General features: G+C 38.4%; 3 long non-coding RNA genes across 6 annotated transcripts; 1 reads left to right on the top strand and 2 right to left on the bottom strand.

Moving 5' to 3' along the window:
* Nucleotides 1–54571: 54571 nt before the first annotated feature.
* Nucleotides 54572–62747, bottom strand: LOC144323299 (uncharacterized). Its single transcript, XR_013388712.1, has 2 exons — nucleotides 62596–62747; nucleotides 54572–55049 (listed from the first exon to the last, which is right to left on the bottom strand). It is a non-coding gene; the product is annotated as an uncharacterized LOC144323299 (long non-coding RNA).
* A 99-nt stretch (nucleotides 62748–62846) lies between these two features.
* LOC144322931 (uncharacterized) lies at nucleotides 62847–110979 on the top strand. 2 transcript variants are annotated; one of them, XR_013388513.1, is made up of 6 exons: nucleotides 62847–63046; nucleotides 66481–66598; nucleotides 66939–67059; nucleotides 82467–82710; nucleotides 84660–84803; nucleotides 110803–110979. It is a non-coding gene; the product is annotated as an uncharacterized LOC144322931 (long non-coding RNA). The 2 variants fall into 2 exon arrangements; XR_013388512.1 differs by having other exon boundaries at nucleotides 110764–110979.
* On the bottom strand, nucleotides 79076–186461 carry LOC144322932 (uncharacterized). Of its 3 annotated transcripts, none has more exons than XR_013388514.1 (5): nucleotides 186353–186461; nucleotides 184170–184264; nucleotides 87689–87734; nucleotides 84789–84972; nucleotides 79076–79363 (listed from the first exon to the last, which is right to left on the bottom strand). It is a non-coding gene; the product is annotated as an uncharacterized LOC144322932 (long non-coding RNA). The 3 variants fall into 3 exon arrangements; XR_013388516.1 differs by lacking the exon at nucleotides 79076–79363 and adding an exon at nucleotides 84319–84565; XR_013388515.1 differs by lacking the exons at nucleotides 79076–79363; nucleotides 84789–84972; nucleotides 87689–87734 and adding an exon at nucleotides 181882–182037.
* Nucleotides 186462–236126: the final 49665 nt, after the last annotated feature.

Raw genomic sequence — 236126 nt, 5'->3', positions numbered from 1 at the left:
CTCTTGAGTATATTCAAGAGTTCTTTATATATTTTGGATAATGTGCCTTTATCACATTATCCTATGTGATAGGATATCCTATCAGATATGTCCTTTGAAATATTTTCTCCCCATCTGTGCCTTAACTTTCCATTCACTTAACAGGTCTTTCCCAGAGCCCTCCCCAATAATCCTATGAGTGAAGTTGCAAGTCTTCAGTCCTAATTAAGCCTTGTGATGATTACAGGCCTGATGGCTTGGTTATGAACACATGAGAAACTCTGAACTAGTTAAACTGTTCTTTTAATTTGCTAAGTCTGGTTAATTTGAAATACAGCAAAAAAGATAACTACTATACATTTGAAGAAGGAGAACATGCTCTTGTGAACTCAGAAAAAACAGATGGTTCCCTAAATGCAATAACTCTATCTTTTTGTAGATATTGCAAAACAGACTTACACTTATTTAGAGTATTGCATAGGTACTGACCTAACTAAAAACACTTAATTTACATTTTCTTATAAAATAACTTAGAGCAAAAGTTTGGTTTTAGTGGGGTTTTTTTAAGACTTTTTTTGTAGGGACACCTGGATGGCTCAATTAAGTGTCCAGCTTTTGATTTCAGCTCAAGTCATGATCTCAGGGTCCTGGAATAGAGCCCCGAGTTGGGCTCCCCGTTCAGTGGAGAGTCTGCTTGAAATTCTCTCCCTCTGCTCCTCCTTCTGTCCCTCCTCCCCACTCCTGTCCTCTCTCTTTCACTCATTCTCTCTGAAATAATCTTTAAAAAATAAAGACTTTTTAGAGCAATTGTAGGCTTATAGTAAAACCTGTTATCTAATTTTTTTAATGGGTACTGAGTGGGTAGAAATGCATAGAAATAATTACTACGAATATATTAGTCAAGCGTTGCTGGAGACAGTACTATTTAGGAGAACTCATTAAAGCAAAATGTAAAAAGACTTTCCTAGTACAACTAGGTGATTCAGTATAAAATTTAGCAGGTACTACTCTTAGCCACTCATTTTTTTCATGAGCTCCTGTTTTTTTTTGGTTTTTGGTTTTGTTTTTTTGCAGATAAATACAGGTTTAATGATCCATTGTTCTTCACATGGTTGGCTATGGAGACTTTATGATCCCAGGATATATAACCATGCAACACAAACCAATCAACCAAATCTAAGATAAATTTGGCTTCTTACAACTATCCTGTAAACCCTGCAGCCCTTGTTCCATCCAAAATGAGCCTCCTCTCACATGAAAAGTTATCATAGGGGAATGAGAAACCTAGCTTTGTGGTCAAAAGGAAAAACCAAAGGAAAAACAGTAACGGTGGTGAGCTGTGAGAGCAGGATATGTAGTGCCCTTCACTGTGCTGCTTTGCTCCTCTTACTCTTGCTCTTCTCATCCGTCTTCTTCAGTCCATCCACGTTAGCTCTCAGTAGGTTTGAGTAAGTCATTGAAACTTGTTTGCCTCTTTGGAGCTCACCACAGTGCTGATCTTTTTCCCCTCAGTAGCTCTTAACAGACACTTGTTGTCTAAGGGCTCAAAGCCCTCTACCGAACCTTTCCTTGGAATGGGTTTAGTTCAACCACCATACTCGTGTAGGGTGATGAACATGCTGCCCGACAACCAGCACTTCTGGAAGAGTCTGGTCAGCTCACTCTCCAGTAGCACCATCCCGGCGTTGCTAGCTCCCCTGCATCAGGGTAAGGCTGTAGCCGAGCTCCTGGTCTCTTGAGAACGTCACATGATGGGAAACTGATCCCCACAGATGATTTTTTTTTTTAAAAAAAACAGCACCAAAGAATCTTTCACATTGGAAGTAATCCAACAGTTATCATACTGTGAGAGATGTCTGGTGTCATCCATCCTTCAAATTAATGTGAAAGCCACCTTTTATTCAATATGGTTTCTTGACACACACTCACATCCTGCACACACACACAGTGGCACTGACATCTTTGCTCAACTAGCCTGTAGTCAGCTGATGACTGGGCTGAGATTTTTTTTTTTAAATGCCTGGAACCAGTAAGTCTCCTTGCCTTTGCTGAATCGCTCAGTGTATGTTTCTGGGCTTGCTTTAAATGCTCAGGCAGGCAGTTGACAACTCTGTCCTAGTCTTCACTTCCTGATTGCACGGAGCCACAAAGTCAGCCAGAGGTGAGGTGTTTGGGTTTTCTCAGCTCAGCTCATACATGTTGTTTTCTAGATTCTCAGGAATGTGTCAAAGCTTCTTAAATCTTCCTCTGAACGTTTCATTCCCCAGGCATTCTATTTACATATTTTGTTCCACCTGTTATTTGACTAACCTACAATCCCTGACTGCTTCGCAGTCATGAGGCTGAACAACTGCTGCTGATTGTTTCTGACAAACGCCCCAGAGAAAAAGTCTGTTGACACTGAGACAGTTCTGAGTCAGCTCAAATAAAGACAAGTTTGGTGAAAAGGATTTTTAGGGAAGTGCCAGAGAGCCCAAAGAATGGTAATCTGGGAAGGAGGCCTTGGAAGAGCTCTAACCCTCTTTTTCTCTCCAGGGTCTCCTAGGCTGCTGCCTCTCACCATGATTGCAGGGTTGTTGGTTAAGACTCTCTTTTTTAAAAAGATTTTATTTATTTATTTATTTATTTATTTATTTATTTATTTATTTATTATTTATTTATTTATGAGAAAGAGAGAGCAGGGGGATATGTTTGAATGGGGAAGAGGAGTAGAGAGAGACGAATAAGCAGACTCCATGCTGAGCGTGGAGCCCAATGGAGATCTCAATCCCAGGACCCTGAGATCATGACCTAAGCCAAAATCAAGAGTTGGACACTTAACCAACTGAGCCACCCAGGCAACTCTGTTGTTTAAGACCCTTAAAGAACTGGGCAAGGTGAGTGGGACTAGGTCAAGGTAAGTGTCACAAGGTTTACCTTCCTGAGATGTGGCCATTGTTCCTAAATAAATGTTCCCCAGATTGTTGCAAGTCTTTGATTCATTCCCACACTTCTTTAAAGGTTAATTTGGACCCTTTTCGGGTGGAGACAGTTCTTACTGCTTTTATGAAAAGAGGATTTTTAGAACTTCTTACTCTGTCATTTCCATTGCCATTCAGCATCAGTTCTTGAAGGGACATTTTTCTTTTACATTTCCATCTCAAACAAGTTACAGTCGGGGGATATATAACATACCAAATATTTTTTTTATAGCAAAGTTGTATTTGTAGTTGGTTCCTTATTCCTAAGGCAAATATTTTAAAATTTAAGACTTTTTTAAAATAAAACTTTTGATGTGTTAATAGAATTCAAATGAGTTTGATAACTTTGGATATGATATCTTGACGCATACAAATCTCCAAATGATGACTTGGCTTGAAAACCATTTAAGTTGAAAAGAAAATGATAATCAGAGGGAGCCACTGTTATTATTCTTATGATTATTTGTATTGATTATAACAATGATATATTGAGCTTTCGTTATGTGGAAGGCCCAATGCTATATTTTAGGGGAAGAAATAAAAAGCAAATAAAATTATATTTACAATTTAATAAAACAAATTCCATTACATTATCCATCATTATAGACACCAATTACCGGTGTTTAAACATGAGATTTATTACTACAGATAAGTCAATAAATCTGGTGCCTTTTTTTTTTTTTTTTTTGCTTAAAGTAGTAAAAACAAACAAACAAAGACATGACAGGTCTAATGATTAAGAAAGATTTTCTGCTTATAACTTTCCTTTTCTAATATAGAGTACATAATTTTAATAATAGTAAAGAAATGTAATCTTTCCATTGATGTTTATTTACTGCTTTTATTTATTTCCATACCTTCTAGCATTTCTTCATGAATACAAATAGCCCAATTTTTTTGACTAATATGTGCATAATTTTATATTGTGGGCTTAGAAAAGAGTATTCAAGCCAAATATAAGCAAGAAGGCATTTGCTGATTCCCTTAACATGCAAACTATCAGATGGCAATTAGTTTGGTGATTCTTTCCATTACAGTTGTATGTGTGTGGGCAGGAATGCAGCCCAAGTTTTCATTCCTTTTTCTGTTTCTTGTCATATTGGTTTTACACTATAGCTATTGGATCCAGCTGAAACCCTTCTCCCAGTGGGTGGGCCTGGAGATATCTTCTCCCCATCTCCTTTTTAATCCCATTCCTCCATTGGTGGTAGGCATCTTTACTTTCACGGAATAAAAATCAATTTGCTTTCTGGCTTTAATTGTAAGATGAGTATTTAATCCACAAAAATTTAAAAAATAAATACTTTTATATCTAGAGAAATTTTGATGTGAGATAGCAGATAGACTTACTGTAATCCTTTCAAAAACCTTTTATGCAGTGTTATATTTGAACACACCTTATGTTTTCTCTTCCCAACCATAAATGGGCAATCCTCAAAGAAGTAAAGTAGATCTTAAATTTGAGTGCGGGTCCAGACTATTTAGAGTCTTTGGGTCCTTATGACTGAATTGAACAAAACACTAAAAATGGTTTTTTTCCTTGATGATTCTGAAAATTACCTTTTGTAGGTTAGAAGGTTTTGAGGGAAACGGACAGTCAAATAGAACTATAGCCACCAAAATAGAGCTGTGTAAAGTAGAAAAAAATTACAACTAAATCTCCAGTCTTAATTAAGCCAGTACAAATCCTCATGTCTACCTACTAGATCTAAAAAATAGGGGCATAATGGACTAGCGAACTTAGTATTCGCTTCCTTTCACTTCCCTTGTTCTTATAGTATAAATGCTGAAAAGAGAAGGCATATTTAAGAAAAAAGACCTAAACTGAATGTCAGAAAACTGAAGTTCCAGATTTGTATTTCGAATCTAATAGTTTCCGTGATGCCAATCTTAATTGTTCCTTTACACAGGGATAACAATACCTATCCCTCAAATTTCAGAGAGATGTGGGAAACAATGAAGGTCAAAGTGCTTCCACATGCCAAGTATTATTGCAGATATTTGGTTGTAATGGAGAGAAATGGCCAAAAGTTAGAACCTTGTTAGAGGCTGAAAATAAGAAACAAGGAAGCAAACTCATCTAATACATCTCTTTAAATATACTGGGAGTGAATCTCCCAGTGAATTTGGGAGTGAATATGGGTACCAATTTCTTCATATTCCAACCTGAGATTTTCATGGGTTCATTTGACACTAGTCATTTCCACGAGTATCCCAATTGCTTAAACAAGGAAGATATAAGACCCACATTTATGTGGTACTATCGGTGGCGGGTAGTCCTAAGCATTTACCAAACTCATTTCCTGTGCTCGTGGGCACACAGCTAGACCACATTATTCAGCTGCCTTGCAATTAGGAGATGCTTAATTCTAGACAATAGAATGTGAGACTTGATCTCAGGAACCCAGGATCACAACACGAGCCAAAGGCGTCAGACACTCAACCACTGACCCACCCAGGTGCCCCAAGCATCTGACTCTTGAGTTTGGCTCAGGTCCTGATCTCAGGGTTGTGAGACTGAGCCCTGAGCCAGGCTTCATGCTGGGCATGAAGCCTGCTTAAAATTCTTATTCTCTCCCTCCACCCCCCACTATAAAAATGTTAAAAATTAACTTGCTGTTTTGAGTACTGTGTTTGTAAATATAATAGCACCTGCTCTCTGGGAGTTCAATGCAAACACAGTTTCCATATTGGCACGTGAATGAGATGTAAAGAGTAGCTGAATCTGGGCTTCCTTTGTGTAGTAGACTTCTAAGCCTCATGGGGGAACGATAACTAGACAGTCCTGGCAGCCAGCATTATCTCTAAGCCACTCAAGGATGGGGAACAATTGAAGAACAAGATAAAGAACTGCCCACATATTTAGCCAACAAAAGCAAGTTGAACAGAATTTCTACCAACTTGAAGAAATGTTGACTAGGGTAACAAAATGAAACAAGAAGAAAGCAAAAAGATAAGGTTGGGCTTAAATGTTGAAAATATTAGTGGAAGCTTTCTTGAAGTTAGAGATAGGCATGGGGGCTGCCATCCATAATGAAGCGTACCTCATCCAAGCCCCTTAATGAGCCTCAACTGGGATGAGGAGTATCAAGCAGTTTGAAAGAGTCAATATTAAGCCTTCTAATCAGAAGTCAAAGCTCATTGCTGAGAAAAAAGAAGTCCTAGGGTCATCAGTCAAATGCTTTTTTTATCATAAAGGGAAAGACCATAAACAATGAGAGATTAAGTGAACACTATGCCACCATTCAATATTCCAGTAGATACAAAGAAAAATACAAAGATTCTCTGAGTCTTGGGTGTGAACACAGAGAAAAGTTCAAATATCACAGCATATGTGGCAATCTGGAAGCATGCAGCAGGAGCGCGACAATTTAGATCTTCAAAATGAAAGAGGCCATCAGAAGGATGGATCCTTTAGTCTGATGAGCCCAGAGTAAATTACATAGTTATGGCACACATAATGAAGTCCAAAGGTACAGAGTAGCAAGGTAGATTTGCAATGACACGGATGAAGCTAGAGACTATAATGCTAAGCGAAGGCAATCAGAGAAACACAAATACCATATGATTTCACTCATGCGTGGAATTTAAGAAACAAAACAAATGAGCAAAGGAAAAGAGAGAGAGAGAGAGACAGACCAAGAAACAGGTTCTTAACTATAGAGAACAAACTGATGGTTACCAGAGGGGGGGCGGGAGGGATGGGCCAACGAGGTGCTGGAGATTGGGGAGCACACTGGTGATGAGCACTGGGTGATGCAGGGAATCGCTGTATTGTACACCTGAAACTAATATGACACTGCAGGCTAAGTCTATTGGAATTAAAGTTGTTTAAAAAAGAGTAAATAGCAATTAAAAAGAAGTAAACATTTTAAAATGTGTCGCTAAAGAATAGTAATGTGGGGTTTCTTAGTCTGAGGGAAAACAGAGAGAGCTCTCCCTACAACGGGACAGCTTCATAGACATTGCGCCCACTTAGCTTCACGCTACTGTCCATGAAATCAGCGATGGCTCTGAAGAGCCCAAGACTGATACACTTAATTAAGTTGTTAGAAAGGGTCAATTTGAGTAAGAAAGTAAAGGCTCTGTAACTTAGTGATTTCATCCTATCGCTAAAGAGAGGCAATTTCAGTCTGAAAATGTTGGATCCTTTTGTCTGCGATATTCCCATTATTCAGAAGCCTTGGCTTTCTGGAAATGGTACGAGATGCCTCTGTTAAAGCATTTTCAAAACTGTGACTTTCTCTGAGGTCACTGCCAGTGAATATTCATATATAGAGATATAGATACGGATACTGTGCTCATGAGGAACTACCCAGTTTGCTGACCTAAATAATTAAGATTCACTAGTTAAGAGAAGTAGCAAATGACAAACATCTTACAAGTAATTGCTTTCAATAAGTGTGTACGTGTTGTGGTAACTAAATGCCAAGCCTTTATCTTGCAGAATAAGGTAAAAAAATAAGGGGCAATTGGCTTGGTAATTCAGAAGAAAAAAATATATGTATATATAAAATATATTTGTTATATATATTATTTTATTTTATAACATAAAATATTATATATATTTTATCACTTGTTTTGTCAGTGACAGAGGGGCTCCTATGTGAATATTTTCCTAGAAAATATTCCAATGATCATTTATTAATACTTGAAAACAGTTCTTGAAAAAAGTTACCTTATATGATTAACATCTCTCTTTTAAAAAGAGAGAGTCTATGTCAGGTTTTAAAACACCTGATAGGAGAAAATGGTGTTTTCACTTCCGGAGTCTCCACGTTGTTTCCAGATTTTACTCAAATGGTTTTCAGGAAATAATGGTGCATAAAAGAGGATTAGAGTGGGAAGCAAAATCTGATGAAGTTTGCTGAAGGGGTGTGATACTAATAAAGAGCAGGTGTTTGTAATTTACTTTCAGCAAATTCACAGTAAATTCCTAGACAAAAGCCTACTGTCCCCCTTCTCAGGGACCATTGTCCTTTGTGTTTTATGTGTAATTACCTGTAGGCTGGCCTTCTGCAGCAGAAGGAAGGGGGGCCTCTTGGTTTCCTCTAGCCCATTCAGTTTCCTGGCCGATGGTTAATGCCCACATTCAAGTGCACTGAGGAATAGCACGGGCAGGACAGCTTCCTGTGGGAGAGAATGCTTGTCTTGAGAGCAACTGGTAGTTGCAGCTTCCGCTGTGCTTTTACGTCCCTAGTCATGTCCGAAGATAGCTTACATTCTTACTCTTGGTGTGTTTCGTTAAAAATTATTTAATTAAAAACAACATAAGAGGGGTATCTGGGTGGCTCAATGGTTGAGCATCTGTCTTGGGCTCAGGTCATGATCCTGGGGTCCTGGGATCCAGTCCTTGCATTGGCTTCCCCACAGGGAGCCTGCTTCTCCCTCTGCCTGTGTCTCTGCCTCTGTGTGTCTCTCATAATGAATAAATAAAATCTTTTAAAAAATAACAAAAGGAGTTCAAATTTTATGTTATTTTTCTATATAGTGAAACAGGAATACATTGTTCTCTTCGTATAACTAAGCTGCCTGGGTTCAAGTGTTGACTCCGCAACTCAGCTTTGTAGGCTAATTATTTAATCTCTTTATGCCTTAATTTTATTTTTTTTAATATTTATTCATGATAGACTTAGAGAGAGTAAGAGAGAGAGAGAGGCAGAGACTCAGGCAGAGGGAGAAGCAGGCTCCATGCCGGGAGCCCGATGTGGGACTCGATCCCGGGTCTCCAGGATCACACGCTGGGCCAAAGGCAGGTGCCAAACCACTGAGCCACCCAGGGATCCCCTCTATGCCTTCATTTTACACTTTGTGAAATGAAGATAAAAGTCCTACCGAACATTTAAGGTAAAGATGATACGAGACCGTGCTTGGAAAGCAGTTGGTACATTGGATGATACACAACAAGCAACAGATGTTGCTCGGACAGATTCTTGAGTGAGTGGTTTTGGTAGTAACCTATGCATCGAGGCCGCTCTGCCCCAGGTGCAACGGAAGGAAATTACCCTACATCATCTTTCAAAAGAACCTGCCTGCATCATCCATGGGCTCCATGCTCTTTTAAGTACATGCTTGTCTTTGTCAACCAGTTATTTCCTTGCTGTAGGATGTTTCCTACCAACTGTGTGAAATATCTGAAGCCGCCCAAAGATTACTCTTGCAAGTCCTCATCACATATATTTCTAAAAACATTGGCTTTTCTTCAATATGCTAAATAAAATAGTGAACCCAATTTCTTGTTGCATAAAAAAAGACCTTCTCACTCTGCCAGCATTTCTTTCCTTCCCAGAGAGCCTTACTACTCACTCTCACCTGCTTCAGGTTTTGCTTAAATTAATCTTCTCAGGGAGGCCTTTCCAGACCCATCACATTAAAATCTTAATATCTGCCAACTCCCCAATCTCTGCCTTTCCTTTTCTGAATAATTATTCTCTATAGCATTTGTCATATTCTGACGGCCTCTGTTTTATTTTTATTCATTAATTTTTACTATCTTCTACAAGAGTGTAATGTAGGCAAAATTTTGTCTTCTTCACCTGCTACTCTAAGAGAGTAGAACAGCACTGGGCACATGGTAAGCACTCCATATTTGATGGATGTATAAATGAATGAGTGAATGAAGGAATGAATGACCAAATGGGGTTTTTGTCTCTTTCCTTCTCTCTCTCTAACCCAAAAGTTACCTTATTTGTTACATCTTCTTGCTTCTTGTGCCTCTGTGTGGCTGCAATATATGGGGCACAGTTTGATAACCCAATTTTTTTAGAAGGATAAGTCATTTCCAAAATTGTTTTGAACAACGGAAGCCACCCTAATTCGACGCTCATGGATGCCTTTATGTCACCAGTGTAACATCATTAGCTTTTCCCTCTGGTTGTATCAGTTTAGAATTTCAACTGTTCCATGACCCCATCATGCCACCCACCTGAACTCTGAGTAAAGCCTCAGTGGAACAACAGCAACTCTGTTTAAATATAGGCATGATCTGAGTTTTATGGTGTGTCTAGGAAAAAACAGCATTCTGTGAATGTGCCGGAAGGACATACCAAGGAAGTGAAAGTTCTCGAGGCATATATCAACTTTCATTAAACTGTCAGACTACTGTATTTCATTAAAAGAAATCCTTCCTTTTAAATGAATTTCCCAACCTTCTTCTGCAGTAGGCAAATGACATTGCCCAACTAAATAAATCAGCTTTGGACTCTTCAAAATCTCTCTAGCTCTTCAGAACCCTTGTGTTACCTGGGATGTATATTCCAAATGGATTAAACAGATCTCAACATTAACCTACCAGTTAAGGATCAAATTATTGTCCAAGGGAGCAGATGTAATGATTTAAACAGTGTTGACTGAGTCTTTTACACAGGACACTCCAGACCATCACAAAAGACTCCACATTCTGTGTTATATCTGCCCCCTGCAGACCTTCTGTCCTTCCTCTCTTCCCTTCTCTCCCTCTCCCTCCCTTTATCCTCCCCCTCCCTTCCTTCCTCCTCCTCCTTGTCCCCCTCTTTCTCCTCCTCCTTCATCTTCATCTTCTTTGTCTTCTGAAAACTTCCAAGGAAATATGGATTTTCTTTACATTTTTTTCTGTATAATCTTAAAAATTTAGAGCAAAAAATGGCCTTCAGAGGCTATCTAGTCATTGATGTGAATACAGATCCATCAACATTCATTTATTTATTCAATATGTATTTATTGATTGCTCAATGCACTCTAGACATGGGTGCTGAGTCCTGGGGTTAGTTTCTAAAGTCAGTACTCAATGATTGCAAGATTTCTGGTAGAGGCCACAGTACAACTCTACATTCACTTAAAAATTGACTTCTGTCTGCAAATGAAAGATAAAGCTCATTTTAAAGGTAAATAATGATATCTTGCTGAAATAAAACATGATAACTTGTTTGTAGATAAAATGTCTCATCCTAGTAGAGCACATAGAAAATTCCAGAGAATTATTAAAGGTTTGAAAGATGTAAAAATGGGGGGAAATTAACAACCTTATAAAGATGACTTTCAAATTTGATGTGAACCCTGACTGGCTTCCAGACATGACCTAATCAAATGCTTCTACTATAAGTAGTGAACTGTGTAAGGTTTCCCAAAACAATTCTACGTGGTTACTCTGTGGTTTTGAGAAAACTGCCAATAAATTGGAGTTCTGAGGGCAAATATTACATATAAACACAGAGAATATGCATTTATTTTTTAGTAAATGAATCATTTAAAACATTGGACAAGCAAGAATTGGTATGTATGAAATCTCCATTGTGTTTGGGAGTCAAGTCAAACTAATGACAAGAAACATTTTTCTTGCAATAATAATTAATGCCCACTCATAGCCATAAGGGATGCAATCATATGATATTTTGGTGATCTTCAAAACACATCAAAATCCAAAATTGGTGGCTCAGTGGTTGAGCATCTACTCAGGTGTGATCCTGAGGTCTAGGGGTCGAGTCCCACATTGGGTTCCCTGTGAGGAGCTTCCTTCTCCCTCTGCCTGTGTCTCTGCCTCCCTCTATGTGTCTCTCATGAATAAATAAATAAATAAAATATTTTTTAAAAATTCCAAAATTAGTGGGATCTGACTTATTGGAGGCTGTTTAAACGACTCTCTTGAAAACTATCCCGAATATTTGCAGTTCTTTAAACACACCATTCTGTCTTGCATGTCAGCATTTTTCATATCCCTTTCCTTTTATTTATAATCTGCACTCTGTCTTCAGTTTACTCTCCTGAGTCCTACTTGTTTGTTAGGACTTAGTCTAGAGGCTACCCTTTCTTGTGATGTGATCCCTTCTTAAATGCTTCCCCAGCCATCAATTCTTCACCTTTATCACAGTGGTTGTCATAACCATCTAAAATTATTTGTATCCTTGTCTATCTCCTCTCTAGACAAAGAACTCCCTAAATAGAGCAACTGTGTTTGCTTATCACTAAAATCTCTGACATCTCACCAATTTACTGGCACATCATCGGAGCCTAATAATTCCTTAATGTTGATTATTACTGATTGAAGATAAAAGAAGCTGAGATGGACATGAATTCAATGTTTACATTCTTATTTCAAACTCAGCAGCCTAATCTTTGTTTTATTCTTTAATAGATCATAATAATAATGTCTCTGGTGTTCCATGGTTAATTATACTATTTACTTTTGGTTTAAGAGAGATTTCTATTCTATATTAAGAAGGGCCTTTCCCTTTCCTCATTCCCCACTTACACGGGTGTTTTTTAAAAAAAATAAGACAAGGGATCCCTGGGTGGCGCAGCGGTTTGGCGCCTGCCTTTGGCCCAGGACGCGATCCTGGAGACCCAGGATCGAATCCCACGTCGGGCTCCCGGTGCATGGAGCCTGCTTCTCCCTCTGCCTGTGTCTCTGCCTCTCTCTCTCTCTGTGATTATCATTAAAAAAAAAAAAAAAAAAAGACAAGAACATTGTGGCCTTAAGTTATTCATACTACTCTAACGTAAATATTTCAAAAGCCATTTTTTGGTAGGTCTTCATTTTCTTCACATGTATGATTGATTTATGTTCTAATAATTTTACTTATTATTACACCTACTTCCAGAATTCTTAGAGAGACTGTCTTGCTGTGCTGCGCTCCACTTTGTTGACCATATGAAAGGGCATATTTAAATGTGTTCTCTGTTAGGAAAGAAAATGGAAAACTAAGATTGTCTTTCAGATATTTGATGTCCTATGGCTCACTCTTGTCATGGTTGCCTTCGTATTTCAGAAATGCTGGTTTGCCATTTGAATGACGACATTTGTACTATTATACTCCTCATGGTTTCAGATTTTTCTTAACTAAAACTGCTTCACTTTCTTGTTGGGCACAATAGCTTATAAGTAATATCATGCGACAGACATTCCTGAGTTTTAATTCATCCCTAACCCTCCTTCTAATTATAGACTTATGATGGACTCCTCATTCATTTCTGTATTATATAAGTGATTTCTAAGAATGTATTAATAATCAGAAAAATAAAATACTAATTTATTTTTTTTTAAAGATTTGATTTTATTATTTATTCATGAGAGACACAGAGAGAGGCAGAGACACAGATAGAGGGAGAAGCAGGCTCCATGCAGGGAGCCTGATGTGGGACTCAATCCCGGGACTCCAGGATCACGCCCTGGGCGGAAGGCAGGTGCTAAACCGCTGAGCCACCCAAGGATTCCCTAAAATACTAATTTAAAGTAAAAAAAAAAAAAAAAAAAAAAAGATTAGGCTGCCTTGGTGACTAGACTAAAATAAATTCATCATTACCCTATTGATTATTCATCCAGGATAATTGTCAAGCATAGACAGGAGTAAAGGAAGCAAAGCCCTACCCAAAAGCACTTATAAGGCACAAGCTGTAGTCTTACATAATTATCTTCTTATGCCTTTTTGCATAACCTGATTTCAGCTGTCTACAGTCTGTAAACCACTTTTGAGTGGTTCTAACATTATTATTAGTTAGTGACAGTGATTCACTTCTCTCCATCTATATTGGTTATAGATGATAGCATCAGTTATGACTACCCTTTGGTATGAGGTCGGCTAGTGGCAATCACAAGCGGTGCTGTATGTGGACTGTGCCAAGGTAAGGTATGATTCAGTTCTGTTTTGTTCAACCAATCTGAGCATGTGTCAGAGGGAGACATGTGTAAGAATGCAGATTGTGGTAACTGCTCTTGCTTGATAATGTTGTCCATATTTTATCTGTTCTATGAAATAGAATTATGTCTGTTTTTTTTAAATACAGATATAATAATGGTCAATTCATGGAGGGTTGCTGAGGAAATGCTCCAGGATAGTATCTTCCCCCTTAAAAGTAGCTGAAAATACATTTATTTTGCGTAGTGAACACTCATTCACTTGCAGCAGTCAAGACATTCCATTATTAAGTCAGGTTGGGAGGGTGTTTACAAAGTCTGGGCCAAAGCCTCTATATGGGGAAACCCTCGAATGCACAAGCACCCCTATTTTGCCTCACAGAACGTACCTTTCAATTAGGTACATAGTTGTATTCAGTTACCTTGTGAACTAATCTCAATGTGTTCTCATAATAATGGGTGGAAACCAGCAAGCTAGAGAACAAAACAGATCTCTCTGCTGTGATGGGAATGGTGATTCACTCCCTTCATTTTACAAATAAAAAACTAAAGCCTTTAATGATTCAGTGGCGTTTACAGGGTTACATGGCCAGCTAATGGCAGAGCTGGGCTCACACACAGATCGCCTGAATCCTAGCAAAGGGCTTTTTCCTCAACTATAATGTGGTTAGAGTCACTAGAAAGGACACTAACCCCTAAAAGACCCTTGCCTATAGGATCCAAAGTCCTTTAGCTCAATCTTTTAAAAGTTCTAATATAAAGAGTATGGAAAAGTCAAGGATTTTTTTTTCCCTTTCTCTTATTACAGTATCTCTTTAATGATTGTAGCTGTCACTTTCGGGAACAAGGTAAGCTTGACTATGGTTCTGTTTCATGTATTTTAGCTTTTCTTTGTCAGCAATGTCACCTCCATAACAACCATCTCTTGGCTTTCTTCTTGAAAACATGTCTTCAGGCAGGGAAAATGATCTGTGGTCTCTGGAGTAAACTGCAGAATAGGTTTCCATTATAATAACCCTATGACAAGTACAGTGCGCTAATTTCACAAAACACTCGCTGACAAAAACGGCCTGGTCTTAGGTCCTTTTAGCTGCAGCCTCTTGGCACTGTAGCAGCCAGAGCATACGGCTGGGGATAGAGAGGACAGAGGACCGCTGGGCAAAGATGACTGAATGCACTCTTATGGATAAATGACATGTTTTCTCATTGCTCTGAAAAGAAGACAGAGATGTGTTTTCAATGCCAGTGATCACTGTCTTTGAAACATTGCAGAAAATTGTATTTGGATTGCTTTCACATTCTTATAATAATGCCTTACTTCAGTGACAAGATAACCAGTTAAAACTGAAGTCTTATGAGCATCAAATCATACCAATGTTCTAATTAATCATACAGAGATTCCCCATTGCCTCACCAAAATGCTACAGTAAGGAAAAAATATCGAAATTACACGTACAGCAGTCTGTCATATGAGAATCACCATGAGAGCTCCGTACAACTTGCACAAGTTTAAATATCGATGGCTACATGACCAAATGTTTCTGATGCAGCAAGTCAAGGTGGCACAGAAAGGCTAGAGAAGTCTTAATAAGCGATGCAGATAATTAAAGGGTTGAGACATGGAAACTATGGGAATATGTTAAGGGAAATTGTATTATTTAGGACAGAGAAGACAAAGTCTGGAAGGTAATTTAATAACGACGTCCATACAGTATTCAGGTAGGTCCTCCCTGCGAGGTACAATAACAGAGCACATGCAAAGGACAAAATTATTTCCAGGCTCTCGAACATCCTCAAACATTTTTCTCATTTAGCTCACCATGAAAAGGAAAGCAGGCAGTGGTGCATTCTGCTTTTGTGGTATGACACAAACTTCTTGCGGCTCTTCTAATTTTTCTACCGTTTCTAATCCACGTTTTAGGGCCTCTTCTGCTTTTTGGGGGGAGAGTTTACCAATGCATTTAATATGGGAAATGTTGGTTAAGCCAGTGAATAATGAAATGTCTATGGAAGCAGCTTGCCTTTCCAAGTGCCTTCTTGCCTTATTAGTGCTCTTGCTTTCAATTTACTCTGAAATGTTGGGAGATAAGAAGCTTGGTATCCTAGTGACAGGTGGGTTTTTCTTTTTCATGCATCAGTCCTGAGAGGTTTGCTCTGGAATGCAGCCCATGGCGTTGAGCAAAGCGGACTCTGGCTTGTGTAGAAGAGCAGCATGAAGGAGGGTAAGGAGAGCATCCTGAGTGTGTGTGTGCACGTGCACACGTGTCACAGGGAGAGGCCACTTGCACCAATATCCTTGTCTGTATTGAAAATGTTACGATTTCCCAGACTTTCAAATGTATTTTATGAAGCAAATAAAGTTTTGGAGTGACTGTACAAAGCTGTCAGTCAATCTGATGTTTATTTCTAATTGTTGCATAGATGCCTTCTAGAATCTCATGCAGGAGATTTGACATATTTCTGTATTGTTTGATTGCCAGGTTCACAAAAGGAAGAGTTTAAAAAATTTCAATCGTCTTTGGTTTATTCACGATTGTCACTATCTTGCCCGCAAAATAAACTACATTAAAAGTTTTTTAAAAAATCATTTTCTATACTTTAACTTTTTGAACTTTGGAAACTCATATGAAACTTCCATAAGGGAGAAATTTCACACATATTTATAACCACATGTCGTTGACAACTTCTTTGTTCTCCGAAAATTGTTTTGCAATGAATTTTTCCATTTGTTTTTCTCCACATAGTTTACCTTGCTCATGTTGCTATTTCAGAGATACGTGATCTCTGATTGTTTTTCATATTAAGAGGGCATATCAAAAGATTTCCAGTGTCTGACAACAATTTATTTTGCAATTGCTGGAGCAAGAGGAATCCATGTGGATTGTTTACATGACAACATAATCATACCAATCCAAAAACGTGGAGCAGTACCAAGGTATGAGCTGCACCTCTCCGTACGTACTTGATGCCAAGAAGGTTTGCATTGCATTTTTCCCATAACGTGTACTTTAGTTTTTGCAGGAATATAGTTTCATCTCTGGAAATGAGACATCTCTATGTCATTTAAATGGATGACCTGTGCAATTTGTTTGAAGTGATATTTTTCATAAGCTGAAAAAAGGACAAAGCAAGAACTGACAATTGAACGTTCCATCAACCTGGAACAAAAAATATTCTTGTTTCTTTCCAAAAGAATGAGGGATGGAAGATAGTTCTTTAAAATTGAAAATGTAAAAAATGGCATACCAAATAAGCAAAATTCTAAGTTTCCAACATCTCGTCTCTAATTCCAAAAAATGGAGGTAGGGAAAAATGCTGGTATTCACTGAGATTCATTATAGTTCTAGGAAGTTAAACTTTTGGAAATTTGAATAACAAGCCAAAGTTGATCACAGTGCCGTTGCGCCTCTGGGAGTCCTCCCTGTTTTACCAGGTCTAAATAAGGAGACCAGCCCTACTATCCAACAAAAAGGTGTAGAAGCAACAAAATAGAAAAGAAATCTTTTCTGATTGTGGACTTCACGAATGAATTCTTCCCTTTGATGCAATTTAATTCTTACTTCAAATGAAATAATATTCAGTTTTATGACAAAGCTGACATCCAAAATCTGCCATGAGATCCCAAACGGAGCTCGTGCAAGCTTGCTTTGCCTTTAATGGTTCCGATAGCTCCTTAGTTGCTGGCACCGAACAGGGAAACTTCCATAACTCTCCCCACAGAACACTGACAATCTTGTACGTGTATTGATTGGATCATCTGTGTCCGGGTTACTTGATCTTGTTTCTTAATCTATTCCTGCCTTCCTCCCAGGGAGTAGAAGTAAAATACTCTAATGTCTTAATTTTGAAGTTGGGGAACAAAAAAAATAGATGAATACCTGAGAAAATAGTTTGAAGTTAGCTTTTGTGCATTACTGTATTATGTGTGAATTTGTAACAATACTAAGTTTTCTTCAAGCTTTTATGTTATAGGCTTTGTCTGGCTGTGCCTACCTTTTAGTCTTGCCTCTCATAAATGCCCCGTGACCCTTATTCTATGCTTCATCACCCTCACCCCACTCACCGTACTACATTCGTCATGAACTCATACTGTGCTGCCCATACCATGAGGGTGTATGCCATCCTGTCTTTGATGTCTCTCCCAGCTTCATTTTGAGTGCATTTCACTATGATTCCCACTCCAAACCTTGATCATCTTTCAAAATTGAGCACAAGTAGCCCTCCTAATTAAAATATTCTTTCTGTACTTTCCCAATAAAAGTCAAACGCTCCCTCTTCTGTGCTCATTATCTCCATACATGTCTATTAGAGTACATATCACATTTTGCACATCTTAAATTCATATACCTATGTTATTTAATAGATTCTCATTCTTTGTGGACAAAGCCTAATTTATCAGTGCTTCCTACATGGCACATACTAAGCATGTAATAAATGCTTATTAAATTTATTTGTAGGCTCTTGTGATAGTTGACAAAGAGAAATAGATGAGAAAATATGAATTGAGCAAATTAAACTATGTGTCAAACAAATTCGACAGCAGACATGATAGATAATCTTTAGTCTATTAGATATTAAGTCATGTATATGTAAGAGTAATTCAAAATTTTAGATAAACGTTTTTAAAATTGATTTTTGGAGAATAATTCCATATCGTGCATATATGATGATATTGATTGACTAGATGCTAGCAGCTTAGAAACTTTAATACAGTATTCTCCTGCTTATGTAAATGTTATACCCAAATATTAGCAATTGTTACTTCTCAGTAAGGAGATTTCAAAAGATTTTTATTTCATTTTTACTTTAATATTATACAGTAAAAATGTAATGTTTGTATATAAAAATAATAACTCATTTAGAAACATTCAATCTCATGGTGTCTTAAACCAATGGTATAAAGGATATATTTTTAAGTTATGAAGTAAATAAATTTATTTATTTTTTAGGTAAAATTGGAATATAACATCATTTAAGTTTTGGATGTACAACACTGTAATTCAACATTTGTATATACTGCAAAACAATTGTCACCATGTCTAGTTGCCTTTCACCCCATTCAGGTGATCTTCAGCCATTTTGCCTATCCCTCAGCCCCCTTCCCCGCTGGTAACCACCAATCTGTTCTCTATAAGTTTCGTTTTAGTTTGTTTGTTTTGTTTTTTAAATTCACATGCGAGTGAAATCATACAGCATTTGTCTTTCTCCACCTGACTTATTTTGCTTAGTATAACACCATCAAGATCCATCTGTGTTGTTGCAAATGAAAAAATTTCCTTTTTTGTGGTTGGATAGTATTCTATTGTATACAAATCCCATATCTTCTTTATCCAGCATCCATTGATGTACACCTAGGTTGATTCCATGTCTTGACTATTATAAATAATGCTGCAATGAACAAAGGATGCATATATCTTTTTGCAATAATATTTTCCTTTCTGGGAAAGCAAACACCCAGAAGCAGAATTGCTGAATCATATGGTAATTCTGTTTTAGTTGTTTTGAGGAACCTCCATACTGTTTTCTATGTTGGCTGTATCAATTTATAGTCCCTGAAAATTAATGATGTAGAACATTTTTTCATGTGCCTGTTGGCCATCTGTATGTCTTCTTTGAAAAAAGAATGTCTATTCAGATCCTCTGCTCATTTTAAAACCAGATTGTGTTTTGTTGTTGTTGAGTTATTTGAGTTATCTACTTTGGGTATTAACTGCTATTGGATATATGATTTCCAGATACCTTCTCCCATTCAATAGATTACCTTTTCATTTTGTTGATGGTTTCCTTCACTGTTCAGGAGCTTTTTAGTTTAGCATGGTCCCATGTGTTTATTTTTTATTTTGTTTCCCTTGCCTTTGAAGTTGGATCCAAAAAGATCCTTGCGAACACCAACATCAAGGTGTTTACCACTTATGTTATTTTCTAGAAATCTTATGATTTCAGATCTTACATTCAAGTCTTTAATGCATTTGAGTTAATTTGGGGGTATGGTATTAGATAGTGGTCTAGTTTCATTCTTTTGCATGTGGCTGTCCAGATTTCCCAAAACTATTTACTGAAGGGACTGTCCCCCTTCTCGTTGCATGTTCTTGACTCCTTTGTCATAAATTAATTGACCATATACATATGGGTTTATTTCTGGACTTTCTGTTCTGTTGATCTATGTGTCTACTGTTTGGTCAGAGTCTGGTGAAAAGTGGGCAAACACAGTGAGAATCACAACAAAGAGATCAACAGCACAAGGAAGTACCAAACAGAAGTCACAGAGCTGAAGAATACAACTGAACCGAAAAATACACTAGAGCAGTTCAACAGCAGACTAGATGAAGTAGAAGAATTAATCAGTGACCTGGAAGACAAGGCAGTGGAACTCACACAAATAGAGCGCGCACACACACACACACACACACACACACACAAAAGAAAAAGAAAAAGAAAAAGAAAACAAGAATTCTAAGAAGTGCTGTTAGTGTGAGGGTCTTATGGGTCAACTTCAAGCAGAATAACACTTGCATTATAAGGTCCTAGAAGGAGAAGAGAGGAAAAGCTAGAAAACTTATGTGAAGAAATAAAGGCTGTGAAATTCAGACATCAGTGTCTGCTAGGTGTGTTCATTTTCATTGGGTTTTTATTGTTTCTAGGGCTTTTCAGCAGACAGAGCTAGAAAATATATACTTTGAAAAAGAAAGAAGTTAGAAGTATTAGAGATATAGATAGTTCACATAGATATATAATTTATAGCATACAATTTTTAAATAACAGTACAATTCTGTTTATAGACATCAACTATTTAAAAATATACACGAAATACTGCAAGAAAACATACAAAAATTTTGGCAGTGGTTCTGTGATTCAAAGTGCAATTTTGTATCATTTGCATGTATTACTTGCAAAATCAAGGGAAAGTGGGGCACCTGGGTGGCTCAGTGGTTGAGCCATGCCTTTGGCTCAGGTCATGATCCCGGGGTCCTGGGATCTATTCCCACATCAGGATCATCAGAGGAACCCTGCCTCTCCATTTGCCTATGTCTCTGCCTCTTTCTGTGTGTCTCTCATGAATAAATAAATAAAATCTTTTTAAAAAAATCATCAGCAAGTTATCTTTAAAGATAACTTTACCTTGAATTTTTCCATTCAAGAACATATACTTATTGAAATAATTACTGCTAAAAGTAGTATTTAAAGTAATTTTTAAAGAATGACCTATCAAAAAAGGTCCATGACCTCTAAGATACAGTTTATTTCTCTGTGCAAGTTTCTTTTTTTTTTTTTTTTCTGTGCAAGTTTCAATCTACATTCAACCCAATGATGATTTGCCATGAAGCAACTAAAGCTTAAGTTTCGGGGCATTTCTGAAAGGATGCTAGTAATGCATTTACATGGCCATATGTGTTGGTAAGTTTGCAAATACTGGGCACATTGAGTTAAGTCTGTGGGCTGTCTTTACCTTGAATTTTGTTGTCATCTTTGTCAGGTGGAACTAGAGTGACCACGGGCATCTCTGGGATCAGAGTTAGGGTAGTTATGCCAGAGGTACCTTTAGTTTGAATTTTGTAGAATGTATTAATACACCTTGCTATCATTTTCAACCTTTTATCAGCTCTTCTGGAGAACGAACACCCTCCAAGAATTCTACTAGTCCCTGCCATGTTGACTTATAGTGCTTTGTGGACCAGGCTGCATGGCCAGAGGCCACATCGTGATATGAACAGGGAATAGTAGCACTCAGCCGTGGGAGTGTGGGACAATGGTAGAAAAATCAGGTCTGAAATATAAGGAGTAACATGCTAGTCTGGGAGAAAATGTTGCAATCTTTAGATTTTAGATACATAACACTCTAAGCTTGAACATTTATTTTTCATCAAATGCCAGTCAAAAAGACATTCTCTCCTGTCAAAAATATACTACATCGTGCCCAATATCATATTATAAAAAGTACCATTTATTATAGGAAGGGTGTATTTGATAAGCTAAAAAAAAAAAAAAAAACGCTGTTAACTAAAATTTGAAAAGACAGTTTGGAATGTTTAATAAAATAAGTGAGAAGTTCCATATTACTAAAACATTCATGAGATGTCCTTCTTGTATTATCTTTAAGTTTAAAAACACCAAAAGAAAAGAATCACAGAATTAATGGAATATGAAACGAAAGTGATAAAGATGAAAAAAAAAGTGATAAAGATGAATAATGAAGTCACTGGAAATTATTCTTACATTAGGAAGCAATTTATAACAAAAATTTTTCCACAGTAGCAAAAGCAATCATCCATTAAGAGGAAGATATAAATTTCAAATTAAAGCAGGGACTCTTTGCCTGTTTATTAATCGAATTAATGAAAATGTATGAATTAATGAACACATTAGAAGATTATTTAATTTCAAGTTGATTGAACATGAAATAGTGACACTGATTTAAAAAAATTACAATACATGACTACAAAGAGTGTTTAAAGAGCAAACTGTTCAAGAAGCGTCAAAGATCCCAAAAGTATTTAAGATCAGTCTCTACATTAGAAAAAAATCCCCTGAAATCATGTTTTATATGTTGATATTTATTGGTTATTGATATTTCCTCAATTTAGCAATTACTCTAAAAGTTGAAAGGTCATTCCTAATAATGAGTATGCAATCAAACAATGTAGGAAAATGAGCATTATACAAGTATGTCTGGCACTTTAATAATAATATTAGTTTTTTTCCCCAGATTTTATTGTGTCTGTGATATTTGTCAGTCTCTTTTTTTTTAATTTATGTATTGTTATGATTTCTCATTCTAAGTAAATAATCACTTCAATTCCTAGCTGTGCATTGAGTAAAAAGGGCCCCCAATGGGCGCCTGGGTGGCTCAGTGGGTGAAGGTCTGCTTTTGACTAAGGGTGTGATCCTGGGATCTAATCTGGCATCAGGCTCCCTGCACCTATGTCCCACTGCCTGTGTCTCTGTGTGTGTGTGTGTGTGTGTGTGTGTGTGTGTGTGTGTGTGTGTCATGATTGAATAAATAAAATCTTTTTTTTAAAGGGCACCCAGTGTTGTCTAAGCTTAGGTCCCATAAAACCTGGATCCTACTGCGTCCCTAAATATAAGGCTTAGTGGCCATAATTAAAGATGTAAGGGCTTGGTTGGGAGAGCGACAGGAAGGAGAATGGAGAAAACATACAGAAACTTCGAAAGGAGAATAGAAACTTGGCCAGAGTAGATAAAACACAGATAAGAGTTCCCTGAAAAATAGAAGTTGAACATGTATCTTTCAGAATCATGACCATTCTGTTTATTGAATTACTTTCTCATTTATGTATGGTCTACCAGTTTATATGGTAGTTAAGTCTGATGACAATTAAGGCACATAAAATAAAAATACCAAAATATAAAAGAGAAGTTTGAAAGTCAAAATCTGGAAAATAAAAAGCAAATAAGAAAGTGAGATCAAAACCCACAAAAGACAATATTTTGCAGGCAGTGAAGAGCAAAATACACATTATCTGACCTGTAATTTTGACTCCCAGCTTCCTAGTGCCAAATGAAGGGGAGAACATTTTCATGCACATAGCTTTTCTGTCAAAATCAAAATCAGATCACTACCCCAGGGGAACAAAAGCTTTTCTGAGCATTTGACTCTAAATAAAGTATTTTATGGAACACTTTAATATAGGGAGTGATGTACTGGACAAAATCCTCAGAATATTCTTAGACCAAACCCAGTAATAAGTTTAAATTGCCTGTTTCTATAAAAGCTGTAAAATATATTCAATACCCTGTGAAAGCTGAACTGAACATTTGTTGCTTTGGCTTCCCAGGGTTGACTCCACTTTTCAGAGTGGTTCTAGCATCCTAATTCTTTTTAAGGACAATCAGCTAGCCTGGCGTCTTATCCCCCCCGAGGATGGGTGTAGTCATGTTCGAGGCAAGTGTAAGCAGAGGTAACAAAGAAGCTGCTAAATAAATGAGGCAGGAGTTTATTTCTCTCCCTCCCAGTAGTAGTCATTTTAGGTTGGCAATCAGCTTTGCTCATTCCAGGGTTTCAGTCCTTCCCTGTTTTCTGCTATCCCCTACCCCACTGTTGTCATCTGGTCTGTCAGGGCTCACCTCCCACATGTCCATGTTCCTGCAGGTGGACCTAGGGAAAGCGGGTCCTAGGGAAAGTGGCTTTATGTTTAAGAGAACCTGAAAGTTGCAAAACTCATTTCTGTTCACATTGCATTGACCAGGCCCAACTCAAGGTCACACCTGGCTGGTTAGCCTATGCCCAGCTGACACCAGAAGGGGTTCTGTTGTAGAAAGGAAGAGGAGAAATGGATGCTTGGAGACAGTTAGCACTCTTGGCCACATCAAGGGATTAGCAAATTAACTTAGGTAAACCAATTAGATGCTCCCTCTCTGAAATATGTAAATTCATAAAGCAACCAAAAATGGTTGGAGCTAATTCAATGTCTGGGAGACACTATCTGAGAGACAGTGTTAATCACTTTGCCAGGGCTGCTACCAAGACTCTGGAGCTCTTCCAAGTCTGATTCCTCCATCTGCTCCTGGATCTGGGGTGAGTCTTCCCTACAGTCCGATAAATTCCCTTATCCTGCAGTAAGACTCTCTCAAAGGATCAGAATACTTGTCAGTGAAGGCAGTTCTGTTGGGAACAAACATTAAATAGGGTGCAAGTGTGTCTTCTTTTACGCCATCTTTTAGCAAAGGGCTAATTTAGTTCATTCTAAAAGTATACTTGTTGTATTTTATTTGATTAGAGAGATAACATATCAATTTTTGATTCTGTAATATTCAGAGATCCTAACACCTCTGCTCCATTACACACACACGCCGTCAGGAAAAAGCTTATTATTATCCTTTTAAATAAATGGATGAGCCTTAAGGAAAGTGAGTGCATCACTCCAAATTTGCAAAAAAAAAAAAAAAAAAAAAATGTAGAAACACAAGTTGAAAGAGTAGATAATGGTGCTGAAGCTGCTCGTTTTGCCAGAGGGCATGTGAGAATCCAGTTGGTTTAGAGCTTCTATGTTCATATGTCCTATGTTCAAGGAAAGGGGAAAAGCTTTTGACCTAACTAAGGTTGACAGCTGATCATAGCCCCCCTTGGAAAGTCAGGATTCTTGAAAAATCACATCTACAGGAAAATAGGGAAAAAATTTTAAGGATGTGGTTTTTTTTGCACCTCCTCAGCTTTATTAAGGTATATTTGACAAATAAAGAGTGTACATATTTACAGTGTACAATGTGATGTCTTGATATGCATACACATTATGAAATGACAGTCAAGTTCATTAACATACCCATCACCTTACACAGTTGAGAACATTTAAGATCTACTCTTTTAGGGATGCCTGGGTGACTCGGTCTCAGGTCATGGTCCTGGGGTCCTGGGATTGAATTTCACAACAGGCTCCTCGCAGGGAGCCTGCTTCTCCCTCTGCCTATGTCTCCACCTCTCTGTGTCTCTCATGAATAAATAAATAAAATCTTTTAAAAAATTACTCTTTTAGCAAATTTTGAGTGTATAATACAGTATTATTAAGAATAATCACCATACTATAATGACTTATGTTTCTATACAGTAACAAGAAACTATCCAAGAAAAGAAATTGAGAAAATAATCCCATTTGCAATTGCATTTTAAAAATAATTAAGAATGAATCTAATCAAGGAAGTGAAAGAGCTATACACTGAAAACTATAAAACACTGATGAAAGAAATTGAAGAATACACAAATACAAGGGAAGATGTTTCATGTTCACAAATCAGAAGAATTAATATGGTTAAAATAGCCATCCTACCCGAAACAAGCCACAGATCTGACACAGTGTCTATCAAAATTCCAATGGCATTTTTACAGAAATAGAAAAAACAATTCCAAAAACTCATATGGAGCCACAGAAGACCCCAACAGCTGAAATATACCTTTCTGAATATCTTTTCCTTTTATGCCCTCCTAATTTTCTATATTTTGATAATTATATGAATTAAATGCATTACCTCATTTTTTAATTTTATTGCATAGAAACATTTTGTTTCTTCTGATTGAATTCCTTTTAACAAACATTACATAAATGTCTACTGACTTCTCTTTGTTTATTTCTGTAGAGAGAGTCTAGATAGTGTCTAGAAGCGGCCTAGACAGTGTCTGGAAGCTGAGATAGATCGTTCCATTCATTTGTTCATGCAGCCAATATTCACAGAGCAACAACTACACACATAGCACTATTCTGGGTGCCGAGGATACAACTTTAAACAAAATAAACAAAAAACAAAGAAGTCCCTGCTGCTCCTATGGAATTTACATTCTTGTGAAGGAATAAGTAAACAAATATCAAACTTTATATGCAGCTAAGTTCTGTGGAGAAATATGAATAAAGTAGAATAAAGGCTGAATAATAAATAGATGGAGAATATAGGGTAAGCTTCCCTAAAAAAAAAAAAAATGGAAAAAGAAATTTTTTTTTTTTTTTTTTGTAAAAGAACTTAAAGTGAGGGAAGTCAGCCATGTGAAGATGGAGGGACACCTATCCCAAGAAGAGAAAGTGACAAATACATAGACCTTACGAGGGAATAAAGATGTGTGTTCAGGGACCGCAAGACAGTGGGGTTGGAACAGTTTAAAGGAGAGCAGGAGCAGAGGCAGTAGGCAGGGACCAGGCCATGGGAGCGGGAGCCTTTTGGCCAAAGAAATGGCTTTCAATGTTATTCTAAAGGCAGTGGGAAACCATTGCAAGGTCAACAGGATCTGACTTACATTTGCCAGAATTACACTGGCTCCTTGGTAACAACTGGCCAAGGGTGGGATGAGTAAGAGTTGAAGAAGGATGATGGTTGAGAGGAACCTAATAGAGATGACAGTGCTTTGGACCATGAGGATGGGGCTGTGTAGGAGGATCGAGGAGAAATTGATCTGTAGTTCGATTTTCGACATACTGCCTTTGATAAGCTGCTTGGACATCCCAGCACAGGTGTTGAGAAGGCATCTGGATCTCAAGGGAGAGGCAGGGCTGGAGATGGAAAAGTGGAGGTTATCGATGCTTAGGTGGTATTGGAGGCTCTGAGATTACAGAAATCCCCTAGGACTAGAGCTGCGACAGAGGATGGAGTCCTGGGGGAAACAGCAGTCGAGCTCAGGAAGAGGAGAGAGAGCCAGCAAAGGAGTCTGACATCACATAACCAGTGTACAAGGTGGGGAAGCTGGAGGCTGTGGAGCCCTGAAGACAAGTGACAGAGTGTTTTAAGAATGAGGAAAAATGCCAGCAAAGACCAGATGCTGCTAAGAGATATCAAAATAAGAGAAAAACAGGATTGACCATGTGGCAACATTGAGGACTGTGTCAAAGGTTGTCCTATACAGGTGTTCGAAGTAAACGGAATGGAAGTTTGAACTTTCTATTGTTCTATCTTACCCAGAGTAAGGGAGCTTCTGTGGAAGAGTATATTTTTATTTTACTTTCTCTTCTTAGTCTTTTTTGGGTCAGACATGAGCTGAGGGCAGAGCACTCATTTTCACCTGACAAGATTGCCCTCATTATCAGTATGTGTTGGCAAGGCTCTGCCCTTGGAATAATCGGGGCCCTCTCTGACAAGTTGAAGCTGGAGCTACTTGCTGCCTTGGGCCTCGACTCTGACCACGGGCATGCTTCCCGGGAGTGCTGATGGAATGGAGACATACCTCCCGACTGCCTGGCATCCGGTCCTCAACTCCATGACTTGCCCCTCTGAGGAGTTATTGGTTTAGGGGAGGAAGATTGTTTCGTGGTTTTTCCCCACTTAGTTCCCAGGGGAAATGTATAAAGTCATAGGTCGATCTGAAACTATCTGCACTATAAAGAAATAAGAATTTCTTAAAATTCTTTTTTCTCTGTGTATTTGCAGCATTCAGGGATGGTATTGTTTCCACCTATTTTAATTATCTGTCATAAATTCAAGGAAAACGTGGATGAGAAAGAATGATTCCCCCATGCAATCTACCTTATTACCCAGATGTAGGAGTTTGGAGCTTTCTGACAATTTCGTTCGCCCCAAAGATAAAAGTCAGAGCACATAGAAAAGGGATCCTTAACAAAGAGTCCATAGATGGACTTCTCAGTGTCTGTGGCGTCCCTTCCATCATGTCCTAATGCACATGTGTGTTCATGCATTCACAAACATGTCATTTCTTCTGACAAGGGTCAACACTTTCTTCATATTCTGGAAAGAGTATATGATGTAAAAAAGGTATCATAAAAAGCAGAGAGTTTAAGATCATATTCTTTGGTGAGAACCTACAGTAAAGGTATTTTGCTTTGTACTGGAAAATATGCACTTCGAGAATTGAATGAGTAGATTGCGAGGAGCACATACTTTCAGAGAATATAGAACATAACCAAGATACCCACATGAATAAATAGCCAGTTCACCTTTGTATAGAGGTAGTGCCAGTAGCTCAAGCAAAGAAAGCACTTCCCGCCCCCTCCATTATTTCCTCAGATATATCTCAATTGAAATTTTTATTGAGACACTTGTAGATTCACATATGTTGTGAATAATACAAAGTGATCCTATGTACACTTTCCTCCAACAGTGAAATTCTGTAAAATTATAGCAAATACTACAACCAGGATACTGGCATTGATAAAATCCACTCAGCTTATTCATAATTCCCCACTTTTACTTGTGCTCCTCTCTGTCGTCCTCTCCCTCTTGCTCTCTCTCTTTGTGTATTTAGTTCTATGTACTTTTATCACATGTAGCTTTGCACCACGTGACATTAAACAGTCTCATAACCTCCAGGGATACCTAGCTGTCCATTTACAAGCACACTACCCTCGCTTCTTCTCTCACTGTCCCTAAACTCTGGGAACCACTCATTTATCCATTTCTGAATCATTTTCATTTCCAAAAGAGCTAGATAAATGGAACAATGCACTATGTAATCTTTTGACATTTGCTTATTTCACCCAGCATAATGCCATTGAGATGCATTCAAGTCGTTGTAAAAATCAATGTTTTATTCCTTTTTATTGCTATATTTTGTAGGATGGGTATACCACAGTTGATTCAACTTTTCAGCCATCGAAGTACATCCAGACTGCTTCTAGTTTGGGCTATTATAAGTAAAGCTGCTATGAACATTCATATACAAGTCTTTGTATAAACATTAATCTCTATTTCCCTGGCATGAATGAGCAGGAGTGAAATTGCTGGGTCATATGGGAGTTGCGTTTAATTTACAAAAAAAAAAACAACAAAAAAACTTACAAACTGTTTCACAGTGGTTGTACCATCTTATGTTTTCACCAGTCATGTATGAATGATCCAGTTTCTCTGCATCCTTGCCAGCAGTTGATGTTATCAGTAGAATCTCACTATGGTTTTACTTTGCAGTTCCCTGATGATTTATCATGCTTAACATTGTTTTATGTGCTTATTTGACACCTGTTTATTCTCTTCAGTGAAATATCTACCCATGTCTTTTGCTCATTCTGTAATTGCATAGTTTGGCTTTGTTGAATTGTACGTTTTGAAGATTGAGAATTTTGACATTTGAGTTTTAAGAGTTCTTTATGTATTCTAGATACTATTCCTTTATCAAATATGTGGTTTGTAAATATTTTATTCAAAACTGTAGTTTGTCTTTTCATCCTTTCACACAGAATTTCACAGAGAAAACAGTTTTAATTTTGATGAGGTCCAATTTTTCAATTGTTTTCTCCTAAGGATTATGTTTTGGTATCAAATCCGAGAACTCTGTCTTATCCTAGACCGTAACAATTTTCTCTATGCTTTTTTTCTAAAAGTGTTATTGTTATAGAGCTTACATATAGGCCCTTCATCCACCTTGATCTTATTTTTGTATAAAATGTGATAGTCTGTTTTTTTTTTTTTTTTCCTGTTAATGCTCAATTGTTCTAGCACCATTTGCTGAAAAGAATATCCTGGGTAGGTCAGTTAAGCATCTGACTCTTGATCTCAGCTCAAGTATCAATCTCTGGGTTGAGAGTTCAAGCCCTGTGTTGGGCTCCATGCCCAGCATGGAGCCTACTTTAAAAAAAAAAAAAAAAAAGTATCCTTCTTTCCTCCATTGAATTGCTTTTTCAATTTTGTCAAACATTAGTTGGACATATTAATATGAGTCTATTTCTGGGATCTCCATTCTCGTCCATTGGTCTATATGTCTATCCCTCCACCACTGTCACAGTGTCTTCATTACTGTAGCTCTATAGTAAGCCTGAATATAGAGTAGAGTGATTCATTCCCATTCTATTCTTCTTTGTCAAGATGGTTTTAGCTACTCTAAGGTCTATATACCTTTTCATATAGATTTTAGAATCTTGACAAAGTACAGAAAAACTTTCTAGGATTTTATGGTAATTGCATTAAACCCATAGATCAATTTGGGGAGAATTAATATCTTTGTTGGATTGGGTATTCCAATCTAGGAATACAATATGTCTAAAATGCATTTTTAATTATACAAGAAATATGAAACCATGTTTCATTCTTAAAATTCAAATGATCAGGGCAAATTAGATCTCTTATACTACCCCTAATTTACTTTTCTTCAACATAACCATTCTTATCAAATTTTTCTGTACATTTATTTAATACAATTTTGGATTCCATAAATGACCTCATACTCTGAATTTTTGGCAGCTTCTATTTGTCATTTAACAAGACATCTTTGAGACCTTTCTATATCAATACATATAGATCTACAACATTTGTTTGCTGTGTGGTAGGCTATAGTGTGGACAGGTCCTAGTTTATTTAGCAATGTCCCTTTAGACTGACTATATTATATTTATTATATTATATTATATTATATTATATTATATTATATTATATTATAATATTCTGTAGACTGTGAGCTTAAGCAATGGTTAGCAACTGCTTTACTCTATAACATTATAAGCACACTTCTATTATCAGGTTGAAATGACCATTTTCAATATATAAAAAAAAAATGCTGTAGTCTTCTTATGGGCTTCTTCTCTTTGAAGGCAGAGGTTGTATTTATCTTATGTTTACTGTATCTTTAGCACATCACAGCCTAACAAGAAATATTTGTTGACATCAGAGAATCTTGTTTTATGTTTATATAAAGCCCTGGAACTGAAGCAGATATTGATAAGAGCTCCCATTCACATTTATCAGAATTAAAAAATGATTCATGTTATCCTGTTGGTTTAGATGGATCACTTCTTTTGGAGTTGAGATGATAGATATAAGTGATAAATTGTTACAAAATAACATATAAAAATGAAGTATTAACTATCATTATTATTATCAACCTGGATCATCTTTCTTGCCACGTGACCTTGATGCCCACGAGAGGGCTAATATGTATTTTATCAGAAGCATCCTGGAACATGCCTGATATATAATAGAATTGAAACTATTTCTCTACTAATGTGTGTGTGGCTGAGTGTGTGTCTATGTGTGTCTGTGAGAATTGGCTACCGAATCCTATCAAGAGGCTGAGCTATTGCATTAAGTGGATTGGTAAATGGTAAATTGAGAGAAGAGATGAGGTTAACACCATAAAATAACCAATAGTTGCTGATACCTTCTGTGACAAAGGTGAAATAAAGTAGAAATGATTTTGGAAACTTGCACCTCCGTAGACATGTTCACTGGTGCAGCTGAAGGAAAGATCCTGGCCAAAATGACACCAACAAAAAGGGCAAAAATTTGCACATATGAATACATTGTTTATCTTAATGATAAAGATTTGTTCACAAAGTTGGATTATGTGGCATTTTCCCCCCAGGGTGTAACAGTCTCAATCAACAACTGCAAGGCAACGTTGTAAATGTTTTCCCAGGATCGTGGGGAGGTAAATGAAACAGGAAACTCAGATGAAAAGACTTGATTGGGAAGTTCAAGTTACTTGAAAATCTCAGTTCACTTAACTGTGATGAAAATTGCAGTATTAGAGATAAAGGACAATAATATCAGACATATTTCTTCACTAAAATAGTTCTTTAAGGAATCATTTTGTGAGACACAGAATGAGACTTAACCAATGGATCAGGTACCCTTTCGATTCTTGATATGGATTAGAGATGTGACCTCATAGCAAAAGGGTGCAATTATCAAAATTTCCACCGGAAGTGGCCTTAAATATTGCACCTTACTACCTAATTGTGACACTCTGGGACTCTCTTCTCATTGATAGCTGGCACGGCTGACTAGAATGAATTTTTTAAAAAGCCATGCTGCTGCTAAAATCCATATATATCTAAAAATACTGTGACACTGTGGTAGAGTGCTTGCATGACATTGAATCTTACATTCAGTGTGTGTTGCCTTCAATTCTTCAGTTTTGTTTTTCCAAATTAATCACAATTCAGTAGAACAGTGAATTTCCCATTAGACAGTGACTTGAACATGACTTTCATTTGAGGTCTGTTTGTTTGGTTTGGTTTGGTCGTAACTTAAATTTTTTAAAAAAATCAAAACACACACAGGAAACTGAATTGATATAAAATCTTAAGATAGCATAGAGATCTCAAAGATTTTTTCCCCTATCCATGGCTGTATTGAACTATTATGTAGACCTGGACAGGGTCTGTTTTGTAGGCTGAGGTGACACAAACCCCACGATCACTGTGGCACACAGATATATGGTCGTTTGAGCATAATGTGCTTTTTAATACTCTCTTCAGATTGTTGCATTTTCTTCTCTGGGGGGCTCTGTTTGATACTCAAGAACAGCAACTGTGAAAGAACCTTGATGAATTTAATTACATCTGTGATTTCTCTATGCATGAGTCATGATTCCAGCATCATGCCTTCTCTAGGAAACCTTAGCTCCATAAAACACAGATGCCGACAAGTTCCATGTTGCCTTTATTTATAATATAAGTTCTTTGAGGGTTACATGACTGATATTTTGATGTCCCTTATGATGACTAAAATGCATGCAGTGAGGCCAAATCATATTTGGGAAGCAAAGGAATGACTCGATACCAAACTTAGTACAAAGAAGAGATCGCAAGAAGTCATGAATTAGCTACTATTATTGCTCACAGCTGTTTTCTCATTGGTGCTCCTAAGCACGTCACTGAGAAAAGCAAAGGCTGTATCCTAGGGGGGCTGAAGTTTCATCTTGTCCTCTGGGCCCTCACAAACAAATCCCACACTTTGGAATTTAGATCTACATCAGTCAATCCATTACACTTTTGGGAATGTATGGGAAGCATGTGGTAGAGTGGCTCCAAACCAAGACATCGCAGTGAAATAGATCGAGCTCTGCTGTTTCCAGCTGTGTGATCTGAACAGACTCACAATCTCTCTAAGATTCGGTTTCCTCAAATGCAAGCCAAGGACAATAATGGCATATACTTGTAAAAATTCAATTGGTTGACATATGGAAAGTGGTAAATATTGTAGGTGGCAAAGACTAAGTGCTTCTTAAATGATATTACTTGATAGTATAGTGAGACACTGTAGTGCATATAAAGAAGAACCAACCTTGGGGACTGCCCCAATGCTTTGTCATCTAGGGTGAGTAAGCAAGATGTGCACATAAGTATTTAAATGCCAAAAACATAATGAGGAAGGCTATTGCACAGCACAGGGAATGGGTGCTAGGTAATTTCAGAAAGAAAAATCAAAGAGAGTAGACGTCAGACAAGTATTCACAGAGAAGATAGAATGTGAAATGGACCAGAGAATGAGCAAAACTTCAACAAAGTGAAGAACCAATTGGGGAGAAGGGAAAGGCACTGGGGAAAAAAGAACCATGTGTAAAAGAGCACAGAACAGTAGTGGGCATGGCATGTGCAGGAGGCAGGACAGTGATGAACTGATGGGAATCGGGGCCCATTCTGGAAACAAAGGAGAACTATTCAGATACAAGGTGATTCTGAATAGAAAAGAAAAAGATGGAAAACAAGAAATTTGGATTGCTTTTACTCTGATATTAACAGTTACTAGAAAATCTTGGGATAGAACGATGGAAGACAAATTATGTTTTGGGTAAGTTGATGGTTTTCATGTATTGATACGACTATGCTATAATAAGGCATTATGAACAGTGGAAGGAGCTGAGCTATGATGCCATCTCGGCTGAGGACCCCATCAACCTTACAGAGTATTAAATCTGGGATGACCCCTTAGAATAATCCCCAGTTGGGTGATGTGACTAGACCTTTATGCCTACACTGATCAAACCACTGGATATGGACCACTGTGGGGCATGCTGGGTAAGGAGGCTCTCTGAATGGAGGCAGTCCCTGAAAAAGCTGATGGTGAGGGCCATCCCAGCACCTGGTGGGAATAAAGCCTCCCTTCCAAGCAATAACTAGACAGCTTTGCAAAGAAAAAGAGAGAAAACAAGAGTTGGGCAACTAAAATTGGGAAAAACAAATGACATCTCTACCAAAGTTTCCCCAAATGTGGTTTCAATTCATAGGGAGCAAAATCTCCTAAAATCCCTTTTCCCCATTTCTTTCCTCCTTAGCATCTCATGTGACTGTCCCCAAGCCCCTGCCCTGACTCCCATCACCAATTTATTTTTTTTTAATTTATTTTTTATTGGTGTTCAATTTACCAACATACAGAATAACCCCCAGTGCCCATCACCCATTCACCCCCACCCCCCGCCCTCCTCCCCTTCTACCACCCCTAGTTCATTTCCCAGAGTTAGCAGTCTTTACGTTCTGTCTCCCTTTCTGATAGTTCCCACACATTTCTTCTCCCTTCCCTTATATTCCCTTTCACTATTATTTATATTCCCCACATGAATGAGAACATATAATGTTTGTCCTTCACCGACTGACTTACTTCACTCAGCATAATACCCTCCAGTTCCATCCACGTTGAAGCAAATGGTGGGTATTTGTCATTTCTAATGGCTGAGTAATATTCCATTGTATACATAAACCACATCTTCTTTATCCACTCATCTTTTGATGGACGTCCACCATCACCAATTTAAACCCAGCCCTGCCGCCGTGGCACTATTCTCCTTCTTTGCAAATCTATTCAAGGCTCGTCCACTGGAACTGTCTTTGCTGTCAGCAGGCACTGTCTCTGTGAGTCTGTGTTCCTCCCTGATCTCCACCCCACCATTACTCTGAGTTCACACAGCAAAGGTCCAAGAGCAAGTGTAACAGACACAACCTTATACTGAAGGTTAGTTGTTTCCTCTCTTACCCCCATTATGCCCCTTACCACAATACCAGGTATTGTCATAGCCTGTGTTTGTTTCCTCCATAGTCTCTTTGTAGTGTCCCTCTCAGTAGTTGCTAAATGAGGGTATCAGACACCTTTTAGCCCACCGTCTACTCCAGCCATTTCTGTGGCAGCCAGTTTTGCACAGGGGTAACCTGACAGCAACCCACTTCTGCTGCATCCTGTGTCACTTGCCATCAGCTTCTGGGCTTCTCCAACACTAAGACCGGGACACCTGTGGACACCTGTCTCAATATGCGGACCATATGTGGAATAAGAGAATTTATGCTCTAAAGGGAAGCCCTAAACCAATGAAAGATGGAAATCAATAAGTAAATGTTCCCTTTCTCCAGTAGACAATTCTGAGGCACACTCTCTATGGCTCATGAGAAGGACCTTGTGGGATCCAGTTGTCTGCAGCAGTGAACCCCTTGAGAACACACCCCTGGATTGGCTTTGTCCTTTCTCCAGTCTTCCTGTTCTGTTTCTAGGATTGCTTTCCAAAAGCAGTTGTCGGCACACAATGTCTCAGGCCCTGCTTTCTGGAAGAAACTCAGAGGCAGAAGCAAAGACAGTGAATGAATGAGTATAGAAGAGAACTCCATGGTGGGACAGTTTTCCTAAGTAATCAAGGAAACTAAGAATTAATTCTCTGATGATTTCAGAGATGCAGAAGGAGCTTCATTGCTCTGTTGTCTTATCAAACACTTTAAACACTTTATAGATGATGCAAATGCAGATTGTAATCTAGACTTCCTGGTGTGTGTGTGTGTGTGTGTGTGTGTGTGTGTTTCTGTCTGTCTGCCTGTCTGTATTAGTAAACTGGAATCCACTAGGCCTCAGAATAATTTCTTGGTATCATGACTTCTCTGTGGAATTCTGCTGAGGGAAGGTGTGTGGGTTTGTGGAGGCAAGGAAAAAAAGGGTTAATGTGCCCTACAGAGTTTTGTAAACATTGAGTTAGAAACAGAAATTAAATCACTGTCCATCTCTTTATAGGCCTTTAGATTTAAAAAAAATATGGTAAAGGAGAACACCTGGGACAATATAAATTAACTCTTGGAAAATCTCAATAAACTACCACCTGCTTTTGGGCATTTACATGGGAAAGAAACTTTTATTCAATACAAAATGTTTGTTAAGATTTTTGCAGCCTCCTTTCAAATCAACCATTTAGAGAGACTTGATTTTCTTATGCTTTTCAAATTGGTGGTGGGTGAGCATAAACATGCCATTTTCAGCTAGAACTGGGCATTTGTTGCAATGAGATCTGATGTGATTTCCAGGTGTACCCACCTTCCTCTCCTCTCACTCAATGTGAACTATTTCATTTCTCACATTTACCAACATTGCTACCTGGGTATACATTCCAGTTCATTGAATCAAAAAGATTAAAACTACTTCTAAACTGCACTATAAACTCCGTTATTAGCACAATACTCTATTGAAACAGCCATTCAGTTTGAGAGAGAAAAATGGAGCTATGGGTTCCTGTGAATGTGTGAGTGCTGATAGGGAAGGGAGATGCTATACCTGCCTCCTGGTTAATCCACAATATTCGACAACTGCTATGTGTGGTTCATTGTGTTAGATCCGTAGCAATTACAAAGGCCTACAGTAATCCTTCCCCCACGGTGAATTCCTCTTATACAAAATTTAAGAATACTGAGACTTAATGAGTCACCCCTGTTGATTCTCACTAGGACTGTGTGGGGCCCACTTATGCTGTTGCTCTGCATTCTCTGGAAAACGAAGAAAGCTGTGTCTCTTTCTCCCTCCTTCCTTTTCTCTCTTTTTGTTTTTTCTCCTCTCTTTCTCCCATTTTGCTTTGAAGGAGTAAAGTCCTGCCAGGGGGTGGGGGTTGTTGATAAACATAAGAGTTTCAGCAAAGATGGGTGTCCCGTGGGAACTCTGCTGCTGAGAAGCTGTTGGCTTCATGTATTCTGAAAGATTAGGGCTACAAGAAGGCTTAGATCACCAGAGGACTGGAGCAGCCACATCTGTCAAGCAGAGAGGGGAAGTGACGAATAGGCTCCGGATGAAGGCAGTTGCAGGGACAAGTAGCAAAGGAGTCTTGCTCACAGCTGGCTTATCACAGGCAGCGTAGACCAGCAAGGAAGCAGAAACCAGAACCATTCCCACCTCCCTATTCTTAATGCACCCGTTGCCAGAATGTATCCCAGCATCCAAGAGCTACTGCTGCTGATGCAAATGCAATCCCAATTTACCTCAGAGAAAACATCGAGTAGTTGTACAATTTCTTGCATTTTAATGACATAAGTCAATGGGGAAAATTACATAACACACCCTTGACATGCCATATGAAATCTTTGGAATGAGATCATACTGACTTTTCAGGTTTTATTCTGACAGATGAAAAAACACTTTTCAACTTCATAAAATGTTTGATAGAAGTCAATGGCATTGAAAAACTGACATCATCGAATACTAGGCTTTACCTTTTGGACGGGAAATGAGTCAATTTCAAAGGGTCAACTGCATCTTCCAACAATGCTGAAAAGTATGAAGATGTTTGCAAACTTGAAACAAAGCAGATTCTAAGGGCAAGAATGTTTTTTGTGTAGACTTTAAAATTCAAGGATGTCATGTAAAGACTGATTTCTCTTCCTAAATCAAATTTAATCTTGAATTTATGCAATAGTTCTTCTTAAGGTTGTGGGGATCCCTTCCCTTAGCCATTGGGTGGGACTCCTATACAATTTAGAGCTACACCTTATCCCTAGCTGCATATGTCTATTTATGTCTTAAATTAATTAAAATAAAATAAATTACATTTCAAGTGTTTGATAGAGAAACATGGTCAGTGGCAACCACATTGGACAGCGCAGGTACAGAAAATGTTCCATCATCTAAGGAAGTTCTCTGGGACCATTTACTCTTAGAATTACCTTCAAGGAGCTTGTTCTGAGCTAAACTCAAGGTAAGAGCCAACAATACAGGTGCCAGGTGGCTGGTGATTGGAATTGGTGCTTTATGAATCAGGAGAGAGCTCCCTGTGAGTAAAGGGGTCAGGGAGGCTTTGTTGGAAAAGGTGGCATTTGAGTTGAGTCCCAAAGGACTGTTAGGATGTGGGCAAGCAGCAAGAGGCAAAGGGATTCTGGATGATGGATGAAACATAAATGCCAAATTACTTAAGGTATATTTAGGGTAGTGAAGTGAAAGTTCATGTTTAGAAAAGTAATTTGAAATAATATTGTATATGATCTTGGAGGCCAAGAAGAGTGACATGGTAAAGCATAGTTTTAGAAAGATGTTGAAAATTCTATTTTCCAGATTCCTGGGTGGCTCAGTGGTTAAGCACATCTGCCTTCAGCCCAGGGAGTGATCCCGGAGTCCTGGGATCAAGACCCACATCAGGCTCCCTGCACAGAGCCTGCTTCTCCCTCTGCCTGTGTCTCTGCCTCTCTCTCTCTCTCTCTCTCTCTCTCTCTCTGTGTCTCATGATTAAATCAATAAAATCTTTTTTTTTTAAATCCTATTTTCATCACTTTGCCGAAAACAATTTGTATTTGTTTTGTATATATAGCATTTACATATAAAGTGATAGATTCTTTTTCATTAATTATTGACATATAATTGACATATATTAGTTTCAGGTATACAACATAATGATTTGGTCTTTGTATACATTGAGAATGATCAGCATCTAGTTACCATGCTTCACCCCACACAGCTGAAAAAATGTTTTTCTTGTAATGAGGACTTTTAAGATTTACTCTTAGCAACTTTCAAATATGAAAATGAAATACAGTATTATTAACTGTAGTCACCATGATGTACATTACTTCCTGTGACTTATTTATTTCATAACTGGAACTTTGCACCTTTGACCCTCTTGATCTATTTTGCCCACCCCAAGCACCCCCCACCACACTCACAACCCCCACCCCTGCCACTACCAGTAATCTGTTTTCTGTATCTATGAGCTTTTTTTGTTTTGTTTTGCTTGTTTTGTTTCTTAGGTTCCACATACAAGTGACATCATATAGTATTTGTCTTTCTCTGCCTCACTTATTTCACTTTCTATAATGCCCTCAAAGCCCATCCATGTAACAAATGGCAAAATTCCATTCTTTTTTATGGCTGATTAACATTCCATAGTGGATATATACCTCACCTTTATCTATTCATCTATCAATGGACACTTAGGTTGTTTCCATGAAAATTCTTAAATACTTTCTTAGGTTTATTTTCTATGGAGGATTCATGAGCAGGATCACTGAAAGTCCAAATAGTACTTTACATGTGAATTAGAAAAGGCTTCTTGGACTTAAGAATTTTAAAGTTAGTATATTTAAATATATCTATATAAGTAATACAAATACAAAATGACTTTAGTATAAATTATACAAATCAAAGTAGTAAGCATAAAATTATAGAAAATTAAAATTTGAATCATAATAATTAGGGACATAGAGTCATAAGATATAATGTAATTTACTATAAAATAATTATATGTATTACTTTCATAGGAAACAAAACTATGACTGTTTCAGTGCTCACTTGTGCTATTTCTGTACAGAAATGGTTACTAGATTTAACAGTCTTTCTTGTGGCATTGTTCTTAAAAAATATACAAAGGGATTTGAGGTTCAACAATTGGCCTACACCAAGCTCCACTACAACCCACAAATTCTGAACTCACATGCCAAGGTTTTATTTAAACCAACCGAACACTTTTCCTAGTGAAATCTTGTGGCTTTTGCTCTCATGAGTTCTGCTCTAGTTCTAGGGCTTCCTTCTATATGAATACATCCAGAGTGTTTTAAACACATTGTCTCAGAGTTATTCTTTGATGATTAATCCAAAGACCTCTTCCTACAGACCTAATCCTTTTGTGTTTGATCAGATTTTTACCGTCCTGTCAGGCAGAAACCACAGCAGAGCACTTGTTCTGAGTGTCATTTTTCCTTGATTAGTTTCATCATAATTCTTCAAATTAAATGTCATAAGAATATCAAGAGGCATGAAAAATTTTATGGTCATATATCTTTTTTACAAAATGATATTGTTATGTACAAAATTCTGAAAAAGAAATTGATTTTGAAATTTAGTTTTAAATCATGAACCAATCGATAATGGGGTTTGAGGTCAAAATAGTCTTCATTTTCCTGTTTTGGAGAAATTGGCATCAGTGTAATGCTCACCATTGTTTCTGGCATCGATGATAAACACTTTGTAAATACTATCACTTCTAATTTTTCAAAAAATTCTAAATCATCCTGACTCTTTTAAGGATATTATACATATTGAATTTTGGTTTATGCATTATTTTACTTAAAACACTGAGCCAAGATGTTACTTGGAAAATAAACATCAAAAAAGAAAAACTTGAGGTTCTATAATTTACATCTTTATTAATATCACCACCAGTTTCTATAAGAGCACACACTGCATCTAATTGAGTTTTAATGGCCTAGTGGAAATGACTTGAATTTCTCATTGTGGATTCTGCAATGGTTTCAAATTTGTGTTTGTTAAATGTGTTTTCAAAATATTCCAATATTTTATCAAAGCCAAAGAGTAGAAATTACACAGTCCTTGGATAATATTAAAAAAAATAACCCTAAGTCATAGTAAAATGGTTTCTGCTTCATTTTCTGTTACAGAACAAAACATTTAGAATGCTCAGAAGTTTTTTCAAGGATCTTTTGTAGCAAATCATTATGTTTTCCATGTTTTTAAATTAAGAATTTAGAATCCTAGGCTTCTAAAATTTTTTTGGCTAAGATTTATTTTCTTTAATCTGGCGTTTTAAATGTGTTTGTTTATCTATTTTTCTTTATATATATGTATATATGTGTGTATGTGTATATATATATAGTATGTATATATATATATATATAATATCCTTCTCCAGAATCTGTTTTTATATTTCATCTTCTAAATAATGTGCGCTTTTATTTTTTTAAGATTGCATTTATTTATTTTAGAGGGAGACAGGATGAGTGAGAGGAGGGGTAGAGGGAGAAGGAGAGAGAACCTAAAGCAGACTCTGTGCTTACTGTGGAGCCCGATGTGAGGCTCGATCTCACAACCCTGAAATCATGACCTGAGCTGAAACCAAAGGTCAGCCATTTGACCGAGCCACCCAGGCACCCCACGTGCACTATTATTTATTGTCAGTATCTGTATTGTGCATAAAAGCTCTGCTATAATGCTTTGAAATTTTGGCTTTGGTATTTGCTAAATGAAAATCCCCATTATAGTGCACATAAATTTTCTTGAATGATTTTCTGGATGGTGGGAGCACCTTGCCAAAATCTGGATCATGTTTTATGAATTCAAAACAACACATCGATAGTTTTATTCATTAGTATATAATGTCTCCACCATGCCATTGATAATTGTATCCATAAAGGTGATTTCAGTTTAAAAACACTACTATTTTTGGTGAAAATTTTACTTTGTTTGTGCTTACAAAAATGCTGTAAATGCTGCCAATAACTGCACAATCATCCTCCATCTTTAGTTGGTTTTCCTATCCCCCAAGAGTTCCTAATACAAAAAGAAATTACATAATCATCAGAGATAATAAGCTAAACGGAATGTAATGGATTTTTTACCATTTCGAAAAATTCATGTGTAATAAATTTCTGAAAACATCTTATTAGTACTATGTTTTGGAAAACTAAATTTCTTACTTAGCTAGGCTATGTACCTAGTTCAGCAGACAGTATGCCTGGTGTAATATATTTTTTGTGATTTTCTTTTTTTTTTTAAGATTTTATTTATTTATTTGACAGAGAGAGAGAGCACAAGCAGGGCGAGCAGCAGGTAGAGGGAGAGGGAGAAGCAGGCTCCCCGCTGAGCAGAAAGCCCAATGCGGGGCTCAATCCCAGGACCCTGGGATCATAACCTGAGCTGAAGGCAGATGCTTAACCGACTGAGCCATCCAGGCGCCCCTCTTTGTGATTTTCTATTCTTATTTTTTCTTGATATTCTATAGTAATGGCTTTCATGGAGACATACAATAAATTTACCCATGCTTCATCTGGACCCTAACTGTGGCCACATTCTGCTCACTTTACGAACTCTGAAGCACTTTTCATTTTTTTCTACCTTTCTCTCTATTTTCTCCAAAATTTTATTTGAGGATTAAAATAGTGTTCTTTTATAATAGCTGGTTTTTTATTGCCACCATTTAAAAAAAAAAACTTTCTTGAATATCTAATAATAGTTTAGCATTTTATCATTTAAAATAATTTCAAATATATTTATGTAATAAGCTGCAAAACTTTGTAAGAATTAACCTCTGTGCTTGTGAATTTTTCATAACAACAAATAATCAATACCTGTTATTTATTTTGCCGCTTATTACATGCTAATCTCTAATTTGTATGTATGAAATATTTACTTTGGAGATTATTAATGACACATCAATACTGCTGATTATATAATGACTCATATAATGGAAATATTTCACATTTAAATCAAGAACTCAGTAATATTATCTGGTACAATAAGTAAATGGCAAATTAAATGAACTAAAATATAGAGTGCCAAATTTAGCAATGTACCGGTATTAATAGAGAATTTTAAAAATTAGATGTTATGATCATTAACTATATCAGCTGTAAAAACATCAGCATCTAATTTCACATCAAAGCATATTTTAGATTTGGTCAGACCAATAAGATCTTTAAATTATTAAACTTTTCCTCTTTCACAAATTAATGGGGCATGGCATTATATGTATACATAATTATATAATATATACTGTGTTTTAGGATAACACATTTTATTCCCATTGGTCATAAAATTGTCATAATATATTTATTTTTTGTAGAGCAAGACTCTATCACTATCAAAAAGTTGTTAATATAAATATGGGAATAGCCCATCTTTGAAGTCAACAGTTATAATAACAAAACTGACATTGTTACAATATAAAAAAAGATATTTATGATGTGCATGGTGTTTTTATGTGATGTTCTTGTGTAGTGCACCACCTGAACAGTTGAACGTGACAGCCCTAGGGACTGAATCTGTCCCTTAATTAAAATGTTAATGACTGGCAACCATTTAATACTCTGTGTCTTTGACTCTTTGACCACAATGATGAGCAATTGACCAAATTTGGACTAATCACAATCCCTTACTGGGACTAAGGTGGGATTCATCTTTTAACCAGAAATATAAAAAATCATAAGGCAGTAGCCATGTCTCCTAGAATGAACAGAAAAACCTGGTCCACAGAGAGGGTGGGGAAAATGCAAAGAGCATTTTGATGTCATATAAGTGCCTGGTTCCCGGCATACTAGAGGCCTGGCTGTATCTCTGACTCTAGGCCCCAGAAACCAATGCTCTTTCCCTTTGGTAGAAGAGTATCTGGAAAGACAGAAACACGAAACACACACATATTTGTCTGTTGGTTTGTTTCTAAATAAGAGAAGCTGCCAGCCATGACTCCTTTGTCTAGTGAGACGTAGTCACTTGGTGTAGATTTTTTTCTCATTTTTTCCGAAACACTGACTACTGCATCTTAACTATGAAACTGTAAGATGAGAAGACATCTAAGGCCCTGGGAAAAAAAGATTAAATATCCTGTGGTCCAATCAAAGGACCTCTTCCTAGATGGCAGAACTAAGAATTGGCCGGAAGCAGGCCGAGGAGGTCAGGTGCCCCACGGAAGAAAGAGATTGAGATTGCAGTTCCTTGCCTTTTGAGTAAGTAGAACCTTTTTGATGGATTTTAATGGTTGCACATGAGGCCTATTGGCAGAAAAGATGCCAAAGACCACCAAATAGAAGTCACCAAGATGGAAGGGAGGGTCTGTACTATTGCCCAGGGAACAGCTCCGATGCCTTGAGTTCATAAGACGCAACATGCTGGCATAGCATAAGCTGAGGCCAGATGCTTCCCTAGACCTATATATTCCATTACGTGACTTTTCCTGGGAGCAATGGTTGAGCATTACTTAAAAATAAGTGTCTCACCTGGAGGACCCAAATTTGGAGGCATGTTGCTACGTGCAGAGGGAGCTGACTCACCACTGGCAGCACAAGGGCACAAAGGTTGTCAGAGGGGCAACTGACCTAAGCTGTCATTTTTCAGTTGTGACACTGGGGTGATGACGCAAGATGGGCCAGACTCCTCAACTTTCCCTCTACTTGGCATTTGGGAACAGGTCTGACCCCTTCGGATGGAGAAAGCTCAGTTTGCAGAGCAGAGAATTCCTTCTGAGAGAGATACTGGATTTCCTAACTAATGGGGGCAGGAGTGGCCTGAGGGCTTAATTGGAAAATAAAAGAGACAGGTCCATATTTGTGCCACAAGTAGTTCCCGTAGCTCATGATTTCTTTTTTTAAAAGATTTTATTTATTTATTCATGAGAGACACGCAGAGAGAGGCAGAGACAGAAGTAGAGGGAAAAGCAGGCTCCCTGCGAGGAGCCCAATGCCGGACTCGATTCCAGGACTCCAAGATCACGCCCTGAGCCAAAGGTAGAGCCACCAAGGTGTCACATGTAAGTCACAATTCTAATCAATTCCTCTTTTGGATTAGGTTACCTAGGGTTTTCTTCATTAGATGCAACCACAGAAGTCCTAACCAATACAGAAGAATTACATTTCAGACACATGAACTGATCTAAACTCATCTCCAGGTTGCTGTGTCTCCAGTTATTAATTTTTGCTACAGTCTGGAAAGTTTAAAATAGTGTATTCAGTAATGATAATAATACAATATGAAAATGTAAGTAGCTCAGTCTTCTTGTAACCAGGTTTCCCCTCTGGAAAAGCAAAACGAATTGGAATCTCTCCTGTCAAAAGCCAGAGCCAGAGGTGATTTCCCATCTCAAAAGCATCTCCCAACACCTAGTTAATATGGAGATTGGTAAATTAACTCACAGCAACATGTTGGTGTGTAGGAGGAGGTTTAAAATCTGTCCTTAAAAAAATAAAAATAAAAAAATAAAAAATAAAATAAAATCTGCTCCTTGATCTATTCAATGATTTTACAATAAATCAACTGCCTCCTCTGTGCTGGAAAATATTTCTGTTAAACAACAGGTCGATTGGCTAAGCGTCGCTATTTTGTTGTTCTCTGTAAAATGTTATAGTGAGTAAAATTATATTTTTATGGTCGCATTGCTTAAAGAACACTCGTCCAATAGCTTTGATTTACTAACCTAATTTATATCCACATGAATTGCTATTCTCGTCCACATTTGTCTTTCTCTTCAGTCATCGCGGTCATTTCTAAATATCACGGTCGTAGCTCTCTGTAATACCATTATTTTTCTTTAATCTCGAAATAACACAGACTTCACAAGTAAGTTTTTGTTACATACGAATTTCAATACAAATCCAATATATGAACAAAGTTGGTTGTGCCTAACTTTAGGCTTCACAGGAGGTTATATTCTCTTCTAAAGTTGACTTGCAGATTTCTTCCATCTCATTTTCTTCCCATAAAATTAGCTTCAAACAGCTGGCATATTTTTAACCTCATGAGTTAGGTCACTCTTTTCCCATTTGCCTGTTGAAGATGAAGTTGTTTGGAAGAGCACTGAGAAAAGTTGATGTGACAGGTTGATACAAGAATATTTATTTACCCTTCATTTTATTTCTGTTGCAAGATACGCTGATGCTAACCGGACTGATATAAAAAAAAACAAAAAAAGACAGTCACATATTAGATAATGTCTTGGCAAGTTCTATTAAAATGAGGAAATTGAGTGACTCCAACTATACTGTTTCCTGGGTCAAGAGATAGTTGATATTTTTCTAGAGTCCAAACGCCATCTATTGGTGGGAGGTTTCTCTGCAAAGTGTGTTTTTAAAAGGAAAAGAAAATCAGAGTAAGTGAAAATTGAGCGAACTGGAAAATAGAGGGATCATGCAACATCTGAAGTACAGATCTGGCAAGTATTTTATCATTGATCCTGAGAAAATGAATCTTACAAAAGAAAACTGTGGAAGCTTATATTTTCTCCCCTGGTATTGTTTCCATTTCCAAACTTGGAATTTAGTCCCTTAACATGTTCACCAAAGTCACCATATTTCTTGAGATGATCTACATGTTTTACACTTGGAATTGTTTTTTGTTTGAATGACAGTAATGGGCTAGCCTTGAAGAGGGTTTCAGAAGACGAAGCATTTTCAAAAACCAAGTCGAGGGCACCTGGGTGGCTCAATGGTTGAGCAGCTGCCTTTGGCTCAGGCCATGGTCTCGGGGTCCTGGGATCAAGTCCCAAGCCAGACTCCCACAAGGAGTCTGCTTGCGTCTCTGCCTCTCTGTGTGTCTCTTATGAATAAAAAAAAATCTTCACAAACCAAGTCGAAAAGAGAACATGAAAATAGTTTTCAGGTCTACATATTGGTCAGAATAATCATGCCATAGGTATAAAAGAATCCCAAAGACGGTTGTGTCAATGGTTCGCATGGAATCAAATATTCAAAGTAGAAGTCAAACATTAAAATTCAGAGAAGAAAATTATCATCAACTAAATAAAACAAGAGAAAATGATCCCAGAGAGAGAGAGAGAGAGAGGAAATTGTTTTTAGGAATTCCAGTTCCCATTTTCCTCATTTAGCTAGAATCTAATCTACCCTCAAGTCAAGATCTCAGGTCCACCCATGTGACTTAGCTGCCCTCCTCTGACCTTGAAAAGCAGTCTATGCATATTTCCATTGCAAGATGTTTCCCATTGCACTGAAACTGTGTGTTCATACCTTTTCTTATTGACAGGGGGCGAGGGATGAAGTCTTATTCGTCCCTGTGTCAGCAGTGGCTAGCACAGTACCTAGACAAAATAACTGCTCATGTTGGAAGAATGAATAAACTCCAAGTTTACAAGTCCCACAAACCCCAAATGTCTGAACTTGGCTTTGAGGGCAACACAGTCTCTGGGATTTTTCCTCTACCTCGTTGGCTGTTCTTTTTCTGCCTCCCGTGCTTATTTTTCCTCATCACTTCAGTGTCTTAAGGCTGGAGGGTCCCAAGAGGAGACCTCAGATCTCCTCTTTCCTATCAACACAAATCTTTGAAGATCTCATTCAATCTCAGGACTTAAATATCACTAATGACTCACAAATGTACAACTTGAGCCCAGATCTCTCCCTAGAACCCCTGACGTCCATATCCAACTGCCTATTACACATCTGGACTTACATGCCTAATGGCATCTTAAACTTACCATGTCCAAAACACAACTCCTGATTTCCAGCCCACCAAAATCTGCTCAGGCAGTGGCAGCTCCACACTGCATTTATAGACCAAAATCCTAGAGTTATTCTTATTCCTGCATCCCATATCCAATATGTCAGCAAATTCTATCATCTCTACTTTGAAAATATAACCAAGATCTGACAAGTTCTTACTGCCTCCACTGCTATCATCCTGACAAGCCTCCTTATGTGTGATTTTTCTCCTTCTGCCTTTTCCAGCCCTTTATGTTTATTCCCAATGCAGCAGCCAGAGTGATCTTATTAAAACACAGTTTCGGGATCCCTGGGTGGCGCAGCGGTTTGGCACCTGCCTTTGGCCCAGGGCGCAATCCTGGAGACCCGGGATCGATCCCACGTCGGGCTCCCGGTGCATGGAGCCTGCCTCTCCCTCTGCCTATGTCTCTGCCTCTCTCTCTCTGACTATAATAAGCAAGTAAAAAAAAAAAAAAAAAAAAAAAACAGGAAAAAAGAAAAAAAAAATAGTTTCTGCTCAAAACCCTCCAAAGGTGCCCATTTCATTGAGTAAAACCAAGAGGTGACTTCCCCACAATCTGGTCCCACTTTGACATCTCCTACAGCATCTCCTGTCACAGTTCATAAAATTCTTCTAAAAAGCTTTCCTGATGTCCCTACTTAAAAAATTACAAATTCATCTTACAAACTTTTTTATTTTACTGTCTTAACTTAAAAACCATCTAACATGTTTTATAATTAACCTACAGTTTTTAGATTTTATTGTCTATTTCCTTTTACTAGAATGTAAAACCCATGAAGTCAAGAATTTTTATGTTTTGTCTAGAGCAATGCTTGGCCTACAATAGATGTTCAATGAACATTTTTCCAATAAATAAATAATTGAAAAATGTATTTTCTTACTCAACCTATACGCGTTGAGAACCCACTATGTTTCAGGTACCATTCTAGGCTGTTTAATTCAGTCTCACTACTATTCCCCACTCCTCAATTTTTTGGCTAATGATGATGACTTTTGGCTGGAGTTGCACATAATTTAGTGAATCATCTCTTTTCCATTCCCCTCTGCCCCCCTTCGCTCTCCCTCTGTATCATTATACATGTGTTTCTTCCTCTGTTCTCCAGATTGTTCCTTTATATATTATATTTTATTCCTTCCCACTTTCATTTGTCTTCCTCTCTTTTCAGAAGTGAGATAAAAAATGACTAATGAGGGGATCCCTGGGTGGCGCAGCGGTTTAGCGCCTGCCTTTGGCCCAGGGCGCGATCCTGGAGACCCGGGATCGAATCCCACGTCGGGCTCCCGGTGCATGGAGCCTGCTTCTCCCTCTGCCTATGTCTCTGCCTCTCTCTCTCTCTCTGTGTGTGTGACTATCATAAATAAATAAAAATTAAAAAAAAATGACTAATGCATTTTAAGTACTGAAGAAGAGAGAGTCGTATGTTATAGACTGAACTTGGATGTAATTTTTAAAAAACAAACAAAACAAGTTACCTTGACCTCTAAAGCATGTGCAAGTCCTTATTCTATTTTAAAAATATTTCTATCCATCTCTTATACCTCTAACCCACTTTGTGAACGCCTTCACCCAATATACATATATATCAAAACACATCTCCTTACTCAATTTTATTACCTTTTCCATTTTGATAGATTATATTGCAATAGGATCATCTATGGTTTTACATTAAGTATGAGTGTGTATATGGGATATACGAATATCATTTGTGAGAAGTTAATTCTGAATATCATCTACAGACAAACTTTTATCAGATACTTTATAACTTCATCATTGGAAGACATCTACATTTTAAAAAATGATCTTAATTAAAATTTACTTTTCTAAACATTCTTAAGCTAAGTGGAAGATGAGATGTGTAACCTACATGAAGGCAGTAATTTTTAATGTTTTTTAATTTATCCATCTCCTGCCTCTAGAACAATACTAAGCACATAGTAGGCACTCAACAATTTGTTGAGTGCATGAAAAAAATGAGATGAAAAATAAGAACAAATAGTGAATATGCTTCGGTAAAGGTAAAGATGAATTGGTGAACATGGGTGCCAATTAAAGAATGTATAGAGCAATTAGTATAATAGGGCACTAAATTTTTTGTCCTTGATTTTTTTTTAAGTAGAAGTTTGTAGTGCTCATGATTTTCTTTTGATTTCTTGGATATGGGAAAATATGAGTAGGACTTTGAAATATTAGCCAGGTAATTTTTGAAGAGGTTAGCACAAGCTGAAGTTTTTCCTTCATCTTTTAGTGCTATTAAAGAAACAAAACTATGAGGGGTAGACTCTTGACTATGGAGTCACAGCATATGGAGTCTTTTGAGCCACAGCGGCATATCTAGAGTGACTCTTGAATTGAACCATAGATCATGGGGACTTAAATGTGCCACTCTCAAGTCTGAGGGCAGGATGAAAGTAAATATCAAATGAGTATCAAATTAGGTAATAAATTCACAGCAAGGGTTTAATAAATGATGCCCATAGGACATTTTTAGTGAAAGTCTGGAAATTCTTTGATTCTGTATTATGCTTATGGATTTTCTTTTTTAAAAAATTTTATTTATTTATTCACTAGAGACCTAGAGAGAGAGGCAGAGACACAGGCAGAGGGAGAAGCAGGCTCCCTGCAGGGAGCCCGACCCGACGTGGGACTCGATCCCGGGTCTCCAGGATCACGCCATGGGCTGAAGGCAGGCACCAACCCGTTGAGCCACCCAGGGATCCCGCCTGTGGCTTTTCGTGCATGTGCCACACACGTACAACTGATAAGTGGCTGGACACTCACCATGGCATATAGGCATTAAATTATGACTAGAATTACCTATGTCATATACAAGAGAGACACCTTGTAAAATTGAACTTAGAAAATCCTTTTTCCACACCACACAGGGTAATTCCTTTTTCAAAATCTACCTCATAACCCACAATGTAAATATGGCAGTACAGGATGATTTGAGGCAGAAAAGGAAGTTTACTTATTCCAAAGCAATAGGAAAATATCTATCTTCTTTTACAGTCAACAGCTTGAGCGTTGTGGTAACAGAAATATTTTAGGTAGCAGAGTCATCATCTACATGCCTTTTGATCTTCCCAACGGTTACATTCTCAGGAGAATGCTCAGTGGAAGCCCAGAGCAAAGGCCAGCCAGAGACTGTACTCCTTGACATTTTTCTCTAGGATCTGTTGAAATGCATCCAGTGGAGAAAGGAACATGACCATGCAAACAAGATCCCTCTGCCAGTGGCCCAGGAAGAGGAAAGAGAAACAAGCTCTGGGATGGACAGTTGTTATTCATTTTCCCTAATCCCTGTCTCAGATGGTGCCTACAAGGGCAGCACTGCATGCTGGTCTCTCCAGTATTCATCACTGTTCAGGACAAGTCTCCACTTTCCCATACACTTTGAACCAGGAATTGTGTAATAGTTAGAGGATATGTTGCATTTTAGATACTATAATTCTGCCCACGCAACCAACTAGTAATTTACTAGCCACAAATGTGTTTGGCTTATACTTTTTATCTCTAAACTCTTTGCTCTGACATTTTGTCTAAAATTATGACTCTAGTGCAAACTGAGATATAATGGTAAATCTTTCAGTGGAGGTCATCTACCCTAAAACCATTTAAACACTCGGAAAAAATGACATTAGTGCAAAAATGATAAGATGGATAAGAGTGGACTTCATTTTTTTAAATAAGAGTGGACTTCAAGTGGAATTGGGTAAGGTCTGCAATTCTTCCTCAAAACACTAAATATTGTGCTCTAATGAACAGTGGAAATCTAGTAACTATAGAAGTTTTAAGCACCTTTAAAAATTAGCACTTTATGTTTCTCCAAGGAACTAAAATATGAATAAAATAAATGTGAGAATCCAAACATTATTTCAAGTTTTCTAATGCTATTGCTATTTAATATTTCACTTACTTAGAATATTTAAGCCAGTGATTGCTATCTGAATATGCATTGGTTTTGTCCTTTAGAGAAGAATATCAGCCTTAAAATAAAATTAATAGCAACTCCACATTAACCTTTGGGATTACTAATTACTAATTAAATTGCCAATGAGCTCCTGCCAGAGGATCTCATTCTAATTCCATAAAAAGCAAAGGCCTTTAAAGCAGCTTGATCAAGTCAAGAGATTGGGGAAAAAATTGTTAGCTAGATTTTATTATTTTGAAATTAACTTGTTCTCTCTTCATTCTTTCAGCTTGCCTCTTATGAATACATTATATTATGTCACATACTTTTTAGTTATCTCTGAGGTGTCTGTATTCGGTGTGGCTAGTTCATTCACTTATTCATTTGTCTAGTCTCTGTATCTGTTAGCTTTCCTTGGTTGCAGTCTACAGAAATGGACTGTGACTAGCAAGTAAAAATGAAGGAGTGAATGAGCTATTGCATAGACACAGAAAACTCACAAAATCAGAGAAAAGATGATGAGCCAATCTTTTTTTAAAATTACTTTTAAGCCCAAACCAGATGCTCTCCAGTGATCTAAGAAGGAAAACAGATGGATGTTCTATTCTTTTCAGGGTGCCATTGTAGTGGATGAGTGTGCTCTGAATATTGTACTTGTGTGTGTGTGTGAGAGAGAGAGAGAGACAGAGAGAGAAAGAGAGAGAGGGGGAGACAGACAGGTCTAGCTTGGGAAGCACACCCACCTCTTGGTCAGTGGTGGGCAGCACCTGCCTAGAAATGCTCACCAAGACCACATCCATCAGTGGATAAATAGTTTTTCAAAGATAATCTGAAAGTGCAGTCAACCAAAGAATAGATTATTGATGCTGGATAAATTAACACAACTGATGATCACTACATTCACTCCCATTAACTTGAGTATTGAACTCTCCAATTCATGCTGTATTCTAAAAATGCACGTGTATTTTAATTGCAATCCCTACTTCTCATATGCAGACTGAGGAACTCATTATATTTCTTTTGTAAAGACTTTCACATCTTTCCTATGTTATTTCCCTTTGCTATTATATGCAATGCTATGATAAGCCTACTGGCAATATGTGTTTGTATATTTCCAGTTTTTACTTACGATAAATTTCTATAAGTGGAATTCTTGAGTCAAAGGATATACAATTTTATTTGTTAGAAATGTGTGTGGCATAGAAAAATATCTAAAAGAGTATATATGAAAATGTATTTTTGGGGTGTTGAGTTGGTAAGTTCTTTATAGATTTTGGATTCTAACCGTTTCTCCAGTATGTCATTTGCAAATATTTTCTCCCATTAATTCCATCAGTTGCCTTTTAGCTTTGTTAACTGTTTCCTTCACTTTGCAGAAGATATTAATCTTGATGAAGTCCCAATAGTTCATTTTTGCTTTTGTTTCCCTGGCCTCCGGAGATGTGGCTAGTAAGAGGTTGCTTGGCCAAGGTCAAAAAGGTTGCTGCCTGTGTTCTCCTCCAAGATTTTGATGATTTTAAGCCTTACATTTAGATTTTTCATCCAGTTTGAATTTATTTTTGTATATGGTATAAGAAAGTGATGCTGTTTCATTCTGCCTGTAGCTTTCCAGTTTTCCTAACACCATTTGTTGAAGAGATTGTCTTTTTTCCATTGGATATTCTTTCCTGCTTTGTTGAAGATGAGTTAACCATTCAGGTGTGGGTCCATTTCTGAGTTTAAAAATGGATAGAAGGCATGAATAGACACTTTCCCAAAGAAAACATCTATATGGCTAACAGACACACGGAAACATGCTCAACATCAGGAAAATACAAATCAAAACCACAATGAGGAGAACACCTGGATGCCTCAGCGGTTAAGCTCTGCTTTTGGCCCAGGGCATGATCCTGGAGTTCAGGGATTGAGTCCCACATTGGGATCCCTGAGGGGAGCCTGCTTCTCCCTCTGCCTGTGTCTCCCTCTCTCTCTCTCTCTGTCTCTCATGAATAAATAAATAAAATCTTTTTTAAAAAACCACAGTAAGATAGCACCTCACACCAGTTAGAATGGCTAAAATTAATAACGCAGAAAACAACAGATGTTGGTGAGGATGTAGAGAAAGGGGATCCCTCTTACACTGTTGATGGCAATGCAAACTGGTGCAGTCACTCTGGAAGACAGTATAGAGGTTCCTCAAAAAGTCAAAAATAAACCCAGCAATTGCACTATGAGGTATTTATCCAAAGAATACAAAAATGCTGATTTGAAAGCACACCTGCAACCCAATGTGTAGAGCAGCAATGTCCACAATGGCCAAACTATGGAAAGACCCCAGATGTTCACCAACAGGTGAATGGGTAAAGAAGATGTGGTGTACATATAAATGGAATACTACTCAGCTGTCAGAAAGGATGGATACCTACCATTTGCTCAGATGTGGATGGAACTGGAGGGTATTGTATTGAGTGAAATAAGTCAATCAGAGAGAGACAATTACCATATGATTTCACTCATTTGTGGAATTTAAGAAACAAAAGTGATGAACACAAGAGAAGGGAGGGAAAAATAAGATTAAAAAAAAAAAAAAAAGAGAGAGAGGCAAACCATAAGTGAATCTTAACTACAGAGAACAAAGTGGGGATTGCTGGAGGGGTGGTGAGTGGAGGGATGTGTTAAATGGCTGACGGGCATTAAGGAGGGCACCAGTTGTATGAGCCCTGGGTTTATATGTAAGTGATGAATCACTAAATTCTGCTCCTGAAACCAATACTACACTATGTGTTGACACACTTGAATTTGAATTTTTAAGAAAAGAATACATATGAAAATGTAGTCAAAGTCTACTGCTGTGGCATATTTATAATCTCGAAGAGGGCTGTCGTTAAAACGGGGTTGGAAATTTACTCAGAAAAGAAAAAACTTCTAGAAAGCTTCTTTTGCCTCATTGCTGCTTCTTCTCTACTAGGAATCTGAAATTTTCTTCTCAAGAAGAAAGTTTTAAGTGGCCTAGTATTCCTTTAGTTCGAAAAAATAACTTTTTATTTTGACATAATTTCAGACACAGAAGGTTGCAGAAATAGTACAAAGAACTATATATAGCCTTTATCCAAATTTCCCAAATGTTCACATTTTATATTTGCCTTATTTTGCTGTTTCTCTCCATATATACATATATGTAGTATTTTTCTGATTTATTTGAGAGTAAGTTGCAGAAATAATTGTGATAAAGAAAAAAAATAATTGTGATAAAGAGTCTGTCTCCATTTTCTGATATTTACTGATGCCTTTTAAACCCCCCCTCCCCAATTTCTCCCCCTGAGCAATCTGATCAGAAAGCCTGATTCTCTTCTCTTTCCTTAACTGCTGTGGGGACATTCAAATCATTTAAGACCCTACCTGTGCAGAGAAACTGTCAGTCTGCCTCACTCCCTAACCACAATGAAAACCCTGAGCCAGTCTTCTTCCTTCGTTCCCTCTGACCTGCTTGGGAGGCTTGCCCTGTTGTCCCAGGACCCATCAATTGTGTAAGTAATAACCCTTTTCATACCCTTGTTAGATGTGTATGGAATCATAAATCTCAATGTGAAAATCAAATTATGGGTGAAGGTCCATCCTTCCCCTGCAGAGTGATCACAACAAACCCTAAATATAATCTCTTACATAATCACAGTATAATTATCAAAATCAGAACATTAACATCGAGACATCTTTATTATCTCATCTAGTCCTATTCATATCTCTACTTTTGCCCCAATAATGTTTCTTAAAGCTAAAGAAAAACTCGGACTATATGATCAGTTATATGACATGTATATTTACTGCTTTTATCTGGGACAGTTTCAGGGTCTTTCCTTGTCCTTCATGACTTTGACATTTTCGAAGAGTATCTCTCGGTTATTCTGAAGAATGTTTCACAGTCTGGGTTTAATGTTTCTTCATAATCAAATTCAGGCTCTATTGTATTGAAAGTTCCTTTTGTTTCTGTTTGTCAGCTGTATGTGGTTTTTGCCCATCGAAGGGCTTTTGGTGTTCCTATTATTTCTTCTATCTCTCTGGTGGAAACAAATGCCAATGCAAATCCAGACTGAAGTCTTGGATATTCAGAGCTGAGACAAGACTGCCGGACAACGCTCCCGACTGACCCTCTTGTCACTGATTGCAGGGTGATAGGGAGAGGCAGTCACTGAAAGGTGGTGGAGAAAGTGTTGTACTATTTGCACTTTTGAAAACTGTGCAAAAGTTCTGCTTTCTTGAGTCAGGCCCAACTGAGATCTGAGAGAAGAGATACCAGGTTAAAGACTCCTTTTCAACAAACCTCTTTCTGCCTCTTTCATTAAGTTACCCTAGAAATTCAAAGAGCTACTGAAAGCTAAAGGGAGAGGTGTGGTTTCTAGTATTTGTGAATATGGGGTGTTGGGCTGATCAATGGCCTTCACATTTTAATAGACCTTTTTGAATTATTTATGAGAAACATTTTTTTTTCACAATCAGAAAGTAAAATCAACCTATCCCTGACCAAAACTCTGTTTCTTACTCTAATTATTAATCTCTCCTTCCCTTTGAAGCTAAGTTCTTGAAAGAGTTGTGGCCTCTTGATGGCCTACATCTTCATACCCCGTTCGGCTTTGCAGTGACCTCCTCAGTGTCACTTCCCTGTCCCCTCTGGAGCACTTGATCAGTTTTGGCTACTCCTTCCTTTGGCATCTAATTGAACATCATCTCTATTTGCATAACTTGCTCCTCCCACCCCATGAATAGTGCCTTCACTCAGGGTCCCATGCATGTCCCTATTCTCATTTTCAGTGAACTCATACATTTCTGTGGCTTCATCTCTCTTTTCCATGATAATCCAACATCTAAACCTGTCACCTAATCCTCTCTCCTTAACTCCAGGATCTTAGGCCCCTCTTCTTAGCCCACTGGTCTACTCAAAAGTGTCATAGATGCTTCTGCTTCAGTGGCTACCTCCTTCATGCCCTTGACCTGCCACATATTCCGTACTCTCACAGACAATGATTCTAACATTCATTCAATCATCTAAGTCAGAAAGGAAGAGTCATAAGAGAGCCCTCCTTTGTCCCTCATATCCAAGCGCTGTTGAGTCCAGTTCCTATATATTTCTCGGATTCATTCCCTCCCTTCCTTTACACCCCCTCTACTACCTGACTATAATAAGAAAGTTAGTATTGGTTCATAAAAATCTCATCCACCGTGTATTTTAAAAATTTCAATTCTATCCACATCTTTGTTTCTTTTATCAGCTTTCAAATATCTCCACACATGAAAAATCCCCTCTATCTTCATGACAACATTCATTATACGTGTATATAATATTTGGTAAAATCTTCTGGAACTTCCTTTATGCAAAAATCAGAGAAAATGGCTGAAACACATGAACGTTCATCTTTTTTTTTTTAAGATTTTTATTTATTTATTTTATTTATCTATGAGAGACACAGAGAGAGAGAGGCAGAGACACAGGCAGAGGGAGAAGCAGGCTCCATGCAGGGAGCCCGACGTGGACTTGATCCTGGGACTCCAGGATAAGGCCCTGGGCTGCACACGGGCTCTAAACCACTGAGCCACTGGGGCTGCCCTGAATGTTCATCTTATTTGACCTCTTGATTTAGAATGAATGTCCAGTTCTTAGTGAAAACAACTGAGGAATTCAAACATTGCTTGTCTTATTTCTTTTGACCACAAATGATCCTCATTTATTGTCATTTCTCCTGGCATTATTCTTCCCATTTCATTCATTTTTCCACATAAATATTTATTTTCTTACACTTAGTTGTTGCATAGGTGCCTTCTCAATGTCTGCGTGCTTTTCCTGATGGAGCCACTCTAAAACGGAGTTTCACTGTTCGTTGCTTAAGTCTGATTCCAGATGTTTGCAAGTATGCTTTGCGTTTGATTAATTTCATTTAAAACTTCAAACAAGTAAAAAGATAACTCAGAAAAGACAAATTCATTCATCAGAGAGCAAAATATAAGCTGATTTTCTTGGATCCATATTTCCTATTAGATCACACAGTACTTCAAAGGTTGAGATTAACTTTTAAAAATGTGTCTGTACTACATGCACAGCTTCATAATGAGCATTCCAGCTTGGCTGGGAAAGTCTTTCTACTATTAGACTTTCATTCTGTAGCATTTTCCAGTAATGAAGTGAGACTAAAAAGAATAAATAATTTTTCCTCAAAGCTCCAAAAATGACACCTGGAGAAAAATACTCCCACCAGAATGATTTCTGCAAAGACTCAGATAATGATTACTCATAAGGTTAAATAAAAACTCAGATTTAATTGTTGTTGTTTTGTTTTATTTTGAAGTTGGCTACACACCCAGCATGGAGTCCAACACAGGGCTTGAAATCACAACCCTGAGATTAAGACCTGAGCTGAAATCAAGAGTCAGGCACTTAACTGACTGAGCCACTCAGATGCCCCTTGGACTTAATTTTTTAATATTTCACTAAATGCCAATGAAAATACTATTCATTGTTGTAACATCACTGTATCTTTCAACACTGTGTATAGTTAAAAAAATTCTAAGAGATACAAATTTATTTATTTAAAGGACCTATACAAAAATGATAAAAGATTCAGATAGAGCAGGATTAAAAGAGAACAAGGAATCATGTTCTACAAGCACTGACAACAAGGAAGAGAAAGAAAATGTTGGAAAGAATGACAGTCAATTGTATTTAGTTATGATAGTATATATATCAACTATATACATATAGTTGATGTAGAGACAGAAAGAGACAGAGACAGAGAGACTAGGAAAGACCACATTTTTAAAAAAGATTTTATTTTTTAATTTGAGAGACAGAGGGCATGAGGAGGGGTGAGGGGCAGAGGGAGAGGGACAAGCAAACTCGCCGCTGAGTGGGGGGCCTATATGGGGCTCAATCCCAGGACCCTGAGATCATGACTGGAGCTGGGTCGACTGAACGACCCAGGTGCCCCTAAAGACCACAATTTGATGCAGAGGAGACAGTTAATGATATTTTAATTTATTCTAATATTGCTACTTGGCCAGTACTGGTTCCAGATGATTTAAGGATTAATTTGCTTAAGAGAGGAAGTGAACCTCTTTTGATTAAAGATGAACATTTCCAGTTCAACCAGAAGGAAAAAAAAATAGCAGAAGATATGGTCAACACACAACATGGTTTTATAGATCTTTATCAAAATGGCAAAAATTTAAGGACTTGGCTTATTCAAAATTAAAAATTTGTTTTGTTTTTATTGCAGCCTGCAGATATTGAGACAAAGCTGGAACATCTAGTGATATAATTAGCTTTAAAACATACTGGAAGTTAAATTCTCAAATCTCTGAACTTGAGACATATGAACACTTCTGTCATTTAGGAAAATGGGAGACAACAATACTTGTAAAAAGTCATTGTTAAAACCCATCATGTGGAAATGAATAAAGAGACAAAAAATGGGGAGACATCTTCCATCATCTTTTTGACATAATTCTGTTTTCAGCTATTCAAAACCTTCCCTTAATGTGGCCACAGAGAGGATGTCATCTACAAAGGAAATTTTTGGAGTTGATAGAGTTACTCTCAAATTACAACTCAATTTTAAAGGAATGTCTAGTTAAAATTAAACATATTATTCCTTCTGAAGGGAAAATAATCTCTTGTCTCCAAAAGTCATCTTCTGGAAAATCACATCAATGCAAAAACAGCAGTGGCTATTTAAAAAAAAAAAAAATATATATATATATATATATATATATATATACATGTATATATATGTTGGAATTATTTGTGATGGCTGAATTAATGCAAAAGATAGATTGTCAGTCCCACTCTCAAAGAGTGAGAGATTTTTTACCCAGTATCAACCTTTACTAACAGCTTTTAAGGAAAGAGACAATCAAGAGACTCAGAAGGAGTAAAGAGGTCTGGAGCCTCTCACGTGTCTCCATGGGTCCATCTTTTTTACCTCATTGGACATAAGAACAATAGACAAGGTCCCCATGAGGCTTTGTGGGGTTCCTCACACTGCAAAGAACATTACAGTTATATTTCCATGTTCTACTTCAGAATGTGGTATATAGCTTAGGTGAAATTCTCTAGGGAGTCATGCCTCGTGGGTTATGGGTTCATTTATCATAAATAATCCTTTAGCCAGAGACATCCTGCTGATCAGACTTCCTCCTCTTGGAAAATATCATTAGTTTATTTACCTGGAGGCCCAGTTGACAAGGAGCACAGACTAATCTTTTCTTCTTGTAGATGATGCTTCTCTCCTATTCAGAGAGGGAATGGAACTGAGCCCAGCTCCTGTAATTCCTTCGTCCCAACAACACTCATGATGTTTCATACAGTGAACAAATGTTCCGAGTGAAAGGATACGTCCATACTGAAGATGATATAGTTAAAATAAAGGAACTTTTCTTGGGCTTTTTTCTCATTCCTGAAAAGACTACTGCTGAACTAACAAGAGAGATTTTGGAACAATAGATAGTGACGGATGGGAAATAATTATAAGTTTGGCAGAGCTTCATAAAAATCCTAATTTACTATAAATCTAGAAATTTCAATAGTATGTCTTTGTTTCTTTCAGCAGCTTTCTCAAATGTCTCCAGGACTGAAAAACTTCCACTAAATATCTTTACCGGGAGGAGGAAGTCTGAAAACTCATCATAAATTTCTGTTACATTTGATAAAATATTCTGGAATTTTTCTTTTGGAAAAAGTTAAAGAAAATGGCTGAGACATAGCAAATTTTGGCATTATTTGAGCCATTACTTTAGAATAAGTGTCTGGTTCTTGGTGATCTTTTAATTGAGGCATTCAAATATTACCCTTTTCATTTACTTTTTTGGGGGTTTTGTTTTGTTTTGTTTTGTTTTGTGATCCTCGGTGCATTGATGTTTCTTGTTGGTCAAACTACTCCACTCTGAATCTCTTCTAAAAATTCAAAATGGGGTTCACCTGGGTGGCTCAGCAGTTGAGCATCTGCCTTCGGCTCAGATCGTGATCCTGGGGTCCTGGGATTGAGTCCTGCATCAGGCTCCCTGCAGGAAGCTGCTTCTCCCTCTGCCTATGTCTCTACCTCTCTTTCTGTGTCTCTCATGAATAAATAAATAAAATCTCTAAAAAATTTCAGAATGGGGCGCCTGGCCAGCTCAGTCAGTAGAGAATGTGACTCTTGATCTCAGGGTCATGAGTTCCAGCCCCACACTGAGCATAGAGCTTATTTTTTAAAAAAAATCAGAATAACTAAGAACCAGTTGCTGGTTTTACAACTATCTTGCAAACAACAGGTTTTCTCCAAGCTTCTGCAGGACAAAAGAAAAAAAAGTACAAATGTTTTTATTCTATGCTGTTTTTTTGTATCCTTCTAAAAATTTATACTTTGATCTTTTAATTACACTGATAGAATAATTGTGAAAATAATCATCCAGTAACAGATAAGTGAGTTTTAATAGTATTTGAAAATGTTACAATCTAAGCAACTAAGTCATGCCATTTATGTAACATTCTATTTTTTGATCTTTAGTTTTAAAACAAAAATTTTTAAATACATTATATTTTAAAGATAAACTTCATATGGATAAAATGTTTCATATATGAACTAAAGCTGCACAAAAATGGTTGAAAGGTCTCTATAATGGTACATATTTTGTTGTATGTATGTTCTTATAACAAAGTAAATGTAGCTATGCTATTGTCTAATACCTCTAAATATTTGACATAGCCTATTAAAAATTACCAGTAATACTCTTGCCATCAAAATAACTGGATTTATTTAACAGGAAAATAAACACAACATGTGCCTTACAATGCCTTTCTAATGGGCTGTGAATATACTCAGCCTAACCGCAGACTATTCATTTATTCCCTGATGACTATTATTTCAACTCAGTATGTAAAGCAGCCTTCTCAAAGTGCCCTACACCCCTAGCAAGTAATTTTCCAAAAAGCTTGCCAAAATCACAATACTCCTGCCTCATCGATTACCACTTGCAAGTACCAACATTACTTGCTCACATAAACCATATTTGGCTTTGGCTGACTTTTCATAGTCCACAGTGTGTTATATTTTCTTTATTCATTCTGCTTTTCTTTCAACAAACATTTTTAAATATCTTCTATATGCCAGTAAGGTCCTGAGAATGCAAGATAAAAGATATGATTCCTTCTTTAATATCTGGGGACCCCTGGGTGGCTCAGCAGTTGAGCATCTGCCTGGGCTCAGGTCGTGACCCTGAGATCCTGGAATTGAGTCCCGCATCGGGCTCCCTGCATGGAGCCTGCTTTTCCCTCTGCCTGTGTCTCTGCCTGTCTGTATGTGTCTCTCATGAATAAATGAATAAAATCTTTAAAAAAAAGGTAATGTCTGAATGAAAAGGCTGACAAGTAACCAATATATTTTCTCAGGTGCCAACACAGAGGCTCTTTAGGAGAGGAGAAGGTTATCTATTTGAGAGTTTGCTCTGAAGCTTTGAGGGTTTGAAGGAGGGTTAGGCTTGGAAAGTTCTTAACTAAAAAGGAATGCAATCATATTTTCACTTAAAACATCACTCTACCCTCAAAATTAAAGATGGAAAGTCCAATTACTAATCCCAATTTGGGGGATGCCTGGGTGGCTCAGTGGGTTGAGCATCCGACTCTTGGTTTTAGTTCAGGTCATGATCTCAGGGTCCCATGACCAGCTCTGTACTCAGAACAGAGTCAGCTTGGGACTCTCTCTCTTCCCCTCTCTCTGCCTTTCCCCATCCCTCTCTCTCTCTCTCTTTCTCTCTCTCAAATAAATAAATAAGTCTTTTAAAAAAATCCAATCTGGATCTAATTAAAAGAATAGGAACTTAGAAAGGAAATTCATAAATATGGAAGTTAGGCAAAATGGCCATCAAACCCTTGTGTCCACCAAATATCAGATTATTCCCCACACTAGAAGGGGGGACACAGCTTATTCATCTCTGTGTACCAGATCATAATATGAAGCACTGGCTCAAAAATGCTTTTTATTTTTTTTTTCAAAAATGCTTTTTAAACCAAATGTAAGGTACAATTCTGAAAATTAAAATTTGAAGCAAAAATTCTGATTATCTGTGTGTCACCCCCTCCCAAAAGTAGTCAAAGTGACAAATAGTGCAAGAAGACTGTATTTTTCATTAGTTTAACAATTGAATAGATATTCAGCTTCTGTTTCTTTTAGACCCAATAAAGACACTAAGTGGTAGAGTAATGTCTATAAATTGGCAACCAAGAGAAGCAACTATCCAGAAAGCCCAGTCTTCAAGACTGGTTACTGCGTAATTTAGAACCGGCATAATTCATTCAACAAACATGTGCTGGGGGCCCTACTGCTCATTGGGCACCACACGTAAAAAATAGTATGAGTTTCTCATTTAGACACAGTTTTAAAAGAATATATTAAATTACCACAGTTTTTCTTTCCTAGACTTCCTACTCTCCTCTTTTCCAGTCTTCTTTCAGTCTCTTCAGGGCTTACGCTGCAAATAAGGACTGGAAAGAAAACTTGGTGTAGGGCCAGAGAGATTTGACATTAGGGCCAGCGCCTCCCTTGTACTGAGTGATCCCCACTGCGGCTGTGTCCCTAGTGATGAGATAGAGGAAGGGGGGCACAATGTCTGTATCTAATGACCAACCTGTGGTGCTCAGCTAGGTTCCTTGTGAGAGCTTCCCCACCTGTAGGGAGGGAGCAGGGGGTAGGGGTGGGGAATCAGTAGGATTGAAGAGTAAGCAAGTTCAGATGAATTACCTGACAAGGTGTTCTGACTATTTGGGGTAACTATAGAGTCTAAGTATTACCCACATACTTACAGGGTCACCACAGCATGAAGCATTCCCCAAGGAAGGCTCCTGTGCCACTTTGCTTCAACTTTGGGGGTTATAGGTCCCTTGGCACATCAGGCTTAGATGGGTTGGCTGAATATAGTGGGGCAGGAGAGAAGACTGCCTGGAGTTGCTATGGTGATAACGATGGCCATCTGGTCATAAAGCTAGCATCACGGGGCTTGGGGGAGGGGGCTCCTTCAAATACCCTACTCTTGCAACTTTTGGTTATGAGTTGTACAATGCACGTATTATGTTAGTGAACACCTGACTGATAGAAAGGACTTGAGGAAAGAGAGCTCCTATGAGGATTTTTATTTCTATCACTATCATCATCACTATCACCCCCTTCCGCATGAAGGACAGTGTTCTAACTGCCGGTCCCAGTTATTCCCAGCTGAATCTACAAATTTAAATTCTCGATTTTCTAATTTTCCAGGTAAGATTATGCAAGCAAAAGAGAAGCGATAGCATTTACCAATGGCTTGAAGATTGTAAATAATATGCAGCTCCCTCCTCCTCCAAGCTACACTAGCCCAAGACAAAGAGAATAACACAGTGTCTCATAGCCGTGGCAGCCATCGTGCTCTTAAGTGGATTCAGCCCAAGATGTACTGTACTTGTTATTTTTATTTTTTTTTATTTTTAAGCCTGGGAAATTGGGGATATTTCAAGCAATCAGCTAACTTACCCTCAAAAGGAAAAAATCAACTACTGCACAGACAGTGGGTGGATCAGAATGTTGAGAAATAGTCACCATACGAAGAAATGCTTAGACTTAGACATTTATAAATAATTAACTTATTGTTCTTTGTCTGCCTCTTTCTTCTCCCTTTCTCTACCTCCCACCCAAGTTGAAACAAGGATTCTATTACCCAGTGAAGTTTGAGTATTGTGAAAGAAAGAGCGCAAGAATTGATGGTGCCTATTTCATTTTCTTTGAAACCTGTTATGGTTCTGTAAACAGATCCTGTAAGAATCACCTGTTGGATGCATTGACATCCCAAGCAAAGATGCCTTTTTGAAAATTTATTAAAATATATTTCAATAAACTGAAGGACTCCGAGAATGTGACAATCTAGGATTCAGTCAGTTACAATGTTAGAATTCCCACCATAGATTCAATTTTATATTTTAAAACTTCTGTATTATTTCAGCACACTTTTATATTAGTAATGAACTTATTTTTTATTCTCCATGTTCTGTGATGTCAGGTATTATTTTCATACTACAGAAGAAACATAAAAACTGATGAATCTGGGAAAAGTCACATATTTAGAAGACCTAGAAAGTTTTATTTTATTCACCCTTCATTTATTTACTAGATACCCAGTAATTACCAAGGGCTATGTGAGGCCCTGGGTATTGAGGTGAGGGAAGGATCTGTTCTGGACTTGAATGGCCAATTCAGTGTGTTTATTAGAACTAGAAACTCTGAATGTGGTTTGTTATCCATCATTTCAAGCAAGTTACTGCAAAAAAAAGGCCCGAGAGTTTCAATATATGTTCAGACAGCTGTGCACACTTAAGGGGACAGATGTGGTTTCAACAATTCTCTGATTGTCTGAATTCTTTCTTAACACCTGTGTTAGAGAATGCTGGCCCACCTTTATGAGCATGAGATCACCTTAACATTTTCTGCCCGTAATTTTGAATAAAGGGCCAGCCAACCCCAGGTGGGTGGGAATTGACCTTTTTTTATGGCCACCTGCACTTGAACTCATTCATCTCCATCAAGTTTAATAAGCTGAGGGAAAAAGGAAGAATCTATTAATGGAACTGAAAGCTTTCTCTTCAAAAGGAACTTGTTAAGAAAACAAAGTGATCTTAAAATACACACACACACACACACACAAACCAGATTTGGCACAACATAAAAAATAATAAAACTGAAAAAAATTTCAGACTTTAGTGCTTATTAAACATTTAAAATAAATCCAACGAAAAGAGTTCAGGTGTGACTTTGTGGCAAAATCAAGAGATGCTTCTTAAATTTAAAACAAAGTATTTCAAAGAATTTTTTAATTCCATTCTTATTATCTGGAAAGTGAGTATGGTAATTATCCAAGTAAAGTAGATTTGGCTTTTTTTTTTTTAATGTATGTATGTATATATTTATTTATTTACTTATTTTTAAAGATTTTATTTATTTATTCATGAGAGACATAGAGAGAGAGAAGCAGAGACACAGGCAGAGGGAGAAGCCGGCTCCATGCAGGGAGCCGGACGTGGGACTTGATCCCGGGGACCCCAGGATCACACCCTGGGCCAAAGGCAGAGAGGCTCAACTGCTGAGCCACCCAGGCTGCCCAAAAACATGTATTTATTTTTGACTTACATGCAATAAAATTCACTTTTTGGTGTACATTTCAGTGAGATTTGACATTAATCTGAAAGTTTCTTCATACCACCATTATGTAGTCTACCCCTCTCCCACCCTCAATCCCCCAGCAACCACCATTTTTTTAAAAGAATGAAATGGACATGTAATTATGCAGTATGTAGTCTTTGGGGTCCAGCTTCTTCCACACAGCATAATTCATTTGAAATTCATGGTATTATATCATCAGTATATTCCTTTGTATTGCTGAGTAGCATTCCACTCTGTTCATATACCACAGGCTGTTTATCCATCCCCTGGTTGGAGAACATCTGTTTTTTTCCAGTTTGGTGTAATTATGAACAAAGCTGTTATAAATATTTGCATGTATGCATTTATTTGAAAATTTTTTTTAAGATTTTATTTATTCATGAGAGAGAGAGAGAGAGAGAAAGAGGCAGAGACACAGAGAGAGGGGCAGAGGCACAGGTTCCCTGCAGGGAGCCCGATGTGGGACTCAACCCTGGGTCTCCAGGATCATGCCCTGGGCTGAAGGCAGTGCTAAACCACTGAGCCACCCAGGCTGCCGTATTTGAAATAAGTTTTCAATTCTCTTGGGTAAATTACTAAAAGGGAAATTGCTGGGTCAAGTGTTAAGTGTATTTTTAACTTGATAAGAAACTGCCAAACCACCTTCCAAAGTGGCTCTACCATTGGTGTTCCCTCAAGGAATACGTGAAAAGTTCAAGTCTCTGCATCTTCATCAGCATTGATATTGCCATGTTTTAATTTTTTTAATTTTGGACATTCTAATATTTGTGTAGTGGTAGGCTTTACCTTAATCAAACATTTTTCTTAAAAGACTATTTAGTAAGTAAGAGTTACGGATTGACACTCTCACCCTGGAACTTACTCTTGGCCCTGTCTGTTGGCTTTTCCAAATATATCTGACCTACTAGAGTAGCTGACAGCCTCAAGTACATGCACTCATGGGCCGAAATAACACAACACTTAAAAGATATAATTACCTAAAAGATATCCAACAGCTTAACAGTATATACCATCTGAAGCATAAGTATTAGAACAGACCAACCAAAACTTTAAAATAACCACAATAAATGTATCGAAGGAGACAAAGGAGGTATTAGGCAATGTGAAAAAAGAGACTACAAAAAGGAATAAGTGGGAAATATTAGTTTTCCCAAATATAATAGTTAAAATAAAATCTCCAATACATGGAATAAGAGTAAGGTGGATAAGGCTAAAGAAGGAATCAGTGAGTTTAAAAGACAAAATGAAGATAATGATGCAGCTTGTATTATCGGGATTAGAGATGTGTACCAAAAGGGCCAGACTTGGAGTAGTAAATTAATACATGGTGAATTTTCATTTTTCCACCTTAAATTCCAAATGCTCTTTGATAACTTCATCAAGAAATGTATTCCCAAATGACCTAATAACTTTGATCTTATAACTTTAGTAATGGATGCACACAGTCAGGTACTGCATTTCACTATTTCCCTTTTCTTCTTTCTTCTTGCTTTCTTTCCCAGTTCTCATCAGAATATGCCACCCACATCTGTATGTCCTGGGCCTGTGTGGGACATGGAAAGGCAGGAGCGTATGAGTTTCTGAAGTCAGAAAGAACTGGGTTGAGTCCCATAAACTTGGGTAAATAAATTAACCTCATTAAGTCTCAGTTTTCCCATCTGTAAAAGGGGCATAATATTACCTGACAGGATTCTTCAGGATGACTAAATTGAATAACAAATACCAAATGGGCCCTGGCACACAATAGATGTTCAATAATTCACTCTTCCATACTTTTTAAAACCTGTATCATTCCCAATCCCAGATACTGAAATTCATTTAACTTGGGGAAAACTACTCCAACTTCACAACTGGGGAGACACCCTATGAGGCAAATTCACTTAGGATAAGTTATCCTTGGGATAGCAACCTACTGACAAATTCACACGGGGGTATAACTTATTGATATGTCTCTTTCCAGAAAATAGGGGTCTATTAAAAGAGAGAGCAAGAGCGAGTGATGAGAGTACTGATGTCTGAAGAAAAGAATAGAAAAATAGAAGGAGGATATGCGTAAAAGAAGAGAACTGAGTCCATCAAAAGTGAGTACTACCTATCTTAACTTTTTGTCTGAGAATGGCTATGTGTCTCAGGATCTAGCGTATGAGGCAATTCTTGTGTGACCTTGGTATTTGGGCAGCATATGATGTTCATCAACCATATGATAAATGAATCTGTGCTATGTAATAAGGCTTTTCTCCTACTGCCAATAATAAACACGGGCTTTGTTCTGAAGGCTCTGCTATGACAAGTTGTGTTATAGTAAAATTTCATGGTGGTACACAAAAACATTCCCCACCTAAATATAGTTCAAGTGCATTTAGAGCAAATCCACACAATTCCTGGCCCAGGTGTCAAGTGATAAAAAGGTAAATTGGAGTTCCCATTTGGTGAAAATCCAAGCATTTGTCTCGCCTGCACATTTATGTCAGAGAGATGTGAATCTAGTACTGACATCTGTATATACTGTGAATCTGGTAATAATAGCCTGTCCATTGACCACTTGTATCTGCGGTGTAGCTAGTGCTGCTCCAGCCCCCTCATGGACCTGAAATGTTTTCAAAAAAGTCATTTTTTCCACAATGCAGGAAGCACTGCATTTATTGACTTCTTAAATAATATCTAAATATAGCATTGATATTAATTTTAAACTATGGCTTTCAGATCAGAGCAGTGGAATTCTTAGTGGAATATTTCTGCGCTGTGTTCTCTCTGCTGAATTTCCGTATTCACACACTTGCTTGTTTTATCATTTAACCGTTCTGTGCGTAGAGCATTCATTTCTCATCATGTTAGAAGTGATTTGGGGGAAAGAAAAAAAAAGCAACTGCCAGGTAAAAATTTCATCAATGTTATGAGTTTCTGGAAGGCAGAAAGTACATCTTATTTATCATAATGTTCCTTTCATCACTGAGGGAGAGTTATTCAACACCCATCATGTTTCAGCCATTGTATTAGGTGTCCAAGATCCAATGACAAGACAACTTCATTGCCTGCCAGTGAGAACAGGGTACATCTGAAACTGCTGGTATATCTGGCAAAATTGCAAATGTCTAGGCTGCCCCCAAAGCTACTGAATCAGAATCTGTGGTGAGTGTCCTGGGAATTATACCATTTCTTGTGGGTTAGAGATTGTGTCATGTTCCTCATTTTATTCCCAGTGCTAAGCACAAATCCTGAGACAGAGTAGACATATGATACTCATTAGTTAACTTCAATCATCCCACAAATATTTAAGTGCTTTCTATGGGCCAGACATTGTTCTAGACAAAAATCCCCATTTTCATGCAGTTTGCATGCAGGAAGAGGGAAGAGGAGACAATAAGCAATAAACAATAAAAACAATGAGGTAGAACAGTCAACTGTATCCAGATGCCTGGATAGGCCCCCTTGAGAGTGTGCTATCTGAGCAAGGACTTGGAGAAGGTGAGAAAGTGAGTCTAGTAGATACTTGGGGGAAAATCCCAGGAAGAAAGGAGAGGTAGGGCAAAGGTATCAAGTCAGTGCTAAGCACACTCTAGAGTAACAGTGAGTACCCTCATGGGCCAGGATCAGAGTGAGCAGAGGGGAGAGGAGGTCAGAGAGGCAGGAGGGGACAGATGATGTTCCATCTTGTAGGCCGCTGTAAGGACTTCAAGTCAAATTAGAAAAAGAATGATTGGATGAGCTAATGGATGAAGTTGTTACGATGTCACATTATAAGAACTAAGAAATTCAGAGGTGCTCAGAGGGGATCCCATTGTTGGAGGCCTTCAAATATTGATTTAATCGGAGATACCTTCTTTCGCAATTAGAAGATGCATTTTGCTATCATCAATCTTGCCATGAGCTAGTGAAAATTAAAAACAGTTCTAATAAAAACTGTGCTCTTCCTATTTTCTTTTTCCTTAATTGGTCCACTATTTTTAAGGAGAAAAAGATTCCTATTCTTGCTTTTCCTAAGAAAACGAATTAACCAACACTGCAGAGATAGAATAAAAGCCTGTGTTCTTTCAATCAAGAATTCTTTCCATTAGCTCACATTATCTCAAGATATCCAGAGGGCCTAACAAGTCAGTTCTATGATTCCGAGGGCCATAAACACCATAGTGACCCAAAGTGATAGCCCTTATACTCACTATCTCTACCAAGTAAAAAAAAAATTTTAAAGGACGCTGCATAGTGTTTAGTGCATCGATGTTTTCTAAGGTTGTAGTACAAATTCTTCCTATAATATCAGATATCATTCTCTCTCTTTTTAAAATTTATTTATTTTAAGGAGAGGGAGAGAGAGAGTGGGGGGGAAGGGGCAGACGGAGAGGGGAGAGAGAATCCTCAAGCAGACTCCCAGCTAAGCATAGACTCCCATGACCCTGAGATCATGATGACCTGAGCCAAACCAAGGGTCAGACACTTAACCGACTGAACCACCCAGGCATCCCCCCAGATACATTCTTTTAAAAAAAATTATTAATTTATTCATGAGAGACACAGAGAGAGACAGAGAGGCAGAGACACAGGCAGAGGGAGAAGCAGGCTCCATGCTGGGAACCTGATGTGGGACTCGATCCCAGGCCTCCAGGATCACACCCTGGGCTGAAGGCGGCCCTAAACCACTGAGCCACCCAGGCTGCCTACTATCACTTATTGTGATCCTATTAGGACTATGATATTGTTAATAACTGTTAAAAAACTTTTGATAAAAGTCAGCATTTATGCATAATATGAATAATATAAATAACATAATGTAATTTATAATAAAAATAATATAAATAAATAATGATAAATAATAACTATAATTTTTTAAAAGATTTATTTATTTATTTATTCATGATAGACATAGAGAGAGAGAGATTAGCAGAGACACAGGAGGAGGGAGAAGCAGGCTCCATGCCGGGAGCCCGACGCAGGACTCGATCCCGGGTCCCCAGGATCTGGCCCTGGGCCGAAGGCAGGCCTAAATTGCTGAGCCACTTGGGATCCCCCAGATACATTCTTTAGGAGGTTTAGTCATGCCACAAATGTGGCACATTTTGATAAGACTACATAAATTAGTTTGTCATAGAAAAGCTGAACAAACAACTGAACCAAACACTAGTCAAACACACACACACACACACACACACACACACACACCCTGACCCCACAAAAAAATAACTGCAGAGTCAAGTTTCATGAAGAATGTGGTATAGACATGAAGAGGCAATGTTCTGTTTCCAGCTTGATCATTTTATATAAAGTCATTAAACTAATTTCAGAATCTCTACATTTTTTCGAAGTGTGTATGGTGGCAGATTATTACTTCTTATGGTAATTTAATTATATTAGGATTATTAAAGATATATTTCAACTGTAGTGCATAGATAATAGAATCATGGTCTTACATTTGACATTAATATACTGCTGTATTTCAGTTAAATTTTAAACTTTTCTCATCTTTTTCTCTTCAGGCTTTTATGGTGCTTAAAAAAATAACTTGGAGTATTTGGGACATCTAATATTTTGTGCTTGCCTAACGTTAAACAGGTCATGTCACACTGCTCATTTTATTCTCTGTTCCATATGAACAATCCTTCAATATTGAAATAATGCCTCATGGAGCCATTATGTAGTATTCATTCACATAAGGCAATTTCTTTGCTCAGACGGCATCCAAGGAATTGGGCTAATTTGGTCATTTGTAAAACCATCTCTACCAGCAGAATATATGTAAAGTGATCATAAACTTGTATAAATGAACCCTGTAGTCCCACATAGTTACAAATTATTAATTTATTTGTATTATATTAATACGTTAAATATTTTATACTATGGAAAATGTGCTACACGTACATTTAAAGTTTATGTTCTCCGCGGGAGCAATGCTGGAAAATACATCACTGAACCCTCACATGCATATTAAAAATACATTTTGTTTCTTCTGTGACTTTCGGATTTTTGTTATTTATCTTGAGAGCTTAGAGTAAATAAGAGGCAAAAAACTGAGATAGAAAGAATCGACAAAATAAAGTCTTTATGTTTACGGTCTGAAGTCAGCCACATGACTTTATATTTTTACAATCCCCTGGGCATGAAAAGCTCACCAGCTGTGCATTAGTAAACTCGAACATTGTAGTTTCAGGTTTTAACCTTCTAGTGTCAATAAAAACACAATATGTGGCCAGGAGGGTCGTTTATGAAGAAAAAAAATTCTCAGCGGTGATGCTTAAAATATTGTTATTTTTTAATAATGTGCCTTTTAGCTGAAATTAATTTGTTTAAATTATAGACAGTAAAATCACTGATCAGATGGAAAATAATGCTTTTGGTGACAGAGTGGAGACACTGATTAGTTAAAGCAAACGCCTTAATGGAAACCTGGAGATAAGGTTTCTCTCCTGTGGCAAGGTCACCCCCAGGCCCCCTGCGGTCTTCAGGGCTCCCTCCCCTTTTGTCTTCCCTCCTCCCATAGAGGCTGTTAACTTTCTTTCTTTCCTCAGTCCACCATTCCCCTTTTTTTCCTGTTCCTCCTCTTAGTTTCTCCATGCTTTTTCTCCTTTCCTAGCTGCATTAGGGCTTTGCTTGCCTCTTTAACCTCTTTTCTGGCTGTTTCCCTCTTTCATTTAGATACATTAAAACTCCTTTTGGCAAAATCTCTCCTTTTTGATACATCAGGGCCCTTGCATGAAAAGCCTAGAAAATTAATTCCATGTACATTTTAGGAAATCTTGCTCACAGCTGCATTTTTCCATTAGAGATGGTTTCAAAGCCTACGTAAAAGAAAGAAAGAAAGAAAGAAAGAAAGAAAGAAAGAAAGAAAGAAAGAAAAAGAAAGAGAGAAAAAACCCACAGCCAAATGAGGCAAAGTTTAAGTAAGAAAACATGCATGTGTGGAACATTAAGCCAAGTGACAGGAACAGGGTTACATTTTCAGAGAAGCATAGACGTTCTGTAAATGCCTTTCAAATAAAACAAGAACATTTTTTGAACTTTAAAAATAAAAGTCAGATTGCCAACACAATAAAATTTACAAAAATAAAATTCACATTTGGTTTGTAAGACAATTATAGCTCAAGTTCATAAACTGGTAAACAGGAACCACATATATAAAAATAAACTTGAACCGTACCTGATGACCAGAGAGAGAGAGAGGGAGATTTTCAACTGAAAACATTCCATCCATTACCATTTTTTGTTGGCTATGTGAACATAATAATTTTCTTACAGTCAGTCTGCTAAAAATCCTGCTCTGTATCAAACTTCCACTGATTTAACTCATTAATTTATGACATCTTCTACAACTGACTTGCATATTTTCTTTTTCCCCATTTTGGGCAATAGACTTCTTTTTCTACCAATTTTTTTAAGATGGAAGACATACAAAATTGATATAAGTAATATGATAATATGAAATTAGTAACAGCAAATGATCAAAATATTATCTACTCTTTAACACCTTTCCCAATACACGGATGGCCTTAAAGTTTCTATGAACCTTTTGTGTGGGTAGGGGAAAGTACACAGCCAAGTGCAATCTTTCCTTTCTGTGTCTATTATATGTGTTGGAGAAGAAATAATAAAAAAATAACTTATATTTCTTTACAACTTCCCAAGTTTCAGATTGTTTATACATGTTTAATGTAAATAAAATGGACTGTTCTGTCTGCTTAAATAGCTCAGAAAGAGTAAGAGGGACTCTCTATACGAAAATTGAAAGGGTTAGGAATTGCTCTGATATTAAACTGTGTGGTCATTTTGGCTTTATGCAGATGAGTACTCTCTGTGATTCTGGGCCTCACAAATTAATTGAAAAGGAATCAACGTAAAGTAATAACTTAATTTCCAAGGATCTCTGCTAATTCTGGAAAGAAACTCTCATGAGGATATAATTGGAAATGATATTAAAAATAAAGTTTGTGCCTCTGTGACCATTTTGCTTTTCTGCTAGCCCAGGAGATCAAATATGAAATATGATCTTTGTTTAGAGAACTCTCCACCCACTCCCTCTATCCCCAAGCTAATCAGTTCTAGGTGAAGTACTGAGTTAAGAATACAAAGGACCTACCTTCTCTCAATAAAATCTCCCCCAGTACTGATAGTTAAGAGCTTATTTCCACTTCTATTCTGGAGTATCTAAGGGGCTGAAGTGGTTTGGAACAAGTCCGGGGAGGAAAACAAAAAAGTTTGTTTATAGCTTATAGCATGAATCTGAAATTCATTATCCAAGCCCAGACAATCTTGAGAAAGAAGGGGTTCAGGGTCATGGAGTGACCTCATGAGGCTAACCTTCTTGCTCGCAAAAGATGGAAACATTAGAAATAAAAAGAAAATTTCTACTAAACAACAATAGCAACATACATTAAATGTATACAGGATAAATGATGAGTAATATCTGTCAACTGTGTTGAGAGGAGACACACTATTTTGGAATACACTCAATTTAGAGGTTTCTACCATTTTTTTTTTGTCCCTTATTTCTTTCACTTTAAACTTATTCCATCAAAGTAGTATGTGGTTTAAAAAATCAAATAATGCTACAAAACAAACAAACAAAAAACCATGATACTCTCTCTGACCTCTGACCTCTCCCTGCTTTACCTAATCACCAGGGGCAACACCTTGAAACTCTTTTAATGGTAAATGTTTATCTCCATACCTCTAAATAATATATGTATCCTACTTTGCATGGCTTGATGTTATCTTTTGCTTTTAATCAAGCCACAGAGGATTTTTAGTCCTTTCCCATGGTTCCTATCTACTCTCCATATATGGTTTCATCATAACATTTGGTTAAATTAAAATTCTAGTCCTTTTTCCCTTACATATCTCATGTATTATTTTACATATTTATAAGTAGATTTTTTAGGCTTAATAAGATTCAAGTTGGACTTTTTTATAGTGTTATTATCTCACAGGTAATGTACCTCCATGAGGGGATCATTATGAATGCACAGATTTAAACATATTATATGTATTTCAAGTATCTTCAAGAATACTATGAGATGCAACTAGCAACATTTAAACTGTGAATAACTCTACAGGAAAAAATAATCTGTTTTCTATTTTTTAAAAATTGCAAGGAAAGAAAAGCTAAAAGAAAAAAAGAGGACATGGAGTGGAAATCTAAGTTCAAAGAATGATCATTTGGATCCTGACCTAAACAAAAATATTAAAAAATAAAAAGTTCTATAGGAAAATTAGAGAAATGTTTATGTTGAGTGGGTAGCAAATGACATTCAGAAATTATTGCTTACTTGAGGGAATAGAATGATGGGAATGTGATTATTTTTTAAAGAGGTGATAGGGAAATCCCTGGGTGGTTCAGTGGTCTAGTGCCTGCCTTCGGCCTAGGGTGTGATTCTGGAGCCCCGGGATCGAGTCCTACATCAGGCTCCTTGCATGGAGCCTGCTTCTTCCTCTGCATCTCTCTCTCTCTCTCTGTCTTTCTTGAATAAAAATAAATAACATATTTAAAAAAAAAATAAAGAGGTGATCATTTTCAAAGGATTGATAATGTTGAAGTTGGGTAAAATGTACATGGAGATTTATTATACCATTCTTTCTAATTCTGCATCTGTTTGACATTTTTGTAATGGAGCTTTAAAAATTCCTATTCTGTACTTTTCTTATTCTGACTATATGAATTTTGTGGAGTCTTGTGCCAAGTAGAGTATTTTGATTTTATTTTCTTACTTGAACATTTTGCTCTTCCTAGAGTTAATATTGCTGTATTTTTGCATTTTCTTTATAAAAAACAGTTTATAGCTGTTTTTCCATACCATGTAATAGCTTCGTACATGTGTTTGCACACAATATTTCCAGACAGTCAAACCCATTAGATGGTTTATTGGTTCTTATTTCTTTTCCAGGAAGATTCCATACTGGAACTCCATCATTTTTGTTTTAATATTTACTCCTTGCTCACCAGGTACAATTAACAACTTTCGTCCTGAAAATTTCCTTTGCCTTTCTCTTCTTTTGTATCCTATACATCTCTTTCTCTTTGCTCTCTTGTTTTGGTAAAGCACATCCCTCAGAAGTCTTCTCAGAAAAGTACATAAGAGACAGTTTTTTGAGATGGTGTTTTTCTGAAAGTATCTTTATTCTATCATTATACTAGCTTGATAGTTTGACTTGGTATAAAACTCTATATTGCCAATAATTTTCACTCATAATTGACTCTATTGTTTTATAGCTTCTGATGTATGTGAGAAGTCTCATGTTATTCTTATTCTTAATCCTTTGTATATGATTTATTTTCTTTGAAAAAAGGTTTAGGATCTTTATGACCAGGTATCTGGAAATTTATAATTCAATATTTTTGTGTAATTATTACAATATCTTCTCCCATCTCTCTGAATAAATTGATTTTTAGTTTCTTTGACATTTTATGTTCCGTATATTTTTAAATGTTTTTTCTAAGTACACCTTTACTTTTTTAGTGTATCATTTTTATTGTCAAAGTCTTTCCTTAAATATTAGGTGATCTTTGGCTGCCTATTCATTCTTAGTGATGACATTCTGAAAAGCTAATTAAGAAATATGGAAAAAAAGAAATATGTATGAATACAGCTTACTAACTGGTAGGTTTCACTCTAGGCAGATTGAATAATGACTGAATTTTTTAAAGATTTTATTTATTTGTTTGAGAGAGCTAGAGAGCATGAGCAGGGGAGAAGGACAAAGAGAGAGAGAAAAGCAGGGAGCCTGCTCAAGGCTCAATCCCAGGACTGGGGACCATGACCTGAACTGAAGGCAGAAGCTTAACTATTGAGCCACCCAGGTGCCCCTAATGACTGAATTTTTTACTAGAGGACCCTAGATGTGAGAATGTGCAGTATTTTAGGAAAGCTGATAGTTGTTTCTCAGAGATGGGTATTCATATCTCTTGCCAAGGCTTGGGAGTAGAGATGGGAACCTGTTTGCCATCATTCTGGTAAGGAACATAGTGGAGCTGATCACACTGCTTAATATGCTAACTTTCATTTTATCCCATTGTCAATCCAGCATCTCACCCATACAGATGGTTTGCTATATTCTTTCATTATACCAGTTTAGATTATTAATCACAGTGTATCCAGTTCAGTCAAAGGTAGACATATCACTCACTCACTGGTAATCATCTTATTCAAATTGCAGTTATAACATACCCAGGAAAGAATAACCATTTCTTTTCTGAACTAAACTTGCAAACATGATTAAGTGATGGCAAATATCACAAAGTTATGGCACATATCACAAAGCTATAGAGTTTAAAGGATTTGTGGCACGTGCTTTATTATATTATGAAGCTCTAATCAAACAATGAATTAAAAAAATATTCAACTCTATAATGGGTGAACAATATTTGGTGGATTTAGATATTTTAAAGTATGTTTTCAGATTGATGCTAATGATATCAAGATCAATATAATAGCAGTATAGCATTGAATACACACAAACACACACACACACCTATATACATCTTATAGATGGAAGGACAAAAACAAAACTCTTACTTACTTAATTTAAGATTTTCTCTATTTCTTTCTTGTATAATGCAATAGGATAGAAAATAATGGTGGAGAAGTATAATAATCATTATGATCTTTACCCATATCAGTTCCCCTGTTATAAAATATCTTTGTGGTCTGAATGAAATTACTTTAACCTGGTGAGCCCATCAACTTCTTCAGTATTTTTCCATTGATTAAAAACAAATTTCTAGCTTCAGCCACAATCTGTAAACCGGCATCCAAGTCATTTCAAATCCAACATGTTCAAAATGAATCTGTCATCATTTCCAGAAACTAAGGATCATCTCCCACATTCCTTCTCAGATCTATGGTGTCACCATCCTTCAGTCTTCCAAGCCAGAAACCTAGGACACAATAATTCTCATTCAGACATCCTAACACACACTACATACTCACACCCCCACAATTATTCATAACAGCTGACCTGTTTTGTTTTAAAATTTCTCTCAGATTCAGCCCTTCCCTTCCAGGACCATTATTGTCGTTATCAGTAACCAGATTCATTACACAGACCTCCTTTTTAAGCTCCTTATGTATCTTTAACACTGCCACCAGATTTCCCTGTGACTGTAAATCTGCATGTGACAGTCCCCTGTTAATATCTCAGTGACCACCCACCACCCAGACGGCACAAGCACATTCTCTATACCCACTTGACCTGGCCTCATTCTGTTCTACACCTGATAATCCACACTCTATAGTGACACAAACATAACCTTCTTCTTATCTGTCACACTTTGTTGGTATACAGTGGTTTTCTGTTACTCAGTGCTGTTCTGCATAACTAGAATGCTACTTGCTCCCACTCCCCAGGTCTGGTAACTCTTATTTTTGAAACCTGAAACAGATGCTTTGTTTATCCCTTGTGAGTAAAATAAGTCATTTTTTTAATCTAGTTATTTGTTCATACCTATGTCATGTCACATTATTTTTGAAAGTAGCTTACTTAAACTATCCATAATTTGTAGTTTACAAGTGTTGTATAAATTTATCATAGGTCTTATATTTAGGGCTTTCAGATTACATAAAATAGCAACCAGATGTAATTGCAATTCTATAAGTTAAATAGATACATAAAGCAATTCTCCATAATTCTATCAAGTCAGTAATCATTCCAGTGACCTTAGACAACATTTACTAGGTCCATGCTAGCTGTTAAGCTATATTGCTCTGAAATAATGGAAGTTTTGCTGAATAATTCAATTGACTCTGGTATGAGAAAAAATTTAAATAAAAACTAAAAGTCAGAAGTAATTTTCATAAATGACATGTCCATGAATTTTAAATTTTTGGAAGTAGAATTGTTTTATTTTTTAATCAAAACATATTTTTTACTGTACTAGGAAAAATTACCTGCTTTCTAATGTTTAAAGTCTTACCTCCTTACTCTTTTCCCACTTCCACTCTGCTTTTCTAAATATAGAGGATTTTCTTGTTTCCAAAAAGAATGAAATGGTTTTCACATAGTGATCCCTATGCTTATGTTTAAAATATATCCTGTGAGATGTTGTAACTTCAATTCAAATGGAAAAACATATGCTGATTTTCTACTTTTTTCCAGGTACTGAACTAATATTCTAACTGCTTTGGAAAAGTGATAGGTAATATAAGTAAAAGACTCTGAATCCAGAGTCAAAGGATCTGGATTTAAACCCAGGCTTCCTCATTATAAGCTGCACGAAACAAAGCAAGTCACTAAAATGTATGTTCTTTAAGACTTTCTCTGCTTCCATGGTATTTTCTTGATATCCTCCCTGTCTTGGCCTGGTCAAATTTGGTTAGAAGAACAGAGATTCTTCAAATTAATTTAAGCAAAAGTTTCTGTATTTTTTCACAGTTCTGTGGAGAAAATAGGAACCTCTCTAGGTATTTTAAACAGAAAGGAATTTAATACAGAATTTAAATGCCACTAAAATCATGAGAAATGTTAGAGGGGCTGACATGAGGAGACTGCCAGTGGAACCATAGAGTACAAAAATTAAAGCCGTAATTTGATGCAGGGATCAAAAATCCACACCATATTGCTTCTCAACACTCATGTCCCTAGACCTTCTTTTCCAACAGATACAGCAGAAGGGTGATAGCATCCACCTCACTACCAGACTCCTAATCTTGCATAAGAATATCTAGTTGGTATCCAGAACTATCTGCAAAATAATCTACAAATGTAGAATTTGGCTTTACAGACTCTGCAATTCAACAAGACATATCCAAGGAGGTAAAAATAGAAGCAGAACAGCTTCTTATGTGCTCTGCTTAATTAACCATATCCAGCCCAGAAAGCATGGAGGGAGGTTGGTTTATAAGGCTATACAGAACTTTGTGGCATTTACCAACAAGAAATGAAGATGTGGCTGGATGTGTCCAGATGAGAACTGGAAAGGGAAAAATCAGTGAGTGACCCAAGGCTACTCATTGTTTTATGAGAGCTGTGCATTTTCATCCCCATTCTTTCTCTTCTACTCTTCCCTCCCTCTTGCTCTCCCCACCCCTCTCTCTTCCTTTCCCTCCATCCTCCAGCCCCACCTCAGGTACCCAGAGCTCTATAGCATAAACTAAACAACTGGGGATGGGGACAGGGGTACATGAGGGTCGGGGAAGGAGATAATCTTAAAAGTAGAAGTGATTGAACAAGCGGTAATCATTTTTGTTTTCACATCTCAGTGTCTGTCAAGGTATCTAGGACATGTTCAATAGATGACAGATAAGTAAACAGACAAATAAATAGACTTTGCCTCAGGGTCCTCATATTGAAAGTAAAAATAATATCTGTTCAGTCCTTTGAAAATTGTTGTGAGGGTCAAACACGATGATCAAGGCTTGTCCAAATGTTATCCTTTTTTGTGAGGCATGCATCATTTTTATCATCAATCTGAAAATATTAAAGAAGGAAAAAAAGAATAAAAGTATTATCTCATCAGCATTTTTCTATATGCTTTGCTATGGTTTTGATAGCTGCATTATCTGACCCTGGCTCTTGCTTCTCCGTAAGTACTAATTGAATGGAATCTACATGTGCGTTCATGTGTTTAGTAAATAGCATAGACTCATCCATCCATGAGATATTTTTATCATGGCTAATAACAATCCTTATTATTTTCTTTTGTGAAGTCATCTGATAATTGATTGAATTTCCAATTGGGAAATTCAAGAACCAATCCAAGTGTCACTCTATGGAACAGCTACCCTGTGGCTAGTACATTCTGTTCATTCTCAATAGACTTCAATTTATTCTAGAAATATGATTGCAGTACTTTCACGGAGCATTGAACTATAGATAAGACAATTGCAGCCATAAAGTTCTATACTTCTATTGGCTCTAAATGGAAATAGGTTTTAGTATAAAAACTGAAATCACTGTAAGACTAAATTAACCCAGTCCACAGCTCTAAGTAAATATTTCTTAGGAACCAAATAAGAAAGGGAAAAGAAATAAAGTTTATTGAAAGACCACCTTGATCATTTTATATATAGTATTCTATTCCAACCTTTTATTAAACAGTAGGATCTATGTCAAGTAATTTAGGCAGACTCATCTTTTTTTGTCTTATAAATATTAAATGAGTATCTAGCCTATGCCAAGAAATATCCTTGGGACATAATGATAAGAACGATAAAAGCAACTTGTGCCTTCAAGGAAATTATTACTTGAGAGGATTTATAAGTAAAAAACTAATTACAATTCACTAAAAAATGTGATATTAGTATGCTGTGGAAAAAACACAAATTCAGCCTCTGCTGGTCAGGAAAGACTTCAGAGGAAGTAACAACTAACCCAGAAACTGAAGATGAGGGTGTGAAGCAGAGTACCAGAAGTGAGCTGCAGTATGTGAGACTTCTGGAGGATCCAGTCTGACGTGCTCACGTATTTTGATGTAATAAAAAGGAAAATGTAGGACTCTAAGTAAAGAGAGATGTTGCCAAATCTGCCTTCTGGAAAGATCAATCTGGCCACGTATGGAAACAGACGGCAGGCCCGCAAGAGTAGAGGTTGGACAGTCCACTTGGGAGAAAGTCCTAGCAACAGATGCGAAGAGGGTGGTGGCCTGTACCCTGGCAGGGCCAGTGGGGACTGGAAGAAGAAACATTTTAAATGTTTCAGTAGAAGCACCTTGTGATTCCTTAGAGGTGTGAGGACAAAGGGGAAGGTATGGGTGATGCCTGTTTTTCTGGTCAGCACTGAATCACCGGAAGGATGAGGGCACTGTTCCCTGAAACTGGGAAATAGGAAGAGAAGTAAAATTCTGGAAGAGATGATAAAAGTCTGAGCATTTTGAGGGTGAAGTGCTGAGATGCATCTGGGTGTGGATCCTTGTGGCACTTCAATTCAGCTCTGTAAGTAGATCTGGGGAGAGTTCTGAGGGGGCACTCATGGAAGCCAGGAGAGTCAGAGAAACTGCATGGGGAGAAGACATAGAGTGCCTCTGAAGGACACCAATATTTGAGGACACCAGTGTTTAAGAAACAGGCAAAAGAGAGAAGCTTGCAAAGGAAACAGAACAAGTAGGAAAGCACTGGGTCGGGATGCGAATGTAGAGGGGTGTTTCAAGGAAGGATCGGCTGACGATGTTAATGCTACTAAAGGAACAAATTGAGCAAGCACTGGGAAGGGGCCTACAGTCCCCGGGGGGCAATGTAAGGGGCAGAAACTGGAAAATGCAGAAAAAGAAAGGAAAGCAAGGCACTGAGTAAAGGTAAGCATTTCACGAAGTTTGACTGGAAAGGGAGTAGAATGATAGGATGATAGTTGCAGGGGGTATTGGATTAACAAAACCATTTCCCACTTTTTTTTCCAAAGTGAGAGACACACGAATAATTTTAAATGTTGAAAGGGAAGAACCAAAGTAGCAGAAACAAAAAGGTAGAAAGTATAGGACAGAGAAGACACTCACATGGAAGAGGTAGGGGAGGAACCAGAGCCAGGTCAAGGTGTATCATTCAGTGATTAACTCGATAAATGTTTATTGAATATTCGCTCAGTTCTGGAGCTACAGAAGTGAAAGGAGACAGAGGTGGGAGCAGAGTAAATAAATAAATGTTGTGGAGGAAAAGGTGAAAAACAGAAACTGCAATTGAACCTGGGAAGAATGGAATTTGATAGCAACAGAGCGTTAATTCCTTGGGAAGCATCGAATTTATAGCATTATCCAGCTAATTATCCATAACTGCACTTTCTAAGCTTTCTCCAAAATCATTCCTGTGTCTTTATTACCTCCTATGCCATTGACTTGAAGGTGACCTTATATCCCCAAAGTGTTTTCTTGGCTTTACACAAGGCAGCTCACTTATTACAAAGCAAGACTCAACTCACTCCTTAGCTGCATTTGCTTCTCAAATGTCTACAGGGATATGGCCAAGAGACTTGCTGCAAATCACTAATATTACCAGATAAGATGGTAATGAAGCCTAATAATAATCTTAATGGGGGTCAGGTCACACCCTCTGCCCCTGATGTAGTTCACTATTTAATTCAGTTGAATCAAAATCTTTTATGAAATTGTCAGTTGATGCCATGGAGGCTCAGACCAAAATAAAATAGAGTGCCCTTGTACAAAGAAGGAAACCACACACAGCTGTCTGTGCTGAAGATGAAAGACTCTGAAGTGGAGGAAAAAAATGTGTCCCAGCTCTTTTCGCAAGTGCTGTTTAGGTCTGGCCCTCCAAGGAATCGGATGACAATTTCATAAAATGTTCTGATTCAACTGCTTCTTTCAAAAGCACTTCAAAGAATGGTGAGGATGGATACCAATGGGATAAGAGGTTTCTTTCTGGCCTGTGTTAATTTAGTTTAGACCAAAGAACAAATATCCCAATTGACAAGATAGGTGAATCAGTCCTCCTGATTGTAGTGACAAATCTTATAGCAAGACCAAGTCAGGAGGAAGCTTTAAGACATATTCTTAATCAATTGTGCACCGACTTGCTTATGAAGTAAGTCTCTTAAGTCATTCTGACTAGAACGTGTGTTCTCACAGCTGGACCCAGAGAAAAGTCAATGCAAGTGAAGTCTGGGGAGGGAAATTGGAGGAACGAGAGCCTGATATGATAGTGCTTTTGCTCACCGGACTGCTAACGACCTCTCTGTGGATGTAGGAGGCAGACCCAGAGGCAAAGGAGAACCAAAGGTTATTTTGTCACAGTCAACTCTCTCAAGTCTAGTTAGAAGATGTACTGGATTTGGAGTTCCAGTTCTTGCATATGGATTCCAACATGACCCAGGTGAGGCTAACTGCGAGGCTGACAGCGCATAATTTCATTTCTCTGTGTTAAAATAGAGGCAATTTCTTGAGAGTAAATGACAGCTATAGAGTGCCTTAAATGAGATAATCGACCTGAGGTCACTTTGCAAACCCTAAATGCTTCACAAGGTAGAATTTTCTTGTAGTTGTGTGTTTAAGAATTAAGCATTTAATAATATGGTTGAACTTTAGAAAATCACATGAAAAAAGGAAGTAGCAAAAATGTCACCAAACATCTGAATGGTGACAAGCATGAATTCAAATAAGCTGAATGAAAATCAAACTCATAGAAAACATTGGTAGCAATCCAGAAGCTGAGGCCTTGGTGTATTTTAAATGATCAAATAAAATGAATTAGATATAAAAGAAAAAACAAAAACCAAAAAAGCCACGTACTTGCCATGCTTTCACCATGACTTGGCAAGGAATTTTGAAAAAGAATCCAATACAAACTGCTGAGGATCTTGGTAACATTGAGCTACCGCATCCCAAGGGCAGAGATGATAAATTATTGTTTCTGTTCTACTTAACTTAAGTGCTTCTTTTACCCCCACTTAAAGAACACTGGTGCTTTAAAGAGGTATTCAATTTTCCTCATAAAAAGGGTTGTAAATTAACATCAAACCATATCAGTAAAAATCACCACCCATTATATCAGCAAAAAGTCAAATTTCAGTTAACACTGTGTTGGCAATGAAGTGAGGACATAGGCACCTCCGCATACTGCTGGTGATATCTATCAAAAGTAAAAGTTCAGGGGCACCTGGCCAGCTCAGACAAAAGAGAACATGACTCTTGATCTAGGGGTCATGTGTTCAAACCCCATGTTGGGTGTAAAGATTAAATAAATAAATACTTAAAATATTTCATCACAGGATAATTATAAATTTTTTAAAAAGTCAAGTTCATCGACTAAGCAATCCCATTGCTAGGAATTTATCAGATTTTACATGTATGAGATGATGAAATGGCATACATACAAAGCTCTTCATTGCAGCATTATTTGTTACAGAAAATATTGGAGAAAAATTTGAATATTTCTCTCTATGAGGTTGGTAAAATTAATTATGAAATATTAATACAATGAAAACTATGTACCTCTATAAAATAATGAAGAAGGTCTTCGTGTATTTCTATGGTAAGATTGCGGTGTATGAAAAAAAGGGAGCCGTGATAAATATATGTTTATATTTATAGCTGCATATGTGCTAAAATCTCTGTAAATACACACAAGAAACAAATAATACTGCTTACACTGGAAGGTGTTTGTGAACTGGACAATGGCATAAGGGAAACTTTTTACTTTGACATTTTGTAGGTTTTAAAACATCTAAATATATGATTATTTCAAAGATTATATTTGTTAATTAATTTTGAAAGATGTTATTTGTTTGGAAATCTGTCTTCCCCACCAGATCATGGACTATGCCTTGTTCATTTCCACAGCCTCCCGACCTCGCTGAGTGCACAGTACATAGCAGTCGCTCAACAAATGCTTACTCAATAGACACTGAATGGTAAAATGACAGATTAAACTCCCTTGAGGGAAGGGAAAACATCCTGCCTTAGTTTCCTAACAGAGTTCTTTTTTTTTTTTTTTTTTTATTTATTTATGATAGTCACACACACACAGAGAGAGAGAGAGAGAGAGAGAGAGAGAGAGGCAGAGACACAGGCAGAGGGAGAAGCAGGCTCCATGCACCGGGAGCCCGACGTGGGATTCGATCCCGGGTCTCCAGGATCGCGCCCTGGGCCAAAGGCAGGCGCCAAACCACTGCGCCACCCAGGGATCCCGTTAACAGAGTTCTTTATGTGATCAGAGTGAGTGATGTTTCCTGGAAAGGACACAGAAAAACAACAGAAAAGTGATTGAGAAAGAAACAGACTTCAATGCAAAAACCTTAGTTTAAGATGTCATTCATTTACCAGTTCTTTCCAGGGCTTGCCTGCCAAGGCTGGGAAGGGTGGAGTGAGGAAGAAGACTTGAAGACATACTTTGGAGAGAAACAGAGAGACACAGAAACTCAACAAAATTTCAAGTAGAGCAGCTCCTTCTACCTCTTAAGAATCAAGGTGATTGGGGTTTCTCAGTTTCCAGTGAACCATCTTGTTTGTGAACTCCTGTTTAAATGGTTGTGGATTTGAAATTTTTGCTTCTCTTTTCTTATGTTTCTTTCCTATTGTTTTCTGAGTGCTCTTTCCTTCTCCCAGGTTCAAAGTAGTCAGCCCGCACATGTCCAGTCTAAGGATGAGTGATTAACACACAGATTAGATCCTATGGCTTAGGGCAGGGGTTCCCAATCTTGGTCATATATCGGAATTCCCAGGCAACTTTATCTCCCAGAGCGTCTGATTGATTTGGTTTACAGAATGGCCTAGGCATCAGAATTTTAGAAACCTCCTCCTTGTGATTTCTAATATGCAATAAAGTTTAAGAGCTACCAATTGATAGCATTCTCCAGGCTTTCTATAAACTATTTCCAAAATCAAATGAATATGGTACTTATTATTTATTTTGAATAATTAACCTTTATAATGCAGACTGTGAAAATAATGGCATATCCATTTTCCTTCTTCTTGAGGGTAACTAAGGATTCACTATTTTAATCTCCTTAATATAGGATCTACATTTTGTAACAAGTCACTACTTGCTTCATATTAATGATTACAGGTAGTGACAACACCAAAGGATAACCCTGTGGGTTTTTAGTTACTACCGCTCTCATCACAAGTTTCTCTGATGCTGTTTAGGAAAGTCTGTTGGGTATGCTCTCAGATTATTCACCTGTGTTTGCTCAAACAACAGTAGCATAGTTATAGTGGCAATAAAATTGGACACAATTTAGATGCCCAAGTCAGAAGAATGGATAAAGTAATTTACTTATATTACACACTTATGTGTGCATGTGTGTAATAAAAAATAATTAACTGTGACTATATGTAACAATATGCAATCTTAGTGATGTAATACAGTATTGAGTGCAAAAAGCAATTCTCAGAAGACTAAGTACAGCTCGGTGCCCTTCACATAATTTTCCAAATGAAATAAAGCTAAGTAATGCATTGTTAGACAAAGATGTATCATAAAACCATGAGGAAGAAAGCTGCTGGTAAAGAGAATAATAAGCACAAAATTCAAGATGGCAACCAGCCCTAGGGAGGGGGGAGAGAATGATATGAGGGGAAGCACACAGGCAGTTGTAAGTCATTGCTAACGTTGCAGGTCTTAGTCTGGATTTGTGAATTTGTGGTTGTTCCTCATGCTTTTTGGTTTTGTTTGTGTTTGTGTTTTGCTCCTCATGTTTGTAATAAGGGCATTCAAAACTAAACACATGAGGAAGAAAACTAAGAATGAAACTTCTTTATAATAGTATCATTTAGGATTTGTTTTATAAAAGTATGGTGTGTATTTTTATGTGCTTTTACTTTGTGTGAATATTTGCTTTTAAATAAAAATTTATATTAGTGGTAGAGTTAATGTACTAATAACCTTTGTTGCCAACTAACACACTCCCTGAGACTGAAATTTTAATTAACTTAAAATAAAATATTTTCAACTTCACAATCTAAAAACTCACTTTGATAATGAGTAAGTGACATGAAAAACAATTTCCCTTAATAGCCTTGAATTCTGGCCTTCTCTGGAAGTCTAAGTAAAACCAAGTTACATCTTCATGGGCAACTCTATAAATGAAATGATCCCTTCTCCCCATCCTGATTTCCTTGTGGTCTTATTCCTTCACCTGCTTATCGAATAGAAATAGGATAAAACTAATAACTGTTTACCCTTGTATAGAGCTTAAGTTTGTATGATCTCACATGTTTATCATAACAACCCTGTGAGGTATGCTGGGCAAAGACCAGCTTAAAACAAGACTATAGATGGTTTTTATAATAGAAAATATTGGCTTGAATGTATGGCTCATACACCAGCGATTGAACACAAGACACATTTCAAAGTATGTGTACATTGCTAAATATTGATATTCTCATGTAAAACTTTAATGTTTGTATATTGCTTTACATTTTTATTGATCTGAATCTTCTATTTGTGGCAAAAAATGGGATTTTTACTTACAGTAGTGGTATAAAGTTGTTTTTAAAATAAATATAGTTTAATAAAAATGAATGTATTTAAAGAGAACTCTTAAGCAGATAAACTCTATGCTGAGTTTGTGCTGGTGTATGTGTGATGTGAGTGAGTTGGGTGTATTGTGCACTAAAATTTTCTGATAGAGGAAGCCTGATTAAAGAATGGTCCATGCTAAGGACTTATTAGATCTAGTGCGTTCTCTATTTAATAATTATATGCTATTTCTATATTTTCATTCTCCTATCACCTGTCTTGCCTTTTTCATTACTTTATTATGAATCCTGTGTAAATATAATTTTGTTTCTGTACTTTTTTGGCATAACATAAATCTGTGAACTTAAAATTTTAATTTTGTGTTAGTAAATTTATTTGTTCTTTGTTTAGTCTTGTCTCAGATTTTATTATGTAAATCCCATTATTCAAAGTTGCCTAAATCCATTTGTAAATCTTTAAAAAAAAATTGGGGATTCTTAAAGTGAATTTATTGGCTTTTCTGATCCAGTTTTGTTTGGACCAAAAACCAGTATTGTACAAAGTATTAAGTATATATTTTTATATTTACTGAAATGGACTGTGGTGACTTTGGATAATAAGGAAAAGTTTAATATTAAAGCCATGTTTATTACAGTACAATTAACATGTTAAACCATGGGATAAATGCCATCAATAAAAAATTATGAAATAAAATAAAAGTAATGCACAGGCATTACTTAGAGCTGACAAGTTATAAAGATGATATATAAATAATTGAAGTGTAAAAAATTTCATCCTGCCATGTAATAATATTTGGTAATATTTATATGAAAAAAAGGGAAAATATACATGTTCCTAAGTCACCTACAACTAAATTAACTTGACTACTTACTTGTCGAGGGAATAATGACCATTTTCCCATGTTCCATCTTGGAGAGCTAAGTATAAGAGAAATAATCGTGAAAATATTAATTAATTACAAATAAATAAAATAAAAATCTTGTTAAAAACTGAAAAGTTGGGATGCTTTGGTGGCTCAGTGGTTGAGTGTCTGCCTTTGGCTCTGGTCATGATCCTGGAGTCCTGGGATCGAGTCCCACATTGGGATCCCTGCGGGAAGCCTGCTTCTCCCTCTGTCTAGTTTCTACCTCTCTCTATGGCCCTCTCATGAATAAATAAATAAAATCTTTTTTTTTTTTAAGGGAAAAGTCCACACCCTCCTAGAATTTACAGTCAAAGGAAAGGTGAGCAGGTAATTTGGTGCCAACAGAGGTACAACCCTACAAGAGGAGAGAGCCCATTGTTTGAATACCTCCCTGAAAGAGCTGACATCTAAACTGAAGAGTGTATAAGAAGGCACGAGAAAAAGGATGTTCAGGGAGGATGAGATAGCATGTAAAATACCTGGAGAAGAGAGAGCATAAGACACTCAGTGGGCTCCAAGTAGATTGGGAGAATGGGATTCAACCCAAGAATTAGGAATGCCAAGAAATAAAGCTGAAGAAAAAAGGCAAGTAAAGGACCGTGAAGGGAATTATGTATGCAGATCAGAGTCATGCTGGCAAGCAACAAAAATAGACCCAGGATCACATAAAAAGAAAAAAAATTTTTTGAAAACCATTGGACAGAAGCAATATGTTGTTTCCTACCAGCAGCACACACTGGTGGTGTTCCCAGAATAAAATGGGATCAGATGTAGATACAAAAGAAAGAAGATGAAAAAAGTGAGAATAAAACAAAAACAAATTCTGGAGAACTTGGATTTCATTGTGTAGACAACCAGGAATCATAAAAGGGACTGACGCTCCAAGTTGTACGATTCTTGCAGCAGTGGGAATGAGCTGACGTAAGGGAGAGGAGATTGAGAGCTGTTACAGTATAGAAAACCCAGAGAGGATGGGGACCTAAGTAAAGGGCAGTGGTAGTGGGTGAAGAGGAGAACGGGAAAGAACAGATTTGGGGATCTGGATGGATCACAGTGGTGTCAGAGAACCGGCGCTCCCCCATGCTCTGCTGCTGTGAACATGGATTTCTGGATAGTTTGAAAAGTCGTAGCTTCAGTGGCTTGTCTTTTGTGAAGGGGAAGAAAAATCACAGATGGAGATGGCTTTGGAGAGTCAAGAGTGAGCTGCTGCCTCCTCCTGCATATCCTTGTGTGGTCCCAGAGTCCACAAAACACAACTGCCCACTACCCCCACTTCCAACAGGGTGGAAGCCATCTATTTTATTTCTGAACATCTCTGTTTGGCCATAATGTCTAACCTTGACTGTCCCCCATAATGGGATGTAAATGTATTAACACCCTTTCATCGCTTGCCTGCAACTATATATCTTGGCTGCCTTCCAAGTCTTTAATTCTTTTATTGATGCAATTCATGATGGTTGTTGCTTCTGTTTAAAAGCTTCTTGCAATCTCTGAGTTTTTGGAGTACTATCTGTTTCTCCCATCCATGCTTTCATTAAAATTGATTTTCTCAGCTTCTCACGCATTTCTATATGAGACAAAGAATTTTAGATAAATGCCACAACCTAAGCACCAGAGGTAAAGACGGAGAACAATCAAGATCTGAGTAATGTTATTTTAATTGCAATTTAAAGCCAAAAGGCAAAGACTTAGTAAAGAGCTGTTTTCATTACAGTTGTTCCATGCATGAAATGAACCATTACACATTGGAAAAGAAAAAATCATTCCAGAGTGGCTTAGTTATAACAAACAAAATGAGTTCCAACAAGCTGTTTTTAGTCCCCTGGCCAAAAAATGCATTCTGTTGGTATTTAGGATTTTTTTTCTAATGTGGCATTATATTTTGAAATGTTATTTCATGTCATACTTTCTTTGTATAACATATTTGCATTGAATAATGAGAGAAGTGACCAGCTGGTCACTAGCAGTTACAAAGCCCTTTACTGGAGGCAGCAGATGATGGCAGATGGCAGTGTCAGGCTTAAGTCTCAGTAAGAATACATTTGCCGTACCTTGTCGATGTGACATAACCAACCTTTCTCTGAATCTATGTGAACGATGGCAGGGTTGTTTATTGAGATACTAATTTACATTTTGTTCTCACTGTATTTTTCCTTCCCTCATTAAAATGGTGAAGGCCTTTGGGTTTACCATAGATGAGTTTATTCAAAGACAACCCCTCTTATTCACTTGTTCTTGAAAACCTGAATTATGGAAATGAATGAGAGGATAAAGAGGAAAGAAAGTCTTTAGGATTGGAAAACTGGAAGAGAGTTTCCATACATTTGTTAGGGAAGATTCTGCAAGCTTGGGATTAGGATGTCAGTACTTGATGGAGTAGCAGAATCGACCCTGACTCCTCTACAAGCCACATGGTGCACCTTGGAGGCTGTGCAGCAGGCACCAACACTATCACTTCTGTGCCCAAGTTTGGCACAGATATAACAGAGCTACTCAAATTTAAAGGAAGCATAGAGATGCACAGTCCTCTCTCTTTTTTTAAATATTTTTGAGAGGGGGTAGTCTTTTTTTTTTTTTAAGATTTATTTACTTATTTTTGATAGACAGAGAGAGGCAGAGACACAGGAGGAGGGAGAAGCAGGCCCCATGCCAGGAGCCCAAGGTGGGACTCGATCCCGGGACTCCAGGATTGCGCCCTGGGCCAAAGGCCAGCGCTAAACTGCTGAGCCACCCAGGGATCCCCCAGTCCTCTCTTTTTAATGATTATGAAAACTTGAGTAACACACTTATCTGTAATCATCATATGGAAGACAAGAAACTCCTTCCACTTTTCAGAAACTATCTTAACCCCTATTCTCGTGTATGACCTTGGAAGTATAAGCCAGGACACCTTCCCCACCAGGCCCCGTCCTATACCCTTATGATTGGTAATGAATTTCTCACCATCTTGATAATTAGAGATTTGGGATCTGGTTAAAATGATAGTGCGATATTTCTTGCACTGGAGTATAGTAGATTAAAATTCAAACCCTTCACAGATAATTATGTGAGAAGACAATTATTTAAGGTAGAATATTATAAAATAAAGAGTTTTGAAGATATGATTCTATTTCACTCCACACGGTAATTATTATAATAATTATGAGAAATAAGAATAGTGGATAAGCACAGATGAGAGGGCTAGCGGGAGATGAGATTGTATCCTGGGAAGGAGATTCGTGTACTTAAGCAGCAGCAATCCACCACTGTTTTATAATCAATGTTCCCAGGAAACTCTTCATTGCTGTCCTGAGTCCTTCATGGTGATGGAGATAAATTCCAGCTCTTCACAGTCCAGTGTGTCACAATCCTTCACAAACCAACATGGCCACTCACCTTTCTCTTCACCTGGCTAAACGATCCCAGTTCCATTATCTTTGTCTCCCAATGTCAAGTTTCAAGTGTTTTGCTCTTTGCATTCTTTAAAATCACTTCTGCTTTCACGTCCCATCAGCCATCTGTGCCTGAGATCATTAAAGGCTTGTGGCATAATGACAAGAACCAGGAAACAGTCCTGAAGCTGTATCTACGCAGGATCTTCGGAGGCAGCTGGAGCTCATTCGTCTTCAGGCCTGCCACTCCCCAGCTGTGTGATATGGGCCAGTCCTTTGAACTTCCCATGCCTCAGTGTCCACCCTGTTGTTAATCATGTTTTTAAATTTTTCTGTATCTAATGATGTTTTGACATTTTGGAGGCCTTATAGACCTGAGGAGGGACTCGCTTTCGCAGGGCTACTTAATTCCTAAAGATAATAAACCACTGCTCTGGAGCATGCCTTTCATAAGCAAACCAACCAATACTGAGTCTATATCCCCAACCTCCCTCTTTACCCAAACACACACCAAGTCAATATTTACCCTGCCCTAAATCACCCCAGGGCCAGGTACCGGACAACTAGAGAGAGCTCACCCCTATAAACCAAAGCCTACTGAAATTACTCAAATTACCAATTCTGCCCAGCCTTGCCTTGCCCCTGGAAACCCCAGTAAAGGGTCTGTCCCAGGTTTTCCTTTCTTCCTGCTTCTGCTTCCTGACCAACTATGATGCTTCTCCCATAGCCCTGTGTGGCATGGCATGCCTCCTTCCCTTGGGAAATGTAAGTAATAACCTCTTCTTTCAATGGCATTGACCTCTCTGTGTTATTGCTCAGTCACCTACATAAATCAAAATTCCATGGGTACAAACGAGACAATATTGAAGACAATACCATCATGATAATGGTAACAGTAGATTGCCTTAAGAATTAAAAGACCCAACAATGTGCACATGTATATAAAGTCCTACGAACATCACTCCATGCACAATAAGTGCTTAATAGATGCTGCCTATAGTTTTCAGTAAACTTTAACAAACAACTGTTGAGAACTAAATCTCTTTAACTCACTTCCTTAGTTTCTTCATCTGTTCAGGGGGTATGATGACAGTATGTCAACATCAAAGGAATGTCGTGATGATTAATTTTGACCTCTAAAAAAATCCAATGATGTGACTATATTCATATATAGTATTGCTTCAGAAAATTCCAATAATAATGATTACGTTATAATCTTAAAAACAAAATATGTTGCCTTAGGGCAATCTTATTGATCCAGTAATATCAGAAAATAACTTCTAAATGACTGGATGATTAAGGCCAATTTAAAGATATCATTTTTATCTTCAGTAATGTTGTTCCAACTAGACGGCCGCCCCCGTGGAACTCCCAGCTGCTGCTAATTCCCCAATCTTCCCTCACTGGGAAGGAAAGAAGCACGGGGCAAATACGCCCACAGTGGGAATGACAGTCACATCCCCTGCTTTTTTTGAGAAGGCTCAGTCACATTTCTGAATTATATCCAAATCAGTACCAAACTTTCTGCATGTTTTCTCATGTTCAATATGAACCACAAATGCTAGCCTGGGGCACATTCACAGGTAACTCTTGACTGTGTTCCCAGTCTAACCTGGGGCCCTGAAGCCCACACGGCTTCTGAAATGATCCTAAAGCCTTGAATTTAAAATGATATAAGGCACATGCACAACAGGGAACTGTAAAAGGATTTGTGGATAAAGAAAAGGCTTTTCTCCTAAGATAGTAACAGTGACCCAAAACTTTTCATATTAACACCAGACACTCATTCCTCTGCTCCACAGAAAGATAGCACAGGTTCCTAAGCACTTCAACACACACCACAAACACCTGGAGAGCTTGTCAAATGCAGATTGGGTGAACTCTGCTTCTGAGAAGATGGAGTAGACACTTTCCCCTATTCCTTCCACTCATTGTGACAAAAAACATTGGACAATTTGTGTGGGTAGGTGTGTGAGTGTGAGTGTGTGTGTCTGTGTATGTGTGTGTTTGTTTATACATATATCAGACATAAGAAGGCTCTGCAGGGTGGAGGGAAGAAGGTAGACTGACTAGGACCTTGAGACCCAAGGAAGGATGCAATGAGTTCCATGAGTTTTCTTTTTTGCATCATATATCTCAGACTTGGAGTGAAAGAAACAAGCAATCAGAAAATGGCTGATCTGTCTCAGACCAATGAGAAAAAGCAACCAAACAAACCAAAACATCTTAACAGAAGGACTCAGAAAGGGGCATCCAGCAAGACAGAAACTTTTAGAAAATAAAAGCTCTACTCTAAAACACTGAACACTGTGGCCATATCTTCACCTGGCTGAGCAAAGGCTGAGTGGGGAGCCTAGACTTCCATCCTGGTGAGGCCCCAAGTCCCTTGCTGGGGTGGCGTTAAAGAAGGCTAAGCAGAGAGCTGGAAATGTGGGGACCCTGGATTCTGTTACCACCTAACAATAGTGAGGCACCCTTCTCTCTCCTCACTGAGGTGGTATCAGAGGAGGCCTAATGGAGAGTCAAAACCTTTATCTATAACTTGGTGGTAATGAGGCCATCCTCACTACGTTATCAGTGGATACCATGTGAGCTCAAACTCCCATCTCCACCTGCAACTAGGAGCCATCATTCCCCTGTCAGTGGAGACCAAGAGGAAACCTGGACTTTTACTTTCATCTGGCACTAACAAAGTAATACATTTTCCCACATTCCCCTGCCAGAGCAGTGCCAAAGAAAGTCAAAAGTTTTATATAAGATCCAGAGTCTCCTAACATAATAAAAAAAAGTCCAAATTTCAATTGAAAATTATTCATAATACCTATAATCAGGAAAATCTTCAACTAAATGTAAAGAAAGATAATCAATGGATGCCAACCTCAAGATGATGGGCAAGTAGAAATTATTGGACAAAGATTTTAAAGCAGGTATCACAAAAATGCATCAATGAGTAATAAAGAATACTCTTGAGATAATAACAAATGATAAAATCAAAAGCCTCAGTAAAGAAATAGAAAGACTATGGGCAGTCCCGGTGGCCTGGTTGTTTAGTGCCACCTTTAGCCCAGGGCCTGATCCTGGAGACCCAGGATAGAGTCCCATGTTGAGCTCCCTGCATGGAGCCTGCTTCTTCCTCTGCCTTTGTCTCTGTCTCTCTTTCTCTCTGTGTCTCTCATGAATAAATAAATAAAATCTTTAAAAAAAAGGAAATAAAAAGACTCAGCAAAATAATAAAAGATATAAAGAAAGCCAAATGGAAATTTTAGAAACAGAAAATATAGTAGCTGAAATTTAAAAGTTCAATGATGGGATCGGCAGTTGAATGGAAAGGATTGGTGAAAGAATCAGTGAACCAAAAGATAGGATGATAGAAATTATGCAGTCTGAACAATAAAGAGACACTGCTCCTGTCCCCACCTCCCCCACCAAATAGGCCTCAGGAACCAAGGAACTACACAGAGATCTAACTTTTGCATTGTTGGAGTCCCAAAGGAGAGGAGAAACAAGAAAGAGCTTAAAAAGTACTCAAAGATATAATAGCTGAAAACATCTCCAATTTGACAAGAATTCCAAACAAGATAAACCCAAGGAAATCTATGAGTTACACTTCTGAAAACCAAGGTCAAAGAAAAAATTTTGATAGTAGCTAGGGAAAAATGAGATCTTATTTATGAGGGTAAGACAATTCAAATAACTGCAAATTTCTCATCAGAAACCATGGAATCCAGAAGTAGCACAATATTTTTCAACTATTGGGGGAAAGAGTATCAACTCAGACTCTTATACTCAGAGGAAAATCAAGATATTCTCAGACAAGGGAAAACTAAAGAGAATTTGTTTCAAGCAGATCTACAAAGAACAGCTAAAGGAAATTCTCTAAATAAACCAAAAGTAGTAAAAGAAGGAACTTTGGAACATCGGGAACAGAAAAAGAACATGGTAAAGAAAATTATGGATAAGCACAGTAGGCTTTTCTTTTCATCTCAGATTTTAAAAATTATGTTTGATGGTTGAAACAAAAATTATAACACTAGATTATTATAGATGTGATTCTAAATGCACATAGAAGAAATACTTAAGACAGTAAGTAGGAGGTAAAAGGACATGGGAAGGTACATTTTTATACTTTAGTTAAACTGTTAAAATGATGCAAAGACTTTGATAAGTTATGTAAAATCATACAGTCACTCTGGAAAATAGCTTAGAAATTCCTTTAAAAATCTATTATGTGAGACACCTGGGTGGCTCAGAGGTTTAGCGTCTGCCTTTGGCTCAGGGCGTGATCCTAGTCCCAGGACTGAGTCCCACATCGGGCTGCCTGTGGGGAGCCTACTTCTCCCTCTGCCTATGTTTCTTCCTCTCTCTCTCTCTCTGTGTCTCTTATGAATAAAGAAATAAAATCTTTTTTTAAAAAAATCTATTATGCAACTCCCCTTTAAGTACAGTTGTTATGTACTACTAGGTATTTATCTCAGATAAAAGAAGACTTATATTAACTAAAACCTACCTGAAAGTGTTTATGTTAGCTTTATTTGCAATAGTCTAAAAAGGAGATCCATATGTCCTTAATGTGTGAGTGTAACCACACATAAATTGTAAACTGTGATCCTTCCATACCATGACTCTTCTCAGTAATAAAAAGGAATAAACTACTGAAGTAGTAACCTCCAGGGAATTAAATTTGAGTGAGACTAAAAAAAAACAATTGCAAAAGATTACATACTGTATGATTCCATTTATACAACAACACTTGGGAAATGACAAATTATAGAAATGAGAACAGATTAGTGGCTTTCAGGACTTAAGGAGAGGTGAAGGCGAGGGGAAGTGCATATGGCTATAAAAGGATACTTGTGGGGATAGAAATGTCTGTATCCCACTGCATCAATGTCAGTATCCTGGTTGTGATATTGTACTACAGCTTTGCAAGATGTTTTCATTGGGTAAACTGAGTAAAGGACACAGAGGATCTCCGTATTGTTTCTTACAAGTGCATGTGAAACTATAATTACTTCCAAGTAAGATGTTGAACCAAAAAATGCAGATTTCTGGGTTCCACCACCAGAGTTTTTGTTTCAGTAAGTCTAGGGTAGTACCTACATTTCTAAAAAGTTCCCAGGTGATGCCAATACTTCTAGTTGGGCCCACACTTTGAGAACCCTAGAGTAGAGAAAGGAGAATTTTTATTACCAGGGAGAAGGCCACAGGACGCAGTCTACCCAGAAACTCTTTCCTCCCATCTTAAACCAAAATGTCAATGTAAATAACACCTTGTAGGGTGCTAAGTCCAGAAGCAAGAGAACAAAGAGTAAGTAGAGAGAAACCTGTCTTAAGACTACATTTTTTCTAGCCTTAAGATCAATGAGGAAGACCAGCGTGGTGTCACAGTGGTCAGCAAGCCCGAAACAATGTGACCAGAGAAGTCACTGACTCTGAGTCGTGGTGCTTTTTAAAGTTAGTGGTCCCTGATCCTGGCTTGGAACTGGAAACACTTGTAAAAACACAGCTTTCTGGATCCCATGACAGAAACAATGGAATTGAAATCTCTTCTTAGAAGGCCCCACGTGAGATATGCAAAGTTGGAGAAACTGGGTCGGAGAAGCACTGGATCGCAGATTTGTGATGCAAATGATAATAACCTGGAAAAGGTCACAGGGCAAGCTGCCAGTGTAGATAGATGTGGGGTCCCAGGGCCCCTAGGTGAGAAGCAAGACCTTTCTGGCCTTCCAGGCAGGAGGGCTTCTCCCTCGGCAGTTTCTATCAGCTGCCGTTTGTGGAGCACCTGCTCTGTAGGGGGCATGATGTTCTCTGAATTTGAGAGGTTCTCCTAATCTATGATGTTCTCTAATTTGATCCTCGCCATGGTCCCGCAAGACAGCCATTATTAGCCTCATGATCTATATCTATACCTATATCTCTACCTATCATCTCTATCTATCTATCTATCTATCTATCTATCTATCTATCTATCTATCCATCCAGAGAAGTTAACTGCTCAATGTCATATAGCTGATAAGTAATCAAGCAGGGCTTCTAACCTGGGTCTTTCTTCTGGGCAAGCTCAACCTCAAAACATAGTTTAAATCATAGTACCACTTGGTTCTTCAGTACAATATAGAGCAGAAGGTAGGGGAAAGGTGAATCATAACAGCAGCAAAACAGCAGAGGCGACAGCCAAAGTGATGTGAGGGAGCAGATGACAGAGTGTCATGGGGAGAAGACACAGCCTAGAGGAAGGGCTGGTTACAAGAGGGAAGTAGATGGGGCATGAAGGGAGGGGCTGAGCTTGGCAGAGAGAGGGTGCTATGGGACGATGCAACACCTCTAATATTATGAAATTGGTTTACTTTTAAATTAAAATGGAAATTTCTATTTACAAAATAAAATAATGCTATATAAAAATATATTTAGAAAGCCATATATGCTTTAATAAAAGAAACAGCATATTTTCTAGGGCATATAAATTACCAGAATAACGTAAAACCACAATGCTTCAAAGAAGCAAATGTCTTCAGATTTGCTCATTTCCAGTTTAAACATTTGTTTTCCTAGAACATATGTCCTATAAATAATCCAACACCCAATATAAAATCTGGCAGGAAATGTAGTCCATTAAATTTCTCCCATTGTGCTTTCTTTATCTGTCATATGTTTTAATGTGATTTTATTAACTGTGATAATTGCTCCTTTACTGCTAATGATAATATGATACTGTTAAAAACCAACTTCCAAGGTAATTGTTTTTATCCTCTCCCCCTCCCTCAATACTTGCACTCAAACTGTGTGCCTGACTCTTGACTTAGAGCTGCTTGTGTTTCCGATTCCTGAGTCAATTTGGTCTCCTCCCCTGATGGTAAATCCCAGACTATGCTAACCTTGTCTCCAAGCTGCATATTTTACTTAACCCCAGGAAGGCAATACCCTGTCCTGCAGTTGTTATAACTATAACTACAGATAAAATATAATAATAGATGTATAACGCCTGCTCTTCGCTCTGTTTATAATAATTGATCACTAGTAACAGTCTGTAGTAGCAGCACTGGTCATAACTGGTGGAAAACAGTAGTAACAATATCCAATAAAGAGCTCTAAAAAAGTGAGCATTTGGTATCTGCTGTTTTGGTTAAAACAAGTTATCTTACTCTCAGGGCTTTCTCCTGTATTGTTCAGAGGAAAAATTGCTAGTGTCTGGCCCATCCAAAGAGATGCCTCAGGCTATCATTATTTACTGATCCCAACCTCCAGACCTCCCAGCTTACTTTCCTTGTTTCAAGTGATGTCTAGCAAGCAACCTCTTGCTTGGTGGCTTATCTTCCTGTGTGAATTTGCCATCCAGAAAGAGAATGCATTGAGCACCTCAGGCTTTTTACACTTCTCTCATTATGATTCTAGTTTACTAAAGAAGAAAGGAAATGAAATATCCCACCTGATGACTATTTTATTTTGGGATTTTTTTTCTGTTTCTTCTTTTATTCACTGGATTCTCCACTGGCTAGGTGGAAGAGTCTCGCACAGCAAAAGGAACAATCGGCAAAATGAAAAGGTAAACCTATGGAATGGAAGAATGTATCTGATGGCAGAGGAGTATGTGGAAGGACGCTTAGCATCACTCATCATCGGGAAACGCAAATCAAAACTACAGTGAGATATCATCTCACACCTGCTAGGATGACTATTATCAAGAAAACCCAAAAGATAACAGGTTTTGTCTTGCTTCCAGATTGTCACTCGGGTTTCAGCTGATTTCAGTTCATTGCTATGAAGGTCTTAGACATCCATGGAAACACCAATATTGGGGTGGACGGTGACAGAGGAAAGGGAGCCTTGTGCACTGTCACTGTGGACAGGGATGTAAAAGAGTGCAGCCACGACGGAAAGCCATATGAGGGTTCCTCCAAAAATTAAAACTAGAACTACTATATGATTCAACAACCCCACTTCTGGATGGATAAAAGGAAATGAAACCAGTATCTTGAAGAGCTAACTGCTCTCCCATGCTCATTGCAGCTATCTAGATTATCTATCTATCTATCTATCTATCTATCTATCTATCATCTATCTAGGGTTTTCCCTATGGAAACATTGCAGCTATGTAGATATCTATCTATCTAGACATCTATGGAAACACCAAGATCGGGGAGGACGGTGACAGAGGAAAGGCAGCCTTGTGCACTGTCACTGTGGACAGGGATGTAAAACAGTGCAGCCACGACGGAAAGCCATATGAGGGTTCCTCCAAAAATTAAAACTAGAACTACTATATGATTCAACAACTCCACTTCTGGATGGATAGAAGGAAATGAAACCAGTATCTTGAAGAGCTAACTGCCCTCCCATGTTCATTGCAGCACCATTCACAATAGCCAAGATATGGAAACAACCCAAGTGCTTGTTAATGGATAAACAGAGAAAATGTGATGGCATCACACTGTGGAATATTATTCAGCCTTAAAAAAGATGGACATTCTGTCCCATGTGACAACCTGGGTGAACCTGGAGGGCATCATGCTCAGTGAAGTAAGCCGGTCACAGACGTACAAACACTATGTGATACTACTTGCATGAGATCTCTAAAACAGTCATAGAAGCAGGAAGTAGAATGGTGGTTATCAGGGGCTGAGTGGAGGGGAAAGCAGGAAGGTGTCCCCTCAGCATGAAATTTCATCTTTTTACAAGAGAACACGTTCTTGAGATCTGCCATAAACCTGACACCTTTAGTTAACCACACTATGTTGTACACTTAAACATTTGTCAAGAGGCTGGATCTCACACAAGGTGTTTTTACCACAATTTTAAAAATGGTGAACAATGTATCTAAGAAGGAAATATCAAAACACTAAATATAGGGTTTTGTTTCCTTTTACAAAAGAAGCTTTTACAAAAATAAAAAATGATGGTAGTAAATAAGAAGTGTTTGGAATCCCACCCTGGTGCTACTGTCAGTCATGATCGCTGACAGGTCACTTTTCCTTTCTGCACCTCAGGACCCATCCATAGATGAGGAGTTGGTTCAGGGCACTAGGCCAAACAACATGCGTGTCGATGCGGGTTGCCTGGGACCAGGAACCTGTATGTATTTTATCTTCCAGATCAATGATGCTCTGTGCCAGATATAAAAAATATTTCCAAATTGCCTCTCATTACCCCAAATGTAAAATAGTTGTAGGGGTTTTTGAGCAAACTGAAATGTGGTTTAGGTTCATGTGGGCAATGACAGATGAATTTTCATAGATGTTGAAATTTTCTGAGGCATGGTTAACCAGCTTCCATTGCAATATTGACCCAGTTCCCCAAACATTTTATTCTCAGCCAATATAGACATGGTAATTAAACTGCTAGAGGGAGATTCTTTTTGGCCACAATATATTATTTCTTTTGTTAAAAAAAAAAATAAGTGGTTTCTGTAGTTCTGCTTAAAACTGGCCTTTACTTTTAAGCTTACCCATCTGGAAATTTAAGGAAGAGGAAGATAGAGCTACTTTGTCTTCCAATTCTTCCAGATTGTCACTCGGGTTTCAGCTGAATTCAGTTCATTGCTATGAAGGTCTTAGACCTCTATGGAAACACCAAGAAAGTCGCTAAGGTTTATTAGGGTGTGTTTATATTAATCTTGAGGCAACCCAAACATCGGTTCCATATGGTAGACTGTTAAATTTAACTCATTTGTGACATTCATTCTGTAGTTCTTTACAATGGAATTGGACAAAAGAGCCAATTTGGGGTTTGACTTTACAAATATCGTGATGTTTTGGGTGAAATATACAACTATTATTTGGGTTACTATGTAGCCTTGCCATGGGGCAATCAGTCTCTGGGATAAATATCCAAATAAACACATAATGGCTCCAGGATAAACCTAATAAGGGATTTTAATTTCTGCCTCTTTCAAACATACATTTTGGTGACATCTTATCCTTAGTCCTATAGAAGAGTAATTTTGAAATAAGAATTTATTTTTAAAAAAGGCTGCAAAGAAAGAAATAATGGAGAAAAGTATGTAAAGACAATGGTGGTGTTCTTGATCCATTTCATCAGGGCGTATCCACTTTGGTACTATGGGTCACTTACATCGTGGGATTGCTTCAGGCATTGTGAGTGGAATGAAATATAAATACTACTGTTACCACAAATTTTTCATTTATTTAACATTTATGCCCTACACAGAACAAAGTATCACCCAGGCACTATCTCAGCACAAAACCACAGGATAGGAAGTGTCATGACTATTTATGGATGAGGACATTGTGATTCCAAAAGTTATAATGAATTGCTCAGGGTCACACATTTGTTATAGGTAGATCTGAGATTTGAACCCAGGTTGTCTGACTTGGTAGACTGCCCTCTAAGGAAACGAGATGTCATGAATTTCGCTAAGAAAACATGTCATCCCACAGTGACCTCACCTTAAAGCACCAGTTGAAACTACTCATTCTTCATTAAGGTGGCCAGAAACATTAGATAGTTCTTGCTATATTTGCATTTTCAATCTACAGGCTTCACACACACACACACAAATTGTAATACATAGAATTTCAAGTTTGAGATTCTGACAATTTTAAGTAAGTTCACACATTCAGAAAAGAGGATTCAACTGAGCTAGAAACATAGTGAATTTTGATCTAAGCAACTTCACTCAGAAAGGAGAAAGAGCTTTTTTGGGAAGAGAAGTCTATTAGAAAATAAGATAGAAGTTCTTGGAGTAAACTTGCTACTTTAAAACAGTACAAAGGAAAGGAGCTACTTTTGAAACTCTTCTGATAAAAATAAAAGTAGTTTCCTTAATAGGAAATTAGGAAATTTGGAAAATGTTAATTTAAACAAAGATGTGTAAGCTACTGTGACTGCTGGCTGAGAAAAGGGCAATAGTTCAAAAAGAAAGAAAAAAGATACAAAAGGAGACAAGAAGATGAAAAAGAGGAGAAAGAAGGAAGAGAGGGAAGAGAGGAAAAAGAGGAGGGGGAAATGAAATGGAGAGGGAGGGAGGAGGGAAAGGACGGGGAGGAGTCAGGGGAGGAAGTTAGGAATAAAAGGGAAAGGAAAGAAGGGAAAATAAAAGAAAATATTTAAAAAGCAAGAGTGGCTCATTTATCTTTATCTATTCTTTCCATTAATCTTTAACTTCTGTTGAGATATTCACTAAGGTATTTTATGGAGCATATTATTAGTTTTGATATGGTCAGAATGTAAACTATGTGAGGTCAGATATTTATTTCTTTACTTTTGTTCATGGTTTTCTCCCCAGCATCTGGACAGCATCAAGCATTATAGATGATATTCACTGTGTTTGTTGAATTAATGAATTTTCAGGTTATACTTTCAAATACACCAACGAGAGCTAGTCCATTAGGTGATCTATGTCTTATATTGAATGACTTAATAGTACAGAGAATAACTGTATGTTGACTGTATGTTTTCAACTGTATGTTGAAAAGAATGAACTTTTCTAAACAAATCCATTTCGGCCTAACATCTAACATGCCAACTCTGGAGATATTTCAGAAATGCAGCCAATTATCAAAATTGTTGTCAGTGAGATTTGCGTACTGGCAGGTTCCTATGTCCCCTCAAAAACTGTGTTTTACCTCTGCTTAACAGGGAAAATTTTTTTGAGACCAAAATTAAATAGATGTGGGTATGGAGTTTATTGGTAATTTTTTAAAAGTTTTTACTTTAATTCCAGTTAGTTAACATATAGCGATCTACTAGTTTCAGGCGCACAATATAGTGATTCAACACTTTATACAACTCCCAGTGCTCATCATGACAAGTACCCTCCTTAACTCCCACCACCTATTTTCCCCATTCCCCCCACTCCTGGGTTTGATCATTTTTGAATGTGAAAAAGTACTAGTAAGAGGTCCAAGGAGAGAGGAAATAAGGGCTTTGGTAGCTTCTGCTTTTTCCTACCTTGTCCTGAAAATGTCGGAACGTCCTCTAGGAGCTTAGGTGAATACAGCCACCACCACCCCAACCTATATGTCTATAGAACCAACAATAGCAGCAAAACTAAGAGCAGCCATTTTCTTGAGCATTTAGATGCTGGGATTGCTTTGATCATTTTCCACGTATGGGCGCATTCAGTCCTTAGAACAGCCCTGTGCCATGAAGACAACCTGAGGTCTTCTCCATTTCTCACCATTGAAGCCACAAGGATCTACTTCTGAGGTTGGCAAATTCCTCTTTGGTGCCTATTCCTCTAAAGTTTTTGGAAAATAACCATATCCATTCATTCAAGCGCTGCCTATGGCTACTTTTGCATGAAAAAAGTAGTGTGACAGAGACCATACGGCCCACAAAGCCGAAAGTGTTGACTATCTGGCGATGTACAGAAAAAAAGTCTCCAGCCCATGACCTCTGGAGTCTGCAGAGGAATTCGGGAAACTCTTGCATTCTTCCCTTCTAACTCTCTGGAAGTTTTGCCTCCATTTTTGTCTCCCGTTTCCCCACTTCTCCTGACATTTTATTTTGGAAAGTTGGCTTAAGAGTAAGGGTGCCGACGTCAGGACTAGACTGCCAAGGTTCAAATTCCTTTTGCCCTATAACTTTGACAAACCCGCTAAACTCCTATGTGCTTCAGTTGTGTCCTCTGTGGCTACTGCTACCATTTCTGCTCTATTAGTGCTATTTTTGGCAACTCTCCACCTTCATCTCTGTTATACAAAAACAGAAATCTCAGGGACTAGCAGTCCCTGTGCTTGCTGCCAGGATGGAACTCCTGCTGTCCTTCCATACAAAACCAGAAACCGCGGCCTCACATTAAGCTTTCCATCTCCAGCCCTTTATAGAGGAATCATCTCCCAGGAACTAAAGGTGCTTGTGGATACTGTAGCCAAGCTGCATGGGAAAGGAAATCAGCCTTTATTCTCCCAGGAACCCTACTGTGCCCACACTGCCAGCTTCCTTCCACTAAGATGCCTCTGTTACCCAAGGGTCTGTTACTTGAACTACCCACATACTATGTCCACAATCGAATCGCTGGGTGAGGACACTGAGGCCTTCTGTTGGTGTCTCATGGAATGAGCTCTAAAAGAGGAGTGAAGCTGCCTGGATTTCAATGTTGGTTCTATCCAAAAGTGTTTCATGACCTTAAGCCATCCCTTTAACTCGTCTGTACTCTTCTTCCCACGTCTAAAGTCAGGCATACTAGATAATCTCTAAGATCCCTTATAACTGTAGTATTTTCATGGTGCTCTACAACCCTGAACTGTTAATAAGGGACACTTAAAGCTTGCCCAAATGGAATCTATTCAATTAGAATTTGGCCTGAGTCAAAATCACCAACTGTCCAGGCTACTGAAGCGTGGCCTTTGTCCTAAGAAGAGAGGTTAATTGGTCACCCTCTCCAAGGGTCCTTTATAGCAAACTGGTTCAAAATTATGGCTAGGGATAAAAAATACTTTGCATAGTCTTTTTAGATATAGGCCAACTGTTTCTTGCAAAGAAAAAGAAATGACTTGCTTTTCTTAGCAATAATTTTTACACCTCAAGCTATATTTTAACATAAGCCTCTAGGCTCTCAGCAGAGAAAATATATATATGACAGCATACTGGAGGAGTTTAAATGTCAGATTTAGTCAATGTTTTCAAAGCAATAGCTTCAATAAATGGGGGAAAAAGTCATCCAAGGATGTCTTCAGGGTGCTAGGGGAGACAAAGATTAAAGGCTGTTCAGTTGTATGAAGAAGGAGAAAAGATGAGATGATGATTTGGGAAATGAAAATAAGGTGAAAGTGCAGATATTTGAATTTTGATATCATAAAATAAAAATTCCAAACTCTTTCAGATACATATGAGAGGTCTTTATTTTTTATCCTATTTCAAGAGAACAGGATGAAAAGTATTGACTTTTGGATTGTGACACATTCCTTAAATTCCATTACTGAAGAATGAATACACTAAACACAGGTATTGGCCCTAAATAATGTAAAGAAGCCCATGAGGACACATTCATGGACCATGTTGACCAGTGACATATTGAAGTCTGTATTTTTTCAGGTACAATTTCAAGAGTTTTATCACATCTGTTTAAACCTATTAAAAATGAAAAGGAGAGAAATAAAAAAAACTAGGTTTTTGTCTTTGTAATTTATGGAGTCCAGTAAATGAGCCCTTACAAGTGGATTTAATAATACTTTTTTTTTAATTTTTATTTATTTATGATAGTCACAGAGAGAGAGAGAGAGAGAGGCAGAGACACAGGCAGAGGGAGAAGCAGGCTCCATGCACCAGGAACCCGATGTGGGATTCGATCCCGGGTCTCCGGGATCGCGCCCTGGGCCAAAGGCAGGCGCCAAACCGCTGCGCCACCCAGGGATCCCTATAATACTTTTTAAAAATTTTTGTTATTGAAGTGTAGTTTACATACAACATTATATTAGTTTCACATAGTGATTCCCCATCTCTATACAGTACTCAGTACTCACCACAATTAGAGTGGTCACTATCTCTCACCATACAACATTAATTACAATATTATTGACTATATTCCCTATCCTGTAATTTTCATCTCTGCGACTTATTTATTTTACAACCAGAAATTTATACCTCTTAATTCCTTTCACTTATTTTATCCATCCCCTCACGCCCCTACCCTCTGGCAACCACCAGTTTGTTCTCTGTATTTTGGTCTATTTCCATTTATTGTTGGTGGTAGTAGTGGAGTTTTCATGTTTTTGTTCTGTTAGATTTCACATATAAGTGAAATCATGTGGTATTTATCTTTGTCTATTTCACTTAGCATAATACCCTGTAAGTTCATCCTATTGTTGCAAATAACAAGATCTCGTTCTTTCTGTAATGCTTTTCTTAAAAAGAAGATACAGAGATTCTTTAGTTTGGACTGTGTGTAGAAGGGGTTTCGTGAAGAAGAGGTGACAAATAGCAGGAAGTACTTGTTTATATCTTTATCTGGGGAATAGGTTTATGCTTCAGCGGTATGCCAGTCACTCAAGTAGCCTCTGTAGAGCATGACAGTACCCAAGACCAAATGACAACCCATTCATGAGCCCAGGGGCCATGATATGAGAGTCTCACTGCCCAGCTTCTACTGACTACAGCTCTGTAATACGCTTTGTAGCACATTCGCAAAGCTAGAATTTCTTGAAAACCGCTCAAGCGAATTAAAAAGCAGCCTTCAAAATCTCATCAACAAAGACAAGATAACAATAGATTAATAATGACTCACACATTCTATGAAAATATCCATGATTTATCCCATCACTCTCTTGTGATGGGCCATCAGCACTGCACTGAGGTCCTATGTAACCAGAACTGTTTCTTGTCTTGACCTCATTCTTAAGTACCGGACAGGCTGAGTTCTCTTCTAGAATATTCCAATAAACAAGTCCTCTAGATTTGGCCCTGACTGGCCCACATGCTGAGCCTCCTACTTACAATTCCACTGATGTGTACCCTCCTCTACAGCTGGATACATAAGCCTTTCAATCCCACATTCATTCAACAGCATCACCATGGCAATGTGTATACTCACTTGTAGCCAAAATAAATTTTACACCTTGATCAAAATTAATTGGTGTAAAGACTTCACAGTGAGCAAAAGTGCCTGAGAATTCTGATAGGTAGCCACCGAGTGATTTAAAACAAACAAACAAACAAACACACACACACAACTGTTAATTCAATAGGCTTGAAGGTTAAACAACTATAGATTGTAGGGTCCCTGATTTTTACATCATGATTTTTAACCAAGGCATAGACACATATACTTTGGCTCTTTCCAGATCTATCAAGATTTAAGTCATATTTTTAAGGATAGTGTTAACATGTTTACAATTTTTATGGCCCAGGCCTATTTGGTTTAACTACTCTGTGTTATACCAACTTTCATGATTATTTTTCCCTTTCAGTACTTTTATAGTAATTTTATATTCACCCTTTGATGCTGCATTGTGTTTCCTTTCAGCTAAGTGACCTGGATATCACAATCAGCTGGAAACATTTGCCCTTTGTGTAGATCAGGGTTTGGAAGGCAGAGAATTGCAGGGAGGTTATTAATAAATGGGAGAGATTATATAGTATGACATTTTAGAGCTCGTTTGTATCAGTCCAGTAGAAGCTTGTATGTTACCCAAATGCAGCCCCAGTTGGGCTGTCAACACTGTGGCCCAATATCAGAGTGATTGTAAGATACTCCTAGAGGATCATGTGCCTGCCAAACACGTAACAGGGCTTCACAGTTTCAACCATCTTTTGTGTAGTCCCTCTTGCAGCGAGAGCCTGGCACAGAAGGCAGGACTTCCAGCTGGTACGCTGGGTACATAGGGCCACCAGAGGTAATGAGCACATTTGACATTTACAGTTTGGTCTGAACTCACAGTGGTAATAAATAACACGAGTTGAATTCATGAGTGACCAGTGTGCAGATATACAGAGTATCTCAGTGGAGACCTCCCTAGGGTGTCAAGGTTTACAAAAAGAAATAAATGCTTTTGGAAGCCAAGAATGGTTTATGGAGTATGCATGCTAAACATGTGGAATCCTCAGTGGGAATAACGCAGCCAGGTACCTGAGGCAGGATTGGAGGGTGCCCATGTGTGTCAGGGGAAGGGATTTTTATCTTTAATAGGCACAGCCAGCTTAATATGAAACTTGCATCTGCAGTTTGCACCAAACTCAAGACTTTCAGAGTTATCTATAGAGTCAAATGCTTCTTTATTTGACTGGCCGTTGAATAACTATGGCAGTATTGGGGAAACCAGTAATTTCTGACTGTGGGGGGAATTAAGCCTTTCTTATCCCTTTCAAAAAAAAAAAGAGAGAGAGAGAGAGAGAAAGAGAAAATGTTCCTTTATTCCTTGTTTATATTATAAAAGAGATGCATTTTTGTTTTAAAAAAGTGTTTTAAATGGGGGCACCTGGGTGGCTCAGTCAGTCAAGCATCTGCCTTCGGCTGGGGTCATAATCCCAGAGTCCTGGGATTGAGCCCCACATCAGGCTCCCTGCTCAGCAGGGAGTCTGCTTCTCCCTCTGCCCCTCCCTCTGCTTGTGCCCTCTCTCTCTCACTCTTTATCTGTCTCATACATGCTCCCTCTCTCTCGAATAAATAGATAAATCTTTTTTAAAAAATTTTAATGCAAAAATTCAAAAAGAAGGATATAAAAATCACCTGTCATCCTCACCATCTCAGATAAACTCTGTCAGTAGTTTGGTTAAAATCCTTCTAGTGTCTTCTCAATGTGTGTGTGTATATGATTAATTTAAAATATACAAACATGAGGTATAAAATATAAAAATATACATCTGCTTTTATTTTTCCTCAACAAAATATTTTGATCATTTCCCCAAGACATTATCCTTCCCCTGGTATATTTTTAAGTGCACATGATATTCCAGTATGACCCTACTGTAATTTACTTAAACAACCTTATACCATTGGAAATTATGTTATGTCCAACTTTTTGGCTACCTTGAGTGATGCTGTAATGAACATCAAGAAGGGACATATCTCTTAAAATTGATTCTACTTTTTATAATTCCAAGCATTCTTTCTGCTGCTTTTTCCATTACGAATTAATCATGCATCCACCTACTCACCAAGCATTTAGTTTTCTTCTTTATCTGGGACATTACTGATATCCAAGTATGGAAATGATAGGAAATATTTGAAGATATGTCAATAAAGAAGATTTACAATAGTTCTAAGTTTCCCTAAAAATAGAACCAGAACCAACGGTGAGAAGGTACAGGAGAGAAATATCTACTCCACATGTAAACTTTGAAGCAATGAAATAGGCTGAGCTGTAGAATGATGAGTTCACACCTCTGATTTTCAAGTGGGGCTGGTATGATGTCTATTAAGGATCTTTTAAAAAAGATTCTTATTTTGGTTTGGAAATGGATTAGATTAAATTTTTTCAAGATTTCTGTTTTTCAAAACGGAAGTTTTTTTGCAAATTTATGTGAACCATCTATAAACAAGACTGGCGTTTTATTAGCATAGATGTGATTTAATACACAAAGGTTTGAATAAACCTTTGATACTTATTTTTTTAAGATTTATTTGTTTATTTAGAGAGAGAGCGTGTGTGTGAATGAGAGCAGGGGAAGAGGTAGAGGCGGAGGGAGAGAGAAAGAGAGAGAGAGAGAATCTCAAGCAGACTCTGCACTGAGCATGAAGCCTGATGCAGGGCTGGATCTCATAACTCTAGGATCATGACCTGAGCCGAAATCAAGAGTCAGTTACTCAGTCAACTGACTGAGCCACCCAGGCACCCCATTCAAACTTTTGATATTCATTAATCACAAAGTCAGTTGATGAGAAATTTCAAAACTGGTAGTCTCCAATATGTTTAAAACTTAGGTATCTGACATATTTGGGGAGCTCTTTATTTTTAATAATTTACAAATACATAAAATTTAGCTTAAAAAATTGTTTTGAATCAAACAATTACAGAATCTGTGATCTGTTTCTGCAAATTTATGGCTTTGCGAAATGAAGATTAAAAACCACTGCACTAGACTCTCCTTTAGAATCTTTCGAGTTCTAAGATGCTAAATTCTTGCAAAATTTTGAAAGGATTGTATCTGTATGATCCAGTTTCTTGATTTAAATATTGCTATATTATATGCAGCGATGCATCTATTGACAGAGTGTAATGGTTGTAGGGCATATGTGGAACATTGCTGGTCACACTGAGGCAACGCATGAACTTGGGATCAAGAGAAAGCTGGAGTGAGTTTGTACTGGTTCTTCAATAAAGAGTTCAGGCTAACAGGTGTGACATGGGAAAATGGGTCAGGCAGTACTAATAAAGGGATAGATAACAGGGGCTGAAATTTCATTCATGGGTATTGACGTCAGGGAAGAAACCAGCAAGGAAGAAAGTGGCTCATTAAATGGCAATTTTTGTCCAAAGAAGGAAGTCTTCCTCTTCTTGCCAAAGTCATATCATACTCTCAAAGAGTGGACAGACCCAAGTTCAAAATGATAGGTTAGTTAGGAAAAGGTCCTGTTTTTGATGACATGAAGTTGCAGAGACAAAGTAGAACATTTCTGACACTAATAGTTTGTGGATGGACAATTTTATAAGAAACTAATTTTATGCTTAGAAACCATGTTGGCTGGTCTCCTAAAGTCTTGACAGAGATTCTCTAGGCTTAAGAGCATGGCATGCCCTCTGGGGTGCGACAGTCTGGTGTGATGATATGAAAAGAAACTTGAAGAAGAGTAACTTCTCTTCTATTCCCAAGCAGGGAATGAACGAGCCAAGCTCAAGCCATAGGGCTATTTCCAGGGCAACACAGATTCTAACAAAAGCAAGAAAATGAAGAAAGCAAGACATAGGGTTTTTAGGGTGCTGGTGGTCTTCAATTCACTCACTGGCTTGTACCTCTCCACCTAATTAAATAATACCCTCAGAAGTCATTTTAGATGCAAAGCAGTTCCATTACATATAATTACATATAAACATATAGAGAGATGTTTATATGTAATATTTATATATGGGTTATAGTTGTGCAATTATTCTTTGATTTCGAAGGGAATACATTCATTTGTTAAATAATCATTTGTTAATTAGCTATTTGTAATCTCCACTATGCTAAGTACTGGTAGATACAGAACTGATTTCCATAATTTACAAAGTTAAAATATGACTGAGAAATACACAATATATAATTTTAAGCAGTAATATCATGCTATATGTTTTGCAGATTGCTTCCATATATGTTGTTATCTTACTTGCTCTACAGCATTTGGGACATTTCCAGCTGAAAGAGACCCAAAGATCGCCTCATCCACCAGGTGTGCAGGGGAACAAACATGACAGCCAGAGACACTGTGACTTGCTTAGACAATATCACAGCCAAAATCTTCTGACTAGAGCAACACAGAGACCACATTAAGTCTTTCTGTGAAAATAAACGTGCCAGTGCATCTTTTTCTCTGTAAATATAGATTTAATTTTTAGTCGATTCTAAGTTTGTCAAATAGCTTGAGCCGTTTTTTCAAATATTTGGGGCCTGCCTTGATATAAATCACGCTTATGAAAAACATTTTAATTTACAAAGCTGCATATATATTTTAAGGGAAAATTAAAACATATGTTTATGATTCATTTACAGTTAACTCAGTCTTTTATTTTGCAATAGTCGCGTGATGCTTAGATACTTCACTGCGTCTTCAAAATAGTTTTTCCCGAAAGTAGAAATCATAGTTCGTTAAGATTAAATAAATTTACTTCTGAAAATCATCATGCACGCCTCAAAATTAGTTTTCACAGCACTTCATTAGATTTCAAACTTAATAGAAATTGTTCATTGTTCAAACTTACTCGTCATTTAATTTTTTTCCAACTCCTTATGTGCTATATAAAGTGAGTTTATTTTACATTTTCTCGTAATCCTTTAGAATATGTATATCACAGTTAGTAAAATGGCTTTTGTTGTCAAAAGGGAAAGAAAGAAGAAAAAAATCCCTGTTTTTTTTTTAAATAATAACAAGACTTTTAAATGAATACCTCTTTTCACCATTCAGACATGAGTGAACTTGGCATTAAACCCGTTCTTAATTCAATCCATCTGTTCAGTGCCCACTACTTTATTTTTAGTGCCACCACTTAAAACCGCCTGAAATATTTCATAGTGAAAATTATCAAAGAACACAACATTCCCAATATAATAAACATATATATGTTCACCAATGAACTATCTTTTCTGATGCAGTAGTGTTTATCTCCTGTCTAAAAGCAAATCTACCTTCCGAAAAGAATTCTAAGAATTTTATGGCAGGGCATTTTAGTCACTAATCATGTGGTCTATCCAGTGCAGCATTTGAGTATAAATCATTAATTTAACGTAGTTTCAGGTATATATACTGGGTTTTAAAAAAATACTGGCAACAAAATAGACGATGGAGGCATACTTTACCATTGTGTAAAATCTTAAGAGGCAATGAAAATAAGCAACCTCCATACGTTTGCTAAAATTCTCTAGACAGAGTTGTCTGCAGTGGCAAGCACTTTGCTGGAGCGCAGGCCTTGCCACTGTCTTCAGATCCACCGGCCTCCTACTAACCACTGGAGTGAAAACCCGCACAAGCCACTACTGAGCCACATGGAGGCAAGTGCGGTCAACTGGGCACAGCAACCAGCAAGCCTGGCTGGTTCTCGCCCAAGCTCTCCCTGCTGGTCTTCCTCTTTCCAAAACAGCCCTGGGAGCTGCTCAAAAAAGACCTGATTGTACTGCTTTGGACTACAGTTTCAGTCTCTGTATACTTCAAAACCAGAGTTTCCTGTTTCAGCAGGAATTCCTGGTATTTATTTTTAAAGCCAAAAATCAGAAGTGTCCCATACTCTAAAACTTTTTATTTTACACGAGCTGTACATCAAAGGTACACGACCAGGTAGTTTTTATTTTATGAGATCCTGCAGTTTTAACTTCTGGGATAATATGCTTTGCGTGGCATTTTTTTCGTAGTCTTTTCATTTCTAATAAGAATCTGAAAACACTAGGGTGGGTAGAGAAAGTAAAAACTTGTGCAGGCAAGTGCATAGTCCTTTACATTTCTAGTTTTAGGCACAATTTCTAAATGTAAATGTTGCTATCATAAGAGGCAGTGTAATCTAGCAGAGAAATGACAAGAGAGTCTGCAACCGCAAGTGACCTCCCTCAGAGAGCATAGAGTTGAATTCCTTTGTGCGCAGGGGCATCCTTGCAAGGTTGAACAATTCCCTGAGTGCCAGCAAATGGCAGAGGTGGAACTCAAGTTCTAAATCCACATCTCTTGTCCCCACTCTGCTACCTAGACTAGGAGTCAGAAAAGTGGTCTTGGTTTTCTACCACCAGTGGGCTTGATTTCTCTACCTGTGAAATGAAGGGGGGCAGTAAACCAGATGATTTTAAGGTCCTTTCTAATACCAGATTTTTCTATGTGTTCTAGAAAGGAAGTGGCATATTTTCAATTTCTAGAAGACAAATTTATTTTGAAACATGAAAAATTCTGGATTTTATCTCCTAATCCTTTTTGAAAGTTGGGTGTAATTATTAAACGAAGTAATGTGTGTGAAGACCTGAAAATGCCTGATACTTAGCAAACGATAGTTCTTCATATTTTCATTTCCTCCAAGGAAGCAGGAATATTTTCACTCCTTTGGCCAAAATGTCCCATACACTATTTCCTTCGGGACTTGGGCTCATCTCGCCCTCAATCACACGCCTGACATTTTCTTATTAAGAAAATTAAGTGTGCAAAGCAAAGGCAGGAGAGGCTTACAGAAAGGAAGCAGTGGAGCCATGAAGGGGTTGGGGCGGGGAGACTCTGAGAAGGTGTTCCTAATGGAGAGAAATCTCAGAATAAATAATGAAAAGAAGAAGAAGAAGAAGAAGAAGAAGAAGAAGAAGAAGAAGAAGGAGAAGGAGAAGGAGAAGGAGAAGGAGAAGGAGAAGGAGAAGGAGAAGGAGAAGGAGAAGAAGAAGAAGAAGGAAGAAGGAAGAAGAAGAAGAAGAAGAAAAAGAAAGAAAGAAAGAAAGAAAGAAAGAAAGAAAGAAAGAAAGAAAGAAAGAAAGAAAGAAAGAAAGAAAGAAAAAAAAAAAAAAAAAAGAAAATCTTTTAATGGTTCCCTACTCCAAATACCTAAAGAGGTCAAATGAATTTGGGGGGATTTCCCAATATCTTCCAATCACCCAAGGGATAGAAAATGCTAAGTATTCAGTTAGCAGAGCCCAAGGACTCCCGGGGAAGTGTCTGCTCCGACTGGAGGGTTCTCTCTGCGATCAGACCATGCTCCAGGGTTTAGCGCAGCTGATACGCAGCCAGCGTCCCTCCCCATCTTGCCTCCCGTGGATCTCTACCACATCTTGCTCCAAGTCGCCCCTTGGGCCTGCCTTTTTAACTCCTGTTTGTCTTCCAGATGCTTGGAAGCAATTGCTGTATGTGTGACCTACATGAATTAATCCAACTAGTTGCTCCAAGCTTTCCAGGAGGTGGAGCCCCAAATGGACTTTTCCTCCAAAGCCCCCATGAGATCAAGGCTACCAACCACATCAGGCAGCAGGACATCCTCAGTCAAAAGAGGACAGGAACAGGAAGGACGGGCAACTTCTAATTTCTAATACCCAGGCATTCCACTGGCTTAGAGAAACAATCTCTGGGGCAAGATCCTATGAGTGGCCAAGCTTCTGAGCCCCAAGGGTACCACCGTTTCTTGCTCAGGAGCAAGAGTCTGTACCCTTGTATCCTCCACAAAGGAAGGTCCCTGCAAAAAGAAATTCATTTATACTTGGGGAACAGGTTACTCATGCACAGGATCCAGCCCCAAGGTTAATAATTGTCTCAAGGATCCATGAAATTGTTTCTGTGCTCAGAGGGACAAGGAGAAACGAGGGAACAATTTGGACTACTCTATTTGCTTTCCCTTATGGTAATGCAGAGCCCTTTCTCTTTCAGGACTCCAGGAATAGTCTTCGTCTTGAGACAATTTGGGCTAATGGACTGTGTACTGGCCTTCTGGGAGTTAATCTTGAGTTTACTGCTGACTGGCAGACCAATCTACAGCTTGCTACCCCCTTTGCATTTTCAATTTCCTTACCCGAGAAATGGGGATAACTATATTTGCCTCTCCACCTCACAATGGCCTTTGTGATTAAGTAATTAATGTGCGTAAAGTTCATTGAAACCAGAAAGAACCATATAAATGCTAAGAAGTATTATTATAACAAATCCCAACGGCTTGTCTGGTTAATTTCCTGCTAGGCCAGACAAAAGGAGAATTGAATTGGATTTGCAGGGTGGGTGTGACAGTGTTTTGAGTCGGCTGTACCATGATTACTCCAGATTGTTTACAGCAACTTTCAAGTGTGATTTTTCCCCCGAAGACAAGAAGGGTTTAAATTAAGTGACATTCTTTCATCCTGTGACTATGGGAAAGATCTATTACTATTTTCTAATCCCAAATTTTATTTGACACCAGCCTCCATTTCACAGGCAGTGAGAATTCATTTAGTACCCCCATGCGGAATATGCCTTAATGAAAGGGACCAAAAACCCTCACTTGTTAAGCAAACTTTTCTGTTCCATTTGTTACTGCTATGCGCCCTGCTCTAAGATTGAGAGCAAGCTGAAAAAGACACGGCCCTGCTTTATAGGAGGTCCCAGGCTAGTAGGGAAAGTGGCCCCAAATGCAGACGACAGAATGCAAGGACTGTGGGAGAGTCCCCACCTAGATCTAAAGGGCCTGCAAGAGTGAACTTCCTAAAATAAAAACCCATTCATGCTATTCCTGCCTAAAACACAGTATTCAAGATGAAACACAAACTTTAATACAGTTTAAATAAACCTTATAATCCAGCTTCAGGGAGCACCCAGCACCATCTTTACCTTCTCTACCTTGCACCCAGCAGTCAGGTGAGCTCCACCATTCGGTTCCAGCTCACCAAATGCATGGAGCTCTCCAGCACTGCCAGGCCTTCGTACATGCTGCTCTTCTGGCAGGAAAAGCATTTCTTCCCATGTGCCCCCTCCAACCCTCCACCCCCACCCCCTACCCTCACTCATCCCAACTCGTGTAGTTTCTGGCTCTCTCCCAATTCTTCAGATTTCAGTTCAGAGACACATCCTGAACCTTTCCTGATGCCTCTGGTCATTCTTATGTGACTATCAAGTTGAATTTCTCCTATCTTAGCAATTACTGACCAGGAGTATAATTGCCTGTCCTCTTGTATTTTGCACTAGATGGTTAGCTCAGAGACAGCAGCGTGTAGCACCGATACAGCATCAGCATGGCAAGTGTACCATAGACATAGGTGGCTGAATGAATGAATGCATGAATGAGTGTATAGTCCAGCAGTCTCGCCCAGAACTGTTAAGCACATAAGCGTAACTACAAGAATATGAAACCCCTTCTGTTGCATTTCTCCAGGATTATTTTTCACCTTGATGAAATTATGGCTAAAGTTAGAATTTACAGCTAAGACCACTGTCTTATATTGTGTCTCCTCAGCAAGAATACACTTTTAACATAATAATGAGTTTCTAGTTTTTAGGCAACACTATTATAGCAAAACTACCGACCCCAAGTGACATTCAAGTCTTAGTTTACTTTTAATTAGAATATTAAATTGAGGGGATCCCTGGGTGGCACAGCGGTTTAGCGCCTGCCTTCGGCCCAGGGCGCGATCCTGGAGTCCTGGGATCCAGTCCCACATCGGGCTCCCTGCATGGAGCCTGCTTCTCCCTCTGCCTGTGTCTCTGCCTCTCTCTCTCTCTCTATGCCTATCATAAATAAATAAAGTCTTAAAAAAAGAATATTAAATTGAGTTTCTGTGTGATCCATTTCATTTATAAAGGGTGGAAACAGATTTATTGGCATGTTTGATCACACTATCCAAATTGAGTAAGAAGTGTTTTTCAAATATTTTAATGTTTGTTGTCAATTTTCATTTTCCCTAAAAATCCATTTTGACATGGATCCAAAACCATTATGTAAAAATGGTATTTTACTGCCCATGATTATGTACATCCTGTTGCTCTACAGCTGTTCTATAGCAGTTTCATCAATCAATCAACAATACTTATTGAGTGCCTGCTAAGCAAGTGCTCAGCACTGAGGTGGAAGCCAAGGGGGGAGAGAGAAATTGTATAATTAGCCTACTTCCTGGCCTCAGGCAGTGTGAAATCTAGTTAAGGAGTTAACTGATGTGTACAAACTAATTTTTGCAAATCAAAATAATTACATGACAGGATCAAATCTTGATCCACAAACTTAAGAAAACATGATGTGTATTTTTTTTTAATTCCTTGCTACTCCAAGGGTGGCTTGAGATCCAACAGCACCACCATCAATGAGAAGCTTGTTAAAAAATGCTGACTCTCAGGCCTGATCTCAGAACTACTAATCAGAATCTGCATTTTTAACAGGGCCTCTGGGTCATCGGTATGCATGTTAAAATTTTTGCAACATTGTTCAGGTAAGACATTTCTCAAAGCGGTCAACAGATGACCCGATTGGATCACCTGAAGACACTGGTTAAAATTGCAATTTTAGCTGAGAGCTACAAAATCATACTTTCTGAGTGTCAAACCCAAGAGGGTGCAGTTACACAAAGCCTCCCCCCCCCTCCCGCCCAGGTGAGGCATAAGTCATCTAACATACGAAAATCTTTGCCACACTACCTAGAAATGAGGTAGGATTTCATAGTTATGGAATTGCAGTTCATTTTCAATAAATAAATGCAAATATATATGTAAACATTGAATAACACATTTATAAATTTTGATGAAGAAGAAAAGAATGCTCTCTATGTGTTGGATTGATGATAATAGTACAAAATACTTAAAATTTCAAAATAATTTAGAATTATATTCCAAAGTAGTTCAACTATACTCAACAAATATTCATTTACCACCTGCTATGGGTGAAGTGCTGTATTATTGCTACAAAGATCCATTAACTAAATGTACATTTACCACTTTTCTATTATGTGTCAGGGGCTGCACTAGAAAAATAGAACTATAATAGGATATGGACTCATTCTTTAGAAAAGCTGGTAAAAGGATGGGAGTTTTCTTAGAGTTTTGCTCATAAGTATCTTACATCAAAAGAAGGAAGACCAGCAGAAGGAGGCTGGTTTGTGTGAATTTCCTTAAGAATATAGTTTATGAATATCTTACCTTAGTAGAGAAATAAATATCATATTGGGTATATTTTTATATTCCAAATGTATTACTTGGAGCATATTCATCAGATGTGATTCTATACTTATCATTGAGACCAGACCACAAATAAATATGCTGACTTTTATTATTATTAATCTTTGCCCTATAAGTGTATCAAGCAGAATTGGCTAAGTTATCTGTAGTAACAAACAATCTGAAAATCTCAGTTGTTTAAAAACAACAGTTTCTTTTTGTTCATGCTCTATGTTCATTGTATTTGACAAAAGAGCCCTTTGTGGTGGTCAGTCAGGGATTGGGACTGATGAAGGCTTCATTTGATCCTGGCTCCCATGATTGGAGAGTCAGGGGAAAGGGAACACAACAGACAAATGTGGCGGCTTGGGAAGTTTCTGGAAGTGACACATGTCACTGCTGCTCACATTTCCTTGGCCAAAAAACAAGTCACGTGGCTGCCCAAGCTTAACAGAATGGGAAGGTATAATCCTTTTGCATGAAGAGGCACCAAATATATATATATATATATAGTCTATCATAGTTAGCAGGCAAAACAGTCAATTAAATAATCATTAAGCCAACGGGTTTGATTATTGTTCTAGTGTAATAGTTCTAGTGTAATAGTGAGGGCTATGGTTCAGTGAGAAGCAGAGTTAGGGGACAAAAAAAGAGCAGACTAAGTACCCAGACAAGGAGTAGAGCTGCTGTAATACACGTCTTATTGGTTCAGCAATTGCCCTGACACTTGATGTAGTCCCTCTGACTTTCTTCTTCAAATAACTAATGAATTAGACCCAACTGTATTCAATCATTATCCAGAGGAGTCATTAGCTTTCTTTATGGCCACCATTTCTTTCTCAAAGGGAAATGCCTTAGTATCAAGAGCGTCTGGTTTGGCTGCAGAGGTGAGAGATACCCACTAGCTGTGTTCGTTTTCTTCTCTTTGCCCATCACAGCCACCCTCTTCTCTTTATTCAAGTGCCTGGTATTAGGGATTCTTTTTTGCACTAGTTTATGCTGGTTAGGGAGGAGTGGGATAGTCCATTTCTCACAGCTCGAATTCCTTCACCAAATAAAGTTTTCTATGTATCATAAACAAAAATTACAATGCATTTGCTAAGAACCTGTTTGACATGTAAAGATAATGCTGAAAAAATTGTGTAAAATAGATTTCTTTCTCTCAAGTAGCCCACAGTCTCCTGTTATATAAGGATATGCAAAGGTAGAAAATTATCATTTTTCAGAGTACAGTGTCTGAGTATTGAAGAAGTGGAAGCCAAGTAAAAAATGTTAAAATGAGACAAAATTGTCTGAGGACTCCAATGTCTGGCATATAATGGACCGACGCTGCCCACTAGTTAAAGAAAGCCAGTCTGGTGGTGGTATACATTCAACAGTGTGGAAGGACCTAAGTCACAAGGATCAAGAAGAAGGATTCTGTAGTGGGTGGACAGGAGGGGCTGACAGAAAAAGAATTTAAAAGACCTGTTGACCTATGGGAGGTAGAGGTGATCAGAAGAGGGGTCAAGGACCCCTGAGCACCAATTTCGTTCACTCCCTCTAGGAGGTCTCTATCTCTATGAGAGATAGACAATAGATAGCAGGATTCAGAAAGTCCACCTGAACTGAAACCACCGTCTAAATGGGACGTTAGAGCTTTTCCCTTAGGGTTTTGTTTTAATGAGCAGAAGCGTAACCATAACCAGGTTACAAGCACCGGTTATTGCCCCTGTGAGTGAGTTGCAGCCAGGTAGTGAGCTTGCAGGCCCCCTACCTGGCCTCCCGTGTCTCTGGGATTCTCCCTTGGATATCCTTGACCAGACAAAAGATGTCTTCCCTCAAAACCACGCCAGGTGCTCCTTATTTTATTGCCAATGAAAAATCTCATTCTTGTGTACAGGACATTATTCTCCTTCATTCTGTTACTGTGAAACAGGGGAATGAATGTCCATATTTCTACAGCCAGATGGAGATTTTTAGTTCTGAGATCCTGTACCTAAGAGAAGAGACTGTTTGACTTATTTGGGTTCATGAGATCTTTCAAGACCATGAGGGCCCAATAATGCAGCAATATGTGCCCATTTGGCTCTTACAGGTCGGTGAAAGGCCATGGAAAATGTGAAGGGAACCTTCAGAAGTCATAAGAGGATATCCATAGTCTCTTCTCCAAAAGCCTCTGACTCAAGTAATATTCCTAAAGCTCCTCCTGTTGATAGGCCATATGTGTCACTAAAAAGGGAGAGATGGAGCATAACAATGGCAGAGCAAATAATGCGAGGAGAATGGGGGAAAGGAGAAGATAAGGCAGGAAAGGAAAAATCGAGATGATAAAGAGGCATATTACATAAATAGGAAGTGAGTTGATCTATTGAGAATGAAGAATGTGGCAGTAGGATTAAGACATTAGCAAAATGGCCCTTTGGATATCTAAGGGTGAGGGGGAGGCCTTTGGTCGGGAGTCCGTGACCCTCATGCAGCGCTGAGGACCAGCTGGCAGCCAGAGTGGGGACCTGTCACAGATTCACTCACCTCCTTCCTATGGTCCTGGTGGAACAGACAGTCCCAGGTATGGAATCAGCATGGGACAAATGAGGTGCAGGGTAAATAGTACTTTTCAGAAATGTACATATTGCCGCTTCCCACTTCACCCAGACTCCACTGAATATATTGTGGAGCAACTACGTGAGCGTCTTGTGATGTCAAATAGTGAGTCTGATGGGTTTTGACAGGATTGGTTGCTAAGGCTGTATGCTCTTGGCTGTGATGGACACCATCCAGACTAACATAATTTGTATTTTACTTTTAAGGGTCCCCCCTCCTTAACTGCCCCCATCCAGGGACAGCATAAAGAGATTAAGGTGGGGAGGGGAAATAATTTATGGGAATCTTATATGCTATTTTAAGGAAGGTAAAAGCTGACATCATGTTGTTCCTCTTTTACTGTTGGTTTAAATAGGGCCTCTGTCACTTTACAGTCCTGCTAGGGGTCCTCAACATTTCTTAGGTATATAAGTCCCATGAGAAGGGAGGGACTGAGAGGGAGACACAGACTATCATAAAACTATTCTATAAACCCAAAGGCAGGGACGATTACCACATTTTTTTTCATCTTCAATTCTAGAATCTGTATATCTTTCAAAAGAAAATGAATTCCACAATTTATGATGCATTTATGACTCATTTCACCTAATTTTTCAAAGCCACATTTTTCAGATAATACCCAGATATCAGACAGACTATAGGCCTCTTTGTTAAGCCTCTTTAAGAGGTAATTCTTTGAATGCAAAGAAACCAGACTTTACCTAAACTGACTAGAATTTGTTCCTGAGTTTGATTCAACTCTTGAGGATCTCAGAGCTTGTAGGATTTCAAACATGAAACAACCTGCTCTCCAATCTAATTATCAAGTTAAGCTTTTACTGATGAGGTATATTTTATTTATCAGACACTTATGTCATCAAAGGTTTTAACCAACTCTATATTGGGCAAGACCTGGCTACCTTCCAATTTATAATGTGCCATCTGATCACTCCAGAGCCACAGGGCCAACAATTATCCAAGTCATCTCTACTGACACAATAAAAACCGATTAGCCATCTAAAACAAATGGATTTACAATTAGATCATTAAGAAGATGGCCACCCCTCTCACCCCTTCCCTCCATCTCTGTCAGAAAGAAGGCCACACGAGTGTGCTTACTTCCCATTGTTTCTCCCTTGGCCCCTGAGGTATTTGAGTGAAAAACCTATAAACTTTTCCCAGTGCTTTTTATCTTCTTCCATCCTCCTCCTTCCTGCTGTAGGTCATTTAAATAAATGTTTGCTGCTTGAATCCATTTGTCCTGGTGGCAGTGATTAATGCACCTGTTTGGTTTAATTTTATATGCATTTTATATCACCCATTGTGCATTTTCACATTTATTAAATAAGTGCTCCATCTTCTCACACGTAGTCAGTAGGCATTTTAGGTATATAATGGATATGTGCATGTATATCTGATTTTAAAAACTATTTTCTTTTCCTTTGAAAATATAAGTACCTATAGTTCTAACCACCTGCAGTTATGTTGGTTTTCTAATGCACATGAGACAATGCAAAATGAAGACAAAGCTTTGAGTTTAATAATTCATTAATTTAAAACAAAACGGCTTTAAATTTTAATTGTAATTCTTCATTGACAATGCATTAGATAGATTTCCTAATAACTCGTTCAGAAGCAAATATCTACACTTTTCTTGACAAACACCTTAGGGTTGGGAGACTTTATAATACGAATTGGTAAGCAGGATTTTTAACTGAGTTTTATAAATTAAGTTTCATTAATGTGGAAAGTCCCATTTTGATTTTAGGCAAAGATTGTTCTATCTTTCTACCTGCAAACATTATTTAGTGCCAAGACTTTCAGTTCAAATCCTGGGCCAGCCAATCAAAATTCTTAAGAGGATCCTTATGTCTTTGATTCATGTCAAATAAATAAATCTGCAGTGAAGAGGTACCATTTCAATGTCGCCTGCCAATTCCAGTTCTTTCACCAGAAATACAAGGACTGTCTCTAGACCTCATAAATTAAATGACTAATCTCAAAACTTTTTTGTCTTTAATATATTAAAGGCAATATTTTCTCTTCAATAACTGCCCTTCCAATTTGAATATGGTTTCACTAAGGAGCACTATAAGCCAAAGAGTGTTGCCCAGGAATAATTATGGCCACACAGAGACACACACACAAATACACACAATACTGAAAGGCTACAGTTAGACAAAGGAAATTGATTGAAAGATTGTGACCATCTAGACCAATGGTTTCAACCACGATCTTTAAAAATACCCAAATTACTTAAGGATTCTGTGAAGTTTCACAAACTTTTGATTCAAAGTTTAAAATACATTTTAAACTAATTTTAAAACTGTGATCAAAAAGCAACAATTCCACAATTACTCGTTTTGCCAATAAGAAACCATCAGCCTGTTAACTAGAAAAGCCAGATAGACTTCCTTTTGTGCCAATTTCAAAATACATCTTCTCTTGTCACATCTGTATATATTTCACCTCTAGCAAACATAAGGTTCAGATGGTGGTTCTGCAGGGGGTTTTGCTTGTTTGCTTGTTTTTTGGCTTATTTGATTTTAAAATTCATACCTGAACATGTCTATAAAAGATAGTGTCTCATTAGCACAGACTCTTGCCATGGCATAATATTCAATTAGGCAACAACAAACGAATTTATTATAAAAATTCATGTTTATTCAGCACTTACTATGTGCCAGGCAACATTTCACAGTCTTTACACAATCTATCTGGTTTAATTCTCACACAATCCAATAAACCCAATAAACTAGGTTCTCTTATTAACAAAATTTTTAACAGATGAAGAAATTAAGGCACAGAGAGTTAAGTAACCTGCCCAAGGCCATGCAAGTGCAGGTGGAAGTGGTGAGATCTCAACCTATACAGTCTGGCTTTCATGACCACACTGTTAACCAATTGTTTCTCAAACTTCTTAAAAATGAAATTCCTAAGATCTGTCTTTCCACGTTATGTCTGATCATGGAAAACTCTGATATTTGTGGTCTGTGACATAAAGGAAAAGTTTATTTGTTAAGTGTTTGCTATGGAGTCAAGAAAAGCTCTTATCCTCTGGTTATGGAGGACTAGAATATGAATCTGGGACTCCTGGCCACTTTCTCCCCTCCCCTAAGAGGCCAGTCTATGATAGAAGATAATGGTACCATCCTTCAGAAATAGACGTGAGAGATGTCCATCCTTGTCCAAATGTTACTAGCTCTTTGCACTTTTTTTTCTCTTTTCACTTGCAACCAAGTGTCCTTGAATGATACAAACAGAAACAAAATGAACCCCCAGCACCTGCTTTTAAACGGAGGACTTTGAAAAAACTGGACCATGTGGAAACCTCAACTTATTACTTCTTGAGCTCTTTCCCCTGACACTTATTTGGTAACTTACAGTTGCCAAAATATTCAGATAGTCAAGGGGAGTTCCACAGATAATGTCTTTTTCTTCCCTTTTCCCACAGTTTGCACAGTCGAAAACTTGTTCATTCATTTAGTCAGGAATTGTTTCTTGACTGTCTACTCCTTTAGGCACACAGAATAAAACAGTGGGGGGAAAACAGAAGTCTCCACTCTCATGGAGCTGACATTTCATGGAGGTGTGTGATGTAACCAGAAACTGTGAAGAAACTAAGGATTCTTCCATAGGAAAATAGTTGATGCTCGAGATGTATGTGCTCCTGTTGCACCGGTGAGCTCGACTTTGCTTGAAACATTGCTTAATCTTCTCTCAGGCCCCCCACTTATACCCTTGTTTGGCCAACTGTTCCAGAGCTGTTAAGTCACTGCATATTTCCTTTCTAATTTACTTCTGTCCTATCATGTTTATAAAGCTATATATTCTGGTGTCTCCTCTTACTAGCTGTATGTACTTGGATAAATGACCTCCTTAGCCTCAATTTCCTAACCTGTGAAATGAAGGGTGTTCCATGAGTATTAAGTACAATGACTCATGTTGGGAGCTCAGTATAGTGATGGATGCACAGTAATACCTCTTAGCTATGTTGTTGATGATGGTAATGAGGAGGAGAAGGTAATGAGAAAGAATTAATGTGTGTTAGACATTAGAAATTGCTGAATCTCTTGAGGTCCACAACTTTTTTTACAAAGAGCCAGGTGGTAAATATTTTAGGGTTTGCGGGCTATATGGACTTTGTGGTAACTGTTCAACTCTGGTACTGGGGTATAAAAATAGCCATATAGAACGAATTTGGAAGTACTCCATCTCTATCTTTCCAAACAGCTTTGGAGAATAGGTATGGTTTCTTCTTTAAACGTTTGATAGAATTCCCCTGGGAAGCCATCTGACCCTGGACTCTTGTGTCTTGGGAGGTTTTTGATGACTGCTTCAATTTCCTCCCTGGTTATTGGCCTGTTCAGGTTTTCTATTTCTTCCTGTTCCAGTTTTGGTAGTTTGCGGCTTTCCAGGAATGCGTCCATTTCTTCTAGATTGCCTAATTTATTGGCGTATAGCTGTTCATAATATGTTTTTAAAATCGTTTGTATTTCCTTGGTGTTGGTAGTGATCTCTCCTTTCTCATTCATGATTTTATTAATTTGAGTCTTCTCTCTCTTCTTTTTAATAAGGCTGGCTAATGGTTTATCTATTTATTAATTCTTCCAAAGAACCAACTCCTGGTTCTGTTGATCTGCTCCACAGTTCTTCTGGTCTCGATTTCGTTGAGTTCTGCTCAAATCTTTATTAACTCCCTTCTTCTGCTGGGTGTAGGATCTATTTGCTGTTTTTTCTCTAGCTCCTTTATGTGTAAGGTTAGCTTTTGTATTTGAGTTCTTTCCAGTTTTTGAATGGATGCTTGTATTGCGATGTATTTCCCCCTTAGGACTGCTTTTGCTGCATCCCAAAGATTTTGAACAGTTGTATCTTCATTCTCATTAGTTTCCATGGAACTTTTTAATTCTTCCTTAATTTCCTGGTTGACCCTTTCATCTTTTAGCAGGATGGTCCTTAACCTCCACGTGTTTGAAGTCCTTCCAAACTTCTTGTTGTGATTTAGTTCTAATTTCAAGGCATTATGGTCTGAGAATATGCAGGAGATGATCCCAATCTTTTGGTATCGGTTCAGACCCGATTTGTGACCCAGTATATGTGGTCTATTCTGGAGAAAGTTCCATGTGCACTTGAGAAGAATGTGTATTCAGTTGAGTTTGGATGTAAAGTTCTGTAGATATCTGTGAAATCCATCTGGTCCAGTGTATCATTTAAAGCTCTCGTTTCTTTGGAGATGTTGTGTTTAGAAGACCTATCGAGTATAAAAAGTGCTAGATTGAAGTCACCAAGTATAAGTGTATTATTATCTAAGTCTTTTCACTTTGGTTATTAATTGATTTATATATTTGGCAGCTGCCACATTCGGGGCATATATATTGAGGATTGTTAAGTCCTCTTGTTGGATAGATCCTTTAAGTATGAGATAGTGTCCCTCTTCATTTCTCACTACAGTCTTTAGGGTAAATTTTAGTTTATCTGATATAAGGATGGCTACCCCTGCTTTCTTTTGAGGACCATTCGAATGGTAAATGGTTCTCCAACCTTTTATTTTCAGGTTGTAGGTGGCCTGTCTAAAATGAGTCTCTTGTAGACAGCAAATAGATGGCTCCTGCTTTTTTATCCAGTCTGAAACCCTGCGCCTTTTGATGGGGTCATTAAGCTCGTTCACGTTCAGAGTTACTATTGAGAGATATGAGTTTAGTGTCATCATGATATCTATTCTGTCCTTGTTTTTGTGGATTGTTCCACTGAACTTCTTCTTAAAGGGGAATTTTAAGAGTCCCCCTTAAAATTTCTTGCAGAGCTGGTTTGGAGGTCACATATTCTTTCAGTTCCTGCCTGTGTTGGAAGCTCTTTATCTCTCCTTCCATTTTGAATGAGAGCCTTGCTGGATAAAGTATTCTTGGTTGCATGTTCTTCTCATTTAGGACCCTGAATATACCCTGCCAGCCCTTTCTGGCCTGCCAGGTCTCTGTGGAGAGGTCTGCTGTTACCCTAATACTCCTCCCCATAAAAGTCAGGGATTTCTTGTCTCTTGCTGCTTTAAGGATCTTCTCTTTATCTTTGGAATTTGCAAGCTTAACTATTAAATGTTGAGGTGTTGAACGATTTTTATTAATTCCAAAACCAGACAAAGACCCCACCAAAAAGGAGAATTACAGACCAATATCCCTGATGAACATGGATGCAAAACTTCTCAACAAGATACTAGCCAATAGGATCCAACAGCACATTAAGAAAATTATTCACCATGACCAAGTAGGATTTATCCTCGGGACACAAGGCTGGTCAGCACTAGTAAAACAATCAATGTGATTCATCATATCAGCAAGAGAAAAACCAAGAACCATATGATCCTCTCATTAGATGCAGAGAAAGCATTTGACAAAATACAGCATCCATTCCTGATCAAAACTCTTCAGAGTGTAGGGATAGAGGGAACATTCCTCGACATCTTAAAAGCCATCTATGAAAAGCCCACAGCAAATATCATTCTCAATGGGGAAGCACTGGGAGCCTTTCCCCTAAGATCAAGAACAAGACAGGGATGTCCACTCTCACCACTGCTATTCAACATAGTACTGGAAGTCCTAGCCTCAGCAATCAGACAACAAAAAGACATTAAAGGCATTCAAATTGGCAAAGAAGAAGTCAAACTCTCCCTTTTCGCCGATGACATGATACTCTACCTAGAAAACCCAAAAGCCTCCACCCCAAGATTGCTAGAACTCATACGGCAATTTGGTAGCGTGGCAGGATACAAAATCAATGCCCAGAAATCAGTGGCATTTCTATTCACTAACAATGAGACTGAAGAAAGAGAAATTAAGGAGTCAATCCCATGTACAATTGCACCCAAAAGCATAAGATACCTAGGAATAAACCTAACCAAAGAGGTAAAGGATCTGTACCCTCAAAACTATAGAACACTTCTGAAAGATATTGAGGAAGACACAAAGAGATGGAAAAATATTCCATGCTCATGGATTGGCAGAATTAATATTCTGAAAATGTCAATGTTACCCAGGGCAATTTACACGTTTAATGCAATCCCTATCAAAATACCATGGACTTTCTTCAGAGAGTTAGAACAAATTATTTTAAGATTTGTGTGGAATCAGAAAAGATGCCGAATAGCAAGGGGAATTTTAAAAAAGAAAACCATATCTGGGGGCATCACAATGCCAGATTTCAGGTTGTACTACAAAGCCGTGGTCATCAAGACAGTGTGGTACTGGCACAAAAACAGACACATAGATCAATGGAACAGAATAGAGAACCCAGAAGTGGACCCTGAACTTTATGGTCAGCTAATATTCGATTAAGGAGGAAAGACTATCCACTGGAAGAAAGACAGTCTCTTCAATAAATGGTGCTGGGAAAATTGGACATCCACATGCAGAAGAATGAAACTAAACCACTCTCTTTCACCATTCACAAAGATAAACTCAAAATGGATGAAAGATCTAAATGTGAGACAAGATTCCATCAAAATCCTAGAGGAGAACACAGGCAACACCCTTTTTGAACTCGGCCACAGTAACTTGTTGCAAGATACATCCACGAAGGCAAAAGAAACAAAAGCAAAAATGAACTATTGGGACTTCATCAAGATAAGAAACTTTTGCACAGCAAAGGATACAGTCAACAAAACTCAAAGACAACCTACAGAATGGGAGAAGATATTTGCAAATGACCTATCAGAATAAGGGCTAGTTTCCAAGATCTATAAAGAACATATGAAACTCAACAGCAAAGAAAAAAACAATCCAATCATGAAATGGGCAGAAGACATGAACAGAAATCTCACAGAGGAAGACATAGACATGGCCAACACGCACATGAGAAAATGCTCTGCATCAATTGCCATCAGGGAAACACAAATCCAAACCACAGTGAGATCCCACATCACACCAGTGAGAATGGGGCAAATTAACAAGGCAGGAAACAACAAATGTTGGAGAGGATGCGGAGAAAAGGGAACCCTCTTACACTGTTGGTGGGAATATGAAATGGTGCAGCCACTCTGGAAAACTGTGTGGAGGTTCCTCAAACAGTTAAAAACAGACCTGCCCTACGACCCAGCAATTGCACTGTTGGGGATTTACCCCAAAGATACAGATGCAATGAAACGCCGGGACACCTGCACCCCGATGTTTCTAGTAGCAATGTCCACAATAACCAAACTGTGGAAGGAGCCTCGGTGTCCATCGAAAGATGAATGGATAAAAAAGATGTGGTTTATGTATACAATGGAATATTCCTCAGCCATTAGAAATTACAAATACCCACCATTTTCTTCAACGTAGATGGAACTGGAGGGTATTATGCGGAGTGAAGTAAGTCAATCGGAGAAGGACCAAAATTATATGTTCTCATTCATGTGGGAATATAAATAATAGTGAAAGGGAATAGAAGGGAAGGGAGAAGAAATGTGCGGGAAATATCAGAAAGGGAGACAGAACGTAAAGACTCCTAACTCTGGGAAACGAACTAGGGGTGGTTGAAGGGGAGGAGGGCGGGGGGTGGGGGTGAATGGGTGACGGGCACTGATGGGGGCACTTGACGGGATGAGCACTGGGTGTTATTCTGTAAGTTGGCAAATTGAACACCAATAAAAAATAAATTTATTATAAAAAAATAAAAATAAAAATAGCCATAGACTATATATAAACAAATGGGCATGTGTCAGAAGGTGGGAGAGGGACAGTAATGTATCCCCGAAACTGAGAGGGCACTTTCATATCAGAAAACAAAGCAGGCAACTCTATACAGTTTACACAGAGTTTTATTCAGGGTGATTTACTGATGGGGGCAAAGTAGACGGAGTGGGAATCAGGCAAATGAACATTCAGCTACAAAGTTATTCTCTGCAAAGTCTAGACTTTAGTCCACAGATTTTATAGAGCAAGGGGATGCACAGAAGGGCATGGTAATGAGATCGTAGGGCTTGCGTGCACCTACTTGACAGCTAACCTTTAATTAGATCTTTGTGACACCACCTGTGCAGCAGGAAGGGGAAAGACTTTGTCATCTCTAACAGATTCATGGGAGGCCAAAACAAGCTTTCCCCTATCCTGACCTTGGCGGGCATTTCTAAGGTAGGTATACGTTAATCTCCAAACCTGGAACATGGAGCCCCAAGAAAGGTCATTGAGCAAACATGAATAAGGTGGAGGACCAAAGATATAGTCAGTATTATCTGCACACCCAAAGCATGATTGTGTTTCAATAAAATTTTATTGACAAAAACAAATTGGGGGTCAGTTTTGGCCTACAAAGTATCATTTGTTAATCCCTGAACTGGATCATACGATTTCCAAATCTAGGAGGGTTTTGCGTAAGACAGTTATGCAATCCAAAGAATCAAATACCTTTTAGATGAAAGCTCTGGCTGAGTTTTAAAAGAAGCTATTTAAAACAAACAAACAAAAAAGCTATTTAATTTTAGGGGTAGTTAGGGGCACCTGGGTTGAGCAGCTTCTTTTGACTCAGAGCATGATCCTGGAGTCGGGGATCAAGGAAGAATTGGGCTCCCTATGGGGAGCCTAATTCTCCCTCTGCCTATGTCTCTGCCTCTCTCTCTGTCTCTCATGAATGAAAAAAAAAAAAAAAAAAAAAACTTTTTAGAGGTAGTTAATTCAAATAAAGAAAAAAATCAAACTATGCATTAAATCCAATAGAAAATGTAGCATAAGCCTCGCATGTTTTAAATATGGCTTGAAATTATTTGTAAATTCCAAAAGTGCTAAAGAGGTAAAGATCATGAACAAGTGTTGTAGAAAACAATGTTTTACCATGACGTTATACCTAACTGCTGATGGCCTAAAGCGCTTTAAAGGAAATTTTAGAATGAATGTGAAGGTCAAGACTCACAGTTTACGAGATTTAGGGGAAAAGTAGTATATAATAGTATAGGTAAGTGTAAACTAGTTTCCATTAGCTTTTTTTTTATAGTGTACACTTAATACCTCACTTCTTTTTTTCTTCTAAAACCATTCTTCAATCCATGGTGCCATTTTACTATAGATGACATCTAAGATCTGAAGAAAGAGAGTATTCCTTTCATAAGGAAGTTTGCTTCAACAGCAATTCTGTAAAAGTAGAGTTAAAGCTTACGAATGCATTGATGTTTATCCAGCACTGTTAAAGCAGAAAAGCTGATTCTGGCAGATGTGAGTATTTTGGTGCCTAACACAGTAATCTCAGTAATAGAAGAGAATACTCTTCCAAGCTTAAATAAAATATTCCATAGAATATCCCATAAAAGAAAAGAATATCCCATAAAATAGAAAATCTTTTATCAGATTTGCTATTTATTAAACTACCTACTAATTACTCATATGATTTTCCAGATAGTAGAAAGACAGAAATAGATCATGTTCCCATAATCTTCATTAATAGTAACTATTCCTTTTGAAGATTGACTATAACTCTAGCCCCATAAAAAACACTTTCTATGAAGTAAGTCATGACAATTTGATCAAATGGGGCTATTATCTTCATTTTATAAATGGAGAAACCAAGGCTTAGAAAATTGTGTAAGGTTATACAGCTAGTACGTGGTGGACCTTAATTTAAACCCAATCCCTGATACCTATACTATTAACCGCTGCTTATTCTTGCCATAGGAGAGAAATAACCACCCACAAGAAACTATTTAAAAGTTTTTTGATGTGAAAAAAACTCAGCTCTCTTGAGCTTGGCTGATGTGAACCAGTTGCTAAGACTATAAAGTTAGGAACATATCTTTGAATTTTTTTTTTTTTTTTTATGATAGTCACACAGAGAGAGAGAGAGAGAGGCAGAGACATAGGCAGAGGGAGAAGCAGGCTCCATGCACCGGGAGCCCGACGTGGGACTCGATCCCAGGTCTCCAGGATCGCGCCCTGGGCCAAAGGCAGGCGCCAAACCGCTGCGCCACCCAGGGATCCCCAGGAACATATCTTTGAACACCAGATGTCCCAACACTATGAGTGCCAAAAGACTGACCCTCAAACTTTCTCCTCAGTCAAATATCTACCAATTTTCACCATTAGGGGTTAAGTTTTTAATGTTTATAAAGGGTAAATAAATACAAGGTATATGTGAGCATAAATTCTAGAACCAATTTGCCTGCACTCATATCCCATTATCCCCACTTACCAGCCACATGATGTTGGGCAGATTACTGAAGCCTGAGCTTACTCATCTATAGAGAGGATTAAATGAGATCATCTATGTAAAACATTTGGTATAGATAGCACTCAGAACACAGTTAATGAGAAATAATCGGTATCTTAAAAAAAAAAAAAAAAAAAAACATCATTCAGGTAGCTGATTGGCAGTGTTCAAAAGCAATCTTTTACAAGTTACCCTCTACCATATCAAGGCCAAAATGATTGACTGCTTTGTTTTGGGTAACAGACCCACACCTACGGTAGAGTACATATAAAGGTAAACGTTCTGATTTTTCAAATGACCCTCATTTTCCCCTTGACATGTCTAGTAAATTTTAGACTATATAGTAAAATGCAAGGTGGCCTTTCTAAATGGCATTTCAAACATAAAACCCAAAATTAAGGATTTGATAAGCCAACCCAGTTTCTGCCCACTTAATGACTGCTCAGTCATTTCCATCCTAAGGTTCATTGCAAGATGTTTTTCAGTACTAGAATTATTTAAATATGTTGGAAGCTATCCCTCAGGACTCCTTGCTTTGGTCATGGAAACCAGAAGATGGATTACCCAGCTGAAGCCACATAAACAGTGTTCTGCAAACTTAGGCCGTGCTTTTAAAGACTAACTGAGAAGTGTGCAATAGTACTCTCAGCCCGCCATTTACACTACAATGACTACCCCCTGATCACATCACCTTATTCTGAAACCACATGGCAGCTCTATCATATATACGGATAAATGTTTTGTGAAAATGGTAATAAAATGGCAGTTAGTTAAACCTGACAGCTTTGAGCTTTCGAAGTCAAGCTTCCAGATAAATACAAAATTAACCAGACTCCTGCTCTAATCTGAATCAGGCCTTTATCTCTGATGATGTCTGTTTCTGATATCTTTTTTCTAAATATGTGCTTATAAATGCCAATTAGAACATATGGGCACTATTGCGAGTGATGTGTCTTTCTCGCCTCTCTAGGACATTATAGCCTAATCCTGAGTTTTACGAATGAAGCATCACAAAATTATTTCACAAATAAAGACAGAGAAACGATGGAAGAGCCACGTGGCATTTGAAGGTGTCACATTTTTTAGATTCCAACCAGATCCCTTACAATTAATTTCCGGCTCTGAGTAGGCCACAATGCAAATATTATTACAGACCAAAAACTGCAAACTCAAATAATTGCCTTCTCAAAAAATAAAATTAAGAAAAACTATTTAGGACAGTTTTTTTCCTCCTGAAGATGTTTATTAGTATATAAATGTATTAATATTAAAAAGGTGCTTTAGGTAGATTTACCATCTACCGCAATTTTTAATTTACTTCTGCTGTGTTTTAAGGTTTCCTTTTTCTTCTTTTTCATTATAAATATTCTCTGGAGTATCAATTACAAGTAGTTCAGTAGATTCAATGTACTATAATAAGTATTAATGAAATATTTGCAGCTTATGACACTTTCTATGCTTCTGAAAGCACTTTCATGAATAATATTATCGATCACTAGACTACCAAATTTCACTCATCCTTTGAGGCCCAATTTAAATCCAACCTCCTCCATAAAAGTGTCTCTAATCAACCCAGCTTAAAAGACACCTAATCTCTTTGAGTACATATTTTCTGCCCATGCATTTGTTTATCTTTTATTCTCTATGACCATCAATGACTTAATTATCTGCTCCTTTGTACATCTGTTCATCTCCTCATTCATCCATTCATCCTTTAATAAATGCTTCCTAAGTACATTCTACATATCAGTCATTGTATGACAATCTGGAGGTGTTAAATTGTATCTATCATGATTGCTTATAATAAGGGTATCATGTATGATATGACAAGAGAGCTAGAGGTCAAAAAAACAAGCTTTGTTCAGAGGAATCAAAGAAAGCATTGCAGAGGAAAAGATGCTGGGACAAGGTCTCTCAGGATGCATAACAGCTTGCCAAGTAAAGAGATCATTCCATATAAGACAGACTAGAAAGTCATAAAATGGGATGGGGGTTTTCAAAAGTGGACACAGTTTCATTGGCATTTCATCTCATGGCCCAGATCCATTACTTCCCAATGGCCACTTTCATAGAAGCACCAAGGCTTTCTCTGCTCACTTTTCAAAAGAAACATAGTCACATAAGTGCCTGTCTGGAAAGGACACTGCAAGAGGACTAGAAGTTAGTCTTCCAAATGTCAGAGTGATTAAATGCCCCTCTAAGCAAGACACCCTGTTTAGTCAGAATGCCTTTATGTGGAAGGCAAGGAAGGGATGAACTGAGGAATCTAATATTATTGGACACAGAACTATAAAATATGAGCCTCCAGAAAAACATATACAAAAGATTTCAAGACCAGACACTAACCTTTTTGTGCAAGATGCATGCAATACCATATGAAAAGACATCTTGGTTTACCAGAAGGCTTAGATTATCCATGTAGATGGTTACCTAGAAAGTCCTTTATTTCACCACTTCCAGTTGGAAACTTTAAGTTTACTTCTTCTTTTATGGGTTGAAGTCTACTAAATGTTCCTAAACCTTTGGGTAATCTGCAGAGATCTTACCTTGTGTTCATATTTTTGCACCTCAGTTACTACGGGACACTACCAAAAATGTATAAAGGAGATTAAGATGAATGGTCACTGACCTCAACAAAAGAAGTTGAATCCCTGAGGAAATCACAAATAAAATCCTATTGTGTGAATAGGAGAAAATAAAATTTGGAGAATTGGATTTCTTCTAATTTACTACAGATGGGCAAGGGAGAGGGAAGTGGAGTGAGAAGGTATTTCCACCATTAAGCTCCATCCTGGTTAGATTCAAAATATTATCTTTCATAGTTGTTTTAAACTTTACCTGTAGCTCTGGTGGCAATATATTTTTCAACTAAAAATATAGATGTATCATCTGGCAAAGGAATTTTTGGTGATTGAAAAATGTACTTAAATAAAGTGTTTTTTAAAATATTTTTTAAAGTTATATTTCATTACTTGCCAATTTAACTTTTTAACAGTAGAAGCTGTGTTCTAAGAGAAACAGTCCCAAGATAAAAAATCTTGCTCAAGTAATTGATTAAGGAAGTTCCCAAAATCCATGGAAGGGAATGGGGGAAAGAACATGAAGGAGAAGAAAGAAGGGTGCCATCTCAAAGATAGCGTCAGACTGATTCTACAGATGGTGGACTGTGAGGTCTGCCTCTGACATGACAAAAACAAGAAAGATGGGCTTTCATAGCCCAGCACTCATTGAATTACAGCCACCTGAGGGCACATAGAGTTTTCCATGACTATTGTGGTAATCTGAGGGCAGGCCACAAGAAAAAGACAGTTGTTGGCTATTGGAAACAAAGGAGTATGTTTCAATAATAATAATAATAATAATAATAATAATAATAATAAAAAGACAGACAACAGAAAGGAAGAGAAACAAAGAAATCAAGAAATCAAGCAGAGAAAAGGAGAGGAAACGAAAAAAGAGAAGAGAAAGAAAAAGAAAAGGAAGAGAAGAGTAATAAGAGAAGGATGCATGAGATATAAATGCAGCACTTATAGAGGGTCAGAGAAAATGAGAAGAATCCAGAAAAATGCCAGATATGTAATCTGATACCTATTTTAACTTTCCTTACCTGCCTCGCTTGCCACTTAGGGAAACTTCATTATTAACCTTCTTAACCCCAGTATCCAGGGAGGCCCAAGTACTTAGATGGGGCAGAGATAAGTGCAAGTCACTGCACTTTGTTCACTCAATGCACCATTCTCCCTTTGGATACAACAGTGACACCCTAGTAACATACTCTGAAGACATTCTGTCCAAGTCAATTAGCACAATCTTGTAACATGTTTTGGTTGACTCTTGCTTGTCATTTTCTTTCGCATGCTTTCCAAGCTTGAGATTTTGTGACCCACGTTGGGTCCTCCTGTCATTAGTGTGAGATGAGAGATTATGCATCTGTATGAAATAGGCAGGTATGTATTAGTTTGATTTCTCATCGGGGGAGAGAACCTTAAGGTAATTTGCATGCTCTGATGCTCCAAGATAACTTAAAAGTTATCTCTGCTTTCCTTGACATTGATGAAACAAGACGATACCCACAGGCGATGGCTCAAGGTCACACTTTGGATTTCCCTTCATCTTTGATTTCCCTTCATTCGATCCCTGCAAATTTATATTGGTGAAATGAGCTCACTTTGTACTGAATGACCCATCTTAATGAATACTGATGTTGTGTAACTTCTCATATGCGTAGCTCTGTCAGACATTTACATGACAGTCTCTAGTGGATAAAACAGGTTAGAATATAATAGTTCTATGAATTCCTTTCTGCCTGTGGAGCTAAATATTCCTACCAGCTTCACTGAGATTTAAACATTCTGATAAAGATCTGTGCCTCAAATCTTTTCTGTCATCTATATCCTCAAAGCACATCTCCTGGTATCACTGTTTTAACACATGTGAAAATGCTACATTATATGTAAAGTTTTCAATTAATTTGAAGCATTTATTGTTATGCACATCAAAGGAAGCAATCAAATAAAACTTGAAATCAATTTTATTTTTCAAACTCTTATATTAAGAAAAAGTATTAGTTTTTCATTTTTTCAAAAAATACTTTCATGTACATTGAAAAAAGAAAGTAAAACTATATCCCATTCTCATTGTCTGGCAAAAACACCACTAAAGATTTCTGTGCCTGTAACAAAACCTCATGACATGTGCTTGCAAGAATATAGATATATCTATATCCATATCCTATATCTATAGGTTTTCTATTTCTAACCAAATATTAGATGATGCTACACATACTTTGCAAATCACATTACCACTGAATAATATATCATCAACAGCTTTTAATACCAGTCCATAAGATCAACTTTATTCCTTTTAAAATATTCATGGTAGTGCATGAAGTGGAGATACTATAATTGCTTTTATCTAGTCCCTATTCATGAACATTTGCTTTATCTATTAATAGACATTTACATTATCTCTAAATGCTTGCTCCAACAAAAAATACTCCAAACACCTTCTTTGCACCTTTACACTTACAAGTATAGATATCTAAAATGGAATTGCTCGGTGAAAGAGTAAGCACATTTTAAATGTTGAGAGATATTGCTAAATTATCTCTCAAAGAATTGTACCAAATTCTACCTCCCCCAATGGTAAGAGAGAATCACCTTCAGCTCTTATCACTATAAAATTATATTAATCTTTGAATTTTTTCATTATGATTGTCTTTTCTATTATCTCTGTGAATTTCCTGTTCTTACTTCTTGCACATTTTAAAAAATTGGTCATTTATGTTTTTCAAATTGATTTATAACATGTTTAGAATATTGTTTGGGGAAAAAAGAATATTATTAGGAGAAGTATAATTTATACACATTTTATCCCAGTTTCTTCTTAATGTTTTGCTCTAATATCACTCCTTGTACAGAAGTTTTAAATTTTCAATCTTTTTTTCTTTTATGGTTTTGGGGTTTGTGATTTTCCTTTTTATTCATCCCTAAATTTTTAACAAATGTATATTTTCTTCAATTAAAATCACAGTTTTAAAATATTTTTGCATAAGATATGAAATAACAATATATTTTTCTCTTTCCAGTTGGAGAAAACCCATTTACTGAATTGGTCCAAAACCATTTATTGAATAATTCATCATCTTATACCAACTTGAAATATCACTCATCATACAGAAGAACCTATTCTAGAAGTCATTCTTATACTATTTAATAGTTGTAAATAGTATGCCTTGTTGACATTATTCGATATTTTTTATTTATATCCCCCTTTATTAATCTTTTAAAAATTGTATTTGTCTCTCCTGTTCCAATACTTACATTTACATTACTCTCACATTTCTCTTTTGTGTTATTTATCTTAGCCAATTGAATAAAACTTCCAGAATGATGTTAAATAGTGCTGCCAGGAAGTGAGCTGCCAGGGTTTAATAGTGCTGTTAAATCTGTGCCTTTTTCTTAACTCTAACTGGACAACCTCTAATGGCTCATTGTTTTGTTTGTTTGTTTGTTTTTTAAAGATTTTATTTATTTATTCATGAGAGACACAGAGAGAGGGAGAGAGAGGCAGAGACACAGGCAGAGGGAGAAGCAGGCTCCCTTCAGGGAGCCCGACATGGGACTTATCCCAGGACCCCAGGATCACACCCCGGACTGAAGGCCGCACTAAACCGCTGAGCAACCCGGGCTGCCCACGGCCCACTGTTAAACACAGTGTTTGCTATTTTGAATGGCCCTTGTCTTTGTCTGTCCAGTAACTCCTCCTATCCTCCCAGTATTTTGGTAATAGGCCCCATCTCCTGACTCTATTTCTGGAAATGTATTCTCCCTTGAGACAATTATAGCATCCATCCCCTGGACACACTGATTGGCTTAAAGATGAGCACATGACTCATGCTCAGCCAATAAAAAGTCTTCCCTAGAATTTTTCCACCGATACTCACAAGGGAAAAATCTCTCTAGCTTTTCAAGTAACAACACCAGACGTATGTGAACCTAATATTGCTGCCATCAGGATTTATGTCACATGTCAAATCCTGAAATAAACTGACAAAGATTGAAGCCCACAACAGAGATGAAAAGAGAGAGAGACTGAGCACAAGCTATAATCATTTGTTCCTTGAGCCAGCCACATCAGAAAGAAGATCATCTCCACTCTTGCTCTCTTCAGGAAACAGGTCTTCTTAGAACTATTTCAGAAAATCATTTTTACCCGAGTAATGAAAACTTTAGAGACTTTTCTATTTTTTTCTGGACTTTCCCCCTCAACTGTATCTCTCAAGTCTTATTTCTCCTTTTGTGGAATTCTTTTTTTTTTTAATTTTATTTATTTATGATAGTCACATAGAGAGAGAGAGAGAGGCAGAGACACAGGCAGAGGGAGAAGCAGGCTCCATGCACCGGGAGCCCGACGTGGGATTCGATCCCGTGTCTCCAGGATCGCGCCCTGGGCCAAAGGCAGGCGCCAAACCGCTGCGCCACCCAGGGATCCCTGTGGAATTCTTTCTATAGTGAAATCATTTTATTGGTCTGGAATATTTGCCTTTTCATACATCTATTCTGATTATAATCTGATTCTCCTTCGTCTTCATAAAATCTACTTTTTTTCTGGTTCCAGAAGTTTAAATATCCTTATAAACTCCATTATATTCCTAAGCTCTAACCTAAAGATCTATTGCATGTTAGAAGTCTCAGTTGGTAACAAATTCACAAAGTTTTCATTTTGAAATTCCCCTTAAATTTTCCTTACTCCAATTTATTGTTGCAATCTCAAGGCAGCATGGAGATAACTAACTTTCCAGCCTGTTCATCTACTGGGTTTGAGTCTGGAGCTCTACCTACCAAGAACCTCCATCACCCTGGCAACTCTGTTATACCTACTGGCCTAGAAGACCTTGGGCAAATCATTAAATTTGGTTCAGCTTATCCGTCAGTAAAATGAGATCATAATCATTACATTACAAATTTTTGTAAGATGAAAGGAGATTGTAAATGAGATTGTACACGTAGAGCATGTACATGGTACATAGTTAGTGCCCATAAATACTCAGTATCATCCTTATCAAGTGAGTGGTTCTCAGTCCTAGATAAACATCGGGATCACCTGAGTAACTTTTTAAAAATACAACATTCCCTCCCCACACCTCCCTGGAGTTGAGGCCTGAGTGTCTGAAGTGTTAGAATGACTTTTACATGATTCTAATGGGTGTCTGAGTTATGTAAAAACCTCACATGAGCAACCAGTTTCACCTTTCCAAAGCTCCAACTTCTAGAAAGATCTTCCTCTCTTAGTAAGCTGAATTTAACTTCCTACTCATATTTTTATTTTGATTAGATAGAACAATGTGAGAAATAGAGAAGTAGATAGAACAAAAGATAACTTTTCCTCCTTGAAAGTCCAGCAAACACATGAAAGCATTTTTTTCTCTCCTCCTGTGTCTTTTCTCCTCCTGGCTAAACAGTCTCAGTTTTTCAACAACTCTTCTATAACATGATTTTAAGTCTCTTCGTCTTTCTAACATGCTAAGCTTTGGTGTCTAGAACAAAATGCAGCACTCCAGATTTCTTCTGATCAGCTACAAGCAAAAGGGTACTATTACTGCCCTAAGTTGGCATTCGGTTTGATTCATATTGCTGAGAGGTTGGAAGCAAAGTGCTATTCACCACCTTTGACTCACATTGTGCTTATTGTCACCTAAAACTCCCTATCATTACCTACAGAAAGATCCCCTTCTCTCTCCTTGCACCATGTCACCACGTCGGGTAGCTGTGGTTCTTGATCCACGAGGAAGATCTGATATTTATCCCTTTTGTGCATCCTTGTGTTAGATTCAGTCTGTCCTGCTTCTTCTTTTTTACTTAAATCCCAAACTGATTATCCAATGCAATTGCTACATTTCTACAGATTTATGATATCAACACTTTAACACAACATTAGTGAAAATATTGAAGAGGACAAGAATAAAGTGAGAGCCTGGCAGCATCACTTAAAAAAATACGTGTTTTTTGTTTGTTTTTTTGTTTGTTTGTTTGTTTTGTTTTATATATGTGTCACTAGACTGGGAGGCAGACTCTGAAGTAGAGTATCTGATTCCAATGGCAGCTTCTCTACTTGCTAGTGGCATGACTTTGGGAAGTTTCAAATTTCCTGGGCCTCAGCAACCCCACCTATAAAATGGAAATAAAGATATAATAGTACCTGCCTCCCAGGGTTTTTATGAGGAGTCAGTAAGTCCTTTAGGTAGAGCAAGAGCTGATCACTGGTAAAGTCGGGAAGCATTGGTTAGCGACATGCAATTAGGTTCAGGTTGTGCTCCCACTTTCCATTTAAGAGTCATTTGAGCATAAGCAAGCTATCTAACCATCTCTGAACCACAATTTTCCTCTGTGAAATGAAGATAATAATCATACCAACTTAGCCCAGGACCTGGTAAGCAGAGATCACTAAATTAAGTGTAGCATCACTGCTATTACTATTGTTGTTATTTATAATATCATTCGGTTCTTCTATTCCCTGTGCATTGTTCTTTCCATTATTTTGTGCTACCCAGGTCCTTCTTTTCAAGACCAAACTACTTGGCCATCAGTGCCTAAATAAATCTTTGTTCTTTTAAAGGAAATAAAATGAAATAAAATAAAAATTTTCATATGTAGTCTCCACCCCAATTTTTACACCTTTCTCTACAATGGACTTTTAAACATACTGCTTAGAATGGCATTTCAAAGAGTTAATGAATCCTTGAAGCCTTTTATTTTTCTAGTTGTGTTTCAAGTTTCTTTTATTACAGGTAGAAATTCATGCTTTGACTTTAGAAGAGTGCTGCTGTTAATTCTGCAGTCTTGAATGGCCCTTGAAATAAGGCTAAGTCTTCTCACAGTGTTATTATTGCAGTATTCTCAAGTTAGAAAAAAAAAGTCAGTGGATTCGAGGACACTTACCAACACCTCTTATTGATTCTCTATCTGAGGACATATGAGTTTCACACAAAATCTCCACTCAAGTGCCAGATACAAATGAAAGTTCTGATATGGGGAAATAATGATTGATGTATTCGATTGCTTGCTGAGAAGATCTTCCCTAGGGCTCTCCTGGTAGGCGTAGACAAGAAGAGTGGTTGTCTGAGCTCCACAGCCATTTGTCACACCTCTGCTTGCTAGTCCTGACTCCTGCTCATGTTACTAGACCTACATCTGCAGATACTCAGGTTCAAATTCTCCTCTCAGTAATTATTTCCTTGGTGCCTGACTCAAGGTTGGCCCCCATCCTTCTGCTACAGGGCTCTGTGGACTCTCCTGATCTCAGAACTCTCATTCCTGTGATCTTTTCTTGTAGACTGACCCACATGAGCCTGCAATCTTTTCCCCCATCTCTCCCAAAAGCATTGACCCCAGACACATGTAATCTTTTTTTAAAGATTTTTTTAAGATTTATTTATTTATTTATGAGAGACACAGAGAGAGAGAGGGGCACAGACATCATCAGAAGGGAGAACCAGGCTCCATGCAGGAAGCCCCGTGTGGGACTCGATCCCGGGACTCCGGGATCACGCCCTGAACCAAAGGCAGATGCTCAACTGCTGAGTCATCCAAGTGTCTGACAAATGTAATCTTGAATTCTATGAACTACTTGGTTGTCTATTACCTTGAGAACTTGGTGTAAATACAGATGATGGACTTACCAATTCATTCAGCGTGTGTGGGGTATAGAAATCTGTCTGAATAAAAAGCTTCCTAGCTAAACCTAATGCACATTTAAGTTTGGGAGCTACATTTTCCATGTCACCACTGCATCAGTTTTATGGTTCAGATCATGCCAAGCTCCTGCCCAAAATACTTTAATATTCCACTGATGCCTATCAATTAAATTCAAAATCCCCAATCTGACATATAAAATCACCATAATTTGGTGATAATCAAATTTATGTATTATATAATATTATATATTATTTATGCTATAATCACCAACAATTACCTACTTTTCTTTCCATCACTGCCTCATTATGTACCATTTACCCCAGCCAAACCCTGCCAAGATGTTCCACAGATCTTGGGGCCTCCGTGATTTAACAAATACCTTGCCCTCCACGTGGAATACTCTCATCCTACCTCCATCAGCTACCGACAAACCTTCACATCAGAGCTTCTCTTAGCCTTCCTCCTCCACCTTCACCCTCAGATGGAATCTTCATTCAGTCAAGTACTTACTGAGAAGCAATCATGTGCCTAGTGGTGAGGAAGGCACTGGGGATACAAAGCCTCACGAAAAAGAGCCTTATGGAGCTTACATTTTAGCTGATTATGCCTTTGAACTGTTAACCACACTTGATTTATGCTTTCCTTATGACACCAACTTTGTATATATTATTTGTGTGCATGTCCTGTGTCCTCTCTGAAACTGTAAATTCATCTATTGTGCCCTGCAGCATCTGCCATAGGGCTGTACACATGGCTGGTGTTCATCAAAGTGTTATTGGACTGAACTGAATTCCTCCATAGGGATGAGCACAGAGTTGATGCTCAACATTGATTGACATTAGGCATTTCAACTACCGCAGATTGTTCTCTGCAATAGAAAATATGCTTTATGGATACCAAAGCAGAGCAAAACAGGCAAAATATAAATGTGTTTTCCCAAAATATCCTTAATTCCTGAATAAGAAGTTGGAATACTTTGAATTATCCTTCAGAGGAAAGTACTGAAATAATTACAAGCCCATGTATGATTTATCAGCCTCGTTGGTGAACTGCGATAAGAGGCTATGCACAACGTGCCCATGTCAGCTTAATTCTCAGGAATAAAGCTGAAGAGTTTCCTTTCTTGAAACCTCAAGATAGGCAGACCCAAGAAGAAATCATAGTAATAAAAAAGCCTTGGAGGTATGTGACTAGCCTCTAAATTCTGCAATAAATGTGCTTTGTCGAACATTAGTGTCAGCGTGTCATAACGTCAGCTCATTCGATGTGACATAACTCCTGTAAGTCTTCTTAAAATGTCAAAATACAGGCGATAGCTCTTTTTTTCCTGTGGAAGAAATAGGAAATAGTAATAAATTTCTCTGCTGCATGCAGGCTGCTGGACAGGTCTGTTTCCTGGCTCCCAGGCTGGTTGTCAAGTGGTTATACCCCTGAGGAAAATGAAATGTTGTTCTGTGGGTATCCAGTGACTGGTCTCCTGTGTTTACTAAAAGGCTAAAAGGCAGGATTCCCAGTGACAACCAAGGAATGGAGGCAGCAAAAACCTGGGGAAACTCTCCTGTTCAGGAAAAGCTTCTCCCTACACGGTACTTCCATGCCCAGTACTGTGTTGGGCAAATAATAGACAATAAACGCTCGCTCATAGGTGAATGTTGAATAAAGTCTGGTTTCTTATCACTGAAATGTACAGAGGCTGGATCTGATCCCGAAAGGATACCTTATCAACCTAGGGGGCTTGGGGCGCCTGGGTGGTTCAGGTGGTTAAGTGTTTGCCTTTGGCTCAGGTCATGCATGATCTCAGGGTCCTGGAATCCAGCCCTACATTGAGCCCCACATCAGGCTCTGTGCTCAGTGGGGAGTCTGCTTCTCTCTCTCCTTCTGTGCTCTCTCTCTCTCTCTCATTCTCTCTCCCAAATAAATACAATTTAAAAATAAATGAAGAAATAAAAAATGAATCTATGGAACTTATCCATGGGAGTATCCAAGTGATAAGGCTTCAAAAGAAGTCCAGAGAAACACAATTCAGCATACACTGCCAACTTTCCTTCTCCAATCTCTCTGGCAGTATCTAGTTACACTAGCATAATTGTAAGCATCTCGAGGGCAGGGCATACAACTTATATATATTGTGTAGCCTCCATCGCTCTTACATACTGCTTAACATGCTTGATGCATGCTTATTGGCTAATTAAGAGAAGGAAACAAACAGGCAAGAAGAAATGTCAACGTCAATGCATGTAGCAAACCCACAAGCTCAAGAGAAAATAAGAGTTGGACTTCCAGTGGGGTCTTGAGACACACATGCTTCCCTTCTGTCTGTTCCAGCTTCTTCTACTGGTTCCCATCTCTGCTGTGTCACCGTTGGGGTACCAGCACTGTGCCTGATGGCAAACAGAAAATCAGCACACCTTAGTGTCCTTTCCCTGTCTCCTCACAGTAAGTTGACTTTTTCTTCCACCTATTGGATCTTTTTCCTGCATAATGAGCCCATCTTTTTGGCTGGCTCTGTGGAAGTTTCTTGAAAGCATAGAAGGCCACCTCTTGCCACTTTATTAACCTCCTATATCCTTCAGGATAACTAACAATAAATTTTGTTTCTTTCCCACCCAAAATCTCATGACTCAAGGAGAATTCTAAATCAATCTAAACAGATTCAGATAATTCCTTCAGAGACGGCACACTCAAAAGCGTTCAAAGTCACATAAGCCTTTCTGAGAACAGGTGTCTCTTTAAGAATAGTCCCAACTACATTATACTCCCGTTGTTGGCAAGATTGCAAACTCTGGTGGCCCAAGCCAAATCCTCACAATGGGCTATGTCCTCAACTTGCACTCCGTACCTCGACTAGCCAGGAGATATATGAAGTGAGCATGGTACATCAAGATAGTGAAGTAGCTACCAGACTTGGCAGGAATTTCCAGGGTATGTAGCTTAGTGAAAAGACTCTCAGATTAAAGAGCAGGTCCTGCTTTCAAACCTGACAAGTTGATTATTAACTTAGTGACCCAGGCTAAGTCACTTCACCTGTGTATAATCCTCTTATTTCAGAGTGAACATGTGTCCTACAAATTTTCATAGACCAAAAAAAAAATTTTTCATAGACCTTCTGAGAATTTTTTGAGTTACTATACATGTAAATGCTCTGAAATGCTACCCACATATAAGACAATGGCTTCACTCTGATATTCACAGAGATAAGGCAACAATCTTACAACTACTGAACTCTTCCTTCTGTCCTCCCTTCCTTCCTTCCTTCATTCACTCAATCAGTCAACAAATATCTTCCAACACCTGTGTGATAGGCAATGTTCTAGATGTTGGAGATAAAGAAGCAAACAAAGCAAAGTCCTCATGAAGTTTACATGGTAGTGCAGACAGATAAGAATTAAGATAAATTATATGAACCAAAATGAAGCAATGTAGACAGTAGAACCTGATTTTGGTGGGAGCGTACACTACTGTATATAGGGTGAGCAGAGAAGGGATCTCTGATACAGTGACATTTGGCCAGACCTCTGAAAGAAACAAGGGACAAAGCCATGGGAACATCTGGAGAAGCAGCATTCCAAACAGAAAGGACAGTGCAAAGGTCCTAAGAAGGGAGTGTTCTCCGTGTTCTCAAGGAACAGGATGGTGGTTTGGTGTGGCTGGAGCCCAGCGACTGAGAATCATAGTGGTCATAGAAACAGTCCAGTGGTAAAGGGACAGGAAGCACTCAAGGTATGAACTCAATATATCTTGGGTATGAGGAAAAGGTATCGGAGAACTTCCAAGAGAGGAGAAACAAGACCTGTCTTTCTTTTTATTTTTTTATTTTTTAAATTGTATTTTATTTTAAGATTTTATTTATTTATTTATGAAAGACACAGAGAGGAGGCAGAGACATAGGCAAAGGGGAAAGTGGGCTCCCTGCAGGGAGCCTGATGTGGGACTTGATCCCAGGACTCCGGAATCATGCCCTGAGCCAAAGGTAGACGCTCAACCACTCAACTGCTGAGCCACTGTCTTTCTTTTTAAAGGGAATTCTCTCTTTAAAGGGCCAATCATTAAGAGAGCAGGGATGTAAGCAGAGAGACCAGTTAGAAGCATTTTGTAGTAATGTGGCAAGACTTTATGACAATTTGTACTAGGGAGGTCATGGTGGATATATTTTTAAGATAGAGCCAAAGGATTGTTGATACATTGGATATGAGGTATTAGAGAATAACACAAGTAAGGAATTATTCCAAGTTAAAGGCAGGTTTTCTTTTGGGAGAAAGATGTGGAGAGGAGAGGAATCAAAGAGATCTAACTTAACATTGTTTTTTTCCTAAAAACTTAATTATCAAGCTCCTAGTATGTGTGACTTAATTTCTGACCTCAGAGGAACTCACAGCCATTTGGGTAAGCAAGACCCAAAGGAGGAGTGGGAAGAGTTAAGCAAATGATATTTAAACAGAGAATTACAAATCTCACAATTTAAAATATCTGTGCCTATTTTTGTTTTAAAAAAAAATAAGCAGTGCAGTGTCTAATGAAATTATCTCTGACTGGTTTGTTGAAGCCAAGATTAAAGTGAGAAGTTGGAGCCAGATAACCACAGCAGCCATAACAAGATAATACCAAAGTTTGCTTTTCCTAACTTGGTTTGGTTTGATAGACCTGGGTTCAAATAACAGCTCCATCATTTATTAGCAGTGTGATATTGGGCAAGTGCCTTACATCTTAACTAATTACATCTGCAATGACCTTATTTCCAAGGCATTGTGGCTTTGGACTTCACCATATAGATATTGGGGAACCCAATTAAATCCACAGCACAGTTGTAACTGTGTGCTATTCTGCTCACTTTCTGTGTCCGGAACCTTGGCTTCCTCCTGCTTTCCACTCCATATATATACGGTCCAGTTTTCTAACCAGTATTTAATAAGCCCATGCCCACATGTCACCTACAGCAGAACTCTGTACCCTTATCACTGCTGACTTATCACCTTACAATTCAGGCTTGTGCTCTAGAAGGAAGTTTTCTATTTGGAGAACATCCCAGATTATAAAAAATAAACAGAACAACTTGTCTGAAGGACCCTTTGATGACCCACTCCTCATTCCCACACTCATGGCTTTGCTTGTATCTCCTTACTCACTGACCTTTCCTCTTGGCAAACTGTCAGACAGTTTCCCTTTCTGAAGCTCAGTTACCCCCACCCCCCCACCTCAGAGGATCTTGCACACAGGCCATGCATAGAAATGATGAGCACAGGCAACCATGGAGCAAGGTTAATGAAGAGCAGTTTTAATTCTATGGCCATCTCCACTCCCCTCCTCTCCATTTATATTTTCAACATATGGTTGGCTTTTTAATGTCACTTTAATGTTTTCTCTTGTATTTAATTATTTAAAGATTTAATAACAAACTGCTGAGAATCAATCGCACACAAGGGACACATTTCTTTGTATTCTTGCTCCTTTTTTTTTCTGCTTTTGCATAAAAGTTCATTTAAGTCACTGGAAACTAAAAGCACAAAGCTAAAAGGGGAAAAGATGAGAACAACTTAAATGCATTCGGGAAAGGATATATGTAGGTGAAATCAAACTCTCAGCGACACCTGGTACGTGTCTCTTATCAGCAATGGGCAGTAGTGATAAACAAGGAACCCCAAAACAAATCACTTTGATTCCATTTTCTGTCTAATAATATTAAGCCAAGGATCTTCTTTTTACATTAAATTCCTTTTGGGATTGATTCCAAGTGTTAAGGACAAGGAAATGGAAGAAGAACTGCCATAAGACTCTAGTCCTCTTGATCAACAAAAACTACAATTTTAAATATCACTTTTAAAATCTTAAGTGGTTTGTGGTCTATTATTTGGGGATCTCTTTTCCCCATTTCCAACTATTATCTGGATGAGCTAATCCATTTAGGAAGACATTTCTTTTTAACATACTCTACTTGTATGCTTTGAATAACCTAGTCTGCTAGACAGTGTGCCAGGTACTCTGGATCCAACCAGAAGCAACGCTAACTCCCTCCCTGCCTTCAGAGCCACTCACAGTCTTCCAGGGGGAACAAAGGTAACGAGAAGCCAGTTATAACGGGTGTGCTCTGATGTGGGAAGTAGGATACAGTGGAGGCCCTGAGGAAGGCACCAAAGCCAGTCTTGGGGAAAATGGGAAACGCTCCCCAGAAGAAGAGAAAGTTATTGTGAGACCTGGAAAATCACTAGGCATCTGACTGATGAGGTACAGTAAAAAAGATAAATCATGGACTTTATGGAGAATCCCCTACTTGAGTCACTTCCTACCTATGTATTTGAAATAAGAATTAGAAATTAAGCAATCTTTTTTTTACATTTTACAAATAACACTGGAAACTTCCTTTTTTTAAGATTTTATTTATTTATTTGACAGAGAGAGAGAGAGAGAGAGCACAAGCAGGTAGAGGGAGAGGGAGAAGCAGGCTCCCCACTGAGCAGAGAGCCCAGATGTGGGGCCATCCCAGGACCCCGGGATCATGACCTGAGCCAAAGGCAGACGCTTAACCAACAGACACCCAGATGCCCTCACTGAAATTCTTCTAGAGGTAAAAAAAAAAAAAAATCTCAGAGACATCTTTGGAAAAAGACCCTCTGGAATTCTCGCCAAATGACTAGGTCTGATGTTCTACAAGCTTGCTCAGGCCCACACTGCTAAGAAGAGAAACCCAAGTCTGCATCTGCTGACCATGAGCTTCCCTGGAGCAGAACCCCTAAAACTCTTGGAATCCCAGCTTTTGGACCAGCCACAAAGGAGTCCAGAAAACATTCGAGTGGAATCACGCGACTTCTGATTTTGAACTCAGGTTTCACATCCCTTGAAATTCACTCTTTGCCAGATTCCTTAGGCTCTCATATTCCATTTTATACCTATTTAAAACTGACACTTATTTGAATGCAATTAAAATGCATTAAAAGTCTATACCAAAATGCAATTAAAAGTCTATACCAAAGAATATTGAATGCCATTGTGATTTTTTCCCTGGCTATAAAAAGGTCATTTCAGTTAACTTCCTTGTATTGGGGGGCATTGTTTATGAAATATATAATTAAAAAATTTTTTAAAGTCCGTGAGAAAAGCAAACTTTATTTTTTAATGTTTAATGATGTTCCTCCAGGATCTAATTAATGAAAAAGCTAGTCATAGCTTATTATCCTGAGAACTGTGACAAATCTTACCATCCTATCTCATAATGCGCCTATTTTTTTTTAACCAAAGGAGACCAAAGAAACATGCTGTTGGCTTTGCAAAATGTACTTTTCATAAACATGTGTTATTTCAAAATAATATTTATTCCAAAAAGATTTTTTGAACACCTACTATGTGCCAGGAGCTATCCCAGAGGTATAGAAACAAAACAGATGGAAACCAATCAACAACAACAACAACAACAAAAATGTATATTTTACTTTTAAAATGGAAAATGGAAATGGGATGGAAAATAAATAAATAAAACAAAGTATACAGTATATTAGAAAGTGATCAGAACTGTCAGGAAAAATAAAGTAGGTCAAGGAACAGAGAAGGCTGGGATGGCATCGCTCTTTTAAACAGGATGGTTGGCAGGTGACGCTTCAGCAGTCCCTTGAAGGAAGACTGAGAACAAGCCACGTGGTTATCTGCAGGAGGAATGTTCTAGGCAAAGGAAACACCTCGCAGAAAGGCCCCAGACTGGCCCAAAGTGTTCCTGGAACCCCAAGGAAGGTAGTAGCTAGAGTGGAGTGAACAAGAGTAAAGGAGGGTCAGATTATGTGGGACCCCACAGGCCTTGGAAGGACATGCTGGCTTCTACTCTGGGTAAGAGGGGAAGCCCTTGCAGGGCTTTGAGGAGAGGCATGATGTGCTCTGGCATCGCTCTGACTGCTGTGTTGAGAATACAGCACGGGGTGACAAGAGTGGACACAGAGAAGAGGCAAACACGAGAGGTCAGGCAACAGAGGGAGGATGGTGGCCTGAGCCAAGCTGATGGTGGTTGAAGTCATGCCCAGAGGCCAGACTTGGGGTTAATTTTAAAAGCAGTTCCAATACACCTTGCCCATCAGTTGAAGTCAGGGAGACCCTGAAATTTTTGACTTGAGCATCTGGAAGGATTGAGCTGCATTTCACAGAGCTGAGTAGACTTCAGATAGGGCAGTTTGGGCCAATTTTTCTTGGAAGAACACAAAAAATAAGCCAGTATGCTTTCTTATGTATCTCCTTAAAACCATGGTGTAAATTTTCAAATTTTCAAAAATGCATTTTTCCCTAGTACAAATTGTTGTAGATTAACAGCATACTTATCAGAAAGAATTTACTGACAAACTTACCTGAGCGGAAAAATGAAAAACAAAACAAAACACCTCCTTTAACACAAAGATGATTTACTCTTTCTTTATTCATTGCTTTTGCCCTTTTGCCATTTGTCATTTTTGGCTAAAACTGAAGAAATGCAGACATTTTCCTAAACCTAGAAATTTCTCTCATCACTTCCTTGGACATGGGCATTTTCAAAGCTTGCTAAGGGGTTTAGCCTGGCCTATGCTTTCTGGAACATGAAATAGAAAAAAGGTATCCTATCGCTGGTCCTATCTTCCCAATTGACCTCAATTTTACTGTTCCCTCTAATCCTACACTCCTCTTGGAAAATAAATCTAAGGACTTAAACCTATTTGCAATCCTTTTCTCCAATTCCTTTCCCTGATTACTCCTTCCACATTTATTCCTCTCTTTGTGTGAAATTGTTGTGCCTGAAGTATCCATTTATTTTTATTTTCTGAAATAAAATTATTTTTTTGACTTCTGTTCATCAAGTTCTCTCATAAATCTGAAAATCAACATCAACATGATCTTTATCATCTTGTTGGAAGATGTTAACAAGAACCCAGACCACATAATAAACTGCAGCAGAGTAGCCCAAAAATTCCATCAAAGAGTTATTGAATTGTATTTTAATTGTTCATTTATATGTTTGTCTATAAGCCCCTGATGCTATATTACTTCATTTTATATACCTGCCCCGACACACAGAAGATATAAAGATATAAAGAATAAGTTGTCCTTTGAGAGACTAAGGCAGCAAGAAGAGTATTGGAGAAAGGATCTTTGGGTTGAGTAGGGGGTTAAATAATAAATTATTACTATTTCAACTTTATAGATAATATACTTGAGTTTCATATTCCCTATAGGGTCATTGTAAGGATCATTTGAGACATATGTAAACAGTATAGACCAGAACCTGGCAACTAAATATATTTAACAATTGGTGGTTGTGCTTGTGTAATAGAAGTGGCAGCAATAGTAGTGAATAGTTAGAAAAAAGAGGGAGGGAGAAAATGCAGAAACACAAAAGAAAATCTAATATATCTTATAATATCTCTCCCCAGAGAAAAACACTTCAGATTTTGATATCTTCTTTTAGTCTAGATGAATGGGTGGGAAAGAAGCAGGGAGGGAGAGAGAGAACAGCAAGAAGAGAGGGAAGGAGGGCAAAGACATGAGTGATGGGCTTTGAAGGTTTACTTTTTGCCGTCATACTTGAATGATAAGTTAGTGGCTAGAGGGCCCTCAGTCCAAATACATTTTCCTTCAGGGGCACTTCAGGTGGTTGAGTGTCTGACTCTTGATTTCCGCTCAGCTCATGTCAGGATTGTGAGGTCCAACCCCACATCAAGCATCAGGCTCCACGCTGGGTGTAGAGCCTGCTTAAGACCCTCCATCTCCCTCTCCCTCTGCCCCTACCCCCTGCTCCCCACTTGCATGTACTTTCTCTCTCTCAAAAAGAAAACAAATTTTCCTTCAAAATTTTGCAGACATTGTCTCATTATTTTTTAACATCCTGTGTAACAACTGAACATTCTGCTATTAGTTTGATTCTTGTTTTCATAAGCAAGTTTTTCTTTCCCTTTACTTATAGGATTTTCTTTTAATTTTTGTTCAGAAGTTTCATAATCTCATTCTTAGGTGTATCTCTTTTTCCATTTGTTTTAATTTTCTACCTTCTCTGTCAAGTCTTTGTTCATATCAGAAAATTCTTCTATTTCTTTTCCTTGCTCATTTCTCTTTACTCCTTTTACTATAATTAGACAGATGTTGGATATCTTAGACATATCTTCCATATCTCAGCAGAAGAGGCAATCATTTTTGTACCTTAGCAATAACGAGGTTGCTAATCATAAAAAAATTCGACTGCAGGAGATCAGGAAATGTGAGCAAAGATAGAGCTTGCCTCTGATCCTAGGAGTTACTTATCCATTGCTTTGTTCCATTTCTTTCCCTGGAATCAATACCCATGCTGGGTTTTCTCATTAATCAATTTCCTCATTTGTTTAAAAAACTGTTCCTGCATCACTCAACTGCAGCAAATGCTGATTCAGCCTCTCCCATGGAGATGGGAGCAGTTGGCCATAGGCCTTTTCATAATCACCACCCTGACCATCCTTTGGCTTATTTCTGCTTGCAAGCTTAAATCTCTGATTTAGGAATTTTTCTTGAATTCAGCTGGGAAAATTCACTCTTGAATGGCATCCAATTTCATTTTTATGGGCCACAGACACTCTATCAATCCAAGTCCATCTGCTATGTGTCTTCCAGAAATTCTTTAGCATTCCAGGCCTGCTAATGGTGCCCTTTCCAAGGACTGCCAAAAACAAGTTTGTGAGGTTTTTTTTTTTTTTTTTTTTTTTTTTTTTTTTTTTTTTTTTTTTTTTTTTTTACTGCCCAATGGTATGCAGTGGCTCTGCCTTTTTTGGGTTTCTAATTTCACTATGGGTTTATCCTTCCTTTTATTTATTTTTTCTATCATTTCAGTAGGATCACGGAAAGAGAAAAGGCAAATGGATTTTCTTAGTCAGGCATCTCGAGCTAGAGTTATTGAATTGTATTTTAATTGTTCATTTATATGTTTGTCTATAAGCCCCTGATGCTATATTACTTCATTTTTATATACCTGCCCCGACACACAGAAGATATAAAACAGAGGTTACATCAGGAATAACTGAATAAATTAGGTGGAATGACTATAAATGAATATTTTATTACATTACGTATACATAAGTAATAGGAGAGTCATCTCTTGGACTTGTTGTAGAATGCTATGAGAGGAAACTCTTGCCCTGTCTGTTGCACTTCTATTGTGCTATGCAGAGAAGGAGGCTTTATAAAGAACTCAGAATTTTCTGGGAGCTCAAACAAGGTTCCTAGAGTGGCTGGGAAGGAGGGAAGATGAGAAGAAGAAGTTGAGAATTAATTCTCAACTGCTTTACTCAACCAGTGTTTATAAGAGATTCCATTCCTATCTTGCGCCTCCTGCACTACTAATCAACCCTTCTCCTCTCTGAATTCATACTTTGCTGCATTTCTCTGGCCACAGTTTGGTTTCCTACCCCACTTCTTTGATGTTAAGTTACTTCAGTGGCATCCAGCTCTGGCTAAGGTCAGTCCTCAGGGTGGATTCCTTTTACTGTCCTTCCAGGCTGCATCACAGCTACACCCATCCCAGCTGCTTAAATAAGAACTGACACATTTGTACATATTTTCCTCTAACTTTTCTGAGTTTCATATTTAATCCTAATAAAATTAGTAAAATTATCCCCTCTCTCCCTCAGTCCAGGGATAATTGGGGAGCTTAATGCATCATCATTTATTTTCAGAGGTTCCAGAAAGTATAAAGAGTGCCCAGTATGCAAAAGCCATTGTGACTATGAGCAAAACAGATAAAGAAAAAGTTAAGGAATTGAAGTTTCCCAAACTATGAGCCATTTGTCCCATTGCACCCAAACCAAAAGAAATGATAAAGAAGTCAAGTCAAAATAATTAAACCTGATTTTTCAAATTACATGTAACAAGTAAAGAGAGCAACAAAGATTAATGTAGCGCCATACAGCAAGGAGCTTATCATAGAATAAATTTACACATTTTATTGTTAGTCATTCTAGCAGCTAGTAGAGCCAACTGTTTCCTTCTCTGAAAAAGAGGGTGCCTGTTTCAGGTCATTTTGAGGCATTGAGTTTAATGAGCTGGAAAGCATAAACTGTGAATTTCTACTTGTGGCAAAAAGTTTTGCATTGAAGTATTGCATGTGTAATTCAGGATCGAATCTTGATTTATTGTTTAGATTTGTGAAAATGGGCCAGTTTGGGAGGATAAATGGGATGCATGATAAAATAGCAAGATAAAATAAGTAGCTTATTTCTCTTATTTCACTTATTTTAAAGTAAGTGAGAGAAAATAATCATCAAGGGTAAAGTCATCATCAAGGGTAAAGTCACTGGAGATTAATTCAAAAGTTTGTTTTATCATATGCACTTCTTCTGGCTCTATGATGATCAATAAATTTGGGAATTTTCAGATCTTAGAAAAAGGAACTCTGGAGAAGCTGACTGGGGCAGAAGCTGACAAGTTTTCACAAAACCTATTTCCTCTTCTTCTAGGACCACACTGAGGCTACCTTTCCCAGCCACCTTTGCTTTGAGGCATAGCCTTGTTCTAAAATGTGCATATCACCACTTTCATTGTAGAACCACAAAATCTTCCTGTGGGTGATTCTTCCCTTTCTGTCCCCATCCTCAGGTTGAATGTGGAGAACTCTGAGGTCCTAGAGGAATATGGAGCCAGAAGATGGAAGGAGTCTGGATTTCAAAAGGTCAAGTGTTAACAACAAAATCCGATAAGAAATAAGAAATAAGAAATCACACAAATAAGAAATCAGATTCTATTGTGTTTAGCCACTGAGGATTTGGGATTTGGTTGTTATAGCAGCTAGCATTAGGCTTACTGACTTATAATACTTACTTATAAATTACTGGCTAGACTTTCAAAATTAGAATTGGTCACTATGGCAAAGGAATTTCAAATAATCTTAATGACTATGGAGGTAGAACTAGAGCTAAATCGATGATGGCAGGTAAACCATAAGCCTGGAATGACAAGCATCTTTTAACTCGCTTCAGTGAAGCTGGACTCTTCTGAGTGTTCCCATCATATAGAAAATCATACTTCCTCAGAGGGCTTCATTCATCAAATTAACCTGAACTCACATCCCTGCTACCTGGTTTTCTCCATAGAAACAACCACTTTTCATTTTAAAGGATCTTTGACAACTATTTGTCAATTTATTTTCTGTCAGCCTCCTTGAATGTCAGTTCTATGACAGATGAGAACTTGCTGGTCCTGTCTCTCCTTAATACCAGGAACTTGAACACTTGATCTATAATTAGACACTCAGTGGTAATTTTTTTTGAATTAATGAATGACTCCTGGTGCCCCTGACTGAAAAACTGAAGAATCATTAGATTCTTCCTCCAGCCAACAAATATTAATGTGCCTTAAAGCAAGTATAAGACATTAGTTGGTGTCCTCAAGAAGCCTACGGTCCAGGTGAAGAAAGATGGAACATGACAGAAGCACGACAATAGTGAATGATAAATGCTGAACCTAATTAAAGTGTTAGAATCCAAGTGTTTGTAGCACTTCAGAGCAAAAGAACAAGTGGTTGCGAAAAATCTCATAGAAAAAGCATCTTAAGTCAAACCTTAAAGACTTAGTAGAAATTGACAGCCAAGACCAGGTATGATGTGCTTACCTTCAAGGAGTGGACAATGAGGTTCACAAGATATTTGTCAGAGTGGAGAGAGAAATCATTAGAACATTCATCTTCATGTGTATTCACTTTTCATATTAAAAATATGAATTAATCATATTATGTATATAATTTATAAAATAAGCATGCATTATGAGGGCATGCTTATAATCAGACTGTCTAAAGGTTGCTTATATTAAGAGGAGATTTTACTGAGGAGATGTGAGCAAGGCATGGGTGCAAGAATGTACAAAGGGGCATAACTGTACATAGGCTGGATAGCACAAAGAGCATATAGAAGGGAAGTGTCAGCTCAAGTTAGAAGAGAACGTTGTAGTAAAATTATAAGGAGCATTCAATGTCAGTAAAAGCATATATATATATATATATATATATATTTTTTTTTTTTTTTTTTTTTTTTTTTTTTTAAAGCAGGCTCCACACAGGGAACCCGATGTGGGACTCGATCCCAGGACTCCAGGATCATGTGCTGGGCCAAAGGCAGGCACTAAACCACTGAGCCACCCAGGCTTCCCAGCATTTATATTTTGATTGCTTATTCGTCCTCAACACATTCCCCCCATGTGTCTTCTCATGATCACCTCCCTAAGAGAAGTTCCCTTCTGTTAGTCTCTGGGTGACTGCACCACTACCTAACTCATCTTCCTGCTTCTATGCTGGCCCCACCTCACCAATGTCTGCTCCCCACATAGGAGCCATTGTAATATTTTTAAAAATGTAAAGGAGAACATTCCACTCCCTTACTCAAAAGCTTTAAATGACACCATTGCACTTTTAATAAAATCCAGGGGCACCTAGGTGGAGCATCCTACTCTTGGTTTCCATTCAGGTTTGATCTTGGGATCCTGAGTTGAGCCCAACCTCAAGCCCCACCTGGACCCCCTCAGGGAGCCCTGTTCAGCCCAAGTCTGCTTGTCCCTCTCCCTTCCCAAAGCCCCTCTTCTTCTGTCTCTCCTCACCCAGTTCTCTCTCTCAAATAAACAAATCTCTTAAAAAAAAAAAAAAGAAGAAGAAGAAGAAAATCTAAATTTCTACCATTTCTATGTGATCTTTCCTCTGCTTATTTTTCCATATAATCATATATCACTCCTGCCCTGCTCCCTGTACTTAAGCTGTATCAACCCTTTTAGTCTCCTGGTACATGCAAACTCTTTCCTTCCATAGCTTCATTGTATTAGCTGTGCCCCCTGCTTGGAGTGTTTCTCCCTATGGATGCATGACCCATCCTTTCTCATCATCCAGGCCTCCTCTGTGCTAGGTACTTTCATACGTACGTATCATTAACTTTATCCTCCCCACATCACAGTGAGGTGGGTACAGTGAGAAAGGGTCAACTAAATTTAAAATGTACATATGCATATATATGCATTGATTAGTTTACAAAGTACTTTAGCATGGGTCCATTTGATCCTACCCCATTCTCTCAAGAAGAAACAGATTTGTAGAAGAAAGGAGTGTGATGAGAAAGATGGTGATTCACCGAAGTCACAGAGATTGCAAGGACTAGATCAAGAATTCAACTAAAGTCATTTGGCTTCAAAATCTGGTGATCTTTTTTGCTCCATATCCGAAAGAGGCAAAGACAGTTTCAAGAATATGAGGAAAGCCAATAGCATCTGAGAGAGTCAGCAAAGAATGTATTGATAAGAAGGTCAAGAGCAGCCTCTGGCAATGTGATGAATCAACCAACACATTTGTTGAATTAAAACATTCATCAAATTCCTATCATGTGCAAAACACTGACCTAGGCTAAAAGCAGCACAGAGTGGTTCCTATTTCCTAAAATGGGATTTTTGAATAATGGACCAAAAGTCAAATTAAATGAGGACAAGACACGATGCTCTGAAGGAAAAAGAAAAGCACACTCAGGTCAATTCTCTGGGAATCTGGCTGCAAAGGGAGGAGACACCAGTTTGGTAACAGGTCAAGTGAAGGTCATATTCAAGACTCAAGGCAACAAGCAATTGACGTTGTTTTGTGGCCTTTTTAGCCTAGATTAGGAAATGCACGTTTTTACCTCAGGCTTCCAGTTATCAGCATTTCCGTGATATCATCAAAATAACTTTTCCTAAGGGTCTGTTCTAGGAGCAGATGTCAATATTGAAAGTTCAGTATCCTGGGAGAGCTGATGTTGACTCACAGAAAATACCCTTCTGATGACTGATGCTTTTGCTACCTCAAGTTGGCAGAGTGACACATCGACCCAGAGCCTCCCAGGATTTGGTTGATCCCTGGGAGTAAGATGAGAGCTTGGAAAGCCTCATGAATAGCTCTGATGGGGGCAAGGAGCGTTTGATAGAAGCATGTTTGCCTTCATGTACTCCTTGGCACTCTAGAGACCTAAAAGTGGGAAAGCAACTTCCCAGAGTCTATTCACTTACTGCAGAACAGTGGAAAGATGCTCTAGTTTAACACAAAATACTGCACCATCAGATCTGAGTTCAGTTTATGGTGGGTCCCTCCTCAGTGCTGTCTTTTTTTTTTTTTTTTTTAGTGCTGTCTTTAAATGCTGATATCTGCAACTGTCCACATTCTGCTTTGCAAGGCATTCCTCAAAAACCTTGGCATGTGAGAAGGTTGGGCATGGTCTCAAATAATGAGGCAAATTAGGTAACTTTCTATTACTTTCCTAGAAGAGATGAAAATGTGACAAGGAAAGAAACTAAAGCTAAAGGCTCAATACGCTGAGGGGATGGGGTCAGGACAAAACAAAAGTCAGCCTATGAGGTAAGAGGTCAATGATGGACTCAATGGAACAAAACCAGAACTACAGTATGTTAAATCAGCCAATTTAGAAATTGTGCTTACTACACTAGTTGAGGAAAATACTAAATAATCCTTATAAACTAAAGGCAAACATAGAATTCCTGGGGAAGCTCAGTACTTAAATATCATTTCTCTCAATCCGGATCTTGCTCTAAAAGCCCTGTAATGGTGCTGCTTCCTGATTCTGGCCCAAAGCCTTCTTGCTTATGCGACATTCCTACAACCTTTGGTTTCAGATCCTTCCTCTATGGGGCTGGGAGGTTCTCCTTAATGTTCCACAGTTACCATGCTCATGTAGCACTACAAAGGGATCCATCTCGGAGGAGGAAGGTTGGTGAGGACCCTTGCCATATATTCCAATGGGTTTTTTTTCTCTTTTTCTGAGTATTATTGCCCCTCTATACAAGCCACTCACAAATACCCAGTTGCTATCATCATCTTGTTCCTTTTTTCTCACCTTTTTGGTTGTCATATTTTCCCCTAGAATTCTCCAAGAGAAAAATAAATAAATAAAACCCAGTTGCCATGAGAATAACAACCAAACACTCTCTCAATTGAAAATGAATCTGACGTTTATCCTGGTCTGTATAATCAGCCTGAACCAATCATACTTTGGAAAACATAGTTATAACCCACAGATGCTAAATTGAGGGCTTGCCTTTTTCTTGAAATAGTAGAGACAAATAAGTTGAATATATTATTTTAATGGTCTAGAAATGACTACATCTAGGTAGCATACTGAGAAAGGACAGGGTATACTTCAGTCGTTCTCAATCCTGGATGCATATCAGAATTATCCGTGTGGATTTTAAAAATTACCAATACCCAGACCCCACACCAGACCATTTAAATCATAATATGGGTTTTCCCACTATCCAGTAGTAGAGCATTGATATGAAGCCTTTTGTAAGCTGAAAAGGTACAAAGTAAAGCAATTACCAATACTTAATATGGAAAATTTTTTTGAGCATTCCCAGGCCCCTCCAAAAACTTTTGTAGGCTTTTCTGATACCCTAGCACACATCTTGCTAACAGATGCACAAAATAAATCTAGATAAAGCACAGATGCTCACAGACACGGTTCAAAGCTGTGGTGGCTTAATGCTGAGACGCTGAGTATAGTTTCTGGGGAAGGAGATGTGTGGCTCCGCTCTCACTGCTCTGGTGTACACGGCCTCTATCATGGCTCCTACAAAATAAATGCGGTAGGCTGAGGGACAGTGATACCACACTCAGAGGAATGTAAATCTAAGAATTAGATGCTGGCCTCTGCTCCACCACTCACGCTGTGGTCACGCTGTGACCTTGAACAAACCACTCAGTCCTTTGGGTTTGAGTTTCTTCCTCCATAAAATGTCGATGGCCCTCTTCTCTCTATTCCCTTCTTTCACTTGGACTAAATACAAATATCATCCAGTTTTAAAAGTTTGTCATTTTTAAGGCCTACAAATGACTCAGGTGGGATTATTTTGGCTTCTCAGATCATAGAAAGATCTCGTGACAAAAGGCACTGAAGTGATTAAGGATGATAGACACAAAACAGCTGGTAGGCAGCCAGGGGCTTACCTGGGCTGGAAGAAAGAGCCAGGCTTCCCAAATGTCAACCCTCCATGGACTTAGGAGGAAAATAATAAGAAAGGAACCACCCAGTTTGTTGACAAAGCAGTTTAGCCATGGAGGAGTTCTGGTGGAACAATATTCAGGGTATTGGTGATTCTGCTTTTAAATTTTCAGCTCTACCCTTCACAGGAAATCAACAAACTTGAGAACCTAGCCTTATTTTGTGTGAATGCTGTATCCAACACACACCTGTATTCAGTTATACATACTCACACATGTCCACACACCTATGTATCTATTCAAATATAGTCACTTATGTCTTATATCCATATGAAATGAATTCATATGTTCAATGCAACTTTTGAAAAAACAAATACTTGCCAAATATCTATTGATAATGTAAATATCCTCAATTTACAGACTGAGGATACAGCATGTACAAATCAGTAAAAGTAGCTTCTCAATGACAGCTTCCATTGTAGTGGAGAAGAAAGACTATCAACAAGACAAGTAGACACTGATCAAGACTAGACAAATTGCGGGGAACATGTACCAGAAGTGTTGGGAAGGGGGTCTGGTTTTAGATGGGAAAGCAGAGAGAGAGATCATCCCACATATCTTATTTGGAGTTAGATGCAATTAACTTCAGTTTCCATCTGTGAGACGAGGCTTGTTTGCCTTCTTCTCCAGTTTGTTGGGAGGGTTAAGCGAAGCTGTGTATAGTCCTTGATAAGATACCTGGCAGGGACTAAAGGACTCAGTTAGTAGAGAAAGTGAAAGGAATAGTGGGGACTGGATAGCTGTCCCAGAGTCAGCAGCGGGTCAATAGTATCGCTAGACACTAAACTCAGAGCTTGAGACTTCACATCTCAGCCCTGCAGCATTGTGTTCACAGAGTGGTTCTGATATGTAAAGTTTTGGCACTCCCTCCGTATCTGTGGGGCAACTGCGAGGTCTACAAAGGCGGAGGTGGACTGTTTGGTCTCACTCTAATCCGGGAAGTAGTACGGATTCAAGTAATATTTGTAGAATATTAATTCTACTTCCTACTCTAATCTCTAAAGGTAACCCTCGAAATTCAACAAATATTAGCCGTGGGACTGCTGCACCTCTGTAGGTGTATTTGGTTGTACAATGTGTGCTGAATGAGACTCAAATATGTTTAACTAAACTAATGTTTTGTTTATTGGTTTAGTTTACTTTAGATTATATGAGATTAAGTGGATTTCCAGGGTTGAAATAAGAATACAAAAGGTACATTTTAAATAGGCGTTTGCCTTTTTTCAAGCTCTTGTCCTTCATCATGGCATTGTGATGCCCAATCTATTTTCTCTGCTTGTAGGGAAAGTGTTTTAATCACTACTCACGCTGTTCCCACTGCTGAACTCTCTGCCCACTCTTCCACCTCCTGTCCCATCAGAGACACCATCCTTTTGATGATCACTAATGCCACTTTAGGACCTCAATTCTGTCCTTTCCTCCTTGGCTTCTCGGCAGCCTTTGAACCCTGATGACCAAATCAGTCCTCCTTGAAACCCTCTCCTCCCTTGGCTTTTAGAAGGTTGGACCTTTGGCTCCTTGTCCCCTCCTAGTCACCCACCTTGTCTTTCTGCATGTATGTCTTCCTGTCTCTCCCCACTCCCTGCACGCTGTCAGCTCCGAGAGAGGGTAGCCCTCATTCCTCTTCCCATCTCCCTTAGTTAACCTGTTGTTATTTGAATCATCACACCAATTATCATCTTTGTAAGGGATGCCTCTAATTCCTCTCCTGGTCATACTCCACGGTGGCTTCTAGGTCTACATTTATATGAACAAGACATTTTGGGAGGCATGTTTCTCTGTTCTCTCTACGGAGTACATCCAAAACAGCACTCTTTATCCTCAGGCCTTCTATCCCCCACCATCCTCTTTCTTTTGCTGTGTTCTCAAGCTCTGCTCCTGGCATTGCTGTCTCTCTACATGCCTAGGCTTAAGAAGGCCACACCCATGACCACTCATTCCTGTCCCTTATTCTCATATGGATGCACCACCAGATCCAATGCACTTTGGTTCCATGATGCTTCTTAGATACCATCTCTTTCTTTTAACTCCTTCTCTTGTGGTTGACATGAACTCTAACCCACACCATTGTCTTATAGCAGTTCTCAGCTTCTTCTTATTCTCCAGTCCATCTTCCACACTTAGGCAGTTCTAATTGTGTTCCTCTCCTTCTGTTGCTTCTGGAATAAAGCTCAAAATCTTAGCATTTAAACTTTTAACAATCTGGCCGCAAATACCCCTTCCCGTTCAATTTCCTATCGTTTCCCCTTTCATGCTCTGTTTTAGCTACACCAAATCATTCCCCATTAGTCAGACCTACTCCTCTGGTGTCTTTGCTTCTATTCTATTGTACCTTCCACCTGGAATGCATGGTCCCCACCTTGGCCTACCACATCCTTCGCCTCTTCCTTCAAGGTCATCCTTCAGAAACTTTCCCTTGGTTCTCCCACACAAAATAACATTTTTCACTTCTATGCTTCATTACCACCTTATCTGCTCCTTTCTCATAGCTCTGTTGCACTATTTTCTAGTATTGTTGTAAGTGTGCATGTCATACAGACATTTATCATGTGACTACATGACTCCCTCCCTGCCACTCTTCATTGTATTGACCTCATATACCCTCTATGACTGACTTTGGTTATTGCTCAAATCGCCACCATCATCCCCCGTCAGCACACCTGACTCCATTTTGCAACCTAGTACAATCTCAGGGAGAGCATCTGCAAATGCTTAGCAGTGTTCACCTTAATAATGAGTTTCCTTTGAGAAAAGGTGAGAAATTTCAGTTAATGTGTCATTTTTACATCTCCCATTTTCATTTCACTTAAAATTGCTAATCAATGCTTTTTAATCACTACTTTTCCCATCAACCTCAGAGACCCAACCATCCTCCTATTCCTTAGGCTAAGATCCTTAGAGCAGGTTCATGCTGCAAAGCAGAAGGGTTGCGAGGTGGGGGTGGAAGGGGGAGGACACCTCTCTTAGAATCACTTTCTTTTGCAGTTAGAAATGCATGCAGCAGCCCTGCCTGACTGCTTAGCTTCAAGGCTGAGAATTCAAACAAATTCCCCTGCCAGAGAACATTATGTGTTTACTTAGCAGCTAGGAGAGCATTTTCTAAATAATTAATTGTGAGCTCAAGATCTTCCTGAACTGTACTGAGTTCCTGGAATCCACCCTGAAGGATCGTGTGTGCTACTTATTCATAACTGTCACTGTAGCTATAGATCTGCCTCTATATGCTTTTGATTTTTCTTTCTGTTTTTCTCTAAAGAAAAAGAAAATGAATTCTCAGCCGCAGTATAATTTTAAAGATTTATTTTGATTAGTCAAAAATGGAGAATATGAAAAAGCTTTTCCCTGGGATGCTAATCCTCCAAATGCTTACATTTGAATTTGTCCTTGGCATGCTATTTTTCACATTCCTGCTCACTAGGTCTCAAGTCCTTTGCCTGAGCATGCTTTCTATCTTTACTTTTGTTTGGGGGCTTAGGATATCAGACTACAAGTGGTACAAATTTTGAACAAAGCAGGCCTCAGTTCACGGGAGATTTGATGGGTCATATCAAAGCATACCTGTGCAAACGGCAAGAAAAATATTTTCCCACCACCTTCTAAATTCACCTGGGCCAAGTAAAACTTACAGGCCTAAACCAGATAATAACTTCAAATTAGCTTTATGATAAATAAATACTCTTAATCTACCCAGAATTATGTGGGGTTTTTTTTTCGATATTGTATTGTGGCAACAAAATATGTTGTTAGGACCTGCAAGAATTACTGTAACAAAACAAAGACTCATAACTGATATAAAAGACACAGGATATCAGTGATGCTCAGTTGCCCAGAAATGAAAATGATACAATTCCAGAACTGTGAGTGATCATCAAAGCCAGCCTTCCTAGGAAACTGAGGCTCAGACAGGTAAAGGAGCCTGTCCAATTATTTTATTGGTATTAAAAGTTGATGAAAGTCTCATGACTCACTTAAATCATACTATTAAACCAAACCACATCTAATATTACACATATGAGGTAGCCTGTTGAGATTTGCCCAGAGTTTATCAGAGAAGCCAGATTTTAAGAAAACAAAACAAAACAAAAATCTCATCGACTGTTGAATAAAATCTCTTATTTGGCATGAGGATGGAATAGGGATGATATAAAACCAAATCAAAGTAATCTTGAGCTTGAAGGCCTACCAATCATGTATTAAAATAAACAAGAAATAAATTTGCTACTAAATGGTCTCTCTTTGTTCTCCATCTTTGCATTTCTTTTCTCTTTCTTCTGCTTCCAGGCCCTTTCTTTCCCTTTCCTGCTAAAGAATCCAACCAAAATTAGTCAGTAGCTCTCAAACAATCTAGTAGGGAGACACCTGCCATTTTACCTTTCGTTAATCAAAGGGCAAATGTGAAGGGTTGCTCAGAGCCAGCTTCTAGAGATCTCTGCCACAAGTGAGCTCTCCGGGTTCAAGAGCTGTCAGTGCAGCTGGCAGCCTTCTCTTCGCTAGAGACAGAGTCAATCTGATTATGTAAGTATTTTGAATGGTTGCTTAAAGTGACTTTAGTTTAAGTAGTAGGTCTCCATGAATGAACTGTCAGAGCCCAGGCATGAAAACCAAAGGATCAGATCTTGGCCAAACTTCTTATCTCCACGGAGATTGAATCATACTAATTCACTCCGCTCACTGACCATGTGCTGCCCAGTTTGGCCTTTTCTCACCGCTAAGCTTTGTCCAATCAGCTTACTGTGCACTCTTCTGAAGCCAAAAGATCCCAATTAAAAAATGATACCAGAACCGGTGTTTCATTTTTCTATGTACTATTCAACTTTTAAAATTTGTCCCACAAAAAAAATAAAAATAAAAAAATAAAAATAAAATAAAATTTGTCCCACAGTGAGACGCATGCAAAAATGATACTCCTACTGCTGTTCCCTTGGCAGGACCCAAATCCTGGTTTCGGTTCTTTGCCTTTTATCCTTTTATTCCTCTTCCCCACCCCAAACCGGGGGTTTTCTCTAACATTACAATGCAAAATTTCCAAGGCCTGGGTCTTTTTTTTTGGTTTTTTTTTTTTTTTTATAAATTTATTTTTTATTGGTGTTCAATTTGCCAACGTACAGAATAACACCCAGTGCTCATCCCGTCAGTGCCCACCTCAGTGCCCGCCACACAGTCACCCAAGGCCTGGGTCTTCTTCAACTTCTAACCCTTGCCCTACTGCAATGGCCAATAAATAGTAAGCATTTGATGTGTTTGTTGGATGAAGAAATAAATCAGAACACAGAATCTGCTCCCCCTTTGGATCAATGTCTCTGGGTTTCTCTGGGTTTATCCTACTTTGCACACAGGACACTTCTCTCATCTCTGCGCGCTTCCTGTAGACTTTCTCACTCAGTTTTACAAGCATCTTTTGGCTGCAAATTCTCCCTGCTTTTGTAATGGGGCTGGACATAGAGTTTTTTCCAGCTGGATGTTTTTTTCTGAGGCTACTGGGAACATTTCTAGTGAGTATATCATTAGAGTGATTTTTCAGTGGCTAACCAAGCTGTCGTAGGCATTTAGCACTGCCAAGGAGTAAAGCTCTTTGACACAACTCGTCCTTCTTCTTTTATTTATATAAAATATTTAAATGCTTCACTGTGCACTTTAAATAGCTCCAGAAAAGTGTGACCAGAAGCAAGCCAATAGAGGAACTAATGAGGCTTTGTTTGGAGAATGCAAAAGTTTATAATAATTCTGGAAACAGATTTCTGGAGCATGAGATGTTTTCAAATTCATTATTGCTTCAAGAACAACATGATTCTCTACTTGAGCAGCTTGGACTGTTAGGAATAGAATTAGTGAGAAAGGCGGCTTTATTGTTTTTTCATTACAGGTGGCGGATCATTTGCCTTTTTATACTTGGGAACTCTCTTGCCTTTGTGAAATGTGATCAGTAGATTCAACAGTTTGGGGTATTTGGTTTCCAACTTTGAGTGAAAGTAAAGTGTGAAGAATTAAATCTGAGAACTTCCAGCAACCGTTAATCAAGAGGTAGGACTGCTTTCAATAATATTTTTAATCCTGCTTACACCAGACCTATATTACAGGATAATTGATTGCTCGATTTTATCAGTCTGGGGAGTCTGGAAATACTTTGTTGTATTGATTAAGGGCTTAGCATTTCTGTGCAATATACCTGCTTGCATGTCGGGCTCCTTGTAGGAATAAAGGTGTTACCATCCCAAGATAACCTGATAAGTTTTTTGCTTTAATTAATTTATGTATTGATTCTAATTTTTTATTAAATTTGATAAGGAAAGGGGTTGGGATGGAGTGTAGGGTCTCTCATAAAATTCTTCTCTTGTTCGGGAGAGAACAGCTTTTCCACCTATTATAAAAAGTACCACACACACTCTAGATGGATTTGCGGGCTGTAGTCATGCCAGCTATTGGTCTCCATGACACAGTCTGTGAAATGTTACTAGGGTGGAAGGAAGTTTACTGCTTCCTTTGATGGAGAGCCTACGGAAAGTGGGGGAGGGGAGAGATACATTCCCAAATGCCAGTGAGAATGAAAGCACAAGTTACAAGGGCGTGACATAGTTTAGGATGGCCATTAACTCCTTAGAAATCACAAGTTAAATTTTCATTGAACATCACGGGCTATTTAAAAATTGTGGGTCCATGGGGCAACTGGGTGGCTCTGTCAGTTAGGAATCCAACTCTTGGTTTCAGTTTCCACTCTGGTCATGATCTCAGGGTCATAAGATCGAATCCTGCCTTGGGCTCCACGCTCAACAGAGTCCGCTTAAGATACTACTCTCTCTCCCTCTGCCTCTCCCCACCCCTTAAATAAATAAATAAATCTTTAAAAAGAAATAAAACTATAGGTCTGTTTATTCTGGAAATCTGTAATGTGAGGACATTAACTCTAGATGAAGTACCAGGGATGGAATCATTAAACCAAACCCCTCACTTGCCGTATGAATACATAGAGCCAAGAGAGTTCAATGGCTTAGCCATGGTAAATCGAAACAGGGAGACAACTATAATCTATTTGCTGCGATTCACATCCAAGCCTGTGGATGTGGCTATAAAATCTCTACACTTGGTTAACAATGCTAAAGTTTATTCTGTGAGTACCATAGGCTTATCTTAAGAATTCATGCCAGCTATTTTAAACCTAGTTCTTCCAGCATAGGGAAGAAAAAAACTTCCAAAGGTCCTATCTAGCATGCATGTACACAAAGCAAAGAAAATATTAGTTTTCTCTCTTTGTGCATTTGTTACAGTGAGAAAACTTTGTCCTTTCTGGATCTCCCGTGAAATCTTGGGGAGATGGTATATTAGTTTTCTATTTTGTGTAACAAATTACCACAAGTTTAGCAGCTTAAAACAATATCCATTTATTAGCTCACAATTCTGTAGATCAGAAGTGTTGCACAGCATGAGATCTCTGCTGATGGTGTCACCCGGTGTTGGCTGAGCTGAGTTCTTAACATGGAAGCTCCAAAAAAATCTGCTTCCCAGATAATTGTTGTTGGTAGAACTCATCTCCTTGCAGCTATAGGACTGAGATCCCTGTTTCCTTGCTGACCATTGCCCAGAGGCTACTTTCAGCCCCTGGAGACCACCCAGATTCCCCGCCGCCCTGTGGCCTCCTCCATTGTCAAAGCAGAGGCGGTACCTCAAATCCTTCTCACACTTTGAGAATCTGACTTCCTCTTCTCTGACCAGCTGAAGACTTTCTTTTAAAGGATTCATGTGATTAAGTAAGACCCACCCAGATAATCTCCCTACCTTAAAATCAACTGTTTTGTGACCTTAATTACATTTGCAAAAATCCCTTCACAGGAGTCCCTAGATTACCATTTGACTGAATAATTTCAAGAAAATGTATGCATATCGGGTACCAAGAATCTTTGTAGGCCATCAGATTCTTCCTACCACAGATGGCATGGTGCTACCTATCCAATGTCAAGAATGATGCTTCCTTTCTTCCTTAAGACACATTGCCACCCAACACTGAAGATTCAAAGACCCAGATAGATTATTTTTACTTAATATGAGCTCAACTCCAAACTCATATTTTTATATTTTAATCTCTATAGCTTAAATTTAGGGGTGAAATTGGTATGACCATATGCATCCATGTTACTGAGGAAGGTCTCATATCTCATCAGATTGTTGAAGGGTTTGGGACCTTCCACTCATTATGATCCTCTTACTTCCACCAGAATATAAGTAGCCACTGTTTTAATCCTGGAAGTTGCTTGTCATTCTCCCCATAAAGGAGACATGAGCAGTCAGTAGAAAAACCCAGGGTTTCTTCTCTCTCCCCAAGTGTTAGAAATAATTCACTTGTCAGCACTCTTGGTAAGCCTACCTCACGTCTGGCTCAGGTTGCTTACTGCAGAATGATGTCCCCATTTCCTTGTGCCCATGCAGACCTTAAGACCTCCATTCTGGTTTGTGCCTACAGACTCTGGAATTTACGAGGATAAAAGGCAGCTATCTGTTTTAGCCCCAACTGACTCTACTCTTGCAGCTGCCTCATGAATAGAAGGAGTTATCATTAGTAGCAGGACGAGGTCATATGTGAATCATCCTGGCTAGATTTGAATCTTGCCTACAATATTACTCACTGAGTGACCTGGGGCAGATCCCATAACTTCCTTGGACTTTGGTCTCATCATTTTCAAAAAGGGATTTATACTAATAATATTTACAAGGTTAATCGGAGGATTAAATGAGATAATACATGTAAAGTTTTTAGAAGTCACTCAATTAAATAAATAAATAAATAAATAAATAAATAAATAAATAAATAAATAATATTTTAAAAAGTCACTCAATAAATGCTAGGGTAGGTGTTTTATCATACTATTATTATTGTCATAATATCTCAGCTCTTATCACAAACTCTTGCCTGAAGCAAGGTATATATTTACTGGCTGTCTGGTGGCTTGGGTTTATTCCCCCATTTCTCCAAGGTGCCCTCTGCAATTGTCTATAATACACTATCACCCTATTTCACAGCACAGTGATGAGAAAAGGAGAACTGATAGAAAGCTCACAAAATCTCCCACAAAAGCCTCTTCCTGTGGCACTTTATGCAAATACAGTCACCAACACACACCACAGATGCCTGAGAAATAAAGTCGGAATTAGTCCTAACCCAGGATCATAATGCAATAAAAGAAATAGGCACAAAACTTTGGGAAAAAAGGACATAGATAGAAAAGCATATTATTTGGTCATTGGACAAATCTGGATTACAGCCAGAAATAAATGATTGTGATGCAAAAGAAAGGAATGTAATATTGAAAACCAAGTAGCTGCAGAAGCCTCTAGTGCTATAGATTGCCTTCTGTCATTCAGTGTAAAACAGAAAACAGCTTCTCAACAATATCACGTGAGGGGGGAAGTGACTGTGACCTGAAGCTGTGATCTCTAATAGAGTCCTCAATCCTTCTGGAAAGCCATAGAGAAATAGCTTTAAAAATGGGATATGAAATATTACGTGGAAACTTAATGAAGCAATATAAATAAAAGACCAATTTATTTTAATAAGATATTACATTGTTGTCTTCACTGTTTAAAATCTTTAAAATGTCAACAACTCAACAACGTCTCAGTAAAATAATGCAAATTTGCTCTTTTCACAAGACAATGATGTTGAAAATTAAAGGATGAGGTGATAATGTGGGAGCTGTCATGTTCAACCAAACTCATTTGGAGAAAAAACGTCACTCCACAATAACAAACCCAGAGTAGGTCTCTATCCAGAGTGGCGGGGAGGCCTCCAGCTTTCTCTAGGCATCTCTATCACCTGCAATAGCCAACAATATCAGAAGTACTGCCTTGTGTGCAAAAACTCCATTTTTGCAACTTCTGCATTGCCAGTAAGGCCTGATCCAGATGCAGTTTCTTGAGATCAGAAAATTTACAGCTATTCACCCAAATCTTACGTGCTCCAAAACTTGCCACCACTGCTATCATCAAAGACAGAAGTTTGATTTCCCTATCTGCTGACTTTGCTTGCCCTAAGAGATGGCCATTTGCTCCTGTTGCGTCAGGATGATCCATTTCTACCCAGAAGTCCATAGTCTTGCACAGGTATGGAGGCTGGTCCAGCTGCCCAGGCTTCTTTTACCATAGATATGAATTATCTTCTGGAATTCTCTAGCCACTCAACTCTGTGTCAGTATTACTCTGGATCTTTAGCTATATTTTGGTAACTATGAAACTCAATGATAAGGGAATTAGGATGTTTATCACTCTGCTTGCCCAAAGTACAGAGAAAATAGAAGGTTTTAGAAGTCACCAGTCCCAAGAATTTCCAAAAGCCATCTACGCAAACTCCATTTGGTTTCAAGGCCTGGGACTAATCCTCTGTGGCTGGAGACTCCACCTCCTAAGATTAAGGCTGAACCATAGGAGCCATCTTTCTTTTTTCATGAAAGGTAGCATATGTAGGCAGTTAATCAGATTTTTCTTTTTAAGACTTTTTTTAAAGCAGTTTCAAGTTCATAGCAAGATCAACAGGAAGGTACATAGATTTCCCACATACTCTCTGCCCCCAAACATGCATGCTCCCCACCCCTACCCGCTATCAACATCCCCCACCAGAGCAGGAAATCTGTTACAATTAGTGAACCTATATTAACACATTATATTCACCCAAAGTCTGTAATTTCACATTACAGTTCATTCTTGATGTCATAATACTATGGGTTTGGACAAATGTAGAATGACATGTGTCTATCATCATGATATCATAGAGTATTTTCATTGCCCTAAAAATCCTTTGTGCTCAGCCTATTCATCTCTCTGCTCCCTCCAGCTCCTGACAACTACTGAACCTTTTTCTGTCTCCAAGTTTTGCCTTTTCAAACTGTCACACATTTGGAATCCTAGAGTACGGAGCCTTTTAAGATTGGCTTATTGCACTTAATAGTATTCAGTTAAGGCTGCTCCATGTTGTTTCATGGCTTGACGGATTGTTTCTTTTTACTGCTGGAAAATATCCCATTGTCTGGATGTACCACAGTTTATTTATCCATTCACCTACTGAAGCACATCTTGGTTGCTTCCAAGTTTTGGCAAATATAAATAAGCTGCTACAAGCATCTAAAATATGCAGATTTATGTGTGGACACAAATTCTCAATTCCTCTGGGTAAATACAAGAAACACAATTTTGATCATATGGTAAGAATATGCTTAGTTTTGTAAGAATCCTTCGAATGGTCTTTCAAAGTGGCTGTACCACTTTGCATTTTTACTAGCAATGAATGAAGGTTCCTGTTGACCCACATCCTCACCATTATTAGGTGTGGTCAGTTTTCCGGATTTTGCCCATTCTAATAGGTATATAGTGACATCTCGTTGTTTTAATTTGCTCTTCCTTGATAACATATGATGTGGAGCATCTTTTCATATGTTTATTTGCCATCTGTTTATCTTTTTTGTTAAGGTGTCTATTAAGGTATCTGTTAAGGTGTCTTTGGCTCATTTTTAATTGAGTTATTTATTTTCTTATTGTTGAATTTTAAGAGTTCTTTGTATATTCTGAATAATAGTCCTTTATTAAGTGTATCTTCCCCTAATATTTTCTCCCAGTCTGTGGCTTGTCTTCTCATTCTCTTGACATTGTCTTTCCCAGAGAAGTTTTTAAATTTTGATGAAGTCTAGCTTATCAAGTATTTCCTTCACTGATTGTACATTTGGTATTGTCTCTAAAAAGTCATTGCCATACCCAGGGTTTTCTAGGTTTTCTCCTGTAATCCTGTAGGAGTTTTACAGTATTGCATTTTATATTCAGGTCTATGATCCATTTTGAGTTAATTTTTGTGAAGTGTGTAAGATCTGTGTGAATGTCCAGTTTTCTAGAAGTACTTGTTGAAAAGACCATTTTTGCTCCATTGTATTGTCTCTGCTTCTTTGTCAAAGATTAGTTGATCATATTTATGTGGATCTATATCTGGGCTCTCTGTTCTGTTCCATTGATCTATTTGTCTATTCTTTCTCCAGTGCCACACTACACTGATTATTGTAGCTTTTTAATTAAGTCTTAAAGCCAAGTAGTGTCAGGCCAACTTTGTTCTTTAATATTGAGTTGGTTCTTCTGAGTCTTTTGCCTTTCTGTATTAATTTTATGATCAATTTGCTGATATCTACAAAATAACTTGCTGCAATTTGGATTGGGATTGCAGTAATCTATAGATCAGATTGGAAAGAACTGACATCTTGACAATATTGAGACCTTCTATTCATGCACATGCAATTTATCTCTATTTATTTAGTTCTTCCTTGATTTCACTCATCAGAATTTTGTAGTTTTCCTCATGTAGATCTCCTACATATTTTGTTAGATTTATACCTAAATATTGCATTTTGAAGGTGCTAAAGCAAATTCTATCATGCTTTTAATTTCAAATTAAATTTATTTTCATTGCTGGTATACAGCAAAGCAAATGACTTTTGTATATTAACCTTGTATCCTGCAACCTTGCTATAATCACTTATTAGTTCCAGGAGTTGTTTTCATCAATTCTTTTGGATTGTATATGTAGACAATCCTGTCATCTGCAAACAAAGACAGTTCTGTTTCTTACTTCCCAATCTGTATATCTTTTACTTATTTAATTTTTTGGTCTTATTGTATTAGCTAGAACTTCTAGTATGATGTTGAAAAGGAGTGGAAAGAAGGGACATCTTTGCCTTATACCTGATCTTAGTGGGAAAACTTTTAAGTTTCTTGCCACTAAGTATGATGGTAGCTGTTGGGTTTTGGTGAAGGGGGCGCTAATAGATATCCTTTAACAAGTTGAGGAAATTCTCCCATATTTGTAGCTTCCTGAGAGTTTTTATAAAAAATGGGTATGACTTTTGTCAAAGTTTTTTCTGCATCATTGATATAATCATGTGATTTTTCTGTTTTAGCCTCTCTATGTGATGGATTATAGTAATTGATCTTCACACGTTGAACCAAACTTTCATATCTGTGATAAATCCCACCTGATCATGGTGAATAATTCTTATTGTTGGATTTAATTCAGCTGAGTAGTTTTATCAGCCTATTTCTTGCTTGTAGAATGTTGGAAGTCCAAGAGCCTTCCTTTATTTCATACTTCCTTTTCTTTTAACTGAAGGCTAGAAGAGAAAAATTTCTTAAGAACCCTGTGAGTCTCCCCCAGGAGTATTCACTCCATTAGACTACAGGCTGCTCCAAAGATCTTTCCTGGATAATGCCATCTCTATTTCTGGCTTCTGCTGAGTGGCTGAGGAATACATGAGTCACATACCTAATTTCTTCAAAGAGCCTTCTGTGTGACTGAAATTCTGACTTTCTGATCCTCCTGCGGCATTAGCAAAAGGTTGTCTGTCCAGCCATACCCTTGGCCTTCTTTTCAAAGCCTGCTTTTCTGACATTGAAATCCCTAATTTAGCATCATTTGCCATAAGGATAGGCTGAGAACTTCCAAAATCATCAGGCCCTGGTTCCTTTCACTAGCAGAGTCATTGACATCCATATTTCTACTCAGTCCATCCAAGGCAATCTAGACTCTTCTTATCATGCTGTTTTTATCAAACTTCTTACAGTTGTTGCCCATTGCTTGATTCCCAAGCCATATCCATATTTTTGGTAATTTATTTCAGTAGCATCACACTTTCAGATACCAACGTCTATATTGGTTTCCAATGGTTGTTTTACCAAATTAACACAAAGTAGCTTAAAACAACATAAATTTATTATCCTATTGTTGTAAAGGAAGAAGCCTGAAATGGGTCTCACTGCACTAAAATCAAGGTGTCATCAAAGTCATGCTCTTTTCTAGAGGTTCTAGGGGAAAATCCATGTTCTTGACTTTTCCAGCTTCTAGAGGTTGTCTGTATCCCTTGGTTCATGGCCCTCTTTCACCGTCAAAACTAGCAATGTCCAATTTTGTCTTTCTCATATTGTAACACTTGGACTGTGACTTTTCTAATCTCCTCTTCCCTGTTTAAGGTTCTTTAAGACTACAGTGAGTGCATCCAGATAATCCAGGATAATCTCTTTATCTCACGGTTATCTCATTTACAAGATTAATTCTATCTGCAATGTTAATTCCTCTATACATGTTCACAGGTTTCAGCAATTAGGATGTAGATATCTTCATGGGGCCATTATTCTACCCATCACACTTATTCTATCTCACTTAATCCTTATAACAGTCCTATGATATGATTGTATTTATTATCGTTATTATCATTATGTTGCTGATAAGAAAGATTGAATCACATGTCTAAAGCAAGTAAGTGTAAAGTCTATTACACAACTATAGTTCTATGGCTAAGCATGTGTAGATATCTCTCTCTTAGATAAAACTAAGACATATGTCAAGCACTATGTTTCAGACTTTTCCAACATACCTCTAAATATTCGTGTCAGTCATGAATATCATCAGTGTTTCTATTGGTGTTTGGGTTTAAAGGAGACCTAAGAACTAACAAGTTGCTACAGTATTCCAAGTAGCTGGTTCTCATAGGAATAAGTGATGCAATGAGTAGATGAGATGCCCCTCAACTGCTAGAAGATTCTATTAGTAGAAAACAAACTAAATGGACAATTTGAATGCTCAGATGGAAGGGTACAAAACCAGAATAGTCAAAGACAAATTAGCCAAAGCAACTATTTGGTTAAAAAATGAGTCTTCTGAGTCACTGTTTTTCTGGTACTTCTGGTACACTGTGGGGGAAGTTCTGGCAAATTTTTATGTGTTACTTAAGCAATTTCCCAGTTTCCCTTACTTTTTTTCTTTTAAAAAATTCTTACTTTTTTGTGTCTCTTCTGAACCCTTTGTAACAACAACAAAAAATGTTGGAAGCAGACTCAATGTATCGTGCCCCAATTAATGCCATTTTCTCAGAGCAAAGAAATTATAGAATTTAAACCAATGAGAGGAAAAAACAGTTTTCAACCAATTTTCACATTTTTATAAACACTCGTAATTAATCAAAATCGGTAAAATAGTTTGAAAAATACAGATTTTTTTCATTTTTTTTATTGGTGTTCAATTTACCAACATACAGAATAACCCCCAGTGCCCGTCACCCAATCACTCCCACCCCACCCCCCGCCCCATGTGGGGAATATAAATAATAGAAAAATACAGATTTTAAAGAACAAAAATCAAACTGAAAAAAATTTACATTCCTTTTAAGATTTTAAATATTTGTTTATTTGGTTATCATAATACATTGTTCACCATAGAAAAGTTAGAAATATAGACAAGCAGAAAAGCATTTACATCCATAATTTCACTCTCAGAAATGGCTATTTTATTAACATCATGGTAAGTCTATTATAGATTCTTTGCTAAATTATATGTTATGTGTCGTATATATTATATTTGTTATAGCATATTATTCATATGCTATTCTCAATAGAATCATACTGTAAAAAACCTTATAAACTGATTTTTAGGCCTAGCAACAGATCATGAAATGTCACGATACATATTTCTGAAGTATTCTTTTTAATGGCCACATAGTATTGCATCATATAGACATGCCTTTAGACGTAGTTTTATTTAACCAATTTCCTATTGTGAATTTAGGTCATCTCTACCTGTTAGAAAATAATGAGAAATAGGAATAATCACTGGGAAATGGATTAGCAACAAAATAGGTAAAAATTTAAAAATCTAAAAATGTACAAAATTACTGTAAAAAGCACAAACTATTGCACTTGAAGACACGATGTTCACAAAACCTCAACCGTAATAAATCAATGTTGTCAATAGGTAGGGAGAAAATCAATTTACAACTTCAATTATTTATTCTTTGACCTATTCTTTTTATCAATTACTTCTGGATCATTTTCCCCAAAATTAAATTGCTTTAACTAAATTATTTAAACTGAGCCTGGTTCAGTGAGGAGGCTATTTGGTTATTCATTCCATCACATGGTTTTTCATCAAAGTTAAAATTACTACTGAGAAATGTGCCTCTGATGAAAAGGGAAAATACTTTCCACAAACTCAAGACAGAAAATGAAAGAGCCGAGTGTGATGGCATTGGGAAGACGTAGAGAGAATGCAAGGGATTAGTTAAGTCAAAGAAACAAGTATCATTATTATTTGGAAACTGCCAAGATCACATTAATCTGAAATATGAAAATAGTACTGGCAGTAATACTTTGGGTTTACTTCACATCTTCAAGTGAGACAGCTCCACACCAAAGTCATCCACATTGGCTGCAAATTCTGGCAAAAATAATACCACCCTAATCCAAATTATGAATTAATCTCCCTGCATCATTTGTCCTGAAATTTTAAGCAGACGCTGAACCTTTCTCTTTTAAACTCCTCCATACTGTGGAATTACATGATAAATTCAGGAAGCATCAACTGTAATTATAGATTAAAAATTATTTCTAAATTTTTCACCAGCTGCCTTTCTTGTTGCAACACTAGTTTAGTTAAAATGTGTCCAACAAGCTAATGCCCCCTTGAAGCCCTATTAGAAACACTGATACTTTATAAAGATGTGACACTACATCTTCAAAACCTTTTTGAAAAGTAATTATTTCCTCTAAATATCAATGAACAAATTCTTTCAAAATGATAAATTCAGTTTTTCTCTATTATTCTAAATGCAGATTACCTATAGTGATTTAATTTAATTCAGTTTATTGTCCAATAGAATTTAATTTGGCTGGACCAAAAAATTCATTGCTTCATTCAAAAGAAATAATTTACTTTTTTCTTCTTATATATAAACCTTATTTTTTCAGTCAACACTTATGGGTAGTTACCACATACTGGGCACTAGGGCTATGAAAATGAAAGGATAAAAAAGAAGGAAAAAGAAAGAAAGAAGAAAGAAAAAGAAAGAAAGAAAGAAAGAAAGAAAGAAAGAAAGAAAGAAAGAAAGAAAAAAGAAAGAAAGAAAGAAAGAAAGAAAGAAAGAAAGAAAGAAAGAAAGAAAGAAAGAAAGAAATTTTGTATAAAGCCCAATGCCTTCAGGACTTAAAACAGTGCCTAAGAACAGTAAATTCTGGATAAATATCAGATAAATAGAAGAAAAGGGGAAAGGGGGAAGGGATGGGAGGAGAGAAGGAAGGAAAGACGAGGTTTCTTCCCTTAAGAAACTTCAAATCTCTGTGTGAAATTACAGAAAAGCCCTAGGCTGGGAGGGAGACACCTGGGTCTCCACAATCTGCTACTTACTAACCACCCAGAATCTGGGGGTTATTTCTCTTCCCTGGGCCTTAATTTCCTGAAATGCAGGATTTGTGCTCCACTTCAGTTTAATGTTCTCAAATGTTATAAATAGCACTTTATCCACAAAAATGACCTTGCATTTTTCCTAATTGCCTTTGGTGCACCCACAGTCAGCCTAGGGCAGAAGTTCAGCTCACCCTGGTCTCCTGTCTGCTCCTCACAAAGAAGCATCTGACTTAAGGATGATCATCGTCACCTTTCAGCCCTAATCCCATAACCAGGGATAAATGCTGTTATCCCCCTTTGACCACATCCTGGCCTTTCTCTTTTCTCTGTAATGAAAGAAAAAATGGCCAGTTCCACTTTTTCCGGGGAAAACAGCCCAGTGCATGCAACTTGGAATCAAAGAGACCAGCCAGAAATTCAACTCTTCCCATAAAGGTAAGTGTACTAAAGGGGCTCAGCTGGGCTGGACCTGCATAACATCTTTCAGGGGGCCACCCATAAATCTGCAGTGAGTCTCAGGCCAATGAGTTTGGATCGTAGGACACAGAAGAAAATAAAATCTCCTGGTCTGTCCTGCTGTGGTAACAAGCTCTAAGGTTGCTAATGTTGCTTTCCTGTCTCAGCCTGGTTTCTTCTGGGCTCCCATGAAAACCCCTTGTGTGATAATTACTACTTTTTGTTTCTTCAAAATGTCATAGAGCCTATTTAGCCAATAGATCACCTCATGCAAGACAATTTCTCTTTTAAATATTGCATTAATCATTTAAATGTCGAATGATGTGAATTATTACCTTGGCCACAAAATGGTTTTTCCTCTTGGCTCTTTTTATTCCTTCTCTTATTACAGAAAAGCCAAACCAATACTTCACAATGGACACTTATGCCATGACTTCAGGGTCTAAATAATATCCCTTTGTTTCCACCTGTCATTCAACATGCATACTGTGCTGTAGAAGACTCCCCCGTCATGCCCATCATGGACATGGCCCACCTCACTGTGCCCAACAGCCAAGACTCTAAGGATGGTTCACAGCCGAGGAGAGGGAGTGAAAGGAGTCCAGGGTGGTGTGTCCAAGACCTAGATCTGGTCTAGTGCTGTCATAGACCAGCTGAGCAACCTGGGAAAGTCCATTGGTCCTCTAAATTCTTCTTTAATATGAGGGAGTTATAAAGATCATCTTTAAGCTCTGAAACTCTGTTGTCATCAGACTCCTTACTATCCAAAGTATTTTAGAGAGAGTTGGGAGTAGCTGTGGCAAGAAGCTTACGTTATAAACTCTGGTCAACAAAGGACATGATGACTCCTAATACATGAGAACACTGCTTGGTATTGGGATACATGGAACTCCCTTTCTGATATTAGGCTGGTGATGCAGCAAATGCTCAAGTCTTTGGAGAAGATGTCCTTATTTCAAATCTTAGGTCTGTCATTTAATATCGCCTTAGGTGAATTATGTAAATTATCTAACCTCAATTCCCTCACTTACAAGACAAGTGTGCATGTGTATATTGTCTGTGATATTGAGAAGGGGGACAGTGTCAATTTTGAGAAAACTTCGCCATGTTACTGTATCTGACTGGCCGTGTCATGGGACTGTGATTATGAGTCTGAGTCTGTGCCACAATGACTGAGTTTCTGTATCACGGAAATTTCTGTGGCATTCTTCACATCTTTGTTTCCTTGGGTAAGTGAATGAGTTTTTCACAGCTGTGTGGCTGAGGGCCAGTGAGCTTATATATGATTTCTACCCTAACTGCCTTACAGAGGTGCTGTGAGGATAAAATGAGATGATAAACATGAACAATTTGCCATATTTTATAACTTACAAATGGCTTACGCACATGACATCTGTTTTTGACATTCTAACAGCTGAATAAGGTGTTTTATTACTTTTATTAATATTAATGTATAGATACAGGGGATTTAGAACTTAACTGATTAACTTGACATAATTCAGCTAATCAAGGGGAGAGCTATACTGAATGTAGATCTTTATCATGGCCAATATTTCATTCATGTTTTTTTCCCATTATATATCCATCTCCTTGCAAAAAAGAGGTCTATTGTAAAGCACATTACCAATGTAAGACGTTGTTGATATTAAGAAAAACTCTGGAAGGCAGGCTATGCAGCTGTAATTTCCTAGATTATTTCTTGGCTAGGTTTTCCTAAGTAATTGCATTATTTTCTACTTCTTTATCAATGAAAGGTAGTCAAAGTTGATGGCAAAGTCAGGGAGGAGTCAGTTTTGAATGAAAACTGATTAAAAAAAATTGCCTGAAACACCCACGCTGCACGTTCTGTAGTTGATTGTTGTAATGTCTGCTTAATGCTTTCGGTGTATGGAGCCTACACCTGGTCTACTCTCTGACCAACACTTTCTCCAGCAAATACCATAAAGGCCTCATCTTTCCTATACTGAGATACCTCGACAGAGTCAAAAGCAGAATGGAGCATGAGTCAAGAACTGCTTCTCCAGGACCAAGGGTGGACTTTTCACTGAGCCAATGTCTTCTTTCTTATCACCTTGGTGGTCACTTGTTCAGAGGAGGAACTGTTCCCCGTAGTCATGGGGTCTAAGTTACCTTGTCCATCAAAAAGCATAGCAGCTGCCTTGCAGAAGTAGTATGAGTGCAGAGTGGCTTACATGATAAACAATAGTTCTTTTAAAACAGACATTACTATAAGGAAATCAGATCCATGATTTTTGTCTTTTAGCACAGAAATCCCATCAACTGGCCAACCAGCCAAAGTCACTTCCATTTTATATTCTGACAATCATTTCTTAAACATTTATGGGGAAGGGGAATTAATTAATTAAACAGTTTTCATTGATAAATATTCTGAAATCAAAGGGACCTATCTTTGAAATTTATTTAAGCTTCATACAGCTGTTTAGGCCTCCCTTTGGAATCATGAATAAATTCATTTCTGTTATTACTTGGCATTAAGGATGCCTTTTTAGGTGCTACTTAAGCATGAGAAGCTGGCTCTAGGTCTGTTCTGAAGAACAATTTAATTCATAGGCTTCAATAAGTCCCCAGGCAAGAAGCTAACATGTGGCTATTATTATTGTTATTAAATCCCATTTATTCAACACATAGTATATGCCAGGTTCTGAACTAAATGTTTTATACACACCATTAGTTCATTTATTTATTGAGCACCTAGCATGTGCCAGAGGCTATAGTAAATAAATTGTTGAGAAGCCAGGATTCTGATCTCTGCATAATAACATGCCAGATTTTTTAAAAATCATGAATTATGGTTTTCCTGGGCCTTATACTCCTCCCCATCCATACACTGAGAATAATAAAAACTATTTTTCTTCCCAGGACTGTTATAAAGATCAAAAAACACAATAGACATGAAATCCTGTGAATAATTAAAAAGGTTTCAAAAATATAAAAGTTAAAAAGACCACAGAAATGTTTGGTTAACAAATGTTTTTGCTTTGTTCATTTATTTGTTTCACTACATTCTGAAATACTTTTTATATTAGCTAGGATTTTATTAGACTGCCTTCCAGAGAAAAGCCAAACTAAAGTGGTTTAGCTGGAAAACACTTATTATTGCCAGATAACAAAAAATATGGGGTAGGCGATACGAAGTCCAACAATGCTGCTAAGAATCCAGGTTAATTCTATCTTCCTGCCATTTCTGATTCTACAATGACTGCTTCACCTCCGTGATAGTACCTACATTCCAGGCAGACCTCTCAAGAAGTTTTGTCAGATAATTCAGGAAAAGTTCTTTCTAGCTATATTTAGAATCCAAGAAACAAATTATATCTTCTCCCACAGAAAAATGGTCAATTTATTAATATACAAACAAAATGGAATAAGATCCCCTTTAGAAAGAGAATAGGCCACCCTTTTGAGGTTGTTGTAAAGAAAGAAACTCATACAATTATTGCAGACTCAAAGTTCAAAAAGGAAATTAGATGGGTATGTGTCTGAAAAGTTTCTCTAGAAGTCAAAATTTCTAAAGGAGACAAAGGGGAGCTAGAACTTTGGAAAAATCTGCATCACTCATACTGTCAGAACAGGAGCAGAGGAGGAATAAAAAAAAAAAAGACAAGGAGATTAACTAGAATAAGAATGCCATTTCTCTAAGGAACGTATGTTAGTTAAAGTTCCCCAGAGAAATAGAACCAATAAGAACCCTGGAAAGAGTTGAGGTGTTAGTTGAGTCTAGAGGCCATCAGCCAGCAGAGTTCCCTCTTCTTCCAGGGAGGTCAGATTTTTTTTTCTTAAATCCTTCAAGTGATTGGATGAGGCCCACCACATTATTAAGCGTAATCTGCTTTACTCAAGTCTACTTATTTAAATATTAATACCATCAAAAAAAACCTCATTACGCAGGTGTGTTTAAACTATCTGGATACCCATAGCCTCACCAAGTTGACACATTAGATTAACTATCACAGGGATTATTGAGATCTTAGAAAATAAGCCAGGCAGATATGAATTGCAAGTTATAATTTTACCAGAGTGCCAGCACTTGGGAAATTATTGGGAGCTATCCTCCAAAAACTCAGAGAATCCATATTAAAAAAATAAACAATCTCTTGAATTTTGAGATAGCTGTATCTAGTGCTTATGGAAAATTTGGACAGAGTTGAAAGGATAAGAACAGCATGATAATAAGATACTCAAAGATTATTATAAACAAAATAATGGCCGCCCAATGAATCATGCTCTTTTTTGTTCATTTCTATTTGCTATGCCTCCCATCCAGAGAGGAAGCCCATTTCTTCATTCCTCAAATCTGGGATTGTCTAGTAACTGTTTTAGCCAATAGAACAAGGCAGAACTAATGCCATGCAACTTTTAGAGCTGGCACTCCTACTCTCCCCCTCTTAACACTTCTTTGAGATCACTGTCCTGGAAGAAATTCAGGTATGTGGAAAGAAAGGTCCATCTGTCCCAGCTATGGCATCTGAATGCAGTCTCCAGAGGCCTGCCAGCTTATGAGTGAGCCCAGACAAAATTAGCTGATGAACAGTCTGACCAACCCAAAGAATTATAAAAAATAACAGGCCATTTTTGCTTTAAGCCATTAAATTTTGAGATGGTTTATTGTACAACTATAGAGAACCAGAAAATAATTGCAATTCATTTTCTTCATGGCTGCCTGGTACTCCACTGAACAACCTCACAATTTTTGAAAATCCATTCCTTTCTTGATAAACATTTGGATTGCCCCAGGTCATTCCTTACCGATAAAAAAAAAAATTTGACTTATAAACATTTATATACATTTAGTTCAACAGCTACAGAAATCCAAGAATTTCTCCAGAATATACCCATAGGAGTAGATTTACTGTTGTGGATATGAGCATTTTCAGTGTAATTCTCAAAGCAGTTATCAACCATGCAGCAATGAAATAAATAAAACACAAAAGAAAAGGTTTGTAAATATACTAATTAAAGTCAAGAACTTTTTCATTAAAGATGACATAAAGGAAAAGATAAGCAACAAACTGGAAGGAAGTATCTACCTGCATTTAATTAACAAAAAATTAGTATACTTAACACATAAAAAAATCATGAATTGGTGGGAAAAATACAAACAACTTATTGGGGGCAAATATGAACAAATTTATCAAAGGAGAAAAATAAAATGACCCATAAATATATGAAACAAGTCCTAGAAGGAAGTAGAGAAATACATTTCTTAGCGAACCCAAAACACTTCTTTGCCATTTTAAAGAGGGTGGGCGATATTGGTGGCCTATGTATTAGGCTATATATCATAATTGTCTACATAATAATTTTACTTCTTAAGCATTCAAAACTAACAAATCTGGAATTTAAATGGTGATAGAAAAGTATGTTGAGGAAGGTGCAGGGAAAAGTAACACTAATTCTGCTGGTAAGAATACAAATTAAAACCACTTTTCTAGAGATGGACTTGGCAATATATACCAAGAGCTTTTAAAATGTGTATACTTTTTGAGTCAAGAATTTCATTTCTGGGAATTACCAGACAACTGTAAGGCTATTTGACCTAAAAGTGTTGATTATTGCATGCTTTGACCATACATCCTTCTAAAAAAAAAAAAAAGTATGAACACCAAAGCATTGACTGTGACCATCTTATTCATTTCCTTCCTTCCTACTTATCTTCTTTCCCTTCCTTTCTTTCTCTTTCTTTCTTTTTTCTTTTCTTTCTTTCTTTTCTTTCTTTCTCTTTCTTTCTTTTTTTCTTTCTTTCATCTTTCCTTCTCTTTTTTTCTTTCTCTTTGCATTCATAATCTTTCTACAATAAAATGGATAATTTTAGAAACAAAGATATACTTTAATGTGAGATAATGAATAACGATTCCACTGGATATCATCATCACCATATGTTTCTTCTATGGGAAGGGCCAGTTCCACGGGAATAGCTTGAAGATGCTGATTCATGGTTAAATATTTTGCACTTACTCTCATAAGTGCATAACTCTCATTGTTACTGGTCAGAAACACAAGGTAAGGGTCAGCCCTGTAGTTAGACACTGGGGAGATGTTGATAGTCTTAACTGAGCTGACTAAGCCATTTCAGGACCACCATGGTCGGATCTCCTGGATCTTCTATTCACAAGTGTCTTGCTTTGCTCATGGGATGTAGAAAAAAATGCCACAGACTGTTACAGGTAAAGTGAGCTATTTGATGTATTATTCAACATCAAAAATAGTTTTAATGAGAAAAACATTAGTGGTTGCATTTGCTTATTTCTGTTATTATGTTTTGAATTAAAATTCTCTGATAAACTTGTTACAGTTTTTGATTGCTCAATGTAATTTTATTATTACTGACTATTTATTTAGTAATGGCTTCGGAATAGATTCTATTTGTAATCTGCAGCAAATAGGATTTTAATAATCAAGAAATTGTTACTTTTATGCCATGTTAATCATTAAATTGAGCCAGGAAATAATAGAGTTGAAGCAGATGAAAATATTAAATCTTTACCAGGAGCCTGGATAAAACCATTTGATCACTTGAGGTTTACCTATGAGTTAACTCAAGGTGAAAAGATAGTAAATGATTTAATTATTCTCCATCTGTTAGAGATTCAATTAAGTGCTATTTAGTTTCCATAACCACAGACCTCCTCAATTACTTCATTCTCAATACAATCTCTGTATATTGCATACTGACACTATTGGAAGGTAAACTATGATTATCTAAAGAGGGAAATAGCATGAATCGTACCATAGATCCATGACATATCTGCACTATAACTTTCATTAACTCTAGTTCACTTACTCAACATTCATTCAGTGATATCAAACAGTGGATTCCCTGAAGCACACTTAGTCTTCCGCCCTTAGCACCCCTCAGGCACTCTCTGCACTTACCTTGCAGTGTTGCAGTGATACTTTTACATGGCTACTTCTTCACAAAATGATGGGTTCCTTATCGTCCAGGACAATGTCAAACACATTATGAAGGACTGAGACAAAAGATATTATTTAAAGAGAAAGCTGACAGCTCCAACCTTTACTCATTAAGAAAAGTGACATGGTTCTAGTGGACAAAAAGGACTTTTGATTTTTGTAGGATGGAGAAAAGATACGATTGAAATAGCAAGACCTCTTCCAGTGCTTTTGTGTTGTTACTCAGTAGAAACTAGTGTACACATCTCACTATTTAGTAGGATGCCCTAAGTGTATCTCCACATATTCAAATGTGTACTCCAAGCAGAGGAATGGAAAATAGGTCACTCAACATAATGCAATGAGAAGAATTAGGTTTTTGTGGAGACTTTAAAGGTGGGGGGAACTCCTACTAAACTGAAAACCTGAGAGTCTAGAAAATGGCCCTCAACATATCTGTGGTGAAAGAGCAGCTTTTTATTATTTGCTTGTTTTTTTAAAAGAGAGTTATAATGTTCAGTCATCATTGATCAGTTGTTTGTAAATGATTACTCTCAATTTCTGTACTTACCTCATAGTGGACTAATAACAGACCGCACTTTGAATAGCATTGTCTAGAGGGTGGGAGACTGAAGAACAAGAATGTCTAATATTCAGTTTTATGTTGTTATTGCTAATTAATATTCTCCCTTTACGTCACCAACTTTTTAAGTTGTGGTCAACACATTCACACTTTGTAAGAATGGGTTTTGTTTGGGTTGTAGTTGTTGGTTGGGGATTTTGGAAAACAAGGAAAGCATTCAGTTTTGTGTCTTGGTCAGTGAAAAGCAGAGACAAGAAAAGAAAATAGATGATGATACAAGTTCAATGAGACCAAGAAATTGAAGCCACAGCGACCTTGAGAATGCAAGCTCTGTAGGTTGCTGACTTCCTGAAAAGATCACCAAAAAATTTATGGATCAAGCAAAGCCACATTTATTGCTCATTGTAATAAAGGAGATCATTAACTTACAGAGTATTAGCAGCGTCTTGAAAGAGAGAGTACAAAGAGAAGATATTTATAAGGGTCTGGTTTAAGGTGGGTCCTTCAATGTGAGAGTAGAACTGGATAGAGTTAATGATTATAATACTTTAGGATTGGCAGACACAATGAAGAGAGGGTTTCAAAGGGAGCCATAAAGAGTGAACTTTTAATAAACCCAGGTAAATGATCTATTGTTCACAGAAGGAGGCTATGTACCCGATGAAAGCTACTTTGATAGTCTACTATTAAAATAAAAGGGTTGGGATGCCCAGGTGGCTCAGCAGTTGAGCATCTGCTTTTGGCTCAGGGTGTGATCCCGAGATCCTGGGATCAAGTCCTACATAGGGCTCCCTGTGAGGAGCCTGCTTCTCCCTCTGCCTATGTCTCTGCCTCTCTCTTTCATGAACAAATAAATAAAATATTTTTTAAAATAAAATAAAATAGTTTTGGAAAGTTCATGAAACAGACATCCTACTGGGTGAGAATTTCCTTGAAAGATAAAGTCAGGTTAATGCAGAGAGTTGAATAGTAAGGTCATATCGATATAGATATTAAGCTACAAGTTTCAGTTAGTTCTGAGATACCAGCAAATGCCAACTCTGTAGAAAACACTAGATTTTTCAGAGGTTTTAGAATGGGAAATTTGATCTCATGTGATATTTAGCTTATATTTCATTGAGTGTATATATTATCCCTAGCAGAAGCACTGAAAAGCACATAGTAGGGACTCTACAAATACTTATATAAAAATAGTGAATAAGTTAAATAAATGAGTACATCACTCTAGTACTGTTTAATTCAAAGTCTGAAAGCTCTGGTTTTCCTAATGTTGTCTGTCATAATGACATCTTATTTCAGCATAATCTTTTTTTAAAGACTTTATTTATTTATTTATTTATTTATTTGTGAGTGAGTGAGTGAGTGAGTGAGTGTGCACAGGAGAAGGGGCAGAGGGAGAAGCAGGTTCCCTGAGCGGGGAGCCCAAGAAGCGGGGTTCGATCCCAGAACCCTGGGATTAAGACTTGAGTTGAAGGCAGATGCTCAACCAACTGAGCCACCCGGTGCCCCATTTTGGCATAATCTTATGCTAAGCTTCAAACATGAGCACACAAGCATATCAAGCAAGTGACCTTAGACTCACTGGAATCTTACACAACTCGTCCTCAGCTGGTTGGAAATCTCATCTCCCAGCAGCCATGTGAAACCTGAAAGTGACCGCTTGCCAAGAAGTGCTGTCTCTGCCACAGGAGGCAATCAGAACTCGGAACTCAGAATCTTGCCTGATGTATTTGGTGTGATTCCTCCCTTTGTGTCCTTTTAATTTCTGCTTGGAGACACTCATTGACCTTGTAGCAGACTAGTAGAGAGACTCCTTACTAGGGAAGCAAGAAATTTAGCTTTGTTTGAAACCTTAATTTATTGGGCATTTTTTCCTTAGTGCTAAACAATTTTAGTAGAATCCGAATCCAGAGATATAATGGAAGGCGGACTGTTAAAAAAATCCAAACTCCATTGTCAATGAGATGGCAAAATTATGTGTTTTCTCCAAAACTGTGGTCCCAAACTACATACAATTAAAACTTACAATAGTTTAATTTTAAAATGTAGTCTTTAAAGACTATAGCATATATGTATTGCAGCTAAATGCTCCTGTATTTCAAACAAATTAAAAATTATTAAAACATTCTAAGAACAATAGTATGACGTATTTGAAACCAGAGCTGCCCCCAGAAAATCTAGAACATTTGGGTCATGAATCCAACTCTCTCTACCCACACTGTTTTGATTGTGTACTTGCTCTCTAATTCTATTTTAAAATTCCCTTAGGCATGTATTTGAAACTAACAGCATTTTTAGAATGTAAACTTCACTATGAGGTACAGGGCATTGCTCATTTATATGGACTCATTTATATACTATGAATTTGGTCAAAAAAGGGCATGGGATTTGAGCACCTCCTGGTTATCGGGGGGAAGTGTGCATCTGAGTCAGCTCCCTTAAAGGATTGGTTAGGACAGAGTAGAGCTGCAAGCCAGTAAGTCCTGGGAGAGTAATGGTCAAAGAGAGGTGGGAGCATCCTTGCCCATACATTAAAGGCACTCCCATTCCCTGAGTTACAGAGGAAGGCTGAGATGTCATACTGTCTGTGAGTTGGAACCTGCCAGTAGTATTTGTAGGTCTTAGTCACTGAAATGCTATGATCTCTGAGCAGGAGGGGACAGATACCTCAGTCATGTATTTTTAGAATATTTTAGTTTTGTTTTTCTCTCCAGCTGAGCTTGGGCTTCCAGCCTGATAGTCTGCATTTAATATGTTCTGTTGGAGTATTCAGTTCATTTATTTTTAATTAAAAAGTTATTAAGATTATAAAACTGTATAAAGATTAAAAGCAGACAGTACAAATTACATATATGATGTGGTGACATTAAATATTCACCTACCCAGCTAATCTGGGTAACTTCAGAGTGAATAGCAAAAAATAACTGTGGCCTCTAACTTTGTTCTTTCCAGGTTCTCAACACTTGTCCCTGAGCACCCTTCTCTCTCTTTTGTGATTCATAAGTAAAGGCTTCTTCCTGGCCTGATAGATTGCTTCTAATTGAGCCTTGCAAAAGAGTAATATCTTATCAGTCTATCAGTGTGGAAAATGGGGGGAAAGGGAGTGGAGAGTCAGTTACCTTTCATAATCCCAGACAAAAACCAGTTTCATGATACACAGAGCCCACAGAAAAATGCCACAAGGGAGCCTGGAAATGATGTTAAGCTCAGTGCACACTAAGAAATCTCCAACAGTAAGTTCTAGGACTCACAGGAAAGGTGATTTTATGCAGAAGGGCAGCAACACTACACTGGCTCTGGCATGACTCTTGTCCTTGTCAGTAGAAACCAAGAATAGGACTACCAAGGACTCAGAGTTTGCTAGAGAAAGAAATTCCAACTCAAAAGTACTTTTAAGTTCATGATCCAATTCACCTTTAGACGATCTCTTGAGGTTAAGAATAACAGTTAATTGTGCAAAGTTTTAAGAAGTGAAAGGGTATGTTCAAGGCCATGGTAGGCGAGGTGTAGATGGTAGAGGAAGCATTGGAACCAGGCTCCAAAATTCACAGTCTTTCCACTGCACCAAGCAAGAAATTCTAGGTGATATGTACGTACATATATGAGTGACATATATGTATTTGCGTGCGTGAGTGTGTGTGTGTGAGAGAGAGAAAAAAGGTCAGCACACTTCTATATAGGATATACAAACACTATACCTTCCTACCTTTGTTTCACATGTACAGTTATTTGTATTAGTTGGTACCTCAGTTAAGCACTTTTATAAACCCAGCACTTTATCCACCTTGAGATTCTGGATTGGCCAAACTTACCATAAATAGATCATATCAGATTGCTTGTAGAGGTTTCTTAAAATCAAAGTTTATGTTTTGTATGACTGTTTCTATTAAAGAGAATAAATGCAGAAGAAAAAAAATATCCCTTTCCCCACCCCTAAATGTCACTCATTTAAGTAAAAGGCGGGCAGTCTGAAAAATAACATATTTCAAAAATAAAGTTGATGGGAAATGCGGACATCTGCAAGGGTGTAAGAGAATAACCGAAGCAATCTTTTCAAAGAAGAACTAACAGTAAGTCTCCTCTAGGTTTCTGAGCTAGCAGACGAAATCTCAAACTGTGCCAGTGGTTTGCCTCAGATCTGAATATACATTTTTATTAATTTTAAAGCTCAGAGCTAGGGGGATCCCCGGGTGGCTCAGTGGTTTAGCGCCTGCCTTTGGCCCAGGGCGTGATCCTGGAATCCCGGGATTGAGTCCCGCGTCCGGCTCCCTGCGTGGAGCCTGCTTCTCCCTCCTCCTGTGTCTCTGCCTCTCTCTCTCTCTCTCTCTGTCTAAAATAAATAAATAAATAAATAAATAAATAAATAAATAAATAAATCTTAAAAAAAAAAAAAAGCACAGAGCTAGATATGTTTTCATAAGACCCAGGGGCAGCAGCCAAGTACAGGCTGTGGGACCTGCAGTCCCCTGAGGCCCAGGAGGGTCCCTACTGGGACGGCCAGCGATGTCACTGCAGACTGGTCTGGTTGTGCAGCCTCCCTCTCTAATTCTCTGGCCTTCCCAGAGCATCTGTGAGCTCCCTGGGCTTGAGTACATTCCTTTTCTGTTTAAACTGTCTAGGCTAACCTTCATTTTTGAAACCCTTACACAAAAAGACATACACAAAGTGCACCCTCCACACAATGGCTAGCGTGAGATTTCCATGTAAATAGCAATCCAAAACAATCCCGTGATAAAACCCTCAAATAGCCTTCCCGTTGCTGCGATGCTACTGCCCCGACTCCTCACCAGGACTGTGCACCCAGGCCTTGACTGCAGAGCCTACATCCCCACACCACCTGCCCTTCCTTGTCTCCTTCCCTACTCCCTGTTAACCACTCCACTCCCGCCATACAGGCCTCTTTCTGTCCCTCAAACATACCAGATTCTGCCTGTCTCAGGGCCTTTGCACTTGCTGTTCCTTCTGTTTCAAACACCCCTTCTCCAGAACTTCACATTGCTCCCCCCCTTTCACCACTGAGATCCCCATAAAATACTGACTCACAGAGGGCTTCTTTGACCATCCTAAACCCTCTCTGTTACATTCTCCCATTTATCTTCTACTTCCTATGTGTCCAGGAAATTATTTTATTGATTTACTCCCTGTGTATTGTCTCTTTCCTCATACATGAATGCAAATAAGATGAGGATAGCAACTCTGTCTTACCTCCAGCATTTAGAGCTATGCCAAGAACATAAAAAATACTTAATAATTATTCACTAAAAGATTTACAAAATACTTTTTTTTAAAGATTTTATTTATTTATTCATAAGAGACAGAGAGAGAGAGAGAGAGAGAGAGAGAGAGAGAGGCAGAGACACAGATAGAGGAAGAATCAGGCTCCATACAGGGAGCCCAACATGGGACTCAATCCTGGGTCTCCAGGATCACGCCCTGTGCTGAAGGTGGCGCTAAACCACTGAGCCACCCAGGCATCCCTATAAAATACTTCTGAATATTTTTATGAGGTTTTAATTTTAAAACAGATATTATTTTCTCCAAAATGTAATGAATTCTCTTTTGGTATAACTTGGAAGATACAAAAGATTACAAAGCAGAAAATACATATTGCCTTTATTTCCACACCCAAGGATAAGTCCTATTAATAATTTGATGTGTTTTCTTCATGTATTTTTTTCTACAGAGCCATTTTTCATAATTGGGATTATATTCTATACTGATTTGTTTCCTAAGGCTGCTACAACAGATTACCACAAACTGCAGGGCTTACAATAACAAAGATAGGCAACTTGCAGAATGGGAGAAGATATTTGCAAACCATACGTCTGATAAGGGACTAATATCCAAAATATAAGGAATTTCTACAACTCAGTAGCAAAAGAAACAATCCAATATAAAAACAGGCCAAAAAAACTTGAATATACATTTCTTCAAAGAAGGCATGAAAGTAGCTAATGAAAAAATGCTCACCGGCTCTAGTCATTAGGGAAATGCAAATCAAAACCACAGTGAGGGGCATCTGGGTGGCTCAGTCATCTAAGTGTCTGCCTTCGGTTTAGGTCATGATCTCAGGGTCCTCGGATCGAGTCCCACATCAGGCTCCCTGCTCAGCGGGAGCCTGCTTCTCCCTCTCCCTCTGCTTGCTGCTCTCCCTGCTTGTGCTCTCTCGTTCTCTCTGTCAAATAAATAAATAAATAAATAAATAAATAAATAAATAAATAAACAAACAAATAAATAAAATCTTTTAAAAAAACCAGCAATGAGATATCATCTCACATCTGTTAAGACAGCTATTATAAAAAAGACCAGAAGCGTGGCTCGGTCAGTGTCCAACTTTTGATCTCATCTCAGGTCTTGACCTCAAGGTCGTGAATTTCAGATCTATGTTGGGTTCCACACTGGGTATGGAGCTTACTTTAAGAAAAAGAGAGATAAGTATTGGATAAAATGGGGGAAAACTGGAACCCTCATACGTTGTTGGTGGGAATGCAAAATGGTATAGTCACTATGGAAAACAGTTCCTCAAAAAAATTACAAGTAGAACTAACGTATGATCTGGCAATCCCACTCAAGGACATATATCCAAAATAATTGAAATCTGGATCTTAAAGAGATATTTGCACTTCCATTTTCATTGCATCATTATTCACAATAGCCAAGAGATGGAAAAAACCTAAATGTCTATTGATGAATTAATGGATAAATAAAATGTAGTATATACATACAATGGGCTTTTATTCATCTATTTATTTTTTTTATTCATCTATTTAAAAAGAGGAAATCCTGTCCTATACTACATCATAGATGAAACTTGAGAACTTGAGAAGTAAAATAAGCTAGTCACAGAAAGATAGCTACTTTACAACTCCACTAATAGGATCTAAAGCATTCAAACTCCTAGAAACAGAAAGTAGAAAAGGTGGGGCACCTGGGTCCCTCAGTTAGTTAAGCATCTGCCTTCAGCTCAGGTCATGATCCCAGGGTCCTGGGATCGAGTCCCATATCCAGCTCCCTGCTCAATGAGGAGCCTGTTTCTCCTTCTCCCTCTGCTCGCCACTCTGCCTACTTGTACTCTCTCTGTCAAATAAATAAAACCAAGAAAGAGAAAGAAGGAAAAAGAAAGAAAGAAAAAGAAAGAAAGAAGAAAGAAGAAAAGAAAGAAGAAAGAAAGAAAAGAAAGAAAGAAAGAAAGAAAGAAAGAAAGAAAGAAAGAAAGAAAGAAAAGAAAGAAAAGAAATTTAAAAGGTAGTTGCCAGAAGCTGGAAGGAGGGAGACTGGGATGTTGCTGTTCAACGAGGACAGCATTTCAGTCATGCAAGATGAAGAAGTTCTAGAAATCTGATGTACAACATTGTGCTTACAGTTCACAATATTGTACTGTACATTTAAAAATGTGTTGAGGGTAAATCTAATGTTACATGTGGTTTTTTACCACAATTTTTTTAAACCCAGAAAAGAGATTTATTCTTTCACAATTCAAGAGGCCAAAAGTCCAAAATCAGCAAGGCCATACTCTCTTGAAAGCTCTAGGGCAAAGTCCTTCTTTCCCTCCTCCTAGCTTTTGGTGATCTCTGGCAACCATTAGCATTCTTTGGCTTGTTGATGCATCACTCCAACCTCTGCGCCTGTCATTACATGACCTTCTTCCCTGTGTGTCTCTGTCTCTGTGTGTTCACATGGCTTTCTGTAGCAACACTTGTCATTGGGTTTAAGGCCTATTCCAATCTAGCATAATCTCATCTTAATCAATTACATCTGCAAAGACTCTACTTGCAAATAAGGTCGCATTTCTGGAGATCTGTCTCTGGTAGGATTTACCTCAATTTTCTTCCGACTTTACCCTTGGCCCCTATGTCAAGCTATACTTCAGCTCTGAAATGATCTTGGCCCACTCAGGCCTTCTATCCCTGATCCTCTCAGTGAAGCACCTCTAGCTCCAAGGAGGCAGGTTCTTTGTCATCAGACTACCTGACACTAAATTTACCAATTTCTCCTTCATCACCACTAGAGATTTCTTTGATCTTAGCCAAGGAAAGTTGACTTTTGGCCCTTAAATCATTTACTTTTATTAGCTTTATTTACTTACTTGAGGCATGTCCACCACAGAGATTCAAAAATTGTTTCCATTCTTCAAAAAAGGTGCACTTCTTTACATGTTGTTCTGCTCTAGGACAGCACTTGAATATAGTTTCTTATGGGGCCTCCTATTGTGGATTTTTTTAAACTACCTTATCAAAGATTGGCATAAATTCTCTTTGGAAAGCTTGTAAACTGTTGAGCATACCCTTAAATATCTGGGATTCTACTTCATTAGAAGAACAGATAAAACTAGAATATATTGAGCTAAGAAATGCTCAGGCTATCTCCTCTTCATATTTCTGGTGTCCTGATTAGCCTTCTACCAGGAAATATGATGCAAACAATACGAAAATACATTTAAAAATACAACAATATTTAAAAAATTTTCTCAGCACCATTAAAGATTTCTGGTTAGAAAAAAAAAGATTTCTGGCTAGAACTTTGCTGGAGAAAGCTAGTTCTTACAGTAGCAAGTACAAGAACTCAAGGATGGGAGAAGAGACTAGTCAGTTGGTCATCATGAGATCTGAAGAAACTTTGTGAACTAAGAAAGGAATGAAGGGGTGATCATGAGATCTCTATTCAGTTTAACTGATGTGCTATTATGACTTTCCCAAATTTCCCAATATGTAGGAAGTGTGTCATTGAACTGGTTTAGACATGTAAGGACTATTAGAAGAACATCTGTCTGAAAGGGAGCAAGTAGAGTGCCAGTAAGGGGGCAGGAGTGACAACATAGAGTTTTGATAGTGAGACTTAAGGTAAGTAACATGCAAAATATGAAATCTCTGGGTGGCTTGTGACAGTAGAATACCACTAGATCCAACAAGCTTTTAAAGTCCTACAAGAAATTAAATCTTCCCATAAAATGAAGACAGACTGGAGAAGACAGGCTATTAGGCTTAACAAATATCACATATTTGAGAAAATAGAATACTATACATGTTCTAGGTAAAACTCTTAGACAAGACACCTAGTGTACTTGTTATAAAAATACCAAAATTATCTTCAAGCCATAAAAATAGTCAAGAACCAATTTAATGACGAGAGTTTAAAAAGAGTTGCATTTGGAACTTGCCATTGCCAGTATTGAAAATTGTACATTTAAGTGTATTTTTTTAAATGTTTTTGACCATTTCACTTTAAAATTCTAAAGAGAAGGAAGTGTGGAACAAATACCTTTGTACTTCCTCAGGCACAACAAATATGACATGATCCTTTTTATCATTCTTGTATGCCTGTGGAAAAATTCAAAACCAGAAATATGATTCAATTTAAGAACCTTTAACCTTACTTCATGTGATGCTGTGCTGTTTGTCATTAAGACAGTTCTGATTAAAGGTTTATTGGCTCAATAGATACTCTATATTATATATTACTGTTTTAAAAAGAGCAAAACCAACTCATTAGTTAGAAACCAGCAAAGCATGCAAGCGCTTTGTTCAACTGACAATAAGCAAGAGAAGCAGTGGAAATTTACTGCTGAAAAGCATTATCACCAAAAGATATTCACTGAGCTGACAATTTTTGACATTTCCCATGTTCCTTCTGAAAATATTTGTGTTAGAATCAGACCTTTCAACATCACCAAATACCATCTGATTGATTTCTATGAGAGTTTTTCAAACTCTGAAACTGAAGCACAAGTAAAATGGCCAAAGTTGCTTTGAATCCACACCCCAGATCCAAACCACACCAAGGATCCTGCTCTCCCGTTAGCCTGCCCCACCACCAGCACCATCAAGGCTACACATGAAGGAGACCCTGACCTTGTGTAGCCTATGCCATACAGAAAAAGACAGAGAAAACAGAAGAGAACCATCAAGTGATGTGACTCATAAAAACAGTAACAACACTAACAAAAACAGCCTTGTTTCTGACTGGAGAGGAATGATGGGGTCCCCCTTTTTCCCTGATAGGGAAACTCTCATGATTACTCCAAACTCCATGTTCTCTGTGGAACCCTTTACCTTCACCTGCTGCAGTGGCCTTGCTATCTGCCAGCTACTGGCCCGAGTGAGGCAGCTCATGGGCTACCCTTGCCTATGCTGCATTTACCTCAGATTTCCCCTCAGGACCTGCTACCATTGCAGGAACTCAGCCTTGCCGTCACCCCCGTTATGCTTCCTCTTATCATGACTCCTACTGCCTTCACTGAGGGAGTAAGACCCCCTTCTATGCTCCCAGACCAGAGTCTGGGAGTCTATATCAGAGTCTGGATTTGTCTTTTCTGACCACAGAACTTGGCCAAGCACTATTATAAAGGGCTTATATAATATTTATTTTGCTGACATAGGATGTGACATAACATCACTAACAGAAGAGAAGACTCACTTTACTGCAGCCTCAGGCCTGACAGAGCAATGGAAGGCTTTGGAAGAGACTGCTGACACATCGCCTTGGAGATGATGCTTTGTAAGGATGGTGAGCATCCTCCAGGATGCAATTATTCTCTAAGACATAGGTCAAAGAAACAAGGGATGGGAGTGGTAGGGGCTTCTCATCACCATTCTTAGTGACCTACCTGGGAATGTGTGCTTCCTAACCCTCCATCAGTAGGCTCTGGGTCTCTAGAAGTTCTAGGTCCCCAAAACAGAATATCTCTAACCAGAGGACATGGTTAGAATCTATTTACCTTTAAGTTATGGCTCCCCACCCCAGTTTTATTGAGTCCTTTGTGCCAGGATACCAGTAGGCAAGGAAAAATGCCATAAAATTGGCAAAGTCAATAACCTTGATCACAATAAAGCAGGACTGCTTTTATACAACGGGGCAGGGAAGAACACAGTTGGCACCCAGGTAACCCACTAGGCATCTCTTGGTACTCCCCTACTCAATTTGGATGGAAAATGGAGAAATAAAGCAGCTACAACCTGAGGAAGTATGGTGACCAGGGGTTCAGAACCTCCAGGGATGAGAGTCTGAGTCCATCTGCCAGTTAAGCCACATAAAATGGCAGCAGTGTTCACCAAGGATGAGGGAGACCTAAAATGGGTGGTAGAGGAAGGAAGAGATGAGTTTTTGTTGCAATTTCTGGACAGCTACAGTAGCAAGGAGCTGAGCTAGAGCCCCTAACATTTTCCTTTTCAGTTTCATAAGGAAACAAGAGTAATCAGAATTTTGAAATTGTTCCTCAAGGAGAGGACCTTACTGTATTAAACAAGTAGATCCTAGGGATGGGTCACGGTAAGTGGAGGGCTGTGCCATCTAGATCTCCCCTTCGACACTGAGGCACAAGTTCTCTTACCTTCTGATCTGTGTCCTGATGACAGATCCAGAATTGCTGTCAGCCAAAAGGAGATGCCTCATCTTGCAGTAGCTTCTATCCAGTCACTGGGCCATGCGGGATTTCAAAGGACCAGCTCCTGATCTAGAAATGGAAGGGCTCTGGAAGGTAGTCCTCAGGCCAGAGCTCCTGGGGGGACTTGCTCAGGCTTCAGGCACATCATGCCAATCCGATGTTTTCCTCTGCCCAGCTGTGCTCCCCTCACTCCTTTACAGGTGCTGTTCAGCACTCCTCTCTACACCTTCTGTACTCAGAGCACAGACTCTCTTCCTAGGGGAACCCAGTCTATGATAATTGCTTTGAGCCTTGGTTTCTGTACTTGTACAACTTGCAGAGTTGCTATGAAGATTGATGAAAAGCTACCTGCAAAGCATTAGCATAATGCCTAGTTCATGCAATAGTCACTAAGTGTGGGTTGTTGTAGGGTCCTATTCCAGATTAACTTTTGGTTTTCATGTCAATAGTGACATTGCTATCACTAGAATCTAGAAAGCCTGTCCTTTGGCATTTCCTAAAGCTGGTGCTATAAGAGGGCCTTCCTATTTGTCCTGTCTCTTTTCCAAATGTAGTTCATCTGCAAGCCTGAGTCTCCTGACTTCAATCTAAGCCTTTGAAAGATTTTGTGGTATCTGTGTCCCTTCCCTTTGGGGAAGCTAGAAAACCCTAAGCCAAAAAGAAATGAAGGAAAATTACCAGACCTAGATCTGAAGGAGAAGTTATTGTCAAATTATTTCTAACTTGATTGTAGAGCATGTTTGAAGAGATTTGGGGGATCTATTATTGACCTCAAGAAAATAAATGCCCGGTTCTGGGTATTCCGTTCCTATACTGGAAGCCATGGAGTTGTCCTTGGAAGGGTAACAAGTGGGAATTTCTCTATATTCTTTTTAGTGTGCCTGAGTTCTAGTTAAACAACATGTTCTGCTGAAAATGGATGGGCAGCTGACCACTCTTCTCTCCGGTCAGCCTTCTATCTGGAAGGGGGGCAGGCTGATAGAGTAGAGTAAGCTGGCTGTCTAACAGGACATTCTTACATCTTGCCATTAAAATAAAATTATTCTCATCACCCTGTCCAACTTTCTGCATCAATCATTCATCAATTTCTCCTCACTTTCTCCACAGGGCACCACATTTCCTTCAGCCTGCGATTACTCGATGCCCATCATTCCTAAAGTTGTCATTCTTTGACCACTGGAAACCCTACAATGTTTCCCTTTCCTAGAATCCCATGGTGACTAGAGGTTGTACATTGAGCATGCAAATATATTTCTTTTATAATCCTCTCTTGTTTTAGATATGCTTGTTTTGTCTCTCTAGTGAAACTAAACTCCTTCAAGGGCAAGATTCATATTCTGAGTGAACTTAGAAAGGATACTGTAGGAGAATGGTGAACATGTCCAGTGAGTATCTTCAATGGATATTGGTGTCGTTCTTATCATAAAATCAAATATGGAATCTGTTCATCTGGGCAAAGTAAAGGCCTAGACCTATACCCTTACCCACTAAAAGGAACCAGAGCTCCTGGAGAAATACCTGATTCTAGAGCTTGGAGAAAGAAAGGACAAATAAGCCTGGAACATCTTTCCATCTTAGAATATAAAGATGCGCTCAAAGAATAATGGGGAAATACCAAAATAGAGGATCCGGTTCGAGGGGATCCCTCGAATCTAATAACTGAGCATCAAACTGAATGTTCATATAATAAATTATAAATCACTGAGTAAAATAAATACCCAGGAGTCTATACCATAAATAATCTATCTTTGCCCATTCCTTGGTCAAAAGGTATTCTGATATGTTTTCTTCTAGATGTTTTATAGTTTTAGAATGTATGTTTAGATCTACAATTCATCTCAAACTTGCTTTTGTGCATAGTATGATGTAGAGATCAAGGTTCATTTTTTCCCGTATGTTTACCTAGTTCTTCCAGCACACTTACTGGGAAAAAAAATCAATTAACCATATATGTTTGTGTCTTTCTCTGGACTCTTCGGTTCCATTTCTATCTCTCTCTGCTGCTGCTTCTACTGTCTTAAGTGCTGTGGTTTTATAGAAAGTACTGAAATCTAATAGGGTAGTTTTTCAAGATTGTTTGGCTCCTTCTCTTCAGGGATATTTTATTTCAGTTTCCAGCCACCTCAGCATCCAAAGGTTTGCCTTCTAATTCCTTAAGTCAAGAAGATTGTGACTTTCGCATAAGCCTCATGAGGACAGGAAGAAGTGCCTTCAGGAGAAGAGCCTTATATACGTGGATCTCACTCAATGTAGTTTTCTTTATTCAGGGGTTGAACCCCTCTAGTTCTTGCTCACTTTTGGAGGTTATCTATCTATCTATCTATCTATCTAGTCTCTATGCAAAGAGAGTCTGTAACAGTTGTCAGCAAGAGAGTTAGTTTAATGCAAGCTACTTGGCCATTACTGGGAGACCTAACCTCTCCACTGGTTTTCAATACTAAATGTCAGGTCTGTGCTCCATCAGCACAGGTCTAGCCTCCATCAGCCCTACCAGGGAATTTCTACCAGATAGGTAGGAGCCATGCTCTGTTGTTCTCACATGGCATTTTTGCCACGCCTCTGACCAGGTCTCCTCAGCTGCACCCCAAAGCACCCAATTGTACCATGGAACTGTTGTGCACCTTTGGCCATCTGGTTCCTGTCTGTGAAGCCTCATTCAAGACAAATGGAGACAGAAGCAGAATCAGGAAAGCACCCATAAACATCCTGAAGAAAGATGGAAAGAAGAGCAGGAAACTTAGCCATACCTGAAGGTAAACAGGTGGGTGGAAAGGAGGTCCTAGGGTTTAGATCAAAATTTTGTCTTTTGGGGGAGCCTTTTATCAACATCTGTGGAAACTGAAGAAAGACTTTTATTACTCTATTGACAGTGTCTCTTTGTCCTCCTTGGACTACTAATCCCTTAATTGTTCCCAGGAGAACCAAAACTATAATTACACTTCTAGTTATCCTTGACTCCCTGGGCAGCCCGGACATCACCATCATGTCAAGCCTCCCTTTCTTACCAGGAATTCTTTTGTCTTCTTCCCCTTCAAAGGCAATCATTCTTATTTCTGAACTACCTCTATTACTAATGTTTTTCAATTTCTGCAAAAAGCAAAACTACTTACTCTCTAATGGAAATGAAATTCATCCTTCTTTGGAAATTGTGCTTGTCTTTGAAAACTATGTAGCCATATCAGTGGGAAGGGCATGAAGAAAAAAAAATCATTATGATCATCTTCTACTCTATGCAGTTTAGTAAGATGTGAAGAGCCTCAGGTTATGCAACTTAGGGAAACAGTTTTGTTTATCCAAAAAAAAAAAAAGAAGATAAGATAAGCCCTAAACAAATCCAGCTTCATGCTTGTTTTCTGACCTTTCATTGAACAGTTATCAGTTGTCACTTTGGCTTGCAGACTGACATTAAAAAGGATAAAAATATTGCTTTCTTAGTGCAGATTTCTATTGACACAGCTTTTGTTCAGACTATGGTGCTCTGACACATTAGACCAGAAAATGGGACCGAAAAAAAGTCTTCTGCGTGTTATAATTTTTAATATTAGCAGCAATTATTGATCCACATGCTCCCTCCCCTTCGCTTCTCACTATGGGATGGGATCTGCATGGATTATTACATCCAACTAGATCATAGATTCTGTGGGTGGGGAACTTGTTTTAATCCCCCACAGCACTCAGCATACTCCTAGGCCCATGAAAAGTACTCAGTAATTCTTTTTTTTTTCTTTTTAATTGAAGTGTGATTAACATACAGCACAATATTAGCTTCAGGTGTACAATACAATGGTTCAGAAAATCTATACATTACTCAGGGCTCATCATGATAATTGTACTCTTAATTCCCTCTCCCCACCCTTCTGATAACTATCAGTTTGTCTCTATATTTAAGAATCTGGTTTTTTGTTTGCTTGTTTGTCTCTTTTTTCTTTGTTCATCAGCCATAGAAAAGAATGAGATCTTGCCATTTGCAACAGCATGATTAGGCCTCGACAGTATAATGCTAAGTAAAATAAGCCAGCCAGAGAAAGACAAACATCATATGATTTTACTGATATATGAAATTTAAGACACAATACTCATTGATTCTTTTTTTATTGTATTGTATAGTATGAGTGTTGTTCTGTGTTAATATTCTATATTCAACGTCTGTTTCCCCGAGTGTCAAGAATCTACACTAATTTTGTGCTGGTTCTAGGTCAATGTCCTAACAATGTCCTAATTTTGTCCAAACAAAAATAAAATAAAATAATAAAACAAAAAAATTAGCAATGTCTTTTTCCATGGGTTTTGTAAATACAGTGGGAAAAGCTTTAGTAACTCTAAATAATGGGTTTTATCTTAAGCTTTTCTTATACTTCATAATTAAGTTGCAGGAGATAAGACCCTTTAGCACATTCAAATAACGTCATGTTATTATAATAGAAGATTCTATTTCAGAACATTTCATACTAAGAAATTGTTGATAAGTATGATATCACTTGTTGTGGTGATTAATACCCTAAATATGTTTGACCAGCCAGGATTCACTAAATACTTTCAAACTCTCTTTTGCTCTACATATGCTACAAACTAACATAAGGCAAATGACTTGGGGCGGCAGGGGTACAGACTCTCTCCTAGCCATAGGTGAGAGTATTATCCCCTTGGGGAATAATAACACCTGTCTGGCCTGCCTCTCAGATTTGTTGTGAGGGTCACACGGGATAATGCATAAGAAAATGATTTGTGAACTGCAAAGATTTGCACAAATGTAAGTTGTTATTATGATCTGCATCTTACCCAGGTCACAGCCTTACTGGGCAAAGATACTTTCTAAACTTCTAGAATAAACATTTTAAACCATTTCTAAATCTGCAGCATGCAGTGTGAACATGTCTTTCTTGGCCACAGATCAGTGATGATCCTGCCTAGACACTTATTTCATCTGAGCAGCCCTTAAATAAAAATAACTAATTGCTGATCTGCATACGACATATTCTTCATTGCTATATAGAGCCTCACAAGCTAGTAACAGATCAATTAATCAATGGTTTCTCAATTATGGTCTGTCAGCAGATAAACCTACCAAGCCAATCAAGAGTATCACAGGCATACAGTTGCACAGGAATGAATTTTGCAGCTGCTGAGCCATTTGTCTTGAAAGTAAAGGGTGAGAAATCATTGTTTTACCTCTTCTTCTCTGCAAGCATCAGAAGTTTCGAACTGATGGAAGGATTATGTTGACAAAGTCCCAGTAAGACCCTTGGAATCGTGCATAAACTCTGATGAACATGGGTCTGGCACAGAGAAACAGAAACAATCTGAGGAGGGTCCTCACATTTGCCTTTTCCCTGCACATCAGGGAAATGAATCCCACTAACATTCTCTACAAGATCCTATTTCTAAACCTACATAAAATAGTTGATAATAATGTCACTACTCTTGCGGAAGGCATGATGTTCCAAGGTGAATATCTTTGTATGCTTGTGTTTATTTCATTTTGATGTTAGGACACTAAGACAGTTTTCATTAAGCATGGAAACCATTGTTTTAAGTAAGGAAGAATTTTAATATTTTGTTCCCCTAACAAATATCCCTCATTAACATATTTCACTTAATACTGAATCCCACCTCATTTGGTTTTACTTCTCATTTTCTCCTTCTCTGAAAGAGAATATTGTGAGAGAACAAACACAGGGGTCTGACTGCATAGACCAATCTGGCCTTCCCTGTACCCAACACCTTTGACACTCAGGACTCTTAAAGGTCTATTTTCCCTCCTGGGATCTGAAACGCTTAGTGTACAATGAACCTTTCCTTAGGAAGCTTATTCCAAGTAAGTTTTCATTTCTGAGGTAGCAGGTGGCAGATCCTGGGTAATTGGCATGGATTTATGAGACCCTAGGAGAGGTGAAATCATGAGTCCTCCATCTGCTTCTCCCTTTTCTTGATTATTCTATCCCATTTCTGTAGATAGTTTAATCCGTGTCATAATATACAGCTGGAAGCAGATTTAGATTGTGTTTCCACCAGTGATTTTTCAGTCCTCTCAAAAACTGTCAATATCTGGATCCCCTTCTCAGATATTTACCTGGTTTGGGGTGAGGCTTGGGTAGCAAATCTTTAAAAAAATATCCTTGGGTAATTTTAATGTGTGACTAACAGGGTTGAGAACCACAGTCTAGAACGCAACATGTAATGAATCTTAGAAAAACAAACTTTTCTTGGGAAATGCTATGGTATATAGAAATTAATGTTAATATTACAGGCTGTTGCATGGTCACATGTTTCCCAAATGTTCCAGGTAAGGACCTTGCATTGATGCATTCCTATGTATCCTGTTGCCCTTGTGGAACTTTGGGAAAATTGTGCATAGGAAAGAATGAGAAAAAAATTAATCCACTTTTGGAAATTGAGAAGGAATCACAGAAACTCCCATGGATGTACAAGGCAGAAGCTGCCAAAAGTGAGTTAGATTCTAACCAGGCTGCTGAATGAAGTCCCTGTGGCTGATTTTGAAAAGAATAAGAAAAAGAGAAACAAAGGCAAAAATGAGTTATTGGGACTTAATCAAGATAAAAAGCTTTTGCACAGTAAAGGAAACAGTTGACAAAACCAAAAGAATGGGAGAAGATATTTGCAAATGTTTCATCAGGTAAAAGGTTAGTATCCAAGATCTATAAAGAACTTATCAAACTCAACACCCAAGGAATAAATAATCCAGTCAAGAAATGGGCAGAAGACATGAACAGACATGTCTCCAAAGAAGACATACACATGGCCAACAGACACATGAAAACATGTTCAGCATCTCTCGGCATCAGGGAAATACAAATCAAAACCACAATGAGATACCACCTCACACCAGTCAGAATGGCTCAAATTATCAAGTCAGGAATCAATGAATATTAGCAAGGATATGGAGATAGGGTAACTCTCTTACACTATTGGTGGGCATGCATGCTGGTGCACTCTGGAAAACGGTATGGAAGTTCCTCAAAAAGTTAAAAATAGAGCTACCCTTGGACAGCCTGGGTGGCTCAGCAATTTAGCACCACCTTCAGTCCAGGTCATGATCCTGGAGGCCAGGGATCCAGTCCCATGTCGGGCTTCCTTCAACAACTGCATTACTAGGTATATACCCCCAAAATACAAATGTAGTGATCCGAAGGGGCATCTGCACCCCAGAAATGTCCACAATAGCGAAACTATGGAAAGAGCCCAGATGTTCAATAACAGATGAATGGATAAAGAAGATGTGGTATGTATATACAATGGAATATTACTCAGCCATCAAAAAAATAAAATCTTGCCATTTGCAACAACATGGATGGCACTAGAGGGTATTATGCTAAGTGAAATAAATCAGAGAAAGACAATTATCATATGATCTCATTCATATGTGGAATTTAAGAAGCAAAACAGAGGGAAGAGAGGGAAAAAATAAAACAAGATGTAATCAGTGAGTGAGACAAACCATAAGAGACTCATAACCATAGGAAACAAACTGAGAGTTGCTGGAGGGGAGGGGGGTTTGGGGTTCAGGTAACAGAGTGGTAGACATTAAGCAGGGCATGTGATGTAATGAGCACTGGATGTTATAAACAGATGATGAATCTTTGAACTCTACCTCTGAAACTAGTAATACATTATATGTTAATTAACTGAATTTAAATAAAAAATATTTTTTAAATTACCACAAAAGAAGAATAAAAAAAGAAAGAAAATGGAAGAGAAAGTCATTCTGTATATACCTTGAGTGACCAATTTCTTAAGGGTAACAGGAAGAAGAGATTCATTTGGTGGGGTGTGGGGCTTTAATTTCTCCATAAGAACAAGGGATTAACTTAATAGTCAAGTATGGGAAGTTGAGGGAGTTAATTAGTTATAGAATAAAGGTGATATTTTGCCCCAGGGTAATTTAATTAAGATAGCATCTTGATAACTTTTGGAGACTTCTAGAGAAAACAAGCAAAAGATATTTATGAAGTTCTTTGAGAATATGAACTGTTCATTTAGTTAACCTAAATGAATATACAAAAGCAATGTTGGGTTAGAGCAGTAGTTTCTTAAAGTATGTGTGGAAGACACCTTAGACTGTGATTGCCTCAGGAGGGGTTGGATTAAGTCATTGGATTAAATAATTTCTTTTAAGAGGAACTCAAGATTTATATATAGTACAAATGCAAAAAACAATCAGTTGTCTCATATAAGACAAGAACAATAACTGTGTTATGGTGCCAAGTGCTAGTGAAGTTTTCAGTGAAGTGAGCAGCAATCTCTACCTTTTTTGAGATGTATCTCTCTCTTTCTCTCTCTCTCCCTCTCTGGCTCTACCTTACTCTAGCTTACATTCTTACTCTTTCCTTTTGGTTTGCTTTGTGTTGCTTTTCTCTACTTTATCTCTTCCCTTATGCCTGGCGGGATTAGAGCCAATTATACAGATTCTCCAGAAAGAAAAGCATCCTCCATTTCAATTCGTCAAGTTTTAGAGTTCATGACAGAATGGAGGAAAAGGATGAGTGATTTGAGGCTCCTCTTCTGTAGGCTGAAATGAGAACTTTCTTTCTCTTGAATTCATCTTTCAGGCCACCCAAAAGATGATAAAACTCCAGCCTAGATGAAGGTGGCCCTGGGGAAAGGCATCAAGTGATCCTTGGCCTCCTCTTCTGGTCAAGGCTTTTGGGATAGACACACAAATGGAATCGCTGAGGTTCTCATTTTGTCTCTTCCAGTTCGCTGCATTTGGAAACAAGTTCTTCATGACAGGAAACTAGAGAAGTGTGGCTAAATCCCCAGCTAAACTGATTATGAAGCTTCCTCAGAAAATCACAGTATCAGCAGTGCTGTTTGAAAATGCCAAGACTGGGATCTTGGCCATTTCCAATTCTATCCATGGGACATGCAACAATTATCAATCAATGTTGGGGTCCTCTGCTTTCACTAATACATTCTTATCTCTGCTCTTTGCTCATCTGAAGTTGTTGAGTTTACTAGGACTCACGCATTGTATTGCTTTGATGGCTATATCAAACAAATGTTGTGACTGGTCTTATCTGCCTGTTGTAGTCAGCCTGCTATTTCGAAGCATGTATTTAAACCGCATTTTTTTTACCTTAAGAAAGCTAAAGACCGGGTGGCCCCGGGTGGCTCAATGGTTTAGCGCCGCCTTCAGCCCAGGGTGTGATCCTGGAGACCTGGGATCCAGTCCCATGTCGGGCTCCCTGCATGGAGCCCGCTTCTCCCTCTGCCTGTGTCTCTGCCTCTCTCTCTCTCTCTCTGTGTCTCTCATGAATAAATAAATAAAATCTTAAAAAAAAAAGAAAGAAAGAAAGCTAAAGACCTTAATTTTCATTAAAGTGCAAAATTCTATATATCTTCTCCTGTTTTACCTGAGATCATTCTGAAACTCTACACAACCTCTGATGTTGGCTAAAAACTTAGTAATGAAAGGACCAATATTCTCTGTAGGTTTCAAATTGAGAACTAAAGCTAAGAGGTCATTGAGCACTGATTTCTAGAATCAGATATCAGACTATTACTGTTGCTTTTTTTTTTTTTTCTTACTAGAATGCGGGCTTATTATAAAAGGATATAACTCAGGAACAGTCAAGTGGAAGAGATGCAAGTTCTGTGTATGTGCAAAGGGGTTTAGAGCTTCCACGTCTTCTGTGGCACTTCCACGTGTTCACCAATCCAGACGCTCTACTCTTCGTTTTTAAAAGTCAATTTTATTTTCCTGAATTATGCAGTAATAATAGGGTGAAAGCAATAGTTTGTTGTTTTGTTTCCTTGTTTGTTTTAGGAAGCTCACATTTTATTTAATTTGTCATTATCTACCTCAGAGTAAAATAAAGGCAGATATTTTTCATGGCACTGTAGACTAAATTACAAATGAATGGGAACATTAGCAAATGAGAACATTGCAGTTATTTCATTATAACGTGATTGAATTTCCCTCTCCAAATGTTTGTTTTGCAGCCCAGCTCTCCAGGAAAAGGGCACGGAGGCCATTTGGGTAAGTTCAGTGGCCTAAACTTTTCACTTCTTATCAACAATGATGAAAACACAATCACTCCAGACCAAAAATGAAGTATAAATGAAAGGTTGGAAGATATAGTTCTTAGCAGGTACTCTTGAAAAATTACCATATTTCAATGCATCCCAAATTCAGGGGGTAGAGTGCCAAAAATTATAAAAGGTCAGATTTTCCCCTGCTTGTCAGATAGCAACTCAGCCAGCCAGTTTGGCAGATGCTGGCGGAAGCTATGAGATGCCCGGGTCAGAGACAAGGAACTTTGTATAACTCACAGCACCACGAGCAGCTTGAGCTTTCTGTGTCCATCAGTGCTCCAGGCGGCAGGGCAATATGGAACAATCGAGGAGGGTATTACGCAGGCTGTAGGTTTGCATCACAGCTAAAGAATCCCAGTCTTGTATTAGTCTACTGGTAAGCAGGCACATCTGCTCTCTGCTCATACAGAACTCAACCTCTAAGGCTGTTCTTTATACAAACATCCTTGAAAAGATCATCCAACCCAAAATGCTGCCCACACTTCTGCTAACAAGACATGCAGAGAGATCCGTGAAGAATAGTCCTCCCAGGTGAAGGTTACTATGAAGCACCCCATCAGAGTCTGTTCTATCTAGTTCATGTATCAATGGATGACGGCATATTTGTTTGTTCCCTAGTAGTCCATCTCTTCCCAATTAGACTATGAACTCCTAGAGGGAAGGGATAGTCTGGTTCATCTTCATATCTCTGTGGCATAGCCCAGAACCCTGGATCTCCTAAGTGCCTAATAAATGTGTAATAAATGAACAAATGATTGGGATCACACGGCAAAATTTACTTTATGATGTACCTAAAGATGTCAAATATGTCAGTTTAGGGAAAAATTGATTCTAACCTTCATTCCTTGTTATATTTAAGACTAAACTGATCTTTAATAGATATGGGTACCCATGTGTGCCAAAGCCTCGACACAAAAGTTTTCATTAAATTTTTCTTAAAAGCTATTTTATGAGTATGCCTTAGAATGGAGAGCTTTTCCCAGACAAAATGGTTAATTAGTGTGCTGTGAACGTAGCTAAAATAGTTCCTTGGCCTAGGTCTCATCTCAGTATTTATGGAATCCTCTTAATGGCAGGCAATTAAATTGAGTAAGTCTTATATGGTTTTGTGGAGCCACTGAAAATGATTACTAAGAAATACTGAACTTAACCACGAGGAGAGGAAGTAGGAACATTTTAATATCTAGTCATCAAATTTTGACCCTTGCCTCCCAAATACAGTGCTGTTCTGTTAAATTTATTGAGTTTCCATTCTTGTGGATCATCTTTAGGATGTATGGGTGCTCATCATCATATACATAAAATAACAAAAATAATGACATGGCAGGTCTTAAAATAGTCTTCAAGTTTTAGGGCAACTAGGGAAGCAATGGAGGAGCTTAGAGGCAGGAACTCAGAGTAACTGCCAGGGCCCTGGCCCAGGGAGCTGGCAGGATGGAGATGGATCTAGGACAGGAGTGAAGAGGACACCGCATGAACCCATGGCTGTATCTGTAATGCATTCAATGGACTGATAGACACAGTAGCATTCATCCTGGAGCCAGCAAAATTCAAGCTGGCAAAGGGCAGAAATTCCATTTGAAAATACTGCCTTGACTTAGAGTAGATCTATGGTCAGGGTCCAGCACCTCTGTTTTCCTATTAGGTTGGGTTAGTTAAATAATCTGTTAAAATGCCTGTAATGATACCCATCTCACAGGGCTGCTTTAAGTATTAAGGGAATTAATACATGTGAAAGGGTTCCATATGCCACGATATGGGTGGTGGTTATTATCATTGCTAGAAAGACATGGTTTAAAAGCAATTTGGTTGAATTAGTACCTTTGTAGAGCATATCTCACTCCAGGTCTTCACTGAAAAATAAAGCAGACAATGGATTTTGGTAAAAATGATCAAAGGACCACCTAACAAAAAAGTGAGAACCAGTCAGATATTCGTCTACAAACATTGTAATAGCCACAAAATGTCTGGGGATTCACTATAGTGTTTGAGCTATGTGATATTCAGATTGTGGAGCAGATAGGCTTCTAGAACTATAGTGGGATGAACTTGTTTTTAATTAATTTTGAGCAAGTGTGTACTCCTGAAAGCCTGTCATCCTACACTAAGGCACCAGTTTAAAGCACAAGGCTCCTCAAAAATGACTTATCTCTCCTGAGACTTTCTTATTATTTTAGCCTTTCTCACCTCTGTTGAAACCTTGGGAGCACACAAATGAGAGAGCGTAAGAAAATAACGTAAGTCCCCGGGTATAATTATAATTCAAAAATATAAATAGCATTTTTCCATTAATACAAGTGGAAAAACTTTGTGGAGATACTAAACGATTATCACCTTTTAAATAACTTTTCCTAATGTGTGAAATAAACAAGGTATAGGAGTTGGAAAAGAACTCTTTGGCTCATCTAAAAAAAAAAAATCTGCACCATTTGGTACTTCTCCAAGGATATAAATTATTCTTGGGTGCTTGGCAAAGGGCCTAGCACATAGTGTATGATTAATAATTGTTGAATGGACAGGCAGCCCTGGTGGCCCAGTGGTTTAGCGCTGCCTTCAGCCCGGGGCAAGATCCTGGAGACCCGGGATCGAGTCCCACATCAGGCTCCCTGCGTGGAGCCTGCTTCTCCCTCTGCCTGTGTCTCTGCCTCTCTCTTTCTCTGTGTCTGTCATGAATAAATAAATAAAATCTTTTTAAAAAGATAATTGTTAAAAAAAATAATAAAAATAAAATAAAATAAAAAGATAATTGTTGAATGGAGAGTAGAAAGAAAGGAAAAAGAGGAGAGAATGAGGGAGAGAAGAAGGAAGAAAAAAGAGAAAAAGAAGGAAAGATAGGATGGAACAAAGGAAGGAAGGAAAGAAGAGAGAGAGGGTGAAGGAAGAAATGGAGGGAGGAAGGAAAAGAAAAAAAGCAGGGTAGGAAAGAATGGAGGGAGGGAGGAAAGAAGGAGAAAAAGGAGGGAGGAAGAAGGAGGAAGAAAGGAAAGACGAAGAGGGAGGAGGGAGAGGAAAAGGATGAAAAACTCCTATCACATAAAATGTTAGAGAAATGCAAACCTAAGTTACTGATCAAGAAAGTTAGAACTTAGGTGTAGAACGACCTGGTACGACGTAACCTCTCTCATTATGGTCAACATCTAACATCTGCCAGCATCAGAGCGGGGCATTCAACCACAGGGCCTTTGAGTCGGCCATTTTGATATCCCTTGATCTCCGATTGCAAAGAATATTTCTTACACTTACCGCATCCCTGAAACTCAACTAATTCCTTTCTCCCACTCTACCCTTCACCTCCCCCTGCCCTACCTCCCACTCCATAATGGGTCTCACCCAATGCCTGAGCCCTACTCCATTCTGAAGCCTCACCTAGTCTCTGAGCCTGAGGGAAATGTTGAGTGAGATGATCAGTTAGGGTGAGAATCTCAATTGACCCCATTGCTTAGTAATTTAAAAATTTAAATGTTGGGGCACCTGGGTGGCTCAATGTTTGAGCATCTGCCTTTGGCTCAGGGTGTGATCTTGGGGTCCTGGGATCAAGTCCCACATTGGGCTCCCTGCTTGGAGCCTGCTTCTCCTTCTGCCTCTGCCTCTGCCTCTCTGTCTCTCATGAATAAATAAATAAAATCTCAAAAAATACAGTAAAATAAAAACTTAAATGTTAAAGAACATCATTAAAAAAAAAAAAGTTTATTAAACTGTCCTGACACCAAAATGTTCCCCTTTCAAAATGGCAGTGTTAAATTAGCTACATCCAGTTGTCTTGCACTACGGTTGAGGGGCGCTTGTTTTCTACTGGGGTCATGCTTTCACCATCAATGACTGTCCCATCTTTCATCATCATTTGGGAGAGACCTTGACAATTTCTAATTAACTTCTCCTTGATTCATAATTCTAGACTGGTGCCAATTTAATCGGGCCTTTGGCTCACAGAAGGTATCATTTCTCTTAGTTGACCAAAGCAAATGAGGATTGATTGCTTCTTCTTTTCTTTTTTCTTTATTGCGGAGTAAAGAATGCACTCTTCCCTCTTATAGGCTCTTACTCACACAAATACACCTTCATCTGAAGTCTTGAAAAGAAAGCACGGACTTTACCAAAACAGACCAGCTAAGATACCTAATCGATGAGTTACAGACTATTCCTCATGCTTACATCCCTCAACCATGTCCCCTCTCGGCCTCATTTGTCAGCTGTGTAATTGTGTCCTTTGATGGTCTCCATAATCTCCAGATGCCCTCATCTTTCTTTTACCACTCAATGTGGCACCATCAGGTCTTGCTTAATCTCCTCTAATGCATATTGACATGCCCTTCCGTCACCTTCCAGGTTCTTGAATCTCCTCTTTAGCCCTATCCACAGACCTAAGAGCATAAGCCCAGCACCACTGGTTACCTCCTTTCTGGGTACTGTGGTCTCCAGATCTCTGAAGTCCCAGTTCTCTTAAATCTTTCTGATATTTTCCCAAGCTTTTCAATAGCTAGTCAACGTCTCTTCTTCCTCTGGTCTATTCCTCATTTTCACTTCCATTGAGGATTTCATTTACTCGGCAAAGTGAATCGATTGCCTATTGCACACAGAATCCTGCGTATAAAACTTCCATCTTCCATACCAACTGTGACAACAAATTCCTATGCAGCATTCATACATACCTAAACTTGCCATTTCTTTTCTCTGTTTGTTTGCTTTGTTTTTGTTTCTTTCCAGAATAAGCCCAGACCATTAAACCAGTGAAACTCAGACAAGCAAGTCTTCTCCCACAGCAAAACGAACAACAAAACAACAAAACAAAAACTAAGAAACAAAACCGTACAATTACTCAAAACTAAATCTGTCAGTGTGCCTGGGGATAGAAGGGAGGGTAAAATCATGGTTCAGGGGCTGGGGACTGGGATGGGGCTGGAGCAGGAGAGGGTTGGGGTCCCGCCCATGAGAGTGGGGCCCCTATGTCCTGCACACTCTGCTGTCAGGTGGGAAGAGGGAGGCAGGTCTAGCCTCCAACTGTGTGTGTTGGGGGTGAGGGACTCGCTCTCCATGTCCCAGGGCCAGCTCACCCTGATGCATGGTGAAGACTGTTGGCTGCCAGGAGGTGAGGATCCTATAAGAAGGACACCCTGTCCCATTGCAAATGAGGTGACCCTATCCCTCCCACTTCCCAGGACAGTAGGAAGGGGACTAGAGAAGCTCTGGGCGATTGAGGGACACGAACAAGGCACAGAAACATGGAGGGGCCTGGGCAGGAGATCAGTGTTAAACCTGCCATTTCTTGATTTATATACATTTTGTGGATATAGGGTCAGTTACAGGAAGAAGGCCCTAGTCACAGTGACAAGGGATATTCCAATTCACTGGAACCTAGCTTTGTTAGTGTGGCAAATATATTACAAATATATGAAAGTAGCACTGTAAATGCAAGCTACTTGCTGGAAGAGTGAGGAATGTTTGGGGCATTGGGGGAGGAAAAGTCAGCCTGAAAAGAGAGTCCAACCCACACATTCCTTCAGAAATATCTTTACTCCGCAGTAGAATATAACCCGGAGCCAGCTTTAAAGGTCAAAATAATTAGGAAAATAATTGACATCATACTTTCATTTCACCATAAATTCCCTAAATCTGTGATTGCCAGACTGCTTTTCAAATTCTAGTCACCCAGGTCTTCTGAGCGTAGTGGAGGACAATTTTTAATAAAAGGTTTAAGAAAAAAGGAAAGAAGGAAAACAATCAGAACACGAGAAAAAGACTTATGGAAATCTGGTTATAAGGTTTATGCAGAAAGACCTTTATTTTGGATTGTGCTGTGCTGACTTGTGTGATAAATTCAGTTTATGATCATCTCAATTTAGGTGATTTCCATTCTCTCCTGAAGAGTACTCAGCAGCTAAACTAATTGCGTTCACAGCTCAGGACGAAGAAGGTTGAAGTCAGGTCTCCTCCTCCAAATAACTCCAAAAGTCAAAAACAAACGAACAAACAAAAAACGGAAAATAAAAACCCACTTCACCAAAAGGACAATTTGGGATGTATAAAGGAACAGTCTACTTTTGCTGAGTTCACAAAAGATTGATTTAAAGCGCGAGTGTGCAATCGAGCAGCGAGCCAGCAGCTTAGTGAAATTGCTAGTGGCGGCCGAGCGCGCGCTCCCCGCGGCCCCGAAACGCCCTCCCCGCGGCCCCGATGCGCGCTCCCCGCGGCCCCGATGCGCCCTCCCCGCGGCCCCGATGCGCGCTCCCCGCGGCCCCGGTGCGCCCTCCCCGCGGCCCCGGTGCGCGCGGGCCGCAGAGCCACACTGCCACCTACAGGAGCTGCGCGGCCGGTCCCGCCACCCGCGTGCGTCGCCCCGCGCCTTCCAGCCCTCGCGGAGGGCGGTCCCCGTGGGGGGAGGGGCGCAGGCTGTTTAATTAACACCGGCGGGGACGGGATCCCTGGGTGGCGCAGCGGTTTGGCGCCTGCCTTTGGCCCAGGGCGCGATCCTGGAGACCTGGGATCGAATCCCACATCGGGCTCCCGGTGCATGGAGCCTGCTTCTCCCTCTGCCTGTGTCTCTGACTCTCTCTCTCTCTCTGTAACTATCATAAATAAATAAAAAAATTTAAAAAAAAAAAAAAAAAAAAAACACCGGCGGGGAAGGGCCGAGCCCAGGGGGCACCCGGGGAGGGAAGGCGGTTTCTAACCTCCACGAGCCGCTTTAGAAACACGAACTGGGGCGGCCCGTGCGGGCTCCTTCCTGGCCGCCAGGCAACAAGCAGGCTTAGCCGGAGCGAGCGTCCCCACCTTCCTGCCTCAACTGCTCCCCAAATGAAGAGTTCATTTTCTTCCAAGAACACGTACAGCCACGTGCTTAGGATTTCCTTTGGAACGAATTTTAAAAAGAAAAAGACACGCTCGTATACTTGGTGTTGGAAACATGCTTAGAGGTTTGCATCTTGGCAGCTTACCCCGAGGCGACGCACGCGGTGTGGGTGCCCCCATGGCGGCCTGGGGGCTGCTCGCAGGTGATGCCTCCTGCGGAGCAACCAGATTATTCTGGAGCCCAGCTCTGGGGAGGGCCAGGGTTTGTTCATCCTGCTACTTCCTTGCACAGAGCAGGACAAACTCTTCCTACGCGGCCAGGGGTGACCAGAAAAGGTGACACGCGCGGGAAAGGCTGCGTGTCCATGAAACAACCGCCCCGGCCTCGGTCAGCGGCCTTGTCTCTTCTCCGGTAGTGAATCTGCATGTGGGTTTGAGGACTCAGAGACAGAGGGGTGCTACCCCACCCCACATCCTCTCCCTTTTCTCCACGCAGACCAAAGCCCCAAAGACAGTGGTTTTAAACCATTTCAGAAGCATGTTGAAAAGGATGCGGAGGGCGCAGAAAATGCGCGATTTCTTTCCCTGCTTTCTGGTTCAGCAGCTGCGGTAGCGACACTGACTTATTGAAAATGATATGAAAATCAGAAGGATAATTAGAGCTCATTTCTACGTGAAGCAACAGCCTGAAATTTTCATCGAATTTACGCAAATTAGAGAAAAATCAAAGTTGGCGTTATCTCCTCCCGGAGTTTCTTGTTCGTGTTGAGAGGGTCGGTTTTCCCAGCGGGTCGGGGTTGGGGAAGTAGAGGAAGGGCACAGTGTCATCTAAGTTTATTGCTGCTGCTTCCTACTCGTGTTTTCCTTCCCTCTGGTTCATCCTTCTATTTTTTTAATTTACTTTATCTTGCTCTATTGTTTGCATCTTTGAAAGGAACTCTAAATCTTTTGGGGGATAGAGTGAGAATAAAAATAAACAGGTACATAAATTTTGCCGCTGCAGTTTATGACCATCCTTATACTTTTCACTCTTGATCTGTCCTGAATCCTATGGGTCTGTTCAGATGGACAAAACCGAGTCAAGCGATTATGAATCCAGTCCTTTCCCATGACTGACCCCACATGGCCCGACGGGTGGCTTCCCTTGCCGGGTGAAAGGCCAGGTGGGCGGCCAGCTTGCCGTGGCCCCGGTGCCAGGAGCTTTAATGGGACCTTCAGAACCAGGTCTCTTCATCTGTGCATTACTTTCCTGAGGCTGCCAAAATAAAACACCACAAACTGGGGGCTTATAGCAACAGGAAGGCATTTGCTTAGAGTTCTGAAGGTCAGAAGTCTGAAGTCGAGGTGTTTGTAGGGTCATGCTTCTGATGTTGCCCGCATCTCTGGTGTTCCTTGGCTTAGAGACACATCACCCCCAACGTCTGCCTCTTGTCTTCACGTGACATTCTCTTCTTTGTTTCTGTGTCCAAGTATCCGTCTTCTAAGGACACAAGTCACTGGATTAAGGGCCACTCTAATTCAGTGTGACCTCATTTTAGTTTGATTATATCTACAAAGAGCAATTTCTAAATAATCACATTCTCAGCTACAAGATGGATATGAGTTTTAAGAGGGGGCTGCATTCGACCCAGTAGAGGATGTATAACTCGAATAATGTACCTTCCTAAGAGAACTGTTGTAACAAGGACACAGGACTCCGCGCCACCAGCTGAGCACGAATTTAATGGTAGCTTTTATTAAAATCCAGCCCTATCTTCATTCCACATAACATCGTCTACCGTGGTGAATACTCTACCGAGAAGGCTCAGATTGTCTAAATTGTCTTCTTTGTTTTTTATTTTTGTATGTTTCTCTTTCAAGAAAGCTCTGTTTGTTTGCTTTCAATATTTTGCATTGGTGTCCAAAAAATATGGAGGCATTATAATTTACATATATTAAGCAAAATACTTCTTTACAGAAGACAAGGGGCTACACTAATTATTTGGCACTTGTGGTAGGAAAGCAGGTGGGGTAGAGGTTATGTCACTAGATGCCTGCTAGAGACTAGAAGCATCTGCTTTGGGGCCCAATAGCACTTTTCAGGTTGATTTCCTGGGGGCCTCCTCAGGACTCCATTCATCCCCACCTCCCTATTCTTTTCCCATTGCTTCTAGAGCCCCTGGGTAGTGCACTAATTCTCCCCCTCCCCCAATAAACCAGAGAAGCTAGGGAAAGCTTACAGAAGATAGGGCAAAGCTAACATGAAGAGACATGCTCAGACACAATTCAGAGCAACACTGAGTAATTATTCGACTTGAGCAGACTCAAAACAGAACCGCCACAGAGAGAGAGAGAGAGAGAGAGAGAGAAGGGATTATTCAGTCCGTTTGATGCTCTTGCTAACCTAACAGCCTTTCTCACTTTCATGCATGCTCCAGAGAAGTTTGGCATGAAATACGTTCTGGATGCTCATTTAAAGAGTATCAGGTAAAAAAATAAATAAATAAAATAAAATAAAATAAAATAAAATAAAATAAAAATAAAGAGTATCCGGTAAAAATAAATAAATAAATAGATAAATAAATAAATATTAAAAAATAAATAAACAGTATCAGCTCCAGGCTTATCATAGTTCAACAGAAAATCTACTTTTAAAATAGTTCAGTGTGTGTCGTTCGTCCAGTAGGTGTGTACAAGCTTCGCCTGGCCGGGATGAACGCCCTCTGCATTCCGCACACAGCAAGGGCTTCCACTCTTGAATCCTGGAGGCCACTCCTGGGATTCTTGATGCAGACCATGTTGCTAGCAACGCAGGGACGTGCACTGGTGTGTGTTACCAGCGTGTCCATAAGGTTCATGGGCCACACAGAGGACCTTTGTAAACATGGTCTCTTCCCACCATACACTTGTTCTCTGAATCAGAGGCACACGTGTGGCAAGAAAAACTAGAACATTCCTCTTTTACGAGGGAAATTTAGAACCAAAAGTTGACGTTTCCCATCTGCGTGGCATTGGAAGAGTCGCTTAGAGCTAATACAACCTCTTGTAATTTAAGCCAGGGCCACGCACTAAAACTAGGATTTACAATTAAGCAGTGGTAAGATTAGAGTTACTTTAAGAGGAAGAACAGTCTTTCTTCAAATGAGTGACGACTATATTGTCTCTGACAAAGGCTAATGCTCACACCAGTGAGGCGCGTATCTCAAATAAATAAACCAAAGTGAATCATCCTCTTGGCTGTGGCCGATGAGAAGGCCAGGATGGAATTGGAAGGCCTCACCCTCGAGCGAAGGAAACTTCAACCTCAGATCCTCATTAAGCGCAGGGAGTGGCTGCGAGATGTAGTGTTCTAGGTGGTTAGGAAAAGCCAGGTTGCCATCGGGAAGCATTTCCATGTGAACATTTCTGGAAAATTGCCTAAAAGGATCTAAAGACAGGCTGTGTCTTCAAGGCTTCAATAATTAGTTGCGAATTCTTTTCTTCTTTGCTCACTTGTCTACTTTTCTATTCATAATTTTGTCTTCATTTTCCAAAAATAAGTGCCTAAAAATCGGGTTAGCAAAGGTAGACAGCCGTGGCTGGAGGGTCATGTAGGGAAAGAGATTTTTTCCTACCATCAGGTATAGCACAGACCATGTAAAAAGATACCTAAGTGTATAGGAGGTGGTGACTGAGAAAAGTGAGCATTCACCTGCACACTCTTCTTTCAAAGGCCATAAACAGTAAACGCTCTTTGATGGACCAAGGGTAAAGGAACAGTCTCTTTCATACTCAGCTCTCACTGATCCTCCATATAAATAAAACAAGAATAAAAGACTAAACTTCTACCACAGGACTTGTGGATGAAGCAGGAGAGCAGGAGAGCAGGAGAGCAGGAAGGGACGGTAACTGCTCCCAAACTGCTGTATGGGTCTCCAGTAAACTTGGGGTTGGGAAGACTTAAACTGATTTGCCATTGGCTTTGGCATCAATGAGAGCTTTTATGGCCCTGCAGCCAAGAAAATATAAAAGCAAGAGAAACATTAAGAATGAATTCCTGGGGCCCTGGGGGTGGCTCAGTTGGTTAAACAAATGAATTTTGATTTCAGTTCAGGTCATGATCTCAGGGTCGTGAGAGCAAGCCCTGTGTCGAGCCACACATCAGGCTCTATGCTCGGCGTGGATTCTGCTTGAGATTCTCTCTCTGCCTCTGCCCTTTCTCCTCGTTACTCTCAAATAAATTAATTACATTTTTATTTAAAAAGAAAAAGAATGAATTCTTTATCCCTCATTTTCTAAAACATATCGACAATAAACGCCTCTTTCTGAGATTAAAATAAGGACTCTGCTGCCCCTCCGTGGTACACTTGCGTGATTAGAGCACATGCTCTCCTAGTTTCAGATCAAGAAAAATAAGACTGTACAAAACATCTAAAATTTAAATTACAACCCAGATGGGGATGATGATGAGATCCCATAATACAGGAATGTATGGGTTTTACTCTAAAGAATAACTATAAACATTGTGGCTGTTTATTGTAAAAAATGAATAAATTTCTTCCAACAATGGGTTTTATAAATGCATATGCCAATTCTTCTAGTGAAATAATACTGCCTAAAAAGCAGGGACCCTGGGATTACATTGGGGCGAGTATTTTCATGAGAAAAAAAATATATATGTTACACTGTTTAAAGCCTTCAGAGCCTCTAGGGGGAGGAAGTTGTGCAATGATGCTAAAGACCCAGTATGGAAAGAGAGAGAAGGGAGACCAGAGACATCCCTAGAGAATCAGGAGGATGACCAGATGGTCAAATCAATTTGAAAATTCCTTATATTTAATTAGAATTTTTAGGACAATGGCCTTGGTGTTTATTCATTTTTCTATCTCCTATAAAATTTATTACAATGTTCTGTGCATAGTAGAACTCTGGTAGATATTTACTGAATTAATAAATAAAATAAAACAGGTTAAGCTTCACTGTATAACACTAGATACCAATGAATTAGGTAAGACATTCTTAGAATCATCTAGAAAGCTCTTTTAAAAATATAATGTCCCCAACCATAAACCAATTAAGTATGAAGTCTCTGGGGTTGGGATCCAGATATACATATTTCTCAAAAGCTCTTCCGGTGATTCTGATATACAAAGAGCAATGGAATCTACAAAATTGAGTGATCTCCTAAGATCTCTTCCAAAACCAGGATTCTGTGGCTTCTAAAACATTATTAGATTCTTTATATGATATGTTGGTACCAGGTGTTTAAAACCCCTTCATCTATAGCCAGAACCAGCTACACAATTTGAAAGACTCAATGCGAATGAAAATGCAGGGATCCTCTTGCAAAATTATTAAAAATTAATAATTAATAATAATTTCGAGATGGCAACAACCATAGAGCTTTAAACAAAGTGTGGAGTTTCTTATGAGGACAAGACTCTGTGTGACTGCACTGGTCACACACCCATGAAGCCAGCCCTACCTGTAGCACCTAGCCCAGCCACAGGAAACACAATCTCATAACTATTATTTACATCACTACTACAACTCTTTGTTCTTACACTGCCAGAGAGATGAGGTGACCCTCATTACACTCCTTCCTGCTTCATGAAATTTTAAAAGATAAAAAGGGTATTGGAAGTAATCTGGTCTAACATTACATCGAAAGCAAGAATTCCTTTCAAATTGCCTCTGGTATAGTAAAAAATCAAACAAATCACCTAATGACCTAGAAAAAATGACTTACCTTCTCATTGCCTTATTTTCCTCTGTAAATGAAGTCAATGATGCCTGTTGCATCCTGTTGCCATGAAGATTAATTGAGATGTGCCACACAGATGTGTTATTTTCCTGTGGTCCACCATGTTTGCTCTGAACCAATTTTAGGGCCACTTTCAGCACTCATTGGTTTGCAAAAGACATAAACAAAGCCACAGCTCACTAATAAAGAAATGTATATTTTAAATATGATGTAGGAATATAAAGAAAAAATATTTTGTACAGGGCACTCCACAACATAAATGTCATCGGATCCCCTATTAAGCATCTTCATTATCTGAAAGCTTTTTCCCTGACAGCCACCTCACCTCACATTTTTTCTTCCCTCCAAAAATTGCTCTAACAAGTTCCCCCATCCTTCTCCGTTATTTGAAATATTGAGCTCTCTTCTTAGTTTATAAATGGAATTCAGAAAAAAAAAGAAAGAAAGAAAGAAAAAAGTTTAAGCAGTTGAACTACAACCATCTACTGCTTCTCCAGCATGATCGCATCTCAACACCACCCAAAGGCTTCTCAAAAAATCCCCTCACCCAGAAAGATAGCAGGCGTTTAGAAGAGTTTACAGCCATCTGCAGCCAAGAAAACATGTTTCCTATATTTAATTATATAAGTAAAGTGACTAGTTCACAGAAAAAGTTAATTCCCTCCTTTTTCCCACCCTCCTCAGTATTTCTGCCCAGATACTTCCAGTAAGAAGGGGGCTGACTCTCTCACGTTTATTAGATTAATAACATAATAAATTCATTCTATTTTTTAAGAGCTCTATTTTTGGGAAATTCTCCCTATTTTGAACCAAAATCTGCTCCCCTGTAACTTCTGTCTGAAGTTTGTCATTTCCCCTGGGACAAATCAGAGCAAGTTTCATTCTTTTGCAGAATTGCAACTTCTCCCTCTGTAGATTTCGTCCCAGTTCATTTATTGCTCTTCCTGCAACCAGCTTCCCAAATTCTGGACTTACTGGCTGCCCTCTACTGAACAACTCCAACGTTCCCCTTTTAAGGGAATATAAGGGAAGGGAGAAGAAATGTGTGGGAAATATCAGAAAGGGAGACAGAACGTAAAGACTGCTAACTCTGGGAAACGAACTAGGGGTGGTAGAAGGGGAGGAGGGCGGGGGGTGGGAGTGAATGGGTGACGGGCACTGGGGGTTATTCTGTATGTTAGTAAATTGAACACCAATAAAAAATAAATTAAAAAAATAAAAACGTGGTACTCCAAACTAAATACAATCTCTAAATGTAGTCTGTGATGTACTGTATGTGGAGTGTCAACAGATCATCTCTTCCCTTAATCTAGGCACATTCTGGTTAAATATTTAATCGAAGCATCTCTTGAGGGGATCCCTGGGTGGCTCAGTGGTTTAGAGCCCGCCTTTGGCCCAGGGTGTGATCCTGGAGTCCCAGGATCGAGTCCCATGTCGGGCTCCTTGCATGGAGTCTGCTTCTCCCTCTGCCTGTGTCTCTGCCTTTCTCTCTCTCTCTCTCTCTCTCTCTCTCTCTCTCTCAAAAATAAATAAATAAATAAAATCTTTAAAAAAAAAAAAAAAGGAAGAAAGAAAAACATCTCTTGATTTCCTCAGCTTCTTGGGCAACCCTCTCAGGAAACTCTTTGGAATAGGACAGGGGTATAAGAGGAGCAGTGATGCCAAATTTTTTGCTTTAGCCACTAACTGTGCCAGAACAGGCCACTAAAATTTCAGCAATCAAACATGGATTGGCTGTGACTCAGAGCAAAGGCATCAAGTAGCATTAATTGAAGTAGCAAAGGCTCCAAATGACAGACTCCTTACTCTAAAAGCTATAGATGAACCCAGAAAATAACATCACACTCAATAATAGCTTGCCTACTCCTGTCCCCTCACGATCTCCTGCTATCCCCCAGGCACTGTGCTGATGTGGTCACATTCTCAAGCAGCTTAGAATGTAATCATGGCAAACAAGTAAATGAAGAATTTATTTGCCTGCCTACTTAGGCAATGACAAATTGAGGTGAGGGTCAAGAAGGAAAATAATAGAATATACTAAGACACAGGATAAATGGAGGGACCTATTTTAAGTGCGGATGATGAGAAAAGGTGTCTCTGAGAAGATGACATTTAAGTTTTGATACCTGGTAGAATTGAAAAAAACAGCCAATCAAGAGCAGATGGGGAGAGGTTATGGCAGCAAAGGGCAGGGTGGGTTACAAAGTCCAGAGGGAGGAAATTTTGGTGTGTTTGAAGCAGCTGGAAGGATGTCAGTGTGCTTAGAGCCTAGTGAATGAGAGGGAGAGGGGCAGATGAAGGGACAGGAATGGAAAGCTGGGTATGGACCAGTTCACACAAGCCCTGGATAGCCATGGGAAGGGACTGGATGGGACAGAGTCAGCTCTATGAAAAGTGATGAGCTTTAAAGAAAAGAGTAGGATAATCTGATTTAGGTTTTAAAAAACCATATATGATCATAGCAGCTTTGGAAAGGAAAAATTGTAAGGGAGCAAGATAGAAAGTGTGGGATTAATTTAAAGACAGTTGCAGTTGGGCAGAGACGGTTGGTGGCTTGAATCTCAATGGTAACAATGAGAACAAAAAGGATGAGCAGTTTTGAAAAATACATATCAGAATCTCAACTGAACTTTAAGTCATTTGACCTCAGTATCCATAGACATACCTAGAGTTCTTAAAATGTGGTCCCCAGACAAGGAGCATTAGCATCACCTGGGAACTTGTCAGAAGTTCAAATCTCAGGCACCACACCAGACCTACTGAATCAGAAACTGAGGCCACCCATTTCAGGCTCAGCAATCCAGTTCACCCCATTCAGGGTCAGCAATCTAGTTCTGACAATTCTTCTAGGTCATTCTGATATATGTTCGAGTTAGAGAGCTACCAGCTGACCAAGAGGAGCTCATTAATTTGGGGCTTTCTGAACACAACAAAACACATGTAGAGAATTACTGAGCCAATACTATGGAATTAAAATACATTTACTATGTTCTTAATACAACCTAGTATGACAGGCTGCAAATATTATAGTTGTGTTCTGAAATAAAATACTAGCTCCTATATACTGGGAAGCTGTTTGAAAACTTGGCTAGTAAGGTGAAGAAAATTCTCTTCTGGTGCTACTGGGATATTTTTGTCTTTATATTATCCCAATTATACTGATACTCTTGTATTTTCCATGACACGTATTAGGATGGTTGCTTCCTTGTATCTAGTCCTCAGTTTTTAATGTCTTTTTATGAATTTGTTCAAATATTTCATTTATCTTTGGATTCCATGGAGATTCCTCCTTCCAATATGTTCTTAGAAATGTCAGTTGCGTGCTTTGTTAATCATGGGGATAAGATTTTTGGTTTGCTTTAGTGCTTTCTCTCATTCTAGGAAAAAAGAGAAGTTTCATTTATTCTAGTAGGCAGAAGTCACCACCTGACATGGCTAGAAGTTAAAAGCAGCTGTCTCCTGTGTGCAGCACCATGGCACTTCCTTTGGTATACCATTAAACATCCCCTCAGAAGCCCTGGTTTAAGAATGTCACTATTATACTATACTGATAACACTGTTGAGTGGCCTAATTTTTAGTGATTAGCATAGATTACTAATAATCACATATTTATAACATTACCCAAAGAGTAGTAATTTGAGCTTAAAGTTTGGAGGTGCCTGGCTGGCTCAGTTGGTAGAGCACGCAACTCTTGATCTTGGAGTTGTGAGTTCAAGCCTCCCATTGAGTGTCAAGATTAGTTTAAAAAAATCCTTTCCCATTGAGTTCCAAGTTTGCAGTTTGGGCTTAAAGAAGCCAAAGGCATTGTGATGGATCTTGGAGCCAGGAGTTAAGGCAAAATGAGAGAGCTGATGGAGTATGGAGACCACTGGGGAGAAGCAAACCCACGCATTTCCCAGTAAGAACCCCAGGTCTAGAACAGTGTCTGGCCAATTACTAGGTCTTGAAAAACTAATTATTTATTCAGCCTTGAAAAGGAATGAAATTCCAATACATGCTACACCATGGATAAACCCTGAAGACATTATTCTAAGTGAAATAAGCCAATCACAAAAGGGCACATATTGTATGATTCCACTTACATGAAATCCCTAACGCAGGCAAACTCACAGAGATGGGAGATATATAGAGCTTCCTGGGGCTTTGGGGGAGGAGGAAATGGGAAGTTAGTGTTAATTGGTACCAAGTTCCATTCCAAGATGGAATTGCAGGGACCAGGGGCAGGGCTTCCCAAGATGGGTCTCTTTGGCATGAAAATTATTTGAAGTTAAAGCAACCAAAGCCCAGCAGATTCAGGAAAAACTCTTTAACCCCCTCTCAACTGCCTAGAAGAGTTCAGATAGAAAACACGCTACAGGAAGAGAGCTACCACCGTAGATAACTACATTATATGATGAACTAGCGGCTGTACTCAGGGAGCAACTTACCAAGGCTTATTTGATCCAAGTCCTCCGTGTCCCATTGCTTCTGAGTGGCCCAGCAAACATTTGTTTACAGAATATTTGCTCTTTTTCATCTTCTTGTGAATTGCATTCCTTCCCTTTGAAGTCGCAGACCCCGCCCCCTCTCCTTGGTTCAAGATGGCATACCTCAGTTTGCCCGTGTTTGGAATTTCATGTCTGTGTAGATTCCCTGTATATATGAAATTAGGTTTGACTTTCCCCTGTTAATCTATCCCATGTCAATTTGATTCTTAGGCCAGCCAGAAGGACCTTCAAGGGCAGAGAAAGTTCCTCCTCCCCAACAGAAAAATGAAAACATTCTGGAACTGGATAGTGGTGATGGTTGCAAATATTGTGAATATGCTTGAAGCTCCTGAGACAGACACTCAAAATGGCTAACATAGTAAGTTTTATGTTATGCATGTTTTACCACAATAAAAATTTTTAATTAAGAGTTCAAAGGAAGCATTGAATAAATACTTGTTTACTGATACCTCCACAGGGCTGTAATAAAGATGAAATAACATGACATATAAAATGACTGCAAATACTCATTATCATTGTAATTATTGCATATCCTGAAATCATTATGCTTACCCCCTGCATTATCTGAAGACCTCTGAGTTGAAACACAAGAGGTCTGTATTTAGAAAGCAGGGTTTATTAGCAATATGATTATGCAAATATTACCACAAGTATTACTCATTAGTCCTTGGAACTCCTAGACCACATGCCTTCATCCTTGGTCTATTAAATACATTGGTTGTTAGTGACTAAGTGACTATATTACATAAATCTACTTCACATGTTCATCTCAATCCACCAAGGGAATAAAAATTTTATTGTGTGATCTCTCCATTTTTTTTTTACACCAAGCCTAAGCAGTCAATAAAATTTAAAAGCTAAGCAGTTTCTAATTTGGGTTTATGCATTTTCTGTAAACTGAAAAAAAAAATCCAGCAGAGAAGGATTTTTATGCATAATAAAAAACCTGCATGGTTTTCTCAGAAGGGGGCTTCATACCACAAGATCTTCACTGCTCTAGAAAGTAAATGCAATTCCTGCTCTGTAACTGCCAGCACACCCACCTGCCCCTTCTTTCCTTAATGAGACGAAATTATAAAGGAGAAAGCAATTTGCAAGTATCCTCCCCTTCACTGATTTGTGCTTCTACAATGTGTGTCAAATCCTTTCTGAATTCTTTTTGCTGCATATTTGGGAAGACATTTAGAAAAAGGTTTTGGAGTGCTTCTAATCTTCTAAATCAACAATAAAGAAAAAATAAAGCAAAGGTCAAGGTTTTGATACACTGCTTCTAAAATACATCCCAACCTGAGTAAAATGCCATGAAATCATCTGTCAGAACTGACTTTCTTCTAGAGACTACATTCCAAGAGCGTGAAGAGAGCTGGAGTGGCTACTGATGGTTTTCTTAGATTCCAATGCACCTTAATCATATTCACAAGACTGTACTTTTTCTCATCACTGCAGGAACTGATGGAATTTTGTGACAATTATAGGAAATGCTTTCAGATGGCCCCTTCTATGAATTATGAATGTCTCACAGAGCTCGGTGGTAAGTGGAATAGCCTTGTTCTCCACAAATGCAGGGGCTGATTAGGAGGCAGCCTTTCTTTGTTTCCTTGCCTTGGAATTTAACATTCCTTTGCAAAGAGTTATAGAAAATAAATTTCAATAAGATGAATAGGTTCTATTAGCTGTAAAAAATTACTTTAACTCATGAAGAGTTGTATTTCTATTATTTTTTAAAGAAGATTGCACAAATTTCAGATTTTTCTTCTCCTATCTTTATGTGATAGTGATAGGTTAATGAGGGACTCCTTTTAGGTGCTAATAAAAAAATATTCAGTTGATTCTCATTATTCCTTGTAGTTACATTCATAAATTTGCCACAAACACTGAATCAGTGAATATTGACTCATTGCTTCTGGGGGAAATACAGGGTTAGGTTCTTACAAGACTCGGCTCACAATTTCGTCAACTGAGCCATACAAACCCCTATCTTATGTGTGTGTTTGTTTAAAGATACTTTAGTATATACCGGTGATTCACTATCATCAGACTCACGGCCAACTGGACTATAACTTATGCCTGAATGAAGCTTACCTAACACACATATTTTCTCTGTTAGGACACAACACAGCTTTGCTGCACTTCAGAACTACTAGCCAGCACTTCAGCTCAGAGAGCATTTTAAACACTGTAATTACCAAAAAAATAAGCACAAAAATGGGACGTGGGGAGTGCACCAAATAGACCTCAAAAAGGACAGTTGTTTACAATGTGAAAGTTGAAACAAGAAGACAGAGGAATACCTTGTTTGACATCATCTGGGAATTTATGCATCAAACAACTCAAATTCTTCACTGCTCTGCACATGTATGTGAATGACCACAAAAGCAGCACAGAGTATTGATTTTGGAGTTACAAATAAACTTCAGCAAGAAGGTTGAATGCACAAATATGAAGCCCACCCATAATAAAGATCAACTATACAAGTATTCATCTGAGACATCTCTCAGCTTGGAGATCATTTTTCATTTCAAAACAGTGGTCAGTTGTTAGGACACAGTGAGGGCAGCCCACCTAGTTGCTGTGAGATTTATGATAATGGTTGTGTCTCTATTTCCAGAGTCTCTAGATAGTGTTGTACTAAAAGTTACCTTACTCGTTTTCCTTTGTTCTGTGGGTTCCCCATGAGTGAATTTTGTGTGATGGAAAAATTGGAAACTGTCTAACCTGATAGGGATGACCAGGACTGGCTGGACTGCCTGATATTCATGGTGGAGGCAGCTTCTGGTTGGAAGTTGGGACCATGTCCCAAGACAGGCTGACACAGAATCCGTGTCTTGACATTATAGGGTCCAGGGAGTTACTCAGATAACCACCCAGGGAGTCAAATTGAAAAACTACAGAGAAGGTAAAAAATGAGAGAATGAGGCAGGAGTTGAGAGGATATACAGCCGGAGGCAAAGCTTTAAGGAGCTTACAGAGTGACTATCAGCATTGAGACAACAAACACAGAGTACTGGAATTCCCATCCTCTGAAGTGTGTAGTATGTGAGTCCCAGACTAGAGGGAGATATTTAGAAAGAATCGTGTAAAACTGAAGACAAATACTATCTAATAAGCATAAGTCTTGATCATGCTTAATAAAATAACGTTAGGAAATACATCCTATATTTTGGAAGGTAAGAGTTAACCACAGACAATGATAAAATTCATATAGCTAGAATTAAAAATCTCAAAATCATCTGTCCAACCCTTAGCATCTCAGCCACTCTAAGCAGACACATGTCTATTTTATTCCTAAGTATAATGAAAAAGTGGAAATTCTTAAAGTATTCATTGGTAGTTAATTTTTGTGGTCTTATCGCAATAAGCCCCCATTCTTTGAATTTGCTTTCACTAATGATTGAACACTACTCTCATGACATACATATGGCCATCCCAAAATTTCCCAGGAATTATTCAACTCCTGCGATAAGTCACTTGAGAAAGGTCAATAAAGGAATTTTCTATCAAATGAATACTTTCTCCACTAGAACTCGGGATGCGAAATTCTCTTTCTCAACCAGACAATACAGAATGGGGGCACAGCTCCTCCCTGTCATTTTTCTAAAGTGTCATTGCTCTAAAGTGTTTTCTAAGTGTCCCCTCCAAGACAGTTGTATTGTGTGGTAATTGTGTGCTCATATCTTTGGTTTTCCTCTAGGTCCCAGCCTTTCTAAGTGGATGGATTATATTTTGTCCTGTTCATCTCCAGCACCCATCACAGTGACAGTAAGTGCTCAACAAATGTTTTATGAAGGAATGAATGCAGTGATATGCCAGGTCCACCTTCATCTACGTGTGTTATCACCTACATTTTGGCTTTATTTAAATTACAAAGAAATGGGGATGGGGTGCAGATCCAATGATTTCTAAGGACTCATCCAGTTCTAAAGTTCTTTGAACATCCTGTGAGCATCAAAGTCTATCAAGGTGACTTTGCTGAACTTCTTTTCCAGGCTAGATGCACACCACGTACCCATATAAATGAGTACTGGAGCCCTACTCCCTAAATCTGCTTTGGCAATCTGTCCTCGCCCATGGGAGGCTTCTTCCTTTGACAAGATGATGTCCCAGAGATTATCCCACCATCCAAAGAGATTCTGAAATAGGAAACAAAGGCCTATGCTCTGCCCCCAAATCCCACTTTATGATTCTACTATGACACTTCATGGTGGCTACTGATTGTTCTGTGCCCTCTTTACTTCAGAAATAATGTTATAGAATTCCCAGTATCCTAAGGGCACCCCAGTGCCAAATAGACACTCATGCTAGCATTATCTGAAATATAGAAAGAGTACTTGATTTGGAGTCTGAAGACCAGTGTTCAAAGCCAAGTTCTATCTCTTTGGACAGGTCATTGGTTAAGCTTTGAGTTTCAGTTTCCTCATCTGTAAATTGGAAATGATGACTATACTATGATGAGGTACAAATAAAAAGATGAAATGCGACAAGATTAGATGAACTAAAAAGTTATGCACATATAAGTTAGTTTTGTTATCATAGCTTTGGTCACATGGGCCTTCTGCTTGTTCCATAAATGTATCAGGCTCATTTCTACCCCAGGCCCTTTGCCCTTACTGTTCCTTCTACCTATAGAATGCTCTTCAGTGGTTCTCTTCCTGGTTAATTCCTACCTCAGTCATGTCTCTACTCAAATGTCACCTTTTCAGTAATAATCTCATTGACTAGTCTCACTAAAGTATCCCCCAGGCCTCTGTCATTTTAACCTGTTTTATTTTTTCCTGATGGCACTTACTGAGTATACTAAGCTAGTTTGTCTATTGTCTGTCTCTCGGAGTAATACAAGTTCTTCGAGAGCCAGGACTTTGCTATGTTCCTAAAAGCTATTAATGACCCATGTGTAGTAGATGCTCTATAAATATTTGTAGAATTATTGAGTAATATGCAAACAGAAGTATAGGAATAAAAAAAATCTCATGATGAGATGCAATTAAAGCCAGAGAAGTAATGAAGATGAATAAGAAAGTATTTGATCTGAAATTGAGCCCTAAAGCAGAACTTTATTCTATGAATTTTTCCATAAGCATAAATTATCAACATCTCAAATATATATGGCAAATTATTTAAGGACAAAGAACTTACTTTTATCTCTTCGTACACTCCCTCTCCCATTGCCAAGCAGAGTACCTAGTGAAACTAGATAAAATGTTAGTTTATTTGTTTACAAAGACATCAGTTCAATGCAATGCCCCTGACAACTTACTAGGGTATTGATCTAGTACTAATTCAGAAGAAAGATAATGGCCCCTAGACAAATTATAGACATTGTTTATGTCACAATTATATTTCTTCACGATGTCTTGCCTAAATAAAACCAATGCTTGTAAAAATCTGTTAAAAATCACAGCCTGAGGTAGAGAGGAATGCTCAAGAATCAAAATTTATAGAAAAATATCTGTCTCTTCATGGATTTCCTCTGTTTCTTTCTCTCTTCTTGGTGTCACAACTCTGCAAGCTCAATAAAGATGGTGATAAATTAGGGGAGGAGAGATGGCTGGTGGAATGATTGGAGGAGGAGAAAAGAGAACAGAATGTAAGGAGATGGGATCCACGTGGGGGCAGATGGATATGGCAGGAAATCTATGAACCGGGAAGATCTAATTGAATGTGTATCTTGTCAATGACCTATTTTAATGAAAGCCAACTGCACAAAAGTACCTACAAAAATCTTGCAAATTGTAGAAAAAAAATCAAGGAGTAGTTATTTTAGCATATGCATATAAAGTCCTTATTAAAGCATTAATTATTCTTTTTTAAAAAGATTTTATTTATTTATTCATGAGAGACAGAGAGAGAGAGAGAGAGCGAGAGAGAGGCAGAGACACAGGCAGAGGGAGAAGCAGGCTTCCCGCTAGAAGCCCGATGTAGAACTTGATCAATCCCCGATCCCAGGATCACTCCCTGAGGGGAAGACAGACACTCAACCACTGAGCCACCCAGGCATCCCAGCATTGATTATTCTAATCAATTTACTGCATGTATATGTAGCAAATACTGACTGTGGGCATGCCACTACCAAAATACAGATTTTATTTTATCTTATTTTTATTTTAATGTATATTATTTACTTAAATATTTAGGAATATTTGTATCATGTTCTTTGAGGGCATGACTAGGACTACTGTTCACTTACTCAAATTTGTCCATATTTACGTAGCCAAATGTATCTGTTTATTTCAACATTATTTAATAAGACTTACTACATTTTGAAAAGTTAGTGCAGGGGACTCAAACTATATGACTTTTTTTCTTGTCCTCAAAGCACTTACACAGACAGGAAAAGAAAACAGGTAAACAAATGAGTATGTCTAACCAACAACTGTATGCACTGTCATCAGGTTTGCATTGTATACCTATGTTTGTGTTTTATATTTATGTGTAAAAAGGAGCTGAAGAGATGCCAGCAGATACTCAGAGATAGTTTCAAAAAGCAGATACCATGTGTATCTTGAAGGGCACCCATCAGAAGAATAAAAAATGAAAGGACATTCCAGGTGAGGGAGAAACCAGAAACAGAGAATAGGTAAGATCTCTTTCAGGTGAGTGGACAGGGAAAAAAAAAAAAAAAAGATCTAGTTTCAGAACTCTACGAAACACCAACATCCAAGGCTTAGACCAAGTAAAAGGAACTATGACTGATAGTTGTTCCAAATTTTCCATCCCCTCTTCCAATTAGGTTGGCTCTCGTGATTGGCTAATGGAATATGAGAGGAAGTGGATCTAAGGCTGATGCATAAAATCACCTTGCTTCCCCTGATTTCCTTGTCTCTCAGCCGGATACCAATGCCCAAGGCTACATGAGCCATCCTGAAGATGTCAGACCCTCCATCGACTTAACTCCCCAAATGGCTCTTTGAAACAGAACCCCTCATGCCCTGATCCAATCTCTACTACCACCGCCTCCATAGACATGACTAAAAAATAAACTTGCTATGTCAAGCCATCCATATTTATTCTAAGACCTAGCCTAGCATAGTGAATTCAGAGAAATTTATCTCAAGTTGCAGCATAATACTAGTAATTAGGGATTTCCTCAGCTATTTGAAGGTACCAAGGTGAAAGGAAAATTACAGCTGGCCTTTAGGAAATTTGCATGGATAGGAATCCTAGGAAATCTCCTACTGATAATCAGCCCTGGCTACAACACCAAAGCAGGCAATTTGCAGGAGCTCTCTGAAGCTGCTGTAAATCTCATGACTGTTGACTTCTCCATGCCTGCAGCTGCCACCAGAGAAAAACAGCTTTTCCTTTCTTCTGTCTTCCAAATTTTATGCAGTACTTCTTTTTTGGCAGAAGCCAACCCAGAATCCTCTTGGAAGGAGAATTCAGCAATTTAATTTAGCTCCTGAGATGCAGAAGAGTTTGGAAGGAGACCAGGATGACACTGAGTTGATAACAATCAGGCACAAGATGCAAGGAAGGAAGGAAAGAAGGTAGGAAGAAAAAAAGGGAAAGAAGGAAGGCAATCCTTTTATGGACTCCAAAGGAGAGGGAATTTAAGAAGGAATGGTATCAATGTTGCAGAAATACCATATAGGAGGAGTACTTAAAATAGACTTTTGGAGTCACCAAAATGGTCACTAAGGATGAGCAGGAAAATATCTCAGTAACATAGAAGAGTAGGTGCCTGACACAGCTGAAAAAAGGTAGGACATTTGGACCAAAAATATGGAAGGAAAGACTAAGTTTTAAAAAGGATGCCAATTTACATAACTAATAAAAGAGAGAATTGCATCAAAAATAAGGAAGATAACAAGAAGTTTGGGAAAGGGAACTAAGCAGTGTGAATGAAGAAAGATGGGAAGGAATTTAGGTCCTTATTTTGAAATCCAACAGAGATTTCAAAATGTGCAAGGAATATATACAGAAGGGTGTGAGAAAAAGCAGAGATCATCAGGGCTGGACAGGACTTTGGGGAGTGGCTATGCCAAGTTTTTCACTCTACAAGTAAGAGAATAGAGCTCTGTGTCAGCCCAGTGAATTGCCAAGTTTGCAAACAGAAAATAAAATACAGAAACTAGACTCCAGCTGGAATCAGGGGTTGTAGTGAACCAGACAGAAAGGACTCAGCTCTTTGTCACCACTAGCCCCTCTCTCCCCACCCAGGCCTAGGATTAAGAGAAATTTTCCTATGGCTAAAATTAGTGGGAATAAGAAGGTAGAGCCTTGTGCTACCCTGTTTCAGGCTGTCCTTTAAAATCAAACCCAATATCAGTCTCAAGAGCTGGCTTATCACTACACACTCACAAGAATGGCTAAAAGTAGAAACACTGACAATGCCAAGTATCTGCAGAGATCTGAATTAAGCAGAACTCCCAAAATTTTACTCCTGGTTACATGCTCAGAGAAATGTGTGCCAGTCCACTAAAAGACATGAACAAGAATGCCTATAACAACTCAGCTCATAACAGGACAAATCTGGAAACAATCTAGATGTTCACCAACAGTTGAATGGACAAATAAATTGTTGAATGTTCAGATAATGGAATACTAAACAACAATGAAGAGAAAGAAATATTGGTATACACATCAACATAGGTGAATCTCAAAACCATTACACTGCACAATAAAGCCAGACATAAAAAAGCACACGATTTGTGATTCTAATAATACAGAGTTTATTAACAGGAAACACTACTTACGGTGGAAAAAGTCAGAAAGTGATGGTTATTTTATCATTTTATATGGCCTACTTGAATACAGATAATATGTGGAAATTCTCAGCCTCTGCAGCCAACTAACCCAGCATTTATAATACAGAAGACTCATGGAATACGTAACAGAAGAGGACAGTGATGGGGGCCCAATTCCAAGGCAACTTGATATTCTAGGAAGCCATTTTTTCACAAGGCCCTAGATTGTTGATGAATAGTGTTAGAAATAACCAACACTGAATGCAGGGAGCTTCTCTTTAGTAGACTCTTGGCATGGAAGAGTTTCTTCACGAAAGCATAAGAGATTAGAGAAAAGGTGCAGAGGCATGCAAATTGGGTGATATGTTACTGAGGCCACATTTCTAAGGAAAAAAAAATCCTGCAGTGAAGGAAAGAAAGAGAAAGAAAGAAAAAGAAAGAAGAAGAAAGAAAGAAAGAAAGAAAGAAAGAAAGAAAGAAAGAAAGAAAGAAAGAAAGAAGAAAGGAAAGAAAGAAAGAAAGAAAGAAAGAAAGAAAGAAAGAAAGAAAGAAAGAAAGAAGAAAGAAAGAAAGAAAGAAAGAAAGAAAGAAAGAAAGAAAGAAAGAAAGAAAGAAAGAAAGAAAAGAGAAAGGAAAAAAGAAAGGTCACATAGCTGCTAGCCACTATGCCCTGGAACACCCCTGTTTTGGAAATCCCTCCTTCCCTCTCCGTTTCATGCTCATTACCACCTGCAAGGCATCACCCTATAGCTTCCTCCTCCTTCAGGAAGACTTTGGGGATTAACAATCTTGAACACTTCTTGACTCTGCCTCCTTCCAATATCTCTCCTTTTCCCCTTGGTGACAGGATCTTTTGTCATTGTTTACATGGCCTTTCATATGTATGCTTTGTAAACAGCACTGTGCTTTCTTTTCCAGGAGGTTCTCCTTCTACATTCCCCTACAAAATAGTGCTAGACAAAAGAAGTGCTCAGTGAATGTTAGCTAGAAATGTGCCTATCACATAAAAGGTGCTCGGTAAAGATTTCCTGAATGAAAAATGAGCAAACATGAATGAACAGCATCTCACCAAAATCCTGACTAAAGGTCTCTTTTGGGCCTGGAACAGTCAGGGCACTAAGAATAATGGAGTTTGATGGGTATTTGCAGAAAGTATCTCATTTATAATATAAATTCCAGTTGACCATTCTCACTTTTGTTGAGCTAATAGCTTTAGTTAGATCAAGAGTGTTGTTTGATTTGCCTTTTAAATAGTGCATAAGCTTGCTTCAGATCTGTCTTATCAAAATCTACTCCATCAAATTCACCTTTTCAGGATTTATGATACAATAAGATCAACAATGGCTTAGAAAACAAACACTGCATTTTAATTGTAAAAGCACACCAGACTGGAGTATCTCCCATGCGGGTCTTCGACCACCACCAGCAACGTCAACAGCAACAGCATCACGACAGTAATACTGACTCGTACCCTTTACTGAGTTCTTACTAAGCCACGTCCTAAGCCAAGTGCCTTAAGCCCCATTTGGTTCTCACAAAAATCTCTATGAAATTGGTTAAAATACCTACATCCATATCGCATGAGCTTTCTGAGCTTCAGGTTTCTCACCTCCAAAGTCAAAGTGTTGAAGCAAAGAATAAGCAACTTAACAGCCGATTACCACATTCATTTCTAAGACATTTTCCTAAAGATTATTTAATTTACCATTCAAGTTATCCACATGTTGAATTTCATGGGAATAGCCCTGAATTTACTAGAGACTGCCCTAGTGGCCAAGGGCTTACACCACGACATCTGGAAGTATGAAAATCAATTTCCAAAATTACTGCAGAGTGATGGGGTTTCATTGATGTTTTCTTGAGACGACCGAGGGAGGTGCCTCTATCACAAGGCCTCCATAGCTCCTATCTTTGTTGGAGACCCCTTGGCTCCTCCAGGTACACCTCCTCACCTCTGACACCGACAACAGCCTGCCGCCCATTGTTATTTTTTTTTAAGTGAGTCTAGAAACATTAAACAGAACCATAACTGATGGTTGGTAAAAACCATAATCCCCTATTGACATTCCCTCTCAGGCACTCTCTTGGGGAGCCCCTGGATCACCCCCCCTCCCCACCTGAGGCTCATCAGCACCACGAAGAGCCAGCACAAAGAGACCTCCGGTTAGTGTGCTACAAATCCAGGCCTCGAATCCTTATCTTCTGACCCCACACATGATGTTGTTTTTACTATGCCACAGAATGTTCTGTATGGGCTCTTACAGCTCGAAAAGAATAGGATTCTTGGAGATGGAGAAACAAACGCAATGCAACCGTGCAAACAAGAAACAGCATGTGTCATGTCCTTGAGTTTTTTTAAAATTCCCAAACTCGGTTTTCCCATCCCTGTTTTACAGAGCATGTGGATTGAATTTAGTTACTGCTTGGAGCAGTCCTCGTGCCCATTATGGTCATGGTTCAAAAACGCCTGGGATCACTTTCAGAGGTTTACAGCCCTGTCTCCTAGGCAAAATCCGAGAAAAACAAAAAAGAAGGAATTAGCATTCACGGAGTGTCCAGAATGGGCCAGGCACTCTGCTTAGCACTTACACTATCCCCAAAGGAGAGATTGTCCCCATTTATTTTATGAGAACACTGAGACACCTGGAATCGAAACCACTGTAGTACACACAGCTTATATGCGGTAAAGCTAGATTTTGAAATCAGATATATTTGATACGAAAGCCCCCAGAACAGCCTCTCCCCTGCACAACCCAGGATAGGAAAACCCAACAAACTTGAATACGTACAATCTGCATCCCCATCCCCTCTCTGCTGGGAAGGGGATTGTTCAGAGCAGCTCTGCTCCTGTAGGAGCACCAGGTGGCAGCCATGGTGAGGAAGGTGAACCTAGTATTTCAGCCTGAAATTCTTCCTGTTTGGTGTTACGAAAAGAGACAGCTGGCTTTCTGCCAGTCTTCTAGAGAAGGCTGGAAATTCTTGGTATGGATGAGAAATGGCCATAGGTCAAACTAACAGTTGGCGGTGGTAAGGGTAGCCAAAGAGCCATGGATTGGAGAGGATTTGTTCAAGAGGCTGCAATGGCAGGCCTCACGGATGGAGGAGAGGTGGAGCACAGGACACAGGGACCAAAGATAACAAGCAAGGGAGGTCAGTGAGGTCTCTCCGAAAGGCCTAGAGAGGCTGAGGCCATGCAGCCACATTAAGGGTCCAGGGCCTAAGGTGGGAAAGAGATCCGCACCCTTGAGGAGCAGAAAGGAAGCTAGGATGGCAGCGTGAGAAAGCAAGAGAAATGAAAAGAGAAGAAAAAGAATTTAAGGAATCAGGTCATGTGGAGATCTTTCAGACTTCCGTAAGAAATTCTGAGTTTAATCCAAGCATACTAGAAAGAAGTCTTAAAAAAGGCAAGAAAATGAACTCCCTTCTGGAACCCTCAGAAAGGACCGCAGTCTTGCCAACACCTTAATTTTAGACCAGTGAGACCCATTTCAGACTTCCGATCTCTCAAATTTTAAGATAATAACCTTGTGCTATTTTAATGTGTTATAGCAGCAATAGGAAATTAATACACGTATTAGCTAAATTCCGGGCTTTTTTTTAGATTACACTATCTTGATTGATTTCCTACCTCTTCGACTCATTCTTCTTGACTTCCTTCTGAAGTTCTTCTTTCTCTCCTTAATCCCTTAAGTATATATATCTATCCAACATCTGTTTTTTCTCCCATTACCAAATGCCAGCTAAACACCTCCCCATGGACATTCCACTGGCACTTTCAAGTCAGCAAGTCCAAAATAAAAATGGGTGCTTCCCATCAAGTAGATTGACTGTAAATCTAATGAGGTTTACACTTCAGGCTGTTCACAGGTCTTTTCTGAGGACCTAGGAGAAGCCCAAGAACATGTTCACATAGTCCTACATTTCTGGGAAATTTGCAAATGTAAGATATTTTAACCACCTTTGGTTAAGACCATTCTCTCTTTCCAGTATGACTTGAGTGCCATCACACTTTCCCTCATGTCAAGTGGTATTCAAATGGCCTGGGGCATTTGGGGATCTGACTAAAGGAAGAATGCTATGTGTTTGTTGGTTGGTTGGTTGGTTGGTTGGTTGGTTGGTTGGTTGGTTTGTTTAGGGATTCATTGATGTGGTTTGCAGTCAATTAGGTATATAATTACGTTATGGCGAACCATCTCAGAAATATTCCTATTGTCTACTGTATGAACTCGCATCATGATACAAG

This window comes from Canis aureus, chromosome 11 (assembly GCF_053574225.1).
Source record: "Canis aureus isolate CA01 chromosome 11, VMU_Caureus_v.1.0, whole genome shotgun sequence".
Lineage (NCBI taxonomy): Eukaryota > Metazoa > Chordata > Mammalia > Carnivora > Canidae > Canis > Canis aureus.
The sequence above is the reverse complement of the archived record's forward strand: the minus strand, read 5'-3'. Positions and strand labels throughout refer to the sequence as shown.